A 288,358-nucleotide genomic window follows, 5' to 3' on the forward strand; every position below is an offset into this window, starting at 1 on the left:
TCCAGCAGGACAAATTCAAACCACATACTGCCCGGATTTCAAGTGCATGGCTGTGTAAGCAGAGAGTGTGGGTGCTAGATTGGCCTGCCTGCAGTTCTGACCTGTCTCCAATTGAGAATCTGTGGCACATTATGAAGCACATCATACTGCAATGAAGACCCATACAATTGTGCAACTAAAGACCTACATAATGGATGAATGGGGAAAAATTCCACTTTCTAAACTTAACAAACTTGTGTCTTCAGTGCCCAAATGCTTAATAAGTGATATTAGAAGAAATGGTGATGTTACACAGTGATATTTACAAATCACTCCTTTTTGTTTTTATTAGTATTTTTCACACTGTCCCAACTTTTTCAGAATTGGGATTATACACTCACTAACATATACATTTAAGATTTATAAATTTCAATTTCATAACAAAATACCATCAAACTGAATTAAGTAATCTTTACAAAATAAAATATATAAAAAAATCAATAAAAAAAATATTTTAAGTTTTAAAAATGTAATTTAGTTTAAAATTACACAATTAAATTTTTTTAGCATATTATTTTTACATGTCATCATTGGGGTCTCAACAAATCATCTGTACAGAACATAATGGTTAAGACAGTTCAGACCCTTTACTAGATACTTTTTGCAAGTATTTGTTTTTTGTTTTCCCCAATCTCATGTTCTGCCTTGAAAGTATTTATTATCTATGTCCAAAACATCACTCTCCTTCCAGGTTCTGTTCAGCCTGGATGCCTGCAGTCCAGAAACTCAACTCTAGAGTGATTACCGGCCAGCAAGCTGATGTCTGACATCATAACAAAACCTTTGCTTATACAGAGTAATGCAGGGTGACTTCAGCTGTCACAGTAATATATTTCTATAATATTGAGAGCTGCTAACGTGGAACAACATGATTTTAGCACCTCGGTAAATAACTATGCCTGTTAATGGAAGTTAGGTGCCTTTCAAAGGAAATTACCCAATGATGCAATAAAGTAAGAAATGGAAATATTAATGTTAGGCCTACTACTGCTTTATGCTCCTACAACATAATTGGCAAAATGTAAAAAAACAGAAGGAAATACCACCCTATATAAGGAAAAGTGAAAATATATAAATGCAACTTATAAAGCATAAAACTGTGCTCAACTGTTCTTTTTCAGCTAAGTGACTAAGAGGGCACAAAGAACAACATTGTGAGCATGTCAGAAAATTCCTGGCTTCTTTCACTGCTGAAGCTGGACCTGATAGAGCGCAGCTGTAGTTTCTTCTTGTCATTTACACATATTCTGTACGATTTTGCTAGTGCCATTAAATGCAGAGCTATGACATGCATTCAAACATTGGTTCAGAAGTGGTGAGAACAAACAAATGACAACTCCTCTATGGTTTGTTTAGTGATACTGATACTGGCACTATTACTGATACTGGCACTATACTGAGACAATTGAACACATATTTGTTAAATTTTAATTTGGGTCAATCCACATTTTGAATTTCATCATGCTATTTGAATACTGTTGACATTTGTGATATTTTCCTTTTTTTCCTTAGATATTTTCTTTCTTTCTTTCTTTCTTTCTTTCTTTCTTTCTTTTATAAAAAGACATTGTTTGTGGCCATTTTCCAAAGTACCATTATCCACACAAGTTCAGTTTGGGCTTTGACAAGTGCCCTATACTGTCAGTAAGAGGGATTTAGGAACCTGAGCTCTCTCTTATAGAGAAGGCCTCTTTGTGCAGTGACCTTTCAAATCACAACTTCTGAAACAGTGACAGGACAGGCCAGATGAACAGACTGCACCAATCTGCTGCCCTTAAGGTGTTGGGATTCAAACATTAAACTGCCATGTTCACAAGGAAATGTCTTCTTTAGCAAGCACAATGGTACAACTTAGAATAATAACGAATAATGTTAAAATAACACTTTGTAGCACGCCAAACTCATAGTTCTCCTCTTATAAGCCCAAACAGAAGGTTGCATAAAATACAAAGCAGTTCATATGTACCTTTAGAAAAAAAAGTGGACTAAAGTGTCTTTCAACAGCATGGCAGTAAAGGTTCACAAAGGACAAATAGATTTGTGCATTTATGCGTTTGTGCATATGATGAAAGACAAACTCTACAGACTGAAGTTACACTTGTGTTTTCTAAGAGTCATTTGAAATAACAATCAACCGTAATCTTCTTTGCTGCAGTGTGATGATCTAAAAGCAATATATATTCACCACCTGGCACACTTTGTCAGTAAAGCCAAGAAATTGTAAGACTTTTCACTTTTAATCCTTTGGAACACATGCACCAATTGTATTCATTCATATATTTTGTATATTTACATGCTGCATTACCTAAATTATTCAGTCTGGCTCCCACAAAGTTGTTGACCATGAATTGAAAAATTATGGTCACCAAAGGCAATGTCTGCCTTTCTACAGCCATCTTTTCCTTGGCATCGGAATTGAACTTACAGATGAAGGAAAATGCTAAAAATATGACACACAAATTAAAAAACTTTTGAGTGGAAAGAGCTTTTTACTTCAAATGAGTTGCCAAATGAGTCCTAATAGTAGAGCTCTTTCTTTGTTTTTTCAGACATAGAGCCCATACAAATACAAGACAGTGATTTTAAATATCCTTTAATTACTATCTGGCTTTCTTTCTGGGATACTGAAACAATGTCTGCTTGTGTCCATGAACACCACTTTGGATTAATGTGGAACTTGCACGTGTATGTGTTTTTGAATTAGAGATTTGATTTATTAAGTCTGACACATTAACAGGACTAATAATGTCTCACTCTCAGCATAATCAGGATCCCATTTGTATATAAAAATGACATGTAGTCTATTTCCAAAATAAATTTCAAATTTGTGGGTCTTTCAGTACCAGTCAGTCATTATGATCAGTCAGCAATCATTACAGAAAATGAAATGTCAGCTGGATTAGGTACAGAACATGTGCTCTGACATGTGCATTTATGAGTAAATAAAGCCATTGGTGTACTCTTGTTTCCACGGTAATGCAGTAATTTTGTGCTGGTTCAAATTTTTCCTTTAAACATGTATTGTATTGTTTAAGAAATGTCCCATGTTTCCTTTTTGTATGGCATTTCTGAAGTATAAAATTGTTTAATAAAAAAAGACTGGTATTGTTATCAACCCCTGCCCCCTTAAGGCTATTTTGCCTTAAATTTGCACCATTCTGTAAGAAGACAAAATGTAAATGCTGCCATTCACTGTACAACATGATATGCCAAAACTATGTCAACAAAAGCCTAAGAAAAACATTTGTTCTTTTGAGATCCAATAAAAACCAATCTACCATTCACTTACGGAACGTCAGGAAAGCCATAACAAGGTTTTGCTTCAGGTGTGTACCATATGTAAAAAGCTTCTAAAAACAAGCAATCTTAATGTCAACAGTTCAAAAGCCACAAACTGCACATGAAAATCGAGTGCATCCAATATCCAGAGTTTCCCTCCAGAGATTCCCAGTCATTGGAAAGGTTCCGTTTTATACTCTATTATAATGGCATGTTGTTTGTGCATTAATAATCAAATTCAAGAAATGATTTATGAGATGAAAATCTAAAGAAGTAGTGTACATTTTTAACATGTAAAATTATGATCATATTTTTTTCTTCTAAGATGAGAAAAAACCCACAGTTTTAGTTTACTGAAACACCTCCGTCACATTAGTTAAATAAGATAAACATAGGAATTGGCTCATATATTAGAGCGATGTCTATTTTGGCTTTCCTGAGGGAAGAATACTGGGTCAAATAGGATCATGAAGAGTTTTTTTTTTTTTTTTTTTTTTTAAATCAAATGTAGAATGAAAAGTAGAATGGCAGTGAGGTAATCCAATAGATTATGTTCTGCATGAAAAATGGTCTGGCATTTTTATTAACTTTAATGCTCATTTTCTCATATGAGTGAATTTACTGAATAATTTTTCAGTAGTTCACAAGTTAATGTATTGATGGAACAGATAGGAGGAGATGGGGAGGTGGTGGGATGCTGGAAACTCTCAATGCTACATAGAGTTAAGCAGCTGTTTATATACTCTTACTCTGGCTGTGTGATTGGTTGGATTAAATGAACTTGCTCCTCCCGAACTTTGTTAATAAAACTCCATTAAAAGAGTCCCAGAGAGCTCTAAGCTACTGTATATTTTTATGGTATTTTCTTTTTAACTTTATAAATCTGTCCCTCTCTACTTAAAACCCAAAAAGATAGTATTACAAAGTAGGCACACTTTTCAGAAAGATTATTAGAATTTTTTTTAAGTAATGTAGTTTCTGTTTTAGGTCAAACAGATAGCAAGCACAAATTTGTAAAAACATAAAAATAAACAAATCCAATAGACAGAATACAATACAAAATATATAGTATATACAGGTGCATCTCAATAAATTAGAATGTCATGGAAAAGTTCATTTATTTCAGTAATTCAACTCAAATTGTGAAACTCGTGTATTAAATAAATTCAATGCACACAGACTGAAGTAGTTTAAGTCTTTGGTTCTTTTAATTGTGATGATTTTGGCTCACATTTAACAAAAACCCACCAATTCACTATCTCAAAATTAGAATACATCATAAGACCAATAAAAAAAAAAAAAAAATTTTTAGTGAATTGTTGGCCTTCTGGAAAGTATGTTCAATTACTGTATATGTACTCAATACTTGGTAAGGGCTCCTATTGCTTTAATTACTGCCTCAATTCGGCATGGCATGGAGGTGATCAGTTTGTGGCACTGCTGAGGTGGTATGGAAGCCCAGGTTTCTTTGACAGTGGCCTTCAGCTCATCTGCATTTTTTGGTTTGTTTCTCATTTTCCTCTTGACAATACCCCATAGATTCTCTATGGGGTTCAGGTCTGGTGAGTTTGCTGGCCAGTCAAGCACACCAACACCATAGTCATTTAACCAACTTTTGGTGCTTTTGGCAGTGTGGGCAGGTGCCAAATCCTGCTGGAAAATGAAATCAGCATCTTTAAAAAGCTGGTCAGCAGAAGGAAGCATGAAGTGCTCCACAATTTCTTGGTAAACGGGTGCAGTGACTTTGCTTTTCAAAAAACACAATGGACCAACACCAGCAGATGACATTGCACCCCAAATCATCACAGACTGTGGAAACTTAACACTGGACTTCAAGCAACTTGGGCTATGAGCTTCTCCACCCTTCCTCCAGACTCTAGGACCTTGGTTTCCAAATGAAATACAAAACTTGCTCTCATCTGAAAAGAGGACTTGGGAACACTGGGCAACAGTCCAGTTCCTCTTCTCCTTAGCCCAGGTAAGAAGCCTCTGACGTTGTCTGTGGTTCAGGAGTGGCTTAACAAGAGGAATACGACAACTGTAGCCAAATTCCTTGACATGTCTGTGTGTGGTGGCTCTTGATGCCTTGACCCCAGCCTCAGTCCATTCCTTGTGAAGTTCACCCAAATTCTTGAATCGATTTTGCTTGACAATCATAAGGCTGCGGTTCTCTTGGTTGGTTGTGCATCTTTTTCTTCCACACTTTTTCCTTCCACTCAACTTTCTGTTAACATGCTTGGATACAGCACTCTGTGAACAGCCAGCTTCTTTGGCAATGAATGTTTGTGGCTTACCCTCCTTGTGAAGGGTGTCAGTGATTGTCTTCTGGACATCTGTCAGATCAGCAGTCTTCCCCATGATTGTGTAGCCTAGTGAACCAAACTGAGAGACCATTTTGAAGGCTCAGGAAACTTTTGCAGGTGTTTTGAGTTGATTAGCTGATTGGCATGTCACCATATTCTAATTTTTTGAGATAGTGAATTGGTGGGTTTTTGTTAAATGTGAGCCAAAATCATCACAATTAAAAGAACCAAAGACTTAAACTACTTCAGTCTGTGTGCATTGAATTTATTTAATACACGAGTTTCACAATTTGAGTTGAATTACTGAAATAAATGAACTTTTCCATGACATTCTAATTTATTGAGATGCACCTGTATATATATAGATAGATAGATAGTTAGATAGATAGATATATAGATATACTGATAGATATAGATATATATATATATATATATAGATATAGATATATAAACAGTTCTTATAAAAGTAGGAAAATGTAAAGTATGTTTTTTAAACTATTAAAAAGGGACAGAAAAAGATTAATCTTTAAACTCAATAGTCAGTTTACACTATATAATTCACAGATTCACTGTCACAGCAAGTGAGGCATGTGGGGCTTTGCTTCTCCATGTCACAACTGACCTTTCTCTGTTTATAAAACAGATTTCATTTAGCTCCTTTTTCCATGTTCACACATAAGCCGTTGTCGGTACCCGCGTGGGGAGGTAAAAGAGTCTTTGTCTTGATGAAATGGCAGCAACGGTCACAATTATCCCTGCCAAACCAGCTCAGATTCAGAGCCATCAAAACTTCACCTGTTTTATATTAAACCTGTCAGATTAAATGAGTGAGCCAATAAACTGCAGCAAATACAGTGTGAGCCAAATTATACGCCTCTTTCCCCTTCACTTCCCCTAGTAGCTGAACCCAATGTGATGTGAGCGACACGATCAAAACGAGAATGCCCCCATTAATCAACAAGTCTGTACGGCTCGCTTGCAATGACAACATGTGAAATTAAATCTGGTCCCAAATAAGCAACATTGTTCGATAATCAATTTTTCCCTCTAGTTGGATAACTTCTACAGTAATAAACAATTCTGTATAATCAGCATATAATCGAGTCTCCCAATCACTCGTTGTCCATGGCAGGCGATGAAAATGATTGATTGAGGAAAAAGTAGGCCTATAGCAGTATGTAAATCAATGATCAAAATAAATAATTGAGAACAATACACAAATACAAATGCTATTCGAATCAATGTATAATCCACTCTTGCTTTGATGCTAAGGGAAAATATAAACTAGACAACTTTATTTAATTTTGGTTAGATTTGTTCATTTAAAGGCTAGATTTTTACCATCTATCTGAGGGTGTGGTACCACAAAGGCTAAATTGTTACTATACCATAGCAGCCTGTACAAAAACAACATAAAAAGTAGGCTACCACGGTATTAACTAGGGATGTGTACGGATAGTCAACATTCAGTTAACCGTTCGACACGGCACTATTTGAATATCAAAATCACTATTCAGTTGTTCTATACATGCAATGCAGATCTGCAACCTGAAGAGCTCGACGAGTTCCGACAAACCGTCAAGTTTTCCGGCCGGGTTTAGGTCATTTTTTCATGTATAAGGCGAGTTAGGGTCTGTTCAAACGTGCTTTTGTGTGCATCTGCGCTGTTTTTCTGTTATAGATCAGTGATACTGACACTAGTGATGGGTCGTTCATGAACGATTCGTTCATTTTGAACGAATCTTTTATGTGACTCAGAAGAACAAGTAGTCTCAGAAAGTGAGTCATTCATTATGTGTTGCCCGCGCATGCGCAACCTCCGTTCGCTTGTTACGTGAAAACTGCATAGGTGCTGTACAGGAAACAGAAATGATTAGTCCACCTCTCGAGTCATCTTGTCCGAGTCGTTCGTTCTTTTGTCACATGACAGCCGTATACGCTATGCACACACAGGAAACAGAAAGATTAGTTCACCTCCTGAGTCATCTGGTCCGAGTCATTCGTTCTTTTGTCACGTGACAGATGTATATGCTATGCATAGCTCACACAGGAAACAGAAATTATTAGTTCACCTCTCGAGTCATCTGGTCCGAGTCGTTCGTTCTTTTGTCACATGACAGATGTATATGCTATGCATAGCTCACACAGGAAACAGAAATGATTAGTTCACCTCTCGAGTCATCTGGTCTGAGTCATTCGTTCTTTTGTCATGTGACAGATGTATATGCTATGCATAGCTCACACAGGAAACAGAAATGATTAGTTCACCTCTCGAGTCATCTGGTCCAGGCCGTTCGTTCTTTTGTCACGTGACAGCCATATATGCTATGCATTGCTCACACAGGAAACAGAAATGATTAGTACACCTCTTGAGTCATCTGGTCTGAGTCATTGGTTCTTTTGTCACATGACAGATGTATATGCTATGCATAGCTCACACAGGAAACAGAAATGATTAGTTCACCTCTCGAGTCATCTGGTCTGAGTCATTCGTTCTTTTGTCACGTGACAGCCGTATACGGTATGCATTGCTCACACAGGAAACAGAAATGATTAGTTCACCTCTTGAGTCATCTGGTCCGAGTCGTTCGTTCTTTTGTCAAGTGACAGCCGTATCGCTAGGTATTGCTCACACAGGAAACAGAAATGATTAGTTCACCTCTCCAGTTATCTGGTCTGAGTCGTTCGTTCTTTTGTCACATGACAGCCGTGGATGTCACGTGACAAAAGAACAAATGACTCAGACAAGAAGACTCCTGAGCTAAACTAATCTTTCTGTTTCTCATAATTTGTCCTTGGCTGCATAATAATTTTTTCCTTGTTGGGACTATAATCAAAGTTTGTGTAAGTAGACGTGTTGGGGGGATTTGGCTATTGAAAGTTTAACATTTAAATTAAATTCTGCTCAAATGAATGAAATGAATTGAATAAAGATTCGTTCATTTTGCTGAACGACACTCAAAGATCCAAGTCAGTAAAATGATCTTCCCATCACTAACTGACACACGCTGGACGGGCGTCTTTGACTGTTGCGCTGGCTGAATCTCACTTTTTTCTTTCAGCGCCTCTCGCAGGATCGCTGCAGTTTTTAGACACAGAGTAAAGTTAAATAGATTTTATTTTTTATAAATGTGTCTCGAAACACCTGTGTTGTGTTTCATTCGTTGTGCTGCGTTCTTAAGAAGAGAAGCCTACTTTAAGTGACTGTGTCACGTTTATGTGTTTTGTTCTTGTTTTCATGTCTTTTATTTTAAAGTTTAGTTCCTGTTCAGGTCATGTGGTGTCATGTCATGTGAATTCCTGTTACCAATGTCCTTGTATTTAATCCCTCATGTTTGCCAATGTCGTTTGTCAGGTATTGTTAATGTAACGTTGTTTTCATGTCAAGTCAAGTCAAGTCAAGTCAAGTTGTTCATGTTTATGTTTTGTTTTGTCCACATTTATAGTTAGGGTTTCTGGTTATCACAATTGGAAATAAACTGCACTTGGGTTTCTCACTTCATCATCGTCTTCGTCTGCCTGTCATTGCCTGCTGAGCTTCGTTACAGAATACCTGACCGACACAAGATGAACCCAGCAGTTCAGCTCCTTTGTCTACACCAGGGGAGGTGTCCCCTGGAGGATTATGTGGAGGAATTCTGCGCTCTGGCCTGCAGGGTGGATTTTAATGAGGTGGCCCTCAATGACTGTTTCCATTTTGGGCTGAATGAGCCAATTTCCTCTCTGATGCCTGAAGGTCGGTGTGTCGACAGCCTTGCTCAGTATATTGACCTTGCCCTACTGATGGGTGGTTCACCATTCACTGTAGGGGAGACGGTTAATGAGCCAGCGCCCATGCCTGCCACGGTTAACGAGCCAGAGCCAATGCCTGTAGCCTCGACCGTCCCAGAGCCAATGCCCGTAGCCTCGACCGTCCTCGGTCTTCTTTTCCCCAGGCTCTGCCTGTACTCATGACCACGGAGGTCATTCCAGAGTCTCTGCCAGTGTTCACGACCACGGAGGTCGTTCCAGAGTCTCTGCCCATGCTCACGACCATGGAGGTCATTTCCCAGTTATCCAAGACTCTTAGCCTCGAGCCTCCCATGGTTCCGCCTTCCACAGCTTCACCCCCCGAGCCTCTCACAGCTCCGCCTTCCACGGCTTCACCCCTCGAGCCTCTCACGGCTCTGCTTTCCATGGCTTCGCCCCTCGAGCCTTCCGCAGCTTTGCCCTTCGAGCCTCCCACAGCTCCACCTTCCACGGCTTCGACCCTCGAGCCTCTCATGTCTCCGTCTCCCACAACTTTGCCCCAAGTCATGGCCGCCAAGCCAGAGTTCCACGTCATGGCCGCCAAGCCAGAGTTCCACGTCATGGCCGCCAAGCCAGAGTTCCACGTCATGTCCGCCAAGCCAGAGTTCCACGTCTTGGCCGCCAAGTCAGAGTTCCACGTCTTGGCCGCCAAGCCAGAGTTCCACGTCTTGGCCGCCAAGCCAGAGTTCCACGTCTTGGCCGCCAAGCCAGAGTTCCACGTCATGGTTGTTGAGCTTGTGCCACCTTCTGTCCTGGATCCTCAGTGTACTCCATGCCATGTCACGGCCATGCCAGAGTCAGATCCAGGCCATGTCACGGCCATGCCAGAGTCAGCTCCAGGCCATGTCACAGCCACGCCAGAGTCAGCTCCAGGCCATGTCACCGCCATGCCAGAATCAGCTGCAGGCCATGTCACCGCCATGCCAGAGTCAGCTCCAGGCCATGTCACCGCCACGCCAGAGTCAGCTCCAGGCCATGTCACCGCCACGCCAGAGTCAGCTCCATGCCATGTCACCACCACACATGAGTCTGCTCCATGCCCTGTCACAGCAACGCCTCAGCCTGCTCCATGCCCTGTCACAGCATCGCCTCAGCCTGCTCCATGCCCTGTCACAGCAACACCTCAGCCTGCTCCATGCCCTGTCACAGCAACGTCTCAGCCTGCTCCATGCCCTGTCACAGCAACACCTCAGCCTGCTCCATGCCATGTCACAGCAACACCTCAGCCTGCTCCATGCCATGTCACAGCAACGCCTCAGCCTGATCCATGCCATGTCACAGCAACACCTCTGCTCCAAGGTCCATGCCGCCTCTGCTCCACAGTCCAGGCCCGCCTCCGCTCTACGAGCCGGTGCTCATGCCTGCCATGGCCAACGAGTCAGCATCCACGCCTACCATGGCCAAGTCAGTGATCCTGCCATACCATGTTGCCACATCATGCCATGTAGCCACATCAAGTCGCCACGCAAATGCCACTCATGTTTCCATTGTATCAGGGTCAGGTATTGAATGTATTGGATGTTAACATGAGTGTTTGTTTTGTGCAACATAATTCAAGTCAAATCATGTTCATGTTCATGTTCATGTTCATGTCCATGTTCATGTCCATGTTCATGTCCATGTTCATGTTTATGTCTAGTGTTATGTTATTCAAGTCAAGTCAAGTCTAGTCAAGTCAAGTCAAGTCTGTTTGTTTGTTTGGATTCATATTTCTGGATATACCACTCATCAAGTAATAAACTGCACTTGGGTTCTTACTCTTCATCATCATCGTCTGTTCATGCTCTTCATGTCTAAGCTACGTTTCAGCACAGACCCACGTTACGAAGGTAATGTTACACAGTCAGCCGGAGTAAGAGATGAGACGAGGCAGATAACGCACTGTTTAACCACACAGCACATGCCGAACTCAGTAGACAACATGTTGAAAATTCACTTTAAACTTATTTATCAACACAATCTTTTACAATAAAGTCTTTTGACTCAACATAAATTACTGTACTGAAATACTCACTCATTGGCAAGTTAACCACGCAGTAACAGGCACACAATACTTCCCTCGTGTAAACTAGATTTAATGACGGTTAAGTGTATAATAGAGTTCAATTACACACTCTCGATAAACATCTGATTATCCGTCATCCCAGGAAAAAGTCATTGTAGTAATCCAGAAATCACTTTATTTTCTGTATAGTCACACGGTACAGATGCGATGAAAACTCAAATGAAGTCACACACATATACAAACATGTGAAATGGGTGATTCTCTTTGGATACTTTGTTAAATGTTATTTCTGTTAAGAGAAATGTGCATTTAGCGCAATCCTCTCAGTAGAAGGCTAGCAGCTAGTTGTTTACTATTGGTGTCTATGGAGCTCCTCTCTTTTCTCAATGCAGGTTTTTGTCCAATCACAGGCTGCAGCACCTCCCAAAGTCCCACAGTTCCTATATGCCCCAAAAGTATCTACCCCAGAGTAGGAGCTAAAAATGTCCCCTAAACGGCTTTGAGGAATTATAGTTCCTTAGGTGCTAAAGTGATGAAAAGCACTAGTCCCAGGGAAAAGTACTTAAAACGGGCTTTAGTACCGCCAGTGGGAAAGGCCCTATGGAGTACCATGTTTTGGACACCTGAGTGTTATGGTACAAGCTTTGAATTTTCTCTTAAAATGATACAACTACTGTATAAACAATCTTAGCCTTTTAATTTGTTTGTTGCTATATTGCACATCATTCTGATCAGTAAATTCACTCAGTGAATGTCATGCACCTCAGTAGGCTAGTTAAATTGGAGATTTGTGAGTATTTGTGGAAAAAAATGTTCTCATGTGAGTGCTGAACAGCCACAGATTGAGATGAACCCTCATGGGGTTGTTTGCTTATTAGTTCAGTTATCTGCTGTATGATTTACTGTACACTGCAGTAAATTCATACCGAAGACAACACTTCCTTTCAAGGAAACCTGCTGATCATGATACATGTTTCAATAGGAACATCTTATATCTCATGCTGCCAGCATTAAAGGACTATTCCGGGTTCAATACAATTAAGCCAGCATTTATGGCATAAAGTTGATCACCACAAGAACTGCTTTCAATTTGTCCCTCCTTTTCTTTAAATAAAAAAAAAAAAGCGAAAGTTTGGGTAACAATGAGGCACTTACAATGGAAGCTAATGGGACTAATCCATAAAGGTTAAAAAAAAAATAAATAAATAAAAATATATATATATATATATATATATATATATATATATAGCCACAAGACATAAACAATATGCATGTTAACATGGTTTTAAGTGTGATAAAATTGCTTACGTCTGTCATGTATAGATCAGCAAAAAAATTAATTAATTAATTAATTTTAAAAAAGCCATTTTAAGTACAAAGTGAAGTCTAGGCATTGTTCAGTAGAAACAATATAAAAATTAAGTTGTTCAGCAGCTGAAGACTATGAATAATCAAACAAGCACTCCTTTCCAAGTTATATAAATGTATCCACTTTGGGCCCTGCCACTGGTAATGTACCATCTAGCCTTTTAGAGAAATGGTTGATCAAACGTATAAAAGGACTGACGTCATAAATGCCCTGTCCTTGGCTAATACATAGTGTGCAATGATCCGTTGTTTGTGGGATTTAAGATGGGAGAAGGACACAGACAATTGATGGATTCTTGATTCTTGTCTGAGATCTTGGAGGACAAATCTCTCCACAGGCCCAGCAGACATCAAAACAACACAACAGGTTATTTAACAAGTAGTACAGAGAATCTATTAATTGGAGAGTTTGCCCAAAAATGAAAATGATGTCATCATTTACTTCCTCATGTTGTTCCAATCTCATGACCTTCTTTTTTCCATTGAATACAAAAGGAGATGTTAGGCAGAATGAGTTAGTCTCCATTTACTTTCATTGTTTTGGTAACAAATGCTTTGAAAGCGAATGGTGACTGAGGCTAATAAATGATGCCAGAATTTTAATTTAGAGGTGAACCATCCTTTTAAGATCCTTGTTTTGGGATTAATTGTCTTGAAGTAATTTTAAGCAAAGTGAACCTAGGTTTTAATTTGTTTAGTAAATCAATTTCCACATAATCACTGAGAGTTTGTTTTAAGGGAAAATAAATTAGATTGGTGCCATTGAGGTCTACAGAAGCAACTATCCACATCTCACCACCTGCAAAATATTTGCATATATGATGACATCAGTTACAGAACAGCAAAACTCGTATGTGATGCAATATGGATAGAGGATGCTGCTGAGCACTTTGCTATAATTAGCACAGGATTTTGCACTGCAGCATTTATACCCTCATGTATTCTTGCATGATTTAATCTGACGACTTGATATCTTTCTCCCTCTCATGGGATTGGAATCATCAGTGGTAGAACTGACTCTTAAACTCATCTCCACCATTCTCAGTGATTTAATTCATAATTGATTCCAGTCTTTAAACATTTCACTAAGCAGAATATTGTTAATTACACATTAATATTTATGACCCAAAAAAGCAAACAAATTGTGTCCTTGGAGAAGGTTCTTTTAGTGAAATTACATGGCAACCTGTGTACTGTGTTCTCTCTGCACTCTCTCTGTACTCATTCTGACTGTTATCTGCATTGTATTGTTTTTTTATAGAGGTTTAAAAGGTGTTTCAAGGTCAGCCATTACTTTCTAGACTTTTCAAATGGAACAGATCAAGTGAACTTAGTATGCAGACATTGTCATATGACACATAACATAGTCATTTTCTGCAATAATCCTCTCAGATTTACAGTATATGGTCATTAGATTTATATTACTTGAATAAACTACTTAACACAAAGTATGAGAGAAGGATTTAAGAGAACATTGAATTGCTAGCATGTATTTTGCACTTGGTTCTGCATAGAAGTGTTAGGAAATATGTTAACAAAAGAGAAATAGCCTAGTTCACAAAAACCAAGCATTTAAAAGGTGCACTCAGTAACTGTTGTGTTTGTGTAATCTTGGACTTACACAGACACCTAGTGGCTTGGATGCAGCATCATTCAAAATCTATAGTTTTCAGTTTCAGATGCCATTGTGGAAATTTACTATTATATATTAATATTATATGAATATTATAATCAGCCAAGATTACTTGAATCCATGAGTGAAAGTGTCCAATAACAGGACAGTTACTGAGATTAAGTGAGTAGCATTCCGCTGGTCATGTGATCCAAACATGGCAGCCCCCATGAGGGGACCCTCTCCATGTAGAATAAAACAGCTTTTATGTGGCTACTGATATGACTGGAGTCTTAATCTCATGCGAATTGCTATGATTTTATACATATTTTTCAAAATTGCAATTCATTTCTTTAGGTGTAAACCTTTTTTTTTTTTTTTAAATAAATTTACTTTTCATTTCAATAAAAAATTTCTCTTGTAAGAGAATTTCTGTGCCAGTTGGTGGATGGTGAGCACCTAAAGTGAGTCTCCAAACTATATCACATTTATTCAGGTATAAATAGTCAACCAAGGGCCATGTGACTGCTCTGCAAATATTACATGAGCTGACTGGTCCCTGAGGTCACTACGAACTGCATCAAATGTTACATTGCCATCTAATGGAGAATAGTTGCAGTGACAGTTGAATGAACAGTATGGGTGTTTGTCATTTCAAACTTTAATATTTTTAGAGCACAAAAGATAAAAAATCATTTGAGGTATTTAATCATGATTGAAATGTTTTGCAACATCTCATGTTTAAGCAACTGTTATGCTGTTAATAGCCAAAAGCAGCAGGTGGCGTTGTGTGACAAATAGCATATTTAATTTAAGGTCATTCTATTGAAAAATCTTTAACGGTCCTCACGCATTATATGGCAAGACATTTATAATAAATATCACCATTGGAACACTTTAATGAAGAAAAAAAATTACTAGATTAAAATAGCCATCTGTTAGGGAGTGCTTTTAACTGAATGTTCAATCAACGTGCAGTGGCAATGGGTCTTGTGACATTTCACATGCTCAGTGTGTATGTGTGAATGAGTGTGACAGTCAGACAGCAGTTAAAGTGTGACAACACACACATTTTTTTGACTAAATAAATCTTAATATAGCACAGCCAGCCCGTGATTAATAGTTTGCCGTTAACACTTCTGCCTCACACAGACACACATTCTGCACATTGAGATGTGTGATCTCCATTTTTTTTTTTTTTTTTTTTTTCAGTGGAAGACTTTGTTCCATCGCAGAGTGAAGCCACAGAATGCCACCTCTAGTGACAGCTCTCAGACTCCTTAGGGTTATACATTTTGTATAACTCTCTTTTATTGTTGAGTTGTCCTAAGCACAGGTAAATTACTTCAAAGGCAGCTAGCTTGCTAAACAATGTTACCTCAAAAAGTGAAGGTTAAACACACCCTCAAACCATTTCCTATTCAACATTTATGAATGCATCATTAATATGACAGTGAACTCCTGAGGGTGGACAGTGGAGATTTCATTTTGAAAGCATTACAGGAAGTGGTTTGCAAATAAAGTTGCTGTGAAAGATATGTTCCGTATTAGGGTTGTACATTTATTGATTGCTTTATATGAAGGTGAAAAAATGAGGAATAACCTGAAAGTTTGTTGACTGATGTTGACAATCTACAAATCTACTACTATAATATAGGTTGGTATGTAATGTATGTTGTACCATTCTTTTACATAACAGATATTCTGGGCCTATTTGTGTGTGTTAATTCATAAATAGAGGCATAATGTTGTGCCCTGAAGCACAATAAACAAATGACAACTCTCAAAGTAGCAAATCTGTGAAGTAGAAGTCTTTCTTTCCTAGAAAGATACCTTTTTTTCCCAGGGGAAAAAAATGAATGATTGTATGACATGATTTTTAGATATACAGAGAGAAAAACTAGCAGATTTCTTACACACAGGTGCAGGATTCATTCATATCAGCATCATTCAATTGTTACTGATGCAGTCAGAACTCTCTCACACATGTAAATGTATCATCAGCTGTATTTAATGTGCTGGATTTGGGCAGTTTTCCACAGGCAAAAGGGTGTCTCCATAAAGTAGGATTAGAGGAAGAAGCTTTTGCTGGCATGTTCAGCATTTGTGTCAGTGGAGCTACATCGTGCTGTGCATCTAATATATGAATATAACATCACAGTTTTTACACCCTTTTTTCATTGCTTTAGATCCACTTTGATCTTTTAATCCTGAGGATGCAATCAGCAAAACAAATCTCCCATCCACTGGTTATCACCACCCTTTGATTGTATAACTAATGGATGCTCATATAAAAGCAAAATGAACTTGAATGAAAAATAAGTCTCAAAAGATATCACACAGCACATGCAGTAATTGTTTGATGTAAATTAGTATCTGGAGTCTTTAGGATTACTTAATGCTTGTGTTTTGGTTTGAGAATCTTGGAATTAATAATTACATGCAATTATTAGTCATAATACACAAGTGTATTATTTGATGAATCACACAAAACCTGTCAAGAACATGTTCACCCCAAAATCAAAAGAAATAAATAAGAAATTAGGCTATATTTTGATTTAAAAGATGAAACACATTTTTAGGACTCGTATACTGTTTGCAGTGATGAGAATCTAATGAGAATCACCATTGAGAATAATGTGAAATATGATGAACGTGTAAATTACAATGAGTTCATTGTCAGGAAAATAATGTCATGATAAAAAAATAAAAAAATAAAAAATAAATTCCTTTATGCTGAATAATATACTTAAAAAAATAATAGTAGTAAATTCATTTTTAATAATTAACTGACATAAAAAATATTATTATTTTCTTTTATTTTTGAGGTGAAATGTGAAATGTGTTTTCATGTGTGACATATATTACAAAAATATCAGGACATTTCAGTAAAAATAAACAAGCAAAATAAATAAAAAGACAAATATTTAAAAAAATTCCTTTTTATGACACTTAAATCACATTATCAGGACATTTAAATAAGTAAATAAATAAATGTAATTTGTGAAATACTGTATATGACAAGATGACTCTTAATATCACATTATCAGGACATTTAAACACACACACACACACACACACACACACACACACACACACACACACACACACATATATATATATATATATATATATATATATATATATATATACTTTTCATGTTCATTAAATCACATTATCAGGACATTTAAATGAATGAATGAACGAACGAACGAAAGAATGAATGGAAAATAAATCTGTATTCTTTTTTATGCAAGTGATTCGCTGCGTCCACCCCTCTGACACTCCTGGCATGGTGCATTCCAGGAAGCTGCACTCCTTTCTGAATTAAATCATCTGACGCGCGCTGTCTCCCTATTCTCGGATGGAATGAGCCGCTCGAGCCGGTTCCCCGAGCAGCAGCACTGAGGCAGGTTGTTAAAGGACTGAATGTCGTACTGACTTCTAAAGGGACTCGCATCCGAAAAGGGGGAAAGAGGACTGGGAGGCTGTCAGGATGGCTTCAAACTTCAACGATATAGTGAAACAGGGATACGTGAGGATTCGGAGCAAGAAACTGGGGGTGAGTACAGGCAGTCACAGTCTTCTGGACGTTACTGTGTGGTCAGTAAATTTGGGTCTCATCAGATGCCTCCACATCTGTATTTAAAAGGACTTTAAAAGGAGCGCGCTGATCAATGAGAACATGCTATCAACATGCACGAGCAAACCAACTCAGTGCGTTACATTATTATGGTTTTATTCTATTTAGTCAGTTATTTTAAATATATGTAGTTTAAAATCCTGTTCTGAATTAGTAGACAATAATGTGTACTGATTTTTTTTTTTTTTTTTTTTTTTAATGTGTGTGTGTGTGTGTGTGTGTGTGTGTGTGCGCGCGCTTTAAGCTAATGTGGGTTGTTTAAAAAATTGTCACATTATTTTTTGCCGTAAACAGAACACTGGCACTAGGCACTAACTATTATTTATTTTTTAAATATATTTTATTTTCAAAGATTCTTAAGTATTTAGTGAAGTACCTGCTGTCTTCAATAGTTTCTTTGCATATTTAGAAGGCACATTAATGGAGTCTACAGATCCAGTCAAAGCAGCATCATGTTTAGCTACTGTTCACCTGATTCTGTAGTTGTGACAAGAGTGAGTAGGCATCAGGTCTGTGTGATACAGCAAGTGAATTAATCTCTGTGCTTCACTGCCACAGAAGAGCTGAATACTTTGATATATAACATCACTAGTGCGACAATGACAAGCTACAATTTAAAGAACTAAAAGTTCAGAAATAAACTTTACATATGCAATGTGCAGAATTGTTTTATAGCAGTAAGGGGTTTGAAAACATTCAGTTTTAAAGTGTCAAACATCTACTGTAAGTTAAGCTTTTTGTTTGAATGCCAAGTGGAGTTCAGATTGTCTTTGAAAATTCTGAGAGTGAATAAAGACAAAAAAGTTAATTGACCAAGATTGTTCTTATGAGAAATATCATAAGAGCAAGGCACAATATACAGTACAATGCAATACAATATAAAATATACAGTACAGTAGAGCATAATGCACAGTGTACACAATACAGGTTAGCAAAGAAATAGTGTTTCCAAAAAATAGGACACAGCACAATATATAATGCAATACAATATAAATAACAACATACTATACAGTACAGCACAAAGTTAACAGTTTACAAACTATACAGTATCCACAGAATAAGTAGTGTTACCAAAAACCATATTGTCAAGGTGCTTCAAATAACATAAATAGGCCTATATGTTGACAATAACCTAATAATGATCAATTTATATAACATAACATACGACTTAAAGCTCAAATCAATACTTGATGCCCCTTTCATCCTGTTTCAGGAATGCTTGACCAAGAAGGTTTGTTTTTGCCCCTAGACGTGGGTTATGAGATGTGAGATAAAGTGTATTGCCACAGATATTGCTTCCATAGTATGAACTCACCCTAATTGTATTACTTGAAGTGCAGCTTCATATTGTTCTTTGATTTTTTTCATATTGTTGGTTTTATAAAGTTACCACCCCCATTTCAGATATACAGTACATTAGTCTGTAAATATACAGTAGAGGCCACATCTCTTTGGAACACATAAAAATGAATGCACATTAATGCCATATTTACTGCATTTGTCCTGGCATGCAAAACATAGAAATATTATTTTATAATAGTGTAGCGAAAGGCCACAACCGCTTTCATTATTTTCAGATTATGTGCAATGCATTCTCATAGTCTCATTTGTCATTAATTGAAGGAAATGAATGTTTAAAAAAAGAAAAATGTTTAAAACCATGCTGCTGTGAAATTACTGTAAAACCTTGAAAAATGAATTTGCAGCTCAGTGCACTTGACATTAACTGACCTTCTCACACAGACACAATGACCTTTGAACTCACCATCTTGTCCAACTTTGGCATTTTTCCATTTCACATATCTAACACGTTGATGATTACGACCCAATAGAAGAAAGCAGCGGAAAGCTTTTGTTGATATTTAAAATGCCTATTACTGGTCTTTAGCGACCATTTGTATCTATTTGAGTATAATCTGTTCATCTGATAAAATATTCTGATGAGACAGCCAGCTGCTCCTTTGAAGACTGGTTTAAAGGGAAATACTGCTTGTCTCATCAGAGCTGGAACAGACTTTTTCTACAAGTACGAGGTTTTGAACCGCAGGATCAGCTAAGGGTTTCCCTCTTATCTCTTTCTATTTTCCCCTTCTCTTTTTTTCCTCTCTCCTCTCTTTCTTGCTCTTCTGAGACATAGAAATGTAATGCAAACTCCAACGAAATGAGAAAAAATCAAGGATGCAAATAAAATCAGGTCTTTATTAGATTAACTCATTTAAGACTGCTTGGTCTGAACTCGAGTTAGATACCACCCCCCTCTCCCTGCACTCGCTAGTCTCTTTTCATATTGTACTTTTGTGTCCAAACTGAGGTATGCTTGCACCATCAACGTGAGTACCACTGTGAGTACTAATAGCAGCTGTTTATCACTGTAGCTAGGAAACATCTCAGTGAGAAAAGATGCCAGTTTTGCCAGTTTGTCCCTTTGGATTTACCTCCGAAACTTTACACACAGAAAAAGGCACTTATAGATGCATTGCAAGAAATGCAAAGAATGTGTACTGCTCTCCGAAGACAATGTATTCTGAAATTAGCAGTTTTGAGAAATGTATCATAGTTAAAATGTAAGTTTTAGAAATGTAAGTTTGAACGAGAGCATGCAAAGATGTAAATTGCACGTTATCAAAAGCAGTTCACTTCTGGAAGTTATGGCAGATTGCTTTCATACCAATCATAAACTGTATCAGAGTTTACATGAACCACACCGCTCAAAATCACATCAAAATGCTTTCACACCAACCACCCAAACCCAATTTAGCAAAAGCACCCTTAGACTATAATGCATTTCTTCTACCATCTTAATCTGTATCTGCCCAGCAGACAGTGGATGGTATTACAGTAACCTAGGATAGTCGGGGACTTTGTACATAAAGTAAACCCAGTTCTTTCTGAAATGCTAGTGCCCTGTAACCTAAGGTAATTTAAAATTTTGTCTCTTTATATCGTGTCTGTTATCCCAGACGGACACAGTTTATGATGCATACAAACATCATTCAAAAGCCTGTTAAATGCATTGTGAATCCATAGAGAATCAACTAGGCTTACCCTTAAGTAGTCAACTTAAACCAGCCTTGCCTCTCAACAGTTCCAATGGAAGTGTAATCTTATTTAAGCTGTCGTTGCAAGCCTGTTCTTGGCCCACATTGGAGATCTGTTTCTCCAAATGTACTGCTAGAGATTAATGTTTCTCCCAGAAAAGCCCATTAGATATGCAAATTTTATTTAGAATGAATAATGCTGCACTATTGTGCCATTTCTCTCGCAGATAAATCTCCTCTCAGTCTTCACTCCAACATTTCACATCATCGATCCCTGCTGTTTTTAATTATATAACATACTTTTGTTTTGGACAGAGGCAAACATTACTATTAGCTGTCACCGATGTGTAAGACATGGCTGATTGTATAGGCTCTTCAAGAGTAGGAGGGATCACTGCTCATATCATAATGTTGAGTGAGTCAATGCTGTTTATGTCAGGCTATTTTCTTGTTAAGCTCACTCACATTCTCAAAGTTTGGAATCCTCACACAGTATAGTGCATTATGTACCATGACAACACTCTGAACAGTTTTTGTGTGTGTCTTTTTTTTTAATACTTTATTCAACTTACAGACAGTATAATACAGAAAGAGAGAGAGTGCGAGAGATAGAGGGAGAGAGAAAAGGTGAAAGTGAGAGAAAGCATTTACACACTCCTGCTGATAAAAGTCAAAGGACTCTTTTGTCCAAGGTCATTTTAAAGTTGCCATTTAGCCAATCACCAGACTGAAAAGTCAAATTGCAGTAGGTTGAATCTGAAAAGAGCCCTTTTAGCTTTGATTTTTACAATTTGTTGACAAGCCAAGAACTGTGTGTTGCAGGGTTAATTCACCATAGCTCAGGGCAAGAATCCCATGACAACTGAGAAAAATGCCCTTGAAATTTAAGCTTTGTAGGGGGGAAAAAATGCCCTTGTATTGAATTCATAATTTGTAACATCTCACATATTTCAGTGAAGTGTTTGATTTAAAAGGATGGCAGACTAGGACTTTTCACACTGCACTTAACCCCGGGTTATCTTCATTCTAAACCCCGCTTTTAACCACGGGTAAAGCAACGTTTCACACTTGTAATTTTGAAAGGGAGTTAGCACCGCTTTTTACCCAGGGTCATAAAACCCTGCTTTGGAGCAGAAGAGCAGAGCAGCTCCATTGACAGGTTGAGTGTCCATCACGAGCTGCATTTGTTCCAATCATTGTTATCAACTCAGCAAATATACAAATAAGAACGTTAACATGTGGTCTACGAACTTAGAGTGTGAAACATCGGAACATGAATACCCGGGAAATTATTAATCCAGGGTAAAATATTAATAGTGTGAAACATGGAACCGGATAACCCAGGATACTGTTTACCCAGGGTTTAGAATTTAAAGTGTGAAAAGCCCTACTGTGTCCACATATACCATGTTTTATATGGTTAAAAAAAAATATATGGTAGGTTGAAAGTTCTTAAATTGAAATCGGGGTGCATTTCCCAAAAGCATCGTTAGTCAACTATGGTTGTAAATTCCATTGTTACCAACATAGTTCAACTATTTGGTGTTTCCTGAAACCAGCTCTTTGCCTGTGGTAAGAAGCATAGTTCCTTTCATAATCTTCTGTGTGGACATCATTTGACTTCGCTGAGGCTTCTATAATTTTTATTCCATATTTGATTCTGTCAAGACTTTGATCACGTTTACATGCATTTAAAAAAAAGACTTATTCTGAGTTTTACAGAAAGCCTTTCTGAAATGTCCAAATGGGATAAATCAGCATCCGTAGTGCACTCCATAGGGAGAACAATCAAAATAGATCAAACTAAATTTTCAGTAAAAATGGCTTAAAAAGTGAATTCCAAATGACTTTTATTTTGGAGCCCCACATCTTTCAGCCCTCCACTGCTCTCACAGTGGATGGTAAAGACTTTTAAGGGAATAGGGCATAGGGATGATCTCTTCTGAATTGAACGCGCCTATCTGAAGATTGTGCATGTGCGTATTTGCTCAAGTGCGTCGGGGGAACCCCGAAGTCTGATGTAGAGCAAAACACATCTATTGCAACACAATGCATCTGTTTCATTACACGGTGCACGCCGATTTCATGTCTTCAGCTGCTTTCTTGCATTAAACTTCTTTCTGGTGTACGTATAATGAGCTATTATAATGAAATTTTCCCGAAAGTTTTTACTCCACCCCTGCGTAACGTCATTAATGACAGTTCTATGTTGTTGAACCATCGTGGTTCGAACAATGGATGTGCAACATAGTTACTACAGTTTCAGGAAACAGTTGTGACTAACTAGTTAATTTCTCCAATGATGCATTGTGCTATGGTGGTTAAGCAGTGAGTTATGTCATTGTTCGGGAAACGCACCCCTGTACTCACAAACTCAAAAGCAAGTTTTAAATTGTACATGATGTAATACAGTCAACAGGAATGCATATTTTATTAGCCATATGCCCTAACCCCAATGGTGGACTGTAACAAAGTATTTTTACTTTGTTACTGTACTTTAGTACATTCTTCAAGTATCTGTCCTTTATCAGAGTATTTTCATTTGAGAAACTTTTACTTTTACTCCACTAAATTTCAGAAAAACATACCGTTCCTCATTATTTCAAAGTTAATAAATACATAACAGTGATGTCCAAAATGATTAATTGCTTTGAGCAGTTTCTTTTCAATGAACATGTTAGCTGGTCGCAAAATTTACTGAATTATTCCTTCGTGATTTGGACTGATCCGGTCGTAGTGGTTCCCGAGTAAACAACTCACTGATTCAATGATGTGGTTGGCTTGGGTCTTAAATTAGCAACTCACTAAATTGGTCTTTCTGGTGTTGTCTGACTCGAAATAAGCCAAAAACTGATACTTAGAGCTTAAGTATATGGAGCATTTGACTGATGTAAGTAATAGCTAAATGCAGCATATACAGTATGTACAGGAAACATCTTCATCTTTGAATGACATAGTTTTGTTATGAACATAAATACTAGAGCTTGTTTTGTTTTTTAATTTTTTATTAAAATTATGATAGGCATACCTGAGAGAATGACAGCCGTTAAATCTAAAATCATATTACCTAATACTTTTAATACATTCAATAGCAAGTACTTTTGTACTTTTACTCAAGTTGAAATTTAAAAAAAATACAGTAATATTTTATCAGGGTTTCTGTACTTTTAAAACTTTGTGCTGATCATTGATAATGCGAATGCAAAATATGATTACTTCTTGGTTTTCATGGGACCTGAACCCGATTCTCTTAGGCTGCTCAATCAGCATGCTATTAGTTATGGCACAGGAAATGGTAAACATGTGAATTGATGCAAACTGTCTGATGGGAGATGCTTCTTGTCAGTAACTGTGCAGAATGGGGTCAGAGTACAAATGGTAGGAACATGTTGAGTTCCAGTGTGATGATTGTGAATATTTTCATATCAGTAAGAAGAATATTTCAGAAAGTGAGGTGCTGAAATGCCCTAGACTTATTTAATGTATGGCATATACTGTAATATACAGTTACATGTCCCCAGTCTGTGGAGACTCCTACTCTCAATAAAATATCATATATAGGTCCATTTACCCAGTGTCTCTCTCCTCTAATCATCTGGTGCACATTAATCATAGCTGTGTATCCTGGGTTTTGCTCATCTCTGAGCACAGTACAGTATGTGCTCTGGGCGAAAGCATCAACACCCAATCTGGCCTACCCAGCCCCATCCATGCTAGCATGGCCCATTGAACACACTTCTGTGGTTTTGTTTTCCGCAGGGCATTTTTTATTTCACTCCACTATCGCCCTATTTTCCACAAACATCTCAGTTTTCTTTTTTATATCTTGCTCTCTTAAGCTGAGAAAGTTCTTGATGCTTCAGGCATCTGAGAATTTGCTATGTGGACATGCTATCTGCTTTCCTTTGCCAGACGCTAGAATGTGTTTTCTTGCTATTTTGTATCCTCAGATAAACCACACATCCATAGTATAGCTTAGAAGTTAGACTTTATTCTTTTCTTCACAATTCCATGTACAGTGTACAGTTAAGTGTAGTTTTATACAGTTATGACCCCAGTACACTAGGACACCATGTGTTGAAACTGTGTTGTATGGCTATTTCAAAGTTTATTGATGAATTTCTTTACGGGATGTCAAATGAATGTGTTAATTCAGTGCAATTATATATATATATATATATATATATATATATATATATATATATATATATATATATATAGAGAGAGAGAGAGAGAGAGAGAGAGAGAGAGAGACTGATGTTGAGTGGGTAGAATTCAATGGAGCTGTCAGCTTAGCACATGTGAGGCTTATCCTCTTGTTTAGTTGTACATCTGGCCTTCAACATCTCTTTCTGTCCTTGTTAGAGCCAGTTGTCCTTTGTCTTTGAAGACTGTAGTGCACATCTTTGTATGAAATCTTCAGTTTTTTGGCAATTTCAAGCATTGTATAGCCTTCATTCCTCAAAACAATGATTGACTGATGAGTTTCTAGAGAAAGCTGTTTCTTTTTTGCCATTTTTGACCTTATATTGACCTTAAGATATGCCAGTCTATTGCATACAGTGGCAACTCAAAAACAAACACAAAGACAATGTTATGCTTCATTTAATGAACCACATAGATTTCAACTGTGTTAGATATAATGGCAAGTGATTTTCTAGTACCAAATTAGCAGTTTAGCATGATTACTCAAGGATAAGGTGTTGGAGTGATGGCAGCTGGAAATGTGGCCTGTCAAGATTTTATCAAAAATGACTTTTTTCAAATAGTGATGGTGCTGTTTTTTTACATCAGTACTGTTCTGACTATATTTTGTGATCAGCTGAATGCCACTTTGGTGAATTAAACTACCAATTTCCTTCCAAAACAGCAAAATCTGTACATTATTCCAAACTTTTGGCTGCCAGTGTATGTGTGTGTGTGTGTGTGTGTGTATATGTATATACATACATACACTACCGGTCAAAAGTTTTGAAACACTTGACTGAAATGTTTCTCATGATCTTAAAAATTATGCTTAAATGTTTGAAATTTGTTTTGTAGACAAAAATATCATTGTGCCACAGTATTAATTTATTTCATTATAAAACTAAAATTTAATAATAAAAAAAAAAAAGTTTTTGAAATTGATGACTTGGACCAAATAATAAAGAAAAGCAGCCAATAAGTGCCCAACACAGATGGGAACTCCTTCAATGCTGTTTAAAAGCATCCCAGGGTGATACCTCAAGAAGTTGGTTGACAAAATGTCAAGAGTACATGTCTGCAAATTCTAGGCAAAGGATGACTACTTTGAAGATGCTAAAATATAACACAGTTTTGAATTATTTTGGATTTTATTTAGTCACAACATAATTCCCATAGTTCCATTTATGTTATTCCATAGTTTTAATGACTTTACTATTATTCTAAAATGTGATTTTTAAAAAAATGTTTTTATAAAGAATGAGTAAGTGTTTCAAAAAGTTTGACCGGTAGTGTATAAATATTTATATTTCTAATTATTTTATTATTAATTATTTATAATTATGTATTTAAAACGTTTTATTTGGGGGCCATTCTCTGCAAATATTGATATATTCATTTGTGATTAATTTTATAAAATCATTGGCATATCATGTAATTAATTTGATTAAAAATGTTAATCGATTGACAGCCCTAATTTCTTTACATTACATCTTATTTATGTATTATTATTATTATGTATATTGAAGTTTCTCAAAGTTACCTCTATAAAAGGTGGCCTTTTGTTTCAGTTGAATGTAGATATATATCCACTTCATCAGCACTGTTTGTTCTCTGTGTTCTTAATTATGTATCCCGATAGTGTTTTACTAGGTAAGAAACTGCTCTTAATGATTCAGTGAGAGAGCGGTCCGAACAAATGGGACTGAATCACGAATCGATTTTGACCATTTTGCATGCCCGTTGTAGGGCTTACTGGTTGTTTAGATCAGTGTTACTATCAGAAATAATTAATAATTATTTCTTTAGTTATTAATCAATATTTAAATTAATTAATTGAATCTAACTCATTAAAACCTCATATGGGGCTCCAGTAAATGTAGTGCGCTACATTTAGGAGCGGGTTTGGTTATTAGCAAGAATTAATTATCAAAGATAATTATTAATTATTAAAATCTATAGAACATTGATGAGAATCAATGTTAGCTTTTTTTAATCCTTTAAATCAACAATTATCAAAGATAATCACTAATCATTAACATCAATGAAACATTAATTAAAATTAATACTAGCTTATTGATCATTTAAATTCAACAATCATCAAAGATAATTATCAATTATCAAAAATCAATAGAATATTAATAAGGATTAACATTGACGTGGCACCACCCTGGAATCAGGGACTAATAACCAGATAGTATAACAGTCTCAATATTAGATTGTTTTCTTAGGAAAATTGACATCTGAAGAATATCGATTTTCAGGAAAAAAAACAATGAATGAAGGCTTGAATCCGAGCACTGACATTCCATCAGCATGACACAGGTGTATGCAAAACAAACCAAAATACTTCTCTTTGTAATATAACAAAGTTTATTGATGCAGTAATATCAATTAATAATTAATACAATGCAGTCAATAAACTTCCGACTTACAACTACAAACTAAACAGTGATATGATTAGATATGGAAATCAAAATAATCCTATAACACATGAGGGTGGGTGTGTGTGTGTGTGTGTGTGTGTGTGTGTGAGAGTGAGTGTGTGTGTGTGTGTGTGTGTGTGTGTGTAAGGAGGGATGCGCACAAAATGGTGGACGTGACTCTCGTGGAGAGTATGTCACGTGAGACTTCTGGTCAGGGAATATGGCCACGAATGTGGGCGGAGAGAAACCAGTCAATGGCGTCTACCAGTTACTGCGTGTATCCGCTTGTACGATAGCTTAGGGACAAAGCTGAGCTTTAACACGAAGCTATCTACTAGCCAAAAATGTGTCTGAGAATGTTTGTGAGGGATCGCGCGCGCTTGTGTGTGTGTGGTTAGTACAAGAGAGAGAGAGAGAGAATTAAGTGACGGCCCCAAAGCCGATTTCGCGATCGTGGGAGAGAAAGCAGCTGTTAGTTTATCACTCAGAGACGCGGTGGACGGCTCGTAAACCGTCCCACGTTCTTTGATTCTTTAATGGATAAACTCAGTTTGCCGGTCTCACCCGCGATGGCGGAAATGCACAACAGCCCAATGTGGTTGGACCACATTACAGCAAATCAAATTCGTGATAATTAATACCCCAAGTATTAATAATGAGCGGACATGGCAGTTCCTCGAGGCTCGGGTGATGACGGGAGGACGTTTCCTCGCTCTGTCAGCGGGCAGTACAGCTGCTGATTCTCGGCAGGCTGGCGGAGAAATCAGTGACGTTGACTTGATTGAAGAGGGAAGAGAAATCTTTAATCTCTTCACTTCTGCAGGCAAACGGATGAAGATGTGGATTGCTCGGCGGTCTCCTTTGGATCCGTTAGAGTGTTCGGTGGAACACAGAGTAATCTCAACTCGTCCAGCGAGATGGAGATTGTATGGCCACAGTTTCAAGTTGGACATTACTTCCTTGTGCCACGAGGCTGCACCTGAGAGCAGCGATGAGCTGTGTCTACACACTGCGAGCAAAGTTGCTGGAAGCAAATCCCGGAAGCATTTCAGAGGTATTTCTACTCCTGATGATGTCATGGTTTGAGGGATGTATGTTGTGTGCCTCATCCAATAGGAGTTTAGAGTTCGATCCTTTAGTGAGCAAGGCTTCATGGGATTTGAAGTCTGTTTTGGACTCCCTTTGTTTGATTTTGGCGTGATTTTTATCAGTATAATTTATGACCTGGTATGTGGGGGCCCGAGTTAGGTTTTACAACTGTGTTAGGCCTGCCTTTGTCTTCTATCTGAATACATGAGGCCCAACATTCCCCCCTTTGGTCTGAAGAGTTGGTTGTTGTCCAACATCTTTAGAGCAACTGAAGGGCCGAACAGTTCTTGTCGGTTCACAGTAACCTGTGGGTTACGCCTTCCATGTATTCCTGATAAGAAAGAAAATGGTTGCACAGTCCATACAGTTCATTAGAGTTCACAGAGGCCTTATCGTCTGGACAGAGATTGAGGCACATCTGGGCATAGAACTTCTAGCTAAATCTAAACTACATTCATCACACATAAACATTTCAAGTTATTGGAAGGCACAGCATTAACCGTAACACAATCCTTTGTTGTTCTTTGGTCATAACACAAAATCAAAGTAGAACCTAACATTGGTTACTAGGAACAAAATGTTAGAGGAAAGGAGGGTTAAAGGTTAAAAGGCTTATCCTTGGAAATGATTGGGGTTAACCTGTGGGATGGGCTCAGACTGGCGTGTAAAACGTGGCTGAATGAGGGAGTCCAGTCTGGCCTGTAGGTGTTGAATGTACCTGTACATGGCTTGTGCAATAATTGCGATGATCCAACCATTAAGGAGGAGCCAGAGGCCAACCAAACTGATAGGGTGTTCTCAGTAAGATGACGATCTGCTTATGTGACTAGGAAATATAGTGGTCAAGCCAGTCAGTTTGAGACTGAACTTCACTAATTTCGTCCCTTCAGCCTGAAGCTGCTGTTGAATGATGTCATCAATGGTGAGGCTGTGACCTCTAAATGCATCAATGATCTCAATTTCTGCGTCATGTTTGTTGACGTTGAGATGATGGAGGACAATATCGTCAATGTGCACGGTGGCTCCTTGGGGAACCATTAAGAACACCGTTTGGTTTGGTAGCCTTAGTTTAGTGGCTGTATTATGGCAGTCGTATGACATTGGGACTTCGGTGGCTGGTGTGTTAACGAGCCAGCGATTACCTGCTCGCTGTACCCTTGTCTCTGTTCCTTCATCTTTGATGGACATGCTACCATGACACTTGTTCAGGGAATTCTGCTCTTAGGCCGCAGAGGTAGTTAGTCACCTCTCTAACAAAGGGGTTGCGTTTTGACAAGCCCAATGAATGTACTTTGTCTTGGTACACATGTTTAGGTTAGGGATAAGGTAGAGCAAGGGGTCCTCATCATGGTAGGTGAGTGTTGGTGGTGTTTTGAGGTGAATGTGTGCATTACTTCTTTGAAAACCAACATTAAATACGGACTTTAGTCTGTATATATTCTGCCTATGATGGTAGATTGAGGATAAATCCTATTTCGAGGTTCTGAGGATTTACATGAATTGGAATTTCAATGCCAAAACTATATGCCAGGTGTATCTGTGAAGGTTGCACAATGGAGATAGTAGCAGATCTAATGATTTGTTCGACAAGGTCTATGGAGACCAGGTAAGCTGGAATCATTCCACCACTCAGACTGTTGACTGAGGAGCTAATTTCCCTGAGGAGGTCCTGCATTAGATCTCTAACTATACGCACATAAATTGTCTTCTCTGACAAAGTCCCTAAAGCATGCAAAGTGTTATTGATAAGAACGGAGTGCAAATTTACAGTGACTATAGTACCCTGAAGGGTTTTATTCAGGCCCTGTAATTGTTCTTATTGGAGTCGTCGTCTCTGCTGGATTTTTTGGATGATGGCGACTTGTCCATCTGAAGCTGGCGAACTGTTTTCTGGACCAAGTGGTCTCGGTATGTCAACTTTAGCCCACATGTGTCCATAACGGCAGTCAGTGAGCAGAGTCAATCAGTTCAGTAGGTCCTGGCTAATTAACAGTGGTTCCATATTAATGGGACATATGTAAACAGGGTCTATTAGCATCATCCCTTGAAAGGTAATGTCGATCCACACCCGTTTTGTGATAGACGACTTATCTTGCGTGTAGCTTGTGATGCTTATGCTGCAGTTCTGTCTGTAACAGTTTGCTAAGGGAGAGCTTTGCTCTAGCCACCTCTGCAAAGGTGTTGGAACCCATTAAACTTATTTTGGAACCAGTGTTGAGTAGTGCGTGGGAACGGAATGACCCATGTGTCAGGCGTTGCCCTTACGGTACAGATCGCCCAAGAAGGTCAGAAAAGGAGGGTGTGGCATGTTAGGAGGGACTGTTTTGGGGAGCAACTTAGACCTGTTCCCCTTTTCCCGACCTACAAAGTAAACTTTGGCGTTAACAGGAGGGGGTACATCGTCTAGTCATACTGACGGGGTTTCAGTGCCGTGTTCCTTTGAGGAGGTCCTCTCTCAAATCTTGTTCTCTGAGGGGATTTGAAACCTTGCCTACCCACTCACCTTCTTGTTTGGGTTTTCGTTCAAACCGTGCCTTTCCTTTTGGCCAGCGAACGTTTTGTCGTTTAGGCCTGCTATGACCCTGGGGGTGTGTCTGGTTACCACCCCCCTGGTTCTGATGCCTACCCTGCTGGCGGGGTGATCGGCGCCTCTGGGGTCCTGTTCTAGCATTCACCTTAATGTGAGGCATTTCGTTGCCTTCAAGCGCTAGGTCTGCATATGAAGCTTGGATCCCCAGGGCTTTGGCATCACCTTTGTGCCCTCGGGCAGGGCGCACGCGTGTCTCCCATGCCAGTTGCGCGTACCTTCTGATTTCCTGCATGGTGGGGTTGCCCGTTCTGCAGTGCATCATGACATCATATCGCACGCACTCGTGGAGGTTGTGAAGGAAAAGAGACTTGAAAGCAAATTCCTCCTCCAGACCTGGTTCGTTACTTCCTTGGAAGTACGTGGTTCTCAGGCGTCTATAATACTCACGCGGAGGCTCGTGCCTCTTCTGGGTGATGGCGAAAGCAGCTATGGTAGCGGAGTCTTCATCGATATACAGCGAATACTCCTCGCGTTGGTGTCGGTATGACCACGGGTCGTCCGAGTCATCCAAAACATCATAGTCACTCGGATCGCTGTAGCGATGAGGACGACTTCCTCCTCTTCATGGTGGGGAAGGAGTCCAGTCGATGTGTGTGGGTGGACCCCGGGTTGAGTACAGCTCCCTGGCTAATGGGATCTTCGAGCCGCTTACACCACTCTGGGCTTGGAAATAATTGTCTCCCCTCCATGGTGTGGAGTCAGTCGGTTTGAAACACAAGGTGGCGTGACTGAAAACTGACTGGGGGTGCAACTATAAGGAGGGGCACCTGCATCCAACCAGTGGGCCGCTGGAGGAGCTTGAAAGGTGTCTTGGAGTACGAAGTCAGAGACTGTACCACTAGGGGCAGCTCGGCTCCTAGCGTGTGTCCCTGGGTTTCTCAGGGGCACATTTCTACATGTAGCGCTAAAGAGGGGGCCCTCTTCTATGTCAGATGTTGTGCTGTGCGTTTCAGCTGCACTTACCTGATCTGACTCTACTCTTAGCTGGGCAGCTTGAAGCTGCCTGCGCAGGGTTTCGTTTTCCTCCTGCATCCAGGCATTATCTTCCTGTGCCTGGATTTTCTCAGCTTGGGTGCACCTAATGTCTTGGTGCAGGCTGAGATTTTCCCTCTGCACCACTTTGTAGCTGCTCTGCAGCTGGGCGAGCTGGGCCTGGTGCTCTGCGGTTTGCAGTTGGGTTTTGTGGTGATGAAGAAGGAACATTTGGCCCACTAGGTCCGGGATTGTGCGCTTTGGCTTCCCGACTGGGTTGTTGACATAATCAACTAGTTCCTGCAATGCTTCATGGTTATCTCTCTCCTCTATGGAGAGATGGAGGACAGCAGCGACCACATCTTGCAGCGCTGGGTCAACTGAGCTTAAGCTCCAGTCACACAGGGCGATTGGTGACTCATTTTACTGGGGCAGTAAAAATTCTTGCGACACAGTGGCTCTGATAGCTTGTTGTTTTACAGTTTCTATAATGCTGACACGAACACACAGGTGAGAGGCTTCGACCTGTGGCTTACGGGCTACTGTTATGTAATGTGTGAATTTCACTGCGTTATCTCTTTGGTGGACGTCAATTAAGTGAATTGGCACCTCTCTGTAACATCTAGGTGAAAGCATTAGGAGTTAAATAACAACAACAGCAGGTTTTAAGCAGACAACAACAGCAGGTTTTAAGCAGACTATCGTAAATTTACCAACCCCTAATTCACTCTTAAGAGCACTTTCACACCACACTGGCTTATGTTTGGCAAGTTGTGAGAAGTCAATTGTTAAACAGAACCAAACTTTGAAGTAATGATTCAAGTTATTACTTTGGATTCTTATGCATACACACTGTGACAAAGTAGGATGCCTCACACGGGGCACCAATTATTATGTAGGGCTTTACTGGTTGTTTAGATCAGTGTTACTATCAGAAATAATTAATAATTATTTCTTTAGTTATTAATCAATATTTAAATTAATGAATTGAATCTAACTCATTAAAACCTCATATGTGGCTCCAGTAAATGTAGTGCGCTACGTTTAGGAGCGGGTTTGTTTATTAGCAATAATTAATAATTATCAAAGATAATTATTAATTATTAAAATCAATAGAACATTGATGAGAATCAATGTTCGGTTTTTTTAATCCTTTAAATCAACAGTTATCAAAGATAATCACTAAACATTAACATTGATGAAACATTAATTAAAATTAACACTAGCTTATTGATCATTCAGATTCAACAATCATCAAAGATAATTATCAGTTATCAAAAATCAATAGAATATTAATAAGGATTAACACTGATGGGGCACCACCCTGGAATCAGGGACTAATAACCAGATAGTATAACAGTCTCAATATTAGATTGTTTTCTTAGGAAAATCGACATCCGAAGAATATCGATTTTCGGGAAAAAAAAACAATGAATGAAGACTTGAATCTGAGCACTGACATCCCGTCAGCATGACACAGGTGTATGCAAAACAAACCAAAACACTTCTCTTTATTTATGCAGTAATATTAATTAATAATTAATACAATGCAGTCAATAAACTTCCGACTTACAACTACAAACTAATCAGTGATATGATTAGATATGGAAATCAAAATAATCCTATAACACATGACGGTGTGTATGTGTGAGAGCGAGTGTGTGTGTGTGTGTGTGTGTGTAAGGAGGGACGCGCACAAAATGGCGGATGTGACTCTCGTGGAGAGTATGTCACGCAAGACTTCCGGCCAGGGAATATGGCCGCGAATGTGGGTGGAGAGAAACCAGTCAATGGCGTCTACCAGTTACCGCGTGTATCCGCTGAGCTTTATCACGAAGCTATCTACTAGCCAAAAGTGTGTCCGAGAATGTTTGTGAGGGATTGCGCACGCGTGTGTGTGTTTGTGTGGTTAGTACGAGAGAGAGAGAGAGAGAGAATTAAGTGACGGCCCCAAAGCCGATTTCACGATCGTGGGAGAGAAAGCAGCTGTAAGTTTATCACTCAGAGATGCGGTGGACGGCTCGTAAACCGTTCCAGGTTCTTTGATTCTTTAATGGATAAACTCAGTTTGCCGGTCTCACCTGCGATGGCGGAAATGCACAACAGCCCAATGTGGTTGGACCACAATACAGCAAATCAAATTTGTGATAATTAATACCCTGAGTATTAATAATGAGCGGACATGGCGGTCCGTAAACTGTACAAGCAATAACCTTGGTACACAGGAATAACACACTATAATATTCTATCTCTGCCCAGATGTAAACCTCTTACTTGAATCACATGAGGATGCAGAATGTGTGTTCATCCGTCCTTTAACTCAGACTCGGTTCCTCGAGGCTCGGGTGATGACGGGAGGCCGTTTCCTCGCTCTGTCGGCAGGCAGTACGGTGATGATTCTCAGCGGGCTGGCAGAGAAATCGGCGACGTTGACTTGATTGAAGAGGGAAGAGAAATCTTTAATCTCTTCACTTCTGCAGGCAAACGGATGAAGATGCGGATTGCTTGGCGGTCTCCTTCGGATCTGTTAGAGTGTTCGGTGGATCACAGAGTAATCTCAACTCGTCCAGCGAGATGGAGATTGTATGGCCACAGTTTCAAGTTGGATGTTACTTCCTTGTGCCACGAGGCTGCACCTGAGAGCAGCGATGAGCTGCATCTACACACGGCGAGCAAAGTTGCTGGAAGCAAATCCCAGAAGCATTTCAGAGGTATTTCTACTCCTGATGATGTCATGGTTGAGGTGCGTTCTGTCGTGTGCCTCATCCAATAGGAGTTGAGAGTTCGATCCTTTAGTGAGCAAGGCTTCATGGGATTTGTAGTCTGTTTTGGACTCCCTTTGTTTGATTTTGGCGTGATTTTTATCAGCATAATTTATGACCTGGTATGTGGGGGCCTGAGTTAGGTTTTACGACTGTGTTAGGTCTGCCTTTGTCTTCTATCTGAATACATGAGGCCCAACACCGTTTAGCCAATTCACAAAAAAGAATCCACTCAAAAGAACGATTCGATTGCAAATCGGGCATCGCCTTCTGATTTTTAAACAGCCAACAGACATGTGGGACACACGCCATTATAGCTGAAATATTTGGAGAGAAAATTATTCTCAGGTCAGTCGGAGCACTAATGGTATGCACATTGCGTACAGCCACACAGCTGTAGGCGCCAATGTATTTGCTAAAGTCGTAAAATGCACTCATAAACGTAGTGTACTTTAGCTGACTGATTGTGAACGTGGGAGTTTTCAAGCTCTGCTTTAATTGGAGAGCCACTTGTTAAGCACCTGATCCATGCAGTAAATTATGCAAACTGCTTTCCACAAATCCATAATGCTGTCAGTCTTGGATTTGAAATTTCTCTAAAGCCAAGGCTTAGTAGAAGTCCACACCATCTGTGAAGTGTTGTTCAGCCATTTAAAATGAGTTATTTACAAGCAGGAATGGGTTTTGTGATTTTATTTAGGATTGTTCTTGATCCCACCATGACTCATTTTTTAGATTTGCTGCCCATGCAGTACCATGGGCCCATCAAACTTAAAATAAAATCCAGTGTTTACTTAATGGGTGCCCATTCCGCTTTGTAATATCTGCCAGAATGAAGAATAGTCCCTCTCACATATATGAGTGACCGCAGGCATTCTGTCGAGAAATGGTGGTCACCCACATAACAGTGAAATAGACTATAATGAGGAGAGTGATGGCTGCTGAGTTGCAAAATGATCCAGTTTTTGATGAATATAAAGCATTTTATTTTTAAGAGTAATTGGGCAGTGGAATGAATTTTGCCTTTTACTACTCACCATTTCTATCTTGGCCAAAAAAAAAAAAAAAAAAAAATTCCAAAGAAATTTATCGGTAATGATAGGAGATGCAGGGGATACAAATGACCCAGACAGTAACAAAAACATGTAATTTATGGGAACATTGCCAGAAACAAAATTATGTGTCATGAATATGATAAATATATTCTTGGGAATGGAGCTTGACTTGAGATATGTGAATTTGTAGGCGATTGTGGTTCTTTTTGATAAAAGCTTACTATGTGAAATTTTGAATGGCTTTCAGGTCTACCTGACCTTTTTCTCTCCCATTAGGGGTTCTCGGGCCACAGATTTCTGACCACAGTCTTCCATTCATGACAATTGAATGATTATGGCAAATTACCTCATTTTGTCATCCACTGTATAGTCTGCCTGCTTTTGGCTTTGATTTCTTTATGAAACCACAATATTGTGCATGGATCATCGAACTGAGTCTTTCAAAGAGATAACCGAGTATAAAAATAAGCATGTAATGATATCGAATAGCTATTTTTCTTCGCGCACTGGTGCATTTCATTGCTTCAAGTCTCCGGCGATCTGTCACACAGGTTTCATAATAGATTTATACTCTTACAGTGAATGAATATATAGAGATGCACCTGAAATCCTGAAAGGGCAACAGTAATTTCTCAGAATAATCTTTGAACAATAGCCGTGTATTAATCCTGGTTGTTTACCATAGCAGGTGCGTGAGTGCACGTGCTTAGCCTCAGTGATTAGTCCAAAAATAGCAAACCAACAGTGTCCCCAAACTCCACTTCATTATTTTCCTCTGATCGTGTTGTCATGTGGGGAGATGGTTGTCACGGTGGCATGAAGGTAAACAAGTTAAAGTGACAGAAAATCAAAGCGTCTTCGAGTTCCTCAACCATGTGCCTAAATAAGATAGAACTTTGCTCATGAATAACATACAGAGCCTTTGAAAAACAATTCTTTCATTTCACTGAATTACAAACCCTCATTGAAATTCTGTTTTAGTTATAATAATTATATTATTTCAAAACACTGAAACTCAAAATTTATTCTTTTATGTGGCATAATACACTGAAACTCAAAATGTATTCTTTTATGTGGCATTTTTTTATGTTAGGGAATATAATGTTACAAAAATAAAACTAAGAATTTGAAATATGCTGTAAACCTAAAAGGAGATGTTAATGAAAAGGCAAAATATTAGGAATTGATAGCGTCATTTAACATTCACTTTCATTGTATGGAAAAAAAGATGCAGTGAAAGTAAATGGTGACTGTGACTAACATTCCAACCTGGTCTCATAGAATCAAGTTACTATACATACATTTTGCAAAAAATATTTTTATGTGGCCATTGTATGTATCATGGCACTTTCCTGGTGAAATGAACACAAGAGGTGCTACAACAGTTACTTTTATTCCTTTTCACACAAATCACAAGTAAAATGGCAGATTATCAGTCCATAAACACTTACTAATAGCAGCCCCTCAGCACGATGCTACCACCACTATACTTCACTGTAGGTGTGGTGTTTTTCAAGGGCAGATTAAGATTTGTGCCAAATGCATGTATCACTTTGAATTTTGGCTTTGTCGTAGGCTCGTCTGACCCCAATTTTATTCAGACATTGTAAATGGGTCATTATTATACTTTTCGGATAACTTCAGACATGGTTTCATGCAGTTCTTTTTGTGAAATGGCTTCATTTGTGTACGCCCTCTCATACAGGCAGTGTTATGCAGAGCTCTTGATATGGTTGACTGCTGCATCTTTACTTTTTTCCCAGCTGTCGAACTCTTTAGCTTCTTCAGAGTAATTTTTGGCCTCTCTGTGGCTTCTCTCACAAATCTCCTTCTTGTTCGGGTGGAGGGCTTTGACGGATTACCTTTTCTAGACAGTTTCTGGGTGGTTTGCTGTATCCTCCACTTAAGGATAATTGACAATTCAACCAACAGTGCCCACTGAAACTGGCAACATGCTGTATGTGTCCCAACCCCAGGTTATTCATGCATGGATTTACAGTTTCTTACCTGCTGTGGCTTTGCTAATAAACCATAGATGTATTTGTTTATGGATTACAGTTTTTTGCAAAGAGGCTTTTAATGGAAGGAATTTGTAGGTGAAAATGTTCTGTAGTTTTAGAAAGTCGTTTAGAACATCTGCTTTATGCAGTAATTGTTTACAGACAGATTGTTTCACTTTTAATTGACTATATCACAATTCCAGTGGGTCAGAAGTCGACATACACTAAGTTAACTGTGCCTTTAAGCAGCTTGGAAAATTCCAGGAAATTATGTCAAGCCTTTAGACAATCAGCAAATTAGGATGTGTACTGAATTGTAGGTGTACCTGTGGGTGTATTTTAAGGCACCTTTAGTGCCTCTTTGCTTTGCTCATGGGAAAATCAATAGAAATACAAAAAATGGGAAAATCAAAAGACCTCAGAAAAAACAATTGTTGACCTCCACAAGTCTGGTTCATCCTTGGGAGCAATTTCCAAATGTCTGAAGGTACCATGTTCATCTGTACCAACAACAGTATGCAAGTATAAACACCATGGGACCACGCAGTCATCATACCGCTCAGGAAGGAGACGCATTCTGTCTCCCAGAGATGAACATATTTTGGTGCAAAAATTGCAAATCAATCCCAGAACAACAGCAAAGGACCTTGTGAAGATGCTGGAGAAAACAGGTAGACAAGTATCTATATCCACATTAAAACGAGCCCTATATTGATATAACCTGAAAGGCTGCACATCAAGGAAGAAGCATCTGCTCCAAAACCACCATAAAAATGCCAGACTAAAGTTTGCAAGTGCACATGGGACAAAGATCTTACTTTTTGGAGAAATGTCCTCTGGTCTGATTGAACTGTTTGGCCATAATGACCAGGTGTGGAGGAAAAAGGGTGAGGCTTGCAAGCCAAAGAACACCATCCCAACTTTGAAGCATGGGGGTGGCAGCATCATGTGGGGGTGCTTTGCTGCAGAAGGGACTGGTGCACTTCACAAAATAGATGGCATCATGAGGAAGGAAACTTTTAATTATAATGGGGGAAGCACAAGAAATGTCCTGGGATTTTTAATGACCACAGAGAGTCAGGACCTCGGTTTAATGCTTATTGCACACAGAAATGGCAAGAGCTGGCTGAAATCTAGATGGCATCATGAGGAAGGAAACTTTTGTGGATATATTGATGCAAAATCTCAAGACATTAGCCAAGAAGTTAAAGCTCGGTCGCAAATGGGTCTTCCAAATGGACAATGACCCCAATCATACCTCCAAAGTTGTGGCAAAATGGCTTAAGGACAACAAAGTCAAGGTATTTGAGTTGCCATCACAAAGCCCTGACCTCAATCCAATAGAACATTTGTGGGGAGAACTGAAAAGCATGTGCAAGCAAGGAGGCTTACAAACCTGACTCAGTTACACCAGTTCCCTATCTGTCACTCACTCAACGTTGTGTCGATGTAGTGACACTAGGGGTCACTCCTGGGAGCCAGAGACACCTCTGGTCTTTGATAAAAGGCCAATGAAAATTGGCAAGTGGTATTTGCATGCCACTCCCCCGGACATACGGGTATAAAAGGAGCTGGTATGCAACCACTCATTCAGATTTTCTCTTCGGAGCCGAATGGTCACGCTCACTGAGCTGAATTCCCACGACTGTTCATTCACCTCTGCTGGATCTGATGGCGCATTTTAGCAGCTTCTCCCCCCTCTGCACTGGTGCAATGCAGAGAATGCCCCTGGGCGCTTCGGCAGAAATAAGAGTATATTTCTCTAAAAGAGTATATTTCTCTAAAAGACCGGCACACACGGAACGTCTTTTTAAAGACACGTCTTTTTAAAGATGCCTTTCCGATTGTGTGTTATTCCTGGTTGCGCTCGTTATCTCTCGCCTTCTGATGGTCACGATCGCTGTCTTTCGTGTCTGGGCACTGCTCACGCGGAGACAGCGTTCGTGGATGGTCATGTTCTCATTGCGAGGACATGTCTATGGCAACGATGCGGTCGCGGCTCGCCTTCGTAAGAAAGCAAGCCACCCCAGAAGCTCCCCGCCTCTGTCCTTTTACCCACGGGTATGAGGCCAGCGCGGCTAGCACTGGGGGTAATTTGGGGACCCCAATGGGACCGCCTCCGCCAGGTATCCCCCCGCGGACCTCCCATTCCCCAGCACACTCGTCTTCCCCGATCAGGCTTCCGGATGAGTTCGCCGGCTCGTTCGCCGGAGCCGACGAAAGTGATGAGCTCTCGAGCGCAGCATCGGAGAGCGGGCTTGTCCAGTCAGACATGGAAGCCTCAGCTGGGGTCCTCCCTTCAGGGATGATTGCCCAGTCACAGGCTGATGCGGAGATGACGACATGCTTTCCCGGGCAGCCACGAGCGTCGGCTAGAATGGAACCCTCTGCTCTTCCCTGAACCCTCGCGGCTCAATGATTGGTTCCTGGGCTCGTGGCACCGCTCAAAGCCACACCCCGCCCCCATTCCTTTCTTCCCAGAAGTGCATGAAGAGCTGACAAGGTTGTGGGAGGCACTTTTTACTGTCCGGTCCCGATCTTTTCAGCTTCCCCACCCTCACTACCCTTGATGGTGGGGCGGCCAAGGGCTATTCGGCAATCCCCCGGTGGATAAAGGCGCTTGCGGTGCACCTATGCCCGCAGAGTGCCGCCACCAGGCGCAGGTGCCCAAAGCCCCCGTCCAAGGCCTGTAGGTTTATGTCGTCTCTGACGGCCAAGGCCTACAGTGCCTCTGGACAAGCCGCCTCCACCCTGCACGCCATGGCTCTCCTGCAAGTCCGCAAAGGCGCTAAAGGAACTGCACGAGGTTCTGCCCCGGGATTGATGCAGGAACTGCGCTCGGCGACCGGCCTCGCTCTCCGAGCAACGGAGGTCACGGTGCAGTCTCTCAAGCGGACGATGTCCACATTAGTGGTCCAGAAGTGCCACCTTGGGCTCAACCTGGTCGAGATGGGTGAGGCCGACAGGACACGATTCCTTGCTGCCCCCATCTCCCAGGCTGGCCTATTCGGTGACACCGTCAAGGACTTTGCCCAGCAGTTCTCGATGGTGGAGCAGTAGACGGAGGCTATCCAGCATATCCTGCCCCGGCGCGGCTCAAGATCCCGCACCCATTCTACTCATTCTACTGTCATCACGTCCACCACTCTATTTGGCAGGTTTGGCGCTCCAGCGCCGGTCTCCCGCCCCTGAGCGCCCAGCTGTGGCACAAATCCGCCTCCAATGTGACAGTCTCCACGGGTCTTCCTCCCCCGTCCCAGGCTGTTCCGGGGGTGGTCACAAGGAGCTAGGTAAGTGCTGCGATGTCCTTAGACTCAGCACGGCCATGACATGGTGTGGCGCCTCAAGCTCCGCCCCCCCACGAGGCCCCACCTGCCAGTACGTCCGACGATGTTGTCCCTTTTGGTCCCCCTTGCGCAGAACTTGGACGCGTGGCTTGCACTTTCCAATCCGTCGCGATGGCTGGTCCGGAACATCTGACACGGCTACGCGATTCAGTTCACCAGGCGTCCGCCCAGGTTCAGCGGTGTCCACTTCACCTTGGTGAAGGACGAAAACGCTGCTGCCTTGCGTGGAGATCGTTACCCTCCTACGAAAGGGCGCAATAGAACCTGTCCCTCCTGCCGAGATGAAGAAAGGGTTTTACAGCCCCTACTTCATCGTACCGAAAAAAGGCGGTGGGTTGCAGCCAATCATGGACCTGTGAGTACTGAACTGGGCTTTACACAGACTCCCGTTCAAGATGCGGATGCAAAAACGCATTCTGGAGAGCGTCCAGCATCAAGATTGGTTCACGGTGGTAGACCTGAAGGAAGTGTACTTCCACATCTCGATCCTTCCTCGACACAGACCCGTCCTGCAGTTTGTATTCGAGAGTCAGGCATATCAGTATAAGGTCCTCCCTTTCGGCCTGTCCCTGTCTCCTCGCATCTTCACGAAGGTCGCAGAGGCAGCCCTTGCCCTGCTAAGGGAGGTGGGCATTCGCATTCTCAACTATATCGACGACTGGCTAATCTTAGCTCACTCTCGGGACATGTTGTGCGCACACAGGGACTTGGTGCTCTCACACCTCAGCCGACTAGGGTTTCGGGTCAACCGGGAAAAGAACAAGCTCCTTCCAGTTCAGAGCATCTCTTTTCTCAGTTCGGAGTTGGACTCGGTCTCTTTGACAGCGCGCCTCATGAACGAGCACGCCCAGTCGGTGTTGGTCTGTTTGAAGGCGTTCAAACAGAAAACAGTGGTTCCACTGAAACTTTTTCAGAGGCTCCTGGGGCATATGGCATCCTCAGCGGTGGCCACCCCGCTCGGGTAGATGCATATGAGACCGCTTCAGCACTGGCTTCAGACTCAAGTCCCGAGATGGGCATGGCACCACGGGACACATCGCGTGGTCATCACGCCGGTCTGTCACCATCTTTTCAGCCCTTGGACTGACCTCTCATTTCTATGGGCAGGTGTTCCCCTAGAACTGGTCTCCAGGCACATTGTGGTCATGACGGATGCCTCCAAAACGGGCTGGGGCAAGCCGCCGGCTTGTGGACGGGCCCACGACTGCATTGGCACATCAACTGCCTCGAGTTGTTGGCAATTCTGCTCGCCCTGCTGAGGTTTCAGCTGTTGATCCAGGCAAGCACGTGTTAGTTCAGACAGACAACACGGCAATGGTAGTATATGTCAACCACCAAGGCGGTCTGTCACAACTCGCCTGCCGTCTCCTCCTCTGGAGTCAGCAGCACTTCAAGTCGATGCGAGCCATTCACATCTCGGGCAACCTCAACACTACAGCAGTCGCGCTGTCACGACAGGTTACCCTCAGGGGAGAGTGGAGACTCCACCCTCAGGTGCTCCAGCTGATTTGGTGTCGATTCGGACTGGCACAGGTGCACCTGTTCGCCTCCCAAGAATCCTCCCCACTGCCCGCTCTGGTACGCCCTGACTGAGGCCCCCCTCGGCATAAATGCGCTGGCACACAGCTGGCCCCCTGGCATGCGCAAATATGCATTTCCCCCAGTGAGCCTACTTGCACAGACCCTGTGCATGGTCAGGGAGGACGAGGAGCAGGTCATCCTGGTATCACCCTACTGGCCCGCCCAGGCACGGTTCTCGGACCTGACAATCCTCGCGACAGCCCCCCCCCCCCCCAGCGAATTCCCCTGAGGAAGGATCTTCTTTCTCAGGGACGAGGCACCATCTGGCACCCGCGACCAGACCTCTGGAATCTCCATGTCTGGCCCCTGACGGGACGCGGAAGACCTAAGCGGTGGTAGACATGATCACTCAGGCTAGGGCCCCCTTTACGAGGCACCTGTATGCCTAAGTGGCGTCTGTTCGCTAAGTGGTGTTCTTCCCGACGGGAAGACCCCCAGAGATGCGCAGTCGGATCACTGATTTCCTTCCTGCAGGAGAGGTTGGAAGGGAGGCTGTCCCCTTCCACCTTGAAGGTGTACGTTGCCGCCATAGTAGCACACCACGACGCAGTCGACGGTATGTTCTTAGAGAAGCACAACCTGATCATCAGGTTTCTAAGAGGCGCCAGGAGGCTGAATCTCACCAGACCGCACCTCGTTCCCTCATCGGACCTCTTTGTAGTTCTTCAGGGTCTACAGAGAGCCCACTTGAGCCTTTGCAGTCAGCCGAGCTTAAGGCACTCTCCTTGAAGACTGCCCTCCTGACTGTGCTCACTTCCATCAAGAGGATTGGTGACCTGCAAGCGTTCTCTGTCAGTGAAACATGCCTGGAGTTCGGTCACGTGATCCTGAGACCCTGACCGGGCTATGTGCCCAGGGTTCCCACCACCTCTTTTAGGGACCAGGTGGTGAACCTGCAAGTGCTGCCCCAGGAGGTGGCAGACCCAGCCCTGTTGTCGCTGTGTCCGTTGCATGCTTTATGCATCTATTTGGATCACACGCAGAGCTTTAGAATGGGCATCCGCGAGCAACTTTTTGTCTGCTTTGGTGCACAGTGGAAAGGAAGCACTGTCTCCAAGCAGAGGATCGCCCACTGGCTCATCAATGCCATAACTATGGCATATGTCACCCAGGACATGCCGCCCCCGGTAGTGCTACGAGCCCATTCTACCAGGGGTGTAGCGGCTTCCTGGGCCCTGGCCAGGGGTGCCTCTCTAACAGACATTTGCAGAGCAGCAGGCTGGGCAACACCCAACACCTTTGCAAGGGTCTACAACCTCCGGGTGGAACCGGTTTCGTCCCAAGTAGTGGCACACAATACAAGCGGATAAGCCCAGGATAGCCGGCCAGGTGTATCGCTTGCACTTAGCGCCTTCCACCTCCTTTTGAGCTGAAGACGTGCGGTATTAATTCCCAGTAGTGTTCACAAGTTTGTTCCCTGGTTGACTTCCTCCGAGCCCTGTGGCAGTCGAGTTTTTGGAGAGATTCGCTGCCGGCCCAGTACACGTGCTAAATAAGAGTCCTGTTCTGGGGTAGGTGCTCTGCATGTGGCGGTTCCCTGTAAGGCTAACCCCATGCGATATACTGTATATCTTCCGCTAATTCGTTTCCCTGTTGGCAAACTGCGTCTTCCTTGGGCAGAGCCCCTCTGCCCCAGTCTCCATGTTTGTAGTAACTCCTCCCCCATTGGGCAGGATCTACCTTGAAGACTCTCCACATGGTTGGAAAGACCATGTGATGTATCTTTCCACTTAAATATCCCCCCCCTCTCCTTGGGCGAGGTGTGGTCTCTGCTGTGTCTTCCCCTTGGGAGGGACACCCCCCGACTAGACCTGGCGGCCCAGTCGGATAATCCCCCTTCTTTTTTAGGGAGTGGGGAAAAAAGAAGGGGAAAAGAGGCCACGACTGGGTTAAGCCTGTCTCTATCTTTTGGGTAGTCGACTTGTCCCCAAAAATGGCCGTTCGACACTCATAACTATGTTGGGGGAGGTTACGTGTCGACCTGGTGTGCTGGCTATGAGGTACACAGTAGTCTGCCCACCACACACCGCCAGTTCACGTAACACAGTTCAGCCAATTGTGGCGTCTCGTATAGGGACCCCTAGTGTCACTACATCGACACAACGTCGAGTGAGTGACAGATAGGGAACATCATGGTTACTTGTGTAACCTCCGTTCCCTGATGGAGGGAACGAGACGTTGTGTCCCTCCAGCCACAACGCTGAACTACCCGCTGAAATGGCCGGACCTTATATCGGCTCCTCATAAAACCTGAATGAGTGGTTGCATACCAGCTCCTTTTATACCCTTATGTCCGGGGGAGTGGCATGCAAATACCACTCGCCAATTTTCATTGGCCTTTTATCAAAGACCAGAGGTGTCTCGGGCTCCCAGGAGTGACCCCCAGTGTCACTACATCGACACAATGTCTCGTTCCCTCCATCAGGGAATGGAGGTTACACAAGTAACCATGACGTTCTGTTAGGAGGAATGGGCCAAAATTCTAGCAACTTATTGTGAGAAGCTTGTGGAAGGCTATCCAGAACGTTTTACCCAAGTTAAACAATTTAAAGGCAATGCTACCAAATACTAACAAAGTGCATGTAAACTTCTTAACCACTGGGAATGTGATGAAAGAAATAAAAGCTGAAATAAATCATTCTCTCTACTATTATTCTGAAATTTCACATTCTTAAAATAAAGTAATGATCCTAACTGACCTAAGACAGGCAAAGTTTTCTACGATTAAATGTCAGGAATTGTGAAAAACTGAGTTTAAATGTATTTGGCTAAGTTGTATGTAACCTTCTGACTTCAACACATGGTAAAAAAAAGAAAATCCCCCATTACAGAGATGGGACGAGAGTATTGTAGTTATTAGGGTTGTAGGATTGGACAAAAAATGAAGTTGTGGTTATTTTGAAGAATATTGCAATTGCAATTTTAACAGCAATATGATTATTAACATAATTTTATTTTTTATTTTTTTATTTTTTTTTAAGTGTTTCATTTTGACCAAAATTAAGTCATGGGCAAACATGCTCTAATGCCAGTAAAAATACTGTTCATGAAATGGTGTTCACACGAGTCTCCTTAAAAGAACCAGATTAAATAAAAAATACAGTGAAACATAGAGGGAAAAATAAAAAACAGATTCACATCACCTTCACATTGTATCTGTTTACTTTGTACCTGTTTTTGCCAACTTTGTGATAGTGCCTCAGCCCACTTTTATCATTATTTTATGAATGAATGAATGAATGAATGTTACATTTACTGTATATAGTGTTTTTTTGATACTAATCAAAGTGCTTTACATAGTGAACAGGGGACTCTCCTCAACCTCCAAAAGTGTGCAGCATCCACCTAGATGATACGACGGCAGCCATAGTGCACCAGTACGCTCACCACACACCAGCTGTTGGTGGAGAGAGTAGAGTGATGCAGCTTACTAAAGAAGGGGGATTATTAGGAGGCCATGACTGATAAGGGCTAATGGGGGAAGCACAAGAAATGTCCTGAGATTTTTAATGACCACAGAGAGTCAGGACCTCGGTTTAATGTCTCATCCGAAGGACTGTGCCTTTTTACGGTATAGTGTTCCCGTCACTGTACTGGGGCTTTTGGACCCACACAGACTGCAGTGTGAGCACCCCCTGCTGGCCTCCCTAATACTGATAATAATTTATGGAACCTAATAATAAGTTGTTAGTAAGTTAAGAAATTATCATGGAAATATATTTTGTTTAATTTAACAACAACAAAAACTAGTATTATTATTGTAAAACAGTACCATATTTGTGTATTATTTTCTTAACGTGTATATGGGCCTTTATTTTGGCGGAAGCTTTTATTCTGGCGGCACACTGCAGGAAGTCAGTAGAGTTGACAGTGGCCTTTTAATGTAGAGAAATGCTCTTGTCCACTCTTCTGTCCACAAAAACCTGGCGTTATTAGGTAACTTTAGATTTGGATAGTATTTTTTGTACAATTAGTGTATCTTGAGTGCTGTAAATATAACACACTCTGCTCATTAGCCTCACGTATGCTTTGAGTATGTGTAAATACGGTACAGAAAACAGAGCTGCACACATAGAGCAAGCAGCGTGCGCAGACTATTTACAGCCTTTGCTGTTTGATAATTGCACTACGTCAAATCGCAATTTAGATTTTACTTCAATTAGGCTAAAACATTCAGCCCTAGCAGCTATCCAGCTTGTAGTGTCAGCCTCAGAAGGTGCACTAAATTTATGTTATGCACGTTGTGCACGAGATGTACCGGCACGCAGAGAACAGAAGTACACTTTGACCTTAATGCTTATTGTACACAGAAATGGCAAGAGCTGGCTGAAATCAATAGTTACAATTTGATTGGCTGGATATAAATGCAATTTCCATGAGTCAGGGTGCACAAACAAAATGGTGTTTGTTTACAAATTACTGCTTAGAGTGCTACATAGTAGGAGACATTCACTGTATTTACAATCATTTCCAGAGTTCATGACGTTGAATCTTTTGAAAGAATCTTTTGAGACACTTAGCAAGTAAATGAGAGAAATCCTTGATAATGCAGGTGTATTTTGATTTAGATTTTTCATAGATATATCCAGTTTCAGAATTGCTTGGCCTAATATGTCATCTAAACAAGAAGAAAAAAAAACTGCTTGTTCAATTTACAAGTCAGTCAGAGGGATAATTTTTGACCAAAATGAGTAGCAATGTGGACCAGACTTTAAGTCGATATTTAAACATCTGACTGCATGAAACTATCTGGCTTGTGTGATTACAAACTTCTACAGCTGCTCATTAATCCAGACTCACAACCAGAAATGTACTGTTTTTCTACTTACTGAAACATACAATATTGTCTTATGGAAATATTGTGCGACTTTGTTGTTGTTGACCATTAGATGAGCTTTTATTAAACTTGCTGATATTTTGTGAGTAAACTAAATATCAGAGTTACTGAGAAACTTTATTACCTTAGTAAGTAATAAGTGGTGTAGGTTTTGACATTTGCATATTGAGATTTTTAGCATCCAGATTATCCCCACTGCCAGTGCTTCACTTTAAAATGAGGAAACTTGACCTACATATTGTTTAAAAATCATTTTGCAGCTATTTTGGTAATGTACTGGTATGTGTAGAGCACAGGCAGGCGGTTAGACCTGCCTCAAACCTGACATTTTAACTAATGTTCTTCACGAAAGGTTAGAGTGACCTACATGCTCCATGTTGAGTTTTTTCTCCCCCTCCCTCTCTCTTTTTGCACCTGAATGAAAGGATACCAGTGATGAAGTGTTAGAATGCACAAAATAAGAAGTGGTAATTATTCAGGTTTTCAATTAAATGTTTCATGATAAGGATGATATTAAGTTGATGTTGATAACAAAAGTGTCATCAACAGTAAAACTAGCCCTTCTAAAAGAGAATATGAACCTTGTAACCTGACTTTCTGTCCCTGATATCAAACAGGACATGGTGGCTCTAATCACCAAATGTTTTTGAGTCATTATCAGCACCTGCTGAATGTCACCTGAATTCCATTTCCTCCTACACCTTCCAAATCTGTTGGCCGCAGTAACAGAGATGGCATGTGTGCTCTGCTGGGCGGTGATTTTGCAGTTTACAAGAGAAATTAGGAGAAGTTCACCCAAAAATTTTAATTCTGTCATTATTCACTCACCTTCATGCAAACCTGTTTGTCTTTATTTCTTCTGTGTAACGCAAAAGGAGACATTTTTAAGACAATGCTGGTTGCTCTTTTCCATTTTACAATGAATAGGGACTGAAGCTTTCAAGCTTCAAAAAGACATAAAAGTGATTTACACAGCTATTGTATGACTTGAGAACACTTAATGCATTTGCATCCTCCTTCAAGCTTGAAAGCTCCATTCATGTTCATTGTAATTCATTGGAAAACAGTAACCTGCACAGTCCTCAGACTTTCCCATTTTGTGTTCTATGGAAGAATTAAAGTCATGCTGGTTTGTTACTAAATATGGACGAGTGCATTATAACAGAATTTTCATTTATGCGTGAACTATTCCTTTTAAATATATAGTTCACAAAAAAATAAAAATTCTCTTATGATTTACTCACCCTCATGCCATCCCAGATGTGTATGAATTTCTTTCCTCAACAGAACACAAACAAAGATTTTTAGAAGAATATTTCAGCTCTGTAGGTCCATACAATGCAAGTGAATGGTGATCAGCACTTTAAAGCTCCAAAAAACACAGACAGTCATAGTGAAAGTAATCCATACAACTCCAGTGGTTAAATGAATGTCTTCTAAAGTGATACAATTGCTTTGGGTGAGAAATGGATCAATATTTAAGACATTTTCACTATAACTGTTTACTTCATGAGAGGACAGACTATACACAGCCTCTCTTGTGGCGTAAGCACACTGGCATGTTCAAATGAAAGCAAATCCAAGGAAGATTGTGAACATTGTTGTTTTGTAAATAAACCGAGCTGCACTTCCGGTTGTATCGCGTCAGTGCTCCCCTGAACATTGCAACATGCTTACGTCACGCAAGAGGCAGCGTGAACTGATTCCCCTCATGGACGCACATTGGTGAACTACCGGAAGTAAACAATTATAGTGAAAAGGACTTAAATATTTATCTGTTTCTCACCCAAAGCAATCGTATCACTTTAGAAGACATTCAGTTAATTACTGGAGTTAAATGGATTACTTTTACAAAGCTGTCTGTGATCACCATCCATTAGCATTGTATGGATCTAAATAGCTGAGATATTCTTCTAAAAATCTTTGTTAAAGAGGAAAATCATACACATCTGGGATGGAATGAGGGTGAGTAAATGATGAGAGGATTTTCATTTTTGGGTGAACTATCCCATTAATTGTAATGGTAATGTTGTGAGCAGAGAATTCTGTTGGTCACTGAGCTTTTTTTGTTTTTCTCTCTCGGTGCCTCACATTATCTTCCTCCCTCCCTCCTACAGTATGCTGGACACTGCTTCTTGCTGGCAGTGTTATCATCCATGCAGATTTGTGAAAGGCTTGGTTTTGGATTAGCCCTGTGCTGACACATGACCTGTGTTGACCTTGTTTGGCTGTGTTTATCTCCTTGATATGTGAAAGTGTATGGATCTGTATGTGTGTCAGGAGCATTTTCTCTGAAAGAGGCAATGGTGGCAGTGTCTCCTCAAAATAAAGAAATAAATGTACATGAATGCAAAAAAGCATATTCCAAAACATTAGATTAAACAATATAGTAACACTTTCCAACAGCGACACCAAACTAGTGGAAATGGACTTATCACAAAGAAAAAAAATTCACTCGGATATATTCACTTTTGGCCATGTCCAAATCTAAATTAACTTGAAATGATTTGGAACGTAGTTATCTGTGTGGGATCCAGTTGTCAGGGAGCACTGAACTCGGTTAAATTAAAGGTGCACTTCTGTGCCTGTGACCATCTACACCTAATATGTTTACTGAGGATTTCATCACTTATGATCCAAACAAATATGACTATTAATGAATAACAATATCTAAATAAATAAAAGATACACATAATTTGTATGCTAGTTTTAAATTGTAGTTATTATTTTTGAAGTAGTGTTGTCTTTTTTTGTCAAATTAGATAAGATTTTGATTGTTTTTTATAAATAGTGTGTTCATATAAACACAGAAAACAATTACAGTATTGGTTTCTTGTAGTGTGAGGTTACTTGTGTTGCATAAGACTTTAATCTGGAAATTGTGTAAATTGAAACAGATATGGAACATGAGTTTACACTGGACTAAAAAAAACAAACAAACGCAGTGAGAGAACTTCGCATCCTTATTTCAGAAGTCCATGACACGCCACTGATGTGTGTGTGTGGGCATGTAGGCATGTGTCTTCTTGATATGTGAAATTGTATGGCTCTAAGTGTATGTTGAATTCGCCATGCCATTAACTCCATATTACATTTCTGGACTTGGGTGTGAGCCCAGCAGGGATATTTTATTAAAGATCATCTGTGCATGGGAAATGAGCTGGAATTTTACTGTGATTACTTGCTACTGGGGCAGCAGTGTGCTTTACATTTGGAATGCTCCAGATAGTGTAATCTATGATTAACAAGGAAGAAGTTTCCCTTTCCATGGAACAGTTGTTGTCATGGACGAAATTGATAAATTAAGCAATGTCTAAACCTGAGACGCATTGGCATACAGTGACATTACAGCCACTGGGAGTGGAATCCAATCTAATCTGGCATTAATCTGAGTGGAAAACTCAGACAAAACCATCATCAGAATGCAAACAGAAGTCTGGATATGATTGCAGTTATGATGGACTTAGCAACCACCCGTCCAGATAACAAATCAAATCATGGCACACTCTTCAGCTCCGTCCCAAAACAGCTTGGCAATCAAGAGGAGCCCATTTTCTTGTTCGGAATCTGGTACTTACAGTGTCAAGATATTCCCAAAAAACATCACTGCTCATCAGTCTTGCCACTTCATTCTTCACAGTTTCGCACAATCAGCAGAAAATTGCTTTTGTGTGTGTGTTTAAAGAGATTATCTTAGCTTTAATGTGTGTTCCTGTGCCAAGATTCTGCTGTTGACCATTATTTTTCAAGTGTTAAAATGACTTATCTGTGATTGTATTTAAAGGGATAGTCCACCCAAAAATGAAGGGCTTCTGCAGGTCCATACAATGCAAATGAATGGTGACCAGAACTTTGAATCTCCAAAAAGCACATAAAGGCAGCTCAAAAGTAATCCATAAGACTCCAGTGGTAAAATCCATATCTTCTGAAGTGAAATGATAGGTGTGGGTGAGAAACAGATCAATATTTAAGTGTTTTTTTACTATAAATATCCTCTTTTGACCAGCCCCAACAAGTAGGTGGTGTTATACATGAAGAATACGAATCGCCAAAAAAACAAAAGAAGAAGAATATGGAAGTGAAAGTGGAGATTTGTAGTAAAAAAAAAAAAAAAAAAAAAGACATAAATATGACCGTTTACACCTGGTATTAAGTGAGTCTTGGGTAATCCAATCACATGTGTCAGCTGAGACGCATTGCTGTTTACACCTGGTCACTTAAATGCATCTCCTGTGACCTCTTGTATTCGTATTTCAAGAGGAGGGTCTCTGTTTCATGGCGACATACATCAATCACTATGTCTGTGTGTTACTGCATGATAAAAACTGCAAAAAGTAATGAAAGACAAAAAGCGTGAATAAAGCCGGCGCGCTGTTTTTACCAGATGGATCTGAAAACTTTCTTAGCTTAGCTAAGTCCTTAAAAAGTACTTAAGTATGTATCTTTTTTGCTCCAAAAGCGGTTGTGTCACTTTAGAAGACATTAATTTAACAGCTGGAGTTGTATCAATGACCTTTATGCTGACTGTTTGTGATTTTTTTTTTTTTTTTTTTTTTTTAACTTCAAAAGAGAAATTGCCATTCACTTGCATTTTGAGAACCTACTGAGCTGAGACATTTTTCTATTTTTCTTCAAATGTGTTCAGCAGAAGAAAGAAAGTCATACACACCTGGGATATCATGAGGGTGAGTAAATAATGAGAGAATTTTCATTTTTGTGTGAACTATCCCTTTAAGCTGTGATACAAGTTGGAAACATGGAGAAAAGGCTTCAGGACTCAGTGAAAAATCCTCGGACCACTGCATGGAAAAAACTCATCTTTATTCCAAGCTACACCTGTGAGTAGAAATAAAGAATGCAGTTCAATAATGCATTCCACTGTGTAAACCCCCCCCCCCCCCAAAAAAAAAAACAATGGTTACAGCCGTTGAATTACCACACTTTCCATGTCGACACAGACCAAGGATTTCTTGCATTGAAATGGAAAAAATGGCAACTAAGATTTAAAAAATTTCTGACAGCCACTGGTGTAACCAACAAAACCAGAAAAAGAGCGATGTTACAGAACTATGCAGGTGAACAAGTACAAGATATTTTTTTAACGATTCCAGAAAATGGCGCAAGTGATAACTATAATAAAGCAGTACAAGTACTGACAGAATACTTCAACCAAAGTCATTATGTTGATAATGAGTCTGTGTCTTCAGACAAGATAAACAAGAGCCAGGAGAGACATGTTCATCATCACGAATACTGAGGAGAGCATTATGAGACAGCAGTTTGACTTTGAAAGGACTTTTGGATCTAGCTAGAGCATATGAAACATCAGAAAAACAGGCAGCTGGCATTGAAAATGACACACAAGTCAGTGACACTGAACGCACTGCAGCAATACTGAATACAAACATAAAAAAAGGATAAGCAAAAACCAGCAACAGAAAACAATACAAAGAAAACAAAAATCAACATGCAGAAATTGTGGTGGTTCTTTTCCACATGACAATAAGCATGTCCAGCTAGAGGGCTATCATGCAAATCCTGTGGCAAACTAAATCAATTTGCACGTTGTTGTTTCAGCAAACACCACAAAGACAGAGTCTAACACATAAAGTTAGAACAATATAGATAAACGAAAACAGCTCAACAAAAGACCAAGAGTCAGCTACAACCTCAAGTACAGACTATGAATGTGTCTATGTCACGCAGGCATCTTCAAACGTCAAACAACCAATGACAAAAATGATATCTGGACAACCTCTTGACATACTAATTGACACTGGAGCCACTGTTAAGCTTCTTGACAAAAACGCACATGAGTGAGTAAAAATGATGACAAAACTGGAACCAACAAACAAGAAGATACTAACTTATGGCAAGCAACACCCTCTTCCACTGCTTGGCAAAATAACCACCAATGTTTCAGCCCATGGAAGAACCACTGAAGCAACATTCTATTTGGTTCAAGGTGATCATGGTTCAAGGTGATCATGGTTCACTACTCAGTCACAAAACTGCTTGTCTTCAGCTTGAGCTAGCACCTGAGTCTAGGTACATCACAATGTTTTCAACTCATCTGGGACAGAGAAGATGCACAAGACTCATTTTTGGTATCTCCTCAGCAGCAGAAGTCTTTCAAAATACCATTCAACAGGTCCTACAAGGAATCCCTGGAGTCAGAAATTTTAGTGATGACATCCTAGTGTATGGCACCACAGAAAACGCCCACAACAGATCTCTTGAAGCAGTTTTTCAAAGACTGCATGAAAACAACCTAACAATCAATGAAGACAAGTGTGAATTTCATAAAACAACCCTGGAATTCTTTGGATATGTTTTCTCCAAAGATGGCATCTCAGCCAACCCAAAAAAGATAGAGGCAATCACTGGTATCTCACCCCCACAAACTCAGAGTCAGTAAGAAGTCTTCATGCCTAACAATTCCTAAATCACACACAGTGTTGGGAAGGTTACTTTTAAAATGTATTTCTCTACAGAATATAGAATACATGCCCTTAAATGTAATTTGTATCATATTTCGTTAGATTACTCTGTGTAACATATTTTAAATACTTTGCATTACTTCAACATTGTCTTACAATATTATTGTATGTAAGAGTGTGAATTAATGTGGCATTCACACAATACTGCTACCTGAAGTAGACTGAACCCAGGAGTTACTCTGAATGTATATTAACTCTTGCTGTAGAGATGGAAGCTATAAGCAGGGTTGCGGAGTAACAGAATACAGGATTACGTATTTAAAATGCAAAATATAAGTATCTGTAATCCACTACAGTTACAATTTAAATCATTGGTAATTAGAATACAGTTACATTCAAAAAGTATTTTGATTACTGAAGAGATTACTTTGCATTTTATTGTCATTTGTTTCACTTAATATTTAGTCCTTTCAGATGGAAAAATGTATACATAAAAATGATGCGATCCAAAGTGCATTTGAACAACGGTGAAACACTTTCTTATGATGTGTTACATTCATACGAGCAGACAGAGAAGTAAGTTTGGAGCAGAAGAAATAGAAATAAACCTTGTGTAAACTGTCAGCTTTATGCTAAGCGAAAATGCTATTTCTAGCCATTTTACATGCACGTTACCAGGCACAATCATATTTTTTTATCAAGAAAATTCACGTTGGATCATAATTTCTTTTTTTCTAGTAAGACCTTTGATATTAGGGCAAAAATCGTATTCTTGATAATAATTTTTGTATTGTTTTCCTGTAAAAATATCAAAAAATCCTTAAAACAAGATCAGTTTGATTTATCTCGTTTTAGAAACAACACTGTATAAGATATTTAGGTTTTTCAGAGAATGCATTTTTAACATGTATTTTGTTTTACTGTACTGGCAGAGTTTTTATAGTCAAAACAAGTGAAAAAATCTACCAGTGCTGAAGAAGTAATCCAAAGTATTTAAAATACGTTACTGACCTTGGGTAATCTAACGGAATAACATTTTACAGCATGTAATCTGAAATCTGTAGTGGAATACATTTCAAAAGTAACCCTCCCAACCCTGGCTATAAGCATATGTAAAAACAAAAGCAAAGTGTTTTGTCAAGGCAAAAACGATGAAGACCCAATTTTTCCTTGACCTTTTGTTTCCCACAGCTTCAAGTTAGAGTGAAAACCAGTAAAAAAAGATGTGAATTTATAGTTCCATGGTAGAAATTTTCTTTATCATTTAGTTTCTTAAGTTTCTGGTTGTCTTGCACCAGATTTTTACCTTCTTTTTTTCCCACAGCATAAAAATGGGTGAAAAAAGATATAAAATAAATTACAAGCACATAAATTTACTGTTAAATTGAACATGCAACTAGATTGCCCACCAAGTCAAATATAATCATTATCTCAGCATTCACATCACTACTGTATTCACATCAGGCAATATAATTCTTCTTACAAGAATATTTCCCTCAAAACAGGATTAAACAGTTTAACTAACTCAAACTGGATGCAAAGATGGCAAAACAATCTTGGCACCAGATTTTGCATTTGACATGGATGTACAATAACAAAAACTAAACAAAAGAAATGACAATGCTGTGAGCGTTACCTAACTTAACTTACTTTCCAGCCCACTTTACAGCAAAGCCAGTAGAAACACAAATGTTTCAAAAAATGTTTTTTTGCACAATATAAGACTGGTCTTGGCACCAGATGTTGCATTTAACATGCATCCGAAGTAAAAAACAAAAACAAAAAAACAAACAAAAGACTAAAACATTTTTGAGCATGGCCCAATTTAATTACTCGTTTACTTTGCAGCCCACTTAACAACAAAGGTAATTAAAATGCAGCAAGAGTCAGTTCAGTGTACTTTTTTCACACCTTTCCATTGTTGGATAAAAATAATTAATTTTGTTAATAAATCAAATGTATTATCAGTGCATTTGCATTATGCATGAACAATGTTGCTTCAACATGCATTACATGTAATAAAAAAAAACTATGAAACAATGTGATTTGAACTAACATGCAAAAGTGCAACTGCTTTTGACCAGTTTAAGTGCCAGCGTGTCCCAACTCCTCTACTACCCACTGTTCTACCCACCAACTCAATTACTCTGCAGTCCAGTAACTGTGGGTGTACCACAGCAAAAGAGTCTGTTCAAAGTGTTTGTCTGACATACGGTTTCGGTGTGGGGTGAAAATAAGCCCTCCCTGACTAAAAAGTCGCGCCAAAGGAGCACTTGATGGCAGTGTGGTTTTGTATTTTAAGAAAAGGTCTCTGATCATTGGGTATGCCTTCAATGAACCCAGTGACTTGTCTGGATCTTGGAGGTATTTCTGCACCTCATCCTCCGCTGTGGAGCTGGTTATTTGTGCATTTTCAAAAGAGAAAAAATTGTCAATGTCTTTTGGCTCAGTTGCCACCAGTGCATTTCCAATGGTCTTGGCATCATCAGAAGACTCAGTGTCGAGCATACGAGCCTCTTGAACTATTATCCTTCTCATGGGTTCCCTCTTGTCAGCAGCAAGCCACCACAGTCGGAACCTTGGGATGGTGGATGCTGCCATCCTTGCCTCATGAAGCCAAGACCTCTACATAACAAGTGTCAATTGCCTGGATTATTGCTGTGAGGATGTGTGACGAGAACTGTACCTGTGGCAACTTTTCAGACATCTTAGCCTGATAATTGTTGGAATTAAGAAGCCAAGATAACAGTTCTTTTCCCCTTGGAGAAGGTTGATAGAGTAGGTGAGTGGTTTCAAGATAGCTATGTACTTTTTGAGAAACATAGTCTCTTGAGGATGAAGTTTGGCTACTTGGAGATGGTTACAGATTGCAGTGAGCTGAGCTTTGATGAGACTCATTATCTTTTCAATGGCATTGTATTCTGAGCTCCAGCTTGTCATGGACGGGACAACACACCTCATGTTGGCAATGTCTTCAATGACATCAGCAGCACCTGAGGAGCGATGAGCCTTGTTCCAAATGGCAGCACATTTGGACATAGCACTCCGGTATAATTTCCATGAGGCGCATTGTGATGCTGCCTTGTCTAGATCAGTTGTGGTGACAAGACTGAGAATGTGTGCAGAGCATCGATGGTGTGGGGACAAAAAAAAAGTTCAGCTCTTGTTGCTCTTGTTCCTCATCAAGAATCATACTGACATCAGTGTAAGGGGGTTCAGTGGAAAGGAGGAGGCGAGAACCGGCTTGACAACTTAAATAATAATTTATTAACCAAAAAACACAACCAAAAACACACAGTACAGCTGCCTGCAATTCTCTCTCTCTCGAACTGTCGTCCCCGGCCGCCTTTATCCCTCGAGCGCCCCATCAGGCTGATTGGGGACCGGGTGTGTCTCATTCCAGCCCGGCCCCGCCCTCCTCGGCTCTACAATCAGTAAACTGCACACCATCTGTGCTATCCATGTCGTCTTCTGGATCTAAAGCTCCATATTCAGTGATAGCTTTGACAAAATTGCTGCCATTATCTGTCACGGTTGCACTGACTTTGCCTTGAAGGTGAAATTCGGCATGAATCTGGCTTGTTTTGGCAGCAGTTACACTGTATGTGTGGCATCCTCGAATTCTTTCACATGCCAACGCAGCTGACTTTCTCTCCAGTGTCCCTGGCTCAATCCAATGACATGTGATGCCAATGAAGCTCCTATGATGAGCCGTCCATATGTCTGCTGTTGTGCACACTGTTTCAATGCTTTTATATATTTTAAAAATATACTTTTTCAATGTGTTGCATCAAGCTTTTCCTGCACATGGGCGTCTTTCCCCCGCTGATTCCCTCAATCATCTTACGGAATAGGGCATTCTCTTCTAATGAAAAGGCTTGCACATCTCCAATTATAAATTCAAAAATCAATGCATTTACATTCCTCTGGGTGGTGGCTGTTGCAGTGAGCATTGCTTGTTTTGGAGGAGGAGGTGCACATGATGCAGTGGCACTGCATTCTTCATCACCCTCATTTGATGTCCTTTTGGCTGATGTGCTCCGCATGACACTGGAATGCTTCCTCTGGGGGAAAAAAGCAAATTATTAGAAACATTCTGATAGCAAATAAATTGTTTATAGTGAGAATAAAATATAAGTAAACAACATTACATAAAGGTTGCTGGAAAACAAAAGAACCAACCTAATGGCTAGTTGCATTGACATGCATCATATGTGAGTTTAATACCATTGCATTTATATGCAAGTTCAAAATGACTAACTGGTTGGCATGTTACAAAAATCATATCAAGGGGGTGTCAAGGCACATTTTTATTTACTTCAGGTCTCCCAATAGCTTTCCGTTTGTTGTGTGTCTGGATGTCACGACTATAACTTACATAATAGGATATTTTATAAAGTGGTGGGACTACTGTGGCCTTCTCAAAAAACGGTGAGGTCACGTCCTCAGCGTTCCTAGCAGAAATAACGCCAAAAATATAGTACACATCATGCATGCTGTAAACTGGCTGGTCTCCACTCGGTGGTTTGTTTGTTAACTAGACCTTCTTAGCAAGCTAACTACTATGTCGACAATGCTAACAGGCTGATCTGCAGTCGGCTAGCAATTTGGCTGAATAGGTAGCTCGCTCGGTAGGCAGTTTGACCAGCAAGCGTTCAACTTTAGCCGGACAAAAATAAAACTTACTTCAAGGTGTTTCTTCAAGTTAGACGTGGAGTCTTTGGATGCGGAGAGCAGCTTTTTTCCAGGCGAGCAGAGGTTGCACTGCACAATAATATTGCGGTCTCCTTTGCCCTCTATGAATGTGAAATGGTCCTTGAATTTCCAGGACAGAAATGCATTCCTGTCCTGGCTGTGTGTCAACTCCATCTTGTCATGTCTTGTGTGGACACATAGAGAGGCTGCTCATTGCAGAGCCATATGGGTGGAGCTTGACGGACACATACACTACACTGCGTGCATAGCCTACTATGGTGCAAATATGCTTTTGCGCTGTTTTAAATCAGGAGCTTTTTGGAAAATAGTGATGCCTTTTAAATTTCAGTGTGAATTATACAGACTTAAAAAAAGTAATCCTTTTAAGTAATCTATTGATTTTAAGAGTGTAACTGTATTCTGAATACCACTTATTTAAATTGTAACTGTAACTAAATACAGTTACTCATATTTTGTATTCTAAATACGTAACGCCATTACATGTATTTCGTTACTCCCCCAACACTGATCACACAACCTTTGAGGGAGCTCATAAGGAAAGATTCTGAATGGGGTCAAGAGCAAGCTGATGCACTGATGACTCTCAAAAAAAGACTTGTCAACACCCCTGTGATGAGTTACTTCAACCCTGAATGAGAAACCAATGTGATTGTCAATGCCAGTCCAGTTGGTCTTGGTGCCATCTTGGCACAGAGAGACAAGAACACTAACAACACGAACATTGTTGCTTATGCAAGCAGGGCATTAACCCCAGTTGAACAAAGGTACTCTCAGACTGAAAGAGAAGCTCTTGCCATCGTCTGGAGTTGCGAACACTTTCATTTATATATCTATGGTACTGAGTTCAACATGATCACAGACCACAAACCTCTTAAGCTAATCTTCAACAATCCTAAATCAAAGCCACCAGCATGAATTGAGAGATGGGCTCTCATAAGCCCTACAAATACAAGGTGATTCACAAAGCAGGAAAGACATATCTGGCTGACTAATGTCTCGTCACCCACAACAACTTCACACGTCCTCTATCACAGATGATGCTGACACAGAAATACATGTCAATTTCATTGCTACTAATGCAATCCCCAAAGCAATGTCACTGGAAGAAATAAAGGCTGAAACATCAAAGGATCGCCTACTTCACCGGATTATTGACATCATCCCCACTGGTCATTTGCACAAATTGTATGATTTCTTCACTATACAGCATGATCAGTCTGACTTAAAAGCATTCTACAATGTCAGAGAAGAACTCACTGATCTTGATGATAAGAGTGCACTTCTCAGAGGACACCGCACTGTCATGCCGAGAGCTTTGCAACACAGAGCACTTGAACTCGTACACGAAGGCCATCAAGATTTTGTCAAAACAAAACAACTGCTGAGAGAAAAGGTCTTGTTCCCAGTAATAGACAAACAGGCAGAACAACTGATATCATCCTGTATTCCCTGTAAAGCCTCAACAGTACACCACAAACATCAACCACTTCTGATGTTGGAGTTACCTGTAGGTCCATGGCAGAATGTCTCTGTAGATTTTGTGGCCCATTCCCCTCTGGTGACTATCTTCTAGTTGTTTTGGGTGAATATTCTGATGTAAGCAAACGTCAGGAGCACCAGTATCCCCATCTTCCTGAAAGTCCAGTATAAATGGAGAGAAGATATACTGAAAGAGAGATCAGAAAGAAACCTTTGAGACTGATGGATTACTCAAAATAAGACTAAGACAACACAATAAAAGTCAATAGTCATTGAATTCAGTTAAGGACATTTATGTTTTAGTCTTCTAGCATTCTTTTAAGTTTGTGGACATTTTAATTTAGCTACTTTCAGTTGCTGAAATTAAAAGTTAAATTTTACTTTCTAAAACAAAGGGAGGGATGTAGAATTGCACTAAATTGTTGCACTATAGCTTTAAGGATTCATGTTTTACTGCAACTTTAAGAAAGAGTCTGCTAGAACATTAGCTGTCTAGTGTTAGTCTGGCAAGCATGTTGCTGTCTGTATGCTGCACTGGTGTTCAGTAAAGACATTTATTGTTCTCACAACGGGGTTGTTCTGAAATCATTACAGTAACCAGCAAAGTTTAAACTGTGGTGCTTCGATGCTGCCGGTACACATACAGGATGGATTAGTGTTTACACCTCAAATACAATGTGGTCACGTGTTTTTGACCACATTCATTTTTGGTTTTTATGATCCAATCTCACAACTTTTTAGACCCCATATAGACCTGTATTTAGCGCTGATCACATGTGACTGGATCACCCTAAATGCACTTTAATACCTGGTGTAAACAGGATAATTGATCTGTTTCTCACCAACACCCATCATATTGCTTCTGAAGACGTGGATTTAACCACTGGAATTGTATGGATTACTTTAATTCTTCCTTTTATATGATTTTTGGAGATTAAAAATTCTGGTCACCATTCACTTTTGGACCTACAGAGCTGAGATATTCTTTTAAATATCTTAATTTGTGTTCTGCAAAAGAAAAAAATGTCTGAGTGTGGATGGCCTGAGTGTGAATAAATGATGAGGGAATTTTCATTTTGGGTGAACTATCCCTTTAATTGGTGCAGTAAATGAACTGTCATGTTTTATATAGATGGATAAAGACCTTAAAATATCCATTTTAGTTCAGTGTGGTCCAAAAGTCTGGGACCACCAGTGAAAATTCTTCTATTTTGCATTATTTTCCATTTTGTTTTCATTACAATTTAGATTATAAGACTTTTAATTTGAGTGAAAAGTTGAACTGAAAAAAATGTAGGCTACATTTCTTTAGTATGTCCCCCTCTTCCACATTTTCCAAGTTTGTGCAAAAACATTTTGATTTAAGATTTTTCATGAGAGTTTCTTTTTGGCTTCAAAAAAAGTTAATATGGTCAATGTCACAAACATGATTATTTGATTAGCGACCTAGAAAAAGTCCAGAATCTGAAATATGTCTTAATTTTACATCATAACATTTCTTTTTTTACATTTTTCAGTATGGTTTCAGACTTTTTGGTGCTAATAAACAAATGCACTTAAGCTTTGAATTGCACACATAAATATGCAAAAAGCCCTAAAAATAAATCTACCAAGTCTGTAAAGATGTATTACTCATAAAAATGCCACGGTAGAGCTCAATTTATGCCATTTTCTGGCCTACTGTCTTAATTGAATATGTACGTTGAATACATACTCTAAAAGGAACACATTTTCTACAAATTTTCCAATTGGAAACAGTTTGTATTTGTTTTTCATGTCACAGCACTGTGTCAGACTGTTCACACCCTGCATTGGCTGGACTATGATCTGGTTGGAAAAGAGCCTCTGTTTGTGTCTGAGAAATAGGTTATAGCAACAAATATATTCTCTTCCTCCTCCCTGCCTGGGTGTAGAGTGAGTATGATTGCAGTGTCTTATAGGTAATCAGATAACCTTCACCGCTCACAGCTGGTGGTTGGTGGATCACAACAGAAACAGATTTTATTAGAGAGGTGAAACGTCAGACTGGGAACCTCCACAGTGCTCACATCATCTTGCTGGCACATGAAAAGGTCAGTCATCTTCCTGACTGAGCTGCATTGTCTTTTGATCAGCTAATATCATAAACAAAGACATTCCTGCATAGGTACAGGGTTATGGTACAATTCATTTGCTTTTGGGCTCACATCAGAAGATTTCTCTGCTCTTAGGTAAACTTTCATTTCAGTTCAGATTTTCAGTTTGGTTCATGAATAGTGCTCTGTTGCAGGATTCAGACATAACAACCGTTATGGCTTGTTTCAACCTGCTAGTAATTTAACACACTGCTTTACTTTGGAGAATCCTCAACAAGGATCTTTTGGGATTAAAGCGCTCTATTGAACATCATGGGGTGAATTCACTAAACAGTTGATACCTAAAACAGTTGGCACTTTTGTGCACTATATTTCAATGTAAAAATCTGTGTCATATTCACTAACCATTCGTAATACAGTTTAACCAAGTCCTAAATGTGCTGTAATAGCATTGTTGTATGAGTATTGCCATTATCTTTAGTGCAAACACACCTCCTTTCTATGTAAAATAGGCTTACATTATATTGTATTATGTTGCCTCTCACAAAAAGCAGTTTGTAAAAATACTCTGATCTTAAAGACATGTTTGTGTACAAGTTTTATTGATCATGGCTGAAGAAATTCATCAAATGATCAAATAATGGAGAACAGCATAATGATCAGGCTGTATCCAGATGGGCCGTGTAGACTTTTTTTTAGTTTTGTTTTTTGGGGCTTTTTAAAAGGCTGATTCTGGTGCCTGGATTACAGTGGAGAAGCAATGCTGTACAACCCCAGTAAAGCACGATCGTAGTAATCTGCTGCGTCCTCCATAATCCTCCAACTGGCCTACAAGGTCTGGCATTGCATTGTGCAAAATACTTTCAACACAATTTTTGGGGGGTGTTTTTGTACGTTACCTGATTTGAATAATTCCTTTAATAAATCTGCTCTAACAAACAACAAAGACAGCATATGCACATAAACAATGCAATCAACGACCTCATTTTAGTCTTAGTGAATTCCCCCTATATTCCCTTGAAGGGTTTCACACATCATTTCATATAAAACTCTGTGGCATTCTCTGTAAACACTGTTTATGGTCTGCTTTTAATGAAGTGGCTAAATTTACATTGCTTTGTTTCCAGTGAAGAGTCCTTCTGTGTGTACATGTAATTTTGACGCTTTGGAGGGTACATTGTGTCCTGATTCATAATTAAACAATCCACTCTAGAGACGGAAGGTTTGTTCATTAATCAGCCTTTGAAATTTCAGTATGCAATCAGGGAGCTCTGAGAGATAGTGTCCACCCGTAATTCCTGCCACCGATTGAGCTGAACTAAGTGATTGGCAAAGAGTGAGGCTGATTGCAAATTCATTTTATGCCAATCATAGTTACACTTAATGACTTTGGCCATGGTTGCAGTAAAGTGAAAATTGGGTTGTGTGTGTTTGGGTTTGTGGTTATTTGGGAATAACACCATGAAACGCTCTGAATGCCATGGTCAGAATTAGAATTTATATAAAGCAGTTGCACACTCAAGTTGCGTTTACATTTTAAATATTCTGTGGGTTTCTACTTATTTTTTGTCCAATGTTTTAGCTGGCTCTGATAAAATCTTGTTAGGATCAGTCAGTTTAACCTAAAAGCTGTTTGGAAGATGACATTGAGCAAGTTTTCACTTTTAAAATCTGCTAGTCTTTCTTCTACAACTGAATCTAAACAAAAATATCACCACACATAATGTACGTGTTGCTTTTGATTTCACTACCACTCATTTTGTGAGAGAAACTGATTGGTCAAAAAATTTACATAAGATAATTTGTAATTTCAGTGAATATAACAGAGAACTGAGATTTGAAATAAGAGAATCTCTTGGACTAGTTCAGGTTGGTCATCACAAGAAACATTGTGAGTATGCCCTGGCTTTGTAAGCCAAGTGTGGGACACCTTATATTACTTGTCATAGAAGTTCTTGTTCTGGAAAGTCCTGTTTGACTTTTCAGATTCTTCTGGAACTGGAAAAAAGGGCGAAAATAACATAATAAAAACAATAATATAATGTAGCATTGGCTAAGTAGTCAAACTTTTGTAATAGGCTTACCCGGAGTAAAACCTTGTTAGTAAGAAAACTCAATGAAGTGCTTAGGTATGTTTCACTTGCATTTAAGTATTTGCTTTGTTTCAGATGTTTCTCCTAAAATTCCTCGGGAGAAATAAAAGTAGAATGAAATTGTTGACATAGAGTGTAGAGCTAAAAAAAAATAAAAAAATGTGAATAGACGCTATGGTCTGTATGACCCTTTTTGCATCTGGTATTAGGATGCTTCTCGGGTGAACCAATCACATGTGGTCTGGCAAGACACATATTTGGATACACCTGGTCGCTTAAATGTGTCTCCTGTGACCACTTGTGATTAGATTTCGAGGGGAGAGTCTCTGATTTCATGACTACATACATCAATCACTATATCTGTATGTTTGTGTTACTGCACGATAATAAATTGCGAAATACTCAGAAAAGTCAAAGAAGGCATGAACAAAACTTGCATGCTGTTTCTCCCAGGTGCAGTTGAAATTTAATGCAATATTTGGAGCAGAATTATCCATTGTTTTAGAGGAGTTCCTGCGTTAGTTGAGCTTCCGATGTGTGTGCTTGTCACCTGCATGTCAGACATTCTGAAGAAGATCCGTGAAGTTCTTGTGCTTGTAAATGTATTTGTTTTATTATTTATTTTCCTTTTAAAGCCGCTCATAACCGGCAACACTTGTTTTAGTGCAGCGGATCATTAACAGGTGAAGGTTGGCAAGATGGATTACTGTTTAAACCTCAAATGCGATGTGGTCATGCTTTTTTGACTGCCTCCGTATGTGTTTTTTGTGATTCGATCACAAAATGTTTTTGACCTCATTTCCACCTGTATTTCCACATGTGATCAGAGCACCGGAAATGCATCTTAATACCAGGTGTAAACAGGGTCTTTAATGTTAGAGTGCAAATTTAAATCTCTAAAATTTGATTTTTGTTTTTTGTGTCTTGGCAAATCTGAACACAGAGCATGACATTGTTGGGATCTCATCGGAAACTCTGGAGCAGTAAGAGAGACTACTGGAGTTTTGTCAGGAGAAAAATCTGAGAAGCAGGAGCAAAAGCACTTTAGCAAAAGTCTCCACTTGCTATCCAATTCTATTTTATTGATGTCTAGGAGATGAAATTGAGATATGACAGAGATTTAATTTGTGATTTTTCAGAAATTATGTTCTGTTTGATCATGCATTTGCACAGCTGTTGGCAAGTAAAGATGCCATGTGATTTGACTTTGTGTTCTCATTAGGCCTTTGAACCATGGTGTTACAGTTCAATAAAAATGATCTAGGTCATTTTTGTGCCATCACTTGACCGCTATCTAGTGTTTATTAAAATGGTTAACTAAGGTCTCAAGGGTTAACCAAACATCTTAACCAAAACCAAAGTGGAAGTGTGCGAGAGGTAAAGACGGTTGTTTAAGACTATGAAAGTTTGCTTCTCTAGTTGAAGGTCAAGAGGCAGCTGTACTGTATGTCATGGTATCAAAGCGATTTGTTTGAAATGGTTTCTTGCTGGCTTTGCTTGATCTAAATCAAATTGAATTCCTTAACCAAAATCAATTAAAAGAGATGGGATTATAGATAGCTTATGCTTTAGCACAACATAGAAAAAAGAATGAAAAGTGTTTGAATAAGCACCGTTGTCTATCACAACAATCTACAATCCCAGAACTCTAGCACACAGCAGAGAAGATACCAGGCTTGCCGATTGTTACAATCTCAAATCCACAAAACGGCATTTGATATAGATGGCATGCATGCAATGTTTCATTATTTCTGATTTTTTTTTTTTTTTTCAACAATATGAATAAAATCCATGTATCCATTTTGTGGGTATAACATTTGGGTATGACATACATACAGTAGCAAGAATTTGGTATCAGGAGCAACAGGCATGCGCACAGGAATGCACCCAGATCAATTATGTTGAGTGCCAAATTAAGCATTGTTCTTTTTCCATGCACTACATCAGCAAAGTAAACAAATTAATCTTGCCCATGGATATGAATCCTGCTGTAAAGCGAGAGGAATGCACGTACATCAACAAATGAATATTGGCTGCCTGCAGCAGGATATGGAGAATCCCTTCTGTAAATTAATCCTTATAACCTCAATAGCATGTTGGGTCATACGTTTTAAGGTGTGCTCTGGTGGCACTTCTCTGCTTGGCCCAGTACAGAATGTAGGTGAGTAGAATTTTGGCTTCAAGGTACCATTAAATTATTATATTAGGAAAATAAACCATGGCACTTATCCAGCTGGACTCCTAACCCTTGGTAAATATCAGTCATAAAATTTTAAACTACATTAGAGGAGTTGTCTGCTATTCTTTAATATATGGCACTTTATTATGCAAATATATCAGACATATTAAACAGATGTGGACAGTCCCACTGAGAAGAGGACATTCAAACCTCATTTGTTAATTATGAAGTTGCTAAGTTGAGAGAGAAGTGTGTCTATTTTTCTGCAGTATTGAATTGTCAGGGGGAAATGGCATGAACAGACTGTGTGTTTGAGGATATTTTTATGTTTTCATAATTCAAAATATAATTTTTTTTAATAGAGATTGGCCACATTCTTTCACACCCTCTCTTTTCTGTTGACCTTGAAATGCTATCTGGGGAATGTGAGTGTTTAATCTGTGAAAGTCTCAGATGTTGCAGGAAGGGGTGTTCTAGAGGAAATGTATATGTCCTGCCTCTTCTAAACTGTGGATAAACAAGGTTATTTTTGGTGTGAAAAACTATATGCATAAATAGTATATAATAGTATACCAATAGTAATCTTAATACTGTATAATAGAATCATAATTTGTAGTTTTACATATTAATATACAGGGTTGGGAGGGTTACTTTTGAAATGTATTGGTCAGTAACGTATTCTAAATACTTTGGATTACTTCTTCAGCACTGGTAGATTTTTTCACTTGTTTTGACTATAAAAACTCTGTCAGTACATTAAGACAAAATACACATGTTAAAAATGCATTCTCTGAAAAACCTAAATATCTTATGCAGTGTAGTTTCTAAAACGAGATAAATCAAACTGATCTTGTTTTAAGGATTTTTAGATATTTTTACAGGAAAACAATATAAAAATTATTATCAAGAATATGATTTTTGTCCTAATATCAAAGGTCTTACTAGAAAAAAGAAATTATGATCCAACGTGAATTTTCTTGATTAAAAAAAATATTTGATCGTGCCTGGTGACGTGCATGTAAAATGGCTAGAAATAGCATTTTAGCTTAGCGTAAAGCTGACAATTTACACAAGGTTTATTTCTATTTCTTCTGCTCCAAACTTCAAACTTACTCCTCTGTCTGCTCGTATGAATGTAACACATCATAAGAAAGTGTTTCACCGCTGTTTAAATGCACTTTGGATCGCATCATTTATATGTATAAATGTTTTCCATCTGAAAGGACTAAATATTAAATGAAACAAATGACAAAAAAATGCAAAGTAATCTCTTCAGTAATCAAAATACTTTTTGAATGTAACTGTATTCTAATTACTAATTATTTAAATTGTAACTGTAGTGGAATACAGTTACTTATATTTTGTATTTTAAATACGTAATCCTGTTACATGTATTCCGTTACTTCCCAACCCTGTTAATATATATATATATATATAATTAAATACAGGATAAAACATGTGTCTTATTTTATTAGATTAATCAATTTATTAAAGTAATTAGTAATACTTAGTTGCAGCCTTAGCATTTTTTCTGAGTATTACCACTAATACCTGGCCAGGTGACCAGCCTTACATATGATGTGATTTTGTAGTGTACACTTATGTTCACAAGTTGCAAGTGCAGTGATAATTATGTATCTGTCTGTTATAGATCTTTAGAAGATGCTGGCTGGTATTCAAGAAAGCATCCAGTAAAGGACCTCGACGACTTGAGAAATATCCAGATGAAAAAGCAGCCTACTTTAGGAGCTTTCATAAGGTAACATTCACTTGTCAACATACATTTCTGTCTCCTTAAGGGTATATATGTAGCCAAAACAAGGGATGGCTGTTGTACCTTATACATTACCATTTTTATAATTGTGTAGGATAATACTTCTGTTATTTGGCCAAGTGGTCAATGGCGCTGATTTCAAAATGGCCAAATATCGGCCAATTATTCAGTCTGTAATGGGGTTTCATTTTTCATCTTAACAGAAAAATTCCAGCCTCAATGTGCTCAAATATGCATGCATAAAAACTTTAATCATGGTAACAAATCACTGATTGAATTCATTGAGTTAAGAACAGCATTGGGTCTGTTCTGTTTAACATGCACCCTCGGTTCATTCCAGGCTGAAAGATAACTCTATTCATTACCTGCACGATTTATTTGCAATGCGACTCTCAAGAGAAGTTCCTCTGACAGTGAGGATTCTGGCTCTAGGGTTCGTGCCGTGAAAGAAATGCAGAGTTTAATTATTTAGTTAGCGGGGGTCGTAAGCATTCCATAGCGATTGCTGTGTGATACTTTTGGAGCTGACAGTTGCTCAGGTTAAAGGTGTAAACATGAGCGCATGGCTGTTTATTTGTATTGTGGCACTAGGGATTGCAGATGATGTTATGATGTGCTCTCTCTCTGGAGTTCTGGTCTGGGTAGACCTGTATCTGTATTGATATTGGCACCAATCCAATGACTTTGAAAGTCACTGAGATAAAGGATGTGATCTTATGAGCATAGAGTACCTCCTTTTCACCCAATCTAAAATTGCTTAAAGGGGGTTTGGGTTTCCTCAGGTGCTTTACATAATACCTAACTAAGCATAAAAATTACGGATTTTATCATTTCTTATTAAAACAGTTGGAATGATTTATCAGAAAGGCTTTTACTAATGAGAAGAATGTTAGATTGCCTTAGGAAACTCGCCTGTTGCCTGTTTAGATTATTCTTATAGTCTACCAGATATACCCTCAGTCAAATTGTTGAACTCTTGTACTCATTATTTTTTATTCTTTATTCATATTATAATTTTTTTCACATTTTAGAGTAATAGTAAAGGCCAATTTATATTTCTGCTTCAACCTACGGCATAGGCTACGCAGAACTATGGTGATTACGGCGTAACCTACACCATAGTCTGATATGCACCTCTCCAAAAATGTAACCAGTCACGTGTCGCATTTTCAAGATTATTTCAAGATCTATGCATCGCATTCACTGATCAGTGATTGTTTGATTTTTTGGGAGCATCTGCTGTTTGTATATTCTGTTTGTCATGAAGTTACAAGCCAAAGCACGACAAAAGATATACAGATGATTTACAACTTATAAACTCAACTTATAAACTTTTTAAATATTTAACTCATATTTTTGTATGTGAAACAATACTTTTTGTATTCTACTTGAGACCTTTCCGATCTGCATGATGTTTCGATGATATTTGACAGTATGGTGTACCGTAAATAATCATATTTCATTAGTTATGAAAACTGAACAATTCTAATTTGTCAGCAAATTAAAAAAGCACTTGTTCAGATTTGGTTATATTGCCTATATGTTTTGTAAAGTTCAGCTTCTAAACTTTAAAAAGACACCCCTTTTGTGTTGATCAAGCAAGTATATAATTATTTATTTTTTTACAAAATCACCTTAAACAAAACTGAATATGACAAAGATGTATTTTGTTTCAAAATAAAAGTGATAATTTCCAGAATATTCTTTAGCTACATAAATTTACAACATTTAAAAAAATATTAAATATTAGATCAAATTGCCTCAAAATCAACCTTTATTCAAGTGTTTTTAAACTTTTAAATTCTATTGTATTTTTCTCAGAGAATATTCTCCTTTTTTGCATATTTTGCAAATGAGACAAGATACATTTTTCCTTTCTCCTGCAATATGGGAATTAGATGTTTATAACATCCACCACAGAATAAATTCCATTAAGGTCCATTTTCCAATTCCACTACTTCCACCAGGAGCCAGCTCCTATTTTAGTGTGAATAATACCAAGCATTATATCACTTTCCTGTCCTTAAACCCTTTGAAAATATTCTAATTAGGGCTCATTGTCAGGGTGATGGCTGAAGATCTAACGCAATGAACATGCAGAACATTCTAGAATAATGAGCACAGATGCAGCTGTAGATTAGGGCCGTGACACCACGGTTTGATGTCGCTGCATTGTGGAAACGTGACTTTATCAGCTCTAACAAGCCTTCTAATAAGATGACTAATTAGACATGAGGGAGAAAAGTGAATATAGTACAATGCAACAGCTTGGCTTATCAGTATTTGCAGTGAAGATGCTATAGCAGGCATACTGTATTACACAGGCTCTGGCTGTGGTAAAGCCATAGAGTGTCTTTATGCTCTGAATCTGCGCAGGCTCTGATTTTTTGGTTCTGAAAAATGTATTCAAATAATCCAAACATAGTGACTTTGCTGGGGATTTCTCTGAGCTGCGTGAGCAGAAAGAACGCTTTACTAACGTGTTAATTACCTCACTCAAACACATCCTATATGAGATTAATCAGCAACGACAAAACAAATACACAGGTGAACTTGAAGTTATGTGCTAGTCAAGATTTTCTTGCTAAAAATGTGCTGCTCATTATGCAATATACTAAACTGTCTAAAACACAGGAAATTAGTAAGCATGAACAGTCCACAACACTGTAACTTTAAAAATATTTCAAAAAGTTTTACTTCTAAAGAAATGTATTGTAATTTTTAAGCATTTGTATAAAATAATAAGCAGTTACATGAAAAGATGGCTCCAGTCATATTAGTAACCTTATAAAAGTTGTTTTATTCTACATGGAGAGGGTTCCCTCATGGGGGCTGCCATGTTAGAATCACATGACCGCCCTGTAATTGGACACTTTCACTCAGGGATTAAATTAATCCTCGCTGACTGTGAATAGAGACTTTCTACAATGCAATCAGTAACTAAAAACTACTGCATTTGAATAATTCTGCATCCACACCCCTAAGTTTTAGTGCAAGTCCAAGATGACATATTCCAAAATTGGTGCACCTTTTTGCACCTTTCAATTATAAATATTCACATAGTTATTTTTTTCAAAATGTTTGAATAGTTAATTAAACTTTGGTCTTTTACAGTTGGACACATACATTTTTGTCATTTTGTTCTTTATCGTCAACTAAAATGTGTTATTTTCCATGACCAAAATTATATGCAATTTCAGTCAGTGTAAAATTAACTAAAATTAATTAATATGACATGAAAAAATATTGAATAAATTAAGGGACATTTTCTATGACTAAAACTATGACTAAAATAAACAAACAAATATTTTTTTTTAATTTACACTGTTCTGGACACTTGTTTTTGAGCCAATCACTTGTAAACGTCATATGAATAATTTCTCAAGAGCTACTGGGTAATGATGTTGTGACATGCTGACAGTACTGACTGGCTGATGGCACCACAAGAACATGGACAGTCCCAAGCCCTAAGGCAGCAGACAGGGAAAATTAGTTCACTTGCTTTTAAAAGCACTTCAAAAAATTGGGCAATGGTAAAACATCTACCTTATAATATAATTAGTGCCCAAGCACTGAAAGTGCGGAGGCCCTATTGTTCTTCTAAGGATTATTATTATTATTATTATTATTATTATTATTATTATTATTATTATTATTAGGGCCCAAGCACTGAATGTGTGGAGGCCTTATTGTTCTTCTAAGGATTATTATTATTATTAGGGCCCTAGTACTGAAAATGCAGAGGCCCAATTGTTCTTCTAAGGATTTTATTAGGGCCCAAGCACTGAAAGTGCGGAGACCCTATTGTTGTTCTAAAGATTATTATTAGGGCCCAAGCACTGAAAGTGCAGAGTCCCTATTGTTCTTCTAAGGATTATTATTATTATTATTAGGGCCCAGGAACTGAAAGTGCGGAGGCCCTATTGTTTTTTTTTAGTTTTTTTTTAGGACTATTATTAGGGCCCAAGCACTGAAAGTGCAGAGGCCCTACTGTTCTTCTAAGGATTATTATTAGGGCCCAAGCACTGAAAGTGTGGAGGCCCTATTGTTCTTCTAAGGATTATTATTATTAGGGCCCAAGCACTGAAAGTGCGGAAGGGGGCTCTGTAGCGCCACCTAGAAGATTGGCATGTTCGGGGGGCTCTGTAGCACATCCCTTTTGAGCTACCATCACCAAAGTTTGCACACATATAGATCTCATCAAGCTGGACGACTTTTACTCTGACAGTCATAATCTCCACCCAACAGGAAGTTGGCCATTTTTGATTGTGCAGGGGGGGCTCTTTAGCACCACCTAGAAGATGGGCATGTTTGGGGGTCTCTGTAACACATCCCTTTTGAGCTACCATCACCAAACTTTGCACACATATAGACCTCATCAAGCCTTTTACGCTGACAGTCATAAACTCCACCCAACAGGAAGTTGGGCATTTTGGATTATTTGAAAAATGCATGCTCTGGAATTTGAAATACTACTCCTAGGGATTTCATGTTACAGGTACCAAATGTGGATGACATCATGCCAAGACATTGATGATGCTAAATTGCAAACGGATTTTTGATAGATTGAACGGTGTTGCCATGGCGACGCGATAAAGTACCATCAAAAAATTGGAAAAAGGAAGTATCAAAAGCAAGAAATGTTGTTTTGGAGCTCACAACGCAGCAGCCATACTCAGCGCCATCTTGAGTCCAATCTCAAATGAGACTTATCTCAAATGAGATAAGTTTGGAATTTACTGACATCACGGTCTGTCATGTCTATGTGTTTACAAGTGAAAGCAAACTTGGCTGTGATTGGGTATTGCTGAAGCCAAGATGAAGTTACTGTTTACAAACAAATGCTCCGCTCCACCCCTTCTGGGTTCTTTTGGTAGTCCAGAAAAGTCTAGGGGCTTTTCGCTCCAATTGCACTGAAACTGCCCAAAAGTGCTGTTTGTGGGGTTGGAACACCCCGTTTTCCACAGATTACTGGAGAGTGGGGCTTCTTTAAATTTCCACCAGATCGTTGCATCAGGAAAAACTCAGGATTTTACATAAATGGTGATGATAATTCATCGGTCACCATCACTGTTATCGTGTCTGCTCTATTAGACACAATTGACCTGCAGCAGCTGTTGGTTGATATTAACTTTTTTACAAAGAAATTATTAAAAAAATGATTACAAAATTATTGCAAACTGCTTTTTTTTATTTCCAAATTGCTGTCGCTGAGACAGAGATGAGGTCAAATATGATGATCTTATCTGATCAAGACCACCATATACAATATAGCAGGAGGAACAGATCCCATCTCCACCACTGCAGAACACGGAATACTGTTTGTGAAAGGATAAGTGAATAAAAATAATGCCATACTGCTAAAATTATGTACAGTTGAAGTCAGAGGTTTACATACACCTTAGCCAAATGCATTTAAACTCCGTTTTTCACAATTCCTGACATGTAATAGTAGAAAATTTTCCCTGTCTTAGATCAGTTAGGATCACTACTTTATTTTAAGAATGTGAAATGCCAGAATAATAGTAGAGAGAATGATTTATTTCAGCATTTATTTCTTTCATCACATTCCCAGTGGGTCAGAAGTTTACATACAATTTGTTAGTATTTGGTTGCATTGCCTTTAAATTGCTTGACTTTGGTCAAACTTTATGGGTAGCCTTCCACAAGCTTCTCACAATAAGTTGCTGGAATTTTGTCCCATTCCTCCAGACAGAACTGGTGTAACTGAGTCAGGTTTGTAGGCCTCCTTGCTCACAAAGGCTTTTTCAGTTCTGCCCACAAATTTTCTATCAGATTAAGGTCAGGACTTTGTGATGGCCACTCCAATACCTTGACTTTGTTGTCCTTAAGCCATTTTGCACTTGGGGTCATTGTCCATTTGGAAGACCCATTTGCGACCGAGCTTTAAATTCATAGCTGATGTCTTGAGGTGTTGCTTCAATATATCCACATAATTTTCCTTCCTCATGATGCCATCTATTTTGTGAAGTGCACCAGTCCCACATGCAGCAAAGCACCCCCACAACATGATGCTGCCACCCCCATGCTTCACGGTTGGGATAGTGTTCTTCAGCTTGCAAGCCTCATCCTTTTTCCTCCAAACATAACGATGGTCATTATGGCCAAAAAGTTACATTTTTGTTTCATCAGACCAGAGGAAATTTCTCCAAAAAGTAAGATCTTTGTCCCCATGTGCACCTGCAAACTGTAGTCTGGCTTTTTATGGCGGTTTTGGAGCATTGGCTTCTTCCTTGCTGAGCAGCCTTTCAGGTTATGTTGATATAGGACTTGTTTTACTATGGATATAGATACTTGTCTGCCTGTTTTCTCCAGCATTTTCACAAGGTCCTTTGCTCTTGCTTTGCTGGGATTGATTTGCCCTGGCGTAGAGCCACCCGCAGGAAGCAAACGCCCCCATCTCACGGCCCGCCACCAAGAACCCAAGGAAGGCTTCTAGCCACCCCTGAGAAGGGTGACTCAGGCACGTGGAGACCTGCTGCAGGCCTAGAGATGGTACGCAAACCACTCCATCCCCCGGTGGAGGGCCGGGAGGAGAATCCTTTGCCTTTTCTTTGATTCGCCACATGCCTGAAAGGCTGCAGTACCCACGCGCTCAGAAAAGGAGCGGTTTCCTAATTTCCTGGGTCACACATCCGGTGTTTACGGCCATCATTATTGTGATCGCCGGACACCGCACATTTATGGCAGGCACGACGCTGTGGACGCGGGGCCCCCACCCCTGCGCGCCCAGCTGCGGCACAACACACTCGCCCGGGCAGTTGTGACGGATTACAAGGATGGTTCCCTCATCCCCGTCGCTGACCGGTCCTATGGTGGGTACCTGGAGCCAGGTAAGTGCTTCGATGTCCCCAGACTCAGCACAGCCACGAGTTCGGGGTCCGAGCCCCCTCAAAGTTGCGCCTCTGGCTCTGCCCCGCCGTGAGGCCCCACCCGCCGTTACATCCGACGCGATTGTCTCCTTGGTCCCCCTCGCCCGGAGCTTGGGGGCATGGCTTGCGCTCCCCAACCCGTCGCGATGGCTGACCAGGACCGTCCGATTCGGCTATGCGATTCAGTTCACAAGGCACCCACCTGGGTTCTGCGGTGTCTGTTTTACCTCAAGTGCAGGGCGAGAACGCCACTGCCCTCCCTGCGGAGATCACGTTCCTTCCACGGAAGGACACGGTAGAGCCTGTCCCTCCAGCCAAGATGAAAAAGGGGTTCTGCAGCCCCTGCTTCATCGTACCAAGGAAAGGCGGTGGGTTGCAGCCAATCCCGGACCTGCGAGTTCTGAACCGGGCCTTGCACAGACTCCCGTTCAAGATGCTGACGCGGAAACACATTTTAGCGAGTCCGGCATCAGGATTGGCTTCCCGGGAATCCTCCCATTGCCCGCTCTGGTACTCCCTGACCGATGCTTCCCTCGGCACAGATACGCTGGCACACAGCTGGCCCTGGGGGCCGCGCTAGTATGCGTTCCCCCCGGTGAGCCTACTAAGGTCAGGGAGGATGAGGAGCAGGTCATCCTAATGGCACCCTACTGGCCCACCCAGACTTGGGTCTCGGACCTCACACTCCTCGTGACAGCCCCTCCCTGGCAATTTCCCCTGAGGAGGGTTCTCCTCTCTCAGGGATGGGGCACCATCTGGCACCCACGACTAGACGTCTGGAATGTTCATGTCTGGCCCTTGGACGGGATGCAGAAGACCTAAGTGGCCTACCACCCACGGTGGTAGACACGATCACTCGGGCTAGGGCTCCCTCTACGGGGCACCTGTATGCCTTGCAGTGGCGTCTGTTCGCTAAGTGGCGTTCTTCCTGACGCGAAGACCCCCAGAGATGCGCAGTCAGGTCGGTGCTTTCCTTCCTGCAGGAGAGGCTGGTGGGGAGGCTGTCCCCTCCACCTTGAGGGTGTACGTGGCTGCTATGGCAGCGCACCACAGTGCAGTTGACGGTAAGTATTTAGGGAAGCATGACCTGATCATCAGGTTCCTTAGAGGTGCGAGGAGGTTGAATCCTCCCAGACCGCGCCTTATTCCCTCTTGGGATCTCTCCGTGGTCCTGTGGGAGCCCCGTTTGAGCCCTGGAGTCAGTGAAGCTAAAGGAAGTCTCTTAAAGACTGCTCTCCTGACTGAGCTCACGTCCATCAAGAGGGTAGGGGATGTGCAGGCGTTCTCTGTCAGCAACACGTGCCTGGAGTTCAGTCCAGAATACTCTCACATGGTCCTGAGGCCCTGACCAAGCTATATGCCCAAGGTTCCCACAACTTTCGTAACCTCCGTTCCCTGATGAACTCTGAACTACCCGCTGAAATGGCTAGGACCCTGTCTCGGCTCCTAAGCACAAAACCTGAATGAGTGGTTGCCCACTGAAGAATTTTCAGAGGATCCTGGGGCATATGGCATCCTCGACAGTGGTCACGCCGCTCGGGTCGATGCATATGAGACCGCTACAGCACTGGCGTCAGACTCGAGTCGCGAGGTGGGCATGGTGCCATGGCACACATCGCGTGGTCATCACGCCGATCTGCCGATACTTGTTCAGCCCTTGGATGGGCCTTGCATGCCTGCGGGCATGAGTCCCCTTAGTGCAAGTACCCCAGGCACATCGTGGTTACGACAGACACCTCCGAGCGTGGCTGGGGCACCTTGTGCAATGGGCACGTAGCCATGGGCTCCAGGACAGCGTACTGGGGAATGGGAGGTCCGTGGGGAGTTACCCGGTGGAGCGGCTCCCATTGGGGTCCCCAAATCGCCCCCAGTGCTAACCGACACAGCCTCAAACCCGTAGGTAGAAAGACCAAGGCAGGGAGCCGCTGGGGTGACTTTCCCTCTAGCGAAGGAAAGCCACGACTGCAACGTTGCCATGGTCATGCTCTTGCAGTGAGAACATGACCCATCCACGAACGCTGTCTCCGCGTGGGCAGCGCCCAAGCATGTAAGACAGCGATCGTGGCCATCGGAAGCGGAGAGGTAATGACCGCAACCAGGAAATAAACACAGACGGAAAGCCATCTTTAAAAAGACGCTCTCTGTCAGTGCCACTCTTTTAGTTGGGAAAATACTTTTATCGCAAGAATATATACTCTTTTAGACTGTTGAAGCGCCCAGGGGCGTTCTCTGCACTCCACCGGTGCATGAGGGGGAGAAGCCGCTGTAATGCGCCATAAATACAACAGTTTTTTAGAGGTGAATGGAACGGCAGAGGATTCAGCTTACTGAACATAACCACTCGGCTCTGAATAAAAAATCTGAATGAGTGGTTGTGAGCCAGCTCCTTTTATACCCATATGTCCGAGGGAGTGGCATGCAAATTCCACTCGCCAATTCCCATTGGCCTTTTCTCAAAGATCAGAGGTGTTTGGGGCTCCCAAGGGCGACCCCTAGTGTCACTACATCGACACAACGTCGAGTGAGTGACAGATAGGGAACTAATGTTAGAAACACCTCTCAAACCACATGTGAAGTGACAACATTTTATTGCACTACATTATATAAGATGTTTACAAGATTAGAAATATTATAATAACTTCTAAAATAACTGGATACAATGTAAGTGCTGTAAGCAGTTGGAGCCAGCAACTATTTTCAATTTCATCAAACATATATTTTTTTTGCCGTAAATTATAAAACGTTGGTTTATGTCAATAGATGATGCAATAAAGTAATAAAATACTCAGATGTGCTTATGCATGAACATTAGATGAGCGCCGGTGTGTAATAGCTTTTAACCCATTAGCTGCCCTGAGCGCCCGGGCAGTATTCCACATCAAACTGCGTGGAAATTCTACCAAATACATTCGTTTATCCAAAGCATCGTATGTTTGCATAGATCCATCGAACAAAGAATGAGAACATTTTTTTTCAGGTCCGATCAGTCATGCACAGACAGCAGCAGTGGGAGACGTTATGCCTCCAGGCAGCTTGGATGTCAGAGCCTCTCCTCTGGATTGCTCCAAATGATCATGTGGTTGATGCCACTTTCTAAACTGAGAAAGGCCAGCCCATGTAACCATGGAAACGTCACACTCTAAATGCCTACATGACCTGCCAGTCAAACCATTACTAGAGATCTATTGGTCGGATTGATCCAGGAAAATAGTCAATGCGCATCTGGTAATACCACAGTGTGTCTGATCTGTGTTGAATGAGAGCTCTGGCTGTGAATCACAGATCAAGGTGTGGGTGGGCTCAAAATACACGGAAGAGTCCATAGAATAGGAGAGACATCGATTTTGATAGCATAAAAACGAATTAGTATCAATATTTTATTGAAATTAGACATTTTTGATTACATGATAACATAAAAATAGAGGATCAGTCAGGTTTTTTCCCCATTTTACCCCTTATTTTCGATGTTTTGGATAAAATGGTTGAGTCCATTTTCATCAATGGACCCTCACAAGGAAACGCATGCTGTTTTTCTTCAATCATTGGATCGGATCATAAGCAAAGAACATGAAACCTAAGTACTGTCGTTCCCATGTAGCATGTTTTACAAATGCACTCACATTTTAACTTTTAATATTTAACATTTTTAAATATGTTTTTCACTGTAATGTTCTAATTGCAAAATAGACTGCAGAAGATGAAAGTTGAGTTTTTAAGCTTTAATTTGATACCAAGTTTGTGAACATTGATGAAGTTTTTTATATAAAACAAAGTATTTGTTTTATAGCCACACTCAAACGGCCTACCTGTTGGCCCGTGACAGTTAACAGGTTTAAAATGGCAGTGTAAGACGGCCTATGTAGCACCCCGATTTTCACCTAGTCACCAAAATTGGTACATATATAGTTCTCATCAAGCTAGACAACTTTCATAATTATAGTTATTAGCTCCGCCCAACAGGAAGTCAGCTATTTCGGATTTTTTTAATATTGCAGTCTATGAACTTTTAAATACTCCACCTAGGGGATTCATGAAACTGTCACCACATTATGCTAAGACATTGAAGATGCTAAATTGTGAACATATTTTTTTATATATTGAATGGTGTTGCCATGGCAAGGCATTAAATTAATGGCAAAAAATGGGAAACAGGAAGTGTCACATATCTACTGTGTGCAATGTGTGATTTAGATCAAAATTGAGATGTTTAGTCTTGGGGGCTAATCACATGGATGTGTCTATTTTGGGTCACGGTCATAATGCCACCACCTGGCAGCAGGAAGTGTGGCTCTTATGTAAGACTTTAAAATAGTCCTCTTGTATTTACCCAAATTGTTTCAAAATTGTTTAGAATAATGTAAAATGCCAAATCCATGTGTCCACCTTGCATTGTTTTCCGAAAGCCACCGGGTGGAAATGGACCCATGGTGCTTGGGCCCAATTATTGTTGCTTGCAGCTATATTTCATTATTATTTATTTATATGTTGCTTTTCAAAAAAAGAAAAATAATAATAATAATATGTCCACAGAATGAATTGCTACTTGACCGTCAGTAGAGAAAGAGGCTTTTTGGGCCCAGATAGTTATGGCATCTGTCAGCAGGGGCTAACTGGTTCATGCCAACCAGCCAAACCTTGATCCCTTGATTTAACGTGGGGTGGGCTGATTTTAATATTATATTATACATGTGAGGCCCAATTCCATATTCTAAGCTCCCTTTTGGCCAAATTTTCTGTATTTGATATTCACGATATTCAAGTTAGTCTTACAACCTTGTCTCATAAACTCAACCAGATCAAAGCAGAACTGTGAATGTGTTATACTGCACTTGATTTACAGTACAGATGAATTAATCACTTATTACTAATAACATATAAATGAAATTTTTACATTAAACAAGCAACTATTTCCAGGAAGCTATACAGTTGTTTGTATAATTCATTGTATAGTGCGATAACATAGTAATTATATAGATAATGCACGTTTCTGAAAATCTTGGAGTCTGTGCACTGCTGACAGCAGAGCAATTTTTAGAAGATGCTTTATCACACCCATCAGTGAATCATTCACCCACTGACACAACTGAGCTGGAGAAGTTCTTTCAAAGCCTTGAGCAAACCCTTCATCAGATTCATAATCCCTGAAGACACACTCAGCACCATATACAGGCACACAAACATATAGACAAACATACAAATGCAGAAACCTCCTTTCTGTTGCCACAGGATAGACATATTCCTACAAACCAACAAAATGCCACGGGCAATACTGAGAGGAGCGGTGTAGCATCTGCTGTTGTCTCAACTACAAAAATATACTTTAAGAGAGCTCGGAAGAAGTGAATTTCTAGTATTTATTTATTTATTTTTTGAGGAGTGTGACACTAGAAGATGAATTAAATTCTACTTGAAAAGTCTTGAAATATAGATAGTCTATAAGAACAGTTGCTTATTTTGGAAGTTAATCCATGTAAGGAGGTTGCTTTGCTCAGATATTGTTTATCATGAATGTGGTAACATTTTAAATCATGAATGAAAATGTCTTGTTATTTGAATTTGTGTCCCAGCCAGCTTTATTTGTTAAAGTGCTGACGGTCCCTTTCCTCAACCACAATTAAACAGAATTCATTGCAAAACAATTTCAGCATTGATTAATACTAATTGCAGTATTTTTATTTATGTATTTATTTATTTGTACGGTGGCAGCTTAGTCATATCTCTCATTACCTTTGTTATTTTAGTGTACTTGACAAAACCAATTTGAATGGAAAACTAGAAAATTTTTATTCTAAATTGTTTTTAATTAAATAATTTAAAAAAAAACATACAGAACATTAAAAAAAAAATAAACATACAAAGAAAGAGCATAGGCTTGGTTTTAAGATTGGTATACTATAGCTGCATTTTAAAATAAACCTTTAGTAATGAATAATATAGTATGATGTTATTGTACATTTCTGGATGATCTTTACTTTCAAATTCTAAATTTTTTTGTAATAGTGTGAAAATAGATATGAGAGAAGTCCATCATTAACTCTTGTCCCCGTTACTCCCTAAAGCCAGGCACAGTAATTTCAAATCATTGCATTGTCAGATAACATTACCTCAGTGTCACCCTTCTTTTGTTGTTCTCCCCTTCACTTGAGTTCATTAAATTTGGTAATGAGTTTTGTCTTTTACTTTTGTAGATTACTGAGCTCCACAACATTAAGAACATTACGCGAATGCCCCGAGAGACTAAGAAACATGCAGTGGCAATTATTTTCTGCGATGAGACGTCGAAGACATTTTCCTGTGAGTCAGGTAAGTGCTGTCTCCAAGAGTGTAGATTTGGAGGGGGGGGGTTACAGTGTGAAAAATTTACATGTTTCCATTGATCATGGTATAAATATTGAGGGGGTTGTTTTGATTATTGGTGGGGTTACCTACCCCCCCCATCCCCCCTGGAATCTACGCCCCTGGCTATCTCCATCTCTGAGAAAAGTATTTTATGTTAAAGTTCAACCACAGAGACTGAAGGCTGGATTGTATCTAAAATAGCTTCACATATTCACATCCTAGGTAGTTTATTTTGAAAAATAGTCCATATAGAGTTTGCAACTAGAGAATACTCTTCAGACATTCAGGCAAAGTTTTAAGTAAATGGCAGAAGGGCCTAGTGGGACACACAGCGTAGATTTTGTAAAAATTGTGTAGTAGTTGAGAATGAATACGGCCAAAGGCAACCAGCAAAACATCAGTTAGAAAACAAAACAAGAGAAAGGTTTAACGTGAACACACACACACACACGTTTGAAATACGAATGAGATGCTTTACTCACTATGAGCTTGGCAGCAGAAACAGTCTCTTTTCCCATGCGCTTTCTCCTCTCTCACACTGAGAATCTTGTAATGAAAATATGGCATTGTCAAAACTGATCAAAGCGTTCATTCAGAAAAAAATCACACCCAGAAAACAAGCATGAATAAGACCTAAATTGCTGGTGATATGATATTAAGTGAATATTGATTTTCAGTTCTGGGATTAACCAAAGATGGTGTTTTACTGTTTAAAATATAGTGTGATACCCTAACCCCAATTAAATTGTTATTAGCATTTTATTTTTCAGTTGAGTTGGTGTTTGAAATACAGTGGCCCTAAAAAGTATTTGGACACATAGGTCAAATTATGAATCGCATTACATTACATAAAAATATCAAACCAAGTGGCAAACAAATTATGCTAGAATTTTTCTCAGAACTAACTTCACTTTTCTGAGCCATTTTTTTCAATTACATTTAACCAACTGGTCTTAAGGTGATTTTTAGTGGCTGTATATATTAGAGCTTTTGCCACTTTAAATCGTTAACCCAGGGTTATTCTAAACCCTTTAAACGGAATCCTGGGTTAACCTGTTTCATGTTTCAGACTATTCATACCTGTACTTTACCCTGGATTAATAATTAATCCTGGGTATTCATGTTCCGATGTTTCACACTGTATATTCGTAAACCCCAGGTTAATGTTCTTATTTGCCTATTTGCGGTATCGATAACAATGATTGGACAAATACAGCTAGCGACAGGCACACAGCCTGTCAATGGAGCTGCTCTGCTGTGGGAATATCGGCAAGCAATTCAGCTCTGTTTGTCTTTCGTCTTTTGAAATATGCCTCAAAACATGGCATACTGTCTCTTCATCACAGCAGTTATCTCGTTTGCCACCAATTTTCGACACTTTACCAGTTTCACTCAGATGGAGAACGTAAACAGCCAATAGTCTCTGCAATAGCACATGAAAGTTTCAGCAACGGTACAAAGTGCATTAGTATTTAATGAGGTAAGTACTGAGGCTTTACAGAGCGCAATAGTACCCTGCCCACTTATTCAGCGTCTGGGTTCTGGAAGTATTTTTCTCATTCATTTTTTGCATAGGCTTTTCATAAAATCCTCCATAAAAGAGTTATAAGCCATGAACAAAACCAACCAGCTCCGTGTTGAATCAGAACATCACAAACTTTGTTTTGAGGCAAAAATTATTTGAAAATCGGACAAAAAGACAACAGTACAAGGCTGTGTATTCACAGTCTTTCACGAGGGTACAAACTAAAATCCCACGAAGCATTGCGAATGATGTCATTGAATAAAAAACGGGAATATATCAAACTATTGATTTTATGTTGTTGATTATATGTATAGAAACAATATATTTTAAGTTTATTGCAAAATATTTCGATATGTACAATTATTTAAGTAGTTTAAGGGTAAACGGAGACCAACTCGATCACGTCACTCACAGTACGTCATGGGAGTGGGCGGTTGTTCCGAGGCAAATTTTGCGGTCTTTGTTGGCCGAGGTTCTCTGATTGGTGAAGCGTTCTCTGCTGTACCATGGGTAGGGTAGTTGTTTACTAGGAATTCCGCTATCAAACACGCTATTTAAACAATGAAATTGAAACAACGCAGACAGATGGCTTCAACAGAAGCATATACCATCGATAAACAACCTCGGAGCTCAAGGTAGGTCTGTCTTGAAATGTTTATAAGATATCTTTAAAAATCAATCCGTCTATTGAAAAATTTAATGTGATTTTTCACTTCCGGAACCAGACTGTTGCACTCTATATGATTGGTTGTCTGTTGCTAAACAACTTTCTGAAACATTCTAACACCACATCATTTCACATACCTTTGACACTGCGACACGGGGTTAACCCCGCAAATGTGGGGCTTTATAACCCTGGAAAAAAAAGCAGTGCTAACCCCCTTTCAAAATTACAAGTGTGAAATGTTGCTTTGCCCGGGGTTAAAAATGGGGTTTAGAATGAAGATTACCCGGGATTAAGCACAGTGTGAAAAGCCCTATTTTTGTTGATGTTCTCTAAGTATAATGCTTTGAGTGTATAAAAATACTGTATAAGTGTACAATTTATTCATACATTAATGTATGAAGTAATTTACCCTCAAGTGCACACAAAATTCCTAGCAGAGTACTACAGGTGTAGTTCAGCACATAAATATGGACATGTTCCACTAAGTTTGACAACCAAAATGTGTCCAAAGACTTTTTCTCTTAATTTTGGACAGTATTGTTTTATCATTTAAAACCTCAAAGCTTCTTTTATTGCTAAATGTTTGTTTCATATACTATTAAGTGTGTATTAAGTGTCCAAATGTGTATTGGGGCAATTGTATAGCACTTCATATCTAAAACATGGTTAATAAGATATTTAAGCTCAAAGAATTGTATATTTGCACATGTGGTCATTAGTGCAGTGTCCTCTTCATATTGCAGCTGTACCTACAACAATTTCCACCAGCCCAACATGTGTCAATAACTATTCTATTCTATTCTATTTTATTCTATTCTACTTTATGACTTTTATAACAGAAAGAGACCTAATCACATACTAAGATTACAACTTCTTCCAGCCCAGCCATGAGGCATTAACTATTCTATTCTATTCTATTCTATTCTATTCTATTGCTTTAAAACAATAAAGTGACCTAATCACATGCTAAAATGACAACTATTTCCACCAGCCCATCCAAGTGGAAATATTTTATTTTATTGCTTTAATACAAAAAAGTGACCTAATCACATACTAAAATATCAACAATTTCCACCAGCCCAACCAAGTGGCAATATTCTATTCTATTCTATTCTATTCTATTCTATTCTAAAGCTTTAATAAAATAAATTAACCTAATCAAATACTAAAATAACAACAATTTCCACCAAGGAAATTTCCAAGAGTAAAACCCTTCTTCTTCTATCACAGAATTAGTCATTTGGCTTTAAATTTCCTGTCAAGCAGAATTCCCAGGTAGGCGGCTGATCAGCGGGGCAGGCCGGGATGGAAAAGAGAAGACAGAGAAGGAGGGAAGAGGAGGAGGTGGAAAGGAAAGGGCAGCAGTGGAGTGGATGAGCACAGGGTGAGCAGCATGGAGGACCCGCTGGGATATCATTAGCACCTCTGGGGTCTTCTGCACTGCCAGGGGGAGGCGAGGAATGTTCTCCTGAATGCATTTACCACAATATCCTTCCCACCCCCAGCTATGCCTCAACTCTTTTCCACTCCCTTTTGAGGCAGGATATTAATGAGAAACGGGTAGAACAGGCAGATGCATAAATGAAGAGCTGTGAAATATATGGGCATGCACCAAGGGTATAAAAGTATATATACGTGCCTTAAGGCTGAAGTGTGTAATTTCTGTTCCGGTAGCATCACCAAGTGGAATCGCAAATATAATGATTATTTTCAAACTGGTTTCCCTCTGTCTTCCATTGGCTGGACAAACAGATATTTCCACCCCAAACTCATGCCACTTGTTGAGCCAATGTTGCTTTTCAGGCTTGTTTGGAGGCTCAAACAAACAGCAGTTTTGATAACGCCACAGTATTACACTTTTTGGGGGAGTCAACCTACAAATGGCTTACTTGTACACCGATCGGCCACAACATTAAAACCACCTGCCTAATATTGTGTAGGTCCCCCTTGTGCTGCCAAAACAGTGCCAACCCGCATTCTCAGAATAGCATTCTGAGATGATATTCTTCTCACCACAGTTGTACAGAACGGTTATCTGAGTTAATATAGACTTTGTCGGTTCGAACCATTCTCTGTTGACCTCTCTCATCAACAAGGCGTTGATAGAACTGCCACTCACTGGATGTTTTTTGTTTTTGGCACCATTTGGAGTAAATTCTTGAGACTGTTGTGTGTGAAAATCCTAGGAGATCAGCAGTTACAGAAATACTCAAACCAGCCCATCTGACACGAACAATCATGCCACAGTCCAAATCACTGAGATCAAATTTTTTCCCCATTCTGGTGGTTGATGTGAACATTAACTGAAGCACCTGACCCGTATCTGCATGATTTTATGCACTGCACTGCTGCCACATGTTTGGCTGATTAGATAATCGCATGGATGATTGTTGGTGCCAGACGGGCTGGTTTGAGTATTTCTGTAACTGCTGATCTCCTTGGATTTTTATGCACAACAGTCTCTAGAATTTACTCAGAATGGTGCCAAAAACAAAAAACATCCAGTGAGTAGGAGTTCTGTGGACAGAAATGCCTTGTTGATGAGAGAGGTCAACAAAGAATGGTCAGACTGGTTCGAACTGAAAAAGTCTACAGTAACTCAGATAACCACTCTGTACAATTGTGGTGAGAAGAATATAATCTCAGAATGCTATTCTGAGATGCAGGTTGGCGCTGTTTTGGAGGCACGAGGGGGACCTACACAATATTAGGCAGGTGGTTTTAATGTTGTGGCTGATCGGTGATGTCTCTGCATATTAAACTGGAATGAAAAAAAAAAAAAAAATTAAATATTGAAAAAAATGCACACTTTAGCTTTAAGGCTGTTTATATTAAGACATTTTTTTATCCCGAGTTGTTTTGTGTATTAGCTTGCTGTTAATAAGACCCGGTGTTAATATTTCCTGCTGTATTAGATCACCTTGTTGTACTTGTGGTCAAAAATCTCCTTTGCATTAGTGGAGAGGGCAGGAGTATATGTGTGTGTGGCGTGGTACACTCTGCTTGTAGCTCTTTTAATTTTGGCACAGGAACATGTCCACGAGCCACCCCCTCTCGAACTTCCCCTTTCTCACAAACCGTGGCCATATGGAGCAAATGTACCTCACATGTCCACCACATGTAGGAACTTGACCTCCCCTGATCCTTTACTTCCACTTCCTCACCTCCCTCTGAGTCTGTCAGGTCACGCCTCTGCTACTTTGACCTGTACTACTGTTTTCTGCTTTCTCACTATCTCTCTGTCCCTGGATGATGTGACTCTCATAGGGAAAAGAAACTCAATGGAAAAGTACTGTTTGAATAACAATAATGCAAAATACAGTTCCATGGCTGGTAGGAAATATTTATGGCTTGTATATTTCTCAATTCACCCACCATTGTTAGGTGTGACAAAAAGTTTGATTTGTACCCTGATTTCATCCAACACATCTAATCTCTTTTATCCATCTTGACCTAATTTCTTTCTCCTAATTGTTTATCCTCTAGTTTTATGTCCTTCTCACAATCTGCGCTTGTAAACTATTAACCATGTAAAGATGGTGTCCTGTAAAGTGCCTTGATTCTGCTGGGCATCTTTGTGTTTGTGCACATAGCTGCCTGAGCAATTGGGAGTCTGCCATGCTGATGAAGTATTTGTTTATCAAATTTTCCACTCAGTGGACCCAAAAGTGTGTGTGAATTTAGACACACTTAAAGGTCACCGTCTCAGGAGAGAGGCCATGCAAAAAATCAAGCGAAGAAAAGCTTGCATGAAAAAAAGGGTGCACAGTGATTTATTGGTGTTTAAGATATTTATTTCCAGGTATTAGATCTATGTACTGTAGTACTATAGACAAACTATTTTTAGACAAATTATTTGGAAAGACATTTGGAAATTTACTATTCCCAAATGCATTTGGCACACAGCCTAATGTACATACATTTAATTTATTTTGATTGCATAATTTTTAAAGATGCCTGCCTAAAGCCCAAAAACAGGCAGAATTAAAATGTGAACAAACATAGTCATTTAAGCATCATTTAGCGCTGCTGAAATGTATTTAGGGAAACATATCATGTAGACAGTTGTTGTTATTCAAACAAGCTCCGCAGAAAACACAATCTTGACAAGGTCACGAATCTGTTAGCAACTACTTGGCTTGTAATTAGACAATTCTAATCTCATAATGTTGAGCTTTCATACCTTGTGTCACGTGCAGAAGCAGTGTGGACGGAGCTAATTTCTGAAGCAAGCTGGCAGTAGTTTGTGCTTTCTTTTTGTCCCTTTTTTGTCATAGTGCTAAACTACATTAGGCACTTTTGAGTGGATGGTAATTTGCAGGGTTTACTCATTAGAATGGTACTGCTAAGAGTCTCCTGTAGATAAGCTTGGAGCTTTTGAAAATTGGAGGATTTAATAAACTGGCTGACAGAAAAAAGTGTCTTTCTCAAAAAGCACAACTCCTGCAGAATGCGATTTGAGTGTTATTGTTGTGTGTGTGTGTGTGTGTGTGTGTGTGTGTGTGTGTGTGTGTGTGCGTGCGCGTGGGCGGGTTTGGGTGGTTTACCAGGACATTTTCTTTAGGTTACAAACTGGTAATTACAAAGGGTATTATGCTATAAATGTGGTTTATGAGGACATTTCTAGTGTCCCCATAATTCAAATTGCTTAAAAAACATACTAAACAATGTTTTTTTGAAAATGTAAAAATACAGAAAGTTTTTTGTGAGGGTTAGGTTTAGGGGTGGGGGTAGGGTTATGGTTAGGAGGTAGAATCTATAGTTCGTACACTATAAAAATCATTATGTCTATGGAGAGTCCTCATAATGATAGCACCAACGTGTGTGTGTGTGTGTGTGTGTGTGTGTGTGTGTGTTTGTGTGTGTACACAGAGACCATAATTAACTTTTTACAACACCTGGCAAGTGAATTAAGAAAATTACTGGCAATATGCAATATATATATATAATTTTTTTTTTTAGCCATGGAACTGTATTTTGCATTTACTTTAAAATATATGTTTGCCTCTATGACAGGAATAGTTTATAACAGTCACTGAACTTTAAAAAAAAAAAAAAAAAAAAACCTCTAGTATCTTTAGAATATTGTTAGGAGCCATTTACACGCATACTTGCATTCAGAATCACCTGGATGGAGCACAACTGAAGGAAACAGAATGCAGGGGTCTTGACATTTTTATAAACTGAACTTCTTGACAAATCGTCTTAAAATACGCAGTGCTCATGGCATAAGACGCTGAAAAATAGCAAAATGCATCACAATGGCCAGAGAAGTTAATCTGATGCATATGTACTTAGTCCAGCAAATAAAAAAGAACACGGACAGAGAGCAAGAATGTGTCCTATGTGAATGGCCCCTTAGATTTGATTCACTAATGTCGAGAAAACATTCAGACAATTGGTCACACAGTAAATTGCAATTTAAACCATGCTCTGTTTTTGCAATTCCTAGAAATGTTACTGGACAACTGATCTTATTTTCTTGCCAAAGCCAATTTTTATACACATTTGGTGCTTGACGATTGTTACTTTTGGACCCTACTGTATGTGTGCACCTATGAACTTGACTGCCTGTATGACTGTCTCTTTTATCTGTCTGTCAATCATTTTACCCTCTGTATCTGAATAAGATTATTGAATGCTTTAAATTCTCATCTCCTGTTTTAGTAACATTATGCAATGTTCATATAAATCCTGGGTACTTGGAAGACTAGAAAAATCAACATTCATCAACAATTTACTGTTCATGAAGTGTTTGTTTCTTTGCATTATTGCATAATTGATAAAATGTGTTGTCCTCCTCTTCTTGGAATTCCTGTTTGCTCTCCAGACCAACTGTATGTTTGTATGTAAACATGATGATATGGATGTATGTGTTCACAGAGCTGGAGGCTGAGGAGTGGTGGAAATTATTGTGTTTGGAGTGTCTGGGCAGCAGACTTAATGACATCAGCCTGGGAGAACCGGACTTGTTAGCAGCAGGGGTGCAGAGAGAACAGAACGGTCAGTATCCTATTAGATGCCAGCTTTCTGGTGATTTTTTTTCTCCTTTACTCCCTAAATGATTCTATTACAGGGACCAAATGTGTTTGTTAAACACAGTCCCTCCAGGTCTGTTCTCGTGTTTATAAATGATCTGCTCGGGCCAAGGTTCTTCACTAAGCACTAATGGGTATTGCCATGCATCAGAGCATCAGCCCATAATGAAGCTTGTCACAGAGATGAATGAGATTATGGCATTGAAGAAAAGCAGGATTAATGTGCATGGCACCTGCGCAAGTAACGGTTAAGAGAATGAGTGACAATATTCTATTGCCGTTGTTAGCAAGTGCAGTCTGGTTCCTTCTAGAATTAATGAGAAAATGTGTTACTAAATGGTTAAATTACTTTAAAGTGGTTCTTAATTGGTTTTGCTTCAGAAATCAGATTTTACATGGGTCATCAAGTGGCAATCAAGCTAGCACAATACCAAAATTGTTAAACACTTTACAATAAGGTTCTATTTGTTAGGATTATTTAAACGCATCAGGTATCATTAACAAAAAAACAATGAACAATTTATTAATTTTGGTTCCTGTAAATTAGTAAAAACACAACTGTTCATTATTTGTTCATGTTAGTTCATGATGCATTAACTAATATTACCATATACAACTTTTAATTAAAATTTTTTTTTTTTTTGTAAATGATGTCATTAATATTAACCAAGATTAATAAGCGCTGCAAAAGTATTATGTTAACTAATGTAATTAACTAATGTAAACAACTAAAATATGGTAACATTTTACATTAAGTTTCCATTCATTAACATAAGTAAATGCATTAGGTATCATGAACTAACAATTAACAAAATAGTTTTAACAGCATTTATTAATCTTTGTTAATATTAGTTAATACAATTACAATTGGTCATTGTTAGTTCATGTTAGTTCATAGTGCATTAACTAATGTTACAAAATACAAATTTTGATCTTTAAAATATATTGTATATGTTCAAATTAACATTAACTAAGATAAAAAAAAAATAATTAAAAAAAAGTATTGTTCATAGTTAGTTTATGTTAACTAATGTTGTTAACTAATGTTAACAAATGGAACCTTATGGTAAAGTGTTGCCTAAAATATAATTGTAAAGTGTTACCCGAAATTGTTTATTGTACAAAAATACAAAAGTTTCAAAAACATTTAAATGTATTAATTTGATGTTTTCATGCTCTCAGCAGCCAATATTTCACAGCACAAAACACATTGTGGTCAGCACCAACCTTAGATTTTCAGCTCAAATTTAATGTATCTGGGTCATATCTTTTGATCTTTTGTTTTTAAAACCTTTGTTCATGGTTTTTGTGGATAAGGGCATGTCACGCAACCTTTCCATATTGGTATCGACCTAATTTGGCTAGCTTCTTACAAGTGACTTTGATTGGACATATAGCCTTTGACGTCCACAACAAAAGAGATGGAAAAGATTTTCTTCTCTTTTTAAATCTTGATAAGCCTATTCATTTAGCTACTTTAAATATGCACAACTGTGCATTTTATTATTTGCATTTAGAATGTTTTTCCCTGCTGTCTGTGACCCTATCAGAACAGAGTTTCAATCCATTTTTGGGTCGCAACCCACCAGTTGAGAACACTTGCATCTTCTTCAGTCACAGATTGTTTCAGTCTGAGCTGGTCTTTGAAAAGAACTTAGGCCTGTCCTTGTGTGTGTGTGTGTGTGTGTGTGTATACATGTGTGTTTTTTAAAACATAATTCAAAAAATCAATATTAGTTCATCTCTGAGTTCTGCTGAACCATTCAAGCATTAAGCAACGGCAGGCACTCTACAGAGCGATCATCACATTTTTTTAAATCAGATGACAGGCAAATATTGATTTGTTTTCATAACGAGTGCGCAATGTGTATATGATTATATCAGCAGGAGGTCAGTAAAATTATGGTTTCTCCACTGTATGACAGCTGAGAAATAACGAGCAGAGAGTTTGCCATTTGCGCTTCAATTAGACCCCTCTAACGGCGCACTCCGATAATTAAATCAGAGTTAATTTTCACGATCCCTAAAATAGCCCCCACATTACATCGCCTCTTCCTCTGGAAAGACACATAGCTTATTTTGAAGCGTTAGGTATAATTAGGCACTATTAATTTGGATTATGTAGTGCACCCTTGTCTTTTTGGAGCTAATTGAGATGGTGTGGTTACTCCAGCAATGGTTGCTGCAAAAACACTCACCATCATTTTTTCCTGCTGCGGCTCTATGGCAACAATCTTTTGACCTTTGAGCACTGCAAGGGCCACGTCTGCAAGGAGGGAAAATAGTGCGACAGAAAAATAATAATCATGTTAGATGATGGTCTACATATTTCCAGATGTACCCTTTAATTCTCTGTCATTTTTCTGCAAAGCAGAATCTTTTACCAAAGCACCTTTAAATCTGTGTAGCTGAGAGGACTATACCATCATGGTGGTCGCCCATATTTAATTATTATTAAAAGAAATGTCAATCAAAGAACAGTCACTGACCTTTTCAGATCGGTTAAAAAACTGTTTACTCTATTGTGGAAAAACAACTTTCTCTCACACGATAGGTCAGAACGATTTCCTTGAATTTATGTTGGTTTGGCAGAAGAGATTTTTAACCATTAAAAATCATTTATATACCTATCGTCTCCCCTCAAAATTTGAAGTCAACATGTAGTAGACCCTATTTACTTTCCTAATGCACAATTCTGATATTACTGTGCGAAATGAATTAGTGCATGTTATTCCAAAGGAAAATAAGTTTAATTGACTTATTTAACAAAGTAAAATAAAATAACAAAACAAAATATTTCAGTTTTTATTAACTTAATTTTGTTAAAAGTGACGTAATTTGATGGAATTTTGTTATGAAATTTAAATGTGTAAATCTTAAAAATAGTCTAAAATATTTTTTTTTGGGTGAACATAACTTTTCACAATGTCTTGTTATCTACTTACCGTAAATAATTAATACAGTTTGATGGTTTTAATTTTATAAATTTTTAACTATTCATTTTTATTTAAATTCATTCAGAATTGGCATTTCTACTGTAATCTCACAATCTCTGGTTTGGAAACCCTGGTCTACAGCACTTTTGACTCTTAATTATGTAATTCCAGAGAGAATTAACGTTTACTTGATGCCGACCCCAAACCTGGACATCTACGGAGAGTGCACAATGCAGATAACCCATGAGAACATCTACCTATGGGACATCCATAATGCCAGAGTCAAGCTGGTCATGTGGCCGCTCAACTCCCTGAGGAGATACGGCAGAGACTCGACCTGGTTCACGTTCGAATCTGGGAGGTGCGTGAACTACATTTGACTCTAGCTGGGAGTGCCTTTGTCCGACAAGATGTATTCATCTAAATCCATCCTAAATCCAATATTCCTGATGCTGCTGCTCTGAGTATTGATTTGCTGATTCAGGAAGGTGCTCAACATTTAGCATATCCTTCACTTTCACTGCAGGCTGCACTTAAAGTGTTCTATTGTTGTTCCGCCTATTACGACAAGAGCATGAGTGTACTGAAACCAGTAGAAATGCTTGCTCAAGTGAAGTGGATGTGTGCTGTGATCTTACAGGATGTGTGATACAGGGGAGGGCTTATTTACATTCCAGACCAGAGAAGGTGAGATGATCTATCAGAGAGTTCATTCTGCCACACTGTCCATCGCCGAGCAACATGAGCGCATGATGATTGAGATGGAGAAGAGCACACAGGTCTGGTAAAACCACCCATCCCATAATTCCACACTTGCAACTTCTTCTTAAGGATATTGCAATCTGGCTATTGAAATTGAATAGTAGTTTACTATTTACTGAATACTGTTCAGTGTTCATTGTATTCTTAGCAAATATTAATAAAAAAAAAAAAAAAAATAGGAAACAGTAGGCATTATTGCACAATAAACGTTTCAAATGCCGCCTTCAGTTGTACCTTGGAAACTCCTGCATCTGAGTCGGGCAGAGCCATTTCAAGCTATAGCAGTATAAGCAGCTGCTTAGGGTCCTCGCCACCAGGGGGCCCCGCTAAACAAGGTGGTTTTATTTTGGGTTTTTTACATTTTTTTTTCTTTATATACTAAAAGCTTTGAGTAAGACAGTTTTAGGAGGCCCCCTTGTGGCGCGAGAGGGAAGGGAGAATGTAACTACAAGGAGTCTGGCATGTGTTATTACGAATCAGACACATTCTAGTCGGAAACGAAATACTGAAGTCAAACTTAACCCTTATGCCTTGTTCATTATTGAATCACAAAACAGTTGTCAAAAGTGACCGGAAACATTAAGAGTGTAATTTTTTTAATTGCTATGAATGAAATGTAACAACTCTAACTTCAGTCATGTAAAAGGACTATAGTTGTGCATTTTGAGTGGGTTTTGGGGTATTTAGACCTTTTTTATTTACCAATGTATTTACCTATGTGACCTTGAACTTGACATTGGAAATGTATTTCTTTTATGAATATTTTCTCAAATACTGAACCAATCCTCATAAATCATATAACGTTTGAAAGCTAAAAGTCTCAAGAATCAAACTGGGGTGTCCATTTTTAAAAATATAAATATATATGAAAACCAGATGAAATTCCAAGTATAAACACTAGGTGGCTGCAGAGAGCTTCTTATTCATACCTGGTTGAAAAGAAGATGATTTTGTCAAGGTTTAGCATTTTGTTTGGTTTGAGGTTATTTTTGTCAGTTTTTGCAATAATGTCACATTATTATTACAGTCAACCCTGAACATGGTGTTACAAAGAGTGTAAACTTTCTGATCTGTATGTCTTTGATATGTATATGTCTTTTGATCTCTGCGTGTGTGCGTGCATGCGTGCGTGCGTGTGTGCGTCCGTGCGTGTGTGTGCGCGCGCTTGCTTGCTTGGTAGTCTCACCCCTTCATGTCTGTGTGGGTTTTTTTCTGCATTGTGGCTGTTTTTTTAGATTTGATATAAATAATTATGCAAAAAAAAACAAAAAAATTTATCTGATTTTTAATGTTTCCCATTCATTTCTTATGGCGGTCACTTTTGACCAGGAACAGTACAAATGTGACTTTTCTTCCCTACCTCTTAGAATGATCAAATCAGCAGTTTTTTTGTGTGTGTTCAGATTTGAAATGGACAAAAAGTCACTAAGTATCGTACCCGTCAGCTAAAGGAAACCAGTTTTATTGAAGAAACAAAATCGATTTCGCTCAAAAATGACCGAACGGTCCATATGGGTTAAACAAATACACAATGAATGACAGCAAAAGCTAAATTTCTGTTGCACCAGTGAATACGCATAAGTACATGCACCTGCATTACTTTTACATGAATTGTATGATTTATGAATTCATGCTAACAAATTATAAATTATATTCTTAAAACAAACCAGGAAGGGTGAGTTATTAGTTGACTGTCATATATAAGAAATTTATATACAGTAATAGAAAAAACAAACAAACAAACAAACAAACACTCAAAATAATTGCTTTCCATCATCTTTAATGTTATTACGCCCCTTCCAAAGTCACAACTCAGCAACTCAGGTATTACCTAGAATTCTGAGTTTCCCACTTGTAAATATGACTTTGCATGATCATTCATGTTCTCAGAACTCGTAATTATTTCCGACTCCACTTGAAGGCCGTAATTTGTATATAAAAAACATTATAAAATTAAATCACTTTAGTCAAATCAATTAATAAGTCAAAAAGAGATAAAACTACTGTTGTAATCTTGTTCATTTGTTACACAGGAAATGGACGGTCAAGATGAGTACTTTGCATTAAGGTATACAAACAGTACTGTGCAAAAGTTTTAGGCACTTGTGAAAAATGTTGCATAGTGAGGATGTCATCAAAAATAATGACATAAATATTTACATAAAAATTAAGTGATAACGTACTGGTAATGTAAACATAAAAAAGCTAAATCAATATTCGGTGTGACCACCTTTGCCTTTTAAACAGCACCAATTCTTCTGTGTACACCTGGACATAGTTTTTCTTGGTTGTTGGCAGATAGGATGTTCCAAGCTTTTTGGAGAATTTGCCACAGTTCTTCTATCTATTTAGGCTATATTAACTGCTTCTGTCTCTTTATGTAATCACAGACTGACACAATGTTCAGTGGGGGGCTTTCTGGGGGCCATGACATATGTTGCAGGGCTCCCTGTTCTTCTATTCTATTCTTTTCTATTTACAAAAGTAATGTCTGGGAGTCTAACGTTTATATTTACTATTGACACACTAAAGCTGAAGATATAAATAACCATCTTAAGACAAATGCTTTTGTGAAACATCTTATGTGCCTAAGACTTTTGCACAGTACTGTATGTATACTGCATATTTTGGCAAATGTAGTATTTCTTTCGGGAATTCTGTGCATTCGGATTTTCAATAAAATTTGCATATACTGTGTGTAAACGGTCTTGCTCGATCCGCTCCGTATGGGATTCGAATCGCCGTCTCCGTCATGAGAGGCGGGTGCGCTAACTAGGAGGTTAAAGCCTACAGCCTCTAGTGTCAGTTGCTAGTGCGTGATGTTTACACACACTGCAAAGCTATTACGTACCAGTTGGCTGCCGTTACATGTGCACATTATACATACTATACAACAGAAATAGTGAGATTAGTATGTTAGTATTCTATTCTGAAGATAGCCATTAGGAGTTTTCCAGCATTCTCACTCGTTTAGTAAACATTATGTGGTGTTTCAAAAATTTAGATCACAGAAGACTAGAATCTTTTTTTTTTTTTTTTTATCCCCTTTTCTCCCCAATTCGGAATGCCCAATTCCCTCTACTTAATAGGTCCTCGTAGTGGCGCGGTTACTCACCTCAATCCGGGTGGCGGAGGACTGGTCTCAGTTGCCTCCGCTTCTGATACAGTCAATTTACCACGCGCCCCATTGAGAGCGAGAACCACTAATCGTGACCACGAGGACGTTACCCCATGTGACTCTACCCTCCCTAGCAACCAGGCCAATTTGGTTGCTTAGGAGACCTGGCTAGAATCACTCTGCACACCCTGGATCAATACTCGCTGAGCTACCCAGGCCCCAGAAGAATTTGTAAAATGTGCAATTTCCCCTTTTGGTTACAGCAAATATTGATTATTTATTTTCCAGAATGCTCACTTTTAGAATATAAAAATCAGATACAGTAAGTAAAGATTAATAAATTCAGTTTATAGAATATAATATATAATAATACAATAATACAATAAAATAATATTTGAAATATAATTCTGAACCACACTATGTATTGGTCCAGCACTTTCAAATGTTTTGCACTGGATTTGAGACAGTGAGACAGTGACAAGATTAGTTACAAGCTAACATTGGAAATAACAGCCGTATTATATGATTATTATATTATTTAAAAGTATTATATGAATTCTGCAGTTCAAATGCAGAATGTCATGCCTTTAAATATGATCTTGCCAGTTCAATTGTTATAGCATGGAACTAGCAATGCCAAAGTCATGTATTCAATTCCCAGGGAACACACAAACTGATCAAATGTATACTGAATGCACGATATGTCACTTTGTATAAAAGCATCTGTCAAATGATTTAATGCATGTGAAAACCTTGACATTTTTATAATGAACTTATCATTGAAATTACATTTAAACCCAAAATGGTTATTTCTTAATAGCCTTTCTGGAGCTAGTGAAGTCGATAAATCGTTCAGTTGCCTGGTGTGTGCTGCTGAATCACTGGCAGTGAATCTTTGCTGTCATCTCTAAGGCCTTCAGTGGAAACTGATGAGACTTGACCATATGGCCCTCCTCTCAGATCTTGCCATAAAGGACCACAGCCAAAAATGCTTCTTGCACTAATATCCAGTTCTGCTCATAAGTGTACTATACACACTGTTTACAGAATCATTAAAATCATATAAATAAAAAAAAATTATCATAAAAGTTGCATTTATTTTTATTTAGTACTGCCCAGATAACTATTTTTTAAACATATATTCCATATATCAGACAAAATAACTGAAATAACACAATTTATCCTGTTAAGAAGTTTTTAAGAATGTAATCTCTTATTTTTATATATATATATAAAAAGCTAAACATCTGCATGCAAAATTATAGGAGTCACGGTAACCATCTTGCAGGAGTCTCATTTGTTAGAATTTACAAATTCTTTTTACATGCTGTGATAAATGGTACTGTCACTTTCTTTTTTAAGGCTTGTAATGACATCATAGTCACCTGTCATCTCTAATGATCAAAACAGGCTAAAGGAGGGGTGCTGTTTATTGCAGGACTTAGTCTTTGAAATCCTCTCATTGTAAGCCCTTTCCGAGTAATTTGACTGGAAATATAACCAATGTAACCTAGTGATTTTCTGCTCTGCCTCACAGACTCTTTCAAACGAGAGCACATTAACAAAGTCGATATCTCTTCCGCGAAGTGCTTACTGGCACCACATCATGCGTCAGAATAGCATGGGAGACATCTGCAATTACCAAGGTAAGATAGAACTCCTTCCTCCTCCACAGCTCAGTGAAAACACCATCTTTAAATGTCCACTGTACTTATGAGGGTGACGATTTCATCCTCAGCTTCACTGAGTACATTTATAAGTTGGTGAGCAACACTGGTCTCATTGCTTGGAAATAGCATTGACGTCTAGTAAATCAATCTAGCGTTCTAAATTGAGTAAATCTTTAATATGGTGACACATTTGTTGAGCATATACCAGCATTATAAGCTCATTTATATCCTGCTGGCATTTCCAGAGTAAAAAGTGTTTTTGAAGAAGGTTTGAATATGGCACTGCATTAGTCTAACTTGAAATCAGACTGGTGGATTTAATTCAATACTTAAGTGAATATAAATTAAGCACTGAAGGTTTCCATAGTAATTTTGAATTATCAGTAATACTGTGTTCTGCTTAGGGAGTTGATTTGCATAAAGTAGCTGATGAGTATGTGTTTATCTAATTAAAGCAATTGTTTCAGCGAAAACCTTGTCAAATTTATGCTTTCTTAAATGCCAACTAATAAAATCATACTGCATCTCACTCTTATGTTACTGTATATCTGCTAAATCATTCTTAAAGGGACAGTTTACCCAAAATGACTCAAAATTCTGTCATCATTTCCTCATCTTCATGTCATCCAAACCTCTACGACTTTCTCACTTCTGTGGAACATACGATTGCTTTATGTGGGGAACAGAACAAAGTTTTAAGTCATTATTCACTGACAATCTTGCTTGACAGTTGTGGTCACCATTCACTTTCATTGTATGATAATGACCAGCTTGGACAATCTGCTGTACAGTAAGTTGTCCATGTATTGTGTTTCTTGGAGGAAGGAAAGTCATGCAGGTTTGGAACAACGTGAGGGTGGATAAATGATTAGAGAATATTCATTTTTTGGGTGAACTTCCTTTGAATGTGGTCCATTTTGTGTTGCTTATGCATAACCCCTCATTGTCCATGTAGAGTGTCACACACTCTACATTTACTCATACTTTGAATAGTATATCTATGTTAGAAAATAAATGTTTCATCTACTTTACTTTCTTTTTGTGGGCCATTGATTTTTCATTTTTCATGGCTCCCTTTTAGCTAATGGTTTGAGTGTTGGATTGAAAGAGTGTACTTACTAAGAGGGCCCATGTGATCCAGACACACATACCATTAGGGAAGTGATGTGTCCATCTGCTGGAAAAGAGATGAGTTTATCTGTCTTCTAAGAGGTAACTGGATGCCACTTGGGTTGCATCCAAGGAGTTATTCAGAGTAAAATGTTCAAGCTGAAGCTGCTTTTGTCAACACAATGAAAGTGAATGGTGACCATGGCCATATTTTCAGTGCATAACAGCCATAATAAAAGTAGTCCTTGACTCATGCAGTATTTGTCCAAGTCATGGCAGAATGACAGCTTCAGTGTCCATTTTCTGCCATTGCATCTTTTTCCATACAATGAAAGTAAACGGTGACCATGGCAAGATTGTCAGTGAATAACTGCCATAATAAAAATAGTAGTATGACTCATGCACTATTTTCCAAGACTAGGCAGAATGACAGCCTCAGTCACCATTCACTTCCATTGCAACTTTTTTTTTTCCTTCAGTAAAAGTGAATGGTTAACGTGGCTGTCAAGCAAGATTTTCAGTGAATAACAGCCATAATAAAAGTAGTCCATTTGATTAATGTGCTATATTCCAAGCCTAAGCAGAATGACAGCCTTAAGGCTAATATATACTTACTGGGCAAACAGGCTTCACTTTGTTCGCGTACAAATGATGACAAAGTGCAGTGACGTTTTTGTTCTGCCAAGGTGTTCGTTTGGTGAGATTTCTCCTGTTCGCATACATCTCTGAAATTCTTGACCTTGGAGAACACGGCTGGTCGAAGAGCATTGATGATTGATTAAAACTAATTGTAGGTGTGGTTTGAATGTGAAATTTTTTTTATTTACAATCGTGCGTGCCAGCTGAGGAGTTGTTACCTAGGTTAATGTCATTAAAATGGATAACTTTGAAGCCCGTCTCTTAAGAGATTGTGCAGAAGTATACTTTTTACATGATTTGCAACACAAAATCTACAAAGACAGCGTGGCCACAACAAATGAGTAGGGAGCGATTGGATTTTTTAAAAGTGGAAGGTGCTCTGTGACAAGTTTAATAAAACAAAGAAGCGACATGGCGCTAATCCAAGGAGAGAATTATTGGCTTTATTTGGGTTAGTACGTTAAACACCGTGACAACACCCTAAATGAACTCATTTTAATACGACGCCGTGTGTAGTATAAACGCCGGCTTCGTTCACCTAGGGTGCTTTAGTTCGTCCAGGAATAAAAAGTTCGACTTCTTCCTAGTACAAATCAGGCTTTAGTTGCCATTCACTTTCATGACATCTTTTTTTTCCTCCATACTTGTAAGCAAATGGTTACCATGGCTATCAAGCAAGATTTTCAGTGAATAACAGCCATAATAAAAGTAGTCCTTATGACTAATGCACTTTCAAAGTCTATGCACAATGACAGCCTCAGTCACTGTTTACTTCCAATGCATTTTTGTCATACAATGAAAGTGAATGGTGACATAGCTGTCAAGCAAGATTTTCAGTAAATAAGTCATATTTACAAAAAAAAAAAAAAAAAAAAAAAAAAAAATCCATATGACTCAGTCACTATCTACTTCCATTGTAACCTTTCTATACAATGAAAGTGAAAGGGACCTGAAGCTACCATTTTGCCCAACATTTCCTTTTGTGTTAAAAAAAAAAAAAAAAAAGAGAAGTAATGATGACATCATTTTCAAGTTCACTTTGCAGGGCATTATCAGTCAGTTGATTGTACTTTGACAAGCTGTTAAAACGGTCTTTTGTGAAATGCAAATAACTCTGTTTTTACTGTTTTTTACACAGGCTGGATATTTGAACAAATGAGCACATCAGTGTATGCACACACAAAGGTTTATGGCCATTATTATCCAATATTTGCTTCTGTAATCAGTGAAATAATGTTTCGAGGCAGCTACAGCTGCTGATGTGTCTGTGACTGAAGCAGCCAGCCTTAGAACCTCTATCTCATTCATCATTGTGGCATTTCCATTGTTGAGATGTTACCCTCTGATATAGTGAATGCTCCCCCTCATCATCAGCTTCTTTCAGAAATACAAATTCAGCAGAATGCTATTTTTTTGCAATGAATAAATTGAGTGCATCACCATGTTGAAGGACGACGTGTTTGGGTTTTGTAGAGTCAATGAGTGCGTGGCTTCCAGTGAGAGAAAAATTGAAAATATTACAAAGATCTTTGCAGTGCAATAGCACACTCTTTACGAATTGTGCTGAATAGAGGACTTTACCACCTGCTGAATAGAGTATAAGATGCTTTTCAGGATATATATATAATCAGCATGCAAATAAGCAACATTCTGCACTGCTGTGTACAATAATATACAGTTCATGGCATGAATGTAAATGTGCATATGTGACCTGTCAAAGTATGGTCTCAATTTATGTTTCTCTTGATCTTAAAAGCCTTTTTGATATATAGGCCTTTACTTAAATGCTTAAACTTAATTGAATTGGACTGCAGATTCAAAGAAATACAGTCAATAAGCATTTAGGACTCCTTCAAAACTGTTTAAAAAAGCATCCCAGGACATTTCACCTCATGAAGTTGATTAAGAGAATGCCCAGAGTGTGCCGAGTTGAAATCTAGGCAAAGGGTGTCGACTTTGAAACTGTATTAGAGTTCTGATTTGTTATTTCATCACTCCATGAAGCCGTGGGTGGATAAATCCATCCGCGACGCTCTGTCATCCCGCACCGCTGCCAATAAAGCGGGGCTCGCCACCGGGAACATGGACAATTACAAAATCGCGTCTTACAACACACGCAGAGCGGTGAGGGATGCAAAACAGCGCTACAGGAAGAAATTGGAGTCACAGTTTCAACAGGGTGGCTCTAGAAGCCTGTGGCAGGGACTGAGAATGATAACGGACTATAAAACACCATCCTCCAAAAAATGCTGATGCTTCTCTCGCAGACGAGCTGAACACTTTTTATGCTTGCTTCGAGGCTGCAGTTTACTGCGCTAACGGTGCTGACAGCACCAATAGTGATAACGGCTGCTTGTATGCGGAGAGCATTAATGCTGGAAACGCGTTCACCATCACAGAGTGCGACGTGAGAAAGGCTTTCCGGAGAATGAACATCAGGAAGGCAGCAGGACCAGATGGAATCTCAGGTCGGGTCCTCAGTGCCAGCTAGCACCGGTGTTCACAGAGATATTCAAACTCTCCCTGGAACAGTCAGTAATTCCAACCTGCTTTAAACAGTCCATCATTGTTCCTGTCCCGAAGAAACCCCAACCTTCCTGCCTTAATGACTATCGTCCTGTAGCAGTGACCTCAATTGTGATGAAGTGCTTTGAAAGACTGGTCAGAGACTTCATCACCTCCTCAATACCTGATATCCTGGATCCCTTCAGTTCACTTACCGTCCAAATCGCTCAACAGACGATGCCATCACACATCTCCTCCACACAGTCTTAGATCATTTGGACAAGAGGAAGGGAAATTATGTTAAAATACTGTTTGTTGATTTACAGTTCAGCTTTTAATACTACAATTCCCTCTAAACTCACCACCAAGTTGGAGGACCTAGGATTTAGTTAATCTTTGCGTCAGTGGATCTCCAACTTTCTGACTGACAGGCCACAAGCAGTAAGTGTGGGCAGACATGTCTCACCCCCCCCCCCAGCACTGGAGCCCCCCAGGGTTGTGTTCTAAGCCCCCTGCTGTACTCATTGTACACTTGTGATTGTGTGGCCACTTCCAACTCCACTACCATTGTCAAGTTTGCTGACGACACTGTTGTGGTGGGCCTGATCTCTAATAATGATGAGAGGTCCTATCTGCAGGAGTTCAAAGGCCTGGGGGACTGGTGCCAGGAGAACAACCTCCTTTTGAATGTCAGCAAGACAAAGGAGCTGATAGTGGACTTCAGCACAAAGCAGGCGAGGAACTACCACCCCATTATGATCAATGGGGCCACAGTGGAGAGAGTGGACAGTTTCCGATATCTTGGCATACATATCTCACACGATGTGTCATGGACCTGCCACATTAACACCATGGTGAAGAAGACCCATCAGCATCTTTACCACCTTAGGCGCTTAAAGGACTTTAAACTGCCCTCTATGGTGCTAAAAAACATTTACACCTGCACCACTGAGAGCACCCTGACAGGAAACATCCCAGCCTGGTTTGGAAACTGCACAAAACAAGATAGACTGGCTCTACAAAGAGTGGTGCGATCAGCTGAGCGCATCACCCACATCAAACTCCCTGACCTGCAGTCCATCTGCAGCAAACGATGCTGGACCAAAGCTAGGAAGATCATGAAAGACCTCAGCCATCCTAATAATGGACTCTTCTCTTTGTTGCAGTCAGGGAAACGCTTCTGCTCCCTGATGGCCAAAACAGAGAGAATGAGAAGGAGCTTCTTTCCCCAGGCCATCCGTGTCCTGAATCAAGGACAACACCAGGACTAGTTTCACTATTCAACACCACACACCTGAAGCATTATTACAAATTTTAATTGTAATTGAATTATTATTATTATTATTTTACTTATATTTTTACTCCTTATCTCTCTCTCTCTTTCTCTCTCTCTCTCTATATATATATATACATATATATACATATAATGTTTATTGTAAATTGGGGGGAGAAAAGTCATACCAAGGATTTCACAACATTTCGTACTGTGTATGGTTATGTATGTGACTAATAAAACTTGAAACTTGATATTCTTCTATTTCTGAGATTTACAGTTTTGATGACTATGACCCCGTTTACACCTAGTATTAAGATGCGTTTCGGGTGATCCAGTCATTTGTGGTCAATGCTAAATACAGGTCTAAACGGGGTCTAAAACTTTTTGTAATCGGATCACAAAAAACACATACGAATATGGTCAAAAACACATGTGATCACATTGCATTTGAGGTGTAACACCAATCTGTCCTGAATGCATCCTGAATGTGCAACAACGAAGCGCCACCCCTCACCTGTCAATCAATCGTTGCGCTAAAACAAGAGTTTACATTTTGCCGACTTTAAAAGGAGATAACCGTTCGATCAGCGGATACATACACAAACATGAGAACATTTTGGATCTTCTTCAGTGTGTCTGAAATCAACATGCATGGACACTTATGAGAAGTACGAACATCTGAAGGTCCTTTAGTATAGGTACTCCACTAAAATAACAAAATTCTGCTCAAAATGTTGCTTTTGTGCTTAGATTAAATTTCAGATGCATCTGGGAGTAAAAGCGCACCTGTTCTTTCGCACTTTCTTATTTTTTTTGCAGATTTATTATCATGCATTAACACCCAGACATAGTGATTGATGTATGTCCTCATGAAACAGAGACCATCCTCTCGAAATCCTATCACAAGTGGTCACAGGAGATGCATTTAAACGACCAGGTGTAAACAGTGATGTGTCTCACCTGACCACATGAGATCAGATCACCCGAGACACATCTTAAAACCAGGTGTAAATAGGGTCTATTATTCTAAAATCTGTAAAATACTAATAACAAAGAATGTGCATGTATTTCCAAACTTTTGACTGATTACTGTAGTTTTTCTAACATTTCTTAATACAGATAAAGCCAATAAATTTAAAAGACAAATTAGTAGCACTTTAGAATATCTTTCAATAATAAATCATTAACAAGGATCATATAACAGCTTATAGCAGTAGTTTTCATACATTTAAATATGAACATGTATAAACATATTATCATGAATGAAAGGTATTAGTATGTGTCAACTATGAATATTTAAGATATCTAAAGTGTTTCCCATCATACTGATGTATGAATATATAAATGAACCACCATATAAAGTATGCACTCTTTAATAGATTATTCAGTAAATTGCACTGTTGTTCATTTTGCCAGTTAATATCCATCTGGCAAGAAAGAACACGCTTTCCTGCCAGTTTATGAATGAAAAATACTATCTGGAAGTGTTATGCTGATATTGGGGGCATAAGGGGGCGTCACTTCCGCTCTCAGTTAAGGTTAGGGAAAGGGGCTCCCTATGTCTTCAATATCAATTTGGAGCGACCGCCCCTTTTTGGAGAAATGCATGCAGCTATACCCTTCTCAACTGAACTAGGAAACAGTACTAGAAAAAAATAAAAAAAATAATGAAAAACAAACAAAAAAAAACAAAACAAAACAAAAAACAATTGGAGATAGATTTGTGAAGGTGGAGTGTGTACAGCAGCTATATGGGTTTGACAATATTGCAAAACCAAATTATATCTAAAAAAAAAATAAATAAATAAATAAAATAATTTAATATTTGTAGATATTTAATGCAATTTAATAAAAATATATTTAAAATGATCAAAGCATGGTTTCTATACAGTTTTTTGCCAAATGCATGCAAGAAATAATTATATTTAATTATTCTTTTATTTTATTTTATTTTTTATTTTATTTATTTTTTGATAACAGGACAATACTTACCTCCATTAACATTTTTACTAACACATGTTAATATATGAAAAATGCCACACAGGGACTTCCATGAACATTTTTGAATTATGACAAACAAATAGTTTGTTTTGAATTGATTCATTGAAGTGGGCAGTTTGAACTGATTCACAGATTTAATTGAATTTACCAAATCAAATGGCATTTTTGCTACTCAAGTTTAAATCAGAGACATTATTTAACACCGTTCTTATACCCGTGGGTCACATGACAAGGAAGGATCGTGAAACTAGTCTAATGAAATGCTCTTTTGGAAACGTAATGGCCAAATAGAAAGCGCATTTAAATTATTGCAATGTCCACGATGTTGCTTAATTTTATATCGCCAGCAAAATCATTGCAATATATTGTGACTATTCAATGTATCACCCAGCTCCAATGTTAAAACGTATCATAAAATAAAGGGGGGAAAAAAGGAAATATGCTTTTGTAAGCCATAAGTCCAAGAGCAAATATTATTCATCTATAAAGATTTTTTTTTAACTGAAAACATGGGTGTAAATGGTGCTTTTCTACACTCTGAGCTTTAATTTATTTTAAATCTTTACTATCCTGTGTGATTTGCCATACTACATTACTAAGCTTTGTAGCACTCAATTACACCACTATAGAAAAGCTCCACATGTATCATAATTATATATCATACTTACTCGGACAAAGCTCAGATGTAACAGTGAACTGTTGAGTGGAACAGAGAGACACTTTCATTGACATGGGTTCCTTAATTACAATTTTTCTCTAGGAAACTTGCGCTTACTCAAGGTTGTTTGGGTTTGAGCTGAGTGAGTTAACTTGGTCTGTATACAGACTCAAAAATGTCTGTCTTCACATACTTCACCATCTTGCTAATCCGAAATCAATACACAGCAGACTTAATCCGTGTGCCTTCCTATCAGGCAGCACGTTCCAAGCTGTTCCGACCCAGCAACAATGATACAAAGAGCTTTTACTGGAAGATGTAGGCAAGGGTAGGAAGGAGAGTGCTTTTTGTATTAAACAGACATACACACTGGCGTTTCAGGTCTTGGAACACTCTGGAGTGGCTTGATAAGCCTGATTGGTCCCATGGGTGTCTTTTTGACCAGCTAGACCTTGCTTTTCTAATGATTAGGCCACTTCTGCTCCTTACCGATAGTGTGTGTGTGTGTGTGTGTGTGGGTGGGTTTGGGTGGTTTACGAGGACTTTTTTTTTAGGTTACAATTTGGTAATTACAAGGGTATTATGCTATAAATGTGGTTTATGAGAACATTTCTAGTGTCCCCATAATTCAAATCGCTTAAAAAACATACTAAATTATGTTTTTTTTTTTTTTTTTTATGTAAAAATGCAGAACGTTTTTTTGAGGGTTAGGTTTAGGGGTAGGGTTAGGGGATAGAATCTATAGTTCGTACAGTATAAAAATCATTGTGTCTATGGAGAGTCCTCATAAGGATAGCCGCACCAACATAGTTCAAATCTACGTTTAACTTGACAGAGCATCCTAAAAAATGTTATGACGCTACAGAACCAAAGTGAGACACTCCAAAAGCGACTCATGTGTACATGGATGCATCCTTAGAAAAGCCCTTACAACAAATTTATCTCGGACAGATTGACAAATTCAATTCCAAAATGGTTTGCTATGGACTGTAGACCAATGTCAGACTTATGTTCAATAATATGAAAATAAACAATATATCTTTTAAAATAACTAAAGTCACTTTTTGTATTGTCTCATCAATGCTTTAGTCCTCTGCCACAATAATGTAATGCACTTTAATAACCAGAATTGCTATATTTTTAATATATATATAAATATATATTTGTAATTAAGTATAACTATAATTATGTAATCATTATATATAGAATTATTGTTATTTTAGGGTTTTTCTCAGTGATTATTTGATTAATTAATCAGTATATTATGTACTGTAATTAATTAGATTTAAAAATGTTATCTACTGACAGCCCTAACAAATACAGTATATAACTTTTATTTTTAATTCTTGATGTTAAAAAGTTTATGGATATGTAATTTGTCAACTACCCAATTATACCTTTTCCTGTGGCTTGATTAGTTTGTCTCATTTGCTTTGGCCTTTATGTTTGTAATCACCTTGCTGTGAAAGGCTGCCTGGTGATGACAGGTTACGCGTGAGCAGATCCGGCTTAATGTTATGTAAATTAACTTTCATAGAGGGAAAATGTCCTCCGTGTTTTGTTTAGCTGTGAGTTTACTGATGCATAGCAATGTAAAAATAGTTAGTTTTCCCCGGCATCAGAAAGTCAAGTCCAGAAAGGTTCAATTTCAATCGTTTATATTGAAATAGAAAAGTCAGGCCATTGTAAGACTGCTTGTTCAAGCAATGTCTCTAACATTTTCCGTTTGATAAAGATAAACGCTTTGTACTTGGGTACTTAATGTGTCTGTGGACTTTTTTTTTTAAATCAACATTATTTGAACCAGTTAAACTCCAACTTGGCCAGGCTGAGACCAACTAGACCAGCTGAAGACCAGCTTGACCAGGCTGTGAGACCATCTAGACCAACTGAAGACAAGCTTGACCTGGCTGTGAGACCATCTAGACCAGCTGAAGACCAGCTTGACCTGGCTGTGAGACCATCTAGACCAGCTGAATATCAGCTTGACCAGGGTGTTAGACTATATAGACCAACTAAAGACCAGCTTGACCAGGCTGTGAGACCAACTAAACCAGCTGAAGACCAGCTTGATGATGCTGTGAGACCAGCAAGACCAGCAGAAGAGGAGGCTAACCAGGCAGAGAGACCACCTACACCAGGTGAATACCAGCTTAACCAGGCTGTGAAATCCTGCTAAACCTGCAGAGTATCAGCTTGACCAGGCTGTGAGACCAGCTGAAGACCAGCTTGACCAGGCTGTGAGACCATCTAGACAACTAAAGACCAGCTTGATCTGGCTGTGAGACCAACTAAACCAGCTGAAGACCAGCTTGACGATGCTGTGAGACCAGCAAGACCAGTGAAAGACAAGGCTGACCAGGCAGTGGGACCACCTATACCAGGTGAAGACCATGCTGTGAAATCCTCCTAGACCAGTGTAGCACTTCTCAGTGGAAGGAGGAGGCGAGAAGCAGATTTCCTGGTTCAGGTAGGCGTTTTTATTTTCCTCACTGCAGCACATACACACTCTCAGGGCTTTACGTTGTTGGATAACACAGTCTAAAAAAACATCCACAAACTAGCTTACAAAATACACTCTCAACTATGTAATAATAATAACTTTTGGCTTCACAGTCCATGCCCAGGCTCTCTCTCCCGTCTAACTGCTGTGTGGCTCAATTTATGCCGCTCTCCCCGTGCTCACTGAAATTAGAGACAGGTGTTAGACATAATTTAACTCAGGTGTAAGCGCCCTTACCGCTTTCTCTCTCTCCGGAGAGATGCTTGACCACGCCCCCACTGCCACATATCCCCACCGCCCGACTCAGGCCGGGGCGGCATCCAGCCTGCCTACCACTCCCCCCCCATTCCTGGAAAGGAAATCGGCGACAGCCATCTGCGCCCCCGGTCTGTGGACCACCTTGAACTTAAACGGCTGAAGAGCCAGATACCAACGGGTGATCCGGGCATTGGTATCTTTCATGCGGTGGAGCCACTGGAGTGGGGCGTGATCGGAACAGAGGGTGAAGGCCCGCCCCAACAGGTAGTATTGTAGAGTGAGGACCGCCCACTTGATGGCAAGACACTCCTTTTCCACGGTGCTGTACTTAGTTTCCCTCAACGAGAGCTTACGGCTAATGTACAGCACCGGGCGCTCCTCCTCCTCCACCACCTGCGAGAGCACGGCCCCCAGCCCCCTGTCTGAAGCATCTGTCTGTAAAACAAAAGGGAGAGAGAAGTCAGGTGAATGTAAAAGCGGCCCCCCACAAAGTGCAGCTTTAACTTGCGTGAACGCCTGCTGACACTGCTCCGTCCACTGGACCGGGTCTGGAGCTCCCTTTTTAGTGAGATCAGTCAGCGGGCTGGTGATGTCCGAATAATTAGGTACGAACCTTCTATAATAGCCAGCCAGCCCCAGGAACTGTCTCACCCCCTTTTTGGTCTTGGGCCTCAGGCAGGTCGTAATCGCCCCTGTCTTGTCAATTTGGGGACGCACCTGCCCGTGGCCCAAGTGGAACCCCAGATACCGTACCTCCACCCGTCCAATCGCGCACTTCTTCGGATTCGCTGTGAGTCCCGCTCGGCGCAGCGATCTCAGAACCGCCCTCAGATGTTGCATGTGCCGCTGCCAATCATTGCTGTAAATGATGATGTCATCTAAATAGGCAGCAGCGTAAGCTGAATGCGGTCTGAGGATTCGGTCCATGAGACGCTGAAACGTAGCCGGGGCCCCAAACAAACCGAACGGAAGTGTCACAAATTGGTGTAATCCAAACGGTGTGGAGAAGGCGGTTTTCTCATGGGAAATTGGTGTCAAGGGGATCTGCCAATAACCCTTCGTCAAATCCAATGTCGAATAAAAACGAGCAATGCCCAACCGATCGAGCAACTCATCAACGCGAGGCATTTGATATGCATCAAATTTAGACACCGCGTTGACTTTTCTATAATCCACACAGAATCGCACAGACCCATCGCTCTTAGGCACTAGAACAACTGGGCTGGACCAATCGCTGTGGGATTCTTCTATTACCCCCATATCAAGCATCGCATCCAATTCTTCCCGAACGATTTTCTTCTTGTGTTCGGGTAATCGATAGGGGCGGCTACGTACCACGACCCCGGCTCGGTCTCGATGTGGTGATGGATGAGGTTTGTACATCCCGGTAGAGGGGAGAACACATCCTCCGTGAGTTGACTCGTGAGAGGTGGTCTCCGCAAATGACTGGGGTGAACTGTTTATGTTTTGAACTCACCTCCGGTCCGAGCTCCGCCTTCTTGGGAACTACCATAGCCAACGTCACGGGAACCGCCTCCCTCCACAATTTCAGGAGATTGAGGTGGTATATTTGATGTGCACACCCTCTATCGGTTCATTTAACCTCATAATCGAGATCTCCCACTCGTCGTGTGACCTCAAAGGGTCCTTGCCACTTGGCGAGTAAATTAGAGCTCGATGTGGGAAGCAATACAAGCACTTTATCTCCCGGTGCAAATTCCCTTAGCTGAGTTCCCCTGTCATACAGTCGGCGCTGTCGTTCTTGAGCTTGGAGCAAATTCTCCTGTGTTAGCTGCCCCAAAGTGTGGAGTTTTGCTCTAAGATCAAGAACGTACTGAATTTCATTTTTACTGTTTGAAGGTCCCTTCTCCCAAGCCTCTCACAATACATCAAGCACACCGCGTGGGCGTCGCCCATACAGCAGCTCGAATGGGGAGAAGCCAGTGGAAGCTTGCGGGACCTCTCATACTGCAAATAACAGGGGGTCGAGCCATTTATCCCAATTTCTAGCATCGTCGTGCACGAACTTACGAATCATGTTTTTGAGGGTTTTATTAAATCATTCCACCAGGCCATCCGTTTGAGGATGGTATACGCTGGTGCGAATCGATTTAATATTTAACAACTCATACAGTTCGCGTAGTGTCCATGACATAAACGTTGTGCCTTGATCGGTGAGGATTTCTTTCGGAATTCCCACCCGGGAGATTATTTTGAAGAGTGCCTCCGCAACACTGCGTGCTGAGATGTTGCAAAGAGGCACTACTTCCGGATATCGCGTTGCATAGTCCACTAGGACCAATACAAAGCGATGTCTGCCTGCTGACCGTTCTAATGGCTCGACGAGGTCCATTCCAATTCTCTCAAAGGGGACCTCGATCAGAGGGAGAGGGCGCAATGGCGCTTTTGGGGTGGCTGGTGGGTTAACCAGCTGGCATTCACGGCATGCCGCACACCACCTGCGGACATCGACGCCAATGCCCGGCCAATAGAAACGGGCTATTAGACGGTTCAGTGTCTTCCTTTCTCCTAAGTGAACTGCCATGGGATTATAATGAGCCGCCTGGAATACCATTTCCCGACGGCTCCTTGGAATCAAAAGTTGGGTTGTATCCTCTTTGGTCGGAGTGTCCTGTGTCACTCTATACAACCGCTCATTTATAATTACAAAATAGGGGTATGAAAGGGCGATGTCAGGCTGGAGTCGTTGACCATCAATGACTCTCACTTGGTCAAAGGCGTGTTTGAGGGTTTCGTCTCGCGACTGCTCCAAAGGGAAATCCCCCTCAGCGAATTCCCTGAGAAGGGGAGGGGCTGCAGCCTCTCCCCCTCTCTCGTCATTATGATGTGGAGCTGTTGAGGACGGCCCTGGCTCCGCCTCCCCTGCCAGAGCATCGTACATTGCACATCTCCCTAACTTCATACAGGACCCATCCGCGCAAATTCCCTTTAATAAAGCTCTAAAGTCAGGCCAATCAGTCCCCAAAATCAGCGGATGGGTGAGGCGGGAACTAACCGCGGCCTCCACTCTATGCTTTTTCCCCTGGAATTTAATCGTCAGGGTCACAACCGGATACCTGTGAATATCCCCGTGTACACATTTCACCTTCACCGTTTTAGTTGTGACCAATGCCTCGGGTTGAACCAAGCGTTGGTGGATAGTGGTTTGATTACACCCGGTGTCCACCAACGCTTGGTGAGTACCCCCCTTGACACTTACCGGTATCTGGTACGCTCCGGCCCGGTCGGGGGCAGCCTGTGGGAGGTCAGAGACCCACACCACCGTCCCCAGCTCCATCAGGGGGCACTGATCTCGGAAGTGGCCCGGGTCTCCGCACCTCCAGCAGGCCAGCCCAGGCGTACTCCCGCACTTGCATCGGTGGGCACCCCCCCCTGAGGGGGAGAGCGGCGGGGCATTGGAATAGGGGAAGGTGTCACCTCCCACACCCGGGGAACTGGTTTCAGTGGCTGAAGTCCTCCTCGTCTGTGTGGGGCAGGAATGGGACCTGGACAGAGAGCAGAACGAGAGGAGATAGGGGAGGGGAATGAGACAGGAGGAAGAGAGAGAGAGAGAGGGAGGGCTCTTCCGGCATTTTTATTTTCTTCACTGCAGCACATACACACTCTCAGGGCTTTACGTTGTTGGATAACACAATCTAAAAAAACATCCACAAACTAGCTTACAAAATACACTCTCAACTTTGTAATAATAATAACTTTTGGCTTCACAGTCTGGCTGCCCAGGCTCTCTCTCCCGTCTAACTGCTGTGTGGCTCTATTTATGCCGCTCTCCCCATGCTCACTGAAATTAGAGACAGGTGTTAGACATAATTTAACTCAGGTGTAAGCGCCCTTACCGCTTTCTCTCTCTCCGGAGAGATGCTTGACCACGCCCCCGCTGCCACAACCATCTTGAACAGGCTATAAAACAAGCTTGAAAAGACTGTGAGACCAGCAAGACCATCTTGACCAGGCTATGAGAACAGCAAGACCAGCAGAAAACCAGCTTGACCAGACTGTGAGACCATCTACACCAGGTGAAAACCAGCTTGACCAGGCTGTGAGATCCAGCAAAACCAGCTGAAGAACAGCTAGACCAGCTAAAGGCCAGCTTGAACAGGCTGTGCGACAAGCAAGACCAGCTGACCAGGCTGTGAAACCAGCTAGACCAGCAGAGGACCAGGTTGTGAGGCCATCTAGAGTAGACCAACTAAACACCAGTTTGACCAGGCTGTGAGACCATCTACACCAATTGAAGACCAGCTTGACCAGGTTGTGAGAGCAGCTTGACCGGGCATGGTCAGCTAAACCAGCTAAGACCAGTAAATCTCTTGGCTGGTTTATGCTTTTTTTTTTTTTTTTACAGCAGGGTAATTACATAGTGCAGTATGGGTGTGTGACATGAAGTACAATATTCTATCTAGCACCCTTTCTCTCTTGTTTCTGTTCTGCATGCTCAAGAGCTCCTGTGTAGAATGGGGAGACCAACTTGTTTTAATGTCAAGGCAATGACAGATCATGTGCGTCCCACAGGTTAGATCAGACCGATGGAGTCTCGTGTGGGTGTGTATGTGTGTATGTACATACGTGTGTGTGTGTAGTTGTGTGACAGCTGTTATCTAACCCGGAGCCCTGGCACTGCAGGAGCTGTCTCGCACACCACAAATATGCTTGTTTACCAGCCCAGCAGATAATTCCTTTTTTTGTCCTACTCAGAAGAAATGGGGCCAAAACTCTGAGCAACAGATCTGCAGAGAAATGGCATTTTTTTAAAGACTGGCTTGTTTCAAGTGAGATACGGCTTGTTGAAAATGCATGTTTGGCCTCTGCCATCTCACAGAAAATAACGAAGAAGAATTGAGAGGATGTCACTTTGTTTTCTTCTTTGGCGTTGTTAGTTCGAGCTCATGTGGTGGAAACTGATGGTGTTGACCAACTGGCTGTTTGCAGATGAAATTGGCGAGTCAAACACAGCGGCACTTCTGTCAATGTTATTAGTTAGAATAAATGTTAAAAGATGCCCATGTTTCTAAATAAATCAATACACATTTTCTGTGTATATAACCCCTTTTAAAAACTCAAAGCAAAAGGGAGGGGAGTTTTATCTGGGAAGAGCCTTTCTTATTTCTTTCTCATTTGGTGTTTAGTGTTTGCCAACATCCCTCTTTGAATAACCAACTTTCACATATAGGGTACAACAGGGCTAAAGGCACCCCTTAAAGACATTTTTCTTTTTTCTGTTCACGAAATGTTTCAAGGTCAAAAAGTTTATTTATTTTTATTGATTATTGATGGAGCAACATCATTTGTGAGAAGATAAATAATAACTGAATGTTGTTTTGATTCAAATTCAGTTTTTAAAAAAAATGGTGGGGGAGCCTTTTACCCCACACTTAGGGTAACAGGCTCCCTTGTTTGGGTTAAAAAGGCCCCTAGCGGGTTTAAAGTGATATCATGTAGCTATAGGAGCAAAAGTTATAGGGCACAATTTGTCAACTAATGCAAATAAATTTGAGACAGCAAGATGTTTTTTTGAGAAACAAATGAAGATGGTGCTTACTCAGAATAACTTCTTCAGAAAAAGTCAATCATTCCCTGTTTATTTCAAACACATTTGGCATTTTATTACATCTCAAATATTTTATAAACAAACTAATCTCTATTATGATTGGATGAGTCAATGTGAGCCCACTTTGAACATTTTTCATAACAAATCAATTTGCCACACTTTAAGAAAAACAATGTGTTTAATAGGGGGCCTTTAGCCCCTGCAACAGGGGAGATTTTTACCCCAAATACTATCCTTACACTTATAGACAGTTATTAAAAAATGTTTGATTTAATTACCTTAAAACTGAAAATGATAAAGAAGTATTTTGTCTCAAAAGAAATGTGTTAATTTCAGGGATTTTCATTAGCTACATAAATTTGCAACATTTTTAAAAATAATAAAAATTAGATCAAATTGCCTCAAATCAAATTTTAGACATTACACACAAATATTTCATGGATCAGGAAAATGTTCCAGTGTATAGTGATTAGCAGGTGTTTAGGAAAGTACTGTGGTAGTTTTTTGTTTTTATTTAGTGTTTTAGGGGAAAATAAAATCAATGGAGCCTTTTACCCCACGGATCCTTTAGACCCATTGTACCCTATATAGGTTTAGCTAATTGTTAATACTTGTGTAATCATTTACTTGTTTGTTAGGGTTTTGCTTACCAAACATTTCTTCCACATTTAATTTTTTTTTTCAACACATTTAGGTCATTCCATCATAAAGTAAATTATGTTGTTTACTGACCTTAAAGATTTTATTGCTCAAAGGGTGCTCTTTTAAAGCTCAGGATACTTAATCAAGTTTTCAGTTATATATGTATATATTATGTATATATTAGAAATTAATGAGGTATTTGTTAAGGCACACTACCAGTCAAAAGTTTTGAAACACTTAACTGAAATGTTTCTCATGATCTTAAAAATCTTTTGATCTGGCGTATGCTTAAATGTTTGAAATTAGTTTTGTAGATAAAAATATAATTGTGCCACCATACTAATTTATTTCATTATAAAACTAAAATGTAATAATAAAAAGACAGTTTTTAAAATTGATGACTTGGACCAAATAATAAAGAAAAGCAGCCATTAAGTGCCCAACATAGATGGGAACTCCTTCAATACTGTTTAAAAAGCATCCCAGGGTGATACCTCAAGAAGTTGGTTGAGAAAATGTCAAGAGTACATGTCTGCAAATTCTAGGCAAAGGATGACTACTTTGAAGATGCTAAAATATAACACAGTTTTTATTTATTTTGGATTTTGTTTAGTCACAACATAATTCCCATAGTTCCATTTATGTTATTCCATAGTTTTGATGACTTTACTATTATTCTAAAATGTGTAGGAAAAAAAAAAATTATAATAAATAATGAGTGTTTCAAAACCTTTGACCGGTAGTGTACAGTAGAGCCATAAAATTTACAATGCCAAGATAATTTTGTTGATTATAGTTCATATTGTCAAATCTGAACAGATTCTGAGACAAATACATACAGTATATTTGTTATATATAAGAAGCCAATGAGGCAATTGTTGACACAGTAGGATGTGGAAAGCGTATAGCCAAGATAATTTGGTCTTGGAAATATTTGATGAGAAATATTTGAGTTTATGCTGAAATCTCTAACTTTTGACTGCAGACTTTGGTGTGTTGGCAAGTCTGTGCAAATTTTGAGACATTGTTGAGATCTCTTCTGAAACTGTAGACTAGAGGAGACAAGTGTCAGATTACTGGGGTCTTTTTAATGAGAAATATCTTTGATACAGGATTTTATTTCTATATTGTCTGTATGGTGTCTAATTTGATTTGCTAGGAAGGCAATGCTTTATCATAACAGCTTATAAGTTTAATTTACACTTTTAAACTTTGTTAAAGTATTATTTATCATATTGCTATATTTTATATATGATCAAATGAGTAAAGGGCTCATACTTCAGGCTATGTAGTCTGATAAAGATACAGTTTCTTGGTTGACTGTATCGTCTTAGTTATAGAAAGTGATACAACATGTAGGCTCCATGCAGGCTGTTTATCTGGCTGTTGCTTTATTTCATCCATCCTGTTGAGCACACTGCAGCTCAGATCATGTGTGTGTGTATATCTATTTATATACTGTATATGGTAGCCTGACTGCAATTACTAAAGGTGATGTAAACACACGCGCACGCACACACACACACATGTGGATGGTGTGTCTATCAGCAGGTCGCTAGGGCCACAGAGGCATACATGTTTACCAAGCATGCAGGACAAGTGGCGCTCTGAGTTGCCTGCCCTCGAGTTCACGGTGCCTCCCACAAATCCACTTACATCCAAAGTGTGACATCTGGATGGGACCCCTCGTGTGCTCTTTGAATCATGTACTGGAGCGGGAGCTGCTCAGTCCTGTTCCAGGATAAATGTGCCTACCTGCAGAGGTTACTTCTAATCCTCCACTAACACACCTGCCTTGCATATTCAGGAAAGCCAACATTGTTGATTAGATGGTTGTGGTGTGTCAGAGGTGGGTTGGAACTGAAATCAGGTCTCAGATCTCCAGTGATGTGTACAAATTTGCATACTTCAATGATTATGTTCGGTTCGATAAGCTAAGCTAAGCGCTGTCGACGGTAGTTGTGGTGGCATATTGTTGACCACTTTAAGTAATTTTAACTTGAAATTAGAAAAAAAAAAAATACTTTTACAGTAACACTTACACTGACAGTAAACTGGGCCAGTGTTTCAGAGGGTTTAAAAGATGAAATGTGTAGCTTGTTTTTTTGTTAAAGCACTTACATTAATTATTCTGTAAAACCCAGTTTATAATTTGAGCTGTTAACTTGTCTAAATCATCCTTTTTGAGGTTTGAGGTGGGAATACTTTTCCAGGCACATTAACTTTTGGTTGTACATTACCAATATAATTTCTGTGGGTGGAATTTGTTTTTTTGTTTATTTCTTTATTGAGAGACAAGCCTAAATTATTTGCTGTGGTATTCATCAGCTTTCAACAAATGCAGTCTATAGTGTGAATGGTTCTCAAAGACTTGGATACTTAGGATAACAGCCTAAAGAAGACGGAGTCTTTCGGAAAGATGTAGAGACCAAAATCCAGTCCAGAGTTTCTAAGAGAGGCAGCTAATTTAATTCAGGCAGCACTAAATTCATCTACAGGCGCCTCGTTCTGTGTGAACATATTCCGATTTGTTTGCGGTTTGTCCAGCAGAGCAGCCATAGTTTTACTACAGTAGGCATCAACAGTTGATTCAAGATGACCCAGTCATCCCTCCCTCACATCTTACCCACAGGCTCAGTCTTCTTTTGGCTGTGGATGCGGGTCTTTGAGAACCATTCAGCCCATCATTTAACTCACGCAACTTTGACAGTTGAAAATGACAGTTTACATTTCATGACTTATTTCACGTCTTATTTCATTTCAAGGTGTATCTCACATGTCTTATTTCGTTTAAAGGCATATTTAATGTCATGTTTCATTTGACATAAGTAAAAAAGTAAATATTCACACTTTTGAACTCACTATTCATGCTACTTTTAATTATTGATTGCAACATTTCATAATGTATTTAATTATTTCTTGACATATTTATTTTAACGTTGCACATACTACATTTCATGAAGACCATGTCATATATCATGAGTTTTTTCATTTTACACCCTTGAATAGATATATTTCATCCTTTATTTATTTATACCCATATTTCACAATATTAATATTTATTGATTGTTATATTCTTCCATAGCTTTAGGGCTTCAGTTTCTAATTAATGAATTATACATAGGCTACATGTCAAACGACTTTTTGCTATACTACTTCACAGGTCAGAGTTCACCAGATTTAAAATTCACCACACAAGTGCAGACAAAATGCCTAAGAATAGGCTATGCGTGCATTCCCTCTCTCCCCAGTTCCCACGTTTGTGTACGTAAGAATGGAAGCCAATGAACCACAAAGTCTTATGTGACCACACCTTTGTAAAATACATGAGTATTTACTTTACTTGAGAAAGGAAAATATATGATAAATATTGTATATGTTAATACAGTATATGTGTAAGCATCAAGCTCATTACTATAGACATTATTCATAGTAGCACCATCTTTGATTTTTAACAGGAATGAATGAAAACGAGGCTGTGAGAGATAAACGTACAGTCTCTTCAATGGCACACACGGTATAAAGCTGTTTAACGATCCTAGATCCAATCTGACTTTCCACAACTCGTGTTGTCTGGAATTTTTTGTCTACTGAATGTTCTTGGAAATATATGATGATTTATTTGTGAAAACGCTTTTTCATCTGTTGGCCGGGGATCATCTTGGCCAAAGATCTTGTAGTTTGTGCACATTGTCTGCGTTATGTTGTGTAGTATGAGTGCTGCTAAGTCAAGAAGACGACAGATGACAAGAAACCTTTTTGTGTAATGTGAGCAGTACAGCGTTTCAGGTAGTCGGACAGTCACGTAGTGAGAGTGTGGCTTAACCGAGTAGTATTCGGCTGGTCATGTGATTCTAACATGGCAGCCCCCCTGTGTGGACCCTATCCATGTAGAATAAAACAGCTTTTATAAGGTTACTGATATGACTGGAGTCTTCATTTTTAAATGAGTGGTCATAATTTTCAACATATGTTGCAAAATTACAATTCATGTTTTTAGGAGTTGAACTTTTTTTAATGAGGAAAAAATTACTGCACCTTTAAGTTCACACATATAAGGCTGAAGTGTGCAATTTGTGCGCCACTAGTGCCACCGAACAGAATTGCAAAAATAACTATTGTTTTCAAACAGCTTTCCGAATACACCCCCATCTTCCGTTGATCAAACAAACAGATAGACCCGCCCCCAACTCATGCCATTGGTTGAGTCAATCTTGTGTCAGCCAGGACATAGGAATTTTTAAAGCGCCAGAGACACAGTGTTTACAGTTTTCAAGAAAAATAACCTATGAATGCCTAACTTATAGTTGTCTCTGCATATTAAGATGGGATAAGAGAAAGTATTTTTAACACCAAAAAAGTTAAAAAGTGAACGGTCACAAACTGCTCCAATGGAAATAATGTACCATCCAGGTACCTTTGGCATAGGCTACTATTTTCAACATACTATGAATTGGGACGCACAAATTATAATCTCACATACCTACTAGGATGTAAAAGTTTGCAAATTGGGCCACAGCTGAGCAGGTCTGAGTACCCTGATTGAGAGTTGCAGTACTTAAAAAATGGCATGCAATTTTGTTTCTCACAAGATGTAGCCAGCTCACTTGGTTTCTAAATAAGGCCCTTGTCATGTGCTCCTTGAGCTTGAATTTATTTGTGTCAGTGCACTAAATATGGGCTTTGGATGTGTGTATCGCCTACTCAGAGAGCAGATATCCTCATCTAACTCTGGATGGTGTCCTCCATATTATCCATAATTGATCACACAATCACCTCTAGAAAATCGAATTAAGCCATCTTCCTCTCCTTAGAGCGTGCCAAACACTGATACATGGACAGTTGCCAGAATTTTGTTTCTTGTTGTTTCAAAAACAGTGTGATATTAATGCACAAAGGCAATCAGTGCTGTGCTGTGAACTTGAATGTCTTTTCAAATCAGTACTGTGTCAGCAACGTGTAATGATCTCTCTCTCTCTCTCTCTTTCTAGGCACGAGTCTGACTATGACACTCATTCCACGAGCACAGACGTTTCAAAGCTTCCTCTCTGAGAAGACGGAGGAAGAACAGAATCAGGAGCAAGCAACAGCGGCCTCTAGCGGCCACGATAGGAAATGCAGCACTTCACCGCTCCGTTGACATGCACTCTCATGGCTTGTAAAGCCAAAACTCCTGGACATTCCAAAGCTTTAGAAAGCTCATATAGACACATGTACAGTATGAACTATATATATATGTATGTATATGTATGACTTAATAATTAATTATTATAATTATTTGTAGAACATTGTGTATACTACAAACTCTAGAAGCCTCTTTTTGTACCTTGACACAAAAAATACAAAAACAAATGCCAAAAAGTTGTACCATAAACTTTATTTTCCTCGTGTTGTTTCAAAAATGGACTTTCTGCATTTATTTTTTAGATGTACTGTAAATATTGAAGCACTGTAGCGCTTGCAACACAGAGCAAAGTATGTTTGTTGCATTTTTGTCTGTCTTCTTGAAACACCTAGTAGAGGTTTGCTCCGTTAGCTTCTGTCAAAAGAGAATTATTGTTATTATTTTGCACCCAGCACTTTCAAGTTAAAACTTGTTTTGCACCTTGGTCTGTGTTGCTATATATGCAGCCATAATGTCTGTAGACGCCTGCAGTGTGGCAGGTTAGGTAAAACTGAATCAAGCTTCACACTGCATAAAAGTGCCTTCAGACTGCTAGATCAGACTCTGGCTAGAAAGATGATTCAATTAGAAACACTCTAGTCATCCATGTAAAACAGAATTAAGATAACCCCTTTTTTCTAAAGGCAGAATCTAATATCTATTTTCTTCCTGCACAGGAAAATGCTGTTCCGGTAATTTTATTGAATGACTGCAGTGGTCTTATAGATATAGCTATTGGATAATAAAAGCGTAAACAGAAACACAAACACATTCAGTGCAGACAATCAATAGGCCTACAGATTCACTCATCTAATGGGTTTTACGCCTAGACCATAACATACCTTCAAATGACAATATATATAAAAAAAGATCATGTCATAATGTGGATCTCAAGGTTTTAGAATAACATGAATTATACTAAGAACATTTTGTTTTTTTTTTTTTTTTTTAAGTAGTTTGAGCATTTATTCAGAATTTGTTCTAGTCAGAGATTTGTTGCGCTTGAATGTGAATTTAACAACCACTGTTTTATACAGTGAATACTATATCATTTAAATGTATTTTACTGTTTAAAAAGGGAATGTCCCTTTCTGAGGGGGTTTCTAAAGGGAAATTTGGTCAAACACTGTGTTTAAATCCATGTTATTACACATCTTGCTAGTTATGAAAATTACCTGGACATTCCCTTTAAGGTTTTCCAGGATTCATTTGTAAAGATGTCTTTCTCCGGTTGTGTTACCGCATTTACACCAGCCTTCATTTTGTGTGTGTGTGTGTGTGTGTGTGTTTATGTGTAATTGTTTGTGGTTTTTTGTCCATCCATGTTTTATTCCATCTCATTATGTAGAACTTTGTCCTGTGTGGATATGTTGTTTACTGAGTGAAATAAACTGGACTTTACATAAACCCCTGAATGTAAATACGTTTGATAATTAAGAGCGGTTTATTTGCAATGAGTGTATAAAATTAGAAAAGTCCACTAAGCATGTTAATTGCTTTATACGAGTCTTATACTGTACAGTACATCATGCATACAACAAAATACTGAATGAGCCCAAAACACATTTTATTTTTTTAAGACTAATATTTGTTGGGGGGGCTGGGTAGCTCAGCTAGTAAAGACACCGACAACCACACCTGGAGTCGCAAGTTCTAATCCATGGTGTGCTGAGTGACTCCAGTCAGGCTTCCTAAGCAACCAAATTGGCCCGGTTGCTAGGGAGGGTAGAGTCACATGGGGTAACCTCCTCATGGTCGCTATAATGTGGTTCTCGCTCTCGGTGGGGCGCATGGTGAGTTGTCCATGGATGCCACGGAGAATAGTGTGAGCCTCCACACGCGCAAGGTCTCTGCGGTAACGCGCTCAACAAGCCAAGTGATTAGATGCACGGACTGACAGTCTCAGACGCAGAGGCAGCAGATTGAGGCGAGTCACTACGTCACCACGAGGACCTAGAGCGCATTGGGAATTGGGCATGCCAAATGAAAAAAAAAAAAGACTAATATTTGTTATGTGTGATCAAAAAAAGTCCATTTTTGAGATCAAGGCAATGGGGGAAAAAACTCAAGACATTGATGCATCAAAATGTGATTCATTTTATTCCTGTAAATGTTAAGTGCTCTCTGCTCAAAGATCAGAGAAGCTCTCCGAATTCTGAATGCTCATAATAATTTAAAGTCATTATTACTCTTCTTGAGATGATACAAATAAAGCATATCATGACAAACAGACAAAACATATTCCATCAAGAACCCAGTAAGCTGAGCATTGACAGTTCTCATTGGTAACAGAGCCTCTGGTCCTCATTCTCTGTACGTCCATTTCTGTAGAGAAAGAGAACATGATTTGGCCTCAAACTGAGACACAAAATAAGGATGTGATTTTTAGCGAAGTCATCCACTCGAAGTCCCCTTTGGTCCAATCGTTTGATAATTAGAGTCACTCAAATGAAAGTGTTGCTTTGGAGTTTGCTTAAAGAGGACTTTCGCTTAGATCTGGCTTTTAAGTAATCATCCAGAAACCTTCTTAAATAGATTACCTGTCAAACAGGCTTTATAAAGCAGCAGAGAGGAAATTATTTTGTTTTCCCCCAATGCGGTCATGAGCAGCTAACATCCAGTGTCATTATTCTTATAGAATGTTGAGCAATCATCTCTTTTGTTTTCGTTTCTGGTTTTGTTTTTCATGAGCTCTCACTATCTGAAAGTTAGCATATATTTCTTTATCTTTTGCCCCCGTTCGGGTCCCTTTTTTCATCCTGTCATAGACACAGCCATGATCATATTGGTTATGCTGCCATAGAAAGGAAACACGAAGTAAATAATGAATGTAATGAAGAAACATGAATGTAAATAAAAAATGAAGCATTAGAAGTATTACACAACGTACATGATAAATGTCTTTCATTCGTTAAGCTGGAAGTGGCAATTAAAAAAAACAAAGCCACATTCGATGCAGGCTGCAAGAATGTGGCCCCACTTTTCAGTATCAGACATCTGTTTGTTTTGTATCAATAATGATTCAATATTCTATGCAATACATTTTATGTAGAATTCACCTTTTTTTAATTATATTTAAAGTTGTTAAAGTAAAAACAAATTTAAGACTGATATTTACTACCTAGTCTCATAGAATGAACGTTACTGTAACAATTTTTGCAAACTGAGTTTTACATGCCGAATTCTACATTTTGTCACAGTTTCCTGGTAAAATTTACACTAGAGGCGCTGCAACAACTGTAAATTTTATTCACTTTCTTACAAAGCACGACTACAACAGCTGATTATGACTTTATAAACACGTATTTTTCGCTCTATTACTCACACACTGCTATGTTACATCGAAACACTTTTACTACAACGCATCATTTGAAAAAATATACATCTTAACGCTTGTATTACAGACTCATCTACATTTACACACTTATTCCAGTGTGATTAGCTTCTGCGATAGCTCACCTCATAGAGTGTTGGACTTTGGATGGTTCGAGACCAGTCAAACATGCACGCTGACACGTGAGACAAAAGCATCATAGATGCGACATGAGATGAAATGGTTGCTTCAGAAAATGTGGTTTTCATTTCTCATTTTGTTTTTGGACGCTATCAGTTAGGGTTAGGTTTTGGTTTAGGGTAAGGATGTCTGTTTTGTTCACCTCTCATTTGCTTTTAGATCACTATTGGTTAGGTTTAGATTAAAGTTTTAGGGTAGGGAGGGATTTTTACTCATTAAAATCTCCTTTTAATATTCACCTTAAAAACCTTATCTGATTACGACAACATTTCACTCGCTTTTGGCGCCCCCGCTGGACATTTCACTGATACTGCAGCCAAACATATCAGGCATAATTTCATTTTGCAAAAATGTTGCTACGGTTACATAATGTTCATGAGACCAGGCTGACCATTTGATACTGATATACAGTAAGTAGGAGAATTGGTATCCTTGCAGTTCCTATACAGGTTAAGTAAAATAATGTATAATAATGCTGAAATGAGGCAACATGAATATTATTCCAACACTAAAAACATGGTTAAGTGTCCGCTTAACCAGCAGCTGTACGTTAATGAGCTGCTCTCTCCATAAGGCAAAACAGGATAAATCTCACAAAATCTGTCAAGATTTCACAAACAATTAATAAAATTATAAAATTGAAAGCAAATGAAGCCTATTTTAAAAACCTTTTTCATTATAAAAACAAATAATAAAATTTTTCATTATGACATAATTTTCATGACTATTTCATTATATTAAGCATCTTACTGTAATGCAAGTGAATAATATTTCAATTGTGTATTTATACATCATTGTCATAACTGTTATACTGAATTTAATATAGTGATAAAAAAGATGAAAAGGAAAATGGATAGGATGATTTTCATTACTGTATTAGCATAGTGAGGATGATCTTTTTTCACATTACAGTACGGAGAATTTTGAGGGTGGCTGTGCTTAATTGTCATGAAAATAATGTCATAGTTAAAAAACATTTTTTTTTAAAAACTAAGGCTTCATTCTCTTCATGCAAACTATCATCTCTTAATTTTTTTTCTTTACATTTTGTGGTTAAATATGACCTGGACATTTCTTGAGATTCACCTAGTAATAATACATGCTCAGATGTGTGGAGTAAAATTTTGATTTGACACATTTACCTGTCTTTTACCGGGTTGCAGTTTGATTCTATATTCCTCTCTCCTCCTTTTCCTCCTGTGAAAACAGTGACAGATTTTATATGACAGAAATTAAGGTCCACTTCATCATTTACTAAGAGTCCTACAAGGAGCAGGAAAGCAAACACTGCAGTATGGAGATAACCTTGCATCACTGAAACAAAATAAACTGCACACTAAGTATTAAACTTGGTGAGGCTGGCAGCCAGTGTGTTGGGCGGTGAAGGTGAGGCAATGTACTAATAGGCTTTCTAACAAACAAACAAACAAACAAACCACAAGGTTATAACTTCATACATTTTGAAAGCTATGGAAAGCTATGGAAAATGTATTTTGCTTTGACCTTCAACCCAAGTTCAGCCACAACATTCATCACAAAACTATTAGATTTGCAATATATGGGTTTATGCTTTCATTTTCAACATTCTTGTCATAATATTCCTCATTATACAGCAGTTCTAGTCCTCTACTCTGACTGGAAAACTGGCATTCCAAAAGTGCTGATATTTAGTATAACAGCAGTGGGACGCGTTACTGTTTGTATCACTCTGCTTTTCTTTGTGAACGGCGTGCACACTTGATCCTGCTTTGGTTCGTTTGGAAATATTTGAATTATCAGAGCAAAATAGACAAATTAACAGGCCATATTTTATGTAAAATGTAACTTACTCAATATTAGGAACAATACACTTTTTTTGCTTTGTGGTTTATAAGATCAGCAAACTGCTTTAAGCACCTGTAAGATCTTTTCATAAAGAACACATCTAAGTATCACCTAAGGTGGTTTAATGTTTAAAGCTAAAGTCTAAAAGTAGAGGGATGTCTTTAAGATTAGTAGTAAATGGCATACCTGTTCACCCTTGTCAGCAATAAAATGAGACTCATCAGAAGAGTGCCACCAACCACCCCTCCTCCAATGTACACATACAGCATGTACCTAAGACTCCTCAACTCTGAAATGAGTAAAACACGGGCTTTAAACATACTTTTCAGCTTTGTATTCCTGTGGAATACTGTGGCAGGAGTTGGAGGTATAATGCAATTTTCAAAATAATACATAGTAGTCTAATTTAGACATATTTTTGTGGCAAGAAAGTACTAAACTTGTCAAGTGCTGAAGTTAAGTATTTCTGAAGCGTGTGTGTAATTTCTTTACCACTAGCATCATCAAACGGAATTGCAAAAATAATCACTGTTTTCCCAATCTTCCATTTGTTCAAATGATTTGTGTACAGTTGTCTCTGCATATTAAACTGGGAAACGTGGAATCTTTTAACATCGAAAATGAGCACTACCTTGGCTAGATAAAGTGTTCAGCAGTATTGTAGTGGTCTGGACACCAGAATCTGTGCTGAAGTTGCAACGGTAGAATCCTCCGTCCTCTTTGATGATGTTGGTGAGGTGTAGACTAACCTCCATAGCATCACTACAGTTTAGTTGGCCTCTACTGGAGAACTCACTCAGCTCCACACCACTGTCCAGCATCTGGCATGTTGCTATAATGTTGCTACTGCCCTCCTCTTCTCCCAACTTTTCTATGCTTACTTGGTAAACCACACCTTTGTGGACGTGGTCACATCTAATGGTCATGTTGTCATTCTCTGTGGCCAGCAACTCAATGTTGGGTTGAATAGAGATGGTGGTGGTGATTGCTAAGGGGGAAATAAGAATCAGGGGTCTCGTTACACAAGATCCCTATAAATTCAGATTCTTTTGGGCTTTTCACACTTGTTAACCTTGGGTTAATGTAATACTGGGATATTTTGTTCCATGTTCATACTTTAGCCTGGGTTAGCAATTCACTCTGTGAGCCTTTGACATCGCAATTCTGGGTTAACACCATAAAAGCGGCTTCACAGCCCTAACCTTGGATGATTATGTTGAATCTGATATCATGAAAGAAAAGAAAACAAGACTATGGCCACATTTTTGCAAAATGCAAAAAGCATAGTATGAAAAGCCTATTGGTTTAGCTCGTCATCTATAATGTGGTAAAATAAAAGGTTGATCCTAGATCTTTCTCAGAGACAAGATGGCAATTTTTAAATTATTTTGGCTAGGTACCATACTTGTACCTTTTTTTTCGACAAGTATGTCTTTGGTCCAGGAACCTTGAGGATAGGTCTGCAGAGAGCAATGGTAGTGGCCGATGTCGCCCTCAGTGACGTTCATTATGGAAATGCTGCCATCCATGGGAGTGGTTTTGAGAAACTCCACTCTACCATCATAAGATGGGGCAAAGTTGGAGCCATACTGAGGATGATACACTGCAACAGGTCGCGAAAGAGATTTTTTAGTCCAAGAGACCATAGTGAGATGGCCGCTCCATGGGCATAGGCAGTGCAAAACCATTCCCTCCTGCAGTATGATTGACGATTCTGGGGCTTTCATCTGAACAGATCCTAGAAGACCATTGTGTAAACAGGGGATGTCAGACACAATTAGTCATAAATGCATATCCACTCAAATAAACTAATAAAAACATAATTATACATAATTTCTTGTTTATACGCACTGGCAGAGAAAGCAAAATCAGCAACACTTGTTGATCAGAGACTGTGTGCTGCAACTAATAGGCTTATAGGTAGTTGACATGACATGTTTTTGGAAAGTTGACATGTCCTGGTTTGTGACATGCTATGCTTCATATAAAAGTATTTTAAACATAATTTTGCTAATTCTTTTATAATTATTATGCATTCATCTTAAGATCTATTTATGTTGGCCCAAAGGTGCAGAACAAACCAAAATTTACACACACAATGAAATCAAGCCAAAGCACAAATAAATTAAGCCACAAACAATGAAATTAAGCCACAAACACAACAAAATTAAGCCACAACATAACGAAGTTATGCCACAACACAATGAAATTAAGACACAACACAATTAAATTACGCCACAACACAACAGATATAAGCCACAGCACAACGGAATAAAGCCACAAACAATGAAATTAAGCCACAAACACAACAAAATTAAGCCACAACACAACAAAATTCAGCCACAGCACAATGGAATTAAGCCACACATTTTTTATTAAGCCACAACATAAAAAAAATTAAGCCATAAACACAACAAAATTAAGCCACAAACATAACAAAATTAAGCCACAACACAAATAATTAAGCCACAACACAACAGACATAAGCCACAAAATAAAGGAATAAAGCCACAACACAATGAAATGAAGCCACAACAAAAAATTCTGCCACAGCACAATGGAATTAAGACACAAAAAATTGTATTAAACCACAGCATAAAAAAATAAGCCATAAACACAATGAAATTAAGCCACAAACATAACAAAATTCAGCCACAACACAAATAATTAAGCCACAACACAAATAAATTACGCCACAACACAACGAAATTAAGCCACAACACAACGAAATTAAGCCACAACACAAAATTTAGCCACAGCACAATGGAATTAAGCCACAAACATAACAAAATTCAGCCACAACACAAATAATTAAGCCACAACACAAATAAATGAAGCCATAACACAACAAAATTATGCCACAACACAACAGACATAAGCCACAAAACAAAGGAATAAAGCCACAACACAACGAAATGAAGCCACACAAAAAGACATTAAGCCACAACACAACAAAATTCAGCCACAACACAATGAAATTACGGCACAACAGATATAAGCCACAGCACAATGGAATAAAGCTGAAACACAATGGAATTAAGCCACAACACAACAAAATTACACAACAACACAACAAAATTAAGCCACAACACAATTAAATGAAGCCACACACAACTAAATGAAGCCACACACAACTAAATGAAGCCACAACACAACGAAATGAAGCCACACACAATGAAATGAAGCCACACACAATGAAATGAAGCCACAACACAACAAAATTAAGCCACAACACAAAGAAATTAAGACACAACAATGAAATTAAACCACAATAATGAAATTAAGCCGCAACACAATGAAATTAGGCCACAACACAAATAAATTCATCCAGAACAACAAAATTAATCCACAACTCAACAAAATTAAGCCACAACACACACACACACAAAATTAATAATAAATCATCCACAACACAAAGAAATTCATCCACAACTCAACAAAATTAAGCCACGACACAACCAAATTAAGGCACAACAACAACAAAAAAATAATCCACAACACAAAGAAATTAAGCCACAAACACAACAAAAATAAGCCACAGCATAACGAAATGAAGCCACAACACAAATAAATTCATCCACAACTCAATGGAATTGAACCACTTAAGATCAGCATTACCAGCCTGACCAGCTAAAACCAGCCTGTCCAGTTAAAAAAAAAAAAGTGTTCAAAAACCCCTTTTAAACCAGCTTATGCTGGTTTTAGCTGGTCTTTTCAGCAGGGCAGCATTTAATTACTATTATTTCAATGGCTTTACGATGCAAATAACATGAAGTATGTACATACAATAATATTGTAGCCTATCATGAACATTTTTATAGGCATAAAACGCAACACTCAATTTTCTACAATATGTAATGGGGGTCCTGTCTCCATCTCTCTACCCACCAAGGGGTCCTTGGCCTGAAAATGGTTGAAGACCCCTGCTCTATGGTATGGTGTTGCCTCCAGGCAACATAACAAAGTTTGGCTTGATGTGTCAAAATAAAACACCCGATTCACGAGTCCTTTCTTAATCCTTGTGTTGTGGCTTAATTTCATTGTGTTGTGGATTATTTCATTGTTGTGCTTAATTTCTTCGTGTTGTGAACTTTTGTTTGCTTTGTAAATTTCATTGAGTTGTGCACCTCTGGCCCACCATACCTATTCATTGAGGGACTACATGAGAAATTTGATATTTGTACTTTTAGAAATTCATTTGGCACACTGCAGGAACATTTAAAATGAACTAGAGGAGACAAAAAAAAAAAAAAAATTATACTGTGCAAAAGTGTTACGCACATTATGTTTCACAAAAACATTTGTCATAAGATCTTCTGCTTTAGTATGTCAAAAGGACATATCAATTTTTGATTTCCAAACAATCCTTTTGTAAATAGAATAGAAGTAGAACATGGAGTCCTACAACAGATGGTATGGCCCCCACAGAGCCCGGATATCAACATCATTGAGTCAGTCTGGGATTACATGAACAGAAGCAATTGAGACTGCATAAATACATAGAACTGTGTGGCAAGTACTCCAAGAAGCCTGGAACATCCGACCAGCCAACATCCAAGAAAAAAACCTGTGAAAGAGTACCTAGGAGAATTGATGCAATTTTAAAGGTAGAAAGTGGTCACACCAAATACTGATTTTGTTTTTGTTTATATTCATGGCATTATTTTGGAAATCATCCTCACTTAACATTTTTCACAACTGCCTACAACTTTTGCACAGTACTGTACAATCATAAAAATAAAAAATAAAAATAAAAAACCTACAACTACCTTTAACCTAAAGTTATACGATCTGCTTCCAGTTTATTAATTTGGTTAAGTTACACCAGAATAACTTACTAAAAGCAAAGTTGTAATGGACACTGACATTGTAAGACAATTCTAGAACTAATTTAACAATAACAATGCTCAAGTATAAATACAAAGTTACTTGCAATGACAGCACATATCCTCCCATTTCCTTTTTAAAATGATTACAAAGTGATTAGTCTAGGATGTACATCTGTTTATTGGTCTGTTACTTTAACCATTCATTAACCATTCATAATTCCGACTGCAAAATATACACAATATTCAATAAGGAAAAACCAAATCCTTATAACAAACCATTCAAAATGGCAAAGCATTTAAAATTAATCTAAAAATGTCTAACACTGTGCCAAAAACGTTACCTTTAAGAAAATAGAGCGACATCATGAGTACCAAGAAGTACCAGTAATCCTTTTGTACTGCCACCATCTTGCTCCTCTGAGACAGAATGAATACAGCATTGACGGGGACCACAGGCACTTTATGTTTCAGCTGCAAGAATCCGCAATCACCTCAACCAGTCGAACACTGTTAGAGAGGAGGTTTTAAGTTCACCAAACCATAATAGGCTGAATTTCTCTTCCCACACAACTGAAACTGAAAGAGATTTTAAAACCAATCTCTGAAATCCCCCTTCCAGTCATACCTACCTAAAGGTAGGTGTAAAAAAGACAAGGCGTCTATTGTGTAATAATTTAATTTATTGATTCGGTACAAAAACAGGACACATTTCTGATAAAAATCAACATTTACAGTATGCTATTAAATCTAAATACACTAAAACATACAGACGTTCAAACATCCATTCTTGTTTGACAACCATGATCTTCATCAGCAGTGAGGCACTTAGGAGCTGAAGATCTGTGTGAGATATCTCAGGCACTTGAGAAGATAGGCATTCAAGGGTTTGTCACTGCTTTGTTCTGCATCTATGGGCAAGAAACAGATAGAAAATTGCCACAAAAATACATTATTCTCAAGAAATGATCCATTCCAGATAAATCTACTTCTGTAGTACCATCTGAGAGGTAAAAATTAGAGGCTCTCCTATGATCAAACTGAATTTATTCCTACCTTTCCTGGCGGACACGAATGCCTCTTCAAGTTTCAGTCTGATGGAAGGACACTTCAAAGTAGCCTTTGCCTTTGTAAGAGGAGATGTGCAGGATTGGAAGATAAAGGGTAAGACAGTGTGCGTGAGATGACACTCACATTTAATTTGTCTTATAAAAATTATCATGAATATTAAGTTTCTTGTGTCACATCCTGTTGCTGCTTGACTCTAACAGTACCAAAATTTTTGGCCTTTTACTCACACAAAGCTATTGTATGCCTTCAGAAGACTTGAAATAACACACACAAATCATATAGACTACATTTATGATGCTTTTGCTTCCTTTTTGAAGCTTGAAAGCTCCAGTCACCATTTATTGTAAATGCATGGAAAAGAGCGACCAGTAAATTACTAAAAATTTCTCCTTTTGCATTCCAAGGAGGAAAGCCATATATGAAGATGAGTAAATTATCACAGAATTTTTATTTTTGGGTGAACTACATGTATTTTAAGTATCCCCCATTTTTCATAAACTATTTGCAAGAAGTTATTTTATCAATATATAATGACAGGATGCCTTTGAAGAAATGACAATACCTTTTGATTGTTGTGCAACAGAGCCCAGAGGGCAGAAGCTCCTATGGTACGTACATCTGATGAACTACTGCTCAAACAAGAGACCAGCAGCTCAACGGCTTTATCTGAAATAAAAAGGCATGTTGTATACTGTATATGTGTGTAACAATAGGCCACAGCATATTATTACTGATATTATCAGTAGTGTTTTTATACCGCTTTACACCATTTGGTGTGTGCATTCAAGTCATTTCAAATCAATGATCTTTTCCCCTTCACTTTCTAAAAAAAGCAGTTGGGTGGAAATGTCGGTTTGATGTGCAAAACTTTTATTATTCCATCGCGGTTGTTGTGACACATCCAAAGTTCAGAGTTTGGCTGTGTTGCTGTGAGAGTAAAACACCTGTGTGTGGTTGGCCACCTTTAGAAAGGTAGTCTTAAAGAAAAAGTTAGCCCAAAAATGAAAATTATCTCATTATTTACTCACCCTCCTGGCATCCCAGATGTGTATGACTTTCTTTCTTCTGCAGAAAGATTTTTAGAAGAATATCTCAGCTCTGTAGGTCCTCACATTGCAAGTGAATGGGTACCAAAATCCACATAAAGGCAGCATAAAAGTAATCCATATGACTCCAGTGGTTAAATCCATATCTTCAGACACTATATGATAGGTGAGGGTGAGAAACTGATACATTTTTAAGTTTTTTTTTTTTTTTTTCATAAATTCTCCTCCCTGCCCAGTAGAGGGTGATATGCACAAATAATGTGAATCACCAGAAACAGAAGAAGAATGGGAAAGTGAAAGTAAAAGTGGAGATTATCTGAGCAGGGAGGAGAATTTATAGTAAAGAAGGACTTAAATATTCATCTGTTTCTCACACACACCTATCACATCGCTTCTGAAGAAATTGATTTTACCACCAGAGTCATCTGGAGTACTTTTAGTATTTATGTGGTTTTTGGAGCTTCAAAATGTTGTCACACATTCACTTACATTACATGGACCTACAGAGTTGAGATATTCTTCAAAAAATCTTCATTTGTGTTCAGCAGATGAAAGAAAGTCATACACATCTTGGATGGCATGAGGGTGAGTAAATGATGAGAGAATTTTCATTTTTGGGTGGACTAACCCTTTAAATTCACCCAACCTCAAAAGTCTTGTATCTTCATTACACCCAGGGGTCCCACCCTTTTTGACCAATGACATTTCATGACTTATCCATGACCTTTCCATTTGTTTTCGATTACTGGATACAGATTTTTAAGTCATTTTGATTTAGACCCATTGGCGAATGATCTATTTGTGAACTGTTCTGTGAACTATTTTTACCTATTTGTTGACTCAAATGAACCATTCACTTATAAATCACTATGGTTTGTGACAAAGTTTTACTCTACACAAGGGCAGTATCCAGCCAATCAGATATTTTTAGTGTAGAGGAAACCAAGAAAATGTGTATTCACTATAGAAGGTCTACAAAGCACAATTAAGAAAATGCCATGTATCTTCAGGCTTTCCATGACCATGGGAACCCTCTGCACTTTTTGAACAATTGATTTCAAATGACTTGATTACTTGATAAGTTTTTTATTTTTTATTTATTTTTTTATCATTTTAAAGGTTGCACTCACAAAGAGCAATTTCTAGCTGATTAAATATTTTAAAGCTAAGCAAAACTTATATTCACTTCAGAGATATTCTGATAAGACTTTTCCATGACCTTTAAGATTTCATTAATTTTCATGACATTTTCAGGCCTGGAAATCAAAATGTTAAAATTCAAATGTAAAATTCATGTGTATAAATTAAACATAACAATTAATTACATTATTAACATTAGCATAACATGAAAGGTACCAGATTATAAACCGATATATTAATGAGGACAATGAATCAGACAATATTTGCCAAAATACTGCTGATAGCCATGCCCACAAGGTTGATTAGATACTGGCATTATCTACAACCACTGCAAAACCCTGCAACCCTAGTGCTCGTACCGTTGGCCAGGACTTTGGGCTTGTTAGAGGAGCAGAAGCAGATGTTGTGGAGAATAAGCAGGATGGTGGGTTTGCAGCTGGAGTGTTTGGACTGGGCCAGTTCCACCAGCAGCTCCAATGCTCCTCTCAGCCTGAGGATCATCTGCTGTCCATCCTCCCCGAAGGACACATTCAGCAGCAGCCTGAGCCAGAGTGACAGCAGCTCCACCGCCGGCCCACCACTCCGACCACTTGCCTTACGCATGGGGAGAGACAGGAAGTGCTGCAGGAAATTACTCTGGGGAGAGAGTGAGAAGGGGGTTGGGTTTAGATAATGCTTAATTTTCTTAATTAACAGTTCAAATATAATATAATTCCAGAGTATTATATTGCTAAACATTATTCATGATTCAAAAACCAGCCAGGAAAATGTTTAATATTCAGAATATTTAAATGTAGTTTTCCAATTCTCAACATTTTGAAATAGTATCTGTAATAAATAATATTAATTGTAATAGAATGTCCTGCATTTAGATGCAAGTCACTGTTGAGTTGAGTCACTGGCACTGTCACTGGCACATCTTACCCCATATCATCTGGCTCATTTTTCATCACAGCTACAATTTTGGGAAAAACATGCTTCATTAAATAATTAATGGCCAATATTTAGTCACATTTTTTAAATGGTGTTATACATTGGTTATTCACCAACACACCAACATACTGAATGTCATATACTTGGATATGTTTGCTGTGACATAAAATTACTTTTTCCTTCAACAAAGAAAACTGCCTTTGCCATGCAAAAAAAAACAAAAAACAATATGCACAATTTGCTAGATTAAAGGGGAGACACATCTTACCCCACTGTCTTTGACTCCACCTTTGCCATAAGAAATACGTTTTTCATAAACTCTAAGCTGGTTAGTTACCTTCTGCAGTACACCTTTGCAGTCTCTTGAGATGGCCAAGTTGGCCAACAATGAGAAAGCCAGACTCTGGATGCTGCTGTTGTCAGGGGCAACCTGTGAGGCCAGCTTCATCACCCCATGCATCAGTGAATTTGTGATCGTAGTCTTAGGAAGAACAGACTCAGCTGAGCCACCACTGCTGCTGTTACTACATAAAGCACTGCATGCTGAAACAGAATGGGGGCAAGAGAGAGAGAGAGAGAACATGATTTAGGAAAAAAAAGAGTGCTATATTCCATCTAAAACTTTTTTAAGCAGCATTTTTATAATTATTTTATAAGTATTATTAGGGCTGTCAATCGATTACAATTTTAAATTACACAATGTGCAGATTATTTAATCGAATCGCAAATCAATATTTACTTCGAAAGGCCCACAAATAAAGGTAATTTAGAATATAATTATTAAAATTACAAATACAATATATAATAAATATTATTATTCTGACAATTCAAATATAGACAAATAAAGTATTTAACAATGCAAAGTGTCTTCAAAAGTCAAAATATTGTTTATTTCCATATCATTTAACATAACTCTATTAATGGTCTACATCCCTTTTTTGTCCCACCACAGGCCCATTTACAATGAACTAGTGAGGGCAGAATACTGACTAAAAAGGGTGAAAAACACTGAAGAATTGGTGACCAGTAAAAGCACCTTAAATATTCAAGTTCCCATATACATTTATATAACGTTTAACCTAAAATCTTGATGTTGATAAAAAAGTAAATCACACTATGCATCAACTACCATCAACTAACACATCAAACAGACCCAAAATAGAACATGCAAACTTATTACAGTCTAGGTGTAAAAACGACATTATAAATGAGCATTTTGGAAACAAAACGAAAAGACTGCTGATATAAAACCACACACAACCCATTCTTTTTCTACTCTGCACTGATTGTGTAACATAATGAGCTTTGAAACTGTATGGAAACTGCATTGTGTCAAAGTGTGTATTTATTTTTATTTTTTTATGAAATAAGCATTTCCTTTATAGGTCTGACAATGCTGCATTAAGTAATGTTAAAACCACTCAAAGTCTCACTGCTGGGTTAGTAAAAATATATATATTTTTTTAAAGAGTATTATGTTTGCAAACAAATCATTTATCCTAGGTAGTGTGGATTGTTGAAAGAGCTCAGCAGAGTTTTTCTTGCTGATTACATCCAATATTTATCAGCCAGATGAAAGAATGAGGGTTGCGTGTTGCAGGTTAATGAGTTCTGTAATATACACTGGTGGCCAAAAGTTTGGAATAATGTACAGATTTTGCTGTTTCGGGAGGAAATTTGTACTTTAATTGACCAAAGTGGCAATCAGCTGATTTCAAAGTATAGGCAGAACATTACTGATGTAAAAAACAGCACCATCACTATTTGAAAAAAGTCATTTTTGATCAAATCTAGACAGGCCCCATTTCCAGCAGCCATCACTCCAACACCTTATCCTTGAGTAATCTGCTAAATTGCTAATTTGGTACTAGAAAATCACTTGCCATTATATAAAACACAGCTGAAAGCTATTTGGTTCATTTAATGAAGCTTAACATTGTCTTTGTGTTTGTTTTTGAGTTGCCACAGTATGCAATAGACTGGCATGTCTTAAGGTCAATATTAGGTAAAAAATGGCAAAAAAAGAAACAGCTTTCTCTAGAAACTTGTCAGTCAATCATTGTTTTGAGGAATGAAGGATATACAATGCTTGAAATTGCCAAAAAAGATTTCATACAAAGGTGTACACTACAGTCTTCAAAGACAAAGGACAACTGGCTCTAACAAGGACAGAAAGAGATGTGGAAGGACAGATGTACAACTAAACAAGAGGATAAGTACATCAGAGACTCTAGTTTGAGAAATAGATGCCTCACATGTCCTCAGCTGACAGCTTCATTTAATTCTACCCGCTCAACACCAGTTTCATTTACAAGAGTAAAGAGAAGACTCAGAGGTGCAAGCCACTTTTGAAACAGAAAAACAAAAATAAAAATGTCAGAGTGGGCAAAGAAACACAGACATTGGACAACAGATAATTGTGTGTGATGGATTTTAACTACATTGAGCTTTTGTGGGATCAGCTAGACTGTAAGGTGCATGAGAAGTGCCCGACAAGACCGCCACATCTCTGGCAAGTGCTACAGGAAGTGTGGGGTGAAATGTCACCTGAGTATCTGGACAAACTGACAGCTAGAATGCCAAGGATCTGCAATGCTCTCATTGCTGCACGTGGAGGATTTTTTTGATGAGAACTCTTTGAAGTAGTCCATTTTTTTTTTCAAATTGTAATAGTAATTTTTCCCGTTATCAATATCCTGACTATACATTGTGATCAGTTGAATGCCACTTTGGTGAATATAAGTACCAATTTCTTTCCATAAGAGCAAAATCTGTACATTATTCCAAACTTTGGCCGCAAGTGTAAGTGACACAGGGAAGAATATGGTGGGCAAAATGTGCTGTTTTACCCAAGGCCTGGCTCTATAATTAAAGTACCAACCTCATGAACTTTAAACAACACCTGCTGCGCATACAGACCTTGAGAATCACCACATCTGACAGCACAATATTGTAGCACAATGCTGTTAAACCATAGTGACAGCCCAACACATACACACAAAGATACAGGTGCATATAAGACAAAACACACAAACACACACATTTGTGCACCCACACACAGAGTTAAACATACAGACTGACATACGCCCATGAATTGCTGCTCTTTACAAGTGTGAAGACACAACCTATCCCAAAGCACTGCTTTTCATGAGCTCAGATATAAGACATAAATCATTGTGTTCAAGTAAATACACACAGACACAGTTATGTATAACAGTGGCTCTCCTTCCTTCACAAAATGCTTTCATAAATAACCGTCTCTCTCTTTAATACACACACACAAGCAGTTTTTGCCAATATTACCGTTTAAATTTCCATTTCAGTGCTTGAATAACCAATTTCTTCTAAGTTTTAGAGATGAAAATACACTTTACAGGTAAACTACTTTACCTGTTCAAAGTTTTTAATATGTAAATGTTGCATCATATTAAATATGCATACATTTTTAAATAGCAGTGATATAGTTCTCACAGAAAATTTTCCAACTTTTTAAAGGTTAAAAGTTTTAAAGGTTTAACAAAATAAATACTAAATGTAAACAAAGTCCATTTAAAGAAAGACAGGTCACTTGGCAACAATATCCTTAAAATCTACAGCTATTTTCTAGTTATACCTGTACATCTATTTGATTGGAGAAATACCAAAATCCAAAGAAAACTGTTGAGATAATGATCACATTTTTTTTTACTGGCCATTTTTTTATAACTTTTCAAAGTTTCATAGCTGAGGTTGCAAAATAGTCCAACCAAAATCATAATTTATGCTTGCAATACCTCCCTTTAACCCACTTGTTCCATCCTAGACATCCAGTAATCTGACAGCACACTGTTACTCTGACACAATTCCTTCTCTAACTGTCAGGCTCATGTCAACTTTGTATTTGGCACACAATGGCCCTTACTGTACTGCCACATGACTCATGGAGAGAGTTATAGTAAGCACGGAAACAAAGCTCATTCATTATCCAAGCACCCTGTCTGTCACTTTCTAATCGTCTTTCAGTCTCTTGTGCCCTTGCTCTCGCTCCCGTTTCTCCTTCTTTCACGCATACTAACCCGCTGTGCAGTTGGCTGTGTAAACACACAGCAGTTCCAGGGCAGCCGTCATGCTGGGGTCATCCAGCAAGATCCAGGGCCACAAGGCCATCAGTACCACCACCAGACGCAGCTCTGTGGCCACAACCTGTGAGACAGTTTAATTAATCAGTTTAATCTGCACAATATTAGTTTAAAAGAATAGTTCACCCAAAAAGAGAACATTTTGACATAATTTACTAATTGTCATGTTGTTCCACCCTTCTATTTTATTTTCTCTTTAAAACACACAAAAAAAGATATTAGGCAGAAAGTACAAGCTGGTCTTTTCCACTTAACAAAAGCAGATGCCAATTTATCCTGTCATAAAGCAACATAAAAGTATACAATTAGTACATACCACTCGTGCTACATAGTCCAAGTCTTCTAAAGTCATGCGATAGCCTTGCAAATTGGATAACCTTGGTAATTTAAGCTATTATTCACTGATAATCGTTCCCTTGGCCAGAGTTCTCAGTAGACTTGTAATAGACTGGTATGCTTGATTCGTATGAATTACCTTTATGATCCTTTTATGGTGCTTTTTTGTTCTTTTTGAAGATTAGAAGTATAATCACCATTCATTTTCCTTACATGGAAAACAGAAGCTTGGATATTCAATCTCCTTTTGTGTTTCATGAAGAAAGAAAATAATACGGGATTGGAACGACATGAGGGTGACTAATTTATTACATTTTTGGGTTAAACTTTAAGGCCTAGAGATGTAAAATACAAATGTGCTACTCAAATGTTCATGGAAAAGCTGTAAATTAGGCTATTTTATTGGTGAAATATTCATGCAACAACTTCATGTTTATTGACTTCCCATCTACTTCATAGAAATAATCACATGACTGATCGCTCTCATCTTGTTTGTTGTGCAGATTTTCTTGTAAAGACTGTGGTTTCTGCTTTAAACCCACAAGACCCCCGTGAACATGTCTGCAGTATGATGAATGTAACCAGTGAAATAATCAGCACAGGGAGGGTTATTAGAGCTGACGTACTTTACATTCATTATGTTGATAGAGGCAATTTCGCAGTATCTCTAGAATCATCTTAAGCTCTCTCATGCTGTTCTCCACCTGCTGACATAGAACAAAAAGAGAGCTGTTATAAAAAAAGATCATGCTGATACCGAAATATTTACACTGGTATGCAAGTCTGATTAGTATTCACATACATTTGTGTTTAAATTCATTGTTTTTATTACAAATATGAGATACAATTCATAATAACATTACATCATTCTTTACAGATCAGTTGTTCATGTAGCACAAAATAATTTACCCAAGTAGGGCATGGATTCCTGGATGAACAACCACTGTTTTTCTTGGAACAACATTCCTACTAACCAATCACTGCCCTACCTCTAAAATCAGAGGGCACTGATTGGTTGATCGGAATTGTTGTTTCAGGACCAACAAAGGATGCTGATCCAGGAATTCGTCCTGTTTTTAAACATCATGTAAAGCAGTTTGCATATTTTCAAATATGAATATATGAATAAATGTTTCATGACATTTTTAACCACAGTATATAATGGATTTTCACTAATGATCTGTAAAGTATTAACTGGAAATAACAAAGGAAGCAAAAGAATAGTGTTAAAGAATTAAGCTAGGTAAAAATGAAATGCTGCACCAGAGCTGCTTTGCTGTTGTCAACACACTCTGCATGTACTGTATACTGTATATGTAGAAAATCAATACAGTGCAGCAGTGGAAGAACTTTAATAAAGATTGTCACTGTACTTAAAGTTATAGTAAAGTGGTATCAGAATAAGGAGATGATTAAGTCAACTGAATCAGAGGAGCCCCAGTTTGGTCTTTTTTTTTTTCACATCTGTGACAACAGTGTGTCTTCCGTTTCACCCGCCTCTACCTCCCCCATCCATCAACTTCTCAACAAGTTTTCAGTGTTTCTGATGTTGAAGCTGGCTGTCATGTTGCGGGAACCCTCCATACCTTCCTCCTGTGAGCACGCTTGCTTGCTTTCACAGACCCCAGGTGAAGCTCTGCGTAAATGTTCTTCATGCGTTCCAGACAGCTGTCAATCACACCAGCTGAAGAGGGAAGAACAGATGAGTTTCTGTCTATGCACTCATCCATCACACAGTGACATCAAGCATTAGACAGAAGTTTGATGTCACACGGGACAGAAATGAATCAGTATATGTGTGATTTCCCCTTGGTCGTGGTAGTGGAGCAGTTATCTATTTAAGGGGCAATATTCTATTGACTAATAATGCTAGTCAAGGTTATCTGCACCAAAAAGAGTCATGATTTAGTTTTACTTGACTATTTTCCATCCTCTCTCCGATTCTGTTTTGGCTATTGTTCTTTTAAAGTGATAGTTCACCTAAAATTGGCAATTCAGTCTTTATTTACTCGCCCTTTTGTTGTTGCAAACCCTTATGACTTTCTTCTGAGATGTTAAGCAGAATGTTAACCTCAGTCACCATTCACTTTTATTGCAATGAATTAACAATTCTACCCAACATCTCCTTTTTGTGATCCACGGAACAAAGAAAGTCATATGGGTTTTCAACTGATGACAGAACTTTCCTTTTTGGGTGAACAGTCCCTTTAAAGGTACAGTACAAGGTACAAACCAAGAAGCTAAACATTTTACAGGTGTTGATATGTAAACATGGGCAGTCAAAGGTTAATGTTCTCTTGGTTGTAACGCCATAACCGGAACAGTTTCTGAATGAACAGTTTTTGCTAGTTCCTTAATGAACAGTTTTTGCTAGTTCCTTATTATCTGATTATGTAGAAAAACAATGAAGTGACTTTACCTTTACATGCATAACTCTGAGCACTGGGGCTGCAGGCTAAAAGAGACATTAGCGCTTTGGCCGTCACCTTTTTCAGAGGGTCTGGGAATGGAATCTTCTCATATCGCTGGATATTGATTTAAAAGAAAATATGTATTTGAGACATCATCAGTCAAGTGAATCATGTAGATTACAATATAAACCTGTCATTCTCAATTGGTTTTGCTTTAGGACCCAAACTTTATATTGTACATCACTGTACAGGCAATTTTGGAAATGCCTGAACAACAGTATTAGTCTGGTGAATATGACAAATGTCGTGCATGTCACGCATCCTGTCTATGTTGACAAGCCATGTGCCTAAATTGGCTACCAAGTGACATGAATTTGTGGCAAAATGCCATTGAGTTTGACGCACAGCCTTTATGGTGAATAAACAATGTGGCAAGTGTTTACTCCCATCTTTTAGAAAATTGATAAGCCCATTATTATTTATTTTTTTATCCTAACTATGCATGACTACATGATGAGTTGCATTTTATTGTTTGCATATAGTTGCATTATATTGTATTTATCCCCACTCTCCATGACTCAATTAGAACAGAGCTGTAACCCATATTCGGGTGGTGATCAACCAGTTGAGAACCAGTGATCTTAACTGCAGTCTGTGTTACCTCTAGCAGTAGTTCACACATGACCTCTCCTGGCTCAGAGGACAAGACTGCAGTTAAAGAGGACCTCGAGCTGGGCTGATCCTCTGTGTGGCCTCCTGATCTTCTCTTGGACTCCTCCGTGAAAAGCACACACAGAAACTGCATGGCTGAGGTGTAGATTGGAGATTCTGCACCCCAGTGCTCCAAACATACTTGGACAGTGTCTGAGCAGGGACAAACAAGGGCAGAGACTAAACGTAAAGAATTATAATATCTAGTTTTTGGAGCTTTGCTAAAACTCAGAGATGAGAAGATTCAAAAGATGCAAAACTTCACAACAAACAATTGTCACCAAGGGGGAACATCTGACGAAAAGTCTCTCCAAACTCACAGGCTTTGAAAACTGCTTCCAAAGCCTGGATACCTCCAGGCAAGTCAGCGAGTCTACTGCCCACCCACCTGTTCCAGCATTTTCTACCCCATCCATCAGATCTAAAGCAGACTGATTGTTCTCCCTGTCTCTGTCCCAGTCTGTCATATGCAGCAGGGACACTCATCCACACATACAGTCATAATGAGCTGGCCTCCCACTGCATCTGTCTCCAACTTTCTGTCTCCTCAGCTGTCTCTTTCTTACTCAATGTCTATACAACCTTCCCATCTCCCATCAAAACTCCTCAATTTCTCTTCTCATTTATTCCTCCTTCCCTTCGTACTTTCTTCATGTTTGCTATCAATTTCTCTTTACACTCTTCTTTCTTTCTGCCTTCCCTCTGTATTTGCCTGTCTCCACCCTTGTAGCCAATTTTGGTGCGTGCACTTGTGTGTGTCACCTGAAAAACGCTGCCAGTGCTTCCCCAGTGCCACAGCGACAGATGGGCCGACCGCAGCTTGATTCCTGTGCAACAGAGTAGCCAGGAGCATCAACACGTCCGCCCAGGTGTGAAGCACTGCACCCTGGGCCTGCACATCTGAGGACAACCAAAACAAGCACACATTCGTATAAAACTCACTTTTAGTTCATTTGAAGGTTCCGTTTGAATGATTTTTGAGGCTTACTGACTCGCTGAAAGCGTAAGTTCACCCAAAAATTAAACCTAAAACTGCTTAAACCCCTAAAACTTTAGTTCTGTGGAACACACACACACACACACACACAAAACATTCTGAAGAATGTACTGGTCGCTCTTTTCAATGCAATTAAAATGAATGGTGACTGAAGCTTTCAAGCTTACAAAGGACAGAAAAGCATGGAAAATCTTGTAAGAAGCACAGGAAATTTGTAAATGAATCGTTAAGAGTGGTTTGTGAACTGGATCAACATATTCCTTGCTACTTCTCACATAAACACGCCAAGGAGAGCAGCTGTAGGGTGGATATCAAGATTAACAGTCAATGACTACTTAAATTCGGTCTGTTCCTCTGGCTTCAGAAGACATGGAATATATCAGTCAAATAGACCACTTTTATGATACTTTTATTGTGCTTTTGTATCCTTTTTTAAGCTAAAAAACTCCAGTCCCCATTCACTGTGACTGCATCTAAAAAAAAAAAAAAAAGGACCAGAACATTCTTCAAAATGTGCTCGACAAAAGAGGAAATAATACGGCTTGGAAAACACAAGTGTGAGTAAATTATTATTTAATTTTCATTTGTGGGTAAACTGTTCCTTGGGTTGCCAGTTGTGTTAGTGGATACCCAAGTCATTGACAGGCAGCGTGAGGATGGAAATGAGGTTATTCAGCAGGGGTTTGAAGAGCTCTCGCTGGAATGGTAGATCCTCACTGTGCATTGCAGCTGATTGCAAGAGCTTGCACAAACTCTGCACATAATACACACTAGTCAGCACCTGAGGGAGAAACAAATGCATTGGGTTGTGGGGGGTGGAGAGAAAGAAAGAGTGTTAATGAGCACCAAAATTACTAATCAAGAAAAACACAAACAGAGCACCTTGGTTTCACAAACCCTCAAAACCATCATACTATTCTACCTGAAGTAGTTGAATACGAGGGCAGTACATTTACAGATAAGAGTTTGTGTGTACAATAAATAAGAATGCACCTGGTGTCTAGCATCTTCCATAGCAGCTGAGAGAAAAGGTGTCCTCAACTCATTCACACACTGAACTATGACTGCTGCATCCACCACACTGAAACACAAAACCAACAGGAAGTCAAGCAGCCCAACTCAGAGAAATTACATAAACTGTATTGAATGTAACATTCAAGTACAAACCAGACAAAAATGTGACATACTATGGATAAAATGTAAAAATGTAAAATGTTAAGGTTCAAAGTAGCATGTAACCCAATAACTCAAACATGGTGTGAATATTATGCCAGATTCTGTTTGACCATAGAGGTAACAGGCCTCAATAATAAGATGGCTTAATGGCCCGGGTCCAGTTTGCGAGAGCTTCGGGTCAGTTAAAAGAACTGTCACTAATATGTACAAGTGTTATTCTTCCTTACAAACATAGACATTTGGGTTTCTTTTATTTCTGTACTTTGCTGTTGTGAATTCTGCTGATGTAAATAGTTCACCAAGGTAACATGGTAAGTATAAAGCTGCTTGACATAGCTAGTAACATTATGAAGCTAATTATCAGCTAGGGTCAGTTAAATGGTTTAAAAATAATAAACAAATGGCAGCCAGGATGTGTTTGCGTTAAAGTGTTGTTAGCTAAACCAAGAGAATATTTTTATTTTGTGCATGTACATGTGTATGAAAATGAGGTGAGAAGAGTATCCTGGTCAGCAATATGTGATACATTATGTGCAATACATGCAAAAGGCTTAGAAAATCTTTTAGATAGATTCACTAATGTCAGCATAATGGCTCCAAAAAATATAAATAATGCCAGAATGTTGAAATGGGGAAGGAATATCTGTTTTAGTCTGTGTGCAAGTGTCTCTCTAACCTGACCATGCTCTCCAATATTTGGTTCTGTTTAAGAGCCGATAGACTAAACTCAGGAAGCACAGCCAGCAGGTTGTCCAGTAGGCCGCAAACAGCTAGCAACAGGTGTGGGGTTGCTGTGGCAACAGGCTCAGCCCTCCCCACTAGGTGGGACTCTTGAGAGAGGGCGGAGTCTGAGCTGTCTGTGTCACTCTGACCTACAGGACAAACAAAGTAGAGCAGAAAGACTCAAATCAGTGAAGACTGAAAGACATTCCACTCAACTTCAGTTAGCAGAAAATTGTCCAGTATTTTTTTGCAATCATACCCTGAGCAGTGAGTCTGTTGACTGGAATGTCCAGGATTGCAGAAGAGGTCGGAAATGGAGAATGAGTCCCACTAGAGCTACCTGACGTTATCTGAAACACAAAAAAGGACCACAGATATTCGAACAATCTGAAAACAACACAGACAGACAATACCCAAAAACTCTTTACATACTCGAGGTGCTGAGAGATGTTAATTAATTACTTATTAGTCAATGGTTGATTATTCACTGGTTACTGAAGAACTGTAGCACAAACCATATATATGTTCTGAAAATAAAAGCTATTTTATTTCTGTTGTACTGTAAATATTTAGTGTAGTGATAGACATATATATGAAACTAAAGTGTTAGCATTACCATTGTGCAGTTCTGAAATCAAATGTATACAAATGTACAGTATATTGTCTGCTTTTAAATATGCTGGAGTGAACTTTGAGTAAACATTGTTTTTTTTTTAAATATGTTTATAATATGTCTAAATTTCATTATACTGTATATAGGGGCATAATAATGTCCATCAACCACCCTAATCTTTAGATACAATATCTGCATCGACCATCAATTCCTATATCTACTGACCAGAGTGCTGGAGGTGGATATGGATCCTGAGCCCTGACTTTGGTTTAGAGGAGCGAGCATCCCTCTCCAGTGCTTCAAAGAATCATTCAGATCTGTGTCTATAGAAATACACACACACACACACACACACACACACACACACACACAAATACACAAACTATGATTCAACATCTACAGCTAAAACAGCAATATTTACCACACATTTATATGCACTGGAGTAATTAATAGATCTAACAGCTTACTTTTACTTTAAATTCTGTTCTGATAATTGCAAACAAGTGAATCCCAATTGCAAACATTTAAAATATGCAGCAGCACACCACCCACAGTCAGTCTCAGTAACACAGAAGCATTAATAATGCGTATAAACATATGGGGACCACCGAGTCAGACATCTACTAATAGCTGCCAGTGCTCTGGGCGCCTGGACACCATACCCTGGGTGACATTGGCTAGTGGTGGAAGGGGGCTGAGAGTGAAGGCTTGTCTGCCCGTGTAACAGCACTTCACCATCTGGGCAATGCTCTCAAAAAACTGGCAGTGGTACAACAGAGCCTGCAGGGCAGGAAGCCCAACCAGACACAAGCCTGAATCCTCGTCATGGACACAGGGACTCTGGGAGGGACAGGAGAAAGAAAAAGAATGAAAGAAATGGAAAAATGTGGGAGTACAGGGGAAAAAAGAGATAATACTTCAGGAACCACAACCCTCAGAAATCAATATAGACTTATTTGTTATGTCTACAGAGCTTTTAAGACTGCCTGTTATTGATATTAAATTCTGAAGGTTTAGTCTGTTCTCTTGTAAACATACCTGCCAGGCACCCTCTTTGGCCTCTTCTGCATTTGCAGGCATTGGCATCACAAGTAGGTTTTGCAATATAAACGCTGCCTGTGGAGAGGGGAAACATAAAAGTCAGCAACACTGCCACCTTGTTGCAAATGAATGTAAATGCATACTGGCTGGATTCTCTGTGGAATTGCATCAGATGTAATGGAACTTCCTCTGTCTGATGAAACTAAGGAATAGTTATAAGGTTTTAAATAATCTTGATTATTGATTAATCTGTCAATTATTTCTTCGATCAATCAGACAAAAAGCCTAATTTTATGTACTGCATTTTATTGTAGGCAGAAAAGGATTAAAATGTAAATTTGACATAAATTGCATTTAGATTTTCACATTAATCAAAACAAAACAGACATGACTTGGATTGTGCATTTTCCTGCTGTAGCCAGCTCTGTGCACACCATCACTTTTCAGATGCATTTTGTCATACAAATGTGTTTATCGCTATTTTAAAGTGATGTCACTGAATAAGGTTCTATGTGCACAGCACACATATCTAACTAATCAACAATGATTCACAGATCAGACGGAATGGGTAATTAAAGGGTTGGTTCACTCAAAAATTACAGTCATCATTCATCATTTAACACAAAAGATGATGTTAGGCAGAATGATAGACAGCATCAGTCACCATTAACTTTCTTTGCATCTTTTTTTCAATATATTGAAAGTGAATGGTGACTTTTTGTGTTGCACAGAAGAAGAAAAAAAACGTGTGTATGGAAGGAACAACATAAGGGTGAGCAAACCATGACAAAACCTTTACTTTTGGGTGAACACATTTCACACCCTCTTATGTCTAATATTTTTACATTATGTATCAAGATCTCCATTCTGCAGGGCTGTGGAGCCACAGATAGACTTTTCAGGCCAGTATGTCTGTTTGACTACAGCTGGATGGACTCACCTCCCTGCGCACCATACTGCACTCCCGTTTCTCCAGCAGGATGTTGAGTACCGTGGCCCACAGGCCGCCCGAAATGTTCTGGCAACTCTCTGACAACGCCACACATCCTCTCTCCAGCGAACTAAGAGCTGCACCCACAGCCAGGCTGGCACAGCGTACCTACGGCCAGATAAATACACACACACAAACACTTGCTTAGACTCAGCACATGTGCTTGGCAGTGCTAAATGCCATGGGCTCTTTGGCAGGCAATTTTGGCACAGATTTGTGATCGTCATTCCCATTATTTTCAGTGCTCAGCATCTGCTCAGTTGAGGGAGGCCTGAGGTGCTTGGGGAAATGATACAAAAAAGAAGGCCAAAGGACAACATTTAAAAAAAATAAGGCTTCCACCAACTGTAAATTATTACATGTATGCTTAACAGTTTTGAATTACTCATGACTGCAATCAGCAACAATCTTAATAATAAAAAATAAAAAAAAACATGGTGAAACTTATGATTGGAAATGAAGCGCCCATAACTATACTGTCACGTAACTAATTCTTTATTATAGGTAAAAAGAAATGAAAGGAGACCGTTCATCAACATGCGCACACCGAGGCCAGTTATGGTCTTAAGCTGGTGTATACCTGCATGATGGACAAAGCTGAGCTACAATCACACTGTGTACAATCGTACTGGGAATATTACCGTTCAGGTGCGCATTAGTGCGAGCATTTTTGGAACACGCGCATATTCAGTATTCACACATACGCCGTCTGTCAATCAAACAGGGTGCAGTTGTTACTAGATTGTTAGTGAATTATAAAATGACGTGCTCTGGATTACTTTCGACAGCAGAATAAGAACTTTCTAATAAGTGAAACAGGCCTAGGCTATCAGAAATATAGCCGGTTATTTTTTCGTTATTGACGTTTTAATCAATCTGCTTGTCCTGTCGGGTAAGTAAAATTCTCTTTCACTTGCCCCTTCAAAAATCCACTTTTATATTAAATCCAATTATAATTATATTAAATTAAGATTAAATATTGTATTCAACCTTATCCAATAAAATGTTTTTCTTCTACAGTTTAGCTCCTAAGTAAATAAATTTACGTTGTTTTAAAGGAGTTTTAGATATTATTAAGGAAAGCAAGCCAAAGAAGACTAATCAAAAACGTGTTTGTTCCAGTGTATAATGGACTAAGACTACACTATCTCACATTTATGTTCACTTCGATCCATCTTTAACACAAACATAAACAAACTGTCTCTTCTTAATAGAGCTGTGTACTCTTGATAAGATACACACAATGAACGTGACGCATACATTATTATTCACTACGTCGCGAGCCATCACGTTATAATCTAGCTGCAGCAAAATAACATTGTATTAATCGCCCAGCCCTATTTAAATATTTATCTTTTTCGCACCAATAAAAAAAATTTTTTTTGTGATTTTTCCCCTTTTTCTCCCAATTTGGAATGCACAATTCCCAATGTGCTTTTAAGTCCTTGTGGTCGCGTAGTGATTCGCTTCAGTCCGGGTGGCAGAGGACGAATCCCAGTTGCCTCCGCGTCTGAGATCATCAACCCGCGCACTTATCACGTGGCTTGTTGTGCGCGTTGCCACGGAGACTTCACGCCATCCACCGCGGCAACCACGCTCAATTAACCACGCACCCCACCGAGAACGAACCACATTATAGCGATCACGAGATGGTTACCCCCTATGACTCTACCCTCCCTAGCAACCGGGCCAAATTGGTTGCTTAGGAGACCTGGCTGGAGTCACTCAGCACGCCCTGGGATTCAAACTAGCGAACTCCAGGGGTGGTAGCCAGCGTTTTTACCACTGAGCTACCCAGGCCCCCAGGAGACAATAATTTAACAGCTGGAGTCATCTGGATGACATTTATGCTGACTGTCCGTTCTTTTTGGAGCCTCAAAAATCTGATCACCATGCACTTCCATTTTAAGGACCAACTGAGTGGAGATATTTTTCTATTTTATTTCAAATGTGTTCTTTTGGGTGAATTATCCCTTTAAGCAACATTGTCTGAATGTACACTTGCTATTAAAAATGTGTGTCTGAATGTTTATTTATCATGTACTGTATGTGTGCATATGTCGCACCTCAGGGTCACGGTCCACCCACAGGGGAATTAACCAGGCCAATCCAAGCTGGGCGGCACTCTGCTCATCAGAACTTTGCTCACGGCCCAGAGACCACAAAGATATCCAGTCCTTGAATACAGACAAACTCTAAATATAGGGGCTTATACATGAAACATGAGCATCCAAATTCCAAATCTTCTGGCAACACTAACAATAGATAATGCACATTTTCTGTTTTTAAAATATTCTTGAGTAAAATGACATTTTTAATTTTTTTAGTTACATTTAATTTTGATTTAACTTCATCAATGGTTATCGGCCACCCTGCTTTCTAGATATCAGCATTTGCCATTAAAAACCAAAATCTGTTGACCACTACTTGATTCTAAAATCCAGAAGAAACATGGTAATCCTGACCTCATTTTTACTGTCCTTTATCATCTCATGTGACAGGTGAAGCAGGCAGATAACTGCATTCTTCGTCACTCCTTTGCCCATGAAAGACATTGAGTTTCCTCCCAAATCTACATAAAACGAGGAGATGACCTGGGAAGACAAGTCAAATCAGGACAATCGTAATTTGCAGTCTGGAAAGAGTAAATAGAGTTTCATTATGTTTCTGATAAATGAATAAGGCAGGAACATTTATGTTAATTTTTTTATTTACTGCTTTTGACTAAAGCAACTTGTAGTTAATGTACTATTTAGGGAGGACCAACAAAAACAAGGACAAGTAAATCTTTTTGTTTTCTTTTAAAATGTAATAGGAATCTAATGTTTTTCAGCAGTTATGATAGGTGTAATTGAGTTATAGAGACATATAGATGCAAAGACATTAGATGAGCTGAGACTAGGGCTGGTTGGCCGGGAGTGATTCAAGTGTTTGAGAACATCTTGAACTCATGGACCAGTTTTGACTACATTGTGGGGACCAACGAACAGTCCCCACAAGGAAAATGGCATAATAAACACATTAAACAATGTCTTAATGAAAATGTAAAAATGCAAAAAGATTTCTGTTAGGGTTCGGATTAGGGGTAGGTGTAAGGTTAGGGGATAGAATATATCATTTGTTTAGTACATGAAAAAAACAAGTCCCCACCATGAGTATGTGTGTGTGTGTGTTTAATGTTGTTCTGTCTGGCTGAGAGCAACAGGAAGTGCATGAAATCTGTGCACAATATATTCTAGTGTGTGACCGAGGCATTGGAGTCAGACATGTGTGTGTTCATACCTCCAGGAGGCCACTGAGGTACTTGAGGCAAAGTGTCTGTGGCTCTATGCTGGGCGTTTGTGTGCTCCAGCCTGGTAGGGCAGTCACATGTGCCATGGTCCTGAGTGTGCGCTCCAGAGAAGGCAGGCCATAGAAGCGAGGGGCATCGGACAAACGCAGACCCTGCAGCAGGCGTAGAGACAGCTCAGAGGCAAACGGGCCGGATAACAACTCACTCATCCTTAATTAAGACATGGATGAAAAGAGAAAGAAAGAAAAACAGATGTGCTATGAATGGTGTACTTATGAATGGTGCTTTTCCATGCAAAAAGGTCACCACGGTGTTGCTGTTGCTAAGGTGTTCTGGATGGTTGCTAGGGCTACGTGAGGGTGTTCTCTATGGTCTCAAGTCAGAATGGCCCAACCCCAAGTCTCTAATATTTGGATACCACCCATAGTGCAAGTTGTGGGATTTTTGCAAGTCTGACTGTTTAGAAAAGTAATAGCAAACACTACTCATAGATATTCTCTCTCTCTATCTCTCTGGCTCTCCTTTTAATGTAAATGAAGGCTGCAAAGGAACATGTTCACAATGGTATTCTAAAATACTTTGCTTTATTGACAGAATGATACCTGTTAGATTGCAGGTCATAAATCACAAATGTATGCAGGGAAATGTCTTGGTAAATCAGATTTGCATTACAGGGCCTTGATACATCAATAACAAACAGCTGTGGTTTTCAATTTACAGATCCTCAAGGAGGTTTCCAAAGAGTTATACCATAAATAACACAATTAAATCAAAAGCATAATTACATTTGTATGTTTCCCCTGATGGCAGGTAGAGGTAGAAGTCTCCACATGAGAGTAGTAAAATTGCTTATGCATGTATTGGGAGGAAAGAGAAAATAGGGGAGAATTTTTGGAATAACAAATCTGCCTTGTCTGCCTAAATGGTTTCCATGAGCGTGTTTTAGGGAGCAAACAGATGTGGTTGAGTGTTTTCTAACTCCCACAAACCACAGGCGCACAGTAAGCTCAAGCTACTATAGCTCTTGAATACACTTGGTTTGAAGTTTTAATTAAAATGCCAGTTTAAAACAAGACCCAGATCAAAAAGTGAGGGACATTATTTTTTTTAAGAAAACCACAGAAGGCTTTTGGAGCAATAGTGAAGTGTAGTGGTTAACACGCATGCTACAGACACATTGAGCCACACACACACACGCACGCACGCACGCACGCACGCCTTTGGAGTAATGCACAGTCAGCCAGTCAAAATAAAACTAGAAAAGCGTCATCAGGATTTGTATCATTTTGTTTGTAACACATATTACACAGCTTCATTTTATTTTTTTTACCGGATAACTGTACATTATCCTACTTAGTAAATGGCTACATAATTAATAAATTAACATGAGATATTGACATGAGTTGAAATTATTTATGCAGGTAGAAAGAGACCGCAGAGTGATACGAGTGATAAAACATGCACAGCTACGTAGGAAATCAGTTGCCTGGGACAATGGTTAATTATACAGTTAAGTGGTCATTATGCAAAAAAATATTTGATTGACCAATCAGTCAAGAACTCCAGAAAAGATACTGAACTGCAGTAAATCGAGTACCTGGTTTAACCATGTAAATAAAAAAATGCTGGAAATAAAGTTTCGCTTTCAAACTCCTTTGCTGAGAGACCAAAGAAATGACTGCTATGCCATCATAGCCAATGGGCATGTCCTTAATGTGGGTTAAAAGTAGTGATGAGCGATAAATTGCCACTGTATCGGTTATTGGACGATATTACTTTATTTATTTTTTTACTCTTATTTTCGCCTAATTTAGACATAAGGTTTGCCGACATCTAGCGCCAACTTAAAAAGAAAGCAAAAGTTTCCAGCAAATATATATCACTTATATAGCAAACATAAATAGCTTTTTCCCTTTTTTCGATGTTAGAGCTGCACGTGCTTATGCATAAAATGAGCTAAGTTTATTACCTAAAACAATTTACACAACCTTATGTTTCTTTGAAATGTAAAAACTTATTTCTGTTGTGAATTAAGATTATTTGACTTATTTATTTGACATTTCACATGTGTGTCTAAACTATACTAGGCATAATGATAAGAGTTCATTTTTATATATATCTCTCTTGTAAAACCCTCAAAAATAGCATAAATCTAAAATATTTGACATTTATAGGTTATTGTCCATAATGTGTCAATAATTACTGGCTTATCGGTATAGGACAGAATTTTTATAGCAGTGCATCCCTAGCAAAAAGAGTTAGTAAAGATGGGAATTTTTTTTTCAATTCTATAGTCTTTAAACATGAAACAGGGCCAAGGAATACTCAGGTGGCACAGTGTGTGTGGGCATGTTCTATAGATAGAACTGGCTGATGCTTGACTGCATGTGTTATATGGCTGCAAGATGAGTGAATCAGTAAGTGTGAGTCTGTTGCTAAATGAGTCAATGAGTCATTGTGTGTGTGTGCGTGTGTGAAAGTTAGTCATTCAAAGTCCCTGAGTTAGTGAGTCATTATCCTGCATTTATGTGTCATCCACTACTGTGAGTGTGTGTGTTACCTGTCAGAAGTGTGTGTCAGTCGTAGAAGCAAAGTGTTGAAGAGGCCTGTCAGTTCTCTTTGAATTCGGTGACTGAGGTGGGCTTGGAGCTCTTCGGCCACCTCCTGCGATTTGATCTTTGTGTATGTTTGTGACTCACCACTCAGCAACAAGTTCAGCAGCGTGTGTGATTCCTACAAACACACACACACACACACACACAGTTACTTCACAATGTGATCTGTCAATTTACAGCTACCAGATACCTCCCACAATAAGTTGAACAAAATTCGATCCCACCAACCACACTGCCTCAGGAAAAACTACAAAAAATAGCAGCTTAATTACATATTCTTCACTCAGCAAAACACTATAAATCACAATCTAGCATATAATCTACCTGCAAATTAGATTTGTACCTACAAACTATAATTATACATTTTGGAACAATATAAGGGTGGTGCTTTCCTGTTGGGGTGTTTGCTAGGGCATTGCTAAGGTGTTCTGGGTGGTTGCTCGGGTGGTGCTGGGTAGAAACTATGCATATCTGGGTTGTTGCTTAAACACCTCTCCTCAATAAATATCACGTTTTAAGGTATTATTCACAAATGGCGGAACGAGTTACACACTGAAGTTTGGGGATAAGAATAATAAAAAGTGCGAGCAACAATGGTGATGTTTGCATTAGCAAGCAGTGGAAAAAAAAAAAAAACTATTGTGCCAGCATTTTGATTAGACAGCACAGATGTTTGAGAAACACTCCAGCTACTGTGGATTTGCTCTACAATTCACCACCTCCCCCACCAGGCGTTTCATCAAATCCAACCATCAAGGCAGGTTTGTTTGCATACATACAGTACACATTAATGCGAGGTAGGGTAGGAGGAAACTCTAGCTGAAACTTTTAGGTAATAAAGCCATTAATCCCCAAGAGAGAAACAAAAACCAAGTCTCTGTCGAGGAATTACAACATTTAAAAAAAGACAATTGATGAACAGCTCTCCGTTACAAGCGGTAATACGATAATAATGCATTTCTATTGCTCTGCAGTGTGATTTATTTCAGTGACTCTTAATAAATACACCACACGGTGTCCATTTGGGGTGGGGGGCTAATTCAATTACCAAGGATGAGATGGATTTATTGTTTTAAGAGGCCTGCAAAGTAATCTCAGAGAAATGCAGGCACTCATCTACTATATAACAGGTTCTGATGGTTGTGGTATATGGCTCTGGTGTTTTCAAAATACCTTGTTTAGAAGCAGTTCTAAGAACCATTTCAGGTCCTGGTGGTCTGATTCAGATTGATTTTGCTTGAAGAAGGTGTTGAGGAATGACACAATGTCCACCAAAAGCCTCTCGTCTTCACGGCAAGCTGGACGCACCAAGAGGAATCTATCAGGTGAAAAAAGCATTGGGCTGAGCGATATGGTTAATAACAATTAGCATTATTTTTCAGCCATTTAAGGATATTTGGCATATTATCTCAAAATGTATGCATGATTGATCTTTCAATCAGAGATTCAAAGTAGATATAAAATGTTTAATGTAAGACTTAAAATACCACAAACATCTAGTTAATTACGATATATCACACAAGCCAAGACTGCAAAACAGCACAATTACAAGTGTGATTTTTCCCGAGGCGGGAAAAAGGGATGGCTTTCAGGGGCCCAGCGACTGGTGGGGGGGGGGGGGATGGGGGGTTGCCAAGAGAGATAGATCAACACCCCCGATATTGTGTCTGGAATTTTTATATCATCTAAAATATTGACTGTTGCAGACTGTCAATTTACTTTCATGTGTTGACGGACGGCTCTTGACCTTTCCAATATGGCGGACGTGCCAACATATCACGGCCCATGGGAACAACTGCTAATAAGGTCTCTACATATAGTGTACCAGCAGGCGCAGTTTTAAAAGCTAATTTTAAAAGTTTAAAATTTAGTGGATAAATAGACATTACAGTAAGACAAACAGCCAGCTAGCTAGATAGTCAAACAGACTGTGTCATACAGTCAGATAAGCCATAAGATAGATAGGTAGATAGCGCGAGACAGAGAGAGAGAGAGAGAGAGAGAGAGAGAGAGAGAGAGAGAGAGAGAGAGAGAGAGAGAGAGAGAGAGAGAGAGAGAAATAGTAACTTAAAGCACATTAAAGGCCTTTTGTGGGTTTGTTTACATTTGAATTTTTGACAGTTGGAATTTGAATTAACAAGTATTCCACTGGCCCATTTGAACATTCCGTCAAAAGCATTGCACACTATTCTAGAACAGACTGAAGGTCTTTGTCATGTTTGGTGGATGTAGCCTGAAAGTTCTACAATAAATTTTGGTCTCGGTTTAGGGATTTTGAAAAAACCCTAAACAAAGTTTGGAGAATAACAGTATGTTGGCTTTGTCAAGCCAACATAACAAGAAGCTCAAATGTAAGTTACTTGATCTTAGACACCATATCACCAGTTATTTTGTCTATATTTCTCAGCTAATGAAAGTAATTCCAAGCAAAGCTTTAAATCAAATGAAGTTTAAAACATCTGACATCTCCGTCAAGAATTGCAAAATTAGTCATCTCGCTCTTTTTTACAGTCAAATACAAAGCGCGTTGAAATCAATGCAATATTAACATTGTTGCTTAATTTTAAATTGTCAACAAAATCCTCACAAATAAATCGTGAATATGTGATATATCGGCCAGTCTTAATAAAGGAGCAGGGAAACTGGTGATGTACAGTCGTTTAAAAAAAAAAAAGTACTGTATTTAGTTTCCAGTAGTAACAGTGCCATCTCTGAGCTCTATTTTTTGCCAAAGATAAAACATTGTTCCGCTCTGTGTCAGGAATCTGTCAGCTCATTTATTGTTCAGCGTTGTAATATGCAAGCATAATCCATCAAACTCATGCAAAGTCATGCCTGGTGATCACAAATCACATATCTGAGGTTATGAAACCAAACAAATCTATAGATCATAGGCGTACATACCTTTCAACAGCAGAGTGCCAGCTAAGGGTTTGCAGGATGCTTTTGCTGCTCTGAGCGGTGGGTTTGAGGGCCAGTCTGTCAACGAGGAGGTACAGGTGCATTCTAGTCACAGCAAAGGTCACAGCGCTGTGGGAGCTCGCGTCACGGACTGCATGAATGCAGTCCTGTAAACCAGATCTGATGTTGCTTAACCGTAACACCACAGCCTGAGTTTCGGACAGCACCAGATCACTATGAAACCTTAGGGTGAGAGGGATATAGGGGTTTGGTAACTTGTTTTATTTTTTACAAATACAAATCATTTCAACAAAACTCTGTTCTGAATGTGTATCTTTAACAACACGTTGTCAGATTAAATCAGTAATAACACTGATTTAAGTCTCAAAAGCCATAGGTACAAATAAACCACCCTTTTTTTTTTGGATCAATTTATTAAATGGAATCGGCTTATATCGGCAGTAATTAATTCATAACTTGGACTACATTGGTCAAATTTTTTTGTTGTTGTTGCCTGCAACCAGCAACGACAACGCAATAAAAAGATGTGTCATCTAATTATTGTCTATGTACTATTTTGTGGTACCACATGACATTTGGTTCATCTTTATTTTGTCTTTATTCTTCCACCAGTGCAGCTGGAACAGTGCATTTTTAAATAATGCCTTGTTATAAAAATGGCTTATTCAGTACTGGTTCTCTACACCCATCAATTACTCTTACTATTTATTTATTCTTTTTTTTATTTTCTTTTTTATTGCATGAACAGATGCACAACAAAACTTAACTGAGCATTAAGGAAGCCAGACAGGTTTACGGCCAGTGAGTCTGTATTCATTTTAAACTTGGTAACAAAACAGCAGCAGAAGTGTATTTAAAAAGACTAATGTCCTAAACCGCAATCATGTGCTGTTAAAGTTTCCAAACACTGAAACAATGAGAGCAACCTATCTTAACTCTTAAGATGAACCAGATTTACTGCCTAAAACTCCCGGTGCTCAATACAATTTGTATGCTAATAAATAAAGGCTAACCAAAACAAATCAATAAAAGCACTACAAAATTAAATCAAGTGAAATTTTCAAATCCCCTGAAAATACTCTCCACTTCAAAAACACAAATACACATGAGTAAATTAACTTACTCTGGTACATCACTCCTAAAGCCCCTTAGATGCTCTAACAGTCCATCTGTCCCAGAATACCATGCTCTGTTCCACGTGATCTGCAGTGCTTCCCAGGCAGGCTTCAGATTTAGCAGATCCGAGTATGGAGGGAGAACTGAACAGTATGGGCTCACTGTGTGGTGTGCAGGAGCTTGAAATGGCAGATTATACCTTTGAGAAGAGTTTGGGTAAGAAAATATAAGACAGTTTCATATGCAAATAATATTTAAAGTAATAATAAAAATGGAAATTCTGTCATGTACTCATGTACTAAGCCCATCACCCTTGTTATTTTGTCATTTTGGAGCTTGAAAACCAAGACCCCCTTTTGTTAAATGGAAAAGAGTGACCAGTACATTCTTCAACATTTCTCATTTTGTGTTCCACGGAGAAAGAATGTCTTACGGATTTGGAACAACATAAGTTTGAGTAAATGACAGATTTTTCATTTAAATCACCACTTTTGACATGTATGAAAGTCAGTTTATAGGTCAGTTAAGTTGGCGTTTTTTTTAATGCACAGTAAAAATGTTGTAATGTATGTGACGCACCTTCGTATAACAGAGGCAGGCAGTGAGAAAGGAGACAAGCCTGTATCTGAGCTAGCTTTGTCAGTCCTGATCGGGAAACAAAGATACAAGAACCACACAACTCAAGTGTGATTATCAAGAGCAAGTTGTAATTTAAATTTCTGATAACAAAACAGATGCCATGAATTAAGGGAACTATATAGTTTATATATATAAACAGTAGGCCTGTCACGATTTTTAAATAATCATCTGATCTGGTTATTTGAGATAACCGTGATTACTGTACACTTCAAATTCCAATTACATTTTAATGCCCAAATAAGGGAATTTTAAGTGAATATTATCAATGCCATCAACAGAACATTTGCATTTCATTCAATAACCAGTTGAACTCCAAGCGTCATTGAGCTGCACCACAGATGTCAAGCAGCTCCTGTCCGGAAGAGTGCATGAAGCACTTCTCAAGCGCTCTGATGCGTGTGCCGAAAATACAAACGAAGAAATATAAACTTTGATAGTGAATGCAAAGTGCTCCAGCTTCACTTTAAACAGTCATCTAATGGCAAATATTCCTGGTCATAGCACACAGTGTTAATGACACGCAGTGACACAGAGGAGACGACGCACTCTTATTCTGTGGAGTGATAAAATAATGAAATTAAATCTCAAAGGTTTTGCTTCATGGGAAATAAGGGCTCGTGGGTTTAATCAAGGAGCATTAAAATAATTAGTGAAAATGAAGAAATTAGGACAGAAATATTTTACTATAGCATAATATAATATAGTACAAAATAATAAAATACATAAAAATATCTATTTTTTTATTTAAAAAGTTCCAACAGCAACAGTGTAAATGTAAAATGTACAAAAATGTTGAACAAAAAGAGACATATTTAAAGTATTAAGAAATATTTTGATTTTTAAAACCATTTTCATGTCATTCATAAGTTTTTAAAGCCTTACAAGGAAATCATATCCCTACTTTATTTTTTCATTGATATATTTTAAGTTAAATATGTAAAATTACTTCTTAAGGTGTATGACGCACAAATGCACCTTAAGAAGAATGATAATTTACAGTATATGATAATTAATCATGAAAGCCCTAAAAAGACTTAAACTTCATAGCCCTAAAACAGACAATTATTCGTGATAATCACAATTATTTGTTTGACAATTAATCGTCAGCCAAATTTCATAATCGTGACAGCCCTAATATACAGTGAGTTCATACAACAACAAAAAATTACCAAACATCCATGCGTGCTATTTCATCAAACAGTAGCATGCACATCAATGCAGCAGCCTCGCTCACATCACCCTTGTTCTCCTTTATTAAGAGAGATGCTTAAATGAAAACAACAACAACAAAAAATTAGTTTCCTGAGCCAGGCCACAATTATTTAAATATGTTATCGCAGCAAATCATTCAAATTGTGAATATTATATGTTTACTTCATTAAAACCATGATAGTTTAAACGCAATAGTTAAAATTTCCACATCTTGGGACCAGTGGAATAAACCATGAAAACAAAAACTATAAAAGGCACAATAACATTCATTACATTATACTTATCCATTATAGATTTGAAAGTAGAACAAAACTAGAAAACTAAAAGAAAAATTGAGTGGAGCCAAAAAAAAAAACAAAAAAAAAAGAATTTTACTGTATATTAGGATACTCCAGATGATCACAAAGAACAAAACATTCACAGACAGCATATCAGGGAGCTCTCAATTGGAAATGCTTATAAATGTCTGAATGCTTCAAGAGGGACAAGCATAAAAAATACATTTGCCATTTGTGCATCATTCTACAGAACTGGAAGAAGAATGTAATTTAAAAAGCTGTGCATTTTCAGTTAAAAGGAAGTAAAAATGGAAATAAAACATAAAACAACTATGTATATAACTAGGGGTGGGAAGCTTTAGGCACCTCAAAATTCGATTTGACAAAACTGCATATTACTTATCCGTGCTTGTAATGTTTAGTTCTGACTCCTGCATATGCTTTATAATAAGCAATTTACAGTATAATAATTCATGTAAAATTAGGATTTTGTGGATCCTGAACAATTTGGGAAAGAATCACGATGCATCTGTGAATCGACTACCAGATTAGCTGATTTAATAAAATTGGGACAGCCGGGTCGTACCTTTTAGCAGCGTGATGAGAAGAGACGTCTGCAGGGCCAGACTGTGACGCAGGGAGGGGTCGGCAAACACCAGTTTCCTCAGCATGCAAACACTTGGCTCCAACAAGCAATCCATGCCCTACATAATGCATACAAACCCAAATGCAACACCTTCTACAGTCATAACATCCCTTCAGATCAGATACAGGGCACTGTGCCCCAATTGTAACAGACTAAACTTCTTCAATTTATAATGATTAAAACAGATTTAGAAAGATTACCCTTTTTAGCATATGTTTAGTAAAGTTGAAAAAATTGAGAAAAAGAAGTGTATCACTATTGTTTTTTTTTTTACAAAAATCTGGTTTTGGGGTATAACATTTTTTTTTTGTCCTGTATTTTTCTTCTGCTGTCTAAAGCATTAGATGCCTTTCATTTTAAAAGTCTATTTATAACTTAATATCCATTTTATCTCTAGGTTGTCAGTTAAAAGTTAGCATGAATGACAGATGTTTACACTGTGCTACCATACAATGTTTTTTGTAGTTGAGAGGTTGGGGGAAACTGTAACAAGGTAAGGAATAAAACTTGTATAACTGACTCAAGTCTTTGAAATATCATAATCCATTATTAAAATTATTCCTGAAAGATGAAAACTATTCAGATGTTAGGGGTGGGCGATATACCGGTAAACATGATAAACCGGTAGAAATTTGGCAACCGGTAGAAATTTCAAAACTTGCGTGACCCATTTGAATTCTACTAAGTTTTGAGTTTTTAACCTTAAAGCGCTATGGAGGAAGTCAAACATCTCAAACGGCAAGAGAACCTGATATTCTAACCAACACTGATGTGGAAAACAGCTAAAACAATGTGTCATGTGCCAACAATTACGTGTCATCAGTCATGAAGGTTTTTTTAAACTGCACCTCGTCACCGTTAATAAAATTCAGCTGGAATGATGTTAGATATTAGAAAACAAACCGGCTTTGCTTTCAGATATTCAAATATTGTCTACAGAGAGGATTTAAAGAGCTTAATGAAGTGAATTTTATCAAAGATAGGAAGGATATTTTTTACTCATGATTTATTTCCTTTTTTTGCATTGCTTTCAGATGTCAAGTTTCTTGAGGAAAGTTTTATTATAATAATACTAGTCAACAACATCAGATTGAAATGTAAAATTTAGCAATATGGTAAGGTTGATTACCACTTTTTGATTACCACCAATTTATTATTATTATTATTATTATTATTATTATTATTTTACTCTGACTATATTTGTCAAGTTCAAAATAAAGAGAAAATAAGTAGTAGTTTTCAAATATAAAGTATTTAATTAAATGACTGGATTTTTCCAAACTAGGCATTACAATATATTTATTTAATTTATAAACCAATTTGTATTTATTTTTTATTTTTTCGAAAAATGAAACTATATATATATCGTTATCATGACATAAAATCAGTGATATCTTGATATATACAACAGTTAGTTCCGGTCCTCGAATCTGATTGGATGATATACGTTCCATGAGCACTGATGGTCTCACACCATCAGCACTCAGACGCTTCACTGTATGTTTCACTCCGCTTATGTTCGTGCAATTCTAAACTAAAGTGTAAGATCAGTGCATATGTGTTAAGAGCTACTGTATGTGTCTCTTTTTACATGTTTTTTTTTTTTTGACATTACATATGTTAGCCAGCAGGTGGTGGCAAAAGATCATTTTTGTGTGCAATATGAGCCAGTTATTTGACGTGAAGTGAATCCGCGTCAGCCAGTGTTTACATACAACAGCTCTACGTGATTGCTTGTATTACTACTACACTACTAAAGCTAGGAAATAGCTTTAAACAGCATTAAATGAACAACTTCAGCATTACGGCTCATCACAGCTGAGACACAACAGACTGATTAATTACACAACTCAAGACGCTTACCTCTTACCGGACTTTCCACATTGGAGAGGACGTGCTGTTTAAAATGGCGGAGAAGATTGCAGTTTCTATAGTGAAAGACTTATGTGCACCAGCTACCGCAAAATAGGGAGAAATACCCCCTCTTGGACAGCTATTTTTCCACCGAGAAAGCTGATCTTCAGAAAGCTGACAGCATCTCTGCTTGGGAGCGGTAACAGGTGATCGCACACGCTCCATCTCTCTCTCTCTCTCTCACACACACACGATATTGCTTAAATAAGATTTTGGTCATATCGCCCACCCCTATCAGATGTATTACGGTAATTATATTAAAAGGTGTGCTTTTATTTAAGATGCATTGGTTAGTATAAATTACAATTTATAGATATACTCAGTGCCCCCAACAACTATAACGTACTCCCCAATAACGGCGGCAATTGTTTAAATTCAAATGTATGTTTGTCTACGCAAAAAATGCAATGGTACTATTTCGAGGTGTAAATCTTCACTAGCCCCTGACAATTCGATTATGATTCAAAGGATAACAATCCGATTACAAAACAATTCTCGATCCATCACAATGCATCTTGCCCTCCAATTCTTTTTTTTTTTTTTAATCAATACACTCATTATTAAATAGTATTAAATTATTAATATAGAATTAATCAATCCCTAGCCTATAACTATAACCACAACTATCGGTTCCAGGAGGGCTACTTGAGATATCTGCTTCAGTGAGAGTGCAGATGTCAGCTTCTCCTTTCCACACCACAGCTGATAGTACAGTGACGCAAATACCAGGGTTGCTGCTCAAGAAATCTATCAAGCACCTTGTATGTCCCAATGAGCGAGAGACCGGCAATGAGCAATAGCCAAAGAAATAGAGTGTGCTAGAGGAGAGAAAGTTATTGAGAAGCAGGAGACCAAAAATAAGTAGAAAATAGAAACATCACCAATGTCTCCCGAAGCGCTCTCATCATTATTTTCATTATCATAGTGCAATAACGAGTGTGAGCCCATCTTTCGTGTTGTTTGTTGGCATTTTATTGTGAATAAACTATGCTATTGCTTTGTGCTTGAGTTTGTGAATAAATTTCAGGATCGTAGTTTCAGTCGGGGACAACGGTTGTGTAGTTGATGCATTCGGTCTACGATCAGTTCTGTAGTGTGTGCTTAGATTTAGTATATGCGCGTCTTACCATTTGTTTCTAGTATCTCACGCTGTCTCTGCCACACATTTAAATTGAACTCAGAATCTATTCTAAATGTTTGAGAATCGATTCAGAATCGTTGAAGAAAAGAAAAAAAAAAATCACAATGCATCAGAGAATCGATATTTTTCTCCCACCCCTAGTACTATTACTGGTGGGACACACATGTGTTTCTTATACCAAAAGATGGCAGGAAGATTCATAGTAGCCTGAGAGTTATGAAAGAAAATTTACGAACAATTTTACAAATGCCCTCAGTTTCCCCTACTGAATAAATACTTAAAAGTAAAATAATTAAAGGCAACTAAATTGGAGTCTTAGTAATAATCTGAAGAATTTTGACGCTGTGTAACCACACATCTGTAAAAAGCTACTTCACTGCAAAGTTGTTTAGAGAGGTGTTATGCCAGTATTACCGCACTGCAAGTGCAGAGCTGCATAACAAGCTATCAAAACTGAGTCTAGAAGTGTTTACACAGTCAACACTATTGTAACTGCAGTCATAATATTCAGAGTGAAACTAATGCACCACAAAACTTAGACAGCATCAAAGCCAAATGGTCATAACAAACAGGCAAAACAATGTCATAATTGACGGCAACAGCACTAACAAGGCATAGCAATTGGAGGCGATGTATCGGATTCAGCTCGTGGTGTAATTGGCAGAAATTTCAGCATATAATTCTCTCTAATTTGCCATATTAGCAGGGCAGACTACTCTACAAAGCTGGCATCTTTCGGCCTAGGGATGTACTGATCATGCAACAGACATGAATTAGGACAGACTCACTCACTTGACTGACACCATTAACTCAAGCTTCAACTAATTCCTTCATGATAAGAGTCTAATGAAGAGAAAGAAAATGAGGTTTACCACCACATTGTTGTTGACACTCTCCGTGATGAAAGATATGAGCGTGTCTGGTAGACCCAAGGCCTTCAGCACAGAGTGCATTGATGGATCTATAAAAAAATATAATGAAATATATATCAAGAATGCCTTTGTTTTGAACATTTGCAGACAACACTGTTTTCTTCTCTTATTTGAAACAGATGATAGAAGATTTTGATATAAAGTCTTTAAAGTTTTAAATCAATTTACATTTCAAAGATAAAAAAAAAAAATACACTCAGTTATGTTTTCCTCATTAAATTGTTTTTATTTTTTTATTTTTAGATTAATATTCCTTTAAACAAATATGTTTTAAATCATGTGCACTCCAGATGAAGAATCCAGTCATATCAATAGCCTAATAAAAGATGATTCATTTTACATGAAGCTGGGCTGCTGCATGAGGGCTGCAATTTTGAGATCACATGACAAGCTAAATACTGCTCACTTTATCTCATTAACCCCCCTGTTATGTATGTATGTATGGATGGATGTATGGATGTATGGATGTATGGATGGATGGATGGATGGATGGCTCACCCTGCAGAACGACAGCCAACTGTTCAGCTGAAGATCTTCGCAAAACTATATCCACCGTTTCCGATGTGAGAATATTGTACAGCTTATTTACAGACTCCACCTTTTTAAAGAGAACAAAGCCCATACAGAAAGAGAACAGGGTTTTTACGATACCTACAGAACTGACAACAGAACAGCACAAATCATATGGTAATTACCACCAAATCTCTATACTGCACACTAGAAATTAAAAACATAAAAATTATCATATTCTTTACCATTAACTACCAATTACTATTAGGGCTGCCAATCGATAATAATAAAAAAAAATTGAATTAATTACATGGTATGGCGATTAATTTATCAAATGAATCGCAATTAATACTGTATGTAAATATTTGCTGCGAAAGCCCCTAAAATAACAATAAGGTCGGTTGAATGCTTGATTCTGATTGGTTGACAGACCTTCTAAGGTGTGCAATTATTTTCCAGTAAACGCACGGCTATGAAGTAGTTCCAGGTCTTGACAGCATAACGGTTCCTTCTCACTACGTCAAATTATTTCAGTTATTTCATGGAGCCGTACAGGCTACCACAGCAAAATAACCAATTAATACAAAGACACTGGTAAAGTACATCGGATAAGAATGAAAAACAATGTCTATATCTCAAATTTATTTCAATTTCGGTTGAAAAACACACTCATGCCCCTCCCCCCCATCTCTCTCATTTGCAGTCGTCTCACCCACACTCACACACGCTGACATTGACACACATACGCACGCACACGCACGCCAGCACACACACACACACACGTAAACGCACCCTGCAAATTGATCAATAAATCAGTTTCTATATTATCTAAAATATCTGTGGAAAGCACCTTTGCGCTCCAGCTCCCCCTCTCTTTCACTCTCACACACACTCTCTCTCTCTCTCTCTCATACACACACACACACACACACACACACACACACACAAAAGCATTACGCACACACTTACTCACGAGCGAAAAACAGAGCCGTTATGTCAGTGCACACCAGAATCTCAGTGGGGTTGAAAACAATTAAGGTTTTCAACAGAAAACTATATACAAAATGGTGACACTCGTTACTACTGAGAAGTGTGCCTAAACTTACATCTTGGCGATTTTGAAGCAATGTTACTTCTGACAAGAGCTGCGTAAATGTAATCGCACATGCGATCTCTCTCAGTTTATGAGTTTCTCCCTTTCGATCACTCAAACACAAACTCACATACAAACAAACATGCACAAATGCACTACCTTGTTACTCCAGTAAAGTAGTGCAAGCCTCGCAATCCTTTGTTGCTAGTCCTAAAGTGACATTTTCGAACTAGCAACGAAGGCTTGGGCTGTATCATAGCAAGACTCTGAATCCGTGGCAGAAGAAAGTAGTTCCACTCACAAGAGCATTTTAGGGAGAAAAATCAGAAAATGTCTTGAAGGTGTGGTAACCATGGTACAAGCAGAATAATTGACTCCGCTGCACGTCGTGGCCAAATTACCACAGCGTCGACGTGCATTATTTTTAAATAATTCAACGGTCCGTCGTCAACCATTCCTTAATTAATATATATATATACACAGTATACACCAATCAGCCACAACATTAAAACCACCTGCCTTATATTGTGTAGGTCCCCCTCGTGCTGCCAAAACAGCGCCAACCCGAATCTCAGATTAGCATTCTGAGATGCTATTCTTCTCAGCATAATTGTACAGAGCGGTTTACCTTATACTTTGCCAGTTCGAACCAGTCTGGCCATTCTCTGTTGACTTCTCTCATCAACAAGGCATTTCCGTCCACAGAACTGCTGCTGACTGGATGTTTTTTGTTTTGAGGAACATTCAGAGTAAATTCTAGAAACTGTTGTGAGTAGGGCTGCCCCCGACCAAAGATTTTCCTAGTCGACTAGTAGTCGTTAGTTTAAGCTATTAGTCGACTAGTCACACGTCTATGATATTAATTTAATTACTTAAATATATATATTTTGGGGGGGCATCAGAAAATGGTTTGAGTTCCAGGGCTGAGAAAGAATGTTATAAGTAACATTGCTAACACTGTTCTATATTACAGAGAAATACTAAACCGTAATAATGAGCCTTTAAAATATTAATTTTACCAGCACAAGCACAAAACGAGCAGCAGCGACACCAGCAAAAGTGGTGATGATCCTGAATGTGCCAGAAAAACCAGCAAGGAAACTGTCTGAACATTTTGTTAATTTATAGAGAGAAATGCGGTAGAGAATGCACAGATGAAGTAGTTTCTTCGCCAGAGAGATGTTGCCCTTCACAACTGTTGAAAAGCCATCTTTCAAAAAGTTGAACACACATTTTAATTGCACTTAATTTTTTTCCAGTTTCATTTTAATTTTTAGTTAAAATAAATAAAAAATGAAGTTCAAAGTTTGAAATCAAGATGTCTTGCTTTATTGTGTAGGCTTAACCCTAACCCTGCTTAACGAAAATTACCCCATAGTACCACCTAGTGTCCAACCAGCGGTAATACCAGTGTTCGTCGGTTTCCTGTGAAGTTTTATTTTCTGCGAACAACCGACCAATCAAAACTTGGTCGACCAAGACTCTTCTCATCGACTAACGTTGGGTCGACTATTAGGGGCCAGCCCTTGTTGTGAGTGAAAATCCCAGGAGATCAGCAGTTACAGAAATACTCAAACCAGCCTGTCTAGCACCAACAATCATCCATGCAATTATCTACTCGGCCAATCATGTGGCAGCAGTGCAGTGCATAAAATCATGCAGATACAGGTCAGGAGCTTCAGTTAATGTTCACATTAACCATCAGAATGGGGGAAAAATGTGATCTCAGTGATTTGAACCGTGACATGATTGTTGGTGCCAGATGGGCTGGTTTGAGTATTTCTGTAACTGCTGATCTCCTGGGATTTTCACATACAACAGTCTCTAGAATTTACACCGAATTGTGCCAAAAACAAAAAGCATCCAGTGAGCGGCAGTTCTGTGGACGGAAATGCCTTGTTGATGAGAGAGGTCAACAGAGAATGGTATGAACTGACAAAGTCTACGGTAAATCAGATAACCGCACAGTATAATTTTAGTGAGAAGAATAGAATCTTTAATGCTATTCTGAGATGCGGGATGGTGCTGTTGTGGTGGCACGAGGGGGACCGACACAATATTAGGCAGGAGGTTTTAATGTTGTGGCTGATTGGTGTATATATACACTTTAAGTCAGAAGTTTACATACACATTAGCCAAATACATTTAAACTCAGTTTTTCACAATTCCTGACATTTAATTTCAGAAAAAATTCCCTGTCTGAGGTCAGTTAGGATCACTACTTTATTTTAAGAATGTGAAATGTCAGAATAATAGTAGAGAGAATGATTTATTTCATTGCCTTTAAATTGTTTAACTTGGGTCAAATGTTTTGGGTAGTCTTCCACAAGCTTCTCATAGTAAGTTGTTGGAATTTCAGCCCATTCCTCCAGACAAAACAGGTGTAATTGAGTCAGGTTTGTAGACCTCCTTGCTCGCACACGCTTTTTCAGTTCTGCCCGCAAATTTTCTGTCAGACAGAGGTAAGGGCTTTGTGATGGCCACTCCAATACCTTGACTTTGTTGTCCTTAAGCCATTTTGCCACAACTTTGGAGGTATGCCTATGGTCATTGTCCATTTGGAAGACCCATTTGCGACCGAGCTTTAACTTGCTGGCTGATGTTTTGAGATGTTGCTTCAATATATCCACATAATTTTCCTTCCTCAAGATGTCATCTATTTTGTGAAGTGCACCAGTCCCTCCTACAGCAAAGCACCCCCACAACATGATCCTGCCACCCCCATGCTTCATGGTTGGGATAGTGTTCTTCGGCTTGCAAGCCTCACCTTTTTCCACCAAACATAACGATGGTCATTATGGCCAAACAGTTCAATTTTTGTTTCATCAGACAAGAGGACATTTCTCCAAAAAGTAAGATCTTTGTCCCCATGTGCACTTGTAAACTGTAGTCTGGCTTTTTTATGGTGGTTTTGGAGCAGTGGCTTCTTCCTTGCTGAGCAGTCTTTCAGGTAATGTTGATATAGGACTCGTTTTACTGTGGATATAGTCGCAAGTTCAAATCCAGGGTGTGCTGAGTGACTCCAGCAGGGTAGAGTCACATGGGGTAACCTCCTCGTGGTCGCTATAATGTGTGATTCTCGCTCTCGGTGGGGCGCGTGGTGAGATGTGCGTGGATGCCTCGGACAATAGCGTGGGCCTCCACATGCGCTATGTCTCCGTGGTAATGCGCTCAACAAGCCACATGATAAGATGCGTGGATTGACGTCTCAGACGCGGAGGCAACTGAGATTCGTCCTCCGCCACCCAGATTGAGGCGAGTCATTACGCCACCACGAGGACTTATAGCGCATTGGGTATGAGGCATTCCAAATTGGGGAGAAAATAAAAATAAACAAAATAAAATAAATAAATAAATAAATAAATAATTTGTTCTTAACCGATTATTCAGCTTGTGCCTGACTTAAAAGGTTGTATTAAACGTGCTTACTAACAATAAAGAGGACAAAATCATCTTTTAAAAATACCTCTAAATGACATTCACTGAAGAAAAGGGAAAAAAATACTTTTTATTAAGTTTAATTCATTAAAAAGATTCACTGCAAAAAGTCCTATTGTTATCAAGTATTTTTGTCTTGTTTTCCATTTAAAATTGTCTAAAAATCCTTAAAACAAGATAGATTTACTTGAGAAGCAACATATAAGATATTTAGACTTGCTTTAAGAGAATGTATTTTAAATATGTGTATTTTGTATATACAGTTGTGCTCAAAAGTTTGCATACCCTGGCAGAAATTGTGAAATTTTGGCATTGATTTTGAAAATATGACTGATCATGCAAAAAAACTGACTTTTAAGGATACCGATTTATTATCACATAGTTGTTTGGCTCCTTTTTCAATCATAATGATTACAGAAATCACCCAAACGGCCCAGATCAAAAGTTTACATACCCTTGAATGTTTGGCCTTGTTACAGACAAACAAGTTGACACACACAGGTTTAAATGGCAATTAAAGGTTAATTTCCCACACCTGTGGCTTTTTAAATTGCAATTAGTGTCTGTGTATAAATAGTCAACGAGTTTGTTAGCTCTCACGTGGATGCACTGAGCAGGCTAGATACTGAGCCATGGGGAGCAGAAAAGAACTGTCAAAAGATCTGCGTAACAAGGTAATGGAACTTTATAAAGATGGAAAAGGATATAAAAAGATATCCAAAGCCTTGAAAATGCCAGTCAGTACTGTTCAATCACTTATTAAGACGTGGAAAATTCAGGGATCTCTTGATACCAAACCAAGGTCAGGTAGACCAAGAAAGATTTCAGCCACAACTGCCAGAAGAATTGTTTGGGATACAAAGAAAAACCCACAGGTAACCTCAGGAGAAATACAGGCTGCTCTGGAAAAAGATGGTGTGGATTTTTCTTTGTATCCCAAACAATTCTTCTGGCAGTTGTGGCTGAAATCTTTCTTGGTCTACCTGACCTTGGCTTGGTATCAAGAGATCCCTGAATTTTCATTGAACAGTACTGACTGGCATTTTTATGGCTTTGGATATCTTTTTATATCCTTTTCCATCTTTATAAAGTTCCATTACCTTGTTACGCAGGTCTTTTGAAAGTTCTTTTCTGCTCCCCATGGCTCAGTATCTAGCCTGCTCAGTGCATCCACGTGAGAGTTAACAAACTCATTGACTATTTATACACAGACACTAATTGCAATTTAAAAAGCCACAGGTGTGGGAAATTAACCTTTAATTGCCATTTAAACCTGTGTGTGTCAACTTGTGTGTCTGCAACAAGGCCAAACATTCAAGGGTATGTAAACTTTTGATCAGGGCCACTTGGGTGATTTCTGTTACCATTATGATTCAAAAAGGAGCCAAACAACTATGTGATAATAAATGGCTTCATATGATCACAATCCTTAAATAAAAGACAGTTTTTTTGCATGATCAATCATATTTTCAAAATCAATGCCAAAATTTCACAATTTCTGCCAGGGTATGCAAACTTTTGAGCACAACTGTAAGTGTATTTTTTCAATTGGTTATACTTCTGCAAGTGCAGTAAAGATATACTTAAATTCAAGATCTATTCTCTAAAAGCAAGTCTAAATATCTTATATGCTACTTCTCGGGTGAATGCATCTATTTTTAAAGGATTTTTAGACATTTTAAAATATTTATATTTTTAATATTATTTTCAATATTCTCAGATAACTATTTTTTCTACTGCAGTATAGCTGCTAAAGAAAATGTGCATTGTTTTATAGGAGTTTTAAATATTTATATTGGAAAACAAGCCAAAACCAAATCAAAAACTTTATTTTGTTGCAGTGTATAATGGGGAAGACTACCCTCTCTCACCTTTTTGTTCACTTCAATCCATATTTAACTCACAAATAACAAACTCACTCTTATTAATAAAGCTGTGTATTGCCAATTTTCTTCACGATAAGAAATGCACAGTGACATATATTATGACATAAGTAGTGAGCCATCACGTTATAATCTAGCTGCATTAAGCGTGCATGCTCAAGGGATGAGCGTCCCTGCGACAGAGTGTGCATCAGCTGGGTGCAGTTTCATTCTCTCCCCCTTAGATCAGGACATTCGCACAACTCGGAACAACTCATAGAAGAGGTGGTGACCGCACAGAGAAATGGCAGTTTTGGAGTTTGTAGTTATTTACATGATCTGTTTCCGCATTATTTGAACTTTATTAAAGCTATAACGCATTAAATATAACTGCATTAAAACTGTAACGCCAGGGTGTTTCCTTTAAAGACGCTCGACACGCAAGTTTTGCTCCAGCTCCACATATTCCACAACGACAATGCTTCTGTATTTACTTATTTTGTATTTTTGCATTATAATTACCTCATACTTTGCAATCTACATCACCTGAAGCTGTTTGGAAAGTTTAGAGTGCATCTGGACTGTGAGCTGTTTTCTTCCTCTCCGCAATAAGGAATATTCCTACCAGTGGAGCAATTCAAGCTTGAAGTACCACCTGTTTTCAGCAGGAGGCAGTAAGCGAAACTTCAGCTGTATAGGCAACGGCAAATCTTATACAAAGGACAAACTACACTTACCCACAGCAGACAGCACAAGATGAGGACTTGTTCTTGCATTCAAACACAGCTTGATTGAGCACAAATACGAATGCAGGAATCTCAAGGCGTACTTTTCTAAGTTTCAAATAGGGCTGAAACGATTAGTAGACGTTATCGACAACATCGACAATAAAAAATTGTCAACAAAAATTTTCGTTGTCGAATAGTAATCTGAGCTCATTTAACGTAACATGAGATCACATTAAACTCCAATGATGACGTGCGAGAGCAGCACTGCAGTTAGCGCCTGACTGAGGTCAGGGAACATGATTAATTACATAATTTGTTTATATAATTAATTGCACTGAATTAATGCGTTAAATCGACAGCCCTAATTACTATACAATGTTTTCGTTAAAAAAAGAGTGCATATTAATTAAAAAGAGTTGGTTGAGAGAAAATGGCTGTTACCTTTACATATGACTTGTCTGAGTTATTTAACTTAATGTCCACACATTTGTTGAGAACGTAAAGAGATGATAAAGATGACAGTGTGGAGCTGTCCAGGGCTGGTCTGGAGGTACTGACACCCTCAGCGCTGGTCAAGTGTGGTAGAAGTTGCTGGACTGCTGTATTCCTCACACTGAAATTGCCAAACCAAGAATGTGAGAACATTCAACAGTATGTAATAATGCTGAAATACATTATTTCATGTCAAAAGAAAACAAGCCATAGGCATTGCTAGACCCTATTTAGGAGGGCTTTAGCACCATTAAAATTATGCGACTTTGCAATCAGCACACAAATATGTGTGTGCTCAATGTGAGTAGAGGTGGCATTGCACTAGTTTGAAGTGTGAGACTCTTTTTTTGCCTTTTCCCTCCTGTAAAGACTTAGCACGATCCAAGTGTGGGCAGTAAAGGAGTATATTATTGGTTTGACACCCCTTTACTAAATTAAATGGTCATTTGAGTTTTATGTCGATTCGTGACCTAGTGAGGATCAGCGACTGTTGAATGACTGAAGGAGAGAAGGATGTTGTTCATTTAGTTTGGTAATCTCATTTAAAAAGGAGAGAATGGGGCTGGATGAATTAGGTGTAAAAGTGACTGATGACATTACAGTTCACAAAATGACAGATATGCTGTGTTGTCATTTGTAAGGAATGCTCTTATGATGCTTAAACACTCTGCTGAAGTCTCTTAGTAAAAAATACTAATAAAAAAATCACTGAGAGCACCTTTAATAGTAGAACATTTTAAGGTGGAAGACATTTCTTAAATGCACAAGACACACTTTTGTACAGAAATCCAAATTGACCAATTAACTTACGTGTGGTGCTTGGTGAACAGAAGCCGGAGGGCGGCCCGTAGTCTGGCTGTTGGTGAACGCACCTCATCTCCCTTTTTGGCAGATGTGTCACTTATCAGCAGGATGCAATTTCCCAGGGCATCCTCTGTGCCTGCATAACTCTAATATACAGTACATAAACGCAATAGGCTTTTTTTTACAGTACATAAAACGGCAGACAACAGACTTACGAACAGAAATCCAGCTGAGCACAACAATAAACAAACACAATTCTGAGAGCATTTCACTAGCGCTTTATTGACAGGACAAACCAATTACTGGGTGTCCTCAGCAAAAAATGTATCAACATTGGCAAGATTTATGAATATTCAACACAATATTGCAGCTTTGTGTTAGTGTGAGTGTGGAGAGAAACTGAGAGGAAAGAGAGAATGTCTGCACCTGTAATATGGGAATGACCGGGTAAAGTGCCTCATTAAATCTGCTCCAACTTGTGGCTGTCATCATCAATCCCCCCTTCAGCAGATAGAGGAGAATATCCTTGGCAGTGGAGCTCACCTTTGGATCACATATAAACTTAGTTGATGGCTCTATGATACTGCACTTTAAACAAGCTATATCATCCAAATCCAGCTCTTAAGCTATGCCACCTACAGCAATGAGACGGGGGCATTTCCAATGTCAAACATTAGTTTAGCATGACCTGACTAACACATTAAACATTGAGCATGGCTACATTATTTATTAGCAAGCTGAGTATCAATATACATAAATATATCTTCTTTGTGCATTACACTGGGTCTCGCTGGAAAGAGGAAGCTGAATAATTCACCTCTCTTGCTTGGTCTTGAAGGCCAAACACACTGATCTCATACAGGACACGAGAGTGAAGCAAGAAATGCACGCTGCTGCAGATGGATGAGGTGGGTCTGGCCACGTTCTGAACTCCCAAAGACTCCTGTGGGGGTGGGAACAGTGAGATAGTGTGGCAATCTTACTGTCAATAGAGTTCAGGGGTCACTAGCAATCTATGTGCAGTGTAATAGAATTGCAAGAAAATGTAATAGCAATTTAATATAAAGTACACAATAGCAGCCATTACCAAGGGTTAGCAACACAGCCCAGCGTTTAACCTCGACAAAGTGCAGTTCACCAAAATATAAGACTCCCTGCTGACAATACCAGGTCATACCAACATAAGCTGGCCAAGCTGGTAAGCCAATCAAATTTCCACACCTTTTAACCAATGCATTTCCATGACTTTTCCATGACCTTTGCATTATAACTGGATAAAAATTTGAATAATAATTTTGATTCATACTGTTTTGTAAACTGAACGTATAAACCAATTTGTTAACTGTTTCGACTACTTCATTGAAAAGAACTGACTTGAAAGAATAACTCACTGACAAATCATTGTGGCTTGCAACAAGTTTTACTCTACAAAAGATAAATATCTAGCTTATTAAACATTTTAGAGCAGTGAAAAACTAGAAAAAATATACTGACTTCACAAATTTTAATGACTTTTCCTGATATGGACAACAAATGTAAAATTCCTGGTTTCCAATAACTGTGGGAGCCCTGACCAATTCAAGCTTTACTAAGGTGGACTAGCAGTTTAACATCAACTAGATCCTGCTAGTAGTCCTGCTGATTAACCGACTAAACCAGCTTGGACCAGATAATGACAAGTTGGAAACTAGGGGTTGGCACAAGTATCTGAGTACTCAGAAGTGACAGCAATGATTGATTGTAAAATCACAATATTTGTGTCACTTTTCAACATTTTGATCTTCAAAACATTCTCTGTTTAATTTTGTGATTAGTTACAATGGCGTATTGGGTGGTAGCTTGCAGTTTGATTGGTTAAAGAGTTTGGAGAGCAACTGTATGCTGTACATGAGTACTTGAGCAGTCCAAATAAAACCTGCCTATTACTAGCTACCATCAAAAGCCAGTTTTAGCTGGATTTTGTGGCGTTTTGGCTGCCAAACTTGGTGACATTTTTTTTTCTGACTGTTACTTATCTACTGGATCTTGGTCAAAATATGCCCTAGCGCCCAATTTCCAGAGTACATCTTGTACCTTCAAAATGCTCAGTGTGCAAGAGTAGGTTTCCGCCTTCACCGGGGACAGAGGATGAGACAAAAGCTTCAGAAATATCTTCTGACTCGACGACTGCAGGAGCGGGCTTGCTTGTGCAAATTTCCACCTACGAAGAGACACGACTTTTACAGATTTTCATACAATGACACCTTTTCCGCAGTGCCAGACAAAACAGCAGATGTCAATGGCAGTTTGCTGTTTCCATAATTGTGATCATCTTACAGGTAGGAGCAAATCTGGATGCATTCTTTCACCACCGGCAGGTGCTGATGGTACGGAAAAGCATCTATTGCTTGGTCAGCAAGCTCCAAGAGTTCATGCCAATTTTTATCACCCTGTAAAGAAACATTTATACTTTAACAACCCCTTCTTGAAATTTCAAATGAAGACAAACTATCTATCAAGTTGCAAAATAGGGTTGGGTCACAATGGTCATAGTTGGTTAGTCTTTGAATTGACTTGTTAATTATTGAAGTAGTGCAATTTCTATATATATTAGGGCTGGGAAATTTAATGAGTCAATTTCTGTGATTAATATTTTTTGTTTAAAAATTAACGCAATTAATGCAGTATCCATTTTTTTTTTTTTTACTTCCTGAAAATTCACACAATAAAGATTTGTTGTTCCTGGCATGCTACTTAGCCTTACATGCTCCGATTAGGGTGGGGGCAGAGTTAGGGCATCTGCTCCCTGCCAGGAACAAACCGAGGCACATTTGTACAATGGGCAAAACTTCAGTAATCTTTTCCTCCACTTTCTGTGGCTAAAATAAATTTTCCAGAGGTACATGCTCGACTTGACTGAACATCCTAGCACAGAAACTGATTGTGTGGAGCAGTGCATGTTTATTCATTATGTGCGACACATGTCCCAGACATAATAAACACAGGAGCGGGTTTACTGCACGGAGAATGGAGACTTCCCCCGCAAGAGGTGAACCAGGCATGTGAGAGATACTGGCAAGCTGCTGAATTGAATCTCTACTCATCGCCCGAAAACGTTCATTCAATTTCATTCTAACCAGTTTCAAAAGCGAAACCGCATGAGAGAGACCCAGCGTGTGAATGACAGCGACTGAAGGACCTGGCCATTCAGCATACTACAGCCAGGTAAACTTGTAAAGAGAAAATACAGAACAGAAGCCAGAGAAAATAATAGTTTTGAGATTTTAAACTTCAGCAAATTACACTTCAGCATTCTACATGTTTTATATTTGTATGCATAGTGTCTAATAATACACTGGCAATGTACACTTAAGTTTCTCTTGCCAATGAAGTTTGACATGAATTGAATCTGCCCATTTGATCCTATTATTTTTTTTTAAAGGTCCACTGGAAAACAGCAGAAGATTTTGCCCAACTTTTAATTACAGCATGTTCACTTATTTTATTAATCTTTTATACATATACATGTATTAGAGATTAATACGAGTAAAATGTGTCTAATTAACTCTATCCGCAAAAAAAAACAAAAAAAGAACATTTTAACATATTAATTAAAATAAGTGATGATTAATCAATTTCTTGCAAGTTCTTTACACAAAGTATAAAGTAAATATTTTTATGATGATATTTTACTGTTTGTTGTGAAGTATCATGTACCATCATTTAATCGCAATTAATCACAGAAAACTGTGCGATTAATTACTTAAATTCTTTTAAACTTAAAATTATTGCTTCCGGCCAGTGCTGGGATGCTGTTTGTAATGAACTAACTCTCACGTTCGTTCCTCTGCTGTATACAAAGAGCGCGCTTCCGACTTCTCGCGTGAACGCGCCATAGCACTTATGTTAATGATGCGTCGACTGCTGGCAGAAAACGATTTTTTTAAAGTTGATAAAGTTTTAGTTATCGATTTGTTTCTTACATCAACCTATCGATTTGCTTCAGAAGACATTAAATGATCGACTAGAGTCATGTGGATTACATTTATGCTGCCTAAATATGCCTTTTGGACCATCAAACCCTTTACTTACATTATAAGGACCTACAGAGCTTCAACATTTTTCTAAAAAATCTTAATTTGTGTTCTGCTGAAGAAAGACAGTCATACACATCTGAGATGGCTTCAGGCAGGGTAAGTGAATTATGAGAGAATTGTTATTTTTGTGTGAACTATCCCTTAAAGGGATTCTTTCTTAAAAAGTTGCAATCGTTACCTCAGCCAGAGCATCCTTTAGAAAGGTGCATGTAGCCTCCATGCAGTTAGAAACACGAGATACTCTACGATACAGGCTGTATCTTTCAGAACAAGCCTGCTCCAAGTAAGCCACTGCTGATTCATGGATACTAGGGTACGCCACACTGAAGGATGTATTAAGACACAAGAGAAATATGGCAGCCACTGTACTCTCTGGAAGGTTATCTCCAGCCTGTGTGTAAAAAATCATACAAATTTAGGTTACAAGTTAGGTGATGTGTGCAATTTTTCAATGTTAAAATACTTTCTCCTATCCCATCTTAATATGCAGAGATGACTATAAGTAATCCATTTGTAGGTTGATTCCCCTGAAAAGTGTAACTGTGATTCTGTGGCACTATCAAAACATTGCTCAGTTTGTTTAGGTATCCAAACAAACCCAACAAAGCAACATTGGTACTATCTGTTTTTCCAACCAATGGAAGACAGGTGGTATTCAGAATACCAGTTTTATTTTTGCAATTCTGTTTGGTGCAGACATAACACAGTTCTACTTTAACATGAGGAAAGATGAAGTTAAAACAAGCATTAAAATAAATGCTAAAATAAAACACACACGTACACTAAATAAATACTAATGATTTTGACCATAATTGTAGGGCTGTCCTTAGGTCTCAGCCATAACTGAACAATTGACCCTTTCACAGCGACTTCTGGTGAGTTTCACACTCTCATTTGTATTAATAATGACCATGAAGGACACGGCCATATGTCCATTAGCAACGGCAGCATGGCTTATTAATGTCTAAGAATGGCACAGCCATATGCTCACTCACCTTCTCCACAGGTAACAAGGTTTGCAGGAGACGGATGGTGAAAATGCCAGTGCCCACGAAGGCCATTCTATGGTGGATCAGAGACGAATCTGGTTGTTCAGAGGATGTCATACCATGATGGTAGCAGACAACATCTCCCAGTGTCTCTATACATGCCTGTAATTTCTCCCTCTTTTACCAGACAAAAGAGAAAGGTATTAGTCCGGGAGGACTTATTGATCATAGCATCTTCCTGCCAGCAGGGGGCAGCAAGAGTCCTGAGTATTTCAAAGAAAGTTTTCAGATGACTGCAGTTTTTAAAGATAAAACGCCATGAGCATGCATTAAAGATCAATGAGGTAGAGAGTCATGCCTTGAAACATGCATAATTATGTGCAGCGGGGTATGTTCTCATAAGTATGCACACATAAAGCACAATGAGTGCATTTAAAAAGATTTCTACGGGCAGTAAACATTGCTGGAAGAGACAACTTTGAAAATCCATGTAATGCAACCTACTAAATTTTAAGCTGAATGACACCAGGTGAACTTTGCGACATTATCTTGCATAACGTGCCTCTGTGTGATTGGTAACACTTTACAATAAGGTTGCATGTTAACATCCATTAACAAAATAGTCAAAGGTTGTTTTTAGTCCATGTCTGTTAACTCTGAAGCCATCTATATGCTAGTTTAGTGTAGTGCAAGTTTAAAAAATTTACTTTTAGCATATATACACATTTAAAATTTGCAGTCTTGCTCTTTCAGGAAAGCGGACCAACAATATTGATGACTTATCCTGCACTACACAGCTTTTTCTCAGTTCAAATGCTCTCAGATGGCCAAGGATAATACATTTCTACACATACTAATACATTCTTAACATATATATGTTAACATTAGTAAATGTATTATGAACATAGACTAAAAATAAACAAAAATATACTTATAAAATAACATATAAAACTGATTGTTCATTGCTAATGATACCTAATGCATTAACCACTTGGGGGCCTGGGTAGCTCAGTGGTAAAATACGCTGGCTACCACCCCTGGAGTTCGCTAGCTCACTAGTTCGAATCCCAGGGCATGCTCTGACTCTAGCCAGGTCTCCTAAGCAACCAAATTGGCCCGGGAGGGTAGAGTCACATGGGGTAACCTCTTCGTGGTCGCTATAATGTGGTGCGTTCTCAGTGGGGCGCGCGGTGAGTTGAGCGTGGCTGCCGCGGTGGATGGCGTGAAGCCTCCACACGCACTATGTCTCCATGTCAACACGCTCAACAAGCCACGTGATAAGATGCGTGGGTTGACGGTCTCAGACACGAAGGCAACTGGGATTCGTCCTCCGCCACCCGGACTGAGGCGAATCACTACGCGACCATGAGGACTTAAAAGCACATTGGGAATTGGGCATTCCAAATTGGGAGAAAAAGGGAAGAAAAAAATGTTTTGTGTTGCCCTACTATTAAACTGATACAAACATTTGTTCCAGATATACCAATGTATTGAGTTGAGGTCAGGAGCAAACAGGGACTTCTAAGTGGTAAAACTGGCCTAAGACACAACTGTCATGCCATGACTGATTTGCGCTGACAGCTTAATACTCTACAATGACCATCTGTCTCTCGGAGCAAGTGTAGTGGGTGAGAATGAGAGGCGACAGGTGTGTGTTTGTATGCACTAATGCAGACATCAGCCTCATGGTTGTGGAAGTGCAGCGTGGAGGAGGGCTGTTGAAGACACTTGCCAGCTCTGTCGCAGCGAGGCTGTGCTCGTCCCACACCTCAGGGGCAACGCTGTCTCCCAGCAGCCTCTGCGCCTCTGCCAGCAGCTCCAGCGCCCGTTGGAAAACCTTCAGGCTGTCTGATAGGATGAGTATGTGATGAAAAAAGGAATATAAAAGAGAAAAGGGTTGTCATGAGTATCAGTACTTTGGTACCAAATTGATACTACAATTAAAAAGATGTACCGATACCAGTCTTTCAGAAGTACTGAGTAATATCGAGTACTGACTCAATTTGGTACACATGCACTGATTGATTGACAGGTGGCTGCATTCTTTCTGTGTGTGCTCGTGCTCTGTGAAGAGAACTTGCGGAAATGCTGATGCATGCCTGAGTGGTCAAATACACCTCAAAATTAGGTCAAAATGTTGGTCTTGGCCGGTAATAATGTGAACACAGTCGGCTATTTCTTAAGTGAATGCAAACAGGCAGAAAAAAATAAGATATGTGTCAAAATATTGGATCTGTGCATTTCTGAATGTTTACTTGAATAATTGATACTGCTGTTAGAAGCCTGAATTTTTTTTTTAATCTTTGTTCTATTGTCTTTGTTGTTGTATTGTTTTATAATTTATATTCTATAATCTTTGTTATTAATGTATAATTGTCTTTTTACTTTTCTATAAAGGAACAGTTTATCCCAAAATGAAAATTCTGTCATAATTTAATCACCCTCATGTTGTTCCAAATCCATATGGCTTTCTTTCTTTCGTGAGATGTCTGAAGAATGAGTAGCTTGGTTTGTCTTTCTGTACAATGGCAGTGCATTTCTTTACAGCTTAAAGGGATAGTTCACCCAAAGATGAAAATGTTCTCTTCATTTACTCACCCTCATGCCATCCCAGATGTGTATGATGTTCTATCTTCTGCAGAACACAAATTAAGATTTTTAGAAGAATATCTCAGCTCTGTTGGTTCATTCTGCCTTAGTGATTTTTGAAGATTCAAAGTCCTGATCACCATTTACTTGCATTGTATGGACCTACAGCACTGAGATATTCTCCTAAAAATCTTTGTTTGTGTTCTGCAGAAAGAAGAAATTCATACACATCTGGGATGGCATGAGGGTGAGTAAATGATGAGAACTTAAATTTTTGGGTGAACTATCCCTTTAAAAAAAAGGATAAAGTATCATAAAAGTAGTCCATGCGATTTGTGCGTCATATTCCAAGTCTTCTGAAGGCACACGACGCAAAATCTAAATCTTTTTCAGTGAAAATCTTTGAGTGCATGAGAGAAGCTTATTCACAGTGGCACCCATATTCAAGCTACATTCAGGTTTGGAACGGCAGGAGGGTGAAATATTGTGACAGAATTTTCATTTTTTAATAAACTATTCCTTTAATAATTGCTGGAGAACTTAAAACAATGTTTACTATCCCTTTTCTCTATTATTGGTATTAGTTTTTTCCTTTGGTATTGAAATTGTTATCGAGAATTTTGGGTATTGACTACTTAAATTGCATCAGAAGCACATGTGTGATGAGTACAGCACCAGCTGTAGCCTTGTTTAATATCGGAAAAAGGGTTTTATGAGTGCTCTCACCTGTCCTGATGAGAAGCAGTGTGTGCTCTACAGCCGCCACACTAAATCTAGCCAGGCTCCACTGCTGCAGCTGTAGCTCTAGTGACTCTTCTGCCTCCATCTCTGGAGGGAGCTCCAGGTGGGGCTGCGGGAGAGGAGACCGCTGGGTTGGCCTGGGGGGCACCCCTCTCTGACTGCTGCTACCACTGTACACAATCAAAAAGAATCCTTAATTGCTAAAGACGCGGATGGTTGTGAGCAACTGTTTAAAAAAGAACAAGATTTTAAGGCGGTGTTGAATTCTTTTAACTCAGTTCTTCTCATCTTTCGATATTTTCCCCACATTAACCTAAATGTAGTAATTATAGCCTTAAAAGGACAGTACAAAAGGGCAGTAAAAACAGTCTTAATTTAGTTTTATCATTTTCAACCCTCTCTCTGAATCGAAATGACCTCTGATTGGTTAACCTCCGCATAACAGCGTAGTTCACACAGCCGTTTATTAAGGCAGGTCAAGTAGCTGAATAATGAATAGGGGTTGTGGGTGGCTATGTATGTTAATGTGATGTCATAACCACGACCCATTTTTGCAACTTAATTTTCATAAATTGTCTAGGTGGACTGGTGAGGGAGCTTTGCATTATGAACACTTGAGTATGTCTACATCAAACTCTTATTTCAAAAGGACAAGGATCATTTTGTTTTCCATGATATAATGTAGAAATAGAAGTTTGGTAGGAACCTAGAGGAGGCTGCATCCCCGTCCTGGCCATCCCCTCGAACTCTCTGCCCAGGTCGACCCACCACAGAGGGTCTGGGGGAACATTCCTCTGGGGTAGTGACCCCTGACTGCTGGGTCCCTCTTACCTCCTGAGAGTAGGAGATAGAGGAGTTCTGAGAGATGGGGTCTAAAGAGGGTGAAATAATGAGATGGATATTACAATTCAGTATTTACAGTTGAAGTCATAAGTTTACATACACTAAAGCTGAAGTCATTAAAACTAATTTTTTATCCACTCCACAGATTTAATATGAGCAAATTATAGTTTTGGCAAGTCTTTTAGGACATCTACTTTGTGCATGACACAAGTAATTTTTCCAACAATTGTTTACAGACAGATTGTTTCACTTTTAATTGATTATCACAATTCCAGTGGGTCAGAAGTCTACATACACTAAGTTAACTGTGCCTTTAAGCAGCTTGGAAAATTTCAGAAAATTATGTCAAGCCTTTAGACAATTAGCAAATTAGCTTCTGATAGGAGGTGTACTGAATTGGAGGTGTAACTTTGGGTGTATTTTAAGGCACCTTCAGTGCCTCTTTGCTTGACATCATGGGAAAATCAAAAGAAATAAAAAAAATGGGAAAATCAAAAGACCTCAGAAAAAAATGTGTGGACCTCCACAAGTCTGGTTCATCCTTGCGAGCAATTTCCAAATGCCTGAAGGTACCATGTTCATCTGTACAAACAACAGTATGCAAGTATAAACACCATGGGACCATGCAGCCATCATACCGCTCAGGAACGCATTCTGTCTCCTAGAGATGAACATAGTTTGGTGCGAAAAGTGCAAATCAATCCCAGAACAACAGCAAAGGACCTTGTGAACATGCTGGAGAAAACAGGTAGACAAGTATCTATATCCACAGTAAAACAAGTCCTATATCAACATAACCTGAAAGGCTGCTCAGCAAGAAGAAGCCACTGCACCAAAAGCCAGACTACAGTTTTCAAGTGCACATGGGGACAAAGATCTTACTTTCTGGAGAAATGCCCTCTGGTCTGATGAAACAAAAATTTAACTGTTTGGCCATAATGACCATCGTTATGTTTGGAGGAAACAGGGTGAGGCTTGCAAGCCAAACCCAACCATGAAGCATGGGAGTGGCAGGATCATGTTGTGGGGGTGCTTTGTTGCAGGAGGGACTGGTGCACTTCACAAAATAGATGGCATCATGAAGAAGGAAAATTATGTGGATATATTGAAGCAACAAGACATCAGCCAGGAGGTTAAAGCTGGATAAATGGGTCTTCCAAATGGACAATGACCGCAAGCATACCTCCAAAGTTGTGGCAAAATGGCTTAAGGACAACAATGTCAAGATATTGGAGTGGCCATCACAAAGCCCTGACCTCAATCCAATAGAAAATTTGCGGGCAGAACTGAAAAAGCGTGTGCGAGCAAGGAGGCCTACACACCTGACTCAGTGAAACCAGTTCTGTCTGAAGGACTGGGCCAAAATTCCAGCAACTTATTGTGAGAAGCTTGTGGAAGGCTACCCAAAACATTTGACCCATGTTAAACTATTTAAAGGCAATGCTACTGTGGCAGCGGGGACGTGGTCAAGCGTCCGTCCAGAGAGAGAGAAAGCGGTAAGTGCGCTGGCACCTGAGCTAGATTATGTTTAACACCTGTCTCTAATTCCAGTGAGCATGGGGTGAGTGGCATATAAACAGCCACGCCACCAGCAGCCGAGAGAGAGAGAGACTGGCACAAGGAAGGCCACGGTGCTACAGAAGCTGTTGTGTTTAATCTATTGTGTTTGTGAAGCTGATGTGTTTAAATAACTCCGTGCCTGTGAGACTGATGAGTTTGTGAAATTGTAAAGCATCAAGGTGGCCAATTAAACGCATACCTGAATCTGGAAACCTCGCTTCCCTGTTCTCCTTCCCTTCTGCCTGTGAGGCTGTATTACAGCTACCATATACTAACAAAGTGTATGTAAACTTTCCACTGGGAATGTGATGAAAGAAATAAAAGCTGAAATAAATCATTCAATCTACTATTATTCTGAAATTTCACACTCTTAAAATAAAGTAGTGATCCTAACTGACCTAAGACAGGGAATGTTTTCTATGATTAAATGTCAATAATTGTGGCAAAACTAAGTTTAAATGTATTTGGCTAAGGTGTATGTAAACTTCTGAATTCAACTGTAGATGATTCACAAAAAACAAAACTTTAGAATTTTTAAACACCAGGTTTAAAAATTACACATGAAAGAAAGGCCAATGGTTATCAATATTAGTTAATATTTCAAATCTATGTAAACCATTAAAACAAAAACAAAGCATCTTACCAACGTAAAATTTTATTGACATAATATCTCAATAACTTTGATATAATGTTGAATGCTCTGAAAATCTCATAAAAGATTAACTCATAGAAATGACTGTCCACATTAGTCCAAGAAAGTGTGCATATAGTAAAAGGTGTTGGGGGTTTGGTTACCTTGCTTGGCGGAGCAGAAGCTGGAGTCTCTGTAGAAACGTAGGCGGCTCCTCAGGTTTCTACAGAGCTGCTCTAGACAGGCCAATGCCTGAAACGTCAGGTAACTGACATCACCGTCAACATTCAGACCAAGAAGTGACAGGAGACTCTGGAGGGGAAAATAGCAATACATAAGAACAGAAGTTGATTTTGAATTTGGCAAGTCTTGAAAACATGCCAGAAGGACCTGCTTGAGCCGTTATAACAATCCAAATGTAGATGCTAAAATGGCTAAAATAAAACAACATTTGCAACACATCTCACTTCCTCAATGTGACATATTTCTAAATTAAATAGGATATTCAACAAGAAATAAAAATGAAGGGTGGGACTTGATTTTATTCAGCTAGAATTGATTCGAATGTGAAAGGTGGGCATCCCATACCAGAATGGCACAAACTATTAATGTGTTTGCAGTTGATTATGGAGGACCGCTACCCTCCAAAAACACCTTTGGTACCAAATTTTGACATGGAGGCTGAAGGTCAAGTTCACCCCCAAGAGTATCTCCAAGTATCCCAATGGTAACGCTTATTTTCCAAATTTAGTTTTACTAGGACTGGGTAAAAAATATATTTTCCAATGCATCGCGATCTTCTTTTGAACAATCTCAATATCGATTCTTAAATCCCAAGTTCGGTCTTTTACTCTATGGGCAACCCTTTACAAAGTGAGTAAATCACTCGCATATATGACCAATTATGCACTATGTGACTAAAAATGTCTGTGATTAGCCACTGGCTGGTAAACTTTCAGATTTCACTCACCAATGATTGAATAGTGTAGTGACAAAGAAGTTCCGCAGCGAGATCCTTTCACTGCATGTTGAGAATAAAAGTTTGAAAGTTCAATGACTCATTCTGTCATTGAAAAATGTCTCTTTTAATACCCTTTCTGTACTTTATAGTCAGTTGTTGATTAAACACAGCAAAAAAAAAAAAAAATGTAATTATAATCACACATAGCACAGATGCAATAAAGAAACGCATCCTCTCGTTAATAATCCGGTAGCCTTAAAGAGACAGTAGCGATTTAGCATTTGTTCTACATATCAATGTAAATACAGTACTTGTAAATAGTTCCAGTTATGCATTTCAACAATAAATATGTAAAATAAAATATATAGCATATATGCAATTAAATATAGGCAATTTTAAGATATTTATTTATGGAATACACAAAATGTGAAAAATTTTCAAAAGTTAAAATGTGACAAATATGATGAAAAACTAATGAAAATATAATTGATATATTATATCATTTATAAAATAACTATTTTATAATTGTACCTAGAAGGGCTACCAACTAGGTTAGAAGGTCCCTTTATAATTAAGAGCATTAGCTAAGAGAGAATTTCTTTCATATGGAAGCAAAATGAAAATTGTAACCAAAATATACCCATATGAATTTATATTTAATTGAATCAGAAACAATTTGAGAGCTTGTGAATCGGAAAATCTGAATCAATTCCCAGCCCTACTTGCTATTATTGCTGCAACCTTTTCTACATTAACATTAAATTACTGTGTCAAATTACTGTGTTAACTATTGGCAAGAGTTTAGAAAGGCTGCATTACCTACTGTACAACAGTAGCCTAATTGGCTACTGGCTATAGCTATTTGGCTAATGGATAAATATAAGCAGCTTATTTGACATCAGGCTTAAGAGAAAGCCATTTTCAGAGGTGAATCAAGTAGATGACTGGATGATTTGATTACAATTTGATAAATATATATATATATATATATATATATATATATATATATATATATATATATATATATATATATATTTATTTATTTATTTTTTCGGAATAACATGCATACACTAATGAATTGTAAACAATTAAGCCCAGAAGTGTATCTTGAAGGTAAATAGGGTTCATTTTGATTTAATATTGATTTTAAACTGTTGAAGTGATTCCACATTAAATTAGGCACTAAATAAAAGGCCACCTGATACTGACTTTTAATTTGACGTTGTGTAATTTGTACCAATTTAAAACTCCCTATCCCTCCAGTGGTACCAAACTCATTCCAGTGAATCTGGTTGATTTAATAAACTTAATTGAATTGATCAACTAGAGTCAGAATCAGTGCCGCCTTCAATTCCTAAACAATTAAACAAAAGATCAAGAGCGTTAAGGACAGATATAAGGGGTGACTGAAGAGAATGTTTCCAAAGCAATTTCAGACATTTTATTGTTACACTTAAATATTTTCATTGAGGAAATTGAGAGTAATTTAACTCTGAGAGACTATTTCAGATGCATCTGTGACAAAACACACATTGTACAGAAATACAGCAATGCTTATCACTTGTCATTTTAGTAGAAGCATTTAAAGCCAAGTGTCAGCTTGCCAGCTAATCATCACGGTGCACCCCTCAACACAAGACATGATTTCCCGCTGTCATTCCAATACTTTCCAGACATGAACATATTCTACAACCACTCAGATTCCATAGAATTAAATTGTTGTGAATAGAATGGAACTGGAATTATGCAGCCCACAATATGAGTTTCATCAGTGTCACTCTCCCATGACACCTTACATAGAACTTACAAGGTCTCATATGGGTAAACCCACATGATAATTCAAAGACAGAAATGAAATGTCAATCTTACTTGCACTGTACTTGGCCTTTGTAGGAATATTTCAGCGGGGAAGTCTTGCATGATGACATCACGGAGAAGCTCACAGGTGGTTCGCACTAAAGTGTGGTTGTCGCATCTAAGTGAACTAAGGATTGAGCAAGTGACAGGTCAATTTACCATTAAGACTTTGATATGTGTAATGAGAGACATGTAATATACTAGTGAAATTACAAGAATACAAATACCTTTCGTTTGATGACAATATATGTCGATCTGTTGTGTTCAAAGACAGCCATGGAAAAACAGAGAACTTCAAGCATCTAATAGACGTACTGACTGTGTGACAAAATAAATCAATAAAAATTCTCAAATAAAGCTCAAATGCATAGAGGTCTAAGCATGAGATGAAATAGACTCAGGTTCAGAAGATTTTCAGCAAATAATGACTTCAATTTTGGTCTGTTCCTCTCACAAATCTATCTTGGCTATATGGCTTCCGAAGACTTGGAAAGTTGAGCATAAGTCATGATGTGGACAACTTTATTATACTTTAATGATTTTATTTTTTGTCAGTTTTTGAACTTTTCAGACCCTATGAATGTTCAGAGCAGTATATAATTAGTGGTCGATCGATATATCGCAGAGGCCGGTAAATCGGCCGATTTTCGGACTTTTATCATTATCAGCATCGGCCGATTTTCTGACTTTTTTCATTATCAGCATCGGCCGATAAATTTTCCCATTTGCCTGATTTGTTTCTTGAGGGCACTGAGAATCGCCTGCTTGCATGTGAAGCGACTGAGACATGTAGACAACCAGTCACGGCTCGTTTTGTTGTTACGTGCCATCGTGTTACTACAATAATAGACCAGTGTGCAACACAGTCTCATTTAAATGGTCCACATATCAGAGCCGCGGCAGACGCGTTTGAGCTCATAATGTTAAAGAGCTCGCCTATTTCATCTTCACTCTCCCTCTAAATGTCTTATTCACTATGTACTGTATTTACAATTGGTTTTGATTTGGTATTTTTTGAGAAAATGCGACTGCTAACGTGAACATGCCATCCATGGTTGCTGGACTACAGTGTGTACTGTTATTTCCTTCTTCCTAATATATTAACAATTTCTTCATGTGCAAATAAATTACAAAATTTTTATGACTAAACAGAAATCAGAAGAAACTGCTATCTACCATTTAAAATACAATATTATTATTTTTTAGAGTCTTTTTTATAAAGTTAAAGTTTAGTGTGTAATTGAGTAAATATAGTGCTAAGTTTGTTAATTTGTTTAGCAATTTTATGTTTGTTATTTACTATATATAATTGTGTGATATATTGATATTGTATCAGCATATCGGCCACCCTGCTCTCTGGATATCAGTATCGGCCATTAAAAAGCCCATATCGTTCGACCACTATATACAATATCTCATTTTTGTGTTCCTTTTAATGAGTTGAAGTTCCCCTTGAAAGTTAACAAAAAGTATTTTGATGTTTTGAGAGTTGTCACGTACCTGATACTCTGGGGGTTGGAGCATCTGTCTGCTTGGGTTTACTGCACTGGAAATATCCCCTAGCCGACGAGTCCTCTTCTGAGGACACAAAAGCAGCTGTAGTTGAAGGCCTAATCAAAAACTAGTACTTTCCTTGAATCAGACAGTCTGCTTATGTTCATTCAGAAGGTAGAGTAAGACAGCTATTCAACAGGCCTATGTGGCAGCCTTGAAAATAGAAGTAATGTCATCGACATCTAAAGTAATCTGTGGAACAGACAGATATAAAATCAATGCAACATGTTTTTTTTTTTTTTTTTATACCTGTCCGCCGCAAGGGAACAGAGTATGACTGGTAGGAGGTGGTGGGTGGACAACTAGGCAGGACCTCGGGGAGGTGGAAGAGCTGATCGAAGATGCCGTCTACGACTGTTCGAAGGCGAGGATCCACATTAGGCGAAAGCTGTGTTAGGAATTCGACAGCCCCTACATCCTGCAGCATTTGTGCTCCGGTTGGGTGCTTTGACATGGCACAGAAGCCAAAATTAGATACTGCTCAAAACATGTCATCTAGTAGAATAATCTGGACATTTTTTCCTTGGATTCTGACATCCCCTTGTGTGCTTTTTTTCCAAATCTGATTGGGGATGAATAATGCCTTTGCACATAGACCCATTAAAACATCACTCCCTGTCATTGAAAACATCTCATTTAATGCAGCCAAGACACTAAAATTATTTTATATACATTCAGTGCATATTATTACCCTGGACAATGTGCTGATCAACTCTAGAACCTCCTCTTGCATTGGAACCTCAGGAAAATTAAACCATTCCAGAAGGTAAACAAATAGCATCCTTTCCTGGACCAGATCAGGAGTGGAGATGAGACCATGATCCAGTTTGCTTCTTATATTTTTAAGTGCCCGAACTCTGATTTCCACTAAGGAGTGACCTAATGGAAATAAATAAATGAATTAATAAAACAGTGCAATGCAAAGTTATATACTGTGTACTGTATATTATAGCTCTTTTCGGTTTGGTGAATTTGTATAATTTCACACACACACACACAAAAAAAAAAAAAAAAAGATTGCTTTCTCAAGTTTACAAAAAGGTGCAGTTATATGTTATTATCATCAACTAAATCACACACACACACGCGCGCGCACACACACACACACACACACACACACACACACACACACACACACAACAACAACAACAACAACAACAACAACAACAACAACACACTATCTTTTTCATGAATGCAAGGTAGAAGTAATACGAGAGAATACACTAATAGTAATAAGAGAGATAATTACACATTATATAGATGGTTATTTATCAAATGATCTGATCTACACGTACTGTAAACAGCTTCACTTTTGGTTAGCTTATCAAGCTACTTTAAAAGTCATCTTTCTGATACATGTTTAACTTCCAGAAACCGGCGAAATATCGGACAAAACCGTCTTACCGATCTTCTTAAAGAGCGACGACAACTCCATGGTCATCTGTCTCTCCGGTGAAAACCAAAACAAACTACACAACAACAGTATTCTGTTAAACGTCACATCCTAGCCATCATTGCAGCAGCGCGCGGGTTTGTTTCAACTAGCGCGCCACTGTCAGGCACTTCCGGTATATGTCAATGAGAAAGAAAGCTTTGTTCAGATAAACTTCACACAACGGCTCGAAACAAATAAACATTTTGCCAAATAAATAAGTAAATAAATGTATATTCACGTCATGTGTATCCTATTTCATTTGTATTCTCCCCAATGAAAATGTACCATGGTTTTACCATAGTGTAGTAACTACTGTATTTTGGAAAGATGTGTGCTCGAGTTGTAGATTTGTGCTAAATAATCTATTTTGGGAGTGAGGAAGTTTACATTACTTTTATTACAACTGGATCAGTTGTATGTATAGTTTCTAAATGCTATTTTCTAGGTTTTCAGTCTGCTGATGTTTTTAACAAATACCTAGTTTGTTTAAAAGAAACCACAGTTTGACATTGGATCTATCCACGATAAAGAGTCATCCATGATTTTACCTGTGATTACTTTGGTATACAAAATACCACAATATTATCAGTTCGATTGTCTCATAGAAACAGAGAAGTTTCTGACACGTTGCTCGTAAAAATATTGTTTTTGGTGCCTACATTCAGTTTGCTTTTTCCTACATTTGAAGGATCATTGTTTGGAAAAACAATATGAGTTTTAGAAGACTAAATATGACCTACCTTTATTGATTTCTTGGGTGGCATTTGTACTGTGAATCTTTTTACCAGCTAGAAATGTCACTGTTTATTACAACACAGATAACTTTATCAGCTACACTGTTTACACACAAGAAAAGTAAATAAAACTCAATACTGTGAAAGGAATACAGTGATCTGTTTGGTTTTTAAAAGTGATCAGTAGAAGAGACACTTTTGAGACATCAGATGATTTCTAGTTCCTCAACAGTCTTGCCAGCATGCTAATCCTCTATCAAACATCAATAATCAGACAAATTATAACTGGTGTGCAAAGACTAAGCCTGTGCATATGATCTTGCAGGCGGTATTTATTTGGTGACTAACATTTTCACACACTGGACTGTGACATATGACAACTCAGTGGGATCCTCATATGTGATAATTAAAGATGTCTAGATTTTGATAGATAACTGTGCATGCACATGTCTTTTTACTTAAAAATGGTCCATACATTATAGTACATGACAGAGGACAAAGATGTGTTCCACTTGATTTTGATTAAAAATGTACTGTGATTTAAATGGATAAAGGGATAGTTCACCCAAAAAATGAAAATTCTCTTATCATTTACTCACCCTCATGCCTCATGACTTTCTTTCTTCTGCAGAACACAAATTAAGATTTTTAGAATATCTCAGCTCTGTAGGCCATATGCAAGTGAGTGGTGTCCAGAACTTTGAATATCAAAAAAGCACATAAAGGCAGCATAAAAGTAATCCATTCGACTCCTGTGGATTAATCCTGATCATCCTAAATGTCTTTAGAAGCAGTATGATAGGTGTGGGTGAGTAACAGATCAATATTTAAGTCCTCTCTTACTAATCTCCACCTTTGACCAGCCTTGACCAGTAGGTGGTGATATGCACAGAGAATGTGAATTGCTTAAAAAACTAAAGAAGTGAAGGTGGAGATTTACAGTATAAAAGGACTTAAATATTGATATCTTTCTCACCCACACCTATTATATCACTTCTGAAGATACTGATTTAACCGCTGGAGTCTTATGGATTACTTTTATGCTGCCTTTATGTGCTTTTCCGAGCTTCAAGTTTGTAGCCACCATTCACTCACACTGCATGGACCTATAGAGCTGAGAAATTCTTCTAAAAATCTTTTTTTGTGAGTATGTGTGTGTTCTGTAGAAGAAAGTAAGTCATACACATTTGGGGTGGCCTGAAGGTGAATAAATAATGATTAACAAATAATATTAACAACACTCATTTTATTTTATTTATTAGTGTATTTCTTGCCAGATACTGCCAATGTCAGGTGATTGCTATTGCTGCTGTTATTACTAGGACCACAGTGTTTATTGTGTTTGTATCCTTGACAAACAAGTCAAGCTCTTGCTTTTATTCCCAAATTATCAAACTGAATTTATGTGTATCTGTGTTTCAGTCCTGACAATAGCAACATACAAACTACAACACTTTCTGCAAAACTGTGGGGTCTGATGAACCCACAATCTATAAAAGATTGATTATATAATATTTCTGGTTGATTTCAAAGGACACATCTTCTGGATAGCATTGGATGAGTTACCCTACCTATATCATCAGTCTTTATATAAGAAGAGTAGTATGCAGCGGATGAAATATGATTTAAACACCTAAATGTTCACCATATGCTCACTGTGATAGACCCTGGTGGTAATCAGGCTAGATCTGAGATCAGTCATTCAAAGCATTCCAGCCTGCGGAAACAGACTGTACCTGCAGATGAATGTGTCCAGGGTTCAGTATGATTCATCACCTTTTCTGGTTCACCAAAGTTTCACTGTTGAAATCATTCTATTTGTCTAAAACACCACAGTGCTGTGGTCTCCTCCCCAAGCAGTCTGACCAGTTGATATGGCTCTCAGCACATCCCTGACATAAAGACCTTTAGACTGATTTCCCTGTTTTATTTTCCACAAGGCTGTCTCTTTCTGATATGTGAACCTGCGATATGGAAGGGGATCGCTCTACCCATTCTTCTCCTGCTGTGAGATAAATTGCTTGGCTGATTAACCAAATTTATCACCCTGGCTTGCACCCATGCTCCTTCTCTGACTCATCATGAATATTCTGCACTAAAAGTCCAATATGGAGTCTAACCCAAACACAGCACTCGGAATTGTTTGATTTTGCATTTTGATTTTGTACCCATATGTGATGATCCTATTTCTTATTAACTTGTTTTTTAAATTCAATGGGTTCTTTTTGTGACCCAAAAATGGGACACAGGTTTGTCCTGATAGGGTTGCATACAGCAGGGGAAAAATACTAGAGAAAATAATAAAATGCAACTAACTATATAATTGTTCATAGTAAGAAAAGTAAAATAATTAGGTTTGTAAACTTTTAAAAGGGGGAAGATTTTGTTTTGTTTTTGATGACAAAGGCCATGCATTTAATCAAACTCTACAGTATTTTTGTGCCAATGCATCTGTTACTTAGTAGAATCTAGCCAGATTTGGTAGATGCCAACTTGGGCAGGTTGTGTGACATGCCCTCAACCTTATAAACCATAAACTAAACTATGCATGGTAAAACAATAATAATAATAATAATAATAAATAAATACTAAAATTTCATTAAATATGGGTTCACTTAAAGGGGTCATGACATGAGGAATCAAATTTTCCTTGATCTTTTGACATATTGAACTTTTTTTTCTACATATTGTTATTGTAAAAAAGAATTCAAAACTTCCTCACTGCAATAAGAGCATTTGTTGAACCTAGCTGTCAAATGACTCGTTCTTTACTTCCTACACATTGTGATGACACACTGTGGTAGACATTTGCATCTGACTGCCTCCACAACAACACATCAACACCTACTTTACCTTATCACTCCCGTAGCCCCACCCAGAAGTGGTGATCAGTGAGAAGGCAAGGAGTGAGCATGCAGGTCAGTCAAAGCAGAGAGCCAATCATAACAGTGGGCATTTAATGTCAAGTCTTAAAGAAGAAGCAGCACCAAAACTGAGTGTTTCTGACAGAAGGTCAAAATGAGGGAGAAAAATTATCATGTTTTACAAATATTTGACTGTTTTTGTGTGTGTGCGTGTGTGTGTGTGTGTGTGTGTGTGTGTGTGTGCAAAAAAACTTTACTAATATCATAATTGAACCTCAAGGAACATATTAAAATAATAAAAAGTGCATGTCATGACCCCTTTAAAATGAGGACAAAGGCCATGTGTCCACCAAAGGCCAGCATATTTTTTTCAATTGTTTGCAATGGGAGCACTGCATATTTAAAAAGTCAGCAGCGTGACGAGGCGCCGAGCGTCTATTCCACGATGAGCGCTGCACGCTTGACGTTTTTTCTGGTCGCCGAGAGATGAAAAATTTTCAACTTTGGGTAAAACGCAGTGCTCGTCACTGTCACTTTTTACCCAGCCGTCCAATCACAGTGGAGGAGGGGCGGGACAAATACCACACCGACCAACCGTCACATCCTACTTGTACAACGACTGAACAACAATGGAGGAGAAGTTTGCTGGTCTCTGAGTATTCATGTCTGTACCAGATGACATTCCCGGACTACCACAATATTAATATGAAAAATAATGCTTCAGCCTTCCCTTCTTCCAGAGCAAGGGCCAGAGCAAGTACTCTTCCTTGTGCCGACATTTTTACATTCAGTACTTGTTGATAACACAAACTATCTGCAAAATTAGGTGCTTGCAACACATTACTTCCGTAGATATTCCGTATCATAGCAACCAAAGCGTCTCAGCTGAAAAAAAGTTGCGCCTCCAAAGCGCTCTCTTGCGCTCCTAGCTGGGCGTTTTCAGAAGACCGCCTGGCATTTTCAGCTGCAAGAAACCCTTTGGTGGACACATGGTCATAGTTTGAGCCAACAACAATGGGTGCTTCTCATTTCTTAAATTGTTCATCCTCGTTTCCTCGCTCCTCCGTCCTCGAGTTTGTGACCCGAACCGAAGTCTGCCATCATGAAGGACGTTTCAGTTCTCTAAAGTGTCTATTTGCAGCCTGATTTCCTGTTTCCACTCTTAATATTTCCTTTAATACTACTTAAAATAATAGATACAAATTTATATAAATGTTGATTTCATCACAGTGATTTGGTCACGATGAATGTCAAAGAGTGCAGAGAAGGATTTGATCCAGAGGCGGGGTCTGCCGATCGCACTTGTTCCCTTGTGAAACCATGGTTACTGTAGTAAAACCAAGGTTATTTTTTCTAAGGGAAGGTTAAGGTTAGGTTTAGGGGTAGGGGTTAATGTGGTGTGTCCGTGGGACTCTAAATAAACACAATAAACACACTGCAGTGATGCCTATTCTGTATTTTAGTATTTACTGTAAATATGGGTGCAAATAGTATCTGACACTGTTTGCACCAGGGTGTAAATAGCATATACCATTATTTGCACCAGGGTGCAAATAGCATCTGCCTCCTCTAAATGCACTGCGAGTAGGTAAGGATCGAGGATGGAGGAAGCTTGCCGAGGACACTTGAGCAAGGAAGCCAAGGAGCATATATGGAAGACTTTTTGGTCGAAACACCTGATGCATGCATAAATTCTCCTCCCCTTCACATCTGACACAACAATTTTAACAGTTTCAGCTTTGCGATTTATATAAACCATAATCGTCACACACTTTAACAGTGCATCTTGAATTATTAGTTTTATTATGAATATATTCATAAATCAAATTTCACCAACATAATGCTAAGCACTCCAGTGTAATGAAGCTGTGCAAAGACAGCACTCTGAAGTGAAGCGTGAGTGAGCAGGACATTCCACTTTACAAATCTGTCTTACATTGATTCCTCCATGTTCCTCCTGTTTGTCAATCCATTCCATTTAATATATTGTCCAGTGCAGTTTTTGTTTGATCCCCTTGACATATTCCATCTCTATTTAGCGAGTGTAGGGTAAATCGGGGCTAAAGGCACCCCTTAAAAAAACAATGCGTTTAATAGGGGCCTATAGCCCCTGCAACAGGGGGGCTATTTACCCCAAATATTATCCTTACACTTATTGGACAGTTATTGAAAAATATTTGTTTTAAAGACCTTAAATAAAACTGAAAATGATAAAGTATTTTATCTCAAAAGAAATGTGTTAATTCCAGGGATTTTCATTAGCTACATTTGCAACATTTAAAAATTAGAAACAAATCAACCTTTAGACACCACACACAACAGTGACGTGCACAGATCTTATCAGGGACAGGAGTGGAAGGATAAAAAAGGGCCCCCCTAGGGAGATGGTGCCCTATGTAGACTGCGTAATATGCGTATAGGGAGCTGCGGTACTGTGGTAGCCTAATGGTATTTTTCTGTAAGTGATTAGTCTAATGGCTTATTAGCTTTAACAAAACCAAACTGGCTTTCGCTGAACCAGACAGCTCCTTCAGTTAATGTCAATATTCTATAAAACATGAATTTAACTTATATCACTGAAAACGACTTGACCGCTCCCATTGTAATTAATAAATCTGTCTACACTAATGGTACATGATGTCGGAAATGTGGTAGCAATCGAGTATTGTTCTTTTGATGAACTTACAACACAATACATGGAGTGGACTTTTTATCTGACCTGTTACTCGTCTGAGGTAATGGCACTTCGATGTTCCCGGGCGAATTCAAAACTGCATTTTTTGTTTTCTTGAAGGGCACTCCTATGGGAGGGGATGCCACTCAAAAATAGCATTTGGAGCACAACAAGCCACCATGGCAGTACCTTTGATTTGTTAAAAAAAAAAAAAAAAAAAAAAAAACACACACAATGTTGCAACGTCCATTCTGTAAGTGTTAAGATAAAAGCTGTAGGGAGATTCTCATCTACAGGTCTGGATTTTAAATAGTGTCTTAGGGCTCTCAGACCTTTTTCTTGGTTGGTATTGGTATATACAGAGCCTCCACAACCATAATTACCAAATAAGATGTATTTTGCAATTTTGCAATGTAATGTTGATTTTAGGACATTTTTGTCTACTTTTGTACAATAATCCTTTTTGGTACTGTGTTGGGTGGCCACCAGATGTCCAAAGCAAAACCAGTTGAGAACCACTTCTCTATTTGGCAGTTGATTTAAAGATCATTTGATCTTACTCTTAGTCCTCCATGCACAAGAACATTTCTAAAGGGTGAACGTAATATCAGAAGGTGCATAAGTGCCGTAAACAGGCATGCACTAATGACTCATTCTGAAATGCACAGAATACAACATGTCACATTTTAACATTACACAACCAAACTATCATTATTACATAAGAACACAAATTCAGTGTGCTTACTCCAAGCACAGTCCACTGAGTTCTTCAAAGCACATTAACACCCAAATGGACAAGCTTAGTATAAGCACTATGAGTACAATGTTTTACATGCTTATGTAAATATTGATGATATTTTCTCCACATGCTGTGAATTTGATAATTGCATTCAGCTCAAGTCGTACTATAGCTGACTCATTACATCTGGCGCAGCTCCAGCTCTTTCAGGTGTAATTAATGCAAACTCTCTCAGATCCTTTAAGGACTCTCCATGTGGAATGAGCAAAGGTTTTGAAGGACTGGCTCGCAGATTGCCTTTCCTGTATGCTAATGCATCTGCAGCATGCACTTGTTGGTTTGAAAGGAAAGGAGGGCACAAGCTAAAGAGGTAAACATGATCAATCCAATAAATGACCCTGGACTGGAGTGCAAGAGCCGCTATATCAAGTAATCTCAGACAACAAAAACCCAAGAGGTCCCACTGGTATCATCACTGTCTGACATGTCTGTAATACACGTCTTCCGCTCCACTGCAAGTGTTGAAGATATTAGGGTGGGCATGGAGGGACCTCTGACAACCGCCCCCCAGCGAAAACAGTCAAGCTGAAGGACTAAATCAATGTGAGGGATGATAATATCCATTTAGGTTAACACAAAGAGCATGTGTTCTCTGAATCTGTGTCATAAAGGAAACCTGTCATTTTATCATCAAAAAATACAAATCTGTCTTTATTTATTAAAGATTCTGATTTGCCTTCTTAAAACACATTAACTAAAACAAGACTTTAATGATTTTTAAATGCTCTCACAAGAAACAGGCTTTTTTTCTCCTTTCTAGATATAAGTGGTTGAGCCTGATAAGCCCTAATGGGGGCTTGTAATTAGATTCTAAAGCAGGTTCACCACAGCATTTTATTATCTTGACAGTTTAACTGTAAGGGGAAAAACAATATCTTGGAGTGTAAGGTTCAAATAAGCCCCAAAACAGTAAACACATTACCCACTTTACAACTATACTGACACTAATTTGGCGACCAATGAATACATTAAAGTTCCCACTTTATCTCTGATACACTACACCACTTTAGAAAAAAAGAAGATAGCAACCTGACAGTCTAAAAAAAAAAAAAAAACACTAAGCCAAGAAAATATTATGAATATATAGATGTGTTTATATGTGTCTGTTACTGTAGGAATTTGTAAGACTCACCCTTATCTATTTCAGATTAATGTCTATTATAGAAGAAAAAACACTGTTGGTAAAAATAATGCACCACATAAACTCACCTAAGGGTTGCTGTGAGAGTTTAATAGAGAAGTTTTCACCTTTTGAAGGAGATTTGATCAACTTAAACTGCAACGTACCCAAAAGGCACAACATAATTTCATCTTGTTTGTGCGTGCTTTATGGCCATAAGTCATGTAGTTGCTTTCTACACACTTCCAACAGCTAACACCCTTAGTTATGAATAATAAATGATATATAATATATAATAATACAAATATTCCAATAATATAATAATATAAAAAAATAAAAGCTTACTCAAGTTTAAAGATGACACCCTTTGAGTCATATTCTTATCTTCTGGTAAATGCATTAATTTACATAACACATTCTGTAAGAAAAAACACCTTTGTAGGTGTTGTTCCCCACCAAATGTGAAGGATATTTAAAAAGGATATTTCACATCATAAATAAGTGATCTAATATGTTTTACATTTTAGATAATTAAATAAATGTTCTAATAGGAAATAAATAATCTACTCTCTACTCATGATTAAAACTTCACACCATGTTGTTTCATATAATGTGATGTGATTGTACCTTAATTTGCATAAGATTCTATGAGAAAAAAACAGTTGACCATCAAATGTGAAGCTTAGCTACATTAATCTAATGTAGGTACAGTGCATTCAAAAAGCATCCAGACCCCTTCATTTTTTCACATTTTGTTATGTTGCAGCCTTATGCTAAAATGCTTTAAATTATTTTTTTCACATCAAACTACACTCCATACCCCATAATGACCGGATGGGGACCGTCGGTGGACAGCCATTTCCAGGTCTCTCCAGAGATGATCAATTAGGTTCAAGTCCGGGCACTGGCTGGGCCACTCAAGGACATTCACAGAGTTGTCCATAAGCCACTCTTGCATTGTCTTGGCTCTTTGCTTAGGGTCATTGTCCTGTTAGAAAGTAAACCTTCGGCCCAGTCTGAGGTCCTGAGCACTCTGGACCAGGTTTTCATTAAGGATATCTCTGTATTTTGCTGTGTTCAGCTTTCCTTCATCCCTGACCAGTCATGAAGTCCCTGCTGCTGAAAAACACCCCCACAGCATGATGCTACCACCATCATGCTTCACCATTGGGATGGTATTGCACATGTGATGAGCGGTGCGTGGTTTCCTCCAGACATGATGCTTGGAATTGAGGCCATACAGTTCAATTGTCATTTCATCAAACCAGAGAATCTTGTTTCTCACAGTCTGAGAGTCCTTTAGGTGCTTTTTTGCAAATTCCAAGCTGGCTTTCATGTGTCTTGCACTGAGGAGAGGCTTCCATCTGGCGACTCTGCCATAGAGCCCAGATCGGTGGAGTGTTGCAGTGATGGTTGTCCTTCTGCAAGTTTCTCCCATCTCCACACATGATCTCTGGAGCTCAACCAGAGTGACCAATGGGTTCTTGGTCACCTCTCTTACCATGGCTCAGTTTGGCCGGGCGGCCAGCTCTAGGAAGAGTCCTGATTGTTCCAAACTTCTTCCATTTAAGAATCATGGAGACCAATGTGCCCTTCAATGCAACCAACATTTTTTTGTAGCCTTCCCCAGATCTGTGCCTCGAGACAATCCTGTCTTTGAGCTTTGCAGGCAGTTCCTTTGACTTCATGGCTTGATGCTCTGGTATGCATTTTCAGCTGTGAGACCTTATACAGACAGGTGTGTGCCTTTCCAAATCATGTCCAATCAATGGAATTTGCCACAGGTTGACTCCAATCAAAGTGTAGAAACATCTCAAAGATGATCCAGAGAAATGGGATGCACCTGAGCTAAATTTCAAGTGTCATAGTAAAGGCTCTGAATACTTATGTCAATATGATTTTTCAGTTTTTTTCTTTTTAATAAATTTGCAAAGTTATCAAAAATCTGGTTTTTGCTTTGTCATTACGGGGTATGGAGTGTAGATTGATGTGATTTTTGATTTTTTAATAATCTAAAATAATAATAAGTATAATAAATAATCTACAGTATACTACATAATAAAAATATTAGGATATTATTATGTATTAATTTGCATAGCAAGATTCTGTGAGAATAAAACATTGTTGTATGGCTTGTTGTCCACCAAATGAAAAGCTTTTATGTTGGTATATTCAAATAAATAAATAAATAAATAAACACACAAATACACAAAAATATAATAGGCTGTAATATAATAGGCTATAATAAGCTATAATCAGGGTTGGGAGGGTTACTTTTGAAATGTATTCCACTACAGATTACAGAATACATGCTGTAAAATGTAATTTGTAACTTATTCCGTTAGATTACTCAAGGTCAGTAACATATTCTAAATACTTTGGATTACTTCTTCAGCACTGGTAGATTTTTTCACTTGTTTTGACTATAAAAACTCTGTCAGTACAGTAAAACAAAATACACATGTTAAAAATACATTCTCTGAAAAACCTAAATATCTTATGTAGTGTTGTTTCTAAAACAAGATTAATCAAATTGATCTTGTTTTAAGGATTTTTAGATATTTTTACAGGAAAACAATACAAAAATTATTATCAAGAATATTATTTTTTGCCCTAATATCAAAGGTCTTACTAGAAAAAAAGAAATTATGATCCAATGTAAATTTTCTTGATAAAAAATATGATCGTGCCTGGTAACATGTGCATGTAAAATGGCTAGAAATAGCATTTTAACTTAGCGTAAAGCTTACAATTTACACAAGGTTTATTTCTATTTCTTCTGCTCCAAACTTACTTCAAACTTACTTCTCTGTCTGCTCGTATGAATGTAACACATCATGAGAAAAAGTTTCACCGCTGTTCAAATGCACTTTGGATCGCATCATTTATTTGTATACATTTTTCCATCTTAAAGTGAAATTGCAATAAAATGCAATGTAATCTCTTCAGTAATCAAAATACTTTTTGAATGAAACTGTATTCTAATGACCAATTATTTAAATTGTAACTATTGTGGAATACAGTTACTTATATTTAGTATATTAAATAGTAATCCCGTTACATGTATTCTGTTACTCCCCAACCCTGGCTATAATAAGCTATAATAAGCTATAATATAATATAATATAATATAATATAGACTACAAATTGGCGTACATACACATCCCAGTCCAGCCACCCTCCTCGCTCTTGTTATCCTTTCAGTGTCTTTTCCCATAATGCAACAGTCAACAAAGGAAAAGGGAGAGGAGACTGTAGCCAAAGTGGCTAGCTAGCAAAAAAACTGAAAATAGTAATGGACTTGTCATGAAACTTTAAGGAATGTCTCTCTCATCACACAGCCAGATGCAGATGAAGAAAAAACAGCCTCGGTGCTTCATGTGCATGAGATGAGCACAGATGAGCAGTGTGTGTTTATGTAGTGAAACTGCTCTTGTTCGTGTGAATGAGTTGTAGATGCTTTAGCTAATGGTTAGCAGTCTATTATCAACAAGCTAATGCGAAATGCCAGTGTCGTCGTCATTTTCCACCCAGATCTTTCTTTTGAAAACGAAAAGGGGGAATCAATTCTCTAAAGTGGTAAGTGTGAGTAACTTGTGTTTATAGGTGAATATTCACAGTCTCTAGTTGTGGCTGACATATGAAGGTCCCTTAGGATGCTAGCTGAGTTAGCTCACTTCAAGGCCTGTTTCTTTTGTGAGACAAAGTTATAAAGGTTGATGTGACAGTCTTGTAATGAATTGATCTCACTTGACTCAAGAGTTTTTATTCTATTCTGGCGCTATAGTTAACGACATAGTTATCATGTCGTTACAGCTAAATGTGTTGATGCATAGGCCTGTCAGGCTTCATATAGGCTGTATTGACTGCTGATTTCAATGAATAATCGAAATTATTATCTGCAAATGCATTCAAAACAAACAAGTTTGTTTTACAAGGCAACGGGAAAGTATGTTTATATATATATATATATATATATATATATATATATATATATATATATATATATATATTTGTCATCTACAGATTAACTTGTGAGTCTGAACCTTATATTAGTGTGTGATCCCTTGATTATGATTATATCAAAGTCAAAAAAAATAAACATCTGATGTCAGACATATTTATTAAGTGATAGACAATGGCTGAAGTTTATGTTGCCAATATATTAAGTTACACAGGTTTAATTTGAAGTGTTAACATAAGTTCTAATGAAATGGGCAGCCTGTCATCAAATGTGTTTTTGTAAAATTAGTAGAATGTGCCATCCAGTGAAAGTAAAGATGCATTTTGAGCTCTTGTAAATATAAACATTCAGTATATAACTATGTAAATGTGATCATTTTTATGTGGAACTGACATACATTAAAAATTGGATATATAAGACTGTCAAAATGTATAAATTTTCACTTTAGGATGTCATTTATTAGGAATGTCATCAAATATCTATACATCAATTATTTGTATGGATAACAGCGTTATTTTCTTGATACATTTTTTTAGGCATTGATATATTAATATTACCTGACATTTAAATTAGAAGCCTAATTTGTGTGTTTTCCAATTTACTGTCAGTTGGCCCTCTGTTTAATGTAGTCTGCCGTAATAGCTTTGAGAGGCCACAAGGAGATGATTTAACATTTAATGAACTTAATACTGAAGGACGCTTCGATGCAGTACAAGTAGCAGTCTAGTCCAAAGTTGTGAATCAAGTCACTATAAACAAAAGTCACAAAGGTTTTTGTACTTTTTCAAGAATGAATGTGACGAAGTGACATTGACGAGTTTGCAGGTTAGTGTATAAAATGGTGTAATCGATATAAACTGAACTCTTGAAATTTTGTGCAGCCTCCAGAGTCGTAGCTGGGCACTACCCACAGATGCCAAGCAGCGATGGTGTGCCTAGATGCATAGAAAAGAATTGATTCTAATTTTAGAATGCGCCATGTTGTTTGCCAGATGCATTCATTGTGTGACCCTCTTTAAGTTACCCTGCCTCTGACACTTTGCCAAAGTTTTTTGAGAAATATGTATGAAGAGTTACAAACTGTTCTGCAACGAATAGCCCTATTTATATCTGAAAAAATGCTCTTATATATCGATAATCATTGGGAAAATTTTCTGATTATCGATGAGTGAAAAAGCCATCAATCCCAAGCCTATAATTTATGTATGTTTTACATGTAAATACAGTATAAAGCACCATGTTTCATGGCTAGTTCACTTTTTAATTATACCTTTTATCTCACCTTTTATAGATGACAAGGACTATGGTGTTCACATGACCAACATTTCCCATTCACATGGGAAGATTCTGCAGTTAGCATCTAACGGTCAGCAGTTAGGACCGTCTCATGCCCTCACCTGCCCAGGTGTGTAAGGATGAAGAAGATCAGTCTCAAGATGATCAGAAAGTCACTTAACATAAAGGGCAAAGAAGATGGGGATTTTGTCATGCTCCAGCAGCCATCTTTAGCTGCTGAGTTCACCAAGGACGACTCTGTCTTTGGAGGTTGTTACACTAAAGCTCTGGTTGGTTGTGATCTTAACGTGGAGGATGAGAAGGGTTACAAGAACAGATCGAAGAGTGAGAGTCTTATGGGCACTCTAAAAAGGAGGCTGTCTACAAAACAGAAAGCTAAAGTCAAAGGGGGCCCCTCAGCAGTGGGCTCTGGAGATGACGATGACTCCTTCTCTTCCTCGTCAGTCCCAATAAGCTTTAATGAAGTCAAAGCCCAGCGCCCTTTAAGATCCTCGTCTCTCCGAAGCCATCATTACAGCCCTTCTCCATGGCCTTTCAGGCCTGTGAGTTCAGAGGAAGCTTGCATCAAGATGGAGGTGAAGTTAAAAGCCATGGTCCACTCTCCCAACCTTAGTCCCTCCCTCAATGGCATCAGAAAGGAGATCCATGATGTCCAATTAGAAGGTCTGTTCCAAGATCAGAGAGACTCTTTGAAGGACATGGAGGCTCAAAGTGGTAACTTGCATTTGAACATTGAGGATCATGTGCCTATTGGACTCACACCTCAGGACTACATCCAGTACACAATGCCTTTAGATGACGGAATGTACCCTGGTTCATCCCAGTCTTTTTGCTTAGATGTCCCCTTGCCTATGGAAGTGGTAGATCAAGTCGAATCTAACTCGCTTCACATGGACCAGGCCCAAGATGATCTCATGCCATCAGACATTCTTATGGACCAGTCAGTGAATGGGCACCTACCTGGTACTCCATCAATGGTCTTTTCCAATTCCAGAGCCGATACACCTTTATTTTCTCCCTCACTCTCACCTCTTTCCACAATTGAAATTCCAAGGACCCTCTCCGGATTCAGTGGTGCAGACTCTCACGTTGTGGAGAGAGTGAGGCATCATCTGAACTTTGATCCCAGTTCTGCTCCCGGTGTTAGCAGAGTGTATGATTCTTTCCAAAACAGTGGACCCATGGTTGTTACAAGCCTTACAGAGGAACTTAAAAAACTGGCCAAGCAGGGTTGGTACTGGGGACCTATAACTCGATGGGAGGCGGAGGAGAAGCTAATCAACCTTCCAGATGGTTCCTTTTTGGTGAGGGACAGCTCAGATGATCGCTATCTCCTCAGCTTGAGCTTTCGGTCACAGGGAAAGACGCTCCATACCAGGATTGAACACTCAAACGGCAGGTTCAGTTTTTATGAGCAGCCAGATATAGAAGGTCACACTTCCATAGTTGATCTCATTGAACATTCTATAAAAGACTCGGAAAACGGTGCGTTCTGTTACTCAAGATCGCGCTTGCCAGGGTCGGTCACGTACCCAGTTCGGTTGACCAATCCTGTCTCTCGGTTCATGCAAGTCCGTTCGCTGCAATATCTTTGCCGATTTGTCATTCGACAGTACACACGGATTGATCTGATTCAGAAACTGCCTTTACCAAACAAAATGAAAGATTATTTGCAGGAGAAGCACTACTGAACTGACTGCAGTGGGATACGGTAGTGAATTGCACTTTTTGTTTAGTGATGCATTCTTAAAACAGTTTACATGTATGGAGGTAAAGGCTTGACTTGTGTCAAAAGCATAGGGCAACTATCTGATCTTCCCACAAATATGAGCGTAAATTTGTTGTTGCTCAGATTCAGTGTTTAATTTTCAATAGGGCTCGTCATGGCTGCATGGTAAGAAACATATTCAGGATTGGGATGCCATTCCTAATGAATTTATAGGCATACAGATTATATGAATATGAATAGCAGATGCTGTTTTGAAAGCTTGGATTGAGTTGTGCATTGACAGGCAAAACAGTTATGTTGCTGTAAAGCTTCAGTGTTTGTATGTTCTGTGCTGGAAAAATATAATGTCGGCCAAATTTTTGGCAGGTTTCAATGGTTTTCTCTCTAATAATCGGTACGTTTTAATTAAACTGATTTTTGGTGGAATATGTGTAAAACTGTATCAAAGATCGATTGACAGATTTAGTGAAAGAATAAGTATTTATTCAGGATTTATCTTCTACAATTGCTAAAAGTAAAATGTTTCACTTAAAAATGTACTTTAAACATTCTTTCTTTGCGATTCATTACATTTTTGTAGATCTGTGCAACAACAAATTGAGTCAGTCGGGTATCAGAGCGCCAAAAAAGGAAAGACTGTGAATCACATTCAGAACAGACATTATAGAAAAATACTTAAAAAATGAGAATCTTTGATTTTCCAAAAAGGGAGCATGCAAAGAAGAAGAGTTGTTGTTTTATTTTTATTTATGTTGTGTTGTTTGATTTATGCAGTATTCTGTCCTGTCGAAATGATTGTACCATTTGATCATATTAAATCATTTTTGGCTCATGATATTATGGTTCATGAACATATTATTTGTTTTGTTTTTAAACACCATGTTAAAGAGAGTTCACCCAAGAATAAAACATGTCATCATTTACTCACCGTCATGTTGTTCCAACCCCATATGACTTCCTTCCGGGATGTTACGCAAATGTTAGCCTCAGTCACCATTCCCTTTCAGTGCATCTTTTTCCATACAATGAAAGTGAATGTGATTTAAGCTAACATTCTGCCTAACATCTCCTGACATCTACAAGTCATGCAAATTTGGAACAACATGAGTGTGAGTAAGTGACGATAATTTTCTTTTTTGACTGAACTATCTCTAAGTATTAGATTTTTCCAATTGTAGTCCTGGATGATTGTTGTCAGTTTTTATTGTTGTAGTTGCTCTGGTTGAGTGAAGGAGATAAAGCAGGAATTGTTTGTGACAACCTAGCCAAACCTGAAAGCACAGTTTTATAGAGACATTACACCTTAAATGGCTTTTTTATACTTGAACCATAGGCAAACATTTAAAGAATTAATCTGCAAATATCCCAGAGGAGTTATGCATTCACAATTAAAACAGTCTGAGTCAATGTGGGAGATTTTTCTTTCCTTTGCAGAACGAGAGCAGGTTTTCCCTCACCCTCTGCCCTCCATAATAGCAGCATGTTAGCCTGTCAATATTTCATAAACTCTGCTTCAAGCCAAAAATTTTGCATTCAGGCATTTGAGAATTCATTCACTGTTGTGCATTTTGTTTTGTTTTTTCCAACACCACTATGCCTTTTCACTTACCTGTAATCACCTCTCCTATCACCTAAATAGGAATTGTCTGTTGCTTTTTTTTTTCTTCTTTTAATGAGAGCTTTCATTGGGCTTTCTTATAGAAAAAACAAATAGTCTTTGGAAACTAATTTTTTGAGGTGTCGTTAATGTTTTTTTTGTGCATTATAGAAATAACTATCAGCTCTGGATGTGACTATAATGAAAGGATAAAGGAGCTTATAAATGTCTCTTTAGCTGACATATTGAATGTGAGTCAGAGCCAGAATTTTTATTCATGGTTTTCACACCACACATGGTGCATTTTATGGACCTTTAAAAAAAGTGCCAATTGGCGTTCACGGAAAACATTGAACAATAAAGTGTGAAACACCTTCGGGAGACTTTGAAGGTTAGCTGTCAAATAAACACAGTTTGCCACATTTAATATTATTAGTGAAAACAAACCCATGGAATGAATTCCTTAAAGGGATGGTTCACCCAAAAATGAAAATTCTCTCATGATTTACTCACCCACGTACCATCCCAGATGTGCATGACTTTCTTTCTTCTGCAGAACACAAATTAAGATTTCAGCTCTGTAGGTCCATACAATGCGAATGAATAGGTACCAAAATGTTTAAACTTCAAAATTTTTTGTCATGAATTCTCCTCCCTGCCCATTAGGGGGCGATATGCACGAAGGATATGAATCACCAAAAACAGAAGGAGAATGTGAAAGTGGAAATTGACTGAGCAGGGAGGAGAATTTATAGTAAAAAAGGACTTAAATATTGATCTGTTTCTCATCCACACCTATCAAATTGCTTCAGAATATATGGATTTAACCACCAGAGTAATCTTGAGTACTTTTAAGTTGCCCTTATGTGGATTTTGGAGCTTCAAAATGTTGGCACCCATTCACTTACATTGTATGGACCTACAGAGCTGAGAAATTCTTCTAAAAAAATCTTTGATTGTGTTCAGCAGAAGAAAGTCATATACATCTGGGATGGCATGAGGGTGTGTAAATGGTCATTTGGGTGAACTGACCCTTTAAGTGAATGTTTTATTTGTGTGATGAGTTTGTTTTAAATATGCTTATGAGGGACCAATTTGAGGTGGAAAATGCTCCTTAAAGGGATAGTTCACCCATTAATAAAAATATTGTCATCATTTACTCACCCTAATGTTTTTCCAAAACCTGTAAGACTTTCTATCCACTGTGGAACACTAAAGGAGATGTTGGCCTCAGTCATTTTTTTTTTTTTTTTCTATTCTATTTAATGAAAGTGAATGGTGATTGAGGCTGACATTCTGCCTAACATCTCTTTTTGTGTTCCACTGAAAAAGAGATACAGTTTGAAACAACATGAATGAATTCATTGTAATTTTTTTGGCAAACTATCCCTTTAACACACCATAGACGTTTGGGTTGTGGAGAAAAATGCGCTCTCAATATTGTTGGCTCTGTTTGCTGTATTTGAATTGGCAAAGTTGCCATTTTTTCCCATTAAATTAAGGCTTGGTTAAGAGAATTTTCTTCTCAAATTAGTTGCTAGTGTCTGAATTACTTGTGAATTGTGTGAGAGAGAGAGAGTGAACGAGAAAGCAACAAAAAGAGGAATGTCTTAGGCATGGCACAAGCTTTTCAATTAGTTGAAAATGCGTTTACTAGAATGTGGAAGTTGACTAATGCAAAAAATAAATGTGAAGTGTTTGATTTGTTTAATTTCCTTTATTTTTGCCAAATGTGTGGAACATAATTAGATAAACACTGAAAATGTTCAGTGTTGTCTGCAGTGTGTGATCATGCATTTTTGAAAACATTGCCAGGACTCCATCATGTTCAATATTGTTTTCATAACCTTGTATGTATGTTGTTGCTTGTTTGAATTGCTGAGGTATTTTAAAATAATGACAGTCAAGCACTTAACAAGCTTCACTGAAATATATATATTTTTCTGATCTCTATTCTGTTGTCCTTGTGCTGCGAATGAAGGTGAATGTTTACATGATATATTTAGTACAATTAGTTCTCTTTGTTCATAATATCTCTTTCAAAACATCTTGGTACAATTTTACAAAAACATTTCTGTAATGTGTCATACACATTTGTTCTGCTTTACAATTATGATTGCCTTTTTTAATTGCAAAATGGGGGAGATAGAATGTCACCTATAGTAGGCCTATGTATTCACAGTGACTTTGGTATCCTCTTGAGAAAGTCAGTTGCAAAAATTGAAGTCAATGTTTCTAGTTAGTGATAATGCTCTGAATTCAAACCTTTGTCAAAAAGGGTTTGCTCACTCCAGTTTACATGTCAGTTATTGTTTTGTCAGTTTGAATTAATGAAAGAACCAATAGTGTTTTCTTGCACATTTGAGTACTGTTGAAACATTTTTGTATCTGCTGGTATGAATTATGAATAAAAAAGCTATTCAAAACTTTTTGTATTTTCTTTATTTTTAAACATATTTCTCAGAAAGAAAACCAATAATCATTTAAAATTAACAAATGGTTTCAATTCAAGCTATGAGTTTTTGTATAAATGAAGAAAATTCTTGGACAAAGAAATGTGCAACTTGTAAGGCATAAAGTAGTTGGAGTGTGGTACGAGTTTGGGTTCCTAATTACAACAACAGCTCTTTGGGCATTGAAAAGACATATTTGTTCTTTTCCTGGGCATGAGATGTTTTATTCATTTTGTCATGTGGTGATAACTTGTCACAGTAGGATACCTCCCTCATGAAAATAGCACGCCCTTTTAAATGTGCTGCACCGAGTGAGTCAAACTTTCAGTGTGAAAAGAACCTCAAGTTTGTTTGGTTTTATTGTACATATCCTGTTCCAGGATATAATTGCTGTTATGGATCCGTCATCTTATGTATTCACAGCTTCAGTCTGTGAGAGTATCCAGTATACACCCATGGGTTACTCATACATTGTTTAGCTAAAAACATTATCCAACCATATTTAATAAGTATTGCACATACATACTTAAAGGGATGATTTCACTCAAAAATCTGCCATCATTAACTCATGTTTTTCCAAACCCATACTATAAAAGAAATGTTAGGTAAAGTGACAGCCTCAGTCACCATTCACTTTCACTGAATGGAAAAAAAGTAGTGAATAGTGACTGAGACTAACATTCTGCCTAACATCTTCTGCGTTCCACAGAAGAAAGTCATATGGGTTTGGAACAACATGAGGGTGAGTAAATAATTACTATCATGGCTATAATGGTGAACTATCGCTTTAAACCCCCAGTTTAAAAACTAGTTTATCCAAAGTATATACAACTTACTTCATTAGCTAAATGTTGTCAAGAAGCCAAAATATCTTCAAAGATTTGCTAGTGTTGTGTGAGTTTCAATTAGATTTAAATTGCCGTTTGGTTTGTTTCGTAGTGAGAGTTTTTCTTTCTCTCTAAAGTCATCAATCACATGTCTTATTTCTGAGATTTATGACTTAGCCTTGCCATCTGGTCCTCTGCATGAAGTTCCATTTGTCACCAGAAAGCAATGGATGATGAAGACAACTCAAATTACCCAGTGAACATATCTATGGCTTAAAAACGGCAAGACAGAAGGAAATTTGTTGGTCTGCAGCATAATGAGACCCAAAGTGCCTGCTGGCACCAGATGTTTGTATTTGTGGGTTACTAAAGGTTTACTTTTGAGACAAGTCCATGATCCCATGCCAACGGTCTAATCACCACTGAAGCTATAAATATAACTAATTTACCAAGCATAGTTAAGTAATGAATTAATGGCCTTTTCACTTTCATTTTGGTGGCATAAGTTTTTTTTTTTTTTTTTTGGCTTTTACAGTAATAGTTCACCTAAATTAAACTTCTGCCAATATATCCTAACCCTAATCTATATTATACATTATATCATAACCATCTAATGTTACACCAAACCCGTATGATTTTCTTTCTTCTATGGAACACAAAAGGAGATGTTTGAAAAGTGTTTAGTTTGCTCTTTTCCATACAATGAAAAAATATAGTGACAGGGGCTGCTGTCAAGCTCCAAAATGTAAACAACAACATAAGTCCATATAACATATGGTTATGTTCAAAGTGTTTTGAAGCCACATAATAGCTTTGTATGCGGAATAGGTCTAAATTTATGTTGTTATTCACAGCAAATCTTGTTCATTGCTGTAGCTCTCAAACCTTGTTTGCTTTTGTGCACATTCAAAATTGTTGCAACATGTCAGGTCAGTCATTATGAGCATCGAATGCTATATAGTGGAGGTCAAGATTGCTATCAAGTTTAAATTTGTGTCTTATATGAATATTTATTGAGCACTTGAGTTGATCATGCTTTTTTTAAAGTGATAATTTGCCCAAAATGAAAATTCCATCATCATTTACTCACCCTCATGTCATTCCAAACCTGTATGATTTTCTTTCTTCTCTGGAACACAAAATGAGATGTTAGGCGGTGTGTTAGTCTCAGACACCATTCACTTTAATTGCAAAGAAAAAACAATAACTTCAACATTCTTTAAATTTTCTCCTCTTGTGTTCCATAGAAGAAAGTCATACAGGTTTGTAAATTATGACAGAATTTCCATTTTGGGGTGAATTATTCCTTTAATAAACTTTTCTTTAGGGGGATTTTGTGTCAGACTAAGGGTACATTTACACGACAACAATGTACTAAAAACGGAAACGTTTTTCCTTTGCGTTTTTGAAAAGTTTCGCGTACAGACGACAACGTTGTCAAAATGATCCCCGTTCATACGGATCCGCGAAAACGACTAAAAACGCTGTATTATGCATGCCAAGCCAGTAGTTGGCGATGTCACTTTGTAAAGAAACACTACGCGCCTGTGCACATAAGCATTCTTCCACAGAGCGGTGAATACAAACAATGAAGATGGCGATCGCTGGTTGTAGTAGTGATGCAGTAAATCTACACTTTGCTGGGGAAGCGTCAATAAACTCAATCTTGAGCAGCACAAACACAGTCCTGTAGTCCGCCATTGTAGTTTTGAATGTCTCGAGCGTTGTTTTGAAGTACTCGTGCGCATGCCTATAGACTGAACACGTAATACGCGTGCGCATGACGTCATCGTTTTCGCAAATTCGTGTTTTTGTATGTTTACACGGCAACGATAAGGGCATCGTTTTCAAAAATTTGCACTTTGAAACCTGTTTTCAAAAGTTTGCGTTTTCAGGCCCCAAAACGCTGTTGTCGTGTAAACGAACAGCCAAAACGCATAAACAGTTTTCCGTTTTTAGTTGAAAACGTTGTCGTGCAAACGGCCCCTAAGGGTACGTCTACATGACAACGATGCACTAAAAACGGAAAAGTTTTTGCTTTGTGTTTTTGAAAAGTTTCGCGTACAGACGACAACGTTGTCAAAACGATCCCCGTTCATACGGATCCACGAAAACGACTAAAAACGCTGTTTTATGCATGCCAGGCCAGTAGTTGGCGATGTCACTTTGTAAAGAAACACTACGCGCCTGCACACATAAGCATTCTTCCACAGAGCGGTGAATACAAACAATGAAGATGACAAAAGCATCGAGCAATTTTGTCTGGACGGACGATGAGGTTGCTTTATTTCTACAATTACTTTGCTGGAGAAGCGTCAATAAACTCAAAATCTTGAGCAGCACAAACACAGTCCTGTAGTTTTGAATGTCTCGCGCATTGTTTTGAAGTACTCGCGTGCATGCCTATAGACTGAACTCTCAAGATTATTCAATAAACTCTGCTCATTTTTACCATCACTTCGTCTCCTGCCTTCTTCTGTATTCCCCCTGCTGACTCTTGGGCTGGTAGGAGAGTAAATTAACATAACAAGCTGTTGATGTTGACTGGTTGTGGATATCAGACAGAACTCTGATATATGGATATCTTCTGACAGAGAGAGAGGTCTTGTGTACACTGGATCAAACATGCATTTTCACTGCCTCTCATGTTTTCATATTCTAAGCATATCATTGAATACTGTTCATGGCATCACATCTCTGTCTATAGGCTATATACATAAGCGGTGGGTGAATGAATTGCAGGGTAAAGGTACATCAGATAAAATTAAGTAAATAAATAAATAACATTTAAAATACAAATACATTTTCCCCATCTCAATCCATACATTAATTTCAAGATTTGCAAACTGCAGGTTCTGCCTACTGTACAATGTTGACACTCCATACAAAACAGTCCAAATCAATAAATTGTTGATTATTGTTATTTGCACAGACATCAGTATTCATATTGATAATTATACATCTCAAATTGATGCCTATCAATCCATCATTCTTTATATAACACGTAATAAGCGTGCGCATGACGTCATCGTTTTCACAAATTCGCGTTTTTGTATGTTTACATGGAGACTATAACGGCATAGTTTTCAAAAACTTGCACTTTGAAACCCATTTTCAAAAGTTTGCGTTTTCAGGCCCCTAAACGACATTGTCATGTAAACGAACAGCCAAAATGCATAAAAAGTTTTCAGTTTTTAGGTGAAAACGTTGTCGTGTAAACGGCCCCTAATATAAATTATGTCTACTTTCATTAGCTGGAATCATGCCAGATAAGCTAATAGAATATGGCCTTTATTGCACCAACATTTACATCTGCTACCTGAAGGACAACTGGTGACAAAAGAATAAAGGGAGAATGAGAGGTAACCTCCTGCAGTGTTATGGTGACAATATTCTCTTCCCCTAGCGATGCACGTATCCTCATGTGGCAAGAAAAACAGGTGGCGCCCAACAGGAAGTGGTTCGTGAGAACTCTCTGTAGCTGTACTTCAAGGAAGAGCATCCCACTATTGGTCCTTTAAAATCCAAGCCATACTGTAAGAAGAGAAAGATCAAATCCAAGCAGGTGTTCCTTTGCCAAGTTAGTCTCTGGTAGAGTCTCTGGAGCAGGTATCGTTGGCATCTCCTCCCTTTGCGCCTATCAAAAGAATTTAGATAATATGAAACATCCAGGACTAAACATTGAATTTTATTTTAAATGATGCTGATCCATGTTATATACACCACCAACAAATCTGGACAGAATGTGTGTTTCTCATGATTTTAAAAAAATATGCTAATGCTACACACTTACGTTTTGTAGACAAACATAAATTGTGCCTGTGTATGAATCTCTTTTCAAAACAAAAAAGTTATTAAAGAATATTGAAATGGATGAGTTGGATAAGCAGCATACATGGGAATTACAATACAAAAAGCATGGCAGATGCATGAACTTGTTTAAAAGAAGGCAAAATATGTTTTCTGTGAAGAAGCTAAAGTATTCAAATTTTGACATTTTGACACTACATAATTACCAAAGCCACTTCCATTTGTGTTATTTCATAGTTTGGATGACTTTCTAAAATCTAATCTAATAATAAAGAATGATTGTGTTCAAATTTTTCACTTGTCAGTGTACTGTATATTACATGTTGATAAAATTATTCATGACAATGCATAATTAAAGGCTGGTCCACAAAATAACTATTTATTAAGCACAATTTAATTTAATTTAATTTAAATTAATTTAATAATAATAAAAAATAAAAACAATCTCTAAAAACATATTTTTCATTCTTTAACTTTCCCCCCACACTTTTTAACTCCTAACCATACTCATAAATATGTATCAGTAATTATTAATACATTAATACAAAATGCATAATTTGTGACATTTGACCAGAGATCTGTTAATTACACTGCTATTTTATTCTCACAATTTTTAACTGCTTGTAACCCAGATGCCCTACTCCCATCTCAGGGTGTCACATTATACTTAACCAATAAAGCCTTCTCACCACAAACTGTGCGTAACTCCTCCAGATGGTGTTTCTGAAAAACACAACGGATTACCTTTCTGCATCATTGCCATTTGCCACTCTGTCTCTACCTGCATTACATGATCTGTAAATCCTTCAATCTACACAAACCACAACAAGCAATGCAGTTCAGATTAATGACGGTCCAAACCAGCACAAATTGCAGGGTGTTGCTCTGTTTAGCATGCCATGCACTTGCATGTTTACAGTTCTAAAGGCAACTTCCTATGTTTTTCTTTCAAAAAGGCAGTGGTGTCTATACAGTGAATGATGGGACTAATTGCTGTTGTGCACATAAATTTCAACCCTCAGCATAAGGAACTTGATTTTATGTGCATACATCATTGACACCTATGTAACTTACATGTCTTGCTTTGCTCTGTTTTGTGCAAAAAAGAAGATAAAACTGAAAAAGACTGGCAAGTCCTAAAAAAGAAAAGCTATACCTGTCTTTTTTAAGGGGAAGCTTTGGTGAAACATCTAAAAAGTGAGAGGAGGAACTAGCTTTGCTTTAAAAAAAATCTAGCTATGGGAAATCATTATTTCCCTTGATATACAGATGACTGGCAACATCTGATTGCGAAAAATAGGGAGGTTTTGTGGGGGTGAGGGTGATTTTTGGGGGTGTCGGACGGACGTGGTTCGTATGTGCGATGGAGTTTCTGGTGCCCCCCCTAGGGTAAGATGGTGCCCCCGTAGAGAGTAGGTGCTTTACGCAGACTGTGTAATATGCTTATAGGGAGTGGCAGTACCAGTCAGTAATACTACACTGAAGGTGAATAATACCAAGAAATGTATTCAGATGGTGCCTTACCACATCCTTCAAAGTTTTAGCAATAAATGCTTTTTGAGTTATTAATAATAAAAAGTGTATATCCTTTCTTATATGCTTAGAACTTTCCTGACCCATGACTTATAAAAAATATAATTATTTTTATTTCTTCAATTATCTTCTTTATTTTATGTATACATCTGTGTTGGTTTATATTTATTTTTACATTTTTATTTTTATTTTTTTTAATTTATTTTATTTTAATTATTTATTTTTTTCCTTCACCTGTACTTCTTGTCTTTATGACTCAGTGATTATATTCATACATTGTTGGATCTGTGTAATCTTATTGAAAATTTATACTGAACCTTCTGTTTTTCAATAAAAAGAAATTAACAGCTTTAGCACAATGTGTGGACTTTTCTGACAGTCCCTTACCCACCGTATGAAAAATGTCCAACTTATATCATTGTTAAATTAATGATCTGGAACGATTTCGCCATGACACCATCTGACCAGCTTACGCCCGTTTCACACTAGATGCGTAGCAGTGCAGATGCGGTGCGTAGGTGGAGCGGAAGCAGCACGCGCTTGATTGTGCTTGATTGTACATAAGACACATTTGCAGTGCGCAACTGAACATGTGCTTCTGTATACCACAAATACAACAATGGGTAAGTAGTTCGGAATTATTTAGATTTTAAATGCAAACATTGTTAAAGTTACTGAAAAGGCTGTGTTAATAATACAGTGTTCAATCTACTGGACTTTGTAAATAGTAAATAGCTTTGCTTCTTTGTAAACTTTACAACTAATGTTAACTTTACACTAAGTGAATAAACATATAAATCCAATATTGAATCACTTGTTGTCACATTTCTTAAAAAATGGATTAAAACATTGAAAAATATTAATTGTTTAATGTAGCAACAACCAACAGAAAATGTTTGTGTGGTGTAAAAACACACATTCAGAAAAGGACATGAAGGTGGAGGGTCACAGGATTTTGAATGAAGTTTAGAGCAACACAGTACAGTAATAAAATCTTTGATAGACGTATTCACATTTAAACACAATAAATATAAACAACATAATATTCCATTCATTACTTCTATATAGATTTATATATTAAGTTGCCCAAGCAAGTGGCTATACATTTAAACATGGTACTTTTCTTATGTGAAAAGGTAGTATCACAAACATTTTAAATTAAAACTTACCATCCACACCAAAAGCCGAGGAAACTACCTCCCATGCCTTTTCTTTTGCACTCAAATCTTTGTCCAAGAAATCCTGCGGGTCATAAAGAACTATGTGTTTTTCCACCTCCACGATGAGACGAGTGTCATACATTATGCCAACTTGTTTTTCCAAATGTGAGGTAAGGTGTAGTTCTCCGACCACCAGCCTGTCACATGATTGCCGCATTCTGCTGAGATGCGAGTGTCTCCCTCCCCCACACACCATATAACATGCTGTGTATTGTATTTCACATGAAAAAATCTTTAGATATACTTCTGATCGCATTTGTTATTTTTGCAACTCCTGGTAATAATGCGTTTTGGTTTTCTTGCTTTACCCAGTGCTGAAAGTCATATGGTGACTGTAAAACACAGTAGACTATAATTATATGCATTTATGGTGAAACTGCTGCATTTTTGTCAATCCATGCTCATTTTGACCACGAATAATGCGCTATCACTTTAATTCAGCAAGTGCAGCACTGCAAAAATAGACTCGGTGTGGAAACAATCGCTGCACTGCTGCTTCTGCACCGCTCCTGCAACGTATTGCCATGCTGCACCCACGCGCGGTCTGAATGCTCTAACCTGTTAACATGGGCACTTTAAAAAAAATACGTACTGCATACGCACTGCATACGCATCATATATGAAACAGCCATTACGGGACAAATCGTGTCCCGTATTGATTACGGGACGCATCATTTCATATTTAAATACAGGACGATCACACATTTTACGGGATGGGTGGCAACCCTACCTGGAGGTCTAATACATTCTCATGAGCAAATTGTGGATGTGGAAAATCGTGAGTTTGTGGGGAGAAATTGTAAATCGGGAGTACAGTGGGAGATGAGGTGGGAAAACGGGAGAAACTTGGTATAATCGGGAGTGTTGGCAGGTATGTATAGATGTTTTAGATTTAGAGGATAATCTTTAGTGAGTGTCGAGTGTGTTATAAACAACCGGACACCAGTTGACGTGTAGAATTTTTCTCATACTATGATAAACATTTGAAAATGCTGACCAAGGATACAGGAAGCATTTTTAATATACACAACTGATATTCACTCAGCCTATTCATCATATCAGTACTAAAACTACAATATCCTACGTCAGAAGTATCAGAGTTGTGTAGATGACTTCTAAAATGTAATCTGGTACTGATTACAAATATCACTTTACCTTTAAATTACATTTATTAGGTAATCTAATTTAGGTAATCTGATTACTTTTGAATTAATTATTGTATGTTTTTAGGAAAGTCTTGAGTATATTAAGTACTAATTTGCACTCCTTTCATTAAACATTACATAAAACATTAAATCAAACAGCAATGAGCTTTTTTAAGAAGTCAAGAAAGACTAATAGAAAATGTAATTTTCTAAATGTAATATAACTGTAGTATAAATGTAATATAACCATTCAATCCATACAAAGTAACCACAATCTATCATTTTAAAATGTAATGCAATTCAGTTACTTTAATCTGATTACATAATCCTGATTACATGTAGTGCATTACTACCCAACACTGATGAGTATATTTGAAAGTATATAGGGTTTTTTTTACATTCAAATTACTCCTGTAGTTTGGTATAGTTCTATAATAACATTTTCTGAAAAGCATCTTTGGCATTCACATAAGCATGCTTTAAAATAAATAAATAAATAAATAAATAAATAAATAAATAACAAGAAATAATATTAATAAAAATCCAGTCCACGGGTATCAAAATGGTGAACAATTCATGTAAAATTTGTGGGTTTGTGATGGGCAGATATTAAGGAATCAAGGAATTTCCACTGCAGATCTGTATACAACAAATGTATAAAAGTGACTCTATAACAGTTACACTGTGTTATGATAATTGGTAGGCTAAATGAGAGCATAAGCAGAAAGTAAGCATACACTGAAGGTTAATATGATTTTTTGAGACTATGTGTCAAATAGATTCATATGTAAGCTTGGAGCAAATCTTTCAGCTAGTGTTAAGTGTAAAACAGGTGCCAAAGTATTATGTGGTATGCTTGTTAACATATTTTAGAGAACATGACAAGTGAATAGATACTGTATGTATTTGCAGTTAACATTTTCGAGGTGCAGTATCGTCTCTGGGAAAAAGGTAATAGTTTGTTGTGAGCAAAATATGAACCCATGTGAACATCATGCTACTGTTATTGTGTAAAATGTTTCCCTCCTAAGTGTCTGCCCTCGGGGACTTTTCACTATAGAGCGAACTGCAGCAGAATGGTTGATTATTAGTTGTGTCTCTTATCTTCTCCCCTGACCCGTAATAGCTTGCTGAGTCCCAAACCTCTCTGAACTCTAGCAATAATAAACTCTGAAAAAAAAGGAGAAATACTCCTTGTTTTGCTGTGCTGTGTATTTTCCCCTTGATCAGCTATTTAAGTGCACTTATATCTATTTTTGTCCTTTCTTATAGAAACAAGAAGCTTTGCTGTGAAATTATCTTCCCATTAGGCCCATGAAGTTATACCGTGCTACTCTGCATCACAGAGACTCTGCCTAGTTTGTCCTAGATCTGTCCATTTACCTCCCTCTTAAAACAAATAGATGAGTTTAGGAAGTGCTGGTTCCTCATATACCTCCAACATGTGGAGTTCATTTTGTAACGTATGCACGAGGAATGACTTTTTCATCCATTATGCAAACTCCATTTTTAGCTGTGTCCCCGGTCTTGTAATTTACTTTTCTCACAATTGTTTCAGTTTGTAAATAATGTAATGCAGCCTTGATGAAGAGGAGTAGCCATAAGCTATGCAATAATAATGAACTTTTGGAACCGGCTTGTGCAGATCTGAAATGATTCTGTTTGAGGATGACTGTTAAATATCTACAGCTGTCGAATTAGATCTACAGGGAGACTGTTAGATGAAAGAATGCATGTGATTTATTTATTTCACAAACTGTCAACTGCTCTAATGCGCTCTTGATACTTCAACTTTATTTTAAGAAGAAAGGAAACAAGAACATGAGGGGTATGTAACCATTTTTGTGTGCTGATGTTACATTATCAGCATTTATCTGAATCATTATTCTCTCTGACGAGAGAGTTAGCTGATTTTGTTGCCGGGAATTTGTTTTAATGTGGAATTTGCACATAAAAACAGGGTTACATGAGTAATGCAAAACATTTCCTCATTATTTCCTCATAAATAAGGCAACAGCATTTCCGTACTTTAATAAATACTTTGATTTTGAACTGCACTAAAAAGAGACTTCCGTTTTGCTGTTCATACGTAAAATGTTGACTGCTTTTGACCATAAATCAAACCTGAGTTGAGCTGTCATCTTACTCTTGATTTCACTCTTTAATATGTAAGTTCTCAGTCCTTTGTGTTTTGATTGACAGTGATTATGAGCAGTGAAGCATGAACCTCTTATGTCTGCCTCTCCGCAATGAAGCTGTATAAAAGCCTATGCCACCCATTTGTCCTTGTTCTGGAAATAATATAACCATTAAGAAAGCCCACTTAAAGGAATCATTCTGTCTCCTTTTTTTATTGATATTATGAAATATAACCTAATTTGGTCTGTATACATAATTTAGGCGAGAAATGTTTAAAGTGTTTTTACATAGAGTGTTGCATTTAACTCTCAATGCTCTGTTTGAGATCTTAACCCTTGGATGGACTCATGGGTCAGTTTGACACGTGACCATTTAACACTGATTTACATCAACTCAGTTTTAAGTTTTTGCCCTGAAACTTCATGACATCCTCCACAGAAGTGATCTGAACCTGGCAATTTAATTTTAGTTTTTTTTTTTATTTCATGTATGTCTATAAAAAGTTATAAAAAAAACCTCTGGGTCACTTTCATAAAAAAACTTTAGAGAAAGCTTTAAAATGGTTGAAAAGTTCAAAATGTAATTCATAAGTACTCATAATTGTACACACACACACACACACACCCACACACACACAAAAACTTGTTTTTATATCATTGTGGGGACTCTCCATAGACTTCCATGTATTTTATAGATTTTATACAGATCTAACGTTAATTTATATCCCCTAAACCTAACCCTACCCCTAAACCTAACCCTCATAGAAACCTTTTTGCATTTATACATTTATACATTTTCAAAAAAACATTGTTTAGTATGTTTAATAAGCCATTTCCCTCGTGGGGACCGCTGGCTGGGCCTCACAAGGTAGGTGATCTCAGGTTTTACTATCCTTGTAGGGACATTTGGTCCCCACAATGTAGTATAAACATAGTACACACACACACACACACACACACACACTCCTTGACAACAGACACAAATGCAAACACAATTATATATTATATATATATATATTTTTTATAGATATTAATTTGCTCAAAAGTTATTTTACAGTTAATTCAGTATTCATTAAAACGTTTATCATTCAAATAAGATATAATAAACAAATAGACACCTTTTTGAATTTTTTTGTTGTTGAATAAATGCAAATTAAAGTCATAAGTTATTAGATTATTTTGTTCGAATAATCATCAAAAGAAAGAAGAAAGTGAAATTCTTAAAAAAAGTCTAATGTCTACAGTTTTTTTTTACAATCACTTTGGCACTAATTTCAGAACCTTGATGTCATTTTTCAAAACTCTAGACACAAAACTCAAAACGGTCATTACTTGTAACACAGGCTGTCCAATGTTCAAAACATTGTATTGTGCATTCATATCTTTAAAAAAAAAACTTGTACTTGCAGAATCATTGTTTCAATTAACTCCTTTATCATGAAATACCATAGGAACATTAATTTAGATCACCCACACACAAGATACCGATAGTTTCACTGTGTAGTTGTTCGTGCAATCATTAAATATTGTAGTACAAAATATGTGATACATGGTTCATTATGGTACTACATGTAAATACATCACTGTAAAAGCACTAGTAGAGAGAATACTACAGACACAGTGGAATCATTGAACAAAATCTGAAATGTATTGATGAAACACAATCAAATCACAACATAGGTTTCTTTGAATCAAAGCAAAAATTATTAGTTACAAAAAAGAAAAAAACAACAGTAAAATGTCAACTGCAGTGTTCCTCATCTGGCTTACTGTAAAAAAGCAAAGCAAAGGATTGATTACTGTAGTTCTATATTTCCATCAACCCTGTCTTGTAGATTTGGCCAGAGGTTCTCATCCACATCACAACGGATGTTTTCATTAGCCAAACATCTTGGGAAGAATCTTCGGGCATGGCGAATCCAGGCCTGACACTGGTCTGCCGTTATGTCATTGCATGCGTCATCCATGGCCTGGAGAATGGTGACATGTTCGCGAAGGCGCCTATCAAATACCTTCTATCTCCATGTGGAGAAACGTTCCTCAGTCAGGTTAAGGAAAGGAGAGTATGGGGGTAAGTACAGGGTGGTAAATTGTGGATGGGCATGAAACCATGCTTGCACCGTTTGAGCATGGTGGAACCTGATATTATCCCACACAATGACATAGGTCACGCCATCAGCTTACAGACCTGATTTAGCTCATCAAGGAAGGTTACAAGGAGAGCTGCATTATATGATCCAATACGAGGTCTGCGTCCCACCACACCATCTTCCGATATTGCTGCACACATGGTGATGTTGGCCCCACGTTGTCCAGGTACTTGGATGGTTGCCCGCTGGCCAATGAAATTCCAGCCTCTCCTCCTTGTCTTGGACAGGTTGAAGCCTGCCTCTGAGATCAGCTACACAATATTAGGCAGGTGGTTTTAATGTTGTGGCTGAGCAGTGTATATAACACATTAAACTATCCAAAATATTCTTTATTAGGTTCAGGTTTGGGTTGGAGCCAAACTTAGGATAATATGTTATAACATTGTTCATCAGTTCATTTATTTTTCTCTATGAGAATAAAAGTCATACGTTTTTGCACTTGTCAACTCATACGATTTCTTACAGTTTCACCATCTCGTAACAGTATCTCGACTTATCATGGGATGGGTTGAATTTTCTGCTTGGTCTGTACCTGTAACTCAACTGGTAGAGCAAGGTACTAGCAATGCAAAGATCATGGGATCAATTCCCAGGGAACACACAAACTGATAAAATGTACTCCTTGAATGCATTGAAAGTCTCTTTGAATAAAAGCATCTGCCGAATGCATAAATGTAAATGTCTGCACACTGTGGTCAGTTGTTTGTTTTTATTTGTTTTGTAGTCATTTTGTACAGTGTGTTTTTGCTTGGGTCTTTTTGATCCTAAAGGGAAACAATATTGGGTCACAGTCACCACTGAAAAATGTATGCTTGCCTAAACAAAGGGTTGCTGCTTAAAGCTTCAATTATATTTGCCCACTGTGATTTGATAAAATCAGAGGAACATATTAAAAGTATTTGAAGGGAAAATACTTTTACACATACAACATTTGGGTCTCAACAAAGATGAGGGTTAAGAGATGACTCTGTCACATAAAAGATTGAGCGCAAACCTTGAGGTGCATGAATAAAAAAAATGCAGCTTTAAAGAATTAGCATTCTATCTAACTGCTCAGTTTTTCATTGTCATATTCTTTGCTTGTTTTGATTGTTTATTTCTATATTTTTGCAGCCAAAAAAAATGTGTGTATATATGCTGTAAAGAGATGGGAAAGAGTGAATGGTTAGACTTTCTGTCAGACATACCTTTTTTTCTGCTTGACAAACTTGATTTTACAATGCAAAATATGCAATATGTGCAGCATTTGGATCCATGAATCACTATGGAGAAGAACTGTCATCTAGCGCAATGAGCGCCCGCAACTCCGCTGTGGAGGAGACAGAGAGAGAAATAGATGGGAAGAGAAATAGAAAAAGAAAAGGAGAGAGAATGGAAATCTGGAGCAGGCATAGGTGGTGTTCAGAGGAAAAAATAATTCAGCGTCGTGCTGTTAGAAGCTGTATTTCTACAGTTACAGTGAAAAGGTAGTGGAATAAAAAAGAAGCAAACAATGATTCTCACATAATAACTAATAGCAGCTACCAACTCTTAGAAATCAGGCAACAGAGATTGCAGGGGAGCAAATGTTTCAAATTCCTTTCTGTTCTTCAAAACCTGTAGGAACTGAAATTTTAAGGAATTACATTTTCATCGTAAGATTGCATGAATTCTATGTATGGGCATGCTGGGGACTGATAGGTAGAATAGAGTCGTGAGTCGCACAGCAATGGCGTGCAAAATGGAGTGACTCACCTGCCTCTGTTCTCCAAAATGCTCATGTGAAGCATAAAAGCACTTTTAAGCAAATAATGAAACTTGATTTCAGTTTTTGAATGGATTTTGACAACAACAACAACAACAACAACAAAAAAAGAAATAATAATTTCTATGCATTGCACTTTCTTTTCATTCAAGGAGAGTGTTCTTCTTGGTAAGTACTGTTGGATAATGTTCATTTCCATTTAGTTGCTTGTCAGGTTAGATTGCATTGATATCAATAGAATGTTTGATGTATTGGACTCAGATGACTTAGATGTGCTCAATGGATGAGTACAATATAACCTAATGAGAAGTGCTAATCTTACATTCTGACGTTGTGTCGATGTAGTGACACTAGGGGTCACTCTTGGGAGCCCAAGACACCTCTGGTCTTTGATAAAAAGGCCAATGAAAATTGGCGAGTGGTATTTGCATGCCACTCCCCCGGACATACGGGTATAAAAGGAGCTGGTATGCAACCACTCATTCAGATTTTCTCTACAGAGCCGAACGGTCATGCTCACTGAGCTGAATTCTCATGACTGTTCATTCACCTCTGCTGGATCTGACGGCACATTTCAGCGGCTTCTCCCTCCTCTACACTGGTGCACTGCAGAGAACACCCCTGGGCGCTTCGGCAGAAAAAAGAGAGTATATTTTCCTGAAAGAGTATATTTCTCTAAAAGAGTGGCACACACGGAATGTCTTTTTAAAGACGTGCCTTTTTAAAGATGCCTTTCCGATTGTGTGTTATTCCTGGTTACGGTCGTTACCTCTCAACTTCAGACGGTCACGATCGCTGTCTTTCATGTCTGGGCGCGACCCACACGGAGGCAGCGTTCGTGGATGGTTCATGTTGTCACTGCGAGAACATGACCATGGCAACGTTGAGGTCACGGCTTGCTTTCATGAGAAAGCAAGCCACCCTAGCGGCTCTCTGCCTCGGTCCTTCTACCTACGGGTTTAAGGCCAGTGCGGCTAGCACTGGGGTTGATTTGGGCACCCCAATGGGACTGCCTCCGCCGGGTATCCCCCGCCCTGATCGGGCTTCCGGATGAGTCCGCCGGCTCATCTCACGGCGAGTTCGACCTCTTGTTTGGAGCCCGCAAAGCGCAGCATCGGAGGGAGGGCTTGTCCAGTCGGACGCAGAAGCCTCAGCTGGGCTCCCCCCTTCGGGGACGATTACCCAGTCACAGGCTGATGCAGAGATGACGGACATGCTTTCCTGGGCGTCGGGCTAGAGTGGAACCCTCCGCTCTCCCCTGAACCCTCGCGGCTCGATGATTGGTTCCTGGGCTCGCGGCGCCGCCCAAAGCAGCCGCGCCCCGCTCCAGTGCCTTTCTTCCCGGAAGTGCACGAGGAGTTGACAAATAATGGGAGGCACCTTTTACTGCCCGGTCCTGATTTCTCAGTTCCCCCGCCATGGCGGGGCAGCCAGGGGCTATACGGCGATTCCCCCGGCGGATAAGGTGCTCGTGGTGCACCTATGCCCGCAGAGCCCCGCCACCTGGCACGGACGCCCAAAGCTCCCGTCCAAGCCCTGTAGGTTCACGTCATCCCTGATGGCCAAAGCCTACAGCGCTGCTGGACAAGCCGTCTCTGCCCTGCACGCCATTGCTCTCCTGCAGGTCCACCAAGCCAAGGCGCTAAAATAACTGCACGAGGGTAGTTCCGCCCCAGATCTGATGCAGGAACTGCACTCGGCGACCGACCTCGCTCTCCGAGCGATGAAGGTCATGGCGCTGACTCTCGGGCGGACGATGTCCACATTAGTGGTCCAGGAGCACCACCTTTGGCTCAACCTGGTCGAGATGGGTGAGGCCGACAAGACACGGTTCCTTGCTTCCCCCATCTCCCAGGCTGGCCTATTCGGTGACACCATCGAGGACTTTGCCCAGCAGTTCTCGACGGTGAAGCAGCAGACGGAGGCTATCTGGCATATCCTGCCCCGGCGCGGCTCAAGATCCCGCGCCCCGTCTGCTCGTCGCCGAAGGCGTCCCCCTGCGGTGACTGCACCGGCTCCGCCACAGCCCGCCCCTTCTGCCTGGCCCCAGCGTGGAGCCCACCGCAGGAAGCAGACGCCACCCGTCTCACGGCCGGCCGCCAAGAACCCACGAAAGGCTTCAAAGCGCCCCTGAGATGGGCAATCCAGGGTCGACGAAACCCACTGCCTTGGAGCTGGTAAGAAGACCATTCCATCCCCCGGAGAATCTTTTGTTGCCTTTTCATTTGATTTCGCCGCATGCCCCAGTGGCTGCGGTACCCAACAGTTCAGCAAAAGAGTGGTTTCCTCCTTCTCTGGGTCACATACCCGGTGTGCATGGTCCTCATAATGACCACCATCCACCTTTTTTCCCTTGCAGGATTGGCGCTTCAGCGGCGGTCTCCCCGCCCCTGCGCGCCCAGCTGTGGCACACATCCGCCCCCGATGTGACAGTCTTCATGGGTTTTGAGGACAGGCCTCTTCCTCCCCCATCCCAGGCTGTTCCAGGGGTGGTCACAAGGAGCCAGGTAAGTGCTTCGATGTTCCTAGACTCAGCACGTGCCGCCCCCGGTAGGGCTACGAGCCCATTCTACCAGGGGTGTAGTGGCCTCCTGGGCCCTGGCCAGGAGTGCCTCTCTAACAGACATTTGCAGAGCAGTGGGCTGGGTAACACCCAACACCTTGCGAGGTTCTACAACCTCCGGGTGGAACCGGTTTCATCCCGGGTAGTGGCACGTAATACAAGCGGATAAGCCCGGGATAGCCGTCTGGGTGTATCGCTTGCACATAGCTCCTTTCGACTCCTCTGAGCTGAAGATGTGCACCATTAATTCCCATAAGTGTTCACAAACTATGTTCCCTGGTTGACTTCCTCCGAGCCCTGTGGCAGTCGAGTTTTCGGAGAGACTCGCTGCCGGCCCAGTACATGTGCTAACTAAGAGCCCTGTTCTGGGGTAGGTGCTCCGCATGTGGCGGTTCCCTGTAAGGTAACCCCATGCGATGTATATCTTCCGCTAATTCATTTCCCAGTTGGCAAACTGCATCTTCCTTGGGCAGAGCCCCCTCTCCACAGTCTCCATGTTTGTAGCAACTCCTCCCCCGTTGGGTAGGATCTACCATGAGACTTCTCCACATGATCGGCAAGACCATGTGATGTATTTTCCACTTAAATATCCCCCCTCTCTCTGGGCGAGGTGTGGTCTCCGCGGTGTCCTCTCCTTGGGAGGGACACCCCCCGACTAGACCTGGTCGGCCCAGTCGGATAATCCCCCCTTTTTTTTAGGGAGTGAAAAAAAAAGAAGGGGAAAAGAGGCCACGACTGGGCTAGCCTGTCTCTATCTTTTGGATAGTTGACTTGTCCCCAAAGGGCTGTTCGACACTCATAACTATGTTGGGGGAGGTTACGTGTTGGCCTGGTGCGTTGGCTATGAGGCACACAGTTGTCTGCCCGTCACACACCGCCAATTCACGTATCACAGTTCAGACAGTTTTGTATAGGGACCCTTAGTGTCACTACATCGACGTCGAGTGAGTGACAGATAGGGAATGTCCTCTTTACTTGCGTAACCTCCGTTCCCTGATGGAGGGAATGAGACGTTGTGTCCCTCCTGCCACAACACTGAACTACCTGCTGAAATGGCCGGACCTTGTCTCGGCTCCTCAGCATAAAACCTGAAAGAGTGGTTGCATACCAGCTCCTTTTATACCCGTATGTCCGGGGGAGTGGCATGCAAATACCACTCGCCAATTTTCACTGGCCTTTTATCAAAGACCAGAGGTGTCTCGGGCTCCCAAGAGTGACCCCTAGTGTCACTACATCGACACAACGTCTCTTTCCCTCCATCAGGGAACGGAGGTTACGCAAGTAACCAGGACGTTACATACTTTACAAATTGTATTTCAATACAATTTAACAATACTTAACATATAATTGTATTGATGCACAACATCAGCCTAGATGGTTGGCTCAACAAACTATGTACAACATGAAAGAAAAAAAACACAAAAAAAAAACAAGCATAAAAATGTTGCAGATAGATATTACACACTCCATTTGCACCTGAAAATTGTAATAAACACGATTTATTACTATAGTAGTCTAATGCTTTCTTTGTATTCAATCATAGAGCATTTTGACATACATGAGCACCATGGTAATAGATATTGGTCTTAGTATTGCTTTTGGACAGACAAGCTGTTTATTGGTCGCTCTTGTAGAGACGAGCAATGCATACTTTGAATGCTGGGATAATCAGTATGTGATTGTAAAGAATTTTGCTCTCTGTAATAACTGCTAATGCTAGAGCTGAAACATTAACAGAAAAAATAAATTAAAAAAATGCTGTTTTCATACAGGTTTTCCAAGCATGTGTCATTGGTTGAGACAATAGACTCTTTCACACATGCACCCTGAAAAATTGCAGTAAAAATGTTGGTACATTTACCTCATCTGCTATTCACACATGCAACAATTTCTGTCTTTTTTCCGTTTTGCGGCCATTCACACATCAGCACCAAAATGCCATTAAACTCTGAGATATAGTTGGTTATTTTATGAGTCGACACATTTCTTTGTCACTTTTAGGATGGATTACACTACCCCACTTCTAAAATCTGAGCAGAATCTAAAAATACTAAGTATCACACACTTATAACTATGTAAATGTCTACAGACAAAAATTGGGCATCACACACTAAACAATTAATGCAGAGTTTACACTACACGAGTTTAGGCCCGATTTTCACTCACCGACAGTTTTGTGGAGATTGGCGACAAAAGCCCGAAATAATAGGCAAATTAGAGCTCGCTCCCATGAGTGATGAACGCAATGTATGAATTATCAAAGACGCGATCTGAGAGAAGCGCCGACGCGTCGCCGATGTCAGCGAGATATCTAGAATGTTAAATATCTGGACCTGTCTGCGATTCCAAATTGCGCAATGTGAAATGTGTTATGACTGAATACAACTGCAGCATTGACCTACAGCCAATGAGAGAGCAAGAATCGGGGCACAAGAAGTTTCATTGGGAGGAGTCCTGATGTACCTGCAACAGTGCCTATTTGATGTTTCCTCTGAACTGTACCTCAACCGGGTGGAGAAAGAGAAGAGTTGGAGAGAAATTGCCAATTCTCTTGGACAGTCAGGTAAGCAAATAGGTAGATTTTTCAGTAGGAGGTACTTTTTCATATTGTAACCAACAAAATATATGATGAATTAGGCAATTAAAAACATACACATCATATTCTGAAATGCATAACATATGATCATGCATTTGTTTTCGTATCGCATATCACTTCTCACGTGTCCGCTGTTGTGAAACATAATTTGGAGTCCATGCAGAGTCGTCGGGGATTCGTCAATAGTGAAAAGTTTTGTAATGTGTTTCGCTGATTCCTCGGGTAATTTGAAAACCATACAACTTCCATGACAAGACAGACAGTTGTGTAATATGAATGGTACCACAATCCGACGTCTTTGAAAGTCGTGTAGTGTGTAGGAGGCATAAGGATCACTCCGGCTTTCAAGCTGATCCGGTCACAAACTTTGTTTGCCATGTCTATTTTTTCATGGTCCAGTGTTTGTGGCTGCACACGGTTGATTTCCATTGGCTGCACTTTGTATGACTTAATATCATGGAGCAACATACACTACAAGATTTCCTCTATCATCTGCTCTTGAATATCAAATATTTTTATATCCTCTGACTTAAAGGAATAGTTCACCCAAAAATGAAAATTCTCTCATCATTTACTCACCCTCACACCATCCCAGATGTGTATGGCTGTCTTTCCTCTGCAGAACACAAATGAAGATTTTTAGGAAAATATTTCAGCTCGGTAGGTCCAACAATGCAAGTGAATGGGTGCCAACATTTTGAAGCTCCAAAAATCACATAAAGGCAGCATAAATGTAATTCATAAGACTCCAGTGGTTAAATCCATATCTTCAGAAGTGATATGATAGATGTGGGTGAGAAACAGATCTATATTTAAGTAAATTTTTCCTATAAATTCGCTCTGCCCAGTAGGGTGCGATATTGCATGAACAATGTGAATCACCAAAAACACAAGAAGAAGAATGCAAAAGTGAAAGTTAAGGCCGGGCATACACAGTGTGAGTTCTGACACTCGGGAGGTTGTGATCCTCAGCACATGTTATGAGTCAGTTTATCTGAGAATCATACAGATACAGTGGTACACGACACGAATTAACGGCCTGGCGAATTCCGAAGAAATCGCGCTATTTATCATTATAAAATACAGTGGCATGCAAAGGTTTGGGCACCCCTGATCAAAATTTCTGTTGCTGTGAATAGCTAAGCGAGCAAAAGATGGCCTGATTTCCAAAAGACATAAAGTTAAAGATGACACATTTCTTTAATATTTTAAGCAATTTTACTTTTTTATTTCCATCTTTTACAGTTTCAAAAAAAAAAAAAAAAAAAAAGAAAAGGAAAAGGCCTGAAGAAAAAGTCTGGGCTTGAGGAATCAGAGTATTTGTAAAGCTTTGAAATTTGCATCACCTAGCCTTTCCAAATGATGATTGTGAACGAGCCATAGCCCTAACAAGCTAATTAAGGTCTGAGACCTTGGTAAAAGTTATCTGAGAGCCAAAATCTCTTGGGGTGCCCAAACTTTTTCATGGTGCTCCTTTCCTTTTTTTTTCACTCTAAAACTGTGCAAAACAAAAATAATACACTTATCTTGCTTAAAATGTTGAAAAGAATTTTTCATCTTTAACTTTATGCCTTTTGGAGATCAATTCATCTTCTACTCACTTAACTATTCACAGCAACAGAAATTTTGGCCAGGGGTGCCCAAAATTTTGCATGCAACTGTATAAAAAGGAGGACATTGCTTTAATTCTGTGTAGCTTGCAATTTAGAAATAAAAAGAAGACTGGCATGGCCAGGGGCTGCATTAGCTGAAAAACTCATCTACCAATTAAAAAAAAAAAATTTATATGGATAATTATTACAAATGCTGTCTGACATTTGACAGATTTAGATTTCGAAGGGAGGCTGTGTGATTTCATGACTGCATACATCAATCATAATGTCAGTGTGTTGCTGCCAGTTACTGCATGATAATAATGCACACAAAATGTACAAGATTTAAATTGCGAAAGATTTCAGCACCGTTTCTGCCGGTAATACTTGGATTTAATTTAAGAGCAAACATGATGTTTAGTGCAGAATTCTGAGTTATTTTAGTGGAGTAGGCTACCTATATTATTCAGCTTTAGATGTAGGCTACGTCCTTTTCATCTGTCACAGCTTGCATGTTGATAGCAGACATTCTGAAGAAGATCCACGAGGTGTAGTCCATGTGAATGCACTTAAAGACACACGTTGCAAAGTATAAAAATCTTGTTTCAGGGCAGCGGTTGATTGACAGGTAGAACTTTCATCCTTGGTTTCACAAGACTCACGCTTGGAGATTTAAAAAAAAAATCTATCACATATCCACTATCATGTATATACAATTATAACAGATGCTATACCCCCCTAAATGTAGCCCTAGAACTGAAATGAATGCAAATATGACTAATAAAAATAGACCATGACAGAAATTTTACAACTCTGTCCATCAGAGTGATAAAGATTGTTCCCTATCTGTCACTCACTCGACGTTGGTGTCGATGTAGTGACACTAGGGGTCACTCTTGGGAGCCCGAGACACCTCTGGTCTTTGATAAAAGGCCAATGAAAATTGGCGAGTGGTATTTGCATGCCACTCCCCCGAACATACGGGTATAAAAGGAGCTGGTATGCAACCACTCATTCAGATTTTCTCTTCGGAGCCGAACGGTCATGCTCACTGAGCTGAATACTACTGTTCATTCACCTCTGTTGGATCTGACGGCGCATTTCAGCGGCTTCTCCCTCCTCTGCACTGGTGCACTGCAAAGAATACCCCTGGGCGCTTCGGCAGAAAACTAGAGAGTATATTTTCTGAAAGAGCATTTTCCCCTCTAAAAGAGTATATATTTCTCTAAAAGAGCGCACACATGGAACGTCTTTTTAAAGACGCGTCTTTTTAAAGATGCTTTTCCGATTGTGTGTTATTCCTGGTTGCGCTCGTTATCTCTCGCCTTCTAACGGTCACGATCACTGTCTTTCGTGTCTGGGCACTGCTCACGCGGAGACAGCGTTCGTGGATGGTCATGTTCTCATTGCGAGAATATGTCCATGGCAACATTGCGGTTGCGACTTGCCTTCGTAAGAAAGCGAGCCACCCCAGAGGCTCCCGCCTCGGTCCTTTTACCCACGGGTTTGAGGCCAGCGCGGCTAGCACTGGGGGCGATTTGGGGACCCCAATGGGACCGCCTCCGCCGAGTATCCCCCCGCGGACCTCCCATTCCCCAGCACGCTCGTCTGCCCCGATCGGGCTCCCGGGTGTGTCCGCCGGCTCGTCTCACGGCGAGTTCGACCTCTTATTCGGAGCCCGCAAAAGTGATGAGCTCTTGAGCGCAGCATCGGAGAGCGGGCTCGTCCAGTCGGAAGCCTTAGCTGGGCTCCTCCCTTCGGGGTCGATCGCCCAGTCACAGGCTGACACGGAGATGACGACATGGTTTCCCGGGCAGCCGCGAGCGTCGGTTAGAGTGGATTTCACCGCTCTTCCCTGAACCCTTGCGGCTCGGTGATTGGTTCCTGGGCTCGCGGCGCCGCTCAAAGCCACACCCCGCCCCGTTCCTTTCTTCCCGGAAGTGCATGAAGAGCTGACAAGGTCGTGGGAGGCACTTTTTACTGCCCGGTCCCCATCTTTTCAGCTTCCCCGCTCTCACTACCCTCAATGGTGGGGCAGCCAAGGGTTATTCGGCAGTCCTCCGGTGGATAAAGGCGCTCACGGTGCACCTATGCCCGCAGAGTGCCGCCACCTGGCGCGGGTAACCAAAGCCCCCGTACAAGGCCTGTAGGTTTATGTCGTCTCTGACGGCCAAGGCCTACGGTGCCGCTGGACAAGCCGCCTCCGCCCTGCATGCCATGGCTCTCCTGCAAGTCCGCCAAGGCACTAAAGGAACTGCACGAGGGTAGTTCCGCCCCGGGATTGATGCAGGAACTGCGCTCGACGACCAACCTCGCTCTCCGAGTGACGGAGGTCATGGCGCGGTCTCTCGGGTGGACGATGGCCACACTAGTGGTCCAGGAGCACCACCTTTGGCTCAACCTGGTCGAGATGGGTGAGGCCGACAAGACATGATTCCTCGCTGCCCCCATTTCCCAGGCGGGCCTATTCGGGACACCGTCGAGGACTTTGCCCAGCAGTTCTTGATGGTAGAGCAGTAGATGGATGCTAGCCGGCATATCCTGCTCCGGCGCGGCTCAAGATCCCGCACCCCATCTACTCATCGCCAAGGGCGTCCCCCTGCGGTGACTGCACTGGCTCCGCTGCAGCCCGCACCTTCGGCCTGGCCCCGGTGTGGAGCCCACCGCAGGAAGCAGACGCCACCTGTCTCGCGGCCGCCCAAAACCCCTGAAAGGCTTCAAAGCGCCCTTGAGACGGGCGACCCAGGGACAAAGAAACCCGCTGCTCTGGAGCTGATAAGCAGATCTTCATCTTTTTGTTACCTTTTGCATTTAATTGCGCTGCATGCCCAAGTGGCTGCAGTACTCAAGAGCTAAGCAAGAGTGGTTTCCTTGTTCCCTGGGTCACATATCCGGTGTGTACGGCTGGCATCACGACCACCGTCCACCACTCCATTTGGCAGGTTGGCGCTCCAGCGGCGGTCTCCCACCCCTGAGTGCCCAGCTGTGGCACAAATCCATCCCCGATGTGACAGTCTCCACGGGTCATGAGGACAGGCCTCTTCCTCCCCCGTCCCAGGCTGTTCCGGGGGTGGTCACAAGTAGCCAGGTAAGTGCTTCGATGTCCTCGGACTCAGCACGGCCACGATGTGGTGTGGCACCTCGAGCTCCGCCCCGCCGCGAGGCCCCACCTGCCGGTACATCTGATGACATTGTCCCTTTGGTCCCGCTTGCGCGGAACTTGGACGCATGGCTTGCGCCTTCTAATCCGTCATGAGGGCTGGTCCGGACCGTCCGACTCGGCTGTGTGATTCACTTCGCCGGGCATCCGCCCAGGTTCAGCGGTGTCCACTTCACCTTGGTGAAAGACGAAAACGCTGCTACTTTGCGTGGAGATCGCTACCCTCCTACGGAAGGACGCGATAGAACCTGTCCCTCCAGCCGAGATGAAGAAAGGGTTTTACAGCCCCTACTTCATTGTACCGAAAAAGGCGGTGGGTTGCGGCCAATCTTGAACCTGCGAGTACTGAACTGGGCTTTACACAGACTTCCGTTCAAGATGCTGACGCAAAGACGCATTCTAGCGAGCGTCCGGCATCAAGATTGGTTCGCAGCGGTAGACCCGAAGGATGCGTACTTTCACGTCTCGATCCTTCCTCGACACAGACCCTTCCTGCGGTTCGCGTTCGAGGGTCAGGCGTATCAGTACAAAGTCCTCCTTTTCGGCCTGTCCCTGTCTCGCATCTTTACGAAGATCGCAGAGGCTGCCCTTGCCCCGTTAAGGGAGGTGGGCATTCGCATTCTCAACTATCTCAACGACTGGCTAATCTTAGCTCAATCTCGAGACGTGTTATGCGCACACAGGGACCTGGTGCTCTCACACCTCAGCCGACTAGGGCTTTGGGTCAACTGGGAAAAGAGCAAGCTCCTCCCGGTTCAGAGCATCTCTTTTCTCGGTTTGGAGTTGGACTCAGTCTCCTTGACGGCGCACCTTACGAACGAGAGCGCCCAGTCGGTGCTGGCCTGTTTGAAGGCGTTCAAACAGAAAACAGCGGTTCCACTGAAACTTTTTCAGAGGCTCCTGGGGCATATGGCATCCTCGGCGGTGGCCACATCGCTCGGGTTGATGCATATGAGGCCGCTTCAGCACTGGCTCCAGACTCGAGTCCCGAGATGGGCATGGTGCCACGGGACACACCGCGTGGCCATTACGTCGGTCTGTCACCGTCTTTTCAGCCCTTGGACCGACCTCTCATTTCTACGAGCAGGTGTTCCCCTAGAACTGGTCTACAGGCGCATCATGGTCATGACAGACGCCTCCAAAATGGGCTGGGGCGCTGTTGGCAAAGGGCACGCAGCCGCCGGCCTCTGGACGGGTCCGCGGCTGCGTTGGCACATCAACTGCCTCGAGTTACTGGCAATTCTGCTTGCCCTGCGGAGGTTCCGGCCGTTGATCCAGGGCAAGCACGTGCTAGTTCAGACAGACAGCACTGCAGCGGTAGCATATGTCAACCGCCAAGGCGGTCTGCGCTCCCGCTGTATGTCACAACTCACCCGCCGTCTGCTCCAACGGAGTCAGCAGCACCTCAAGTAGCTGCAAGCCACTCATATCCCGGGCAACCTCAACACTTCGGTGGACGCGCCGTCACAAGAGGTTACCCTCAAGGGAGAGTGGAGACTCCACCTTCAGGTGGTCCAGCTGATTTGGAGTCGATTCGACAGGCACAGGTGCACCTGTTCGCCTCCCAAGAATCCACCCCACTGCCCGCTCTGGTACGCCCTGACCGAGGCCTTCCTTGGCATAGACGCGCTGGCACACAGCTGGTCCCCTGGCATTCGCAAATATGCGTTTTCCCCCAGTGAGCCTGCTTGCACAGACCCTGTGCAAGGTCAGGGAGGACGAGGAGAAGGTCGTCCTGGTAAGCACCCTACTGGCCCACCCAGACGTGGTGCTCGGACCTCACGCTCCTCGCGACAGCTCCCCCCGGGCAAATTCCCCTGAGGAAGGACCTTCTGTCTCAGGGAAGGGGCACCATCCGGCACCCGTGCCCAGACCTCTGGAATCTCCATGTCTGGCCCCTGGACGGGACGCAGAAGATCTAAGCTGTCTCCCACCTGCGATGGTAGACATGTTCACTCAGGCTAGGGCTCCATCTATGAGGTGCCTGTATGCCTTTAAGTGGCGTCTGTTCGCTAAGTGGTGTTCTTCCCATCGGGAAGACCCCCAGAGATGCGCAGTCAGATCAGTGCTTTCCTTCCTGCAAGAGAGGTTGGAAGGGAGGCTGTCCCCTTCCACCTTGAAGGTGTATGTTGCTGCCATAGCAGCACACCACGACGCAGTTGACGGTAAGTCCTTAGGGAAGCATGATCTGATCATCAGGTTCCTAAGAGGCGCCAGGAGGCTGAATCCCTCCAGGCCACGCCTCGTTCCCTCATCGGACCTCTGTAGTTTTTCAGGGTCTACAGAGAGCACCCTTTGAGCTTTGCAGTCAGCCGTGCTTAAGGAACTCTCCTTGAAGACTGCCCTCCTGACTGCGCTCACTTCCATCAAGAGGGTAGGTGACCTGCAAGCGTTCTCTGTCAGCGAAACGTGCCTGGAGTTCGGACCGGGCTATTCTCACGTGATCCTGAGACCCCGACCGGGCTATGTGCCCAAGGTTCCCACCACTACTTTTAGGGACCAGGTGGTGAACCTGCAAGCGCTGCCCCAGGAGGAGGCAGACCCAGCCCTGTCGTTACTGTGTCCGGTGCGCACTTTACGCATCTATTTGGATCGCACGCAGAACTTTAGAGTCTCTGAGCAGCTCTTTGTCTGCTTTGGTGCACAGCGGAAAGGAAGCACTGTCTCCAAGCAGAGGATCGCCCATTGGCTCATTGATGCCATAACTATGGCATATCTCGCCCAAAACATGCCGCCCCCGATAGGGCTACGAGCCCATTCTACCCGTGGTGTAGCGGCTTCTTGGGCCCTGGCCAGAGGTGCCTCTCTAACAGACATTTGCAGAGCAGCAGGCTGGGCAACACCCAACACCTTTGCAAGGTTCTACAACCTCTGGGTGGAACCGGTTTCATCCCAGGTAGTGGCACTCAACGCAAGCGGATAAGCCCAGGATAGCCGGCCGGGTGTATCGCTTGCACATAGCGCCTTCCACCTCCTTTTGAGCTGAAGACGTGTGCTGTTAATTCCCAGTAGTGTTCACAAAAGTTGTTCCCTGGTTGACTTCCTCCGAGCCCTGTGGCAGTCGAGTTTTCGGAGAGACTCACTGCCGGCCCAGTACACGCGCTAACTAAGAGCCCTGTTCTGCATGTGGCGGTTCCCTGTAAGGCTAACCCTATGCGATCTATATCTTCCGCTAATTCATTTCCCTGCTGGCAAACTGCGTCTTCCTTGGGCAGAGCCCCTCTGCCCCAGTCTCCATGTTGTAGTAACTCCTCCCCCATTGGGCAGGATCTACCTTGAAGGGTCTCCACATGGTTAGAAAACCATGTGATGTATTCTTCCACTTAAATATCCCCCCCTCTCTTGGGGCGAGGTGTGGTCTCCGCGGTGTCCTCCCCTTGGGAAGGACACCCCCTGACTAGACCTGGCGGCCCAGTCGGATAATCCCCCTTCTTTTTTAGGGAGTGGAAAAAGAAAAGGGGAAAGAGGCCATGACTGGGTTAAGCTTGTCTCTATCTCTGGGTAGTCGACTTGTCCCCAAAAAGGGCTGTTCGACACTTATAACTGTGTTGGGGGAGGTTACGTGTCGACCTGGTGTGCTGGCTATGAGGCACACAGCAAGTCTGCCCACCACACACCGCCAGTTCACGTAACACAGTTCAGCCTTGTGGCGTTTTGTATAGGAACCCCTAGTGTCACTACATCGACGCCAACATCGAGTGAGTGACAGATAGGGAACGTCATGGTTACTAGTGTAACCTCCGTTCCCTGATGGAGGGAACGAGACGTTGGTCCCTCCTGCCACAACGCTGAACTACCCGCTGAAATGGCCGGACCTTATATCGGCTCCTCAGCGTAAAACGTGAATGAGTGGTTGCATACCAGCTCCTTTTATACCCTTACATTCGGGGGAGTGGCATGCAAATACCACTCGCCAATTTTCATTGGCCTTTTATCAAAGACCAGAGGTGTCTTGGGCTCCCAAGAGTGACCCCTAGTGTCACTACATCGACACCAACGTCTCGTTCCCTCCATCAGGGAACGGAGGTTACACCAGTAACCATGACGTTTTCTAGCGCAACCTGTATGGCAAATGATTTGTTTGAAGTGCAGAATCCTTCCCAGTGATGTGGTCGTCAATAATATGGGAAAAACTGTTTAAACACAACAGTTTTCTCTAAATGTGTAAAAGCTTCATGAACACTCAGTTTTCACTGATCGTGTGAGTTGTAACACCTTCTCCTGATTGGTCAACTTCAGGTAGATCGTTCAAGCCTACAGCACCCACGTTTTTTTAGACAGTTTTAAAAATGATCGGGAGGTTGTGAGCTGCTCGTAGGCCACTCGGCTCAGCTCATATTTCCTCTCACATGACACGAGCCGTGACCACACGAGCACCAATGATTTCCACACGATCTCTCCCGACTGGAAAAAAATTGGTTGGGAGCTCGCACAACAGCCGAAAATCGCATTGTGTACGCCCGCCCTGAAGTGGACACTGACTGAGCAAGGAGGAGAATGTATAGTAAAAATTGACATAATTCCCATTCACTTGCACTGTATGGACCAAAAGAGCTGAGAAATTCTTCTAAAAATCTTCATTTGTATTCTGCTGAAGAAAGAAAGTCATACACATCCGGGATGGCATCAGGGTGAATAAATGATGAGAGAATTTTCATTTTTGGGTGAACCATCCCAATATGAATTAATTTCACCATCTGTCTAATTTGATTACATTATTTTTTACTCCAGAGTAACTGAATCCTCTCTCCGTCTTAAGTCAGCGTGTCCTAACCTCATCCATGGTCAAACCGTTAATCTCACAATCACACGTAGCAATAAAACTTTTCAGGTAATTTTACAATTTCTCATTCAGGATAATAGCCAATGACAAATTTACTGGTATTTTTGAATGGGGCATGTTCACACATGACCTCTAAACTGAAAATTGCAGGTAATTTTCTGGAAAAGGCTGTTTGTGTGAAAGCAACTCAGGTTGCTGTGTTGGATGCTCAAACTAACAGAGCAATTTTTTGATAGTGCCACAAAACAATACTATTTAGAGGAATCAACCTACAAATGGCTTAATTTGCGTTCTCAGCATATGAAGCTGGGATAAGAGAAAGTATTTTTAAATTTTAGCATCACCTTAGCCTAAGAGTCTTAATCCTTAATGGGCACACTGTATTTTTGAAATCAGACATTTTGAAAGGGAAAGTGCTTGAATGTGCCAGTAATACATTCCCAGGGACGGAACATGTTGAGATTCAAATATGGTATGCCTCTTAAGGACACACATCTATAGTCTGTCATCTTTAGACATGTTGTCATGTTACACTGTTATTTTACCAGTCCCATTGGAACTGTCTGGCGCAAGTTCTTTCATGAGTTCTCATGGGACTATGATATCAGATGCATTCTTCTCTGAAACACACTGACCCAATGGCATGACTAAAGAATAAGTCTTTATTAATTTATAATACATCACGATACAAAACTCTTTTATCTCGACTAAGCCCTGCAGGAATCGAGCTCTCCTGCCATATTGTGACAGTAAATGCTGAACTTTTGTTTTACACTGTATATGGGGAATGTACATACATACATATACAGGATACATATATACATAAATATACAAACAAATATTCTGTATGAAGTCCAAGTAGAGAACTGGCAAACAAAAGTAAACAGATCCCCAACTGCACAGCAACTTTTACTTAAAAATACTCAATGAGTTTTCTGTGCTGGTATTATTGTACCTTGTTCACTTTAGCTGGTTTCAAAATCTCGTCTTGCCTCCTTTTTGTTAATCTGCAGTAAACAACACAGTGTGTCTAGGGAGTTAGCATTGCGTGGGGACATATTTTACTTCCCCCATAAAAAAAATAAATAAAAAAAAGTTAAAGAAAGAGAAAGAAAGCAGGGGGAAAGAGCGAGGGAGAGCATGATTAAACATGATGCCTCGCACACTCTACAGTGTGCACAATGATAAAAGCAGTTATGACATTCTGTTGACAGGTTAAGCCCGCAAATCCAGTTAATTGACGCTGCCTTAGATTCATGTTGCCGTATCAGAGATTTTGCGAGTTTCATATCGTTAGTGTGCACGTATCTTATTCACTGGAGTGAGGTCTTGCAAATATGCACACTGATGCTGCCACCAAAATCTCCATCTTTTCATGATATCACGAGTAATCACTCAGACCTTGTTTAATTAATTTGTTCACACTGTCATGTTTAGTGTTTACATGCTTTTCATGTACCCTCTTGTCTTTCCACATCAGATGTACTTGCATCCATAAGAATCATGCCTATATGGAGATGCTGAGAAGTTTGAATTTTGTACTGCATGTCTTGGCATATAATAATATTTGTTGTACAGGATACACCAGGGATAGATAAAAGTTTTTTGTTTCTCAGGGTAGGTTTATTTTTAAAAGTTAGTTTATTATGCTAGGTACAGGTACATACTGTACCTACAAGTCTTGCATGCCGCAATAAAAATGAGACAACCTAAAATTCACATTTATGACAAATGTGCCATGTCCCATGAACATAGTTCAACCTTTCAGTTAAAATCCATCTTCATTTTATAGTTGATCATTGCCTTAATACAGAATGCCAGTGTGGTTTTATTGTGTTAAATAGTTTACCCAACAGCTATTATAAAAAATATGATATTGAAATTTTAGTTTGGAGGATAAACTTAACAAAAATGGTTCTAATTTGCAACAGTTTTGAACTAGATGCTTGAAAGGAGCATATGTGTAGCCGGTGGGTTGTAAATAATCAGCACAGGATACAAAACTATTTTTTTTTGTGGTTTGGGGGGTGGGGGGGGGGGGGGGGAATCTGACGGCTGTTAAAAAAAAAAAAAACTGTGGTCGATAGGGCCATATATACAAAAAAATAAATAAAATAAAAAATTATGGAAAATATCAGCAAAATGAAACAGTAGAATGAAAAACAAAAATAAGATACGGTACAATAAAATACGGTAGAGACTAATATCCAAATAAAAGGAAAAACAGGGCATTAGCTTACCCAAATACTTCAACACATACTTAATACATGCTTAAACACTCACAGTATTTTACTTATTTTTAACCAGGCTTTAAGGACATGTACAACAGTTTAAAACAATGACATTTTCATTACACATGTTCACTTAATTGTAAAACATTCTGGGCTATAAATCATTCGTTTTGAGTCAAAAGTCCAGTTACACAAATGTGTATTTTCTTTAGAAGTGGTTTTGTATGTGTAGCCAAGTGGAGAAATTTCATGACATTTAACTCTAGTCATAAATTGGACGTGGCCCCTTTAAGAACCGGAGTTTTGCGACACCTATTTTCTGGCACTCTCTGGTGTTGCATGTGTGCTAGTTAGAAATGTGAGAACATGTATTGTGCAAGAGAGCTCCCGGTTTTGTTCATCGGTTGAGAAAGAGGTCTACCAGAGTGTAAATCTAACTGTTACACTGGAAAAACACATTATAATGCTGCAAATATATGGAAATCATGCTTTGCTCTGCAGCAGTTTTTGCATCAACCTAATCAAATATATTCAGTCTTAGCCACCGTCTGTCACAGGTATGACAATGTAATCTTTTCAGATTTTTCTTCTGTGAGGGTTGAACTGTAATGCATATGAGAAGGATCTGAAGAGGGACCGATTTTTCCCACCCCAACATAATATTGCATAAAGACTAGGGATGGCACTGATACGAAACCTGGATTGGTATCGGTCCGATACTGACATTTTTACCCGGACCGGGTATTGGTCCGATAAGCCCGATCCAAATCCGATACCGTATGTTGGTCACTGACGTTACTGTCAAGCTCAAATCATGACATAAATAACCTTCAAATCCCCATTAAAATAGTCCATATAACTTGTGCATTTTATTCAGGCTGTTACAGTCACAAAAGCTTTGTGAATTGCAAAAGGCTGTGTTTAATAATAAATATACAGCCAGCATGCACAGCTAGGTTGTCTCGGGCACCACGCTTTACTGAGCGAGCGCCAATCTGCCGACACACACACATAAACATGCACAGAGGCTCCTGGTGTGCTACTCAGTACAATATGTGGTCGCTCCACACAAACTCCATCTCAGATGTAGATGATCAATAGTTCGGTCCCTCACTCAAACACAGACTTCCTGAAGTGCTCAGTGCTGGACTTTCAAAATAAAATCCTTATGAAATTACAACTGAAATGTATTACCAATGTATCGTAAAATTATTATTATTATTATTATTATTATTATTATTATTATTATTATTAGAAATTACAATAAAAACAAATTGGGTTCCAAAAATTACTGTGTGATTGAAAAGTGGATTTATATACTATTAAACTAAAATGATATAAATAAATGAATGAGAGAGAGAGAGAGAGAGAGAGAGAGAGAGATCTGAAACCATTTACAAGTCCAGATATAAGTTAAAATGTGTAAAGAGAACTGTTTTCTTTTCTACTGAAGATTTTCACTGGAATTTCTGTTATTTTTGCTGCTGCATCCTGCACTCTAGTTAACAATAAAGTTTTGCACATGCTCTGGTTTTTGTTTCTTTACACAAAGAGTGCTCCCAATCAGTTCCACACAGTGAATTATAGATGTTCTAAACTTATTAAGAAAAAAACAACACTGGTATCGGATCGGGATCGGTATCGGGCCAATACTGATAGTTCAGGTATTGGAATTGGAAGAGAAATTTTTTTATCATTCCATCCCTAATAAAGACACTATCCTTTACTTTATTATACACTGTTTTCACATTAAAGTGCTAATGTTGCTCTAAGAATAGGTGTTTATTATGATTGATGTGCAATTCTGTTTCTTAAAATTACATTTATATTTTAATAATCTCTTCTTCTGGTTTAGTTAGATATTCAGTGAATGCAATGATCCATAAGTTTTTTTTTAGAAGTTTCATTGTACAGGTGCTGCCTCTTTCTTATCCTCACCTCCACATATTCCTACACCTGGCCAGAATGTTGACTTTAAGCCTGTGAGAAATGTTTGCGCTTTCTGCTAATTAAATATGTGAGTATTTAAAAACAACCACCAGCTGTAAATAGCATGAATGTCTGTCCCCAGGGAAGCTGCCAAGCTGTTCTCTCTCTCGCTCCCGTAGTCACAAACAATAATTTCAAGGAGTCTCCCGTCTCAGTTACAGGGGATCCAGTGTTATTTGTACAATCTGACTTTTTTATAAGATACAGGGAACAGTGTTCAAATGATACAAAGGGTTTGTATATCAGAAGACTGCATATGTGCAGCTTTTAATTAAGGAGGGCACCTTGCACCAGTCTACGTAGCTGAATGGTGCAAGAAAAAAAATCATGCCATGATGCAGTGTTTGGATTCACTTAATTTTAACCCAGCCAGATCAAGAAATTCCCTATAATTCTACCAACAGTTATAGTCCACATTTGAATAAGTAATTTTTTTGCAAAAAATATTTAGTAACTGATAAACATGTCTTTTCTGAATAAGCTGATATGAAATGGAACTGAGTCCAGTCCTACAAATTAAGATGGATTATCTTTTCATGCCTTGAGTGGCTTAAATGTAGAAATTAAATGTAGGCTATCCATAACTGATTGAATAGTGTGTTATATATCAGAATTGCCTTCCCATCAACAGATTGCAAACAAAACTGTGTGAACACATATGCAGAGAATGTGTGTGTTTGTACACTCTGTGGTTGACTATTTGTAATTTCCTCATATTTCACTGAAATATTTTAGGTCAGAATGCAGTGTAGTTTACTCTATATTCCTCTTGCTCTCATGATTACAGCTGGGATTAAGAGCATTTGTCTTTCGTGAACATTTCTTTCCAGAGGTGAGTTAAAAAAAATAAAAAATAAAAAATTATATCTGCTGTAGAGAGAGAGAGAGAGAGAAAAAAAAATGACAGTAGATGCCTTTTAAATCTGATTATTCAATCCGCAAGATTTATGGTAGTAGGTGGAGAGTTAGGGAGAGAGAAGAAAAGGTGTGTGAGAAAAGGATGAGAAGAAATACAAAGCAAATATGTTATAGCAAGGACAAATTATATACTTCTGCTGTTTTAATCAAACTTGAGCAAACTCTTGAAATAAGAAGAAAATAAGACTTACTGCACACAGACATCTTTGGTAAATATGAGGAGTGCAGACAATATAGAATCCATACACATCAACAGTTTTAATATTATATAGTGGGTGCCACAATCTGACGTATCTATGTAACTTGAACTTACTGATCTTAAAAATCTATTGATTTCAGATTTTCAGTGTTAAGAACTCAAACAATTGAGTTAAAAATTGAGGCCATGGGGAATACCTATAATCCCTTGCACTTGAATTATTTAATTATGTTTCCTTGGTCAAAGGGAATATATGGGGACATTTAAATAGTTGTCATTGAGAAGTTATAGAGGTTTAAGCCCTTTTGTAGTATTATTTATGTTGTTTTGCTGAAAATTCAATTTTCGTAAAGTTTCATGTGATGACACCATTAGGGTGAACTGTGTCTCCTTTAGTCAAGTTGAACCCTGTTAAATTCCTTGCACATTTGCAACTGAAGTACAGTTGTAAATGCTTTTCAGTGGAGAATAAATGTATTTAATGGTTGACCTTGAATTGGTAATAATCTTCTTTATTTCAGCTGTAACTGTATGACATAAATTTGAGTCAATTCAACTAAAATTATTAAGTAGAAATAACAATATTTAAATAGCAAGCCCGAGGTAAGTTTACTTGTCTAATTACCTTAACTTAAATAGTTAAGGTTATTCTATATGAATACCAAATTAAGGGAACTTAATTACACAAGTTTTGGAGACGCCATTACTCAGTTCAGTTGAGGGAATGAGTTTACTCAATCAGTTGAGTAGTCAACTTATTACGTTTTTCAGTGTATGTTAATATTTTTGTATTTTTTTTTATTACAAGTTACAGTATATTATCACCATAACAATTTGAATGAAAAGTTAAATTAAAAATGTAAATACATTTCTTCCCTTTGGCTTTGACATATGCTCTTGAGCTGGCATGGACTCCACACTGTAAAACTGGTCACCTGCAATTGTTACCTTAATGAGCTATTTCTACCTAATCTAACCCTTAAAATTAGTTTTGTTGGTATAACCTAATGCATTCAGGTTGTTGCAGTGATGTTAAATAATATTTAGACTATTTTTGAATAAAACTTGTTCATTTAGATGTTACCACTTGAAGCAGATTTTTGAGGTTAACATTTTTTCAATACACAAGTTTTTACAGAAATTTGATGATCCATGTTATTCCAGCATGATTTAGAATTTTCAAAAGAGCATCTTGTGTGTTTCAATGGATTGATCTAAAGGAGTTAACATGGTACTGTATATGTCACATATTTGCTCACATTTGATTAGTGACCAACAAATGGTGCTGAAACTTTTGTTATTTCCAGATGATTATTACTGAGAATATTTAGCTGAACATGAAACCCAGAAGCTCACATACTCTCTGACTGTAAGAGATTTGCATATCCTATTAAACATACACACTCAGATCGAGCCCCTCTCCAGTTTTGAGGAGTGCTCAAGTTGCGCAGCGAGGCGCACTCCACAAGCTGAGCCTCCCACACTCCAGCACTACCAAGTGCGTCATCCTCTCTCCCCTCTCGTCCTGGAGTGGCCCCTCAGCACACTGGCTCTGGATCCATCCGCACAAGAGCCTGTGTAAGACTGTTTTATATACACTGTGACCAATTATCTCCATTCGATTAGCTTCCATAATAATTTATTCTGCAGAAGTCAGCCGGCACCACGGGCTGTGTCAAGAGTCTGTGAAAAAAGGGAATTTATATTTCCTCCTGCACTGCCGTGATCTTTTTTGTTCTTTTGTATTAATGTGGCAGTCAGACTAATTTATCAACTGCAAATTTTGAAGTGCCCTTGGGGGAGGAAAGTTACTTGTCATCGCATATTCCAATATTATTAGGTGGATGGGTCTGAAAATGTGGCATTGTTTGTTAATATTACTTTCAATAAGGATGGATTCATAAACACCTGCCAATTTATCACAGAGGATGAAATAAGAGAACACATTTTAATTTTTGTGTTCTGTGTGCAACATTCATCGTGTGTTCAGATGTCACTTAGCTCTCTCTCAATGCAGACTGCTGATAGCACAGATCCTGATTACTGGAACTTCTTTTACTGAGCTATTTTAGTTCTTATAAAACACTTCCATAATTCCCTTCCTCCTACATCCACCTCCACTTCACCATAAGCCATTTTAAGTCTCTCTCCTGGGTGACATTACTGGGGATAGAGGTTCATTTTTTCTGTTTACCCTGTAAAAGTGATATACAACCATCTCACAAAGCTCTGCTCTCTTTCTTTCAAATACAATTCCTTTTACGACACCAAAATTCTAACTTGCAAATTCTTCACATCTCTTCATCTATTCTCATACACCACGAGAATTGTAGCCTACCTTAACCATTTACATTTTTACGTTTTGGACGGTTTTATATTTTATCATGTTCAGATTTATAGGTATCAAAGAAAGTCAATGAAGATCACTGCAAAATACATTTGAATAAGTATTTTTGTCAAAAATATCTAAACATCCTTAAACAAGACTGACAGGTAACAGAATTTACTTGAGAAGCAAAGTAATTTACTTTTACAGAGAGTGCTTAAATTCTTTTTTTTTTTCTCATACCACTGGCAAATGTTTTATTCTTTTTTTTTCTTGTTATAAGCATAAACATCTCTAAATGTTGGTAGATTAATGTTTAAAATAAGATAAAACAATTTGCCAATGGAGTGAACAAGAATCTTAATTTAACATTTATTCTCTGCGATATATTCACAAGTTCGCAAGTCCACCTGGCCCCTGAAGAGGGAATGGTAAACAGATGTTAATGGTAAACAAATTTGGCTTGCTGTCCGTAAAGCCTTGGGCATGTGGCTCGGCTCGATTACAGTGTAATTAACTTTCTAAGGAAGTTGACAATATTATAATTAGTCAAATTTAATCACATCTCTCCCCAAAGTTAGCTTAAGAGGATGGGTGTTGTTGAAGTTATCAAACAAAAGTGTTCAAGTTCATGGTGAAACTATACAGCTATTTCAATTTAATATGCACATGGATTCTATGATTTGCACTTAAGTTTGGAAACAACATCATAGTAATGATATGACTGTAAGATTCACACATAAATGTAATCAACATTGAAAGAGGTGGAAATGTACAGTTGATATCTTAAGGAACCATTTCTACCTGATTTGACCTGAATGTTGTTGGTTTAACCTGATGTAGTCAGGTTGATTTAGTCATATTAAATAAAATGTTTCAGTTAAATAAAACCAGTTATTTTAAATGTGACCACATAAAGCACATTTTTAGGTTACCAGGCAATGTGTTTTTAGAGTGTAGTGTAAGTGTGAACCAAATCACAACTCTTTAGCTAATACCATGCACAACTCATGCACAATAAGCCTATATCTGTTGTTTCCTAGCCATGTATACATCCTAACAGATTTTTGTAGTCCAACAAAGTTATTACAGATATCCAAATCCAAGGTCCAGGGGCTTCTTGAGTTACCATCCGTTTCCAAAGTAATTGTCCCTCTTTCACTTGTTATCCATGTCTTGAAAAGCTTGTTTTTCCAGATGGCCACTTTTCTGTTGACACACATCACTCACATTTTCTCATCCTGCTGTCAAAATAGTTGCTGTTTTGGACCCAAGGGTGGAACCACAACCTGTGGCCCCTCCTCTCAAATGCATCTCACCAGCGCCCCCTTCTCTTCCTCCTCCCATGCTTCACTGCTTCTTACAACAAATAGACATATTCCTTTCCAGTTTGACTCCATCCACACTTCCGCAGCTTTGGAGAACTGAGACATCTGGCCCCCTGGGATCAATCAATTCTAGTTATAACCTTATATCACAACTTCCAAAGCACACTGACAGATCATTTATCTTCCAAAGCAATTCAACTGTAATGCACAAACATTCTTCTTGAAAGAGAAAGAGGGTGATTACTCCTCTTTAAATGTACTAGAGAAGGGGTGGAGCCAAACAAAAGCAGTCTTTGCCATATTTGGAACTGGCAGTTACGTACATGACATATGTGGGTGTTTCAACTTCTGGCACTTTTATGTAAAATTAAATGCAACTGTTTTCTTTTTGTGATAAGAAGGTCACATTAAAACTGTCTTTGCTACTTTTCAAATTATTACATTCATAAAAGTATTATTACATTTCAAAAACTACACTGTAAAAAGTGGTAACCTGCTATTTATGTACCTGAATCTAACCCTTGAAACCAGTTTTGTTGGTGTAATGGAATGTATTCAGATTAATTCAGTGATATAATGTTATTAAATATAATAAATAAATATTATTAATAATATTATTAAATTATTCTATTATTAATTACATTTTTTTACTTTAACATATTTAAAGGGATAGTTCATACAAAAATGAAAATCCCTCATAATTTACTCACCCTCATGTCATCTCAGATGTGTATGACTCTCTTTCTTCAGCAGAACACAAACAAAGAGTTTTAGAAGAATATCTCAGCTCTGTAGGTCCAGTGGTTAAATCCATATCTTTAGAATGATATGATAGGTGTGAGGTGAACTATCCCTTTAAGTTAGATCCACATTACCTTTTAGGTAGAGTGAAATATATATAAACCATGTCAATTTGTATTGTGTGAAAATTATTTATATACATTTTTTCATAAAGTATGCCAGCCCTTTATTTGTGGCATAATTTTACCAAGACCAAGAATTTTGCCTTTATATTTAAGCTTATCAAAAGTTAGTGTACTTGTTAATGTACTTGTTTACCAAGGAGAAAAAAGTTTCAGCAAAGAGCATGCTTAAGAGGAAATACATGTGATGTGTGAACCAACAAAGAAAAATCAAAGCAAATATCACTTGTGAACAGAATTTGTTTTATTTTTTATAGTGCATCATTTTCAGTTTAATTGTTATATTGTCAAATGTAGCAAAAAGTGTGAAAATATTATTTAATTGTGTGTATTTAGGATACATGAAGTGCTAGACAAAGAAGTCTGCAATTTTATTCCAAAACTTTTTTTTTAATATCATTGAATTATACCACAGAATAAATAATAATTTGAGACGCCATGGAAATAACATAGTAGAAAAGTTCATGATGTTTCAGAAAAAATTATAAAAGTGACAGAATTTTCCTGTAATGCATGTAAAGTATGTCCACTGTTGGTAGACAAATTAATTAAACCAGTGAGAGTGTGAAAAGTGTACTTTTATTAACCCTTGTGCATCAATTTAAAAAGTAAAAACAGTAAACTGCCATAATAATATATAAATATTATTTTCCACTTTTAATTAGTAAATTTTTTTAACGAACATCAGTCCTGATCATACTTACCAACTATTCATTCATTTTCAGGATTGTAACCCTTTAAATGGCAGTTTGTTTATATAATAAAAAATGATTTTACATATACTAAATACTAAGGGTTTTTTATTTTTATTTTTTTGGATTATCACAGTCTGGGATATGTCAGTGATTAGCAACAACACTGATTTTGATGCATTATTATTTTTTTGTGCTGTGTCAGATTTAAAAAAAAAAATCTAAAAAAACTACCATAAAAATATGACATATTAATATTATTTTCCACTTTCACTGACTTCAGTCCTGATCATAACTACCAAATATTCATTCATTTTCAGGATTTTAACCCTTTAAATGTCAGTTTGTTTACATAATGCCAATGTTTTTTTTACACACACACACACACACACACACACACACACACACATACACACACACACACACACACACGTTTCTCAATACACACATACAAAACACACTCTGACATCCATATCAACACACCCACACAATTTTAGCTGCATCATTTATTCAATTGGCCTGCAGTGCTCTATAATACAGCAAACAGGAAATAGGAAAAAAGCATGTGTTTGCTCCATAGGATAAACATGAGAAAAATGGCACTATCTGGTGGAAAATATATATATTTTTTAATTATGTCCTTAAGGTCCTGAGTGTAACATTTTGTGTACACGGTGTATTATAGATGTATTATAGGAACTATAATAAATATCAAAATTCCCCCCAAAATACACACCTTTGGCTAAATTTATGCAAAATTTATGCCGTTGGCATTAACACAGCCAAAATGATCGAAAAAGCAAAAATGAAATAGACAAAAATATTCTCTTTATGTCTGAAAGACTCCTAAAAGCCAGCACTAAGATTCTGTTTGTATGTGTCATAAAACAAACTCTTGACACTGCAGTATTTATCAGTGGTAAGGGTGATGTTGTGTAGGACCCTAAGGAGGAAAGCCAGTAATACTTGTTGTGGGGAAACAAGGACAGCTCCCGCAGAGAACATAAAAGAGAGTACAAGAAAGTTTTCTGTTTTCTCTCTTTCTCTTGCTCTCTCTCTAAACTTCTTACTTTCTTTTTTTCACTTCCCAATCTTATATTTCTTTCATTTAAATTGGAATTTAAGTTTAAATGAATTGTTTTTTTTATTTAATAACACACACACACACACACACACACACACACACACACACACACACACACACACACACACACACACCAACCAACCAACCACACATGCACACATTAAATGCATCTAAATGAGGACATTCAATAGTTTCCATTGTTCTTCCACATACTTTTGTCCCCAGTTTTGTCCCCAAACTATCGCTATGTAAAGCCACACATACATGCAGACCCTCCCAAAGAAATACATTTTTCCACAAACCCTTTATGTGCGAAAACAAGTGAACTTTCATTATTGCCGATTCTGTCTAACCCACAAATAACTTCACATGCGAGACAGGATGATTGATACTCTTCATCACACAGCCTCTCTCTCCCCTCCCCCTAATTTAATTCCAAACAACTGCCAAGCCCGTCATCCATACCAAATTGTCTCACCAATGGAGCTGCCCCTATTGATCGACAGTAATAACACAAACTCTCCTGATACATCCAGTGCTGCTGCAACAATCCAACCCCCACTAAAGAAAGGAGAACAAGGCGAGGAAAAGAAAACAATTGCTAAAAGTAATAATAATCTCAAATCAACAAATTTTTGATTTGATGAAATTGTTTATTTACCATAGCCTATATTGAAAAAGCAGGCTTTTTTTTGTAATTTTGTACTAAGGAACTAATATTTATTTTGTAAGCATAATGTGCATTTGTATATTATATTTGTTTAATGTCTGAATTAAATTACAGTTTGTATTAATGAACATTTTTTCTTATTCTTACAAAAAAAAAAAAAAAAACAATTATAATGACAAACACATTTGTTATAATGTCCAAAAATGATCCCAAAATGAAATTTCTGTCATTATTTACTCACCCTAATGTTGTTCCAACCTCTTACGACTTTCTTCTGTGGAACACAAAGGAGACCACCAGTCACTATTCACTTTAATTGTATGGAAAAAAAAAATGCAATGAAAGCGAAAGGTGATTGAGATAAACACACTGCATAACAATTCATGCTCACGATGTACTGATTCACATGATAGGAAACTAGGGAGTGGAATGATACACATGATACAAGGAATGATACAAGGTGTTTAGTATTTCCCCTCATTATAATGTATATCACTCCCATTATGCCCCCATCTCCTTTTGGAGGTTACCAAGTCAGCATCCCAGCTTTACTCCTTAAAATTTGCTCATCAAATTTTCTATCCAAAGTGGTACAATCAGTACAGATGAAGATGCTTTTGACTCTGATCTAAGCAGTTTTTCCATGCAAAAGGAAACCCAACAGCAAACTCTAGCTCTGTTTTTCTGCTGCAGAACAACCTTGATCACTCTTCCCCTGCAGTCTGTATACTTTTTGATATGGCCTTATATTTACCACATCAAAGACATATTGCAAATTGCTCTGTGATACACTTTGGAAAATTTTGCCAAAGCGGCAAAATAAAAACTCCACCCTGGCTTAATTTCCCAAGAAAATGATCTTGCTTTGTTCAAACTGCTAAGCGCAGCAGAGAGAGCGGGAACCATACGAAATAACACACCATGAGTTGTGCTCATTATGTGCTGTTTCTTATGTATGGTACGTATTATTCATGATGTATTGTTTTTTAAGTTTTGATGATAACCTGTTGTTTCACGCAGATCTGTCCTCAGATCAGAGAGAGAGAGAGAGTTGTGGGTGTTTCTCCAACATGATCATTCGGGAGCTCGACAAGATGCTACTGAAAGATCTGGTAATCTGACATCAACCCCATTGTGCCGAGTTATTGACAGGCGGCATCTCCTGTCAGACGTCACATCTTTGCATCAATTCAAATGTATTCACTTTTTCCTGTGGGACTACTGATGAAGCAGCCTCAGAGACACAGGTTTTGGTCCCTTAGTAACCAGGAAGCAATCAGGATCACATAATAAGGGGTGTCATGCACCTACTATTTTGAGGGGGCAACAAGATTAGCCACTGCAACACCTGTAAGGAGAGGATTCACACTGAAATAAGATAATAAGCTGCGGCTTACTTTAAACATGAAAAAAATGAGTGTAAAGATGCCGCAAAATCTGTCAAAAGCATTTCAGCTCCAAAGTAAATGAAGAAAAAAAAAAAAAAAATCTGATTTCCACAGAGGTCAATCATTTTTGGCAAACGTTAAGTGCACTGAAGTTAATGCAATTAATTAGCTTTCATAACCATAATTCCTTGGTGCTCAACTTTCCCCGTAAACATTATCTCTGAAGCAGTCACTTGACGCCACGTATATCCGAACATACAGTATGTGACTCAATTGGACTTGGACTGACAGAATTTAGACAAGTGAATAAACATTTCTGCCACAGACATTCTTTTTTACATGCAATAATCGTTAAATTTAATTATTAAAAGTACAAATATGTTTTTGAAATTTCAAATAATCTGTTCAAAATCCTCTTGGCTGATAAATCTATGGGGGCATGTGCCCCCTCAGTCCAGGGGCAGGCCAGAAGGGTAGCATGGGGTGGCAGCTGCCACCCTAAAAATTTGCTTTGCCACCCCATCTCGGACCCCGCTCGCATTCTGGAGACCGTGCGCAACAGCTTAACCCACACCCCCCAACCCCCGCCCTCCCAGCTACGATGTCTAGCAGGACACTGTATTCCTCCTCCGTCGACCCCCCTCAGTCTGAATGGGCATGACTCCTCTGCACATAATCAGTGATAAGCGGTTCAGAGGTTGTATTTTCACTCTTAAAATTACATTTTTACTCCACTGACAGTTAGGTTTAGGGTTGGGGTTTGGGTTAGGCTTTATATTTAATAAAATATTCCTGTTGACCAGTGGTGACATTTTAATTCTAGGACTTCAGTGCAATTCATGCCATTAAGAAAACACCATTTTACAATGAATAAGATACCCTATGCCTATGGACATCATACATTATGTCGCAGCCAACTTATATCACCTATTGACATTTTAAAAACATGTCCATGCACAAAAGCCAAAAGTTGAAAAGATGCTGAATGCTCAAGCCAAGCTAATTTTAACTGCAGCATGATTGTTCTGTGAAATACATTATTGAATATGAGTTTGATACGTCTCCCGAGCTGACATTCAAAGATTATAATTTTTCACATTAATCCCGGAACATCTCCTGGTGGTGGGGCAGCGGTCAGGGAAGTCTCCCTGCCACCCCCCGCAGCTGGACACCGGATCTTTTCGATTGCCTCTCGTTCTTGCTTTCCCATCAAGACATTCCTCCTTTCCCGTTGAGACATATCATACAACCAGGTTTAAATACATCCCCCACACAAAAAGCAGAGCTACCCTACATCCAAGGCCTCTTCTCTGTTAGAAAAAACACAAGCTATCAATCTCTGCCTACCATCCATCCAGTGCCTATCCTTAAAGCAATCCTCCAGCAGATTAAGTAGGAGAGCAACGTGAGAGGCGAGGCACAAGACTGTGTCAGCTGCCCCTCCAATACCTAGTTTGGCCTGGTTTTGCTCCCCCCACTCCAGAAACCCCCGGATAAGGACTGAGTGGGTCAGTGGAAATAATTCCTCCCCACCCCTTTCCTCTTCCACATGCTACCTCACCACATATTGCAATTGTTCCCTATTCCTACTTTCTCACTTCTGCCTACCCCACTTTTTACCCTTCCTTCTTAACCATAGCCAGAAGCTCCCTTTTTCTGCTTCCTCTGCCATTTCCTTCAGAGACTTCTTCAATGCTGATCCAAAGAAACCAATGTTTTTCAACAGGTGCTGCATTGATATTCCAATAAACCCTCGAAACCCAACTTCCACAGGGTAAGTGGCAGCCCTCCATCCATTTCCCTGCACTCGGCAGCCAGATCAGCATATGTTAGTTTCTTTTTCTCATAGGCTGCCTCCAGACCCTCTTCCCATGGGACAGTAAGTTCAATCACTATGACTTTCCAAGCTGATGACGACCATAACACTATGTCCGACCTCAAGGAGGTATTGGCAATCTCAGAAGGAAATTTTAGCAGTTGGTCAGGGTCGACCACCATTGACCAGTCACTTCCATGTGCCACGGTTGACCTTTCCTCCCTCCGTGCCTTGCCTTTTGCAGCACCTCCCTTTTTAAAAAACTCAATGTACTTCCTCTGAGGAGTATGATGCCTTTGTTGGCCTTTATTCTACACACCTCAAGGATCTCTGCCAGCTTTCATAGAACCTGATCATGCCACCACCTGTACTGTCCTTGTGCCAAGGCAGTCTTGCACCCAGCCAACATGTGCAGCAGATTTGCTCTTGGGGCCTTGCAGAGGGGACAACTCTCCTCTTTACCATACCACAGAGACAAATTTCCAGGGCTTGGAAGAGTGGCAAAGGTGGATCTTATTAGAAAACTGAGCTTGGCCTGTGGTATCTTCGACAGGTCAGCCTATCCTAAAACTCTGTTAGACGCATCTTCCCATACTGTCCAATGCCCTTGCTGCTGCTGGCTGACTGCTCAAATCATATACCCTTTCTCTTCCATCTTAGTTACTTCTGTCACTACCATCGCTTTCATTCACTTCTGTTTTTTAGAGGCTGCTGACCACAGTTTGGGAGCCATCCCTCATCCAAGGCCTGCTCTTCCTGATTGGGTTCTTCCAACAATCTCTTGTTGCTTCATTCTTGAAACCGCCCTGTTTATAACCTACTCTGCCTTCCAGGCTCGGTCTGTTCAGCCATCTGTCTGGCACTGTCTTTTTCCAGTTGCTGCCATTTCAGTTATGTATTTCTGTGTTGCATGAAATATTTTCAGATCCCCGTAGTAACTATCTACCAAGCTCTTAATACACTCTGGTACATGAAAAAAACTCCAGTGCATAGCTGACTAGCTGGTGTGGAACTGATCCGTAGGCATTTGCTAAGTCCAGCCAGCCTACATGGAGGTCTTTCTTGACTCTCTTGGCAGACTGGATCTGCTCTCGTATTACTGATGCATTCTCCACACATCCAGGAAAACCTGGTATGCTTGCCTTCTGGCAGCTTGTGTCTATGAATCCATTCTTCAGGAGGTAATCAGACATCCTCCTTGCTACAACCGAAAAGAAAATCTTTCCCTCCACATTCAGTAGAGCAATACTCCTAAACTGACTTATGTTGGTGGATTCCTGTTCTTTGGGTATAAAGATGGCCACTGCCCTTCACAATTCCAGGGGTATGCACTGCTTCTTTCAGGCAACTCTCAGTAGTCTCCATAACAGTTTAAGAACTGTTGGCACCACTTAAACAACCTATAAGGCATCCTGTTCGGGCCCGGGGCTGAAGTTGCCCTGGCTTTTTCTACCACTTGCCTGATCTCACTTAACTTGTATGGAGCTACATCAAACCCCTGGCTGTGGGACATATCCGGGTGAGCCTAGCGGGCTGTCTTTATGGGGATCCCCTTGTTGTTATTTCATGTGTTCTTCTAGATCTTGCTTCGGCATCACCAGCTTTCCAACATAATTTACAACTAAAAACAATTTGCTTTACATCTCGCTTTTGGCACCACTCTGTGGACATTTCACACAGACCAACAACAATTCCAGCTTTGGCCACTGAGGACAGTGTTTTGAATTTAGGGAAGCAAAGTCCAATTTCAGCTGAAGAACTTTCGACCTACTGTCAGTGAATTCACAGTGAGATCAGTCTGTGTTTCTCATGACGCACCTGACCATTCTCTGTGTTATCATCCGATAAAGTAATGCTATTGAAAAGACTTCACTAATTATTATGTATAGCTGCGCTGGTCTTGTGATCATTTAAAAGTCTGTAATATATGCAAGGTGCCACTTTGTAGTTTGTGTTAGGACTAGTGTTAGGGCTTTGTCGACCTATCAAGCACAAAATCGGGCATCTTCCACCAATGGCCTTAAAGGATTCTGCACTAAAAAATGTTAACCTGAAAAGTGTGGTAACATCTAAATTAACTGTTTGGGGTTTTTTTTTTCTAAGTGAAAAAATATTTTTATTATTACAGGTCACCACTTTTTACAGTGTGTGTTTTGGATCAGTGTGGGGCATGTGACAGAAATGGCAAATGCACTGTTCTGGCTTATTATTTCGATATGACCACCATTGTTGTATTTATCATTTGAAGTGTTTATTATGGCTAAACTGTAATGGGAAGACACTTAATATGTACTATCTTTCAAAACAACATGCTAAATGAGGACGTTGATGTAGGTGAAGCTTTACACTGTTCTTTTTTCTTGCATATTTGCGGGTCTAACCAATTTAAATCTGAGGTCTTTCAGTATATTTGTGCAGTAAATAGGATTCCATGATATCTATAAATGATCATATCACACAGCTCATAAGGGTAGTTTCCCAACCTTCTCTGTGATATTACTAAACCTTGATTCTACACACACATTTGCTAATTGTGTAAATTTTGCCATGTCTGCATTTAAGGAACATTATCATTTCCCTTGGGACACGACATGTTATGAATATGCAGATTTCTAAAGAGGTGATCTTAATACATCTGTGACTGTGCAAATTGGGCAGACTATGGCTTTTTCATTTTAATAATTTGCAGGTGCAGGTAGGTCCTTGGCACTTTAATTAGAAAATGTTTGGGGCTTGTCTTCCTGCCAGAATTGTGGCATAATATCCCTGTTTGTTGTGGATAAATATTGTAGCATGTAGCTTGGTGAAACAGTGACTGCACAGAGATCAGATAGCAGTAGTAGTCAATAAATGATGTCAGTGGTTTATGCAAGGCGTATGCAGTGTGTATCAACTCTAACCACAACATGCTTTATATTATGCTTTAAGATTATGTGTATACTATGTTTGTGACAGTGAATGTTCCAAAACTGTACAAAGCACATACACTTTTAATTCTTGTAATAAAAGCTATACTTATAATGTCCAAATTCAACACCACTGAAAGTAATCAAGAAGGCAGTGCTACAGGAATGTATGGATATTTCAGTGAGTGGTTAGTCCAAAAAAGGTTTATAATACTTAAACAAAGCTATCCATTAGCATTCCCATTCATCTCAACGGCAGTTTCTCGGCTGGCACATGCATGCTCATGGAAACTCAGTGGCAATCACCAAAGCCATAAATAGTGACTAGTGACTCTGGAGCCACAGTAAAATAACATCACAACAACACTGATTGGCAGTGTTGGCAGGCACCAAAAAAAAAACACGTGCAGTCCCAAACCCTTCACTAGAATCTAACTTGACTCTTCTGTCGTAAAAGGCAGCAGACAGGGAAATATATACGTTTATTTCAGGCTTTTGAAAGGTAGTCAATGGAGAGAGATGCTTTTTGGCATCAGAATGGTGTAGTTACGGCCATACCTGCCAACACTCCCGATTAGACCGGGTTTCTCCTGCTTTTCCACCCCTCCTCCCGCTGTAAATTTACAATTTCTCCCGATAAACTCGCGATTTTCCACATCCACACTTTGCATATGGGATTGTCCCATATTTAAATATGAAATGATGCGTCTCATATCAAATCAATACGGGACGCGATTTGTACCATAAGCTGGTCAGAGGGTTTTAATAATTCCAGATCATTAATTTAATGGTGATATAAATTGGAAGTTTTTCTAAAAGTGGGTAAGGGTTCATCTGAAAAGTCCACACATTGTGCTGAAACGTACTAATACTGTGGAGGGTATGGTAAGGGACTGTCTAAAAATTCCACACATTGTGCTAAAAATGTGGATTTTTTTTTTTATTGAAAAACAGAAGTTCACTGTAAATGTTCAATAAGATAAATGTTCAATAAAATAAAATTACACATCCAACAATGTATGAATACAATCACTGAGTCATAAAGACAAGAAGTATAGGTGAAGGAAAAAAATTAATAATTAAAATAAAGTAAATAACAAATAAATGTAAAAATATATATTAACCAACACAGATGTATACATAAATATGATAAAGTAATAAATAAAATAAAAATACTTTTATTTTTTACAAGTCATGGTTCAGGAAAGTTCTCAGCATATAAGAAAGGATATACACTTTTTTATTATTAATAACTCAAAAAGCATTTTATTGCTAAAACTGTAAAGGATGTGGTAAGGGACCATCTGAATGCGTGGTCAATTTCTTGGTATTATTTCAATGTAGTATTATGCTCCCTATATGCATATTACGCAGTCTGTGTAGTGCATCTGCTCCTTACCATCTTACCTTAGGTGGGCACCTGAAACTCCACCTAACTGGACCATGCTAACCAGCCAAAATTTGACCCCTTGCCTTTGACCCCAATATTGACCCATACAGAAATCTGATATAAGGCCATATATGAACATAAATATAAATGTATTTTTTTTTTTTTTTTTATATATTTTAGCATATATGTACATATTCTAATTCCACTAGTATTATGGAAAATATATGACATAAACAGTATGAAATCAGCCACTTATTTTTCAGTATTTTGAATTATACATTATGTTCCATATATGCACAATTATGTGACTTTTTTATATCAGTAAAAAAGCATATATGACCACACCTCCCGTGTGATCATGTTGCGCAGACAGACAGCACACTGGAGGTTAAGTCAGTCACTAAATAGGGAGCAAGGGAGCATCCTATAGCTTTCCTATGTAACCAAGTGCATTCACTCCTAACATCTGTTCAAAAGTTAAGTTTCAGGCTGCAGATAATGTTTGCATCCATCAACATGCTTAGCAGACATGGGACAACGCTAATCAGTACATAGATTCAGAATGTATAATGCTAAATTTTATTTTAACATGGTTGGCAGTGATTGGATGAGGCTGGCCATTACTTGCATTTGAATTAATTATGCTAATTTCTGATTGATAAAATGCTTCAGCACTTGCTATTACTTGTTTAGCAAGTGCGAAGAGAGAACATTGAGATTTTGTTGCCAAAGTAAAATAAATTTTCCTAAGACATCGTTCCAAAGCAGCTTTACAAAAAATAAGCTGTAATGTCTGTAACATCTTAAAAACATGAATAACCAACACTCAACACAACACTCAAAAATGTTATTAAAAACATCTGACTTTCTATAGCTTGGTATTATTTTGCACTGTACATAACAGATTGTATTAGATTTGCACGACCAATGTGTATGTATGTGTGTGTACGTATGTGTATAATTAGTTTTATTTTTTATTATTGTCTTTTATTATTGAAAGATGATGTTTTTGTATTGTTTTTGTATTGTTGCACACTGGAAGCTCCTGTCACCAAGACAAATTCCTTGTATGTGTAAGCATACTTGGCAATAAAGCTGATTCTGATTCTAATTATTAAAAATTTCACAACTTAGTCCCAATGTCCCATGTGAGGACATACATTTTTTGTTTGTTTGTTTTTTTGGTTGTTTATAACAGGCTACTAGTTACAAATCATAAAGGGAAATGAAAAATGCACACAGCCAACATGATCGGGTCTCAGAAGGATAATAAAAATAATAATAGTCTTGCTTGTAACCAAACTTTGTATTTTGTTTGTACCCATTAGCATCCGTTACGATGTGTTTCTGCAGTTCAAATAATGCAAAAGCTAAAATGTTAACATGGCATCTTTTCCCGTTCTGTCCTCTAACCAAAGAAACATCTTCATTTCTGACTGCACTGTCAATAATCCTTCCCTGTATTTCTCTAGATACTTTCATTCCGAGCATGTGCGTCTTAATCACACCATCAGCTTCATTTCAGCAGAAACCTCAGCAAAAGCAAAATAAAGAATAGGAAAAGGTCAATCCTTCATCACAGTTTACAGCTGATTGGGTGATTGAAAGACATTTACATTACAACCCTGTCTTATTTTCATCGGAACAAGACAGTGTTGTGGCTGGCCTTCGTCAATACATCAAATGTTAACAAACACTGAATATTATTTTTAGAGAATCAGTAAGCAGTATGCATCAATTTCTTGTGTTAGGCAGAATGTTAGGGACCAAAATCCTAAGTTAACCTTCACTTTCATTTATGAAAAAAGGTGGAATGAAAGTGAATGGTGGCTGAGTATAACACTGCTTAACATTTTCTTTTGTGTTCCACATTAGAAAGGATGTCATATGGGTCTGAAACAACATGAGGGTAAGTAAATGACGATAGAATTATGATTGGTAAGTGAACTATCCCTTTAAGGGCTGAGGAGTGCATTTTGATCATTTAAAGATTTGGAATCTACTTGATATTCTTGCATCTGCTCACGAACAACTTTTTTCTTAGCCTAACAAATTCTGCATAATTCATAAATCACCTGCTTTGTCATCTCTCATAGCTGTCAGACCTCTTCCTCTTCCCTTTGAAACACTGTTCACATCTATAGCATCTGGGATTTCATCTATATAACTTTTGTCTCTTGACAGTTTCCTGCTGCTGTATTTAAATATGTTTGCGAGGGTTTGACAAAGGCACACTGCACAATAAGCCAAAGCCTCCAGACAGATCCATGAGTTGATGTTGCTATAAGCATGGTTATTCCTTATTAAAGACACCATCTCAAGCATAGTGGTAGCAATGAATGAGGGCTGCTGTGCCTGGGTCTGACACATGAGAAAAATGTGTGATGAAGAGGTAATTAAAGACAGGAAGAGGTGAATATGATTTTGGGGGATCTGTCTGTAATTGGACACTTGAAAGACACAAGTAGGGTGCATCACTAGTGCTGCTGCTCCTTATTAGCCGCTAATGTGAAAACCAATATTTCAGCCCACGTCAAGGTGCAGTGGGAGATGGCGGCTCTCTCCAACAAGTATGGGGACCCCACTGAGAGCTTGAGAGCATGACAGGCATTGTCCTCCATTCTCCTTCTGCTTAATTCACAGACAGATCCTGGTTCAAACAGACCCTCCCTATTTTATTTGTATAAAAAAAAATACAATTGGAGAGCACGGCAGGTGAAAGCTAGCTCCTTTCTCATCAAATCTGACCATTTTCTCTCTAACAAGTAAAATTGATGCACGACTCAAGCCACATGCACACTGCTGCTCATGTACACAGAGGAGGAATTCACTAAGAATGAATTTTGCATGGTAAAAGTGCTGTTTGTTTGCAAACGCTGTCTGCCCTGGTTTAGCATCCGATTCATTAAGGAATTATGCAGGTCAGGCAATGCGGCCACAAAATCTGTGCTGAACACAATCTGGACAGTGCAATTTTAATTTTGTGGGCAGATTCATTCCTGTATTTAAATGGGGTTGTCACTCCCAAAACATTATAGTATGTACCAAACCTCAAGAGCCTGGTGCTTCTGGGAATAGCCCATGGAAGCTTGCCCTCATCTTCGCTGAGCTTTCAGTGATGGTAAATGACTCTGACATACTTTGTCTTCAGCTACATGCAAAACAAGAGAGAAATGGTGTCTCTTTACTATGTGTATGTCCAAGCAAATCCAAAAATGATACAGATGATCCAATCAACATTTCTTGTAGTGCACATACCTGGGCTGGCTTTTTGATTCTGAAATTTGATGTGGGGGCCTGAGAGAAGATGCAATAAGCTGCTGCGTATTATGACAAATAATTTTGACATACATTGGAGATCTTGACAATTGACCAGAGGTGGGTAGTGACTTGTTATATTTACTCTGTTACATTTACTCGTGTAACTTTTTGAAAAGTTTTTACTTTAATGAGTATGTTTTATGGTGGGTACTTTTCACTCTTAAGTAAATTTCTGATGAAATTTTTTTACTTTTACTTCGTTACAATGGGTAGGGTTCCTGTCGGTACTTTACTGGTTTTCATTAAATATTATGAAATAATATTTTTAATATCTCAATAATTTATTGAGATTTTTAAATGGGACTCTTATGACTGCAGAACTTCACAGCTGCACGCTGTCACTCGAGTTGCGTTCAACACTACAGCAGCAAGCATGCAAAACAAACATTTCTTCACTCCACACAATGCCTTCATTTTACACCAAGACAAGGATATATTTCAAGATTAAAATTGCAGCTCCAATTTAAGAAAACACAGTGAGGTACATAGAGATTAGAGAAAATGTGGACTTGTCTGTGTCATGATGATACTCATTTTCAGCGTGAATCTGTAACTGTGGGCTCTTATGACCTCAATTTCTATGTTTGCATTTTTATATCAGCGCTGCTACTGTATAAATCCTTGTAAACATCCGCGTTAAGTGCAAATGTAATCCCCTGCCAATTGCGATTGTGAGCATTTCTGCACATGCAAGGTTAGTGCATGCACAGTTTTTGACAGATGTTTTATGGACAACAAGCTTCCAAACACAGAGATACGGTGTAATTTACCCTTAGTGAACAGAACTAATTATCTAAATTCTTTCGACACTGACAATACTGGACCGTCACTGAACTAAATTCACGCAGGATGTGTAATAATTACAGAAGGCATGAATAAAGCATGATCTTGCTTCAGTGTATAATTTTGTTTTGTGTTTCACCCAATTTGGAATGGCCAATTCCCAATGCACTTTTAAATCCTCATGGTCGCATAGTGATTCACCTCAATCCATGTGGCAGAGGACAAATCCCAGCTACATCCACGTCTGAGACTGTCAACCTGCACATCTTATCATGTGGCTTGTTGAGCGCATTGCCACAGAGACATAGCGCATGTGGAGGCTTCACGCCATCCACCACAGCATCCATGCTCAACTCACCACGTGCCCCACCGAGAAAGAAACACATGATAGCAACCACGTGGAGGTTACCCCATGTGACTCTACCCTCCCTAGCAACTGGGCCAATTTGGTTGCTTAGGAGACCTGGCTGGAGTCACTCAGCATGCAAACTCCAGGGGTGGTAGCCAGTGTCTTTTACCACTGAGCTACCCAGGCTCCGCTTCAATGTATAATTAAACATTATATATGATTTGGGACTGTGTGACATTGTTCACGTTTTTGAATTGGCTTTGACCAAGAATCGAAATAGAGATTTGTCACCCCATGACGCGTGATGTGTCTTCAGCTATAAAAACCCCTGAACACGTCAGCTCGATCTCTAGATCATTCTCAAGCAACATTTACATCGCAAATATTATTAGAGAGCTTTTTCTTGGTATTAGACCTCCTTGGTTCTGGCTTTCGTGCGTGGACATGTTTTTAAAATGTAAATTGGTATTATTAGTTGAGAGCCATGTAATGTATGATAAGCATACGGTGTCTTATTCATTGTGAAACTGTTTTCTTAATGGCATGAATCGCACTGAAGGCCTAGACTTAAAATACATGGCCCACGGCTGGTAGAAACGAGAAAAAGTGCAGGCTGAAGCCCATGACACTGCTGCACTAATTTCAGAAAGCGATACACCGCTGAGCACTGCTCCAAAATGTTGAGAGAGCACACATAGGGTGTCAGTGAATAGATGAGGGGACAGGACTGAAGACTCGTATGCATGAGAAATGACCTGCATCACCCAGTGTGCTAGTCTCTGCTTGGAGAGCGCAGTCCCTTTGCATGCATCACTAAAGCAAACGAACAATTGGTCAGTCTTGCACCAGGCTGCTGTCCTGTCAATGTAAACCCTCAAAGACCTAACTGGACATGGCTCAACCTGCATGTCAGCCTGATCTGGTGGCAGAGCAGCCAACACACAGGGCTGATTCATAAATTGTGGAGACAATGTGTTGTGTAAAAATGCTGGATTGGGCCACAATGAAACATTACTGGAATAAGGCCCTCAGCGCAAACAGGGAGCACTCACTGATAATGCGTGGAGCTCACTCACATGCTTCGCTGTTGTAATGGAGGAATGCAGTCTTCAAAGATAGCCATTTAACATCAGAGTCCATTATAAGCTCAAATGGTGCTTGACATAAGGCATTGAGCACCACACTCAAGTCCCACCTTGGGCTTTGCACACCCCATGGAGGGCACAGAGGATTAGCCCCTTTCAAAAAGACCATAACTAAACAGTCAGACCCAAGAGAGACACCGCTCTTGAGTGTATTTGCAGAAAATCCAAGCTCCAAAAGACCTTAATAAAATAAAATAAAAATAAAATCTGTCCTACAGAACAGGGTAATGGATCAGCAGCATGGTCGGTGCACCATTCACAGAGCACCTTCCACTTACTAGCATACAATTTTTGTGTAGATGCTGCATGAGCATTCAAAACAGTGTCCCTGGTGCCCTGTGAACACTCCAAGAGAGGCCTGGTGGACCCAGTGGCCACACACACAACTTCAACTGGTCTGGGTTAGGGTGCAAAACTCAGTCAGCAGATCTGATCTGCTGGGTAGAGGACAAGGTGACCCTAATAACAATGACAAGAGAGTCTGAAACCATGGCCTCGCAGGCCATTGAGGACAAATAACAGCAGACAGTGGCTGCAGTCACACACATGGCACAGGGTTCTCCAAATCAGTGGTAATGTCGGGAAAGCATACAATGTTTCATCCAGCCAATTGTGAGCCAATGCGTCCAGGCCCAGTGATCCTGGCTCGTCCATCAATGAGGGCAGTGAGTTGTCTGTGAACACATCGACTACTGCAGTCCCATAAGTCCACCATATCATCTGCACCACCTCCGGGTGTAGCCTCCAGTCCTGTACACACCCTGCCACGTGAGAGAGCATCCATGGCATGGTTGAGTCGACAAGGCAGGTAAGCCACTCAAATGGAAAGAAGGTTTGCTTGAGCCCATATGAGGAGATTGTGAGCTACTTGAAGTGCACTCCATGTCCTTGTGCCCCCCTGATGATTGATGTAGAAAACCATTGCCATGTTGTCCATGCACACCAAGACATGTTTGTCCCTGAGCACCGTCTGAAAATGGACTAGAATGAGAAACACTGCAGTCAATTCCAATGTAAATCTAAACCTGAATACTGTTTTTTTGGTGGAACACAAAAGAAGACATTTTTGTACAATCTTTATGCAGCTCTTTTTCATGAAGTATATTGCCAGTTCATGGTGACCACTGCTGTCAAATTCTAAAAAACAGGAAATAGATGGAAATTTTGGTTGTTTTTCACAGAAAATCTCTCCCTCCACTGCAGCTCACAAATCTCATTCTTCATCCTGCACATTCAACATGGCGCATCACATTTGGTTATGACACACATCATTATCACTGAATATGAGATCTGTTGTACTTTTTGATGTTTCACAGACAAATGAACAGTGCAGGCATAGAATACATGAAGGTGAGCAAAAAAATGACACTATTTTCATTTTTGCGCAAACTATTCCTTTATAGCAATCATATTATTCAAAGTTTGGATATGTAATTTTTGAGGTAAGAAAGGAGGGGTTTAACCACATATCTAAATTATTATTTTCCTTATCCACATAGGAGGAATACTCTAGCCAAGGCAAAGTAAAGAATATGTCTGGTGTCTTTGAACTTTGTCACTTGAAGCACACAGAGGGGTGCATGTCCTGACAGCTTAGAGTGAATATGTACCCACAGGCAGCTGCTTCACAAGGTTTTATTGATGCCAGTGGTAAGGGTACTGGGGACACTTCAATAATATGTGGAGTTATCTTGAGGGAACTCAGTGTAAATTTTAACCGCAGGGTACATAAATCCAGGAAAACTGGGTGTTTTAGGCATATTCTTGTGGCAGATGCTGGAGGCTTTGATGAAGTAATTGAGAGTCATAAACCCTCAGGACAGATGCATCAGACAGACAATGTACTGTTTTGAGAGGAGGAACATCCTTTCTTTCTTTCTCCATCCATTCATCCTTCCTTTCTTCCTTATTACCTTCCTTCCGTCTTTCTTTCCTTCCAACTTTCCAATGCTAAATTGCCTCAGACATGCTCCATGCCTTTGCAAAGTTGAAGCTTTTAGTGGAAAAAAGGAACAGTTATGGAGATGCATAGAGAGGGTCACAATGACTCTTGCACTCAATAACAAATGCCATTTAATCCAAAAGATGAGGACACCAACACAACCTAGCTGTGTATTTGCAGTGGCATAGATTTGGTTTGAAAATTTTGGGGATGGGTTGTGTTTTTTTGTTTAGTTAAATGAAATGAATGCCCAGATAAATAGAAAATCATATTCATAGCATGCTCCTAAATATTTGTACACTGTTTTTATATTTATACATATGATATTCACAATTCAATATAATCTCGATTCGATATGATAACATTTAAAGGACAAAATATTACAGAAATTGTTTTATTTTCATTTATTTTATTTTACCATTAATTTCTCATGAATATAAAGGTCTTTAATACACATTATAAGTGCTCAAGTTTAAATAAATCAGCCTGACTACATTCAGGTGCTAAACAAGCAATAATACGGAACAAAACCTGTCCTGAAAAAAGTATGTGAATGTGTATACTCATATTTTAATATTTTTTTGTCATCATTATTACAATCAAAATTTAACTTTGTAAAAACACAAAAATTCTACATTATATTAATTAATATTATATCATGAAATGGTGTATATGTAATGGTGCCAGCTGTGCAGTGTGTCAACCTCACTCCTCTGGCCTCAAGAGGTACACTAGTGACTGACGCTACGGGCTGTAGCATTTAGCCTCCTCGAATCCCGCTCTGAGCTGGTTGAGCAGGACCGCTTACATTGGTGCTGTGACCTGGATGGGAGTGAGGTTTGGGGGGGTGAGTGTAACAGGAGCCAGCTGGTAGGTACTTGTGCAGTGTGTAAACCTCACTCCCCTGGCCTCAAGAGACACTAGAGGCTTTAGCCTCCTTGTTAGTGTGCCCGCCTCCCATGCCAGGAGATGCCGGTTTGAATCCTGCTCGGAGTGGGCTGTGCAGGACTGGTTACATATATATATTAATTATATGAGCTATCACTGTTTGAAATAATGTGTACAATTTACAAGTAAAAACATTGAGTTTACGGCTGCGTCTGAAAACAGGAAAATGCTGCCTTCGGAGGCTGTATACGGAGCCAAGATGAAAATAAGTGGCTTTTCAAACGGTTCGGAGACCAGTTTCCTTAAGAGTTCCATTCATTCAAAACAGCTCAGTTAATCCATTTACTAATTAGGCAGCAAGTCAGCTGCCTTTTCTAAAAGCTAAATTCAAGCACTTCAAGGACTTTGTGTGAACCCTGTAAACAGTGTAGAAAAAAATCGCAGTAGGGGTAAATTCAAGCAATAGAGAGATTATGATGTTTTACAGGTCATTTCATTTATGATCACATGTACAGAAACCAGTGTTGCAAATTTCGAAATATCGAGTAATGCATATCAACCATTCGGAAAAATGTTTCATTAGGAAAAATTAACCCTTTCAGAAAACAAATTACAATTCTTACATGGTCATCTGAAATACATGACTGTCTGCTTTCCTCACCTAGAAAACAACAGCTGATAATTTCAATGGATGCATATAACATGTCAAATTACTCAACAAATGACTCATGTGATACAGTATATTTCATGTTTTCAAAATTCATATGATAGTTTTGCGTGGGGAACAGACCTAGAGAGCAAAACTGCACGTTGTCAGCCACTGATTGTGTCTTATGAGACACAAAGTTTTATTCCTGCAGGGGGCGCTTGATGCTCCGAAAACCGAATCATCCATGCATCCACATTTAAATCTCAGAACACTTTAAATGTTATTTGCAGATATTTTACGTATAGTTATTTTTTATAAAAACTGATGTGCAAGGATTCAGACTTGTCAATGGAAATCTACCTCAGCATTATCTATAAAAGCATTTTTGAAAATCCTTATTCAGTAACAATAAACAACTGTGATTGGCCCATCCTGGCCAGCACTGAGATATGTAAAATATACAACGTGATACCGCTGTCTAGGCTAGAGGGGATTGCGTAACACTAGTTTGGAGATACCAGCTCGTACAATGGAGGGGGTATCTCATACTAAATTCTAAAAAATATACAATATATAAACAAGGACAGACACATGATTGGGGGGACAAGTCACCACCTTCATAGGATTGCACCCACCCAAATTCTACACCAGTGGTGATTTGGAGGGTCGAAGGGTTGTGTCAGGGCTTTGAAACTGCAAAAAAGTAAAAAAAAAAAAAATACTGACTGACTACAATGTAAGTCAAGAATTTTTTTTTTACAAGACTTTGAACTTTACAGATTGCAAAGAATAAAAATTTGTAGTTTGAATTTTTGGTTTAGTTCAGTAGTCTGGGAGAATTTACCCTTATTCACACCATTTTCAACATACATTTTCAATATTCAAAAATCACATGTCAGTTTATTTCTCCAAATTTGCTAAATATGAAATTTAATTGGTTTTGACAGGAAGCATAGAATGGGAGAGGAATGGGGGCCTTCATTTGCAGTCTAATGGTGCAGTGTATTTATACAGTAGACTGAAATCCCTTATCTGCACACTGGTTTTTAAGACTTTCCTTTATTTACGTATTATATACTTTAATAAATTCTTGTTGTTTTGGCTGCAGAATAAATACTTTTGTGATAATGATTCTAATATTTTATAATGTCATAATATCATCACTAGTCATCGGCAGGGTTGGAGAGTAGCGGAATACATTTAATAGGATTACATATTTAAAATACAAAATATAAGTAACTGTATTACACTACAGTTACAATTTAAATTAGAATACAGTTACATTCAAAACTTATTTTGATTACTGAAGAGATTACTTTGCATTTTATTGTCATTTGTTTAATTTAGTATTTAGTCCTTTCAGATGGAAAACATTTATACATGTAAATGATGCGATCCAAAGTGCATTTGAACAGTGGGAAACACTTTCTTATGATGTGTTACATTCACACGAGCAGACAGAGAAGTAAGTTTGAAGTAAGTTTAGAGCAGAAGAAATAGAAATAAACCTTGCATAAATTCTCAGCTTTATGCTAAGCTAAAATGCTATTTCTAGCCATTTTACATCAGAATCAGCTTTATTGCCAAGTATGCTTACACATACAAGGAATTTGTCTTGGTGACAGGAGCTTCCAGTGCACAACAATACAAAACAGCAACAAGACAAGAAAAAATAATTAAAAATTGAATAAAAAATAAAATAAAATAAAACATTTTTAATATAAAATAAAGTATATGTAGAATACACAATAAGAGAATATATATATATATATATATATATATATATGTAACAGCTCACGAACAGAAGGGAAGGAGAACACAGAGAAGCAGGTTTTTCCAGGCTCAAGTAGGACTTTTAATCGGCCACTTCAATGCTTTACAACTTCACAAACTCATCAGCTTCACAGGCACTAGTAACTTAAACACATCAGCTTCACAAACATAACAAATTAAACATAGCAGCTTCAGGAGCACCGTGGCCTTCCTTGTGCCAGACTCTCTCTCTCTCTCTGCTGGTGGTGTGGCTGCTTATATGCCGCTCTCCCCATGCTCACTGGAATTAGAGACAGGTGTTACACATAACCTAGCTCAGGTGCAAGAGCCCTTACCCTTTTCTTTCACTCCGGACGGATGCTTGACCACGCCCCCACTGCAACATATCCCCACCGCCTGACTCAGGCCGGGGAGACATCCGGCCTGTCTACCCCCCCCCATTTCTGGAAAGGAAGTCGGCGACAGCCATCTGCGCTCCTGGTCTGTGGACACCTTGAACTTAAACGGCTGAAGAGCCAGATACCAACGGGTGATCCGCGCGTTTTTATCCTTCATGCGGGGGAACCATTGGAGTGGGACGTGATCCGAGCAGATCAGGTAGTACCAGAGAGTGAGGACCACCCACTTGATGACGAGACGGTGCTGTAATTAGTCTCCCTCAGCGAGAGCTTGCGGCTAATGTACAGCACTGGGCACTCCTCCCCCTCCACCACCTGCGAGAGTACGGCCCCCAGCCCTCTGTCTGAAGCGTCCATCTGCAAGACAAAAGGGAGAGAGAAATCTGGTGAATGTAAAAGCGGTCTCCCGCAAAGTGTGGCTTTAACCTGCATGAACACCTGTTGACACTGCTCCATCCACTGGACCGGGTCTGGAGCTCCCTTTTTAGTGAGATCAGTCAGCGGGCTGGTGACATCTGAATAATTAGGCACGAATCTCCTATAATAGCCAGCCAGCCCCAGGAACTGTCTCACCCCATTTTTGGTCTTGGGCCTCAGGCAGGTCGCAATTGCTGCAGTCTTGTCAATTTGGGGATTCACCAGCTGGCATTCGCGGCATGCCGCACACCATCTGCGGACATCGCCGCCAATGCCCGGCCAATAAAAATGAGCTATTAGGCATTTCAGTGTTTTTCTTTCCCCTAGATGACCCGCCATGGGATTATAATGAGCCATTTCCCTACAGCTCCGCGGTATTAACAGCTGGGTTGTATCTTCCTTTGTTTGAGCATCCTGCATCACTCTATACAACCACTCGTTTACAATTGCGAAATAAGGATATGAAAGAGCGACACCCGGCTGGAGTTGTTGACCATCGATTACTCTCACTTCGTCAAAGGCGTGCTTGAGGGTTTCGTCTCGCAACTGCTCCAAAGGGAAATCCCCTTCAGGAAATCCCCTGAGGACAGGAGGGGCTGCAGCCTCTCCCCCCCTCATGTCATCCTGATGTGGAGCAGACGAAGATGGCCCTGGCTCTGCCTCCCCTGCCAGAGCATCGCACATCTCACATCTCATTGCTTTAGTGCAGGACCCATCCGCGCATATTCCCTTTAATACAGTTCTAAATTCTGGCCAATTAGTCCTCAAAATCAGTGGATGGGTGAGGCGGGAACTAACCGCGGCCTCCACTCTATGTTTTGTTCCCACGAAATTTAATCACAAGGGTCACCACAGGGTAGTTGTGAATATCCCCATGCACACACTTCACCCTCACCGTTTTAGCTGTGCCCAAAGCCTTGCGTTGAACCAAGCGTTGGTGGATAGTGGTTTGATTACAACCCGTGTCCACCAATGCTTGGTGAGTACCCCCTTGACACTTACCTGTATCCGGTACGCTCCGGCCCGATTGGGGGCAGCCTGCGGAGTGTCGGGGATCCAGACCACCGTCCCCAGCTCCATCACAGGGCATTGATCCCGGAAGTGTCCCGGATCCCCGCAACTCCAGCAGACCGGCCCAGGTGCCGCACCTGCGTCGGTGGACACTTCCACCTGAGGGAGAGAGTGGCGGGGCACTGTCGCTGCTGTGGGCAATGTAACACCCCACGCACGGGGAACTGGCTTTGGTGGCGGGACTCCTCACCTCCACGGGGCAGGAACGGGCTCTGGGGAGAGAGCAGAGTGAGAGAGAAGAGGGGAGGAGGAAGAGAATGGGGAAAACACAGGGGGAGGGGAGAGAGAGTGGGAGGGCTCTTCCGCCTTCTGGTACGCCGCCATATGGTCCTCCGCCAATTGAACAGCCTCCTCCAGCAACACCGGGCGGTGGCACTGGACCCATTCCGCCATTCCTCGCGGTAGCCGATGGACAAGCTGCTCCAGTACCACCTGGTTGATTATTCCCTCGACGTCGCAATCCCCCGCCAGCAGCCGTCTCCGTCAGGCATCTCGGAGCCGTTGGGTGAAGGCAAACGGGCGGCTGGCCATCTCCAACTTCATCGACCGGAAGAGCTGGCGATGCTGCTCCAGACTGCGGCCAACCCGCTGCAGGATGGTCTTCTTCAGGTCCTCATAAGCCAGGAGGTTTGCCGCCGGCAGTTGTTGTGCTGTGAGCTGGGCTTACCTGGACAGCAACTGGAGGAGCCTGGCCGCCCACTGATCACACGGCCAGCTCCATATCTCAGCGGTCCGCTCGAATAAATCGAGGAAGGCTTCTGGGTCATCCTTGGCCCCCATTTTCAGAAGCGTGGGCAGGGGCATGGGGCTGTGGTTGTCGGGGAGGCGGCCGGGGCTCTCTCCTGGCTAAGAAGGCTCCGGATCGCATGCCGGTCCTCTGCTTGAGCCCAAAGGATCTCGAAGAACCTGCGATTTTGATCTTGCCGGAGTTCAAGCAGGGATTGTTGGTTTGACTGGTGTAAGCCAGCGAGGGATTTGAGGATCTCTGCCAACTGGGAGGACTCCATGGGGCATACTTCAAGATCCCGGGTTTCGGCACCAGTGTAACAGCTCACAAACAGAGGGGAAGGAGAACACAGAGAAGCAGGTTTTTCCAGGCTCAGGTAGAACTTTTAATCGGCCACTTCAATGCTTTACAACTTCACAAACTCGTCAGCTTCACAGGCACGTAGACTTAAACTCATTAGCTTCACAGGCCCTAGTAACTTAAACACATCAGCTTCACAATCATAACAGATTAAATGTAGCAGCTTCAGGAGCACCGTGGCCTTCCTTGTGCCAGACTTTCTCTCTCTCTCTCTCTCTCTCTCTCTGCTGGTGGTGTGGCTGCTTATATGCCACTCTTCCCATGCTCACTGGAATTAGAGACAGATGTTACACATTATCTAGCTCAGGTGCAAACGCCCTTACTGCTTTCTCTCTCTCCAGACGGACACTCGACCACGCCCCGCTGCCACAATATATATACATATATATATATATATATATATATATATACACATACACATATACACAAACAGACACACACATACATACATACACACATACACATACATAGTGCAAAACTAAATACAAATCTGTAATATACAGTGCAAGGGAATGTAATGGCAGAAGGGGTTGGATGAGTTGGATAAATACAAAAAGACTTGACAGTGAATTGCACATAATTATTGCGTAACATGCACGTTACCAGGTACGATAATTTTTTATTTTTTTTATCAAGAAAATTCACATTGGATCATAATTTGTTTTTTACTAGTAAGACCTTTGATATTAAGGCAAAAATCGTATTCTTGATAATAATTTTTTTATTGTTTTCCTGTAAAAAAATTCCTTAAAACAAGATCAATTTGAAACAACACTGCATAAGATATTTTGGTGTTTCAGAGAATGTATTTTTAACATGTGTTTATAGTCAAAACAAGTGAAAAAATCTACCAGTGCTGAAGAAGTAATCCAAAGTATTTAGAATACGTTACTGACCTTGAGTAATCTAACGGAATACGTTACAAATGACATTTTACAGCATGTATTCTGTAATCTGTAGTGGAATACATTTCAAAAGTAACCTTCCCAACCCTGATCATTGGTCTTATTTCTCTCCATGCACAAATTTCTCCCCATGCACACTCTCCCATGAACAAATAAACATATAGGGAAACAGTCACTGATGATGGAACCTATATTTCTGATTTGTCAAGGTTAAAAATGCAAACAGTTGTTTTATTTTATTTATTTGTTCTTTAAGTTTCAGGACTTTTTTCTTGATATAGACTGTCTGTGATATCAAGGACACTCAGATTTCATTCTACCTGTCCAACTGTCAGAATATTTAACAGTTTTTCCTCTTCAGATGTTTCAGTATGATTTTACTAGTGTGCAACATTACCAAGACACCCCCTGAATTAAAGTAAGAGAGGGTTTGTCTGAAAATATAGTCTGCTCAGCTACCTAGCTATTTCAGTGAATTTTAGAATTGAAATTGTTTTTTGGAAGACCTTCATGTTCTGTGGAATTTATGCAGTTCATGCATTATTGGTATCTAAAACGATACACAAGATTTCCATTAAAATATTATTTTCAGTGACCTTGATCTTGACAAGCATTGCTCACTCTGTCCTTCAGTCCTATCATATCACATGAAAACAGCAGTCAAAGAAAAATGGGTGTACTTTTGTTAGTGTAAAACAGCATAGTAAGATACACACCTGTGACCGCACATCAATAGCAGTGACTGGCAATTTTTCAGCAGCCTTGATTCCTCAAGTATTTTTCCCATTTTCTAGTATTCCCAAATACAATAAAAAACAATTGATTTGTATTCATTGATTATACAATATATTGTAAGCTTATTGCAAAAAAAAAAAAATTCTGGTTACATTCAAATATATTAGTAGTTTTATTAGTCATGAGCAATGCATTACAACAATTCTTCAGGGCTGTGATTGGTGGATCTCTCTTAATATGATCAGGAATCCCTGTATTTCCAGGTAGGACTTCCTAACCTGCCTTTTAACAGATTTCCAAATGTTCTTTTCATCAAAAGCAACCACAGTCCAAAAATTGCAGGCACAGTCCCGTATGAACAAGCAGGTGTCACATTCCTTTATCAAGGGCACAATGGTTACACAGCAAACTTGTGATCTCAGTTCATTAATATGCATGTAGCTAATATGCACATAGTTTTGCCGATATTTGGGCTGGAACTGAGCTGGCACTTAAGTCAAGACTGTGGGCAGATGTGATGTCAGGGTGAAGAGATGGATAGATGGGTGAGTTTTGGACCCCAGGAATCTGGTTTGGTCATGTGGGCATGCAGGTTCAAAGTCAATATATAAGGGACAGGTTATAATGTTTAAAGCTATGTAAAGAATGACAGCACACCAGATTAAAAGCAAATGTTTTTCTTTCAAGTACTTCTATATGGATGCATGTATGTAAGTTGGAATTTATTTACTGCAAAAATATTACTACCTGAAAAGTCATCTTATGCTAAATAAGGCACTTAGAGAATCTAGAGATTTTTCTTGGCCTTTAAACAAAGAGCAGCTTTAACACTAATTGAAACTTTATTGCTTTTGAGACTGTGGTCAAAGAGCTTTTCCACATATTCTAAGCTACTTGAAAACTATTTTTAGGAAGAAAACAAAACACAGCATTTTTTATAATTACAAATATCGAAGTTATTATTCCTCTTTGTAGCTCATGGTTATTATGATGCATGGTCTGGAATAGTTGTTGAAATGCATGTGGTCTTTATCCTTGCCAATATTTTTGCTTCTACCACCCTGAGTTGATGGGTCTTACCAAGATCAAATGGACATATTGATTTACATGAACACTGCTTCACGGTCACAGTGTAACAGTCTGATACATTTTTTGTGGTTTCTGCCTTGATGTCCTACATATAAATATTTGAGCTGGAAGATGTCAGGAAAGAACTGCAAGGTACAAGAAAGTAGACATTTAAAAGACACTTTTATCAAAAGCAAATTACAGTACTTTTATTACAGGGACAGTCTTCCTGGAGCATATTGCATTTAAAAGAATAGTTCACCCAGAAATTAAAATTCTTACATCATTTACTCATCTTCATGCCATCCCAGATGAGTGTCTTTCTTTCTTCTGCAGAACACAAACAAAGATTTTAAGAAGAATATCTCAGCTCTGTATGTACATACAATGCAAGTGAATGGTGACCAAAACTTTTAAGCTTCTAAAAGCACATACAGGTATATGTATATGTTTACACATACAGCATAAAGTAATCCATACAACTCTAGTGGTTAAATCCATGTCTTCAGAAGGGATATAATAGGTGTGGGTGAGAAACAGATCAATAAATAAGTCCTATTTTACTATAAATCTCCACTTTCTACCAGCCCTCCTTTGCACATTCATGAGAGGCCTTCTTCTTTAGTTTTTTGGCGATTCTACTGGACTTTTGTGCAAATATGATTTATTTATTATTTTCCTTTCCTTTATCCTTCCATTTTTTCATTCTTTCGTTCTCCTCTCTGCCCAATAGGTGGTTGTAGAGCGGGACGTGGTCATGTGTCTGTCACTGGGGAGAGAGGAAGCGGTAAGGGCCATCACCTGGTGATTAATGATACGTAACACCTGTGTCTCATTACAGTGACGACGGAGATGGGCTTGAAAAGGCTGCCGAGAACACCAGTGAGGGAGAGAGAGTCAGAGACAAACACACACCCGAAGCTGCAAGCTGAAAAGCCAATACTTTGATTGTGAAGCTGAAAAGCCAATACTTTGATTGTGAAACTGAAAAACCAATGCTTTGAGTGTGAAGCTGGAAACGCTTAAATAAAAAGCTTGATTTACCTGGACTGCCACACCGCTTCCCACTTCCTTATTGTTGATTCTTCTACACTGGTTCCGAAACCCGGGATAAGGAAGAAGACTGGTCGCCATGGACACCTCACCGCTGGACAAAGTCATCTGTGCCCTGGCCAGCATCCAGGAGTCCCACCACCAAGCCCTCCTCGCGCAAGGACAGCGCCTCTAGGAGATCCTCCAAGCCCAAGCCGAGGATTGGCAGGCCTTGCGGAGCTGGTTAGCTCCAGGTGGTTCCTCCACCGTGGCCCCGGAATCATTGACAAAGCCACAGCTGTTGCTCCAAAAGATGGGGCCCCAGGACGAGCCGGAGGCGTACCTGAGTTTCTTTGAGCAGTCAGCCACTGCCTCCGGCTGGCCGCGAACACAATGGGCTCTCCACCTGCTGTCGCTGCTTTCCGGGGTGGTCCAGGGTTGGCCGGAGCCCCAATCAACACCGTCAGTGATTCCGCTCCCTCCCCGGGGAAACGGGGAGTGGTTCCCCTCAAACCAGCGCCCCACCTTCATGGGCTGCATTATGCGCTGGCCCCCTCCCCTACCCCTTTCCGTCGTCCTTCCCAGGTTGATGTGTTTTCCGCCACGGGTGCAGCCGGGAAGCCTGGGCCGGTCTGTCGGGGTTGTGGGGAGCCGGGTCACGTCCAAGACCAGCGTCCAGTGATGGAGGTGGTGACGTGGATTTAGGTCCCTGACACGCCACAGTCTGCCCCCGGTTGAGCAGGGACGTACAGGATACCGGTAAAAATTAAGGGGCGTACATACCAAGCCCTGGTGGATTCTGGTTGTATTCAAACCTCGATCCACCACAGCTTGGTTCATGATGGGGCTTTGGGTACAAAACACAAGGTGTTGGTGAGGTGTGTGCATGGGGATGTTCACAAATACCCGGTAGTGACTACCGTTATTCAATTTCGGGGATTAAAGCACAGAGTGGAGGCCACGGTTAATTTCCGCCTCACCCATCCACTGATTCTGGGAACCAATTGGCTGGGGTTTAAAATATTATTAAAAGCATTGTGTGTGGATGGGTCCTGTGAACCAAAAACACAGTGTGTGATGTGTAACGCGATGGCTGGGGAGGTGGAGCCGGGGCCGTCCACGTCTGCTCAGCGTCAGAATGATGCGTGGGGGGAATCCTCTGGCATTCCCACGCTTAGGGAATTCCCGGAGGGGGACTTCCCTCTAGAGCAGTCACGTGACGAAACCCTTAGACCAATTTCACCAAGTGAGAGTAATCGATGGCCAGCAGCTCCAGCCTGACGTCACCCTCACATATCCATATTTTTCAATGATTAGGGACCGGTTGTATTGAGTGATGCAGGACACTCAAACCCATGAAAATACAACCCAGTTATTAGTCCTGAGGAGCCGTCAGGAAACACTTTTCCAGGCGGCTCATCACAATCCTATGGCGGGTCACTTAGGGCAAGAAAGAACACTACACCGTTTAATGGCCCGCTTTTATTGGCCGGGCATTGGCGGGGATGTGCGCAGATGGTGTGTGGCATGCCGCGAATGTCAACAGGTGAATCCACCGGCCACCCCAAGAGTGCCATTGTGCCCGTTACTGCTAATCAAGGTCCCCTTTGAAAGAAATGGCATGGACCTCGTCGGCCATTAGAACGGTCAGCATGCAGATATCAGTTTGTGTTAGTCCTGGTGGAATACGCAACGCGATATCCGGAAGCAGTGCCCCTGCGCAACATCTCAGCACGCAGTGTTGCGGAGGCACTCTTCAAAATTATCTCCCGGGTGGGGATTCCGAAATAAATCCTCACCGACCAGGGCACTACATTTATGTCATGCACACTACGTGAACTTTATGAATTGCTGGGGATTAAATCAATTCGCACCAGTGATTTAATCGCACCCTAAAAAAAAAATTCGTAAATTCGTACACGAAGATGCTAGAAATTGGGACAAGTGGCTGGACCCCCTAATATTTGCAGTCAGGGAGGTCCCGCAAGCCTCCACGGGGTTTTCCCCCTTCGAGCTCCTGTATGGATGCCGGCCCCGCGGGGTGCTTGACGTCATATGGGAGGCGTGGGAGGAAGGACCTTCCCAGAACAAAAATGAAATTCAATATGTCCTTGATCTTCGAGCAAAGCTACACACACTGGGTCAGTTGTCACAACAGAATTTGCTCCAAGCTCAAGAGACACAAAGCCGGCTGTATAATAGGGGTGCCTAGCTATGGGAATTTGCTTCGGGAGACAAAGTAATTGTATTACTCCCCACATCGAGCTCGATATTACTCGCCAAGTGGCAAGGACCCTTTGAGGTTACACAGCGAGTCGGTGACCTCGCTTATGAAGTTAAACGAATGGATAGAGGCGGGGCACATCAAATTTACCACCTCAACCTCCTTAAATTATGGAGAGAGGCGGTCCCCGTGTCCATGGCAATGGTAGTTCCGGAGAGGGTGGAGCTCAGGCCAGAGATGTAAGTTCAAAGCCAATCTATTCACCCCGGTCCCTTGTGGAGACCACCTCTCGCCTTCCCAGCTCACGGAGGTGGCCAGGTTGCAAAAAGAGTTTGCGAACGTGTTCTCTCCTCTTCCCGGTCAGACTTACCTCATGACCATATCGAGACCCCACCGGGAGTGGTAGTGCATAGTCGGCCATAGCGCGTACCCAAACACAAGAAAAAGATGATTCGGGACGAATTAGAGGCAATGCTTGAGATGGGGGTAATAGAAGAATCGCACAGCGGTTGGGCGAGCCCGATTGTTCTTGTACCTAAGAGTGACGGGTCAGTCCGGTTCTGTGTTGATTACCGGAAAGTCAATGCGGTGTCTTTTGACGCGTACCCAATGCACCGAATTGATGAACTGCTCGATCGGTTGGGTGTGGCTCAATTTTATTCGACACTGGATTTAATTAAGGGATATTGGCAGATCCCCTTCACTCCATTATCCTGAGAAAAAACTGCCTTTTCCACACCGTTCGGATTACACCAATTTGTCACTCTTCCATTAAGTTTGTTCGGGGCTCCCGCTACGTTCCAGCGCATCATGGATAAGATCCTCTGCCACACGCTGCGTATGCCGCTGCCTACTTAGATGATATCATTATATACAGTAATGATTGACAGAGGCATATGCAGCATCTGAGAGCCATCCTGAGGTCACTGAGGCGGGCGGGGCTCACGGCACAATCGGGCGAGTGGAAGTATGGTATCTGGGCTTCCACTTGGGTCATGGGCAGGTACATCCCCAAATTGATAAGACTGCAGCGATAGCGGCCTGCCCACGTCCCGAGTCCAAAAAGGAGGTGAGGCAGTTCATGGGGCTGGCTGGCTATTACAGAAGGTTTGTTCCTAATTTTTCTGATGTCACCAGCCCCTTGACTGATCTCACTAAAAAGGGGGCACCAAATCCGGTCCAGTGGACAGAGGCGTGCCAACAGGCTTTCACGAGAGTGAAATCTGCACTCTGTGGCGGGCCGCTTTTACATGCTCCTAATTTCTCACTCCCCTTTATTTTACAGAGGGATGCATCAGAGAGGGGGTTGGGGGCCGTGCTCTCAAAGGAGGTGGAGGGTGTGGAGCGCCCCGTGCTGTACATTAGTCGTAAGCTCTCTTTGAGAGAGACTAAGTACAGCACTATCGAGAAAGAGTGCCTTGCCATCAAGTGGGCGGTCCTAACCCTCCGCTACTACCTGCTGGGGTGGGCCTTCATCCTCCACTCGGATCATGCCCTGCTTCAATGGCTCCACTGCATGAAGGATACCAATGCTTCAGCCCTTGAAATTTAAGGTGGTCCACAGGCCGGGGCATCTGTGGCCAATTTCCTTTCCAGGAATGGGGGGAGTTGGCAAGCCGGAGGTTGCCCAGGCCTGAGTCGGGCGGTGGGGATATGTGGAGCGGGACGTCGTCATGTGTCTGTCACTGGGGAGAGAGGAAGAGGTAAGGACCATCACCTGGTGATTAATGATACGAAACACCTGTGTCTCGTTACAATGATGATGAAGATGGGCTTGAAAAGGCCACCAAGAATGCCAGTGAGGGAGAGAGAGTCAGAGACAAACACACACCCGAAGCTGCAAGCTGAAAAGCCAATACTTTGTAACAGCTCTAACTCTGTTACCTTAGAGGTTATGTTTTTCCACGCCATTAGGGGGCGCTAACCATCTTCATAGATGAGTATTTAGCCAGGTACTATACCTGAAGAAGTAGGCAAGCATTTGGATAGAGGAAGCACTGGCTTTCTTGTGCTATTCCAACTTTCTTTCTGAGGTCCTATGATTGAGGAATTTGTTTCCTTTTGGTCAATCAGTAAGTAGTGTTTTTTTCCTACATGCACTGTATGGTTTTGGTGATTTGTACTTAAGTGTAACTATTGGATTGAGGATGTATTGAGCATTGAGCTAGTCATGCATGCTAATTGTGAATGTGTCTTTTATTTAGATGGACATTTTATTCCTGTGCTTTCTTTCTTTCATGTGAGGAAAGTAGTTCAAAAGGTTTGCTTCCACGAATTGCCTGTTTTGTTGTTTGTTGCTGGACACATGAACACTTAGGACGTTTTACATGAGTACAAAGAGGTGGTGGAGTTTACATGTGGAAGACAGGAGGACTCTTTTTTTTTTTTTTTTTTTTGCACCAAGTTTGGCTTGTTTACGTCCACCACTAATTGAACTTTGCTTTCTGAAAGTGCTGACTTTTGCATGGACATCATAATTTCAACCATTACCAAACATTGTTGGCTTCATCTTCAGCTAAGTTTTTACCATTCTCTTTTCTGGTTCAGATCACTCAGCACTGAACATTTCTTGATTATTTCTGGATTATTTTGGTAATTTGATTTCATAATTTCTACTTTGTTTATTTTTTGTGTGCTATGTAAATGATTGTGATGATTGGGTTGTTGAATATAATATACATGCAATTCACTGCAAATTTTGGGTCTGTTACTTCATGTACATTGTTGGGTAAACCAAAGGAGATTAACATTCATCTTTTAATAACACCTAACATAGTATTAAGCCTTTCCGTCCTTACTCTGATATACAGGTGCATCTCAATAAATTAGAATGTCGTGGAAAAGTTCATTTATTTCAGTAATTCAACTCAAATTGAGAAACTCATGTATTAAATAAATTCAATGCACACAGACTGAAGTAGTTTAAGTCTTTGGTTCTTTTAATTGTGATGATTTTGGCTCACATTTAACAAAAACCCACCAATTCACTATCTCAAAAAATTAGAATACATCATAAGACCAATAAAAAAAACATTTTTAGTGAATTGTTGGCCTTCTGGAAAGTATGTTCATTTACTGTATATGTACTCAGTACTTGGTAGGGGCTCCTTTTGCTTTAATTACTGCCTCAATTCGGCGTGGCATGGAGGTGATCAGTTTGTGGCACTGCTGAGGTGGTATGGAAGCCCAGGTTTCTTTGACAGTGGCCTTCAGCTCATCTGCATTTTTTGGTCTCTTGTTTCTCATTTTCCTCTTGACAATACCCCATAGATTCTCTATGGGGTTCAGGTCTGGTGAGTTTGCTGGCCAGTCAAGCACACCAACACCATGGTCATTTAACCAACCTTTGGTGCTTTTGGCAGTGTGGGCAGGTGCCAAATCCTGCTGGAAAATGAAATCAGCATCTTTAAAAAGCTGGTCAGCAGAAGGAAGCCTGAAGTGCTCCAAACGTTCTTGGTAAACGGGTGCAGTGACTTTGGTTTTCAAAAAACACAATGGACCAACACCAGCAGATGACATTGCACCCCAAATCATCACAGACTGTGGAAACGTAACACTGGACTTCAAGCAACTTGGGCTATGAGCTTCTCCACCCTTCCTCCAGACTCTAGGACCTTGGTTTCCAAATGAAATACAAAACCTGCTCTCATCTGAAAAGAGGACTTTGGACCACTGGGCAACAGTCCAGTTCTTCTTCTCCTTAGCCCAGGTAAGACGCCTCTGACGTTGTCTGTGGTTCAGGAGTGGCTTGACAAGAGGAATACGACAACTGTAGCCAAATTCCTTGACATGTCTGTGTGTGGTGGCTCTTGATGCCTTGACCCCAGCCTCAGTCCATTCCTTGTGAAGTTCACCCAAATTCTTGTATCGATTTTGCTTGACAATCATAAGGCTGCGGTTCTCTCGGTTGGTTGTGCATCTTTTTCTTCCACACTTTTTCCTTCCACTCAACTTTCTGTTTACATGCTTGGATACAGCACTCTGTGAACAGCCAGCTTCTTTGGCAATGAATGTTTGTGGCTTACCCTCCTTGTGAAGGGTGTCAATGATTGTCTTCTGGACAACTGTCAGATCAGCAGTCTTCCCCATGATTGTGTAGCCTAGTGAACCAAACTGAGAGACCATTTTGAAGGCTCAGGAAACCTTTGCAGGTGTTTTGAGTTGATTAGCTGATTGGCATGTCACCATATTCTAATTTTTTGAGATAGTGAATTGGTGGGTTTTTGTTAAATGTGAGCCAAAATCATCTCAATTAAAAGAACCAAAGACTTAAACTACTTCAGTCTGTGTGCATTGAATTTATTTAATACACGAGTTTCACAATTTGAGTTGAATTACTGAAATAAATGAACTTTTCCATGACATTCTAATTTACTGAGATGCACCTGTATAACTTAAGCCTTAAAAGGGGTAGCAGTTATTACTTTGATTGTGAAGCTGAAAAGCCAATACTTTGATTGTAAAACTGAAAAGCCAATGCTTTGAGTGTGAAGCTGGAAACGCTTAAATAAAAAGCTTGATTTACCTGGACTGCCACCCTGCTTCCCGCTTCCTTATTGTTGATTCTTCTGCAGTGGTGATATGCACAAAGAATATGAATCGCCAAAAAAACAGACAAAGTAGAACTAGTGTTAACACTAGGAGGACTGCTCGAAAGTGGCGATTTACAGTATTGTAGAAAAGGTCTTAAATATTGATCTGTTTCTCACCCACACCTATCTTATCACTTATGAAAACGTGGATTTAACCACTGGAGTCAGATGGATCACTTTTATGCTGCCTTTATGTGCTTTAGGATGTTTAAAATTTTGGTCACAATTCACAGTCAAAGTCAAGTTTATTTATAAAGCACTCTAAAAAACAATAGCACAATGGTATAAAAACACAATAGAATATAACAACACAATGGAATAAAGCAAAACTAATGATCCACACATAAAATGACCACAACATTTCAAAGGCCAAAGAGAACATTCGAGAGACATTCAGAGCTAAGATATTCTTCTTAAAATCAGCAGAAAAAAGAAAGCCATAACTTCTGGGATGGCATGAGGGTGAGAAAATGATGAGATTTTTCTTTTCTTTTTTTCGGTGAACTATTCATTTAAGTGCCTTACTCAATTTCACATGTTGTTCTTCATGGGGCTTGAACCAACAACCCTCCAATTTACGTTTTCATAGACTACAATGATGAATTTCTGCATTAATTTAGCAGGATAAATCTAACACACTTTTTCCCAAGTTTTAAATGTCACCATATACTATAACTATATAAGGCATCCTTGGAAGTTTGCTGAGGCCCCCTTGTGGGCCCTGATCCCCTGGTTGAGAACCACTGCACTACACCACCCAAGCTCAAGAGTGTGGTGTTTTTCAAAGGCAAAAGACACAAAAAATTTACAGAATTTTGCCCCTTTCAGAAGCACTCATCCTAATGTTAATGTAAAAAGGAACTAATAAATGCATTTGCGTAAGTGTATCTGCTGATGTCATAAAAGGAGAAGGAGTTTCCCTATCATAATGAGATATAGGAGGTTAAGATTTTCTTTACAAATGATTTCTTGGGTCCTAAGGTGTCTTGTGTCACTGAACTATAAATTCATGACTGGCAAACTTTCTCATTCACAAATGCTGTGTGCCAAAAATAGATCTGTATCCCCATTTACCAAAATTCATTAAATCACTTTAAGAATTAGGAAAAATAGCGAGGTTGTGTCCACAAACTCTTGATTTGCTGTTGGCCTTAACAGATGCTGCAGACACATTGAGTAAATCCAGCAGATGATGCTTTCTTTCTCTGTTTAAGCTTTCTGAGCACTACGGTCCCTGTGTAACTGCCTTGGAGGCCCTACATGAGAAGACACAACAGAAAAAACAGCACAAGTTTAATCTCATTGGTGCAAATGCTCCCCACTCTTGCAGCTGGGATTATTATCACTGGTCTGAGAACAATGGGATTTCATGGAGGCTTAAATTTGAGCACACTAGATGGCTCTTTATCATCCCATTGAGACGACATTTTTAAATGATACTCTCACAGGGGAGTGATGCTCTCCATGTTTACAAGAGTGTAAAAAAGCTCCCCTGCTTGCTCTGATGGGAAATTCTCACACAAGCAATAAAAGGATTATGCAGCTTTTCAAAAATGATTAAACTCAGCACTGGCTAGGCGCTTCACTGTCTGATTGTGAGGCATATTTTTGATGTGTCATGGTAACATTTGCTTGAATATACATCAGACACCAGGAAACCAATCTAAAACAATTATTATTTTTGCAATTCCAATTGGTAAATTAAAAATAGACCTTTAAAGGGATAGTTCACACAAAAATGATAGTTCTATCATTATTTCCTCATCCTTATGCCATCTCATGGTTTTATAACTTTCTTCTTTCTTCTGCAAAACACAAAGATTTTTTGAAGGAGAAATGATGTGTTTATATCCATGCAATGCAAGTCAATTGGCTTCAAAACTGTTATGCTCCAAAAAGGACAGAAAGGCAGCAGAAAGTTTATCCATTTGACTTGACAGGTTTAATCCATGACTTCTAAAGCAAAACAATTGATTTTGGGTGAGAAATAAACCAAAACATAACTTCTTTTTCCACTATAAATCTTGATATCTGATTACACTTCCTTTAACAAAGGTAGGAATTATGGTGTAGCAAGGAATAAGGGTGAGATAAATATAATTTTTGGGCAAACTATTCCTTCAGTTAAATGTTGGTTAATAATTCCTGAATGATATTACATGTCATGACAGTTTGTTTCACTGTTTTGAAAATAAATAATACATTTCATATTTTGCCAATTTTGTGTGTCTTTAGTTTGCACTGTGATGCTGTGACCTGTGGTCATTTAGAATGGATTTTAATAATCACACCTGCTGTATTTATATGAGGTTTGCATCAGACTGATTAAAGATAAAAGACATGTTTGCAATTGGTCCGTTCTAACATGCCATAAGATCCGATAACATGATCTCATGAGGTGTTAAGGGTAAAGCCCAATCCAACTGCAATAATGGTGTCACATGCTGGACATCAACTCAGATTTCATGCTTTACGTTGCAGAGTGATTGAAGGACAGAAATCCCCTTTGTTCCAGCCTGCACCTTTCAGTCTGATCAAAAGTCTGCTCCTTTTGATATGTAACCCCTTCTTTTCTTTGAATAAACAACCTCCCTTTGAACCATATGGTGTCCTCTCCATGTTGAGAGTGTGTTGTGACTCCCACCTGTGGTTTTAATTACAGTCTATGACGAAGTGAGGCAGCCACGCAGAAACAGAGACATGGGAGCTGGAGAAGTGACCCCAGGTGTTTCCTCTCTCTCTGCATGGATGAACGAGCCAAGAACGGCAAGGGGAACACATAGAAAACAAAGTGTGACTGGACACACACCAATGTCAGATCAAAGAATGTGACTTAAGCATCTTTACTATTTAGATCCCAATGTACAGCATTGTTGGAAAATACCATCCATGTTTTCCAATTGGAAAGAACCCTCCAGCGCTGGGGTCAAGTGCGGCAATACTTAATACTGAATTATAATGTATTGGTATTTGGTTCTTGTTGGAGTCATATCTACCAACGGACGAGGGACTACTTTTATGATGGAAAGAAAATGTGAAGCAGTACAAGAAACTCGTAAGCTTATCGTGTGTATTTAACTTTTATCTTTTAACTCACGTTTTATTTAACAAGTAATCAGTTTGTCATTTTTTGTGGGTTAGAATACTCGACTACAAAATGACTTAATAATGCCCATCCCTAACATGCACTCAATACCAAATTCATATTGGGTTGGTTTTGGACCTTTGAAAGACCAGGGGCTCAGCAGAATAGATCAGGGGTTTAGGCACCCAAAGATTCCCCCACCTCATGATGTGATAGAGCTTGATGTGAAATGTAGCTTGTTACTGGAAAAGCTAAACTATTGAGAAAACAGCTGGGCTACTGTAATGCTACTGAAAATATAGTTAGTATTGGGGAACTTTTATTTGGGAACTTTTAGTTAGTTACTCCTCAGCACTAAATGTTTTCCACTTGTCAATAACCTTTTAGACCATGACATAAGAGCAAACATATTGCAACATTTGTGCACAAGACCTAATTCATCCTCACATCAGCTGAGAATTATCATCCATCATTTCCATTTGGCAAGAACTTTCCAGACCAAATCCAACCCCACATCCACTCAGATTATTCATATTCTCTGTTTGTCCAGTATCTCTCTAGCTCCATTGCCATAATTATCACTGTATTGCGGTGAGACCTCTGAGTGGCTCTTGAGTGGAAGGGCCAAGCTGAGCACTCATCAAATTAAGCTGGCTCCCTTTGTAATGCACTCGCTCAATGCAGTATGATCCTTTGCACTCCAACACCCAATGCCCCTTGAGCCCACAGCTCGCCTGCTTCCTCACTACACTTCTTTTTTGCAGCCCTCCTTCATTCTCCTGACTTTTTGCCTCCTGTTCTTTATGCACAAACACTGCTGAGTGTGTGGGTATTTCCAAAGCTTGAAATACAAGCTGAAAGCCAAACCCTGCAGGTCCTGGGCTTAATAAAGCTAACAGTTTTCAGAACCAGAGCTCAGATCTGGTCCCTTCTCCGTCTCAATTCCACAATATGGTTATAGATTAAATTTTTCTTTGCTGAGCCAAAAGGGAGATGGCTGTTTTGTTAAAATTTGTGTGAATGCAAACACGATCCATCAATCTATCTGACATCTCTCCCGTCATATGCACCAGAGCATTCAAAATGAAGGAAAATATTGAATGAAAGAAACATTGCTACCTTGAAACCATCTTCAAATGATACAGTTCTGATATTTGAGGCTTATTAATTTCTAACCTGACATTGGTAATACTTGAAACTTGAAAAGTCAGTTTTATTTTGCTGTAATGTATTCAGCCAGGATTCCTTTGAGG

The 288,358-nt window shown here is 39.3% G+C and overlaps 4 protein-coding genes across 7 annotated transcripts; 2 read left to right on the forward strand and 2 right to left on the reverse strand.

Annotated features, from left to right (window-relative positions):
- Window positions 1–17,773: 17,773 nt before the first annotated feature.
- On the forward strand, window positions 17,774–120,925 carry LOC127434320 (docking protein 6-like). 2 transcript variants are annotated; one of them, XM_051686973.1, is made up of 8 exons: window positions 17,774–17,957; window positions 68,554–68,661; window positions 81,758–81,872; window positions 89,984–90,103; window positions 93,246–93,435; window positions 93,715–93,853; window positions 98,492–98,600; window positions 120,777–120,925. In XM_051686973.1, the coding sequence occupies exons 1-8, from the start codon at window positions 17,892–17,894 to the stop codon at window positions 120,923–120,925; spliced, it is 996 nt and encodes a 331-aa protein (XP_051542933.1). In that variant the 5' UTR covers window positions 17,774–17,891. The 2 variants fall into 2 exon arrangements, with proteins under 2 accessions (XP_051542933.1, XP_051542934.1); XM_051686974.1 differs by lacking the exon at window positions 120,777–120,925 and adding an exon at window positions 101,512–104,338.
- A 1,839-nt stretch (window positions 120,926–122,764) lies between these two features.
- On the reverse strand, window positions 122,765–131,600 carry LOC127434318 (CD226 antigen-like). 3 transcript variants are annotated; one of them, XM_051686971.1, is made up of 6 exons: window positions 131,458–131,600; window positions 127,699–128,025; window positions 126,919–127,275; window positions 126,474–126,576; window positions 125,606–125,660; window positions 122,765–122,902 (listed from the first exon to the last, which is right to left on the reverse strand). In XM_051686971.1, exons 1-6 carry the CDS (start codon window positions 131,522–131,524, stop codon window positions 122,885–122,887), a joined length of 927 nt encoding a protein of 308 aa, XP_051542931.1. In that variant the 5' UTR covers window positions 131,525–131,600; the 3' UTR covers window positions 122,765–122,884. The 3 variants fall into 3 exon arrangements, with proteins under 3 accessions (XP_051542931.1, XP_051542930.1, XP_051542929.1); XM_051686970.1 differs by lacking the exon at window positions 122,765–122,902 and adding an exon at window positions 123,128–123,274; XM_051686969.1 differs by lacking the exon at window positions 122,765–122,902 and adding an exon at window positions 123,593–123,743.
- rttn (rotatin) lies at window positions 131,523–191,397 on the reverse strand. The gene is made up of 50 exons (XM_051686926.1): window positions 191,260–191,397; window positions 190,547–190,734; window positions 190,105–190,300; window positions 189,802–189,879; window positions 188,529–188,619; window positions 188,314–188,428; window positions 185,648–185,795; window positions 183,156–183,321; window positions 182,435–182,619; window positions 180,852–180,967; window positions 179,126–179,296; window positions 178,309–178,521; window positions 176,371–176,483; window positions 176,128–176,254; window positions 174,872–174,997; window positions 174,481–174,597; window positions 174,061–174,200; window positions 173,200–173,371; window positions 165,626–165,725; window positions 165,068–165,156; window positions 161,081–161,198; window positions 160,174–160,270; window positions 158,945–159,010; window positions 158,373–158,564; window positions 157,232–157,471; window positions 155,501–155,645; window positions 154,273–154,445; window positions 151,703–151,922; window positions 150,886–151,014; window positions 150,487–150,597; window positions 148,370–148,528; window positions 147,427–147,504; window positions 147,051–147,228; window positions 146,614–146,711; window positions 146,035–146,125; window positions 145,729–145,924; window positions 144,870–144,957; window positions 144,507–144,657; window positions 143,642–143,779; window positions 142,830–143,032; window positions 142,177–142,282; window positions 141,344–141,441; window positions 140,384–140,464; window positions 139,359–139,485; window positions 135,641–135,846; window positions 134,730–135,006; window positions 132,747–132,850; window positions 132,170–132,239; window positions 131,900–132,024; window positions 131,523–131,623 (listed from the first exon to the last, which is right to left on the reverse strand). Exons 1-49 carry the CDS (start codon window positions 191,294–191,296, stop codon window positions 131,942–131,944), a joined length of 6,711 nt encoding a protein of 2,236 aa, XP_051542886.1. The 5' UTR covers window positions 191,297–191,397; the 3' UTR covers window positions 131,523–131,623; window positions 131,900–131,941.
- Window positions 191,398–202,720: 11,323 nt separating this feature from the next.
- Window positions 202,721–207,305, forward strand: LOC127434307 (suppressor of cytokine signaling 6). The gene is made up of 2 exons (XM_051686954.1): window positions 202,721–203,060; window positions 204,737–207,305. Exon 2 carries the CDS (start codon window positions 204,861–204,863, stop codon window positions 206,430–206,432), a length of 1,572 nt encoding a protein of 523 aa, XP_051542914.1. The 5' UTR covers window positions 202,721–203,060; window positions 204,737–204,860; the 3' UTR covers window positions 206,433–207,305.
- The last annotated feature ends 81,053 nt before the right edge of the window (window positions 207,306–288,358 follow it).

This window comes from Myxocyprinus asiaticus, chromosome 44 (genome assembly GCF_019703515.2).
Source record: "Myxocyprinus asiaticus isolate MX2 ecotype Aquarium Trade chromosome 44, UBuf_Myxa_2, whole genome shotgun sequence".
In the NCBI taxonomy this organism is placed as follows: domain Eukaryota; kingdom Metazoa; phylum Chordata; class Actinopteri; order Cypriniformes; family Catostomidae; genus Myxocyprinus; species Myxocyprinus asiaticus.

What these genes read in the sequence shown, in the direction of transcription:
- LOC127434320 (XM_051686973.1), top strand. Translation starts at nt 17,892, where the DNA reads ATGGCTTCAAACTTCAACGATATAGTGAAACAGGGATACGTGAGGATT. An exon ending in GACATTTTCCTGTGAGTCAG is followed by an intron (nt 81,873 to 89,983) that starts GTAAGTGCTGTC and finishes ATGTGTTCACAG; the next exon opens with AGCTGGAGGCTGAGGAGTGG. An exon ending in AGATGGAGAAGAGCACACAG is followed by an intron (nt 93,854 to 98,491) that starts GTCTGGTAAAAC and finishes TCTGCCTCACAG; the next exon opens with ACTCTTTCAAACGAGAGCAC.
- rttn (XM_051686926.1), bottom strand. Translation starts at nt 191,296, where the DNA reads ATGACCATGGAGTTGTCGTCGCTCTTTAAGAAGATCG. An exon ending in TCTCATCACGCTGCTAAAAG is followed by an intron (nt 160,271 to 161,080) that starts GTACGACCCGGC and finishes TTTTCATTTAAG; the next exon opens with CATCTCTCTTAATAAAGGAG. An exon ending in CCAAAGAGGGTGCCTGGCAG is followed by an intron (nt 147,229 to 147,426) that starts GTATGTTTACAA and finishes TGTCCCTCCCAG; the next exon opens with AGTCCCTGTGTCCATGACGA.
- LOC127434318 (XM_051686969.1), bottom strand. Translation starts at nt 131,524, where the DNA reads ATGGTGGCAGTACAAAAGGATTACTGGTACTTCTTGGTACTCATGATG. An exon ending in CATACTTGTCGAAAAAAAAG is followed by an intron (nt 127,276 to 127,698) that starts GTACAAGTATGG and finishes TTTCCCCCTTAG; the next exon opens with CAATCACCACCACCATCTCT. An exon ending in TGCAACCCGGTAAAAGACAG is followed by an intron (nt 123,744 to 125,605) that starts GTAAATGTGTCA and finishes TTTCTATGGCAG; the next exon opens with CATAACCAATATGATCATGG.
- LOC127434307 (XM_051686954.1), top strand. Translation starts at nt 204,861, where the DNA reads ATGAAGAAGATCAGTCTCAAGATGATCAGAAAGTCACTTAACATAAAG.